General features: G+C 35.2%; 6 protein-coding genes across 9 annotated transcripts; 2 read left to right on the plus strand and 4 right to left on the minus strand.

The window, feature by feature from the left end:
* Window positions 1-5982: 5982 nt before the first annotated feature.
* LOC100372471 (membrane-associated guanylate kinase, WW and PDZ domain-containing protein 3-like) lies at window positions 5983-63117 on the minus strand. Of its 2 annotated transcripts, none has more exons than XM_085496731.1 (24): window positions 62545-63117; window positions 57788-57904; window positions 57484-57603; window positions 47037-47373; window positions 46510-46592; window positions 45561-45618; window positions 42750-42838; window positions 42000-42152; window positions 41464-41658; window positions 34487-34854; window positions 31418-31583; window positions 28183-28229; window positions 27513-27627; window positions 26868-27005; window positions 26315-26466; window positions 25010-25208; window positions 24659-24772; window positions 18542-18706; window positions 17677-17708; window positions 16752-16864; window positions 14903-15350; window positions 13301-13462; window positions 11014-11152; window positions 5983-8962 (listed from the first exon to the last, which is right to left on the minus strand). In XM_085496731.1, exons 1-24 carry the CDS (start codon window positions 62855-62857, stop codon window positions 8886-8888), a joined length of 3900 nt encoding a protein of 1299 aa, XP_085352857.1. In that variant the 5' UTR covers window positions 62858-63117; the 3' UTR covers window positions 5983-8885. The 2 variants fall into 2 exon arrangements, with proteins under 2 accessions (XP_085352857.1, XP_085352856.1); XM_085496730.1 differs by having other exon boundaries at window positions 42000-42155.
* A 262-nt stretch (window positions 63118-63379) lies between these two features.
* On the plus strand, window positions 63380-124422 carry LOC100372619 (WASH complex subunit 4-like). Its single transcript, XM_085496734.1, has 37 exons — window positions 63380-63446; window positions 66628-66767; window positions 67453-67506; window positions 67872-67937; window positions 68195-68240; window positions 72223-72302; window positions 73054-73130; window positions 73622-73664; window positions 73821-73924; window positions 74516-74636; window positions 78428-78545; window positions 78879-79006; window positions 81775-81938; window positions 82082-82199; window positions 82334-82459; window positions 83875-83982; window positions 84401-84442; window positions 96626-96674; window positions 97083-97138; window positions 97327-97406; window positions 104213-104318; window positions 104781-104897; window positions 105467-105635; window positions 106691-106845; window positions 107635-107709; window positions 109606-109800; window positions 110671-110824; window positions 111297-111363; window positions 111709-111795; window positions 112483-112546; window positions 112698-112781; window positions 117538-117634; window positions 118229-118323; window positions 118449-118550; window positions 123086-123176; window positions 123551-123592; window positions 123847-124422. The coding sequence occupies exons 1-37, from the start codon at window positions 63395-63397 to the stop codon at window positions 123864-123866; spliced, it is 3492 nt and encodes a 1163-aa protein (XP_085352860.1). The 5' UTR covers window positions 63380-63394; the 3' UTR covers window positions 123867-124422.
* On the minus strand, window positions 124316-147642 carry LOC102805424 (1-acyl-sn-glycerol-3-phosphate acyltransferase alpha-like). 2 transcript variants are annotated; one of them, XM_085496737.1, is made up of 6 exons: window positions 147314-147642; window positions 133662-133801; window positions 131960-132141; window positions 131677-131778; window positions 126413-126485; window positions 124316-126258 (listed from the first exon to the last, which is right to left on the minus strand). In XM_085496737.1, the coding sequence occupies exons 1-6, from the start codon at window positions 147493-147495 to the stop codon at window positions 126167-126169; spliced, it is 771 nt and encodes a 256-aa protein (XP_085352863.1). In that variant the 5' UTR covers window positions 147496-147642; the 3' UTR covers window positions 124316-126166. The 2 variants fall into 2 exon arrangements, with proteins under 2 accessions (XP_085352863.1, XP_006817006.2); XM_006816943.3 differs by having other exon boundaries at window positions 124316-126297.
* A 7440-nt stretch (window positions 147643-155082) lies between these two features.
* Window positions 155083-182309, plus strand: LOC100372771 (glucose-6-phosphate 1-dehydrogenase-like). Its single transcript, XM_085496732.1, has 13 exons — window positions 155083-155300; window positions 159207-159244; window positions 163234-163342; window positions 164646-164863; window positions 167567-167725; window positions 167814-167939; window positions 168182-168275; window positions 168544-168733; window positions 169430-169459; window positions 170123-170328; window positions 170447-170523; window positions 175396-175488; window positions 181252-182309. The coding sequence occupies exons 1-13, from the start codon at window positions 155205-155207 to the stop codon at window positions 181337-181339; spliced, it is 1524 nt and encodes a 507-aa protein (XP_085352858.1). The 5' UTR covers window positions 155083-155204; the 3' UTR covers window positions 181340-182309.
* LOC146747459 (uncharacterized) lies at window positions 182201-210632 on the minus strand. 2 transcript variants are annotated; one of them, XR_014928934.1, is made up of 3 exons: window positions 210470-210632; window positions 183594-183676; window positions 182201-182546 (listed from the first exon to the last, which is right to left on the minus strand). XR_014928934.1 is itself a non-coding variant. In XM_085496733.1 (3 exons), exons 1-3 carry the CDS (start codon window positions 210499-210501, stop codon window positions 182444-182446), a joined length of 264 nt encoding a protein of 87 aa, XP_085352859.1. In that variant the 5' UTR covers window positions 210502-210632; the 3' UTR covers window positions 182201-182443. The 2 variants fall into 2 exon arrangements, 1 of the variants encoding a protein (XP_085352859.1); XM_085496733.1 differs by having other exon boundaries at window positions 183548-183676.
* Window positions 210633-232879: 22247 nt separating this feature from the next.
* Window positions 232880-265172, minus strand: LOC100370106 (translation initiation factor eIF2B subunit epsilon-like). The gene is made up of 16 exons (XM_085496735.1): window positions 265020-265172; window positions 261221-261345; window positions 260577-260747; window positions 252719-252893; window positions 249930-250082; window positions 247629-247714; window positions 247216-247338; window positions 246478-246578; window positions 245903-246048; window positions 245503-245641; window positions 245252-245356; window positions 244724-244822; window positions 243871-244079; window positions 243119-243199; window positions 239970-240140; window positions 232880-233005 (listed from the first exon to the last, which is right to left on the minus strand). Exons 1-16 carry the CDS (start codon window positions 265140-265142, stop codon window positions 232928-232930), a joined length of 2085 nt encoding a protein of 694 aa, XP_085352861.1. The 5' UTR covers window positions 265143-265172; the 3' UTR covers window positions 232880-232927.
* Between the last annotated feature and the right edge of the window lie 23186 nt (window positions 265173-288358).

The following is a 288358-nucleotide window of genomic DNA, read 5'->3' on the forward strand; positions in this document are numbered from 1 at the left end:
AAGTAGTGGCAAAGTACAGCAAAGTAATGGCAAAGTACTGCAAGGTACAGCAAAGTAGTGGCAAAGTGCGACAAAGTAATGCAAAGTAGTAGCAAAGTACGGCAAAGTAGTGGCAAAGCTAGGTAAAGTAGTGGCAAAGTACTGCAAAGTAGTGGCAAAGTACGGCAAAGTAGTGGCAAAGTACTGGAAAGTAGTGGCAAAGTACGGCAAAGTAGTGTCAAAGTACGGCAAAGTAGTGGCAAAGTACTGCAAAGTACAGCAAAGAAATGGCAAAGTACTGCAAAGTAGTGGCAAAGTGCGGCAAAGTAGTGGCAAAGTACGGCAAAGTAGTGGCAAAGTACTGCAAAGTACGGCAAAGTAGTGGCAAAGTACGGCAAAGTAGTAGCAAAGTACGGCAAAGTAGTGGCAAAGTAATGCAAAGTAGTTGCAAAATACGGCAAAGTAGTGTCAAAGTACGACAAAGTAGTGGCAAAGTACTGCAAAGTACGGCAAGGAAGTGGCAAAGTACTGCAAAGTAGTGGCAAAGTACTGCAAAGTAGTTGCAAAGTGCGGCAAAGTAGTGGAAAAGTAATGTAAACAGTGGCAAAGTACGGCAAAGTAGTGGCAAAGTACGGCAAAGTAGTGGCAAAGTAGTGGCAAAGTACGGCAAAGTAGTGGCAAAGTACTGCAAAGTACAGCAAAGTAGAGGCAAAGTACGGCAAAGTACTGCAAATTAGTGGCAAAATAGTGGCAAAGTACGGCAAAGTAGTGGAAAAGTAATGTAAACAGTGGCAAAGTACGGCAAAGTAGTGGCAAAGTACGGTAAAGTAGTGGCAAAGTAGTGGCAAAGTACGGCAAAGTAGTGGCAAAGTACGGTAAAGTAGTGGCCAAGTACTGCAAAGTAGTGGCAAAGTACGGCAAAGTAGTGGCAAAGTAATGCAAAGTAGTTGCAAAGTACGGCAAAGTAGTGATAAAGTACTGCAAAGTACGGCAAGGAAGTGGCAAAGTACTGCAAAGTAGTGGCAAAGTACGGCAAAGTACTGCAAAGTAGTTGCAAAGTGCGGCAAAGTAGTGGCAAAATAAGGTAAAGTAGTGGCAAAGTACTGCAAAGTAGTGGCAAAGTACGGCAAAGTAGTGGAAAAGCACTGCAAATTAGTGGCAAAGTAGTGGCAAAGTACGGCAAAGTAGTGGAAAAGTAATGTAAACAGTGGCAAAGTACGGCAAAGTAGTGGCAAAGTACGGCAAAGTAGTGGCAAAGTAGTGGCAAAGTACGGCAAAGTAGTGGCAAAGTACGGTAAAGTAGTGGCCAAGTACTGCAAAGTAGTGGCAAAGCAATGCAAATTAGTGGCAAAGTAGTGGCAAAGTACGGCAAAGTAGTGGAAAAGTAATGTAAACAGTGGCAAAGTACGGCAGAGTACTGGCAAAATACGGCAAAGTAGTGGCAAAGTAGTGGCAAAGTACGGCAAAGTAGTGGCAAAGTACGGTAAAGTAGTGGCAAAGTACGGCAAAATAGTGGCAAGTACTGCAAAGTAGTGGCAAAATACGGCAAAGTAGTAGCAAAGTACTGCAAAGTACAGCAAAGTAGTGGCAAAGTACGGCAAAGTTGTGGCAAAGTACTGCAAATTACAGCAAAGTAGAGGAAAAGAAATGTAAACAGTGGCAAAGTACGGCAATGTAGTGGCAAAGTACTGCAAAGTACAGCAAAGTAGTGGCAAAGTACGGCAAAGTAGTGGCAAGTACTGCAAAATAGTGGCAAAGTACGGCAAAGTACTGCAAAGTACGGCAACGTACGGCAAAGTAGTGGTAAAGTACTGCAAACTACGTCAAAGTAGTGGCAAAGTACTGCAAAGTACGGCAAAGTAGTAGCAAAGTACTGCAAAATCGTGGCAAAGTACGGCAAAATAGTGGCAAGTACTGCAAAATAGTGGCAAAGTACGGCAAAATAGTGGCAAGTACTGCAAAATAGTGGCAAAGTACGGCAAAGTACTGCAAAGTACGGCAAAGTAGTGCAAACTACGTCAAAGTAGTGGCAAAGTACTGCAAAGTCGTGGCAAAGTAATGCAAAGTAGTTGCAAAGTACGGCAACGTAGTGGCAAAGTACAGCAAAGCAGTGGCAAAGTATTGCAAAGTACGGCAAAGTAGTGGCAAAGTACTGCAAAGTAGTGGCAAAGTACGGCAAAGTAGTGGCAAAGTATAGAAAAGGACAGCAAAGTATTGGCAAAGTACGGCAAAGTAGTGGCAAAGTACTGCAAATTTGTGGCAATGTACGGCAGAGTAGTGGCAAAGTAATGCAAAGTATTGGCCAAGTACGGCAAAGTAGTGTCAAAGTACGGCAAATTAATGCAAAGTAGTAGCAAAGTGCGGCAAAGTAGTGGCAACGTACGCCAAAGTAGTGGCAAAGTAATGCAAAGTAGTGGCCAAGTACGGCAAAGTAGTGTCAAAATACGGCAAAGTAGTGGCAAAGTACTACAAAGTACGGCAAAAAAGTGGCAAAGTAATGCAAAGTAGTAGCAAAGTACGGCAAAGTAGTGGCAAAGTTAGATAAAGTAGTGGCAAAGTACTGCAAAGTAGTGGCAAAGAACGGCAAAGTAGTTGCAAAGTACTGCAAAGTAGTGGCAAAGTACGGTAAAGTAGTGGCAAAGTACGGCAAAGTAGTGGCAAAGTACGGCAAAGTAGTGGCAAAGTACGGCAAAGAAGTGGCAAAGTACTGCAAAGTAGTGGCAAAGTGCGGAAAAGTAGTGGCAAAGTACTGCAAAGTAGTGGCAAAGTACGGCAAAGTAGTGGCAAAGTACGGTGAAGTAGTGTGCAAAGTACTGCAAAGTACTGGCAAAGTACGGCAAAGTAGTGGCAAAGTACGGTAAAGTTGTGGCAAAGTACGGCAAAATAGTGGCAAGTACTGCAACGTAGTGGCAAAGTACGGCAAAGTAGTAGCAAAGTACTGCAAAGTACAGCAAAGTAGTGGCAAAGTACGGCAATGTAGTGGCAAAGTACGGCAATGTAGTGGCAAGTACTGCAAAATAGTGGCAAAGTACGGCAAAGTGCTGCAAAGTACGGCAAAGTACGGCAAAGTAGTGGTAAAGTACTGCAAACTACGTCAAAGTAGTGGCAAAGTACTGCAAAGTACGGCAAAGTAGTAGCAAAGTACTGCAAAGTCGTGGCAAAGTACGGCAAAATAGTGGCAAGTACTGCAAAATAGTGGCAAAGTACGGTAAAGTAGTGGCAAAGTACGGCAAAGTAGTGGCAAAGTACGGCAAAGTAGTGGCAAAGTACTGCAAAGTAGTGGCAAAGTACGGCAAAGTAGTGGCAAAGTAATGCACAGTACGGCAAAGTAGTGGCAAAGTACGGCAAAGTAGTGGCAAAGTAGTGCAAAGTCGTGGCAAAGTATGGCAAAGTAGTGGCAAAGTTCGGCAAAGAAGTGGCAAAGTACTGCAAAGTAGTGGCAAAGTGCGGCAAAGTAGTGGCAAAGTACGGCAAAGTAGTGGCAAAGTACGGCAAAGTAGTGGCAAAGTACGGTGAAGTAGTGTGCAAAGTACTGCAAAGTACTGGCAAAGTACGGCAAAGTAGTGGCAAAGTGCGGCAAAGTAGTGGCAAAGTATGGCAAAGTAGTGGCAAAGCACAGCAAAGTAATGGCAAAGTACTGCAAGGTACAGCAAAGTAGTGGCAAAGTGCGACAAAGTAATGCAAAGTAGTAGCAAAGTACGGCAAAGTAGTGGCAAAGCTAGGTAAAGTAGTGGCAAAGTACTGCAAAGTAGTGGCAAAGTACGGCAAAGTAGTGGCAAAGTACTGGAAAGTAGTGGCAAAGTACGGTAAAGTAGTGGCAAAGTACTGCAAAGTAGTGGCAAAGTAGTGGCAAAGTAATGCAAAGTAGTTGCAAAGTACGGAAAAGTAGTGTCAAAGTACGACAAAGTAGTAGCAAAGTAGTGGCAAAGTATGGCAAGGAAGTGGCAAAGTATTGCAAAGTAGTGGCAAAGTACTGCAAAGTAGTGGCAAAGTGCGGCAAAGTAGTGGCAAAGTACGGTAAAGTAGTGGCAAAGTACTGCAAAGTAGTGGCAAAGTACGGCAAAGTAGTGGCAAAGTACTGCAAAGTAGTGGCAAAGTAGAGCAAAGTATTGGCAAAGTACTGCAAAGTAGTGGCAACGTACAGCAAAGTAGTGGCAAAGTACTGCAAATTAGTGGCAATGTACGGCAGAGTATTGGCAAAGTACGGCAAAGTAGTGGCAAAGTACTGCAAACAGTGGCAAAGTACGGCAAAGTAGTGGAAAAGTACGGTAAAGTAGGGCAAAGTACTGCAAAGTAGTGGCAATGTACGGCAAAGTAGTGGCAATGTACGGCAAAGTAGTGGCAAAGTAATGCAAAGTAGTGGCAACGTACGGGAAAGTAGTGGCAAAGTACGGCAATGTACGGCAAAGTGGTGGCAAAGTAGTGGCAAAGTGGTGGCAAAGTAGTGGCAAAGTAGTGGCAAATTAGTGGCAAAGTACGGCAATGTACGGCAAAGTAGTGGCAAAGTACGGCAAAGTAGTGGCAAAGTAATGCAAAGTAGTGGCAACGTACTGGAAAGTAGTGGCAAAGTACGGCAATCTACGGCAAAGTAGTGGCAAAGTAATGCAAAGTAGTGGCAAAGTTCGACATAGTAGTCATTGGCGGATTTAAATGGGGGCCGAGGCCCCCCTATTTTTATCAACCAACAGGGCTTCGCGCCATCGGCGCTCGCGAACTTGGCCTTAGGCTATCGTATCGGCCCCCCTATTCCAGAATCCTAGATCTGCCCCTGAAGTTGATCATATATACACATGATAGCCCATTTTTTTAAACTATTTCAGTGCATATCAATCAGCTAGTTTGCATATAAATGTTATCACTTCAGCCTAATTTAAAAATTGGTTCATGGATTTCAACTACATTTATCACATAGTTTGGGGGTTTTGCAGACTTCTTTAGAAAAGGAATAGCATTAATTGAGATCTGGATGTGACACAAATTGGATAATGCATGAACATGTTTGATTATTAATGAAGTTTGTGCTGGGTGTCTACCCCCAATAATCTACCCATTGATCTCTGATGCTGATTGTCCTCTTTTAGTGACACCAAGGATGCACGTATTCACAATACAATTCAGGTTCAAATACAGAGGAATGTACGTCTCCACTTTGACCTGATTACCTTTCTCTTATTTCGTGAATCCTTCGGCCCCTATATACTAGTCTGGAAATGTTGCCTCCATTTTGCTAGTACGGTCAGTGGGTGACCGCGACGTTGATTGGTTGATAAATTTACCATAACGCTACTCTGAATATCCTAATAACCAAACAATGGATGCGAAAGTTTTATGAAGTCCGTGCCGAGACTACCACTTTGTTCATGACATTTAAATCAATTTTCATTGACAATGAGCAATTGGGGCAACGTTTCAAGACGAGTATGGGTCCATGAAATGGTAGGGATGTAAAAAGGATAAAATGACTTATATTATTCTTTCTATTGTCTGATGAAAACTTTCTGTCAATAAAATGGGTATAAGATCCAAGGCAGTAGTACAAGACGAACTATAATAATAATGATGAATTCCCTCACAAACTACTTTTCAGACAACCTTGACGAAACAAAATATCAAGGACTTCCAACTTGCTTAGTTAAAGCGAGAGGGTCGTCACGCACACGCTAAAAACGCAAAGGCTCATAGGTAGACGCTTGTTTGTAAACAATGATACGCTATGGCCATCTGACGCATGCGTAGGGGATGACTCCTCTGCTTTAAAAACATTTCGTTTCCACAAACCGCACGTTTCCAGACTTTTAAAACACCCATTTTTGTTTTTTAACTTGGGTGACATTTCTATCTTCTGAATAATCTTTTGTTGAAAATTCTACACAAGTCTTCTTGACATTGCAAATGTCTAATACAACTCTATAAACCCCTTGTTAGTTTGAATTAAATATTTATAAATATGAAAAGAATACCTTTGTTGCACTGAAAGTACAAGAACTACTAAGACACTTAATGTTGCCAGTGAGTACAGTATTTATTTTAATTCATATAAAAAATGTTACACAATACCATTAATAGAAAAAGATGCCTCCAGAATATACAAGGTTGTATTCACAAATGGGAGTTAATAACATGCAAATCTCTACAAAACACACCAAACTATAGTTTTGACAATCAGTATTCAAAACATAATGACAATATCAGCAAATGAAAAACATTTAAATAAGCTATACTTAGAGTTGACTGCTTTAATTGGACTTGTAATGGCAATATAACCCTAAATGGCAGAAAATATCGTGGGGTGTGGGGGAGGGGTGTAGCAAGTAATTCTGGCAGTTATGATATCGAGTATGAGAGGCAGAATGAGCTACACATACAACTTTAGCACTGACAATCAAGTAAAATGATGCAATAGAAAATGAATATTACTGGTATAATCAAATGAAATATAACTCAATACCACAGCTTACCAAATTGCTAGCATCATAAATTATAATTTCAGTATTCAAAATGTTAAATTTCTATATAATAATTATAGGTGATAGATATGTTGTAGATACAAACCATCTGTGACAAAGATATTGCATTAACCCATAGTGAGGATACAAAATGTGGGTAATATGTTGGATGCCCTCAGCATCACCACTGAATGGTAGTACAACTGTGATAATGACTTAATTAGTGTGAAAATCATATTCAGAGGTATGGGAGGTTTGTATTAGGCTAAACAGAGAATATTGACATGATTTACACAATAAAACAGGCTGACAGGTGTGGTATATATTATGAAAGTACACAGGGAAGGCTAAGGGTTGAATGAATCACTAAAAAACAGCAATAGTTTAATTGCAAGTGATATTGCATTTCTTAGAGCAGATTGCATCTTCTTTGTTTATGTACGACAACAAAATAATTCACACAAACAATGAATATGAAACTTATAAATAGTTTGCATAGAGGCACTGCTGAGAAATAACTGAATATACAGAAAGAAAATAAATGAAGTAAACAGAAGACACAGCACACTTCTTTGGTTAAACCTAGTTTGCTGACAGTTCAAAGTCAAAGTACAATGACCACGTTTAATAAACAACAAATTGTCCTTCAATAAATACAAGAAAAACATCACTGTTCAACTTTCCAACCAAGAAGACAACAATTCAGACTTGGGTAGCTTTATATATAACCAGTCATGCGTAACGTTGTGAAGGCAGCGTTGGCCGATTTATATTGTGACTACATAAGTGTTAGCATGTACACAAATTACGATAGTATTATTTTTGCATCAACCAATTATTGTTTAATATTTGCCACTTTTTACAACTGATTTAAGCTATCTGCTACTTGATACCTGCTTTTATCATCTGGTTTTAGCGATCCTCAGTTATTTATCGAATCAAATTAACACATTGTCTTCTGAATGCATGCAAACATACCCAAAATAAATGGGAAAAAATAGGCATTCTTTGCTAACTAAAGTCTGTCAGAGATCAAATAGGTAGACAAGTTTATAATAAGCTGTCTAATCATAATTTAGTGGAATATACATCCTGACATTGTATGTTTAGACAATATTATGCCATACTGGTAATGATGATTTACCTAATACAAAATGTACACATACATTTTTGTTTTCAATGAATATAAAAATAATCTGAGGTTCAGCTCAGTAAAAGCAGAGTTTTTACAATTCTACCTATTATATTATATTATTTAGATTAACTTTATATAAAATACCAGTATTGCTTTTGAAGTCTTATTACATATTTATTTCATTGAAGTACTGTACACAAAATTAGCAGTATATACACAGTGCAGTACACAGTGTACAGGAGATAGATATGGTGCAATTACACTGCAAGTCAAAAATAGAGATGCAATGATCAAAATATATTTTGATCATATATTAATTTGTTAATCTTAATATTAATTATCATGATTTATTACATGCAGGTATTCACTGAAAGAATTTATGTCTATTACAGCATACAGGTTTTCTCCTGCTATAATTAATATATCATAGACATTGTTATCACTAATCATACAACCATAAATGGATCTTATATCTACACTGTGATGTCATCACGCTACCCAAGCTGTTATTGAATCTTAGTTTCAGCAGTGTATCATAACCATAAATGGATCTTATATCTACACTGTGATGACATCACGCTACCCAAGCTGTTATTGAATCTTAGTTTCAGCAGTGTATCATAACCATAAATGGATCTTATATCTACACTGTGATGTCATCACGCTACCCAAGCTGTTATTGAATCTTAGTTTCAGCAGTGTATCATAACCATAAATGGATCTTATATCTACACTGTGATGTCATCACGCTACCCAAGCTGTTATTGAATCTTAGTTTCAGCAGTGTATCATAACCATAAATGGATCTTATATCTACACTGTGATGTCATCACGCTACCCAAGCTGTTATTGAATCTTAGTTTCAGCAGTGTATCATAACCATAAATGGATCTTATATCTACACTGTGATGTCATCACGCTACCCAAGCTGTTATTGAATCTTAGTTTCAGCAGTGTATCATAACCATAAATGGATCTTATATCTACACTGTGATGTCATCACGCTACCCAAGCTGTTATTGAATCTTAGTTTCAGCAGTGTATCATAACCATAAATGGATCTTATATCTACACTGTGATGACATCACGCTACCCAAGCTGTTATTGAATCTTAGTTTCAGCAGTGTATCATAACCATAAATGGATCTTATATCTACACTGTAATGTCATCACACTACCCAAGCTGTCTGAGTTGTAAAGTAATCAAATGTTGAACCCTATTCTGACAATTAGTTTATAATTTGGAGCGATATTTTTTAGTAATAAATATTTTTGTCATTCAAGGTGAGCATTATATGGAATGTAAACCAGGAATAGTACTGATCCTAATGATGACCTTGAAATGACTTCATTTCATAATAACTTCCTGATGGCAGCGGTGAAGTCACGTCTTCAACATGACCTATAAGATAAAAAACATTTCCATGAGATATGATACGTATACATTATGACACACCATAGGAGTTTATCACATCTCACTGTTATGCATACTGTGATTGGTTGAGACTTGGTCACATGACACTGAATAATTAAATGGTATGTGTACAAGTGAATATTGTGACACATGTTAGGTGTATATCACATGACAAGAGAATATTATTACACTTAATAGGTGTATATTACAAGACAGGTGAATATAATTGTGACACATGTTAGGTGTATATCACATGACAAGAGAATATTATTACATGACAAGAGAATATTATTACACTTAATAGGTGTATATTTCAGGACAGGTGACTATAATTGTGACACATGTTAGGTGTATATCACATGACAAGAGAATATTATTACACTTTATAATAGGTGTATATTACAAGACAGGTGAATATAATTGTGACACATGTTAGGTGTATATCACATGACAAGAGAATATTATTACATGACAAGAGAATATTATTACACTTAATAGGTGTACATTTCAGGACAGGTGACTATAATTGTGACACATGTTAGGTGTATATCACATGACAAGAGAATATTATTACATGACAAGAGAATATTATTACACTTAATAGGTGTATATTTCAGGACAGGTGACTATAATTGTGACACGTTAGGTGTATATCACATGACAAGAGAATATTATTACACTTAATAGGTGTATATTACAGGACAGGTGACTATAATTGTGACACATGTTAGGTGTATATCACATGACAAGAGAATATTATTACACTTTATAATAGGTGTATATTACAGGACAGGTGACTATAATTGTGACACATGTTAGGTGTATATCACATGACAAGAGAATATTATTACATGACAAGAGAATATTATTACACTTAATAGGTGTATATTTCAGGACAGGTGACTATAATTGTGACACGTTAGGTGTATATCACATGACAAGAGAATATTATTACACTTAATAGGTGTATATTACAGGACAGGTGACTATAATTGTGACACATGTTAGGTGTATATAACATGACAAGAGAATATTATTACACTTTATAATAGGTGTATATTACAAGACAGGTGACTATAATTGTGACACATGTCAGGTGTATATCACATGACAAGGGAATATTATTACACTTAATAGGTGTATATCACAGGACAGGTGACTAATTGTGACACATGTCAGGTGTATATCACATGACAAGGGAATATTATTACACTTAATAGGTGTATATTACAGGACAGGTGAATATAATTGTGACACATGTTAAGTGTATATCACATGACAAGAGAATATTATCACATGACAAAAGAATATTATTACACTTAATAGGTGTATATTACAGGACAGGTGACTATAATTGTTACACATGTTAGGTGTATATCACATAAGAGAATATTATTACACTTAATAGGTGTATATTACAAAACAGGTCAATATAATTGTGACACATGTTAGGTGTATATCACATGACAAAAGAATATAATTACACTTAATAGGTGTATATTACAGGACAGATGACTATAATTGTGACACATGTTAGGTGTATATCACATGACAAAAGAATATTATTACACTTAATAGATGTATATTACAGGACAGGTGAATATAATTGTGACACATGTTAGGTGTATATCACATGACAAAAGAATATTATTACACTTAATAGGTGTATATTACAGGACAGGTGACTATAATTGTGACACATGTTAGGTGTATATTACATGACAAAAGAATATTATTACACTTAATAGGTGTATATTACAGGACAGGTGAATATAACTGTGACACATGTTAGGTGTATATTACATGACAAAAGAATATTATTACACTTAATAGGTGTATATTACAGGACAGGTGAATATAACTGTGACACATGTTAGGTGTATATCACATGACAAAAGAATATTATTACACTTAATAGGTGTATATTACAGGACAGGTGAATATAATTGTGACACACAATAGGTGTATGTAGTTGTAAATATTCTGTGAAAGACATCTTCTTAAAGAGTGGCTGTAAATCTTGTGTTAGAATTTCATACCTGTAACTGATGATTGAGGACCCCCTCTTCTGAGCAATAATCTAACAACTTCACCTCCTCTTTTAATAATATCAATGGCTTCACTGTGTTTCATACCAGTTGTTCTGTAGCCATTGATTTCCATGATTTGATCCCCAACCTGTATACATCAAAATAGTCACTATTTTATACCATATTAACACAAGTTGACAGAGTCATCTGGAGAATTTTAATTGGTGTAATCTTCAATATAACAACATTTATCTTCTAATATAGTGACATTTGAAACTGAAAATGTCCCTACTACCAGATTCTGCCGTAAATTCGCCCATTCGAAAAAGAGCTCACCAAATATTTTTTGGGAACTTCTATTTTCATTGAAAAATCCAACTACGCTGACTTCAATGCCTGCAGTTGGGCCACCAAAGACGCAAGAAACTATAAGTTGCAGAAGGTAATCTAAAATTTTATACATTTTTTTCTTGCTGACTTAAAAAGTAGACCGCCTACAATTTCATTATAATGTCACCCAGTGTAATTTTTCTCCAAAAAAATCACATTAACAAACCTGGTATGTCAAATGCATTTTATTTTATTGGTAACGAAAGTATATTCTAAACAAAGTTTCGAATAAAAATGAACGCAACTGCATTGCGTAACAGCAAATGATCAGGGTTGCGCAATCCGGTCATGCTGCGTTTCACAATTGTTGATTATTACTCAATAGTGATTATAGTAACGTACAAAAAATAAATTCGTTGAATTGTTATGAAATGCATATAAAATTCAACTTAGTCTCATCATAAGCAAATGATTCCTGTCGCATATAAACACTCAATGCTGTCGGGTATCCGCCATATTCTTTCTCTTGCATGAGTTGACTTAATAAGTCAAATCACTAATGAGCCAATCAAAATGATGGATGGTGCCAACGCATTCAAATTACCATAGCTCATTTAACAAGCCATGCATGGCACAGTCCCCGTTAGTTATCAAATTTAAGACATAAAGTTTTGTTTATAGTAATATAGCTGGAATATAAACATGTCAGGAATATGATGATTGTTTAACATTTAAATGATTGACATTTGTATCTGATCGTCAAACGAGTATTGAGAGATATTGCTCTGGAACAGCATTAATTAAAATAAAATCAGCCATTATGAATATATGTATAATGAATATATGAAATTTGAACATAGTCAGTCAAAGCATGTCAGAGATATGGCTCTAAAAGCCCATTCATTAAAACAAAATGGCCACGAGTCAGCCATTCAGAATCCAATCTAAAATATAAAACAAATTTTTTAGCACAAAAATAGCCACCATTAGGCCACTTTGAAAAGGATCGTCAAACCAATATATCCATATATCTGTGACATGATGTATAATGAATATTAAAAATTTGAACATAATCAGTCAAAACAAGTCAGACATATGGGTCTGGAAACCCATTCATTAAAATAAAATGGCCACCGGACAGCCATTTTGAGTCTGATCTGAAAAATAAAATGACATGCGCCAGTCTGCCATTTTGAATGTTATCTGAAAAGGTTATCAAGGTCGCATAATGTCTAATGTATATATCAAGTTTGAACAAAATCCATCTGTAAACAGCCGAGAAATGCTTGATTTTTATGATTTTTTAGCACATAAATGGCCGCCATTCGGCCATCTTGAATCAGATCGTAAAACAAAATGATGTGCATCAAGGTCCTATTATGTCCAACGTATATACAAGGTTTGAACAAAATCCATCTGTAAACAGCCGGGAAATGCTTGATTTTGATGATTTTTAGTACAAAAATGGCCGCCATTCGAACATCTTGAATCAGATCGTGAAACAAATTGACGTGCATATCATGTATGATGTATGTGTGAAGTTTGATTGTGATTAGTCCAGGCATTTCTAAGATACAGGTCCGGACGCACGCACAGACGCACGCACAGACGCACGCACGCACGCACGCACGCAGGTCAAAACATAAGTCCCCGTTTTTGGACTTCTAAATATGTTAATGTTATTGAACACAACGCGGAAGAGATTTGTCGATATTGTAGTACGATCTTTCGGCTTGGATTTTGACGGGAAAAAATAGTTGTTTTCAAAAGATAAACTGAGCATTTGAAGAATAATTAAACATTGTTTACAGCTCATTGTTAAAACAAAGCTTACCCATTCATGCTAGTCACAATAAACATACTCTTGAATATAAACTTAAATAGACTCTTTTCAAGTGTCAGAAAGATTGAAATGTCTGAAAAATTACGCCAAATATTTAATAAAGAATCTTGTAGTTACATGTACCTTAATTCTTCTGTTAAATGAGGCAGCACCATCTTCTGCAATTTTCAATACAAACAATGGCATATTATTAAATTCTTTTCCTCCACGGATACTAAAGCCAAATCCTTTTGGTCCTTTATGTAATTCAACATTACAATATTCCATAGGACTGGACGGCTTCAGCTGAGAAATAAACACATAACACATCTGGTTAGCATTACAAAATACTCTGACAGGACACATTACACCTCCTACCTCTGTATCACAGTACAGTATGAGCAGTTACTCTGACAGAACTCATTACACTTCCTACCTCTGTATCACAGTACAGTATGAGCAGTTACTCTGACAGAACTCATTACACCTCCTACCTCTGTATCACAGTACAGTATGAGCAGTTACTCTGACAGAACTCATTACACTTCCTACCTCTGTATCACAGTACAGTATGAGCAGTTACTCTGACAGAACTCATTACACCTCCTACCTCTGTATCACAGTACAGTATGAGCAGTTACTCTGACAGAACTCATTACACTTCCTACCTCTGTATCACAGTACAGTATGAGCAGTTACTCTGACAGAACTCATTACACCTCCTACCTCTGTATCACAGTACAGTATGAGCAGTTACTCTGACAGAACTCATTACACTTCCTACCTCTGTATCACAGTACAGTATGAGCAGTTACTCTGACAGAACTCATTACACTTCCTACCTCTGTATCACAGTACAGTATGAGCAGTTACTCTGACAGAACTCATTACACCTCCTACCTCTGTATCACAGTACAGTATGAGCAGTTACTCTGACAGAACTCATTACACTTCCTACCTCTGTATCACAGTACAGTATGAGCAGTTACTCTGACAGAACTCATTACACCTCCTACCTCTGTATCACAGTACAGTATGAGCAGTTACTCTGACAGAACTCATTACACTTCCTACCTCTGTATCACAGTACAGTATGAGCAGTTACTCTGACAGAACTCATTACACTTCCTACCTCTGTATCACAGTACAGTATGAGCAGTTACTCTGACAGAACTCATTACACCTCCTACCTCTGTATCACAGTACAGTATGAGCAGTTACTCTGACAGAACTCATTACACTTCCTACCTCTGTATCACAGTACAGTATGAGCAGTTACTCTGACAGAACTCATTACACTTCCTACCTCTGTATCACAGTACAGTATGAGCAGTTACTCTGACAGAACTCATTACACCTCCTACCTCTGTATCACAGTACAGTATGAGCAGTTACTCTGACAGAACTCATTACACTTCCTACCTCTGTATCACAGTACAGTATGAGCAGTTACTCTGACAGAACTCATTACACTTCCTACCTCTGTATCACAGTACAGTATGAGCAGTTACTCTGACAGAACTCATTACACTTCCTACCTCTGTATCACAGTACAGTATGAGCAGTTACTCTGACAGAACTCATTACACTTCCTACCTCTGTATCACAGTACAGTATGAGCAGTTACTCTGACAAGACTCATTACACCTCCTACCTCTGTATCACAGTACAGTATGAGCAGTTACTCTGACAAGACTCATTACACCTCCTACCTCTGTATCATAGTGAAATACGGTTGACACATACCTTAGAATGCTGCGGTGACAGCCTTGGATGTTGCTGCTGATGCTGCTGATGATCAATTGTTCGCTGATTTTCTTCTTTCCTTTTAATTTCTGCTTTATGTTTTTCTAATATTTCATTTTGCCAGGACATCTGAGAGAAACTGGACTGTTGTTTCATATCTGGCATTGTTCTATTTTGGTAGTTTATTTCATTGTGGGGGGAATGTGAACGCCTTGATCTGTCACTAGGATGGCGGTAGTTGCTTTTTAAATACAGCTCTGCTGGTTTATAGTGGCTTGCTTCTTGCTTAGGTTCATTTCTTTGCCCATTTTCAACAAATTTAGTGTTACTATGTAATTCAGCTCCTTTCCGCCTTTCAAGTGTGTTTTGTTTTCCCGAGTACCATTCATTTAGTGAGTTATTTATCTCTTTAACGTTAGGATTCTGGTCATTACCGTGGTATTTCAAACTGTGAATAGAAAATACAGATGTGGTTTCATTAGTCGCATGCATCCATTTCCAAGGAAAAATCAGAAGCAGTTAACTTTTTTATTCCTTTTAAGCACAAAGCTCATTTCAACTCAAAGTATTTTAGAAATATTCAAATTTAATAAATAAACAATTTTCAACTTAAAGATTTCTTTTTTATAGATCGGTTAATTTTATTTTGAGTATTTGTCAATTTGTCAGCATGTTAAGTTGAAGGCACACAAAGTACTTAATAAATGATAGACAGTAGACAAGTTTTGAATTCAGCTATTAACATAGAAACTTGTCGTTTTGGTGTAAATACATTCCAAATACATCTGCATAGGAGGATTGATTTCACCACATAAACGTTTGATAGCTCATCAAAACATCAGGAAGCAGAATAACCAGTGAACAAACTGCGTGAGCTAGATATCACCCCCCCCTCCATTCTTGCACAGAAACTGACTTATGGTGCTATAAACTCAAAGCATGATTAGTCACTGTCTATGGTGATATATCGGCCACAAAAATGACTGAAACATCCATCCATTTTTGTACCAAAACATCCATTCACATTTTTTTCTTCTGATACATGTAGTACCGTAAAATATTTTATTTTAGCGGAAATTAATTTTAGCTGGGTGTTTTGTAAGGAATTTATTCTCACTGATTTTTGGCGACTTTAATGTAAAATACAGGGGAAACAAGCCATGCATGGCACAGTCCCCGTTAGTTATCAAATTTAAGATATATAGTTATATTTATAGTAATATAGTAAAATAGCTGGAATATAAACATCATTTAAATGATTGACATTTGTATCTGATCGTCAAAGAAGTATTGAGAGATATTTCTCAGGAACAGCATTAATTAAAACAAAATCAGCTATTCTGAATACATGTATAATGAATATATAAAATTTGAACATAATCAGCCAAAACATGTCAGAGATATGGGTATCAGTGGGATTTGTTCTTAATTTCTGTCATCTTACCTTGTATCAGTGGGATATTTTCTTAATTCCTGTCATCTTACCTTGTATCAGTGGGATATTTTCTTAACTACTGTCATCTTACCTTGTATCAGTGGGATTTTTTCTTAATTTCTGTCATCTTACCTTGTATCAGTGGGATTTTTTCTTAATTCCTGTCATCTTACCTTGTATCAGTGGGATATTTTCTTAATTTCTGTCATCTTACCTTGTATCACTGGGATATTTTCTTAATTTCTGTCATCTTACCTTGTATCAGTGGGATATTTTCTTAATTTCCGTCATCTTACCTTGTATCAGTGGGATATTTTCTTAATTTCTGTCATCTTACCTTGTATCAGTGGGATATTAATTTCTGTCATCTTACCTTGTATCAGTGGGATTTGTTCTTAATTTCTGTCATCTTACCTTGTATCAGTGGGATATTTTCTTAATTTCGATTGATGCATAGAATTCTGTTGTTGATCCGCTTCATTTATCTGTGCAGGTAATGCCATAGCATTTAACATATGTTCTGAGCTCTACAAATAAAAAACAATAAAACAATCAATTTATTAAAAATTCATTATCATACATCTGGCAGTGAAAATAATTGCATTCAGCTGTTCATACATTTTTGTACAGACTATTTCGAAAATTTGGGTTGTACTTTTGTTACATTTGAACTTTTTGAGTTGTTATACTTTGTATTAGCAGCAAGAAAAAAATTAGAATACTAAGGTAAGACATGTAAGGTAAGATTACTGCAAAATTGAATCAACATCTGATACAATCACTGTACTACCTTCACAAGTATTCTCATAACAATCTCACATTATGAATTTTTCCACTTAGAATTTTATCAAAAATAGATGAGTAAAAATATGTTGTGTTGGTAATTGCTATAATGGGTACAGTCACTACAACTTATCACCATTTGGAGATTATATTAGAGTTCTCTCAGAGCATCACAGAGTAGAAGCCCCAACTCTATGATTTTATCGTAATAATATAAACAATACGGTAACAGTGATTGTGAGTGACACATCACATTGTTATGCAAATTAGCTAGGGAATGCTACTGTCAAAAACTTTTCGCTATTTTCGTTGAAGGAATGTTTCAGTGAAAGTGAAATCCAGCGAATATACCTTTTTCCTACATTTTACATTTAACATGCAAAATCAGTGAAAATAAATCACATACAAAACACTCAAAAAGTCTTTTCAGAAAAAATTAATTCCAGCTAAAATAAAGAATTTGACAGTATTTTCTAGGGGAGAACACTACATATGATATACACATCATTTACAGGATGTGCAAACTCACAGTCTATTTATGAATATTACTACTTACTCTTGGTGAAGAACTGCCTGATGATGCACCATCTAAAAAGCATAAATATAAATGTGAATGTTGTCATATACTTGTAAAGATATAGTGTTACATATAAGGATCCTTATTATCCAAAGATATCTAATCTCTTGTAGACTTTAGACATGTCGAGAGCAAAAGAACCACAGGACACGTTTTTGTCAATTCTCTCCTGTATCATATCTCATGTTCTCCTTACTTTTGTAACACTGGTATTTTGAACAGTAGACAAATTTAGTCATTCTCTTTATCATAATGACATCTTGGCACAATGTGCATTTAAGTTTTATTGAACTGAACTGTTTATGGTCAGCCTACATTTTGAAAACACATAGCAGAAATATATGATATTAGATACATATTTATATTTCATTATTATATCATATTTAAAATACAGACATTCATTGCTTGTAAATTATTTCATTTGGAAATAAAATATTGAGACAATGATCAGCATGGTTTTATTGAATTATCTTGTTATCAAAATATATGCTTTTACTATGCCACCATGCATTATTTATTATCAGCATTATCTTATTAGGCTAAAACAAAAATTGAATCTGTTTCTTGTTGGCATCTGTGTCAGTCCAAAGGCCACATTAAAATATTTTGTAACAAAGGAAAAAACGTATGGCTATGATTGGTGGTGCAATATCAAGATTGAATTTCTTGATGTTTCATGCAATGCATTACCGCATAATTTTTTTAAAAAAGGTTTGAACCAGAAACAGATTTTATATTTATACTATGGCCTTGGCTGATCCTTAAATTTAATGCAGTCACTATGACAACATGTATTTTTGACTGGTTATCAGCCAAGCACAACAAGGGATATGTATTTACTTACCAGGCACAGCAATTTTTAAAGTAACAGAATATCCTGAATCTTTGATAATATTAACAACTTGACTATGATGCATGTCTATTATATTAATTCCATTCACAGCTATCAAGTTATCCCCAACATGTAGTTTTCCACAGCGTTCAGCTGGACTGCTGGTTATGATGCGACCTGTGTGATAACAAACAAAAAGTGTGTGAGTGACAATACAATTATCAGTAACTACCAGTAATTTTAGACAAAGCACAAGTTACAGAACATGACTATAGGTAGTTGGGCAATGTGGATTCTCTGTTTTCTGGAAAAAGTTACAAACCAAGCTGCTCTCTGATTGGTTTGACTGTTAAGTGTTAGGTTTGGGTAGCCAATCAGACAAAGTCTTGTGATTCGTTTCTCATAGACTTCATAAATACTGCATTCAAGTTAGAGATCTCAGCATTTGCCTAGCGTTGGGGCTGAGTCAAACATTCACTGAACGGTAAGGAAAACAGAAGTACCCAATCTGTCTCAATAGAGAACTGAGATCAGAACTCAGCATGTGTTGAGAAATCTATTGTCATCTTTGAATACTAAACACAAGCTGAGTGCAGCTTGAGTATATTCAGATACAGTACAGTTCTCGTGAAAGCTTTTGTGGCAATATTGTCGCCTACGCATGGCTTTATTGTCGCCTCAGCATTGCATCATTGCGCCATCAGCTTCGCGTCATTAAAAATTGAAGCTGTGTTCGGCTAGCTTATTTTGTGGCATTATCATGGCCTCAGCTTGGCAGCCTTATGGCATCAACATGGCATCAGCTTCAAAGTATTGTGACATGAGTATGACCTCATTATTTTCACATGGAAAGGCAGTAGAGAAAAACACATGTACAGAAGTTCGATATGTAATCGATTTGAAATTCAAGACCGTAAGGGGAATAAAATAATATGACCAAGAGTAAAATGACATTTTAAAAAGACATCTTGTTTAATTATTTAATGTTGCGAGTATTGATTACCAAAAACTTTGTGAAGTACATTGCAACCTGCAAGGTGACGAGTGTCATATTGACTGCAAGAAAAAACGTGATAAATTTAAATCACACAATGCAATCGTCGTTTAAATGCAACACAATTTGCTATACGAAATGAAACTGTTCTTGTTATAAAATTACCTTATTTTCGTTCATTTTATTTCCTGGTAAGAGAACAGATTCAGATTCCTCATTAAGGTGGTATTTTTCTGTGTTTCGTTTAGTTTTAGCCGAGTGCGTACATTTCTAACTATGATTGGATGGTTGTTGTGGCGTCGGTCTGGTAAAATTTTACATCCAATTTTCAACATTAAGTCAGGATGAGTGACCTGAGCTCGATCTATACATACTTTAAAAGTATTCTTACAAAAAATATTTTTGAATAAAAACGAGCCACATGCCCTGTAAAAAATCGAATAGCACTTGACATGCAGAAATAAACACAGGGAAGTCCTTCGATACTGAATATCATCGACCCCAATCTGGTTTACCTTATTTCCCAACTTGCAAAACTGATCTCAGCCCAGTTATTTTTCTTTCTTTTTTTGAACTGAGGTCAAATCCAAGCCTTTTGTCAAAATATACCGATGTTTTTCAGTGAATAATTGTGAAGCCTGTCACAGCACAAAAAAACTATGTGAATCGACGGCGGAGATTGGATGGTATGACGACCCTTAAATTATAACAAATTATTGGGACACAATCGGTAGACATTTCAAACAAATGAAATTATTAACGAAAGAGGAGATTTTTCCAGATATTTACGAACATACTGTCATACCAAATATATGCAAAATTGACAAATACACAAAGAGATATTAGGTTTTATTTTAGCCTTAGAAATATTTTCTTTCACTCAGTCCATGCGTGGGACTTCTATTTAGCTTCATGGTCCTTCGACTTGTCTTCTCCTTGGGGGAAATAACAATAATTATACAAATCAAACTCAACACAGTCAGGAAAAGAAACCCAGACAACCATGTCGTACTTCTGTTGAAATACATTTTGTAGCAGTGCGTCACGTCAGAATATTGTTTAAAATAAAATAGTCAATCCCAGCCAAATCTAGGTCAAAGGGTCAGATTGTGTGCATATAATTATAGATCGTTAAAACAAAAAGTATTTGAACTTTTGACGGTTGTTTAAACTAGTAACCGTGATCTATGAAAACCAGAAAATTGTTAGTAGTCCGAATTTTTGCACAGTCGAAAATAAAGCGGAAATTCAACAAGCCGTCGCAAAAGCGAGTGATTAAAAAGCGGAAGCGAGCGAGAGGTTGGGCGAAATGAGTTCTGTACTTCTTTGTTTGATGAAGCGATGCTGATGCCACATTGTCGCCATAATGAGGCCACAATGAAGCGAAGCGATAACCGCCTAACTTTTTAATGTCGCAACATTGATGCGATGCTGAAGCCATAACAATGCCATAATGATGCGATGCTGAAGCGAAGGTGAAGCTGAAGTAAAGCCAAAGCTTTCGCGAGAACTGTACTGTACCAAGGTAATCTTTTCAGCACTTTTCAGTATATAGAGAGATGATGATATATTGTTTCAGTTGATAGCTCAACAAGGAACAAATAACATGTGTATCAAGCAATGAATTCAATACATGTACTGTCTGCAAACATTGACAAATATTTACCACTCACCGAGATCTTGAAAAGTCATTGTAGCTACACTACAATCTAGTGCATAGTCATAAGTACCCTCAAAACAATAATGTATCTCACATCATGGTCATAAGCACCCTCAAAACAATAATGTATCTCACATCATGGACATAAGCACCCTCAAAACAATAATGTATCTCACATCATGGACATAAGCACCCTCAAAACAATAATGTATCTCACATCATGGTCATAAGCACCCTCAAAACAATAATGTATCTCACATCATGGTCATAAGCACCCTCAAAACAATAATGTATCTCACATCATGGTCATAAGCACCCTCAAAACAATAATGTATCTCACATCATGGACATAAGCACCCTCAAAACAATAATGTATCTCACATCATGGTCATAAGCACCCTCAAAACAATAATGTATCTCACATCATGGTCATAAGCACCCTCAAAACAATAATGTATCTCACATCATGGTCATAACCACCCTCAAAACAATAATGTATCTCACATCATGGTCATAAGCACCCTCAAAACAATAATGTATCTCACATCATGGTCATAAGCACCCTCAAAACAATAATGTATCTCACATCATGGTCATAAGTACCCTCAAAACAATAATGTATCTCACATCATGGTCATAAGCACCCTCAAAACAATAATGTATCTCACATCATGGTCATAAGCACCCTCAAAACAATAATGTATCTCACATCATGGTCATAAGCACCCTCAAAACAATAATGTATCTCACATCATGGTCATAAGCACCCTCAAAACAATAATGTATCTCACATCATGGTCATAAGCACCCTCAAAACAATAATGTATCTCACATCATGGTCATAAGCACCCTCAAAACAATAATGTATCTCACATCATGGTCATAAGCACCCTCAAAACAATAATGTATCTCACATCATGGTCATAAGTACCCTCAAAACAATAATGTATCTCACATCATGGTCATAAGCACCCTCAAAACAATAATGTATCTCACATCATGGTCATAAGCACCCTCAAAACAATAATGTATCTCACATCATGGTCATAAGCACCCTCAAAACAATAATGTATCTCACATCATGGTCATAAGCACCCTCAAAACAATAATGTATCTCACATCATGGTCATAAGCACCCTCAAAACAATAATGTATCTCACATCATGGTCATAAGCACCCTCAAAACAATAATGTATCTCACATCATGGTCATAAGCACCCTCAAAACAATAATGTATCTCACATCATGGTCATAAGTACCCTCAAAACAATAATGTATCTCACATCATGGTCATAAGTACCCTCAAAACAATAATGTATCTCACATCATGGTCATAAGCACCCTCAAAACAATAATGTATCTCACATCATGGTCATAAGTACCCTCAAAACAATAATGTATCTCACATCATGGTCATAAGCACCCTCAAAACAATAATGTATCTCACATCATGGTCATAAGTACCCTCAAAACAATAATGTATCTCACATCATGGTCATAAGTACCCTCAAAACAATAATGTATCTCACATCATGGTCATAAGCACCCTCAAAACAATAATGTATCTCACATCATGGTCATAAGCACCCTCAAAACAATAATGTATCTCACATCATGGTCATAAGCACCCTCAAAACAATAATGTATCTCACATCATGGTCATAAGTACCCTCAAAACAATAATGTATCTCACATCATGGTCATAAGCACCCTCAAAACAATAATGTATCTCACATCATGGTCATAAGCACCCTCAAAACAATAATGTATCTCACATCATGGTCATAAGCATCCTCAAAACAATAATGTATCTCACATCATGGTCATAAGTACCCTCAAAACAATAATGTATCTCACATCATGGTCATAAGTACCCTCAAAACAATAATGTATCTCACATCATGGTCATAAGTACCCTCAAAACAATAATGTATCTCACATCATGGTCATAAGCACCCTCAAAACAATAATGTATCTCACATCATGGTCATAAGCACCCTCAAAACAATAATGTATCTCACATCATGGTCATAAGTACCCTCAAAACAATAATGTATCTCACATCATGGTCATAAGTACCCTCAAAACAATAATGTATCTCACATCATGGTCATAAGCACCCTCAAAACAATAATGTATCTCACATCATGGTCATAAGCACCCTCAAAACAATAATGTATCTCACATCATGGTCATAAGCACCCTCAAAACAATAATGTATCTCACATCATGGTCATAAGCACCCTCAAAACAATAATGTATCTCACATCATGGTCATAAGCACCCTCAAAACAATAATGTATCTCACATCATGGTCATAAGCACCATCAAAACAATAATGTATCTCACATCATGGTCATAAGCACCCTCAAAACAATAATGTATCTCACATCATGGTCATAAGTACCCTCAAAACAATAATGTATCTCACATCATGGTCATAAGTACCCTCAAAACAATAATGTATCTCACATCATGGTCATAAGCACCCTCAAAACAATAATGTATCTCACATCATGGTCATAAGTACCCTCAAAACAATAATGTATCTCACATCATGGTCATAAGCACCCTCAAAACAATAATGTATCTCACATCATGGTCATAAGCACCCTCAAAACAATAATGTATCTCACATCATGGTCATAAGTACCCTCAAAACAATAATGTATCTCACATCATGGTCATAAGTACCCTCAAAACAATAATGTATCTCACATCATGGTCATAAGCACCCTCAAAACAATAATGTATCTCACATCATGGTCATAAGCACCCTCAAAACAATAATGTATCTCACATCATGGTCATAAGCACCCTCAAAACAATAATGTATCTCACATCATGGTCATAAGCACCCTCAAAACAATAATGTATCTCACATCATGGTCATAAGCACCCTCAAAACAATAATGTATCTCACATCATGGTCATAAGTACCCTCAAAACAATAATGTATCTCACATCATGGTCATAAGCACCCTCAAAACAATAATGTATCTCACATCATGGTCATAAGCACCCTCAAAACAATAATGTATCTCACATCATGGTCATAAGCACCCTCAAAACAATAATGTATCTCACATCATGGTCATAAGCACCCTCAAAACAATAATGTATCTCACATCATGGTCATAAGCACCCTCAAAACAATAATGTATCTCACATCATGGTCATAAGCACCCTCAAAACAATAATGTATCTCACATCATGGTCATAAGCACCCTCAAAACAATAATGTATCTCACATCATGGTCATAAGCACCCTCAAAACAATAATGTATCTCACATCATGGTCATAAGCACCCTCAAAACAATAATGTATCTCACATCATGGTCATAAGTACCCTCAAAACAATAATGTATCTCACATCATGGTCATAAGCACCCTCAAAACAATAATGTATCTCACATCATGGTCATCACAGATAGAGTTTTGAAAAACCATAAATTGAAATAGAGATATACTAACCAATAGTTGATCCAGATCTGTTTGTAGCTGATATAATTACAAATCCAAATCCTTCATCTGGTCTTCTGGTGACTGTTACATCATATGGATAGACACTGACACTCCTATCATTATCTACAACATACAAATGAGAGTTATATTCAATGCCCATGTATCCACACACTTTTCTGGTATGGATATTGCTGATGCAAATAAAACTAATTGTTCCATCAATAAAACAAAGACTGAATCACTAAAATACAGTTTTCATTGAGATTTTTAATTTGTATAATAAGACATGACCACATGCTAAAAACATGTCCACCATATACAAAAACTACTGAATACCATGCAACCTTTGATTATAGTTACCTGTGGTATGTGCTGGAACTCGTCTTCTTACTCCTAATGATACTCTACCAGCTAATGCAGCACTTCCCATCATGGAAACTACTTTATGATGTGATGCACCAACAACAGAATGCCCATCCACATATAAAATCTCATCTCCAGATTGCAATCTACCGTCAACGTCAGCAGTACCGCCAGGTATAATTGCGCCAACAGACACCTGAAAATTTAAATCATATCTTTAATATAACAAAAATCAAATCATTGAAGCCTACCAAGACTACACCATGTTGAAAAAAACACTAATATTCAAGTTAGACCCCAAATAAAGGGGTTTTGCTTCTCATCCTAGAGAAAATTGAAAAAAATGATGTGGTCACACAGTTTTAATTTTTTTGTATGTATTGAATTTTTTTAAATATCAAAACAAGATATATGTTTAATTTTTATTAAATAATGCTTTCAAATACATGCATTGAAGGTTGATTTGGATTTACAAAAAATCCTACAAAAGATAAAACAAACATTTCCAAATTCTATTGTATGAGACAAACTTTCCCCCTACAAGAAACACAAAATTGAGAGAAAAAAAAAGAGCAAGGCACAGGTTCAAAATTGATGTGTGTAATGATGAGGTGTGACAAGAAGCAAATCTATTTTTTTTATCCAACATATAACACACAAGTTCTAAGTTTCTAGTAAGAAGAAGTTCTGGTATTCTGAGGGACATTGGCTACTGTGAAATTTGAGCCCTAAATACCACAATGTCGTCTACATGTCTGAATTAAGGCCAGACTTTTATTATCCCTTGTTTCGCGAACCCGCCGAATGAACAGGAGCCAAAAATGAAATAAAAATAAAATTTTATTTCAGCGTAATTTCTCGCACCCGCCGACTTGTAAGTGCAAAAAATTGCTAAAAAAACCTTATTTATATATACATGTATATTTTTTTTTTCGCCCATCGCATAACAAACCCAAGTTGCATTTTTGTGGGAGTATCATGATCAAAGTACAAAAGTCTCCCGCAGATGAGAAACAAGGTTATACATGGAATAAAATTTTATTTCATTTCTTCTCTGCGATCAATGATCTCATTTACAATTCCTTGAGAATCACACAAATCTAATGGAAAAAAAGAATTAATTTTATTTTTTTTCCCGCCCTCCTCAAAAAAATTGCCTTATAAAAACTCAAGAAGCAAGGAATAATAAAAGTCTGGCCTAACAATGAATGATGGGAATTATGCTATCATAAATCAAGTATCGTCATATACATGTAGCAGTACAATGAGTGCCTAATTAAGGAACAACAAAAGATACAATACCTGGGAGCCTTCTTCATAGCCACCAACAATACGGAAACCAAATCCACTTTCCTGACGCTTAAGAAATATTGTAAGTTCAACATAGTGGTCCTGTGCACTAGTTTTAAGAATAGGTTGTTGGGATGTAGAAGGCGGCCTACTGTCAGACATACCTGAAAGAGAAAATGTTGACACATTAGAAAATATCACCACGCAATGAACAAATCTGAGAGGTTCACTGTATTGCCTATATGTATAATATCAAAGCAATCAGACAATCAGTTTTCAACAAGAAGTCACTTACCAAAAAAATATTTATCAAAATGACAGAATTAAAGATATGATCATGAAATGAACAAATCTAAATGAGGTCTACCCAAAGCTCGTAGTTTTCAGGAATAAGTGAAAGTAAAAATTGACGACAGACAATCACTCGTATGATAAGCTCAGCTCGACAAAGTCGACAGTAGAACAAAAATGATGGTTGTGCGTACAGTGCTACACTGCTCTATCATAATAAAACCAATACACAGTACTTGTGCTATAACACTGCACCATCATATTATATACGTACTACTTTTCAAAGGTGATTGGCTTCGGCCTGCGAAGGTCTTATCTCTTGGACTATTATTCACTGTTGATGATAAATGGACATTCTTTGGTCGGCCCAACTCTGGACTAGGTTCCCCATAACTTGAAAGAGTTGGATGTTCTGTGAATGAATACAAATAGTTCAGTGTTCTAATTATTGACATTTAATTAGGCGTTCAGTTGAGTATTTTTAATTATAAATGATTTGCTAACAAGTCATGATGCGAGTTCCTCTTGTTCTATACTAAACAACTAAACACCGAAATGAGTCAGCCATTTTAAATAAGAACTTGAAACAAATATTAGGAAGTGTAACATGATATCATAGTTATCAGTCAAGGCATGCAAGGCATTCATAATGATGGAACTGCTAAATTTGTAATCATTTTTAACATTGACATTGATGCTATTTGGAACTTGATCATCAAAGGAAAACATCTAATCCAAAAAATGTAAGATGTATGTGTTTGAAAGTGATTGGTGCAGGCATGCGCAAGATACAACTGGAGATGCTCTTACAGATAGATACACAGAGGTAATTCCATATATACTGGTTTTTAGATCTTGTCCAAACTGGAACTAAAAAAGACACATTACATTTATGATATGAAATGTTCAATGATATTACCTTCCACTGACTTCGCTGAATAAGATGACACGGAGGCTGGCTTCATCGTTGATGACACTTGGTAAAACATTCTATTATTGTACATTCCTTTATCACCTTCATTCTGATGATTAAACTGTAAGAAAAGTTATTTTTTTCAGTAAAAATGTAACAAGCCAAGTTAGGAGCTGTTTTGCCAAGATGGATGAGTTGTGTATTATAAAACTAAAAATATATTTCTAGACAAAAAATCTTACTACATTCAACCACTGCAATTGGACAAGTGTAACAAGTTACACAATATGTAACAAACTTTTTCTATTGACAAGATGTTTTAAACATTAAAGCAGTCTGTTGGCTGAAATAAGCTCTACTGTTAGCAATGCACATTTCAATTAAAGAACTGAAGACATCATTGGAAAATTAACAATATGTATAGTATTAAAGCAATCGGACTTGTGGTTTTTAACAAGAAGTCGAAAATATCACTTTTTATCAAAACTTACAAAATATTCACCAATTAGAGAATAAAGACATCATCATGAAATGAGCAAAACTAAGAGAGGTATACCCAAGGCTTGTGGTTGAAAAAGTAAAAAGTTGACACGGACGACAGACAGTCACTCATATGATAAGCTCCACTCGACAAAGTCAACAGCAGAGCTAATAAAAATAAATTACACATGTATACCTGTGGTGAGAATCCTTTCCGCTGAGAAGAAGGAGAGCTTCCAGGACCTGTGACAAAAAAAGCAATGATAGAAATTAATCAAACTAACAAGTCCCTGTAAATGACAGTCTTCATCAATAACGCAAGTAAAAGTGTGAGACAGTAACATTGATCAAGAAAATAGAGTCAAAACATAGTGTAAGCATTTCAACCTTGTCCAGTGAGAATTAAAATACAAATGTATGGATAGATACAAACTAATGATGTACATGATAAGAGTATAAAAGACTTGAAACAGTGCAATAATATATAGGAATATTTTGCATGGTGAATACTAGCTAAAATTTAGATGGAAACAATTCTGATCAAATAAGAACAATGACGTCATCATATTTATATAATTCTTCAAATAATATTGATCTCAATGACCCTTATAGAATAATATAACATGAATTGTTTAATCCCAAATAAAAATTTTCAGAATCAGATCTCAAAAATAGTGACATGTATCTGTAACATGTATTCCCATCAACTATCAAGGCTGACTGAAATTGACCAAGTCAATGAATGCATTTCAAGCATTTGGATTTGATCTTTTAAACAAGCAGCCTATCGGCTGAGATAGCTCCGCTGTTAGAAATGCACATTTCAATTAAAGAACTGAAGACATCATCAGAAAATGAACAATATGTATAGTATCAAAGCAATCACTTACAGTTTTTAACAAGAAGTCGAAAATATCACTTTCTACCAAAAATTACAAAAATATTCACGAAAATTAGAGAATTGAAGACATCATCATGAAATGAACAAATCTGAGAGAGGTCCACATGTAGTACCTATATATGTAAAATCAAAGCAATTGGACTTGCGGTTTTTAACAAGAAGTCGAAAATATCACTTTTTACCAAAAATGATAAAAATATTCACCAAAATTAGAGAATTAAAGATATCATTACAAAATGAACAATTCTGAGAGAGGTCCACATGCAGTACCTATATATGTAATATCAAAGCAATTGCACATGCGGTTTTTAACAAGAAGTCGAAAATATCACTTTTTACCAAAAATGACAAAAATATTCACCAAAATTAGAGAATTAAAGATATCATTACAAAATGAACAAATCTGAGAGAGGTCCACATGTAGTACCTATATATGTAATATCAAAGCAATTGCAATTGCGGTTTTTAACAAGAAGTTGAAAATATCACTTTTTACCAAAAATGACAAAAATATTCACCAAAATTGGAGAATTGAAGATATCAACATGAAATGAACAAACCTAAGAGAGGTCTACCCAAGGTACATATACACCAAGTATCAAAACATTCAGGCTTGTAGTTTTCAAGAAGAAGTCGAAAAAGTAAAACATTGACACGGACGACGGCGACGGACAATCACTCATATGATAAGCTCCGCTCGACAAAGTCGACAGCGGAGCTAAAAATGGCCACCAGTTGATCAAAAATGATGTGCATATGTATGACATCATGTATTGTTTTTTACATCCTAAATGGCCACCAGTTGATCAAAACTGATGTGCATATGTATGACATCATGTATTGTTTTTACATCCTAAATGGCCACCAGTTGATCAAAACAGATGTGCATATGTATGACATCATGTATTGTTTTTTACATCCTAAATGGCCACCAGTTGATCAAAACTGATGTGCATACGTATGGCATCATGTATTGTTTTTTACATCCTAAATGGCCACCAGTTGATCAAAACTGATGTGCATATGTATGACATCATGTATTGTTTTTTACATCCTAAATGGCCACCAGTTGATCAAAACTGATGTGCATATGTATGACATCATGTATTGTTTTTTACATCCTAAATGGCCACCAGTTGATCAAAACTGATGTGCATATGTATGACATCATGTATTGTTTTTTACATCCTAAATGGCCACCAGTTGATCAAAACTGATGTGCATATGTATGACATCATGTATTGTTTTTTACATCCTAAATGGCCACCAGTTGATCAAAACTGATGTGCATATGTATGACATCATGTATTGTTTTTTACATCCTAAATGGCCACCAGTTGATCAAAACTGATGTGCATATGTATGACATCATGTATTGTTTTTTACATCCTAAATGGCCACCAGTTGATCAAAACTGATGTGCATATGTATGACATCATGTATTGTTTTTTACATCCTAAATGGCCACCAGTTGATCAAAACTGATGTGCATATGTATGACATCATGTATTGTTTTTTACATCCTAAATGGCCACCAGTTGATCAAAACTGATGTGCATATGTATGGCATCATGTATTGTTTTTTACATCCTAAATGGCCACCAGTTGATCAAAACTGATGTGCATATGTATGACATCATGTATTGTTTTTTACATCCTAAATGGCCACCAGTTGATCAAAACTGATGTGCATATGTATGACATCATGTATTGTTTTTTACATCCTAAATGGCCACCAGTTGATCAAAACTGATGTGCATATGTATGACATCATGTATTGTTTTTTACATCCTAAATGGCCACCAGTTGATCAAAACTGATGTGCATATGTATGGCATCATGTATTGTTTTTTACATCCTAAATGGCCACCAGTTGATCAAAACTGATGTGCATATGTATGACATCATGTATTGTTTTTTACATCCTAAATGGCCACCAGTTGATCAAAACTGATGTGCATATGTATGGCATCATGTATTGTTTTTTACATCCTAAATGGCCACCAGTTGATCAAAACTGATGTGCATATGTATGACATCATGTATTGTTTTTTACATCCTAAATGGCCACCAGTTGATCAAAACTGATGTGCATATGTATGACATCATGTATTGTTTTTTACATCCTAAATGGCCACCAGTTGATCAAAACTGATGTGCATATGTATGGCATCATGTATTGTTTTTTACATCCTAAATGGCCACCAGTTGATCAAAACTGATGTGCATATGTATGACATCATGTATTGTTTTTTACATCCTAAATGGCCACCAGTTGATCAAAACTGATGTGCATATGTATGACATCATGTATTGTTTTTATTACCAAGGTTGAAAGGTATCATTCAATGCATGTCAGAGAAAATGCTCTGGTGATGAACAGAACTTTGTGGACTTTTGGACTTTGTGTGATCAAGAATAAAAATATATAAATTAAGAAACTACTACAGCCAATAAAGTCTTGTTTTCAGACTAATCAAAAGAGCTCAAAAATATGTCCTGTAGGATTACAGAATAGAATGATACTTACCCCCTCTTTGTATGGTTATTGCAGCAGGGACACCTTTGGAACATTTTTTCAAAACGTTTACAACTTCGCTGTGACTCATATTACGAACATTATAATGATTAATCTCAATCAGTACATCTTCTTCTGCCAAATTTTTACATCGTGGTTCATCAAGAATTTGCTTGACCTGGAGTGAAATAAGTCCCATTTAATTGTGAGACATACAGTGTACATGTATTGATAGAGTATCTCAAGACATTGTTTATTATAATGGTACTCTAATTAGTGACATTATTGAATCCAACAAATGTACATGTATGGTTGTTGACCTTTGACACTTCTGCCAAGATACATAAATATAATGCTTTACTTAAAAAAATTATAGGAGTAATATATGCCTAAATATGTGTTGTACATCAAACAAGTTCTTGTCAATGACATGGTACTTGTTTGTATTTAGTTGAATTAACATTAGACCAAAATCTGTCAAGACATGACCGAGAAATGAAAGAACACATAAAAATCAAAGAAAGCTTAGAAAGAACTCCTGTGTGCTGAGAGTATTGAAGACACATTAAAAATTAATTTAAAATTACTTCTACTTGAAATATTGATGGAATAGCTGAAAACTAATTATGTAAATCAGGTAACTGATATGAACAGATTTGAGTGTAAAACTAATAAGGCCTGCATAATGTAATATCTATGTACCAAGTTTCATTGAAATGTGATTAGAACAAAAAAAACTATGAATGATTATTAGAGAATTAATATGAACAAACTTCAACCCAAAATTAATCAGGCAAGAGCATTTATGTACCAAATTTTATTCAAATGTGATGATCAGTAATTGAGATATCAGTGTTAATTAATTAATTATTTTAATTAGGTGATTAATAAGCATAACTATTTACCAAAAACTAATTAGATCTCTGCATAGTCCTAGGTTCATTGAAATGTAGTGATGAACACTCTACCTTTTAACATCTTTTATTTTTAATTTTATCTTGTAGTCTAGCTACTGCATTTTTTTCTTATGATTTGTATTTTATTTACCATACTGCGCCCTCTGATGGCATAGTAGTTATTATTATTATTATTATAAAATCCAATTAGTGGTTCTTTATATATCAGCGGAACATTCATGAAAAAAATTAACTAATTATGCAAATTAGGTAATTAATATCCACAATTATTTACCCTAAAACTAATCAGGTCTCTGCATAGTCCTAGAGGATCTATGTAGCAAGTCTCATTGAAATATGATGATCAGTACTTGTCAATGAGTTATCAGGTGAAAAGCTGAAAATTAACTAATTATGCTAATAAGGTGATTAATATGCACAAATATTTACTCCAACACTAATCAGGTTTCTGCACAGTCCTTAAGTAACTATGTACCAAGTTTTATTGAAATGTGACGATTACTACTTAAAGTATCAAAAGCTGAAAATTAATTAATTATGCAAATTAGGTAATTAATATGTACTGATATTACCCTAAAAACTATCAGGTCTGTGCAGTGTCCTATGATATATATGTACCAAGTTTTATTGAAATGTAATGATTAGTACTTGAGATATCAGTGGAAAAGCCAAAAATTGATAAAGCATTATGTAAATTAGGTAATTAATATTGCACAGATTTTTACCCAAAACTAATCAAATCTGCGCATTAGTTCAGAGCATCTATGTGCCAAGTTTCATCAAAATCAAATGAGTGGTTCTTTAGATATCAGTGGAACAATCATAGAACAGCTAAAAATCAGCTAATTATCATGCAAATTAGGTAATTAATATGCATGGATTTTTACCAAAACCTAGTCAAATCTGCGCATTGGTCCAGAGCATCTATGCACCAAGTTTCATCAAAAATCAATGTATGGTTCTTTAGATATCAGTGGAACAGACACACACACACACACACACACAGACACACACACACACAGACAGACACACACACTAACTGCAAAGACTCCCTTTTTGTGCTTCGCACATGAGAGTCAACAAAACTAACATGGCAAATTAATTATGTTTGTTGTTTATTCATGCTACGCAAGTTTGACTAACATCAACCAGGCATGCCTGAGAAACGGTTGATGGCAAGTTAAATTCATCAAAATTCAAATCAAGACAACATGCAACCAGTGACAAAATACTAAGTAATGCAGGTTACTATTAATGCATTTGTTATTAAGCTCGCCTCCATATTACATAGTGGACTTTTCATAATTTAAGCCAAATAAGAGTCTGCATCATTTAACTTGGATACACTGTAGATTTCAATCACACTCTAATTGGGACTGCATACAGTTTATACATATAGTTTATACATACATATAGATTAGGGAATGTGGAGAGCTACTATATGGGAAGAGATTTCCCTTGCAGATGAAAGGAATAGTTTATAAGAGTTGTGTGAGATCAGCATTGCTGTATGGGAGCGAGACATGGTGTTTGAGTGAAAATGAGCTGGGTATTTTAAGGAGGACAGAGAGAGCGATGGTGAGAGTGATGTGTGGGGTGAAGTTGATGGACAGAAAGAAAACTAAGGACTTGATGCAGATGTTGGGTTTGAATGAAGCGGTAGATCGGTTGGCGAAGGCAAATGGGGTACGTTGATATGGGCATGTGCTGAGGAGGGAGGATGAGCATGTATTAAGAAGGGCCCTTGATTTAGAGGTGAGCGGTCCAAGGAAAAGGGGAAGGCCAAAGAAGACGTGGAAGATGCAAGTGGAGGAGGAGAGTGGGAAGGTTGGGATGAGGATGAGGGATGCTTTAAATCGTGCAAAGTGGAGGGAGGGGGTAAGAGCGATTGCCACTAGTTTAAGGTGAATCCGGCCACCCTCGTCTTCGGGGACCAAACCGGATTTAAAACTCTGGACTACTACTACTACTACTATACATGTATGTGCAAATTCAACGTTCTGTTATTGTTCTGTTTTCTGACTAGCCATTACTGTCATTGAGCACACTGCATTAAAGCTGACATCTAAAAACTGGCCATTATCAATATATAAACATCTGTGATCCCACTGTAAGCACAGGCATTTGACAACAATGGTATTTCAATTGTTACATCTTGACTTACCTTCTGGCCATACGGACTATCAGCAATGGTAAAACCAAATCCTAGAGCACCTTTCACAATATTAATAGTTAAATGCTCCGGTTTGTAAGAAGCTTCTCTTCCTGTAGTTTGCATTGAGTTGTCATCTTTATTGAATTTCATAGTATCAGCATATCTGTTATCTGAAGTGAGTTGAAGATGTTTGGCAGTATTCTCTGGTGACACTGTCTGGTGTGTGTTTACATCATCAGGATCAAATGGAAGTGGATATCCCCTACAAACTTCTAGTAAGACTTTATCACCTGGTGCTACAGCTTGGAATAGTTTGACAACTTGCTGGTGTGTGTATCCTAATACCAATGTATCATTTACATATACCAATACATCACCTGGAAACAACCAAATGTAATATAATGTAAAAAGTGTAATCTGTATTATTACAATTATATTTTAAACAGTTATGCTTGTTAATATGTCATAATAGAGGTAATTGAGAGGATTGCCTGAATGTCCATCTAAATGCTATAACACAGGAAATGCAGACCATTGCATCAGAGTACAGAAATTCACCTCAATGCTGTAACACAGGAAATGCAGACCATTGCATCAGAATACAGAAATTTACCTCAATGCTGTAACACAGGAAATGCAGACCATTGCATCAGAGTACAGAAATTCACCTCAATGCTGTAACACAGGAAATGCAGACCATTGCATCAGAATACAGAAATTCACCTCAATGCTGTAACACAGGAAATGCAGACCATTGCATCAGAATACAGAAATTCACCTAAATACTGTAACACAGGAAATGCAGACCATTGCATCAGAGTACAGAAATTCACCTAAATACTGTAACACAGGAAATGCAGACCATTGCATCAGAATACAGAAATTCACCTCAATGCTGTAACACAGGAAATGCAGACCATTGCATCAGAGTACAGAAATTCACTTCAATGCTGTAACACAGGAAATGCAGACCATTGCATCAGAGTACAGAAATTCACCTCAATGCTGTAACACAGGAAATGCAGACCATTGCAACAGAGTACAGAAATTCACCTCAATGCTGTAACACAGGAAATGCAGACCATTGCATCAGAATACAGAAATTCACCTAAATACTGTAACACAGGAAATGCAGACCATTGCATCAGAGTACAGAAATTCACCTCAATGCTGTAACACAGGAAATGCAGACCATTGCATCAGAATACAGAAATTCACCTAAATACTGTAACACAGGAAATGCAGACCATTGCATCAGAATACAGAAATTCACCTAAATACTGTAACACAGGAAATGCAGACCATTGCATCAGAATACAGAAATTTACCTCAATGCTGTAACACAGGAAATGCAGACGATTGCATCAGAATACAGAAATTCACCTCAATGCTGTAACACAGGAAATGCAGACCATTGCATCAGAGTACAGAAATTCACCTCAATGCTGTAACACAGGAAATGCAGACCATTGCATCAGAATACAGAAATTCACCTAAATACTGTAACACAGGAAATGCAGACCATTGCATCAGAATACAGAAATTCACCTCAATGCTGTAACACAGGAAATGCAGACCATTGCATCAGAGTACAGAAATTCACCTCAATGCTGTAACACAGGAAATGCAGACCATTGCATCAGAATACAGAAATTCACCTCAATGCTGTAACACAGGAAATGCAGACCATTGCATCAGAGTACAGAAATTCACCTCAATGCTGTAACACAGGAAATGCAGACCATTGCATCAGAATACAGAAATTCACCTCAATGCTGTAACACAGGAAATGCAGACCATTGCATCAGAATACAGAAATTCACCTCAATGCTGTAACACAGGAAATGCAGACCATTGCATCAGAATACAGAAATTCACCTAAATACTGTAACACAGGAAATGCAGACCATTGCATCAGAATACAGAAATTCACCTCAATGCTGTAACACAGGAAATGCAGACCATTGCATCAGAATACAGAAATTCACCTCAATGCTGTAACACAGGAAATGCAGACCATTGCAACAGAGTACAGAAATTCACCTCAATGCTGTAACACAGGAAATGCAGACCATTGCATCAGAGTACAGAAATTCACTTCAATGATGTAACACAGGAAATGCAGACCATTGCATCAGAGTACAGAAATTCACTTCAATGATGTAACACAGGAAATGCAGACCATTGCATCAGAGTACAGAAATTCACTTCAATGCTGTAACACAGGAAATGCAGACCATTGCATCAGAGTACAGCAATTCACCTCAATGCTGTAACACAGGAAATGCAGACCATTGCAACAGAGTACAGAAATTCACCTCAATGCTGTAACACAGGAAATGCAGACCATTGCATCAGAGTACAGAAATTCACTTCAATGATGTAACACAGGAAATGCAGACCATTGCATCAGAATACAGAAATTCACCTCAATGCTGTAACACAGGAAATGCAGACCATTGCATCAGAGTACAGAAATTCACTTCAATGATGTAACACAGGAAATGCAGACCATTGCATCAGAATACAGAAATTCACCTCAATGCTGTAACACAGGAAATGCAGACCATTGCATCAGAGTACAGAAATTCACTTCAATGCTGTAACACAGGAAATGCAGACCATTGCATCAGAGTACAGAAATTCACCTCAATGCTGTAACACAGGAAATGCAGACCATTGCATCAGAGTACAGAAATTCACCTCAATGCTGTAACACAGGAAATGCAGACCATTGCAACAGAGTACAGAAATTCACCTCAATGCTGTAACACAGGAAATGCAGACCATTGCATCAGAGTACAGAAATTCACCTCAATGCTGTAACACAGGAAATGCAGACCATTGCATCAGAGTACAGAAATTCACCTAAATACTGTAACACAGGAAATGCAGACCATTGCATCAGAGTACAGAAATTCACTTCAATGCTGTAACACAGGAAATGCAGACCATTGCATCAGAGTGCAGAAATTCACCTCAATGATGTAACACAGGAAATGCAGACCATTGCATCAGAATACAGAAATTCACCTCAATGCTGTAACACAGGAAATGCAGACCATTGCATCAGAGTACAAAAATTCACCTCAATGCTGTAACACAGGAAATGCAGACCATTGCATCAGAGTACAGAAATTCACCTCAATGCTGTAACACAGGAAATGCAGACCATTGCAAGAGAGTACAGAAATTCACCTCAATGCTGTAACACAGGAAATGCAGACCATTGCATCAGAGTACAGAAATTCACCTCAATGCTGTAACACAGGAAATGCAGACCATTGCAACAGAGTACAGAAATTCACCTCAATGCTGTAACACAGGAAATGCAGACCATTGCATCAGAGTACAGAAATTCACCTCAATGCTGTAACACAGGAAATGCAGACCATTGCATCAGAGTACAGAAATTCACCTCAATGCTGTAACACAGGAAATGCAGACCATTGCATCAGAATACAGAAATTCACCTAAATACTGTAACACAGGAAATGCAGACCATTGCATCAGAATACAGAAATTCACCTCAATGCTGTAACACAGGAAATGCAGACCATTGCATCAGAGTACAGAAATTCACCTCAATGCTGTAACACAGGAAATGCAGACCATTGCATCAGAGTACAGAAATTCACCTCAATGCTGTAACACAGGAAATGCAGACCATTGCATCAGAATACAGAAATTCACCTAAATACTGTAACACAGGAAATGCAGACCATTGCATCAGAATACAGAAATTCACCTCAATGCTGTAACACAGGAAATGCAGACCATTGCATCAGAGTACAGAAATTCACTTCAATGATGTAACACAGGAAATGCAGACCATTGCATCAGAGTACAGAAATTCACTTCAATGATGTAACACAGGAAATGCAGACCATTGCATCAGAGTACAGAAATTCACTTCAATGCTGTAACACAGGAAATGCAGACCATTGCATCAGAGTACAGAAATTCACCTCAATGCTGTAACACAGGAAATGCAGACCATTGCAACAGAGTACAGAAATTCACCTCAATGCTGTAACACAGGAAATGCAGACCATTGCATCAGAGTACAGAAATTCACTTCAATGATGTAACACAGGAAATGCAGACCATTGCATCAGAATACAGAAATTCACCTCAATGCTGTAACACAGGAAATGCAGACCATTGCATCAGAGTACAGAAATTCACTTCAATGCTGTAACACAGGAAATGCAGACCATTGCATCAGAGTACAGAAATTCACCTCAATGCTGTAACACAGGAAATGCAGACCATTGCATCAGAGTACAGAAATTCACCTCAATGCTGTAACACAGGAAATGCAGACCATTGCAACAGAGTACAGAAATTCACTTCAATGCTGTAACACAGGAAATGCAGACCATTGCATCAGAGTACAGAAATTCACCTCAATGCTGTAACACAGGAAATGCAGACCATTGCATCAGAGTACAGAAATTCACCTAAATACTGTAACACAGGAAATGCAGACCATTGCATCAGAGTACAGAAATTCACTTCAATGCTGTAACACAGGAAATGCAGACCATTGCATCAGAGTACAGAAATTCACCTCAATGATGTAACACAGGAAATGCAGACCATTGCATCAGAATACAGAAATTCACCTCAATGCTGTAACACAGGAAATGCAGACCATTGCATCAGAGTACAAAAATTCACCTCAATGCTGTAACACAGGAAATGCAGACCATTGCATCAGAGTACAGAAATTCACCTCAATGCTGTAACACAGGAAATGCAGACCATTGCAAGAGAGTACAGAAATTCACCTCAATGCTGTAACACAGGAAATGCAGACCATTGCATCAGAGTACAGAAATTCACCTCAATGCTGTAACACAGGAAATGCAGACCATTGCAACAGAGTACAGAAATTCACCTCAATGCTGTAACACAGGAAATGCAGACCATTGCATCAGAGTACAGAAATTCACCTCAATGCTGTAACACAGGAAATGCAGACCATTGCATCAGAGTACAGAAATTCACCTCAATGCTGTAACACAGGAAATGCAGACCATTGCAACAGAATACAGAAATTCACCTCAATGCTGTAACACAGGAAATGCAGACCATTGCATCAGAGTACAGAAATTCACTTCAATGATGTAACACAGGAAATGCAGACCATTGCATCAGAGTACAGAAATTCACTTCAATGCTGTAACACAGGAAATGCAGACCATTGCATCAGAGTACAGAAATTCACCTCAATGCTGTAACACAGGAAATGCAGACCATTGCAACAGAGTACAGAAATTCACCTCAATGCTGTAACACAGGAAATGCAGACCATTGCATCAGAGTACAGAAATTCACTTCAATGATGTAACACAGGAAATGCAGACCATTGCATCAGAATACAGAAATTCACCTCAATGCTGTAACACAGGAAATGCAGACCATTGCATCAGAGTACAGAAATTCACTTCAATGCTGTAACACAGGAAATGCAGACCATTGCATCAGAGTACAGAAATTCACCTCAATGCTGTAACACAGGAAATGCAGACCATTGCATCAGAGTACAGAAATTCACCTCAATGCTGTAACACAGGAAATGCAGACCATTGCAACAGAGTACAGAAATTCACCTCAATGCTGTAACACAGGAAATGCAGACCATTGCATCAGAGTACAGAAATTCACCTCAATGCTGTAACACAGGAAATGCAGACCATTGCATCAGAGTACAGAAATTCACCTAAATACTGTAACACAGGAAATGCAGACCATTGCATCAGAGTACAGAAATTCACTTCAATGCTGTAACACAGGAAATGCAGACCATTGCATCAGAGTACAGAAATTCACCTCAATGATGTAACACAGGAAATGCAGACCATTGCATCAGAATACAGAAATTCACCTCAATGCTGTAACACAGGAAATGCAGACCATTGCATCAGAGTACAAAAATTCACCTCAATGCTGTAACACAGGAAATGCAGACCATTGCATCAGAGTACAGAAATTCACCTCAATGCTGTAACACAGGAAATGCAGACCATTGCAAGAGAGTACAGAAATTCACCTCAATGCTGTAACACAGGAAATGCAGACCATTGCATCAGAGTACAGAAATTCACCTCAATGCTGTAACACAGGAAATGCAGACCATTGCAACAGAGTACAGAAATTCACCTCAATGCTGTAACACAGGAAATGCAGACCATTGCATCAGAGTACAGAAATTCACCTCAATGCTGTAACACAGGAAATGCAGACCATTGCATCAGAGTACAGAAATTCACCTCAATGCTGTAACACAGGAAATGCAGACCATTGCAACAGAATACAGAAATTCACCTCAATGCTGTAACACAGGAAATGCAGACCATTGCATCAGAGTACAGAAATTCACCTCAATGCTGTAACACAGGAAATGCAGACCATTGCATCAGAATACAGAAATTCACCTCAATGCTGTAACACAGGAAATGCAGACCATTGCAACAGAGTACAGAAATTCACCTCAATGCTGTAACACAGGAAATGCAGACCATTGCATCAGAGTACAGAAATTCAAATCCTGTATTACAACACCAAGAACACATCTAGTTGTACCGTTCTTCTTCATATCAGAAAATGTAAGTTCATGTTTATAAATACTAAAAAATAATAAGTTTACTTAGTTTTAAAATGAAATCATATATTATGAAGTCACAGAGACAAAGTTTGAAGTTGAAAAAACATACCCTCGCACGATAAAATTTATTAAAATCCACAATAATTTTTGTCATCGTACTGAATTTTGAAAAAGAAAAAAAAAAAGATTACTAGATGGCTAGTTTAAATCAAGCTGTTGAACCAATTGATAAGTATCTGTATCAATGATGTGTAATGTCAAAAAAATCGGTACATGTCAGAGAAATGGTTAGGGTTTTGTCTCATGTCATTGAATCCAAAATTGCAGGTCTTGTCTATGTACCAAAATTATTGTGTATATTATTAGTACATACCTGGTTGTAGTTTTCCATCTTCAAAAGCTGGTCCGTTTGGTACAATACTTTTAACTTGTAAAAACTCCTGTGGTTCATCACCACCAACAATTGTAAATCCAAATCCACGGTTACTTTTTACTAATAAGGTCCTCAAAGGAGTTCCTTTCAATTCATTAGGATTTTGGGTAAAAACTGGTCTGCTAGAATTCATGCCTAGAGCAGATGAGACATAAACCATGAGAGCAATTTATAAAATTAATAAGAAATAAGACTTAAAAGCGAGATGAATTAGAAACATGTAATTTATTGAAACATCAGGTTCAATTACCCCATAAGATTCCTGGTTAAAAAAACAAACAAACTACATTTCCCTAAACGCTGCAATCTATACAGATTTTGTTCTATTATAGATGTGCATACAGAAATTAAAGATTTGTTTCTATGGCCAAAATAACTAATATATATATAAGGTGCTTCTATTGGAGAACAAATACAGTATTCCCATATTTCATTTTCTTCTGCACAACCTATGTGTTAATATTATAATATCATACCAGTGTTGTTACCAGCAATATTACTTTCACTGAAAGTTCTTGGAATGCCAGCTATGGGTTTTTTACGAGGTCTGGGCAATGTCTGAGACTGCACAATTGGTTCTTGTATTTCTTTTTCTATAGGTTTCTTATTTTCACTGTAACTTGGTAAGTCTGCTGAAAAAAAAGATCATATAAAAACAAAGATCCAAATTATAAGGCATACATGTATAATGTACATATTGCGACAGGTTACAATATACAGATATGTACATGTAATAAACACAGATTACTCAATCATTCATACATGAAAATTACAGATTACTCATTTTAGTCGTATTGGGAAGATTATGATACATCTTTTCCTCCCAAGTATACATCATGTGAATGACGAAATCCAAAAAAGTTTAGAACAGATTTAGCTGACTTCTTTGTATGTTGACCATGTATGTTTTTATTATTAGAGGATGCTCCCGCATGTAATTGATCCATATTTAGAATTCACATTTTCTAATATGGTAGGATGAAAATACCGCAAAATTACAGCAAGCTGTAACTTATGGCGTTACGGTGACAGATGTATAATAAGAGAAATTATTACCATTGCTATGTCAAAATCATTACATTTCAAATTATTTTTTTCTATTTTCAAACAGGGTGGGTGGTGGTTATGTGATGCATAATACAGTCATCTTGATTCTGCTGCACATATAGTAAGAACAAATTAGTGCTCCATGAAATACATGTGAATAATAATTAAAGTTGTAATACCTAGTGGTTTATTTTCATCCTTAGGAAAGTGGGTCATCATTTTAGCTTGCACAACAGGATTTTCATACTGAGTTCTTCTATTAATGTGGCTGTGGAATAAACACATAGTTTTAAGAACATAGCAAACACTACGAGTGTTAAAAAGTAATTTTTAGAAACAATTAGTAAATAGAATGAATACTGAGTAAATACTCACATTTAGGTGTAATTTTAGTCTAATTTATGTTTTTTATAGGCACTGACATCAACCCACATTCTAATTGGTTAATAAGTGACTTGACCTATCAGGTCAAAGATTATAACCAATTATAACCAATTATAACCAAAAATTATAACCAATGGCTATTACGTTAAAATCACAATGCAGGACAAAACCTAGACCAGGTCCCAATCATACAGCCTAGACCAGATCCCAATCATGTTATGGCCTAGACCAGATCCCAATCATGTTATGGCCTAGACCAGATCCCAAATATGTTATGGGCTAGACAACATCCCAATTTTGTGGCCTTGACATGGTCCCAATCATGTTATGGCCTAGACCAGATCCCAATTATGTAATGGACTAGATAACATCCCAATTTTGTGGCCTTGACATGGTACCAATTATGTTATGGCCTAGACCAGATCCCAAATATGTTATGGACTAGATAACATCCCAATTTTGTGGCCTTGACATGGTCCCAATCATGTTATGGCCTAGACCAGATCCCAATTATGTTATGGACTAGACAACATCCCAATTTTGTGGCTATGACATGGTCCCAATCATGTTATGGCCTAGACCAGATCCCAATTATGTTATGGGCTAGATAACATCCCAATTTTGTGGCCATGACATGGTCCCAATCATGTTATGGCCTAGACCAGATCCCAATTATGTTATGGACTAGACAACATCCCAATTTTGTGGCCTTGACATGGTCCCAATCATGTTATGGCCTAGACCAGATCCCAATCATGTCATGGCCTAGAACAGATCCCAATTATGTTATGGCCTAGACCAGATCCCAATTATGTTATGGCCTAGACCAGATCCCAAATATGTTATGGACTAGACAACATCCCAATTTTGTGGCCTTGACATGGTCCCAATCATGTTATGGCCTAGACCAGATCCCAATTATGTTATGGACTAGATAACATCCCAATTTTGTGGCCTTGACATGGTCCCAATCATGTTATGGCCTAGACCAGATCCCAATTATGTTATGGCCTAGATAACATCCCAATTTTGTGGCCTTGACATGGTCCCAATCATGTTATGACCTAGACCAGATCCCAAATATGTTATGGGCTAGACAACATCCCAATTATGTTATGGACTAGACAACATCCCAATGTTGTGGCTATGACATGGTCCCAATCATGTTATGGCCTAGACCAGATCCCAATTATGTTATGGCCTAGACCAGATCCCAATTATGTTATGGCCTAGACCAGATCCCAATTATGTTATGGCCTAGACCAGATCCCAATTATGTTATGGACTAGACAACATCCCAATTTTGTGGCCATGACATGATCCCAATCATGTTATGGCCTAGACCAGATCCCAATTATGTTATGGACTAGATAACATCCCAATTTTGTGGCCTTGACATGGTCCCAATCATGTTATGGCCTAGACCAGATCCCAAATATGTTATGGGCTAGACAACATCCCAATTATGTTATGGACTAGACAACATCCCAATTTTGTGGCTATGACATGGTCCCCCAATCATGTTATGGCCTAGACCAGATCCCAATTATGTTATGGACTAGACAACATCCCAATTTTGTGGCCTTGACATGGTCCCAATCATGTTATGGCCTAGACCAGATCCCAATTATGTTATGGACTAGATAACATCCCAATTTTGTGGCCTTGACATGGTCCCAATCATGTTATGGCCTAGACCAGATCCCAATCATGTCATGGCCTAGAACAGATCCCAATTATGTTATGGACTAGACAACATCCCAATTTTGTGGCCTTGACATGGTCCCAATCATGTTATGGCCTAGACCAGATCCCAAGTAGAACAAGCCACGCATGGCACAGTCCCAGTTAGTTATCAAATTTACGATACATAGTTTTGTTTATAGTAATATAACTGGAATATAACCATGTCAGGAATATGATTATGATGATTGTTTAATATTAAAACGATTGACATTTGTATCTGATCGTCAAATGAGTACTTGTCCACATTGAGAGATATTGCTTTGGAACAGCCTTAATTAAAACAAAATCAGCCATTTTGAATACATGTATATATCTATAACAAGATGTATAATGAATATATAAAATTTGAACATAATCAGTCAAAGCAAGTCAGAGATATGTCACTAGAACCACATTCATTAAAACGAAATGGCCACCAGTTGGCCATTTTGAATCTTATCTGGAAAACAAAATGATGTGCATTAAGGTCCCATAATGTCCAACGTATATACCAGTTTAGAACAAAATCCATCTGTAAACAGCTGAGAAATGCTTGATTTTGATGATTTTTAGAACAAAATTAAAATGGTCGCCATTCGGCCATCTTGATGTGCATAAGTATAATATCATGTATAATGTATGTGTGAAGTTTGATTGTGATTGGTCCAAGCATTTCTAAGATACAGGTCTGGCCGCACGGACGGACGTAAAGACTGAAGCACGGACGCACAGAGGTCAAAACACAAGTCCCCATTATCGGACTGCTTCCGAACGGGGAGTAATAAAGCCTCTATCAGTCTTTACTCAATCATGATACTCTCTATATATATATCAAACTGTAGACAAATGCACAGAACAATAACAAGATTAGTATTACTTACTCAATATAGTAAGATCCATAGTGAGGGTCATCAATCTTTTCCCAACCATATGGCAATTCTGAATGACAAAAATGATAACATAGTATAGAAATATATTTGATGTGATAAAAATTATAGAATGCTATAAAAAAAGATAACAGAATAGAGACAGAATAGAGAATACTAAAGAAGCACAACTTACCAAGCATTGGTGAATAGACAGCATCTAAGCAGCATTTTTGGGAAGATGTCAAAGATAAAGTTTATGCACCTAGTATGAAATTACTACCTAGTCTAATACTAATGTTAACATCTCTGTTAAAGAGATAGAGTAAAGTTAAAAGCTACATTATTTTCTTTGTTTAAACAAGAATGAGTTATATTAAAATACCAGATGACTATATGTATTAAATAAACCTGGAAACCCTTAAACACAAAGGGTCAACTTTCGTCACCTTTCCCAAAATATTGCCACATAATTGTTCTGTGACATGGTGTATCCATGCTGCATACACCGCGTCACTGGTGAAAATAACTTCCATACTCCACGAATGCCAGTGTGAGATACGAACGCCGATGGACAACGGCAGACACTCACTCATATTATAAGTTCTGTTTGACAAAGCCAACAGAAGAGCTAAACAAATCCTACAAAAGACTTTGACAAAGTTCTTTTATTTACTGTGAATGAATAAGCAGCCCAACCAGCAGTAAAGCAATATAAGTTCATTGTTTTGTTAACAAAGTAGCCATATTGATACAAGCTTACCATTATAAACTGTTAAATTATCAATATCTCTTTTTTTTTGACAAAACAGTGAGCTATATTGCAATATTGCTGGTTGGGTTGCTTTTTCGTTACAGTAACTTATCAGCGAAAACTGCAAAATTGCTACCAATAAATCTGTTTTTGGAATGATGGATCAGTGTCTGCTGCAACATAGAGAAAAGGTAATGAAAACATACTAACCATCATCAGCACAGTCCAATAGCGCTTCTTTCTGTACTCTTTCTAACCTTGGATCTAACCACTGTGTTGTTTCTGTAATATGACTAATAAGAATACACCAGGTAACATCAATATGTGTCATAGAGAAAAGACCACAGTCAAAAATAGATGTCAAGATTACATTAAAAGCGAGAGAGGAATGAGACACGTTTTTGCTCTTTAAACAGTTTTCTATTCTTTGTTGTTATTTCTTCCACTCTTTCCCTACCAATAACTTATGTAACCATGGTAATCAGAACAGTGTATGCAATGATGGAAGAATGAAACACCATTTGAGAAGCAAAGACAATTCTCTTAACTATCAATGAGATTCCAGTGACCATTTACAAAAAGCAAACATCAAATGGTCAACTAACATTGTGTGCATGCCAGCCATTATTTAAAAAAATAAAAAATTTATAGAATTCAACACAAAACTGTCAAAACTTTTGTAGACAAATTAAAATTCTTCATAAAGTTACTGTATAAAGTTATAAAGCCATACATACTTTATGAAATACATATCATTTTGTTCAGTAAATGCTATTTCCCATATATCATCTAATGGACCCAGTTCTTTTTCAAGTCTTTCAACTTCTTTTCTCCTCTTCTCCTCCAGACTATCTTCTTCATTGACGCCATCCTCATCATCATCAATGAAATGGAGATTTTGAGTTGCAAGGATGGAAGACTTGTTTCTTTCACGTTTACCTTTGGATGATGGATGAGCTCCAGGTTTGATAACATCCTGGACAGGATCAGCCACAAGGGATAAATCTACCGGTATTGGGGGATCCAGATGAGGTGGTGGGTCTTTGGGTGGTTTTGGAGTACCATAATGATTTCCTGTCAACATAAATTCAAGTATACACATAGTTATGGTGTAAAACAACATGAACTATTCATATATTGAAGGTTTTGAATAAGTTCATGGTAGTCTGGCTAGGCTATTTATGTTTGGCAGTCTGACTGAGCTCCTGTGTTTAGTAGTCTGACTGAGCTACTATGTTTGGTAGTCTGGCTAGGCTATTTATGTTTGCTAGTCTGGGTGAGCTACTATGTTTGGTAGTCTGACTGAGCTACTATGTTTAGTAGTCTGGCTGAGCTACTATGTTTGGTAGTCTGGCTGAGCTACTATGTTTAGTCGTCTGGCTGAGCTAGTATGTTTGGTAGTCTGGCTAGGCTATTTATGTTTGGTAGTCTGACTGAGCTACTATGTTTAGTAGTCTGACTGAGCTACTATGTTTGGCAGTCTGATTGAGCTACTATGTTTGGTAGTCTGACTGAGCTACTATGTTAGGTAGTCTGACTGAGCTACTATGTTTGGTAGTCTGACTGAGCTACTATGTTTGGTAGTCTGACTGAGCTACTATGTTAGGTAGTCTGACTGAGCTACTATGTTTGGTAGTCTGACTGAGCTACTATGTTTGGTAGTCTGACTGAGCTACTATGTTTAGTAGTCTGACTGAGCTACTATGTTTGGTAGTCTGACTGAGCTACTATGTTTGGTAGTCTGGCTGAGCTACTATGTTTAGTAGTCTGACTGAGCTACTATGTTTGGTAGTCTGACTGAGCTACTATGTTTGGTAGTCTGACTGAGCTACTATCAATGTTCTCCCCAGAAATTTTACATAGAGTCGCGGCTAATTTGCATAATAATTAGCATATAATTAGCATAAATTAACATATTGTTTGTCATATGGGGAAATTAAACAAAACCAGTTTTTTTTTCTTTTTTCTATTTATTTTATGTACAATCTGTATACAATTATTGCACTGCATGTTTAGTATTGCAAATGTCCTGCAGAAATACTGAGTTTTCTGTTTCTTTGCTTGGCCCAGCAATCAGCAACTTTATAAAACCCTCTTCAGTCCCGGTAAATTAAACATTGGGTTGATTATTCTCATTGCTTGTCTTCCGTTTCTGTTGTTTTTCGGTTAAGTACAACTGTTACAAGTTACGATACTTACGCTACTATGCTCGAGCAATAATAGTTTTTCTGGCTGAAATTATCCATTTTTTGTGTATTTTTTTTAATCATCGATGTTGTCTGTTCAACACAATTGTGAACAATTCGAGACAACGGAGGTCTGAATTACGAATTGTCGCCATTGTTATACCACGTAAAATTGAGGCTTTTCTCCCAAGAAATAACACAAGTGTCACTCCAATTTCCACACGTTTCTTGATTAGAATTCCAGATTTCTTGATAAATATATTATTTTTTATTATGCTTCACCTAATTCATCCGAATCTGAGCACAATATGCGATCCGAGTGGGAAGTTCACGCTTGCTGGATTTTACGTGGGTGACGCCATCTTGGATTCACAATCACAAGGTCAAAATTGTTTACATCATAACTATATATTTTTTCACATTTTGATCTCAAAAAACAAATACAATATCAAAAATACTGAAAAAAATCAAAACTTAGAATAATAGTACGACTACATTTCTAAAAATAATAATGAAAATACGTTTCGTACACACCGGAAACATGTGGCTTTTGACCCCAAGTGTGACTATATCATTTGCATATGAATATACGTTTGGCAAAGAGCGTTTGACACCCGGGCTTACGGCTTTGTCTTTATAGAACTGCTTTGTTTTTTTAAAACGATATCCAACCAATGAGAAACAACAGGGGATTATCCTGGGAAATTGGCGTTAATACCATGCATTTGTAGATTTAACTAGTTAGCCAGGAAACTTTACAGTCTGTGAGAGACTGAAGAAATCAGATCACGGGATAAATAATAGCATCGCGGAGGAAACAGCGTCGCGGACAAATCCGATCGCGTCTCAGCCCGCGACGCTGTTTTGGCCTGGGGAGAACACTGACTATGTTTGGTAGTCTGACTGAGCTACTATGTTAGGTAGTCTGACTGAGCTACTATGTTTAGTAGTCTGACTGAGCTACTATGTTAGGTAGTCTGACTGAGCTACTATGTTTAGTAGTCTGGCTAGGCTCTTTATGTTTGGTAGTCTGACTGAGCTACTATGTTTAGTAGTCTGGCTGAGCTACTATGTTAGGTAGTCTGACTGAGCTACTATGTTTAGTAGTCTGGCTGAGCTACTATGTTAGGTAGTCTGACTGAGCTACTATGTTTAGTAGTCTGGCTAGGCTCTTTATGTTTGGTAGTCTGGCTGAGCTACTATGTTTGGTAGTCTGACTGAGCTACTATGTTTAGTAGTCTGACTGAGCTACTATGTTTGGTAGTCTGACTGAGCTACTATGTTTGGTAGTCTGACTGAGCTACTATGTTTGGTAGTCTGACTGAGCTACTATCAATGTTCTCCCCAGAAATTGTTCATAGAGTCGCAGCTAATTTGCATAATAATTAGCATAAATTAACATATTGTTTGTCATATGGGGAAATTAAACAAAACCAGTTTTTTTTTTCTTTTTTCTATTTATTTTATGTACAAACTGTATACAATTATTGCACTGCATGTTTAGTATTGCAAATGTCCTGCAGAAATACTGAGTTTTCTGTTCCTTTGCTTGGCCCAGCAATCAGCAACTTTATAAAACCCTCTTCAGTCCCGGTAAATTAAACATTGGGTTGATTATTCTCATTGCTTGTCTTCTGTTTCTGTTGTTTTCCGGTTAAGTACAACTGTTACAAGTTACGATACTTACGCTACTATGCTCGAGCAATAATAGTTTTTCTGGCTGAAATTATCCATTTTTGTGTATTTTTTTTAATCATCGATGTTGTCTGTTCAACACAATTGTGAACAATTCGAGACAACGGAGGTCTGAATTACGAATTGTCGCCATTGTTATACCACATAAAATTGAGGCTTTTCTTCCAAGAAATAACACAAGTGTCACTCCAATTTCCACACGTTTCTTGATTAGAATTCCCGATTTCTTGATAAATATATTATTTTTCATTATGCTTCACCTAATTCATCCGAATCTGAGCACAATATGCGATCCAAGTGGGAAGTTCACGCTTGCTGGATCTTACGTGGGTGACGCCATCTTGGATTCACAATCACAAGGTCAAAATTGTTTACATCATAACTATATATTTTTTCACATTTTGATCTCAGAAAACAAATACAATATCAAAAATACTGACAAAAATCAAAACTTAGAATAATAGTACGACTACATTTCTAAAAATAATAATGAAAATAACGTTTCGTACACACCGGAAACATGTGGCTTTTGACCCCAAGTGTGACTATATCATTTGCATATGAATATACGTTTGGCAAAGAGCGTTTGACACCGGGGCTTACGGCTTTGTCATTATAGAACTGCTTTGTTTTTTTAAAACGATATCCAACCAATGAGAAACAACAGGGGACAAGTCATTGTCAATGACACGTCCCCGTTCCGTTCATATTTGAGTGACATATACATTCAAAGCAGATCATGACCGAAATGCACCTGCATATGTACAACACATTGTGCTAAATCTGAACAAAATCCATCCATGCATGACTGAGATCCGGTTCTGGAATTGTGAAAATACGTGATTTTGATGCATTTTCGGCCTTAAAATGGCCATCATTCCGCTATTGTTAAGCAGATCATGAAACAAATGCACATATCTATTTGTGACATGATGTACCATGTGTGTGTGAAGTTTGAACTTGATCAATCCAGACATGTCTTGGATACGAATCCAGAACTGAATTCTTTAACAAAATGGCCGCCAGTCGGCCATTTCGAACTTGATCCGAAAAAAAAAAAGACGTGCATCAAGGTCCTATTATGTTTAATGTATGTACCAAATTTGAACAAAATCCATCGATGCATAACTGAGATACGGGTCCGGAATGGTGAAAATGTGCGATTTCAATGCATTTTCGGCCTTAAAGCGGCCCCCATTTGGCTATCGTTAATGAGATCATGAAACAAATGCACATACATATTTGTGACATGATGTACCTTGTGTGTGTGAAGTTTGAACTTGATCAATCCAGACATGTCTCGGATACGGATCCAGAACTGAATTCTTTAAAACAAAATGGCCGCCAGTCGGCTATTTCGAACTTGATCCGAAAAAAAAAATGACGTGCATCAAGGTCCTATTATGTTTAATGTATGTACCAAATTTGAATGAAATCCGTCCATGCATAACTGAGATCCGGGTCCGGAATGGTGAAAATGTGCGATTTCAATGCATTTTCGGCCTTAAAGCGGCCGCCATTTGGCTATCGTTAATGAGATCATGAAACAAATGCACATACATATTTGTGACATGATGTACCTTGTGTGTGTGAAGTTTGAACTCGATCAATCCAAGCATGTCTCAGATACGGATCCAGAACTGAATTCTTTAAAACAAAATGGCCACCAGTCGGCCATTTCGAACCCGATCCAAAAAAAAAAATGATGTGCATCAAGGTCCTATTATGTTTAATGTATGTACCAAATTTGAACAAAATCCGTCCATGCATAACTGAGATCCGGGTCCGGAATGGTGAAAATGTGCGATTTTGATGCATTTTCGGCCTTAAAATGGCCGCTATTCGGCTATCGTTAATGAGATCATGAAACAAATGCACATACATATTTGTGACATGATGTACCTTGTGTGTGTGAAGTTTGAACTTGATCAATCCAGACATGTCTCGGATACGGATCCAGAACTGAATTCTTTAAAACAAAATGGCCGCCAGTCGGCTATTTCGAACTTGATCCGAAAAAAAAAATGACGTGCATCAAGGTCCTATTATGTTTAATGTATGTACCAAATTTGAATGAAATCCGTCCATGCATAACTGAGATCCGGGTCCGGAATGGTGAAAATGTGCGATTTCAATGCATTTTCGGCCTTAAAGCGGCCGCCATTTGGCTATCGTTAATGAGATCATGAAACAAATGCACATACATATTTGTGACATGATGTACCTTGTGTGTGTGAAGTTTGAACTCGATCAATCCAAGCATGTCTCAGATACAGATCCAGAACTGAATTCTTTAAAACAAAATGGCCGCCAGTCGGCCATTTCGAACCCGATCCAAAAAAAAAAAAGACGTGCATCAAATTCCTATTATGTTTAATGTATGTACCAAATTTGAACAAAATCTGTCCATGCATAACTGAGATCCGGGTCCGGAATGGTGAAAATGTGCGATTTTGATGCATTTTCGGCCTTAAAATGGCCGCTATTCGGCTATCGTTAATCGGATCATGAAAAAAATGCATGTGCATATGTCCCATATAATGTGTGATGTATGAGTGAAGTTTGAACTTAATCGGTCCATGCATGTTCGAGATACAGGTGATCACGGACGCACGGACGCACACAGGGCAAAACATAAGTCCCCGTTTTCGGACTGCGTCCGAACGGGGACTAATTATCCTGGGAAATTGGCGTTAATACCATGCATTTGTAGATTTAACTAGTTAGCCAGGAAACTTTACAGTCTGTGAGAGACTGAAGAAATCAGATCACGGGATAAATAATAGCTTCGCGGAGGAAACAGCGTCGCGGACAAATCCGATCGCGTCTCAGCCCGCGACGCTGTCTTGGCCTGGGGAGAACACTGACTATGTTTGGTAGTCTGACTGAGCTACTATGTTAGGTAGTCTGACTGAGCTACTATGTTTAGTAGTCTGACTGAGCTACTATGTTTAGTAGTCTGACTGAGCTACTACGTTAGGTAGTCTGACTGAGCTACTATGTTTAGTAGTCTGACTGAGCTACTATGTTAGGTAGTCTGACTGAGCTACTATGTTTAGTAGTCTGGCTAGGCTCTTTATGTTTGGTAGTCTGACTGAGCTACTATGTTTAGTAGTCTGGCTGAGCTACTATGTTAGGTAGTCTGACTGAGCTACTATGTTTAGTAGTCTGACTGAGCTACTATGTTTAGTAGTCTGACTGAGCTACTATGTTAGGTAGTCTGGCTGAGCTACTATGTTTAGTAGTCTGGCTGAGCTACTATGTTAGGTAGTCTGACTGAGCTACTATGTTTAGTAGTCTGGCTGAGCAACTATGTTAGGTAGTCTGACTGAGCTACTATGTTAGGTAGTCTGACTGAGCTACTATGTTTAGTAGTCTGACTGAGCTACTATGTTAGGTAGTCTGACTGAGCTACTATGTTTAGTAGTCTGGCTAGGCTCTTTATGTTTGGTAGTCTGGCTGAGCTACTATGTTTGGTAGTCTGACTGAGCTACTATGTTTAGTAGTCTGACTGAGCTACTATGTTTGGTAGTCTGACTGAGCTACTATGTTTGGTAGTCTGACTGAGCTACTATGTTTGGTAGTCTGACTGAGCTACTATGTTTAGTAGTCTGACTGAGCTATGTTTGGTAGTCTGACTGAACTACTATGTTTAGTAGTCTGACTGAGCTACTATGTTTAGTAGTCTGGCTAGGCTATTTATGTTAGGTAGTCTGACTGAGCTACTATGTTAGGTAGTCTGACTGAGCTACTATGTTTGGTAGTCTGACTGAGCTACTATGTTTGGTAGTCTGACTGAGCTATGTTTGGTAGTCTGACTACACTACTATGTTTAGTAGTCTGGCTAGGCTATTTATGTTAGGTAGTCTGAGCTACTATGTTTGGTAGTCTGACTGAGCTACTATGTTTGGTAGTCTGACTGAGCTACTATGTTTAGTAGTCTGGCTAGGCTCTTTATGTTTGGTAGTCTGGCTGAGCTACTATGTTTGGTAGTCTGACTGAGCTACTATGTTTGGTAGTCTGACTGAGCTATGTTTGGTAGTCTGACTGCACTACTATGTTTAGTAGTCTGGCTAGGCTATTTATGTTAGGTAGTCTGAGCTACTATGTTAGGTAGTCTGACTGAGCTACTATGTTTGGTAGTCTGACTGAGCTACTATGTTTAGTAGTCTGGCTAGGCTCTTTATGTTTGGTAGTCTGGCTGAGCTACTATGTTTGGTAGTCTGGCTGAGCTACTATGTTTGGTTGTCTGGCTGAGCTACTATGTTAGGTAGTCTGACTGAGCTACTATGTTTGGTAGTCTGACTGAGCTACTATGTTTGGTAGTCTGACTGAGCTACTATGTTTAGTAGTCTTACTGAGCTACTATGTTTAGTAGTCTGACTGAGCTATGTTTGGTAGTCTGATTGAACTATGTTTGGTAGTCTGATTGAACTACTATGTTTGGTAGTCTGACTGAGCTACTATGTTTGGTAGTATGACTGAGCTACTATGTTTAGTAGTCTGACTGAGCTACTATGTTTAGTAGTCTGACTGAGCTACTATGTTTGGTTGTCTGGCTAGGCTCTTTATGTTTGGCAGTCTGACTGAGCTATGTTTGGTGGTCTGATTGAACTACTATGTTTGGTAGTCTGACTGAGCTACTATGTTTAGTAGTCTGACTGAGCTACTATGTTTAGTAGTCTGACTGAGCTACTATGTTTGGTTGTCTGGCTAGGCTATTTATGTTTGGTGGTCTGACTGAGCTACTATGTTTGGTAGTCTGACTGAGCTACTATGTTTAGTCGTCTGGCTGAGCTACTATGTTTAGTAGTCTGACTGAGCTACTATGTTTAGTAGTCTGACTGAGCTACTATGTTTGGTTGTCTGGCTAGGCTCTTTATGTTTGGCAGTCTGACTGAGCTATGTTTGGTGGTCTGATTGAACTACTATGTTTGGTAGTCTGACTGAGCTACTATGTTTAGTAGTCTGACTGAGCTACTATGTTTAGTAGTCTGACTGAGCTACTATGTTTGGTTGTCTGGCTAGGCTATTTATGTTTGGTGGTCTGACTGAGCTACTATGTTTGGTAGTCTGACTGAGCTACTATGTTTAGTCGTCTGGCTGAGCTATTATGTTTGGTAGTCTGGCTGAGCTACTATGTTTGGTAGTCTGACTGAGCTACTATGTTTAGTCGTCTGGCTGAGCTATTATGTTTGGTAGTCTGGCTGAGCTATTATGTTTGGTAGTCTGGCTGAGCTACTATGTTTGGTAGTCTGACTGAGCTACTATGTTTGGTAGTCTGGCTGAGCTACTATGTTTGGTAGTCTGACTGAGCTACTATGTTTGGTAGTCTGACTGAGCTACTATGTTTGGTAGTCTGACTGAGCTACTATGTTTGGTAGTCTGACTGAGCTACTATGTTTAGTAGTCTGACTGAGCTACTATGTTTGGTAGTCTGACTGAGCTACTATGTTTGGTAGTCTGGCTGAGCTACTATGTTTGGTAGTCTGACTGAGCTACTATGTTTGGTAGTCTGACTGAGCTACTATGTTTGGTAGTCTGGCTGAGCTACTATGTTTGGTAGTCTGACTGAGCTACTATGTTTGGTAGTCTGACTGAGCTAGTATGTTTAGTAGTCTGGCTAGTCTATTTATGTTTGGTAGTCTGACTGAGCTACTATGTTTGGTAGTCTGGCTGAGCTACTATGTTTGGTTGTCTGGCTGAGCTACTATGTTTGGTAGTCTGGCTGAGCTACTATGTTTGGTAGTCTGGCTGAGCTACTATGTTTGGTAGTCTGGCTGAGCTACTATGTTTGGTTGTCTGGCTGAGCTACTATGTTTAGTAGTCTGACTGAGCTACTATGTTTAGTAGTCTGACTGAGCTACTATGTTTGGTTGTCTGGCTAGGCTCTTTATGTTTGGCAGTCTGACTGAGCTATGTTTGGTGGTCTGATTGAACTACTATGTTTGGTAGTCTGACTGAGCTACTATGTTTAGTAGTCTGACTGAGCTACTATGTTTAGTAGTCTGACTGAGCTACTATGTTTGGTTGTCTGGCTAGGCTATTTATGTTTGGTAGTCTGACTGAGCTACTATGTTTGGTAGTCTGACTGAGCTACTATGTTTAGTCGTCTGGCTGAGCTATTATGTTTGGTAGTCAGGCTGAGCTACTATGTTTGGTAGTCTGACTGAGCTACTATGTTTAGTCGTCTGGCTGAGCTATTATGTTTGGTAGTCTGGCTGAGCTATTATGTTTGGTAGTCTGGCTGAGCTATTATGTTTGGTAGTCTGGCTGAGCTACTATGTTTGGTAGTCTGACTGAGCTACTATGTTTGGTAGTCAGGCTGAGCTACTATGTTTGGTAGTCTGACTGAGCTACTATGTTTGGTAGTCTGACTGAGCTACTATGTTTAGTAGTCTGAGCTATTATGTTTGGTAGTCTGGCTGAGCTACTATGTTTGGTAGTCTGACTGAGCTACTATGTTTGATAGTCTGGCTGAGCTACTATGTTTGGTAGTCTGACTGAGCTACTATGTTTGGTAGTCTGACTGAGCTACTATGTTTAGTAGTCTGGCTAGGCTATTTATGTTTGGTAGTCTGACTGAGCTACTATGTTTGGTAGTCTGGCTGAGCTACTATGTTTGGTTGTCTGGCTGAGCTACTATGTTTGGTAGTCTGGCTGAGCTACTATGTTTGGTAGTCTGGCTGAGCTACTATGTTTGGTAGTCTGGCTGAGCTACTATGTTTGGTTGTCTGGCTGAGCTACTATGTTTAGTAGTCTAGCTAGGCTATTTATGTTTGGTAGTCTGACTGAGCTACTATGTTTGGTAGTCTGGCTGAGCTACTATGTTTGGTTGTCTGGCTGAGCTACTATGTTTGGTAGTCTGGCTGAGCTACTATGTTTGGTAGTCTGGCTGAGCTACTATGTTTGGTAGTCTGGCTGAGCTACTATGTTTGGTTGTCTGGCTGAGCTACTATGTTTGGTAGTCTGGCTGAGCTACTATGTTTGGTAGTCTGGCTGAGCTACTATGTTTGGTAGTCTGGCTGAGCTACTATGTTTGGTAGTCTGGCTGAGCTAATGTGTTTAGTAGTCTTATTTAGATGTGTTTGACATGGGATGTCAGATTTGTAGCTATCAAACGTGATGCCTGGGGGTGTGATATCATTTGGTCCAATGATCATTTCACTGAGCATTAAATATCATTATTACATTTCCAGATGCCTTCTAATGTGATACAATTTGATAAAACTGTTGTCAAAAACTACATTGCTTTTTTCAACTGGTTACCTCTATTACACTGATGTAAATAACCATTACTCACCATCAAATATACCACTCTCAAGAAGATTCCCACTTTTTTCTAATGCTATAAATTCATCAGTAGTTAAGAATGTATAATCCACTCCATTTAGTTCTCCATTCCTTGGAACACGTGTTGTACCTAATGGTAATATAACATATTAAAATAGATACACAACTCATTACACACAAATGCAGCTACTGCATCTGTGATAATACTAATGGTATATATTTCAAGAATTCACAGTCATAAGTTGGAATTATATATTGATTTAAAAAAACAGATCAAAGACAACATAGAAAACAAAGGTTTGCATTGTACTTACATGGTACTGTACGTAAATACAGATTGTCTCTAATGGTTTGCTGCAAATCATGATCAATGGATCCCTTCTGAAATCTGGTATTCAAATAACGCCTCAAGTCTTTGCTTATGTTCTGACCTGAAATTTGTAAACAGAATGGATATAAGGCATAATAATCAAGAAAAAAATAGTCATGTGGCCCTGTTGCTTAATATTCATTAACAGCAAAAAATCATAGTTTTATATTCATACAATTCTGGTCATTTGAGCTGAACAAAATGAACAAACTTCCAGACACAACACCAGCACCTTTTACATGAAAATGTACATGAGGAGACTAATCTATACAGTAGAAATCTACATGTATGTATGTAATTAATTAATCCATAACCTGGGATACATTGAAAGAAAAGTATGATACAAATGTACTACACTGTACAATCGACTAATTCAGACTGCAATTTTTATTGACCAAATGTACATACATGTATATATAGAACACTCATTGTTGAAAGTCAAAATGGCTATAAAATAACTGATCCAATACTGCCTTGTAAATAAGTCGAAACAACAACAGTTCCCACTTAAGTTATTTCAATAACAATGAATGAACCATAAATGTAGTCTCTATCACAAAGAGAGTGTTTCAACATTCAATGATAGGACAAAACCAACATCCTGCACAAGAAATTTAACAGGTAGTTCTTCATGTCGCACACTGTACTGTATGTTATAGACTTGTGAACTTCAACTGTATAGTGTGTTTTATATATAATATATATATATATATATGTATCGGCCTAAAATTAATTATCATAGTGTATTTTCATTGTGTGATTTCAAGCTAAATTTAAAGTGCCTATGCAATGCCGACCCACACGCTTCCTATTTTAGATCTGTGCCCCACTGAAATGTGCAATTATTGATTTTTTTGCTGAAAATGATTACTCGTATTCAAGTAAATTTGAGATATTTCCTGTGCTGTAGCCACGCCCACTTATCCTGAAACGATCCTGGGCTGTACTTTTATATCACTGTGTCATTCAACATACTTTTAAACGATACACATTTTTTGATCGACGTTTCTTTTTGTCTATTTTATTTTAGAGAGAGCTTTAAGTTTTAGAAGTTGTTTTCACAACAAACATTTATGATGGTTAAACGTTGTGTTGTGGGCGGTTGCAGTAATGCGTATAGTAATAGTGTAAGTATTTACATGTACCAATCGAAAGCCGTGAAAATAAAGAGAAAAGGTTGGGGTGGACTTCTTCCATTTTTCGAAAAACTGTCCTTGTCCATGACAAAACAACTAGGATTTAACGAGAAACGACGACTACTTAAACCTGGCGCAATACAAGACTTTTTTGAAAAAATAGATTCCGGACCAGCCCATGATCACTGACGCGGATTTCAGAAGGGAGAAAAACGTCAAGTAAGTGTTTCAAATGATTTGATTTTTTTGCGATCCTGATTATCGCTTTATAGAGACCACCAGTGTTATGTAAAAGGTAGCAGTAATTTTGATGAGTTATGACACGAAAACGAAGCGTCGGACAAACAGGAAATTACGCAGCCCTCGGGCTGTTTTCATTTTTGCAGGCTAAAAGTGTCTGAATTATTCGGTGATTGGTGTTGAATGTCGAATTTACACCTTTGTTGCCTTTACTTGCAGCTTGATCTGCATAATACGGTAATTTATGGAATGAGAATCCGGGCTTGGGCTGTCAATGTATTTTTTTAATATGTCATAATTGTGAAAATCATGCTAAATCCAGTCTGAATTTGTCTGTATGTGAGTCGCTCTCAATTATTTTTGTTATCCAATTAAACACCGCCATTCACGCACTTGTCCCCGTCATGACCCGACGCGTTCACCCATTACAACAAATTTATTTCCATGCAGCAGTCATTTATTTAGTGACTGTGTTTTTACATGTATCGGCAATGCAAGCTACCCAGAAACTTCCCCTTCTGACGTCACAGGGGGAATTTCTGTATGCAAATGAAAAGCTAATGAGAAGCCTCGTTTTAAAATACACAAAAATAAAGGTGCTGTAGACTGAATTTAAAACGCATTTTTTCACTTAAAAATACTAATTTATGCTTAGAAACATAAAAATTAATAATATTTATGTATCAATGGATAATTTTAGGTGTGAAAATAGCAGCCATTTCACAGGCACTTTAAACCCAAAATCACATGTTCAAAATAGGTCAACACTAGCTCCAAACAGAAAAATTGTCAAACTGGGATCCTGAGAATTAAGTCAGCTTTGAAGAGTACCTGGTGCCATGTTTGAGACATCTTCGCCGATCAAGGACCATTTTTTCGGCCGAAGCCTCAACATTAACCCTTGGCAGATTTCACAACAATTTACTGTATGTCGCACTCCCTCAAACGATTATAAGATTCACTAGGGCTCATTTGATTTACCCAATCAGAACTTAGGATATAAACGACATATTAATTGGTAAAATCGTGGTGATAGCTCGGTTGAATATAGTAATCAACGTGTTGCTAGTTTTTTCTCTGTGAACGAGCATACTGACCATCAAAAGAAAAAAACATAGTGCTGTTTCTAAGGGAAATAATGTGTTGCAATGAAGAACGGATCGACATGTTATCTGTTTTGACAGTTTTGTCAGTTTACTAAAACACGGTCTACATAAATATTTAAACATTCCATAGCCTTCATTCACTTGTCCACAAACAATTTTCAACATTGGAATAACAAAAATTGGAAACGTGTCAACTAACATAGACCTTCTGTTCTTGACTCTGGGTGAATCAGCGCGGAGCCTACACGCCACCATTGTTTTAATTAATCTGTGATGACCCCCAGATCTTCAAATTTATGATACAGCAACACTGATTGGTAGTGCCAGCTTCTTGGCGCGCCCAATCAAATGACTCAATTTAACTGCAGTGAAATACAGCTTCTCCTAACACAGTCACACACGGGTTCGTGGGCCGGTAATCATAAATGGTCGGCATTAGCGGAACCGCGCGATTCGAACGATGTGTTCGAGAATAAAGTCTGAAAAAGGTGTTTTTTGAAGATAAAAGCATTTCACGTAAGTAACTTTTTTTCTGTAAAATTCACAAACTGGGATACCCTTTTCAATGCTGTAAACATGTAACAGTAATTCATGTTAATCCAAGAAGTTTTTTGTAATGGCAAATCTTTGAAACAGTGTTAAGAAACAAAATTATCAAGTAACAAAATTTAGATTGTAATACTTCCCAGAAATAGACTGACCAAAGTGATATGACCTTTAGCTTTTCACCACCAGTTCTCTTTTTTCATCACTAATTCACAAAATAGTCCTGTTTATAGTCTGTACTTTCCAACAGAAGTTTGGAACAAAAATAGCCAATTTTTGTAGTAAAAACTGAAAATTAACTCAAATTTTGTCTCTTGGCTCCAAAATTAGGGTTCACTTTGAGAAATATTGAAGAATATAAGAAAAAAGTGCAGAAACCTTGGGCGGGAAAATCTGGTGGTGAAGAGGTTAAGATACAAGTCAAAATGGGGTCAAAATGCTACTTGTGAGTTATGTAATAGTTATATGTGTATATTTAAGTGCATATAGCAGTGACAATATTTTGTGTCAAAATCAGTCTATAGTCACAGTCCCTCTATCATATATAGAGGGATCTGTCTATAATCAATCATTTTAGTAGCAACAGTATGTGACCTATTTTGATTCACTATTAATCTGTTTTTTGAGTATAACTGGTTTTCATAGACCAAAATGAAAAAACATTATCTTACTAAAAATATTGTCAATCTTGTAATACTTGTAATACTCCTAGACATCAGTACCTTGTAAAATATTAAATAATTTTTTTCTCCATATGCCAATAAGCAAGATTTTGAGATATATCGAACAGAAAATATCTAATATGTAAAAATAATATATTTTTACTTTTGTGCAGCATTTTACCTCAACACATTTCCTTTTTCTAAAATCTAATCTTAATCATACCCCCCCCCCCCTTACAGTTATTACATGTGCATGGAGACATTACATTTAAGAACCTGTGACTTGAATTGAACTTTTTTTTTTTTAGTGTCCTTAAACATGAACTCAAATTAGCAAGTGAATTACTCATACTGATTGTTGTAATATTGTCAAAAACAGAAGATAATTTCCACAAAAAGCCCCAAATAAGTACATAAAATATGCAACAGTAGCTATGGTGGTTCAGTAGATCTGAGAGCTGATTTGAATGGATCAATAAGATAATGAGGACACATTAATTTCCACAGGAGTGGTATTGGTGCTTTCAAATATAATCATGGAGGTAACTCCGTTTTAACCTGCATAATAACCTACTATTTCAAGTGGCTATCACATATCATAAAATAAATCAGGATGATGACCCTAACAGTTTGTGTGTATCCTAGTAACATACATGTATCAGTGTGTACAATGACAGAGAATTGCCATCAACATCACCTGGATGCAAGTGACCCCACTTCTGGCACACAGAAGACATGCAAAAAGCCACTCCTCTAAGACACACTTCTGAAGTGACTAGTTATATTACATATATGTAAATATTGAATTTTAAATTAAAATGTTAAAAATGTAAACACATTATTTTAATGAAAAATTGGAGTTGGAAAGTGTACAGATGTAAGTACCACAAGATGACCTTATTTCGATAATGTATATTTAGCAATTAAGAAACCATGTCAGTAAACAACAACACATTGCCCAAGCACGACATAGTACATGTACTACTACACTATTAAATAATCGAATCTTACCTGCTTTGACAGTTTTCAGTGCAATAGGGTTCTCACCAAAATAATTTAAAAGTCCGTTGACATCCCACAGTGTGAATCCAGCGACTTTGTGTCCATTGACTTCTAATATTATCTCGTCTTGGAACAGTTTCCCACTGCGAAGTACAACTCTGTCTTGTCTGACGTCGCCTATATAGGGGAACTGTCCGTATTCAGAACCGCCCTTCACAAAAAAATTAATATTACCGTCAGGAGCACGTGAAACAACACATTCGTGCACACGTTGTGTCCAATGCTTCGGTGGCCTTGGTTTTTTAGCGTACGGTTTCGACATTTCGGTAGAGGCTTACATTAAAAAGTCCAGGTCGGCTCTAAGTTGGACAAAGTTTGGGCATTTTATAATGCCATATAAAACAGTATACTATATACACTAAAGCCCATTGCATGCAGTGATCACGCTGTCTTCATGGTCCTTGATGTTGAAAGAAGCCAATTGATTACGCAGAGCCCAATTAACGCCACCATGAAGACAAAACTAGGTAAATTTCTCAGCACTAAAAAGCATCAACAGTCCAGTTTTCCAAACCAGGCGTCCTAAACAATACGCATGCGCATACCTACATTGCGTTTGACTGTACAACCCACCCACTCCCTCTCGGGCCTACTCCCAGAGTTTATTCACAAAAATAACAGTCGTTGACAGCAATTTAAGCAAAATAGCTAATTTATAAATTTCAACAAGTGTCTAAAGTTGACTGGAATTTTCTAATTTCGGGTGAAATATATTTTATACGACACATCCGGACCTTTTTCCCCTTTTATATTTTTTTTATGACCTCATTTGTATCGCGCATGCGTACAATATTTCAATATGGCGGAAGAGAAGGGGTGGGAGTTCGACAGTTTTGATGACGGTTCTCTGAGTAAGTCAGCTGTTTACATCATCGAATTAGTCATGTATTTGCCAAAATGACACGGCATTGCGATATTTAACTCATCTGTAATTGTTTTTGCTTAGTGCCACCGATTTCGAACGAATCTTTTTACTACTGCACGAGTGTTACATGTACAATCACAAATGAATCACATGACGAACTGACTGGCTGATCAGTAATTTTCTTCATTTTAAAGAGATGGCGTCAAAGACGCAACGGAAATATGGAAATCGTAGACGAAATTATGTGAAATTTACGTATAAAATTAAATCTAAACAGAATGAACCACATGAATGGTTTAATATATTAACACGGCCCACATAAACATTGTCAGGAACGGGCCATTTAGAGTTATGAGGTATGAAGAGTTTAGGGTAATAACAAAAACCAACCTGTCTCTTGGAGACAAATAGTTCTAGAAGATCTATAATTTATTAATAAAGGATTCTCAATATGCAAAACCAACATATCAAATAAATTATAAATGTCTTAATTAAGTGGTTATCGACCCCCCCTTTTAAATAAGTCATGATTTTTGCTGACCCTGCTACTGTTTACAAGAGTAAAACCTGTTAAGAACTACTACTGTAGAACAGGAAATTATTTGCGCAGTTTAATTTTCACATAATTCAAGGAGGTAGCTCTCTGTGCTAAAATGCACGGAAAATTCGTTCCGAAAAACAAAGATTGACTTTGACATCGGGAATATCAGCTCCCATCTGTAGTTCCTTCAAAATACGGTCAATGTATAACGATTTAAAGTTAGATTTCAGCAATTCCTTGAAAGGTTTGTTGAAGTGGAGATCAAGGGATTGCAGCCGATCGGTACAACAGGCTGGAACAAACACAGTAGCAATGTTGTTGTGTAGTTTTTTCAAAAAATCTTCACATCGATGTGCTCTGAATACATCAAATATTGCCAGGGCTTTTTGTTCCCCAGCTTCTGGCGTGTTGATGTCACATACAGAATGATAACTGCGTCTGAATACCGATGCATTGTTTTCCGTATTTTTACTGGCTGTCGCGCTGTGAGTATGAACTGCAGTATTAATAGCAATAATCTCAGACGTGTGTTGGCTAGTGGAAGTGTAACACTCGTTTTTAATGTGTGAATTAGTAACAGAAATTGAATAATAAATACTCTATGTTCTTATTTGTTAAGATCCTGTTTATTGACAAACACGTATAAATAATGTATCGTCCTACAGTATTATACTTGCACATGAATGTGTACATTACTTGTATGATCACTTTGCATATCAATAACAATTTAATCAACCATTCAACAATCTACATGACCAACATTATGAGAAACACAAATGTTCATTCTTATTAATACATATATGTTCATTCCTCTGAAATATCTCCAGATCATATTAAAGACAGTAGGCCAAGAATGTGCACTCGACCAGTAAACTTATGCACTTTCTCACTCAGAAAACTGAATCTGCTGTCCATGAACTAAGCTATCGATTTAATTGTTAAATTACCTTCTCTGCTAATGTAGTTGATCTACTTTGTCAGAAGACAAAGACAAAGATAAGTCATGTAAAAACATACAAACCATGCAAGTTTCAGGTTATTTGACAGTTATGGAATAGCTAATAAATTTGCATTATTAAAATTGAAGTGCCCCAAAACAAACACAGTATGTGTCAAAATATAAATAAAAACAACAATATTTCAAAAATAATGTTAAATAAATTTTATTATTACATATGTACTGCAGTTTATTTTGATTCGTCCCTGAAATCAAAATCGGTATTTCCACAACCCATATGCAAATGAGGTCCGAGAGCAAACAAAGTAGTCCCTTCAGGAGTACAGTTTTTCGGAATAAACAATATTTAGAAGTACGATATTTTCCCCTTGGGGTACATGAATATACTTGCCGAGTGACATGAAATTTGAACAACAGTAATGGTACTTTTAGGCAGTCACTTATTTTGGCCCAAACTAATTTGCATATCACCCATGCAATAATGTTTTCGGTATTTTCACGGTCGATATGCAAATGAACATGGTATTTTTATTGGCTACCGAACTATTTTTATTTTGTAAACACATTTTCGTTTGCTATTTTTATCCAGTTCACATCGTTCAACAACATTTTTGGCATGTCGGGTGTACATCACATGGAATACTACGATTGGGAGAACTTAATGTGTGTTGGCCACCTGGAAACTGAGTTTTATAAACCTTGAAGGGCTCTCAGAAGATCCACCAGCAGTAAAATCAGCGATTACTATGCAGCCGCAACCATCAGCATCGAGATACCAGGTTTCTGCTGGCGACGTTGCGGCGTTACTCAGCTCCAAATAAAAATTACCAATGCCAAAAGAGCAACATTTTAACCGGTAATCAAGACTCAGTCAATCCACGACCAGCAAGCAACATCACACACGAAGGTGTAGCGTGCAGCCACAGTCCCTCAACGAAGGACTGTGGTGCAGCTAAGCGACAACCGCTGTCGACGAAAGTCATCCCGTCTGTGGAGTATCGCAGTTGCACGGCATGTTTGCCAATGCACAATTCTGTGGCGGAACTTTTAACTTCAACATAAACTGTGTATCATAGTTGTCCAGTTCAAGTTCTGGTTCTGCCGTGGTCCCAACTAAATATCAACGAGTTATTTATTCGGACAGTGACTCAGATTAGACATCCGATTATTGTAATTTCAAACAAACAGTGACACGCGTTCTCCGGGCACATTCTAGCGCTGCTAGGGCGTAACACTTATATTGGAACATATTAATGGGCAATGGGGTTCCCCGACCTAAATTCCATCCCGGTTTGCACGTTCTTTCTTTAATACGAAATAATCAAGTATGGAACATATGTAATAATAACAGAACCGCACACCCTCCCCGTGGCTTTCGTTGCGTATGGAAGTTATTTTCACTCGAGATGCGGTGTATTCTGCTGTACTTTCACTCGCTTCGCTCGTGAAAGTACGGCCGCAGGATACACCGCATCACTCGTGAAAATAACTTCCATACGCAACGAAAGCCACGGGGAGGGTGTGGGGTTCTGTCATAGTATGTAATTATAGACTTTTGACTCACATCTATGTTGCTACTTATATCAAATACGCAATAACCAATGCATCACATGTCAACTCACATATAGAAATAAATATTAATAATTAGTTTTGTTTGTATTGTTTCAGAAATTGTTGGGGAGGTGCAGTTAAAAAGATATGGTAAATTTCTTGAGGACTTTGCCACTCAGTTAAAAGATATAGAAGATGTTATTGATAACTCTATAGGAGATGCCTGGGATTTCACATTGGATCCTATCAAATTACAAGTAAGTGACTAAGTCTCTGGTTTTCTTTGTTTCCTGGTTTTACATTGCCAGCTAAGTTGCTGTATGGTTTGTTATGCGCGTCTTGAGATCGTTACATGATTAGAACTGGTTAGTTCAACCCACTTTTACATTCAGCTAAAATGAAATGCACTAGACACACTATCGCTTGTGTCCAGACATTTTATACTGTGTAAATGCTAATTCATAACTTTGCCATTTATTACATGTATATAGAAATGTATAAGATTGAAAAAAATATATTAATAAAGCAACTAACCAGTTCTAATCATGTAACTATCTCGAGGCGTGTATAACAAACCAATCAGCAACTTAGCTGACAATGTTGATGTTTTGGTGTTCGGAACAATATGACGATGACAGTAAAAAAGGGCTTGGACTGGCTTGTTAGTGATTTTTAATGAAATGAATGTAAAATATAGGGAGAAAAGGTATTTTTACTAGATTTTATTTTCATCCAAGTAAAAACAAAGTACTTTACAGTTGATGATTCTCTACTTACAATGTCTTGAGTCTTATCTCATATAATATTGTGAAATAATATTTTTTTATTACTTTTACAACAGTAGTAAAATGTCTTAATGAAACATCTCCTACATTAGAAACAAAATATGTCTACTGTTAAATTTATTATAGTCTAATATATGTATTTCTGTTTACTTTTTAGTTTTTACCTTATGAACAAACATCTTTGCTTGATTTGATTAAGACAGACAACAAGGTAAGTCATGTTAACCTGTTCATCTATTATGATTCATATTCACAGGATCTATTGGCATGCAAATGTCACTCTCAACTGTTTCTTTGAGTCAGTGCTTTGGTTGCCGCAACAACAATTCCTTCACCTCTGTGTGGCTGTTCGCGCACCTGTCAGTGTGTACCTGTATCTAGCCTAAGCCCTGTAATTCATGAAACAAAGTTTGTAGTAGTTTTTGTAATTGTTCATATGAAAGCAAACTTCAATGCCATCTACAGTAGAAATAAAATAAAACAATGACATGGTTAGTGTAAAAAATTAATTATGTTTAATCTTCTGCTTCTCATTCATAAAATAAAAGTGATGTGTAAGTATAATTATGTTTTCAGGTTTTCAATAAAGTTATAACAGTGTTGGCATCATTATGTTGTGAAACTGATCAACTCAAATATGAAGTAAGTAACATTTCATGTTCACTTATAACTAGTTCATATAACTGGTTTAGTGTGTTTCAATTCTCAAAAAAAAATTTCCTGAATAAACTAAAAGTTTTATGTCTTATATTAATGTGAGACAATGTTGGATCAGCTGTGTGGGTACTAGAATACTTATACCTGTATTACATTGGTAATCTTTGTTACAGTGTCAACCTAATTAATTTGTATGATATCCTTCACTTACAATAACAATGTTTCTGTTATTTTATATTTAGGCAAAGAATAAGTTTTATCATGGCCTTTTGTTATATGGAGAAGGGGGTAAGTTGATAACTTGATCTGTCTTGTTTTTTGTTTACTATCGTTTCAGTCATTCTTTGAACGATTATGTTCAACTAAATATTGCTTCACTACAGCAAGTTATTATCAACATTGTCGGTAAATGTACAGCAATTGCTTCCAATGTTGTTGAAGTTGTTTTGCTACAATCAAGTTTGTTTTGATACATTCGCGACAGACCCGCTCCACTGTCCAATCACGCACTCATTGACTGTGACTATCACATTCACAGTCGTCATGTTACAGAGTAAACAGGGATTCCCGACTCCACCTGCGATTCGCGAAAAGATAGTTGAGCTGTATTTAGAAGGAATATCCTTTGCTGACATAGCGAAAAGGAGTGGTGTGACGAAATCTACTGCGTATAATATATGCAAAAAATTCACCTCAACTGGTGCTATTGAACATGATATTGGCGGTCCACAGCAATGCTCGAAACTTAATGATAACGTGTTACAGCACATCGAATTACACAAGTATTTAGAAGAAATTTAATTGCCGAAAATGTGTGTACTATCGATACTGTCTCGTGCTTGTCGACTATTCATTGTGCTATTACTAAATATTTGGGAGTGAGCCGAAAGAAATTGACCAGTGTTGCCGCCGAGTGTAGGACGGAACGCAACAAAGAGTGGACTCTGGATTTCATAGATATTGTTACCAACTATGATGTCGAACAACTACATTTTGATGAATCATCCTTTATTAAAACTACTGGAAATCACGTGTACGGTCACGCTGAAAAAGGAAAAGCTGCTGTAGAATCCAGAGACACGCTACCAACGCAAATTACACTGTAAATTTACTAGTTAGCTCATTCGGGATCTACAACGTCAACATTATTGATGGTCCATCAAATGGCTTGGAAATTGTTAATTTCTTTGAAGAAGTCGTGAGGACCGTGGACGCTTTTGGAAATCCGGTTTTATCTCAAGGGGATTGCGTCATTTTAGACAACTGCGGATTCCATCATGGTCGTCAAGTTGAGCCAGTTCTTCAAGAGTTGTTATGTGGACAGGGAGTTGAACTTTTGTTTCAACCACCCTATAGTCCTCAATTCAATGTATGTGAACTTTGTTTTCGTTATTTAAAGATATATCTGAAAGATAACGAGGAGTACATATACAATTTCACTGAACTAGCCATTGCAGATGCTCTCACTCGGATTGGACCGGGCGTATGTCGGTGGTTTGCTTTCGACTGTGGCTATCTAATTTGTGTATATTTAATTTTTAACTTTTGCCTTGTCTCTGAGACATTAACCAAACGACCCTTTTCAGGGCCACCACATCCTTCGAAAGAGAATACCATAGTGTATGTGTCTGAATATGTCTATAAACTGGAAATGTGTGCATATATAAACAAAACATTTATTTTGTAATGTAAATTACTCTAAATTACCTCTGATACATAGCAAAGTATGACATCAAATAAAGATGAATCGGTAAAACGAATAATGATGACATGTGGAAAAGTGTATATTAATATAAACTAATAAAATGTTTTATTCCTGTCACCGAAAATACCCGGATCGCCAGTAGATATTGGTATATGTTCAGAGGCAGGCTGTGTCATTGGAGTAGATACGAGTACCGGAAGTTGTAAGTTGCCGATATCACCATAACCTGGTTGTTGGAATGATGAGGCCCAGATTAATTTCCTGTATATAACTGCCAATGCTGCGGAGGCATCATCATATGTGGATATGCTGGGGACATGTATTGATAGTTGGTCCCTGCTTCTAATAGTCGGTTGTGAGTACCAGGAAATAGCGGCCCTGTGTTGACCGATGTATGCGGTAATTGTGGCTTGACAAGAGCGTCCTGTGCTGAACTTTGTGTTGATGGTGATTCGTGTATTGGCGATGTTTTTTTTAACAAATTTATCAATATCTTCATCGTTGGATTTGTCACTTGACTGGTGATATACGGCTGTTTTTCCTCGTGCTAATTGCAATAGTCTAGGAAACTCTACGGAGTCGTTTTCCACAGGTGGTACTTTGCCGTCCAGGGCAATTTTCAGTAATCGGACGTCCTTCATAAGCTTACTCTGCCCAAGCGGTCCAACATATTTTCCTGGATAAACTTGTTTCAATCTCAGCTTAACTACCCGCAAGAACTGTGTTAAGTTTTTTTCAATAAATGTTATGCAACTCAGTCTCCAATTCTTTTATTCTTTTTTTCAGTCTTTTTATGTCCTTTTCTTTCTATGGATAAGAACAAATGTACTACCGTTAAAATGTCATAAATAATGAGACACATACACAGTCATTTGACGCCTGAAATTTTATGGGTAAAACAGTGGGTGAACATGTAATAAATGACCCCGCTCTCTGACAATAATATCACAAAGATAAATACACACCAAACTGGCTTATAGCGGTATCACAGTTAATAGAAAAACCCAAACTAGAATTAGAAAATTAAATCAGCAACATTACAAAGTGACAAATACTCACCTGCCTTATTACTTCGACGTGATCATGATGCTTTTCCAACTTCCCACAATACATGTACCCTGGTCATTTTTCGAACAAACACTCAGTCTTGTTTTTATTCCCGCTCTCTTTGTGACACCGCTTGTATGTGGTCGAGATTGGGTGTAGGCCAGGAAGAGCCAATACAGCCAATGGCGATGGGGGAGTTTTTAGATCGATCAATTGCCATTCCATGCTTATTTTGGAAGCAGTAAGTTCATCTATTTGTTCATGTAGCATACCACGGCGATAATCCATTGACGATGTCTGGTCTACTCGTGTTTGGTGTTTTTTGTCTGAGTCCATAGCGGATCTAGCAACCGCGTATGTGTGCAAGTGAAAGTCTAGTTTCATTCGCTTTGATTTTTTAACGGCTTCAGTAGATAAGCCGGCAGTCGGTTCACACGGTTGGTTTCATCATTTATTATGCCTCCTGGTGTAGTTGAACAAAGATTGTTGATGACCAACTGTTTGAATCGATGGTTTGTTTTCTTCATCCATAATTTGAACACATAGTGCGTTCATTCGCCGTGAAAATGGTCTCTCGCTAGTGAGGCGGTCGATAAAACTATTGTAATCAAAGTCATCACTATGAAACTCAGCTTGTGATATATATATTGGTATAATTCTTGTATCCTGATAATAAACAAACTCTACTTTGATTAAGTATTCCGCCATGACTGTCGATCCGATCAGGTCCGAGTTGAAATGCGTTGTTGGTCCAATTACGGAGACTAGAAGTATGGGTGCCTCACAAATGTATCAAAACAAACTTTACTGTAGCAAAACAACTTCAACAACATTGGAAGCAATTGCTGTATATTTACCAACAATGTTGATAATAACTTGCTGTAGTGTAGCAATATTTAGTTAAACATAATCGTTCAAAGAATGAGTAATTCTGGCACAGAATAGCAAATTAGACATACCATATTTATTCTAATTAAGGTGCCACTCTAATTATGGCATCAGGAGGGAGTGAAAGCCCTTCATTTGCTTTTTAAGATAGGCGTCTCAAACTGTTGACATTTTATGGTAAAACAATTTTTTTTTTTATTTGTGTTGGTCTGTGAATGGAAATGGTTATCGAATAATAGTATCATAAAAATGTTTTTGAATTGTCTAGTTGCTTCATTTTTCATGGCTTCAGTACTCAACATAGAAGTGTATATATATTTGATCACCATTCGTTGACAATGTTTTGCTGAAACATCAAATAGGATTTAAAATCAGGGGTACCAGAACTTTGAAATAATGACTTTGTGATTTCCTTTCCTTTGTGAAAAAATGCATACACTAGAGGTTCATAAATCCAAACTAGTTTGCATTCCCCTAGTTCCTTCTTTGGAATGAAGAATATTATTTCATCAATTCCTGTCCTGTACATTTAGCTGCAATGCTGTGATATAGAGGTATCGTTCACTTATATTTGTCTGATTGGAGTTTGTTTAATAAATTATTTGTAAAAATCCATTTTTATGTTTTCAGTCAAATTTACAGATGTTGGGGACAGTCAAGAAGAAGGTGAGGCTCAGATACAGATTGGCAGAATGCTTCCTTTGTTACAAGTAAGCACCTGAAATTCTCTTTTAGAATGTCCTATGACCCCGTCTGCATGTTTTCTATTCCACTGATTTTGATTAAACTTGGTGTATACGTTTCCAAAAATATTCTATATTCCTGATTGGTAGTTTACATTATTTAGCCAATTTTAGTTATTTTGTAGTTATCTCGTAGGTGCACTTGGATAACTCCACATTCACGATTAATTTTGGTTTGAAATCTGTGCATAATGAATATCTAATTTACATAATTATTTGCCATTTTTAAGCTTCTACATTGATATCTCATGTATGACTCAAGATTTAAATAAAACTTGGTGCAGTGATTTAGGATGAACAAAATAAATTAAATTTATTTCTTTTTGTTTTAATTAATTTAATTTTATCAATTCTCAATCAGATTGCTAATAGACTTCTTGTTTAATTAGCTATACTTACATTTGTAATTAATTTTAAATATTTCTATAATATTTATACTTCATGCTTTCAATACCCAGAGCTCAAGGAAGCTCTTTGTAAGCTTTATTTATTTGAAAACAGCTAAAAACATTCTGTGCATCTATTATTGTTTTAATAAACACCATGTGATTCATGAAGACCAATCAGAAAACAGAACAGAAAAAAAATAGAATGTTGACATGTGCAGTTCTAATGATAGCATTATATTAGTGACAGTAGTGTTTAAAAATTACGATTAAAACTGAGCATATTTCAAATTTAAAAGTCTTGGCATTTTATATTATGTTTCTCAATATAGGACTTGTCGTCATTTGTGTCACGGTGTTATGAAGTTGTAAGGAACATTATTCATCAAATGGCCTCTCTCTACAGTAGGTAAGTCTGTAACTACATGTATCTATATAGTACAGTGACATATTTTATCATCTGTTGTATGTACCCCCAGTACTCTTGCATCATGTATAGAAGATAGAACATTACCGATTTATGCTATGATAAACACCTCATCTGACACCACTGTCCTGGATGCATCCAATTTATTTCCCTACACACAAAAGGGTTTTTTGTCAATTTCTCGATAATATTTCATATCATTGAAGATTTAATTTGAATTGATGATTCAACCAAATACATAGCTTGAACATTGACATTTCTAATTTGGTTTGACTTGTATTAAATAAAGTTGATTTTTAATTCAAATTAGTTCAGACTAATGGATAACAAATTTTACTACTCCAAGGACCGGTGCAATTGTAAACTATTTGTTAGGCCCTGAACCTGAGTGGTCATATAATTTTGTTTCTCTTTTATCGTAACATGACTAACAAAACAGTATGAATATTATTCTATGCATTTTTTAAAAACAGAGATGGAAGTCCTATCATTGATGTTTCCCAAGTTCATTTCCAGGTCAGTCATTTAGTTGTTATTCACTCAGTTATTCATAGATTGTCCTGTAAAGGTGATTTTGAATATAGCTTACACAGCTTGTCAGTTTCTAGGTACCCCAAAAACACTCTTCATGAGAATATCAAGAAGCACTTCATATTTCTTATTTTTTTTCAGAGTATTTATGAACATTTGGGTGATTTATTGACCGTGTTAGTCACATTAGACGAGATTATTATAAACCATGTTACATTAAAAGATCATTGGACATTGTATAAAAGGTATGTACCCCCTTTTGTGATATGAGCATCTGTCAATTGGTTAACTTGCCACCAGTTTGTTAACTTGCCACCAGTTGGTTAACTTGCCACGGGCTGGTTAACTTGCCACGGGCTGGTTAACTTGCCACGGGCTGGTTAGCTTGCTGTCAGTTGGTTAACTTGCTGTCAGTGGGTTAACGTGCTGTCAGTGGGTTAACTTGCTGTCAGTTGGTTAATTTGCCACCAGTGGTTAAACTTGCTGTCAGTGGGTTAACGTGCTGTCAGTGGGTTAATTTACTGTCAGTTGGTTAACTTGCTGTCAGTTGGTTAATTTGCCACCAGTGGTTAAACTTGCTGTCAGATGGTTAATTTTCTGTCAGTTGGTTAATTTGATGTCAATTGGTTAATTTTCTGTCAGTTGGTTAACTTGCTATAAGTGGGTTAACTTGCTATTAGTGGGTTAACTTGCAGCCAGTTGGTTAACTTGCAGCCAGTTTGTTAACTTGCCATCAGTTGGTTAACTTGCTGCCAGTTGGTTGATAACTGCTGGTCAAATTCCATAATAATTTTGACATTCAGGCACTACAATATTATTTCCATTATTTCTAACAGAATGTTGAAATCAGTCCGGCATAATCCATCAAGATTTGGAATTGAAGAAGATAAACTTAGACCATTTGAGAAACTTTTGATGAGATTGGAGGGTCAGTTATTTGATGGAATGATATTACAAGTAAGTACAAATAAAACTGTTACCCGGTATGTAATTTTTTGTGAACACATAGTAAGGACTCCTACTATCACAATGTGATAATCTGTAATAGATATGCTAGGTACCTCAGTTGGCTAGTCAGTGTGCTTCATTGTAGGCACTTCAATTGAACCTCAGTCAGATTTGTTCTAATTTTAGTAAATACTTCTGTCATTTTTTGAAGAAAAAAGTATTATTTTTGACTACTTCTTAAGGCGAAATTTTCAATGCCAAATTGCGCAGCTTTCTGAGGGTCTGAGTGCTCCAATTTTTTTATGATAGCAGCAGTGGGTCAAGTGCTACAAACTTCATCAAAAAAATCTTTAGCGGTCACGTGATTTTTTTTTTTAGAATTTTTTTAAATTTTGTTTTGCATCTCATTTGCATAATTTTTGACAAATCAACTAACCCTGAATAACTTTGAAAGATCATATGACATAGTATTTAATTCCAAAATATGGAGTCCTGGCGATAAGCCGTTTTTTATAAGAAGATTTTAGGGACATGCAACCTATGCAATATCGAAGCTGTAAGACACGAGATGTGACTAACTAATGTGATGACCATATATGGTCATGTGACTTCATCAAATATACATAAATGTAATAACTCAAGCACAGTTACAGACAGGAACATGCAACCAGTGCAATATTGAAGTGATGGTACATGAAATTCTACTAACAAACAAGATGACCATATATGGTCATGTGATCTCATTAAATATGCATGAATGTAATATATCAAGCACTGTTACAGATAGGGACATGCAACCTATGCAATATCGAAGCTGTAAGACACGAGATGTGACTAACTAATGTGATGACCATATATGGTCATGTGACTTCATCAAATATACATAAATGTAATAACTCAAGCACAGTTACAGACAGGAACATGCAACCAGTGCAATATTGAAGTGATGGTACATGAAATTTTACTAACAAACAAGATGACCATATATGGTCATGTGACCTCATTGAATATGCATAAATGTAATATATCAAGCACTGTAAGAGTTGAGGACATGCAACCTGTGCAATATCGAAGCTATGGGTCAAGAGATGTGACTAACTAATGTGATGACTATATATGATCATGTGACCTCATCAAATATGCATAAATGTAATAACTCAAGCACTGTTACAGACGGGAACATGCAACCTGTGCAATATCGAAGCTATGAGACAAGAGATGTGACTAACTAATGTGATGACCATATATGGTCATGTGACCTCATCAAATATGCATAAATGTAATAACACAAGCACTGTTACAGACAGGAACATGCAACTAGTGCAATATTGAAGGTCTTGCACAAGAGAGATGACTAACACATCTGATGACCATACACGGTCATGTGACATCATTAAATATGCATAAATGTAATAACTCAAGCACTGTTACAGACGGGAACATGCAGCCCATGCAATATCAAATCTATGGAACAAGAGATGTAACTAACTAATGTGATGACCATATATGATCATGTGACCTCATCAAATATGCATAGATGTTATATCTCAAGCACTGTTGCAGATAAGAACATGCAACCAATGCAATATTGAAGTTATTGCACAACAGAGCTGACAAAAACATCCGATGACCATATATGGTCATGTGACATCATTAAATATGCAAGATTGTAATACCTTAAGCACTGTTACAGACAGGAACATGTAACATGTTTAGTAAGAAGGCCATGCAATTTCCTTTAATATATTATTGTCAATGATGCTGATTTTGGAATGCTGCTAATAAGTCAGTGGGCTCGAAACCCGACATTGCTGCAACGCAGCTATATTAAAGATTTGTTTCTTTTGTGACAAGCCAATTTCAACTATACAGTGGAGCTATAACAATGACAGGCTGTTTGTTGAATAATTTGTACATGCTTTTACTCATTTGGAAAGGAAGTCTGTCAATAACTTATTGCCTTGAAGGGGGAGGCATTACCCTCATGATTCAAGTATAGAAAATGTGATCAATGTTAGATAACTCATGGTCACATTTTGTGGCCCTGTGCAACTGTTGTAAAAAGAGCTAGTTAACCATCATTACAACCAATTAGTTATTGTCAATGGGTATATGTAAATTTAATTTCTATACTTTGATTTTGTATAACCATGCTATATTTTGGTTTACATTGTATAACCATGGCAATTAAAGACTGCTGTATTGCAGTCAAATATATGGTTGTGGTCAAACCAAGATTTTGCCCTTATAATGTAGAAAGTCGTGTCTTATCTCATGGGAGCCAAAAATCAGTTTAATAATTGGTCAATAACACAGTTAATAAATATTTAACTGTTTATTATTTGAAATTGTTCTTTTATGTTAAATGTGTTCGCCATTACATTTGACACAGAATAACTAAGAATTATTATTATTCTGAAGTGATTATGTTATCACAGTTCTTAATGAGTTTTGAATAAAAAATGCCAACAAATTAGGTTTGGTATGTTGAGTCAAGTACATAAGGTCACTGATAGCATAGTCTAACCAGTACCATACCGTTGATAATTTGAATTTAATTTGATTTTAATTTGAAAGAATGCAATATATGTAATAATGTAACCATGCCAATGATAGCTTTATACAGTCTTCTGTTTGTCTTTTTACTCCTCGTTCAAACTCAGTCCGAAAATGGCGAGTTATGGAGTGACCTCTGTGTGTGAATCTGTACATCCGTTCTTCTTTGTGTGTATCTTAGACATACCTGGACCAATTACATTCAAACTTCACACATACATCATACATAATATTATAAATATGCACATCACATTGTTTCACAATCTGATTCAAGATGGCCGAGTGGTGGCCCTTTTGGAATGAAAAAATTTCACAATCAAGCATTGCTCGACTGTTTACGGATTGATTTTTTTCAAATTTGGTACATACATTGGACATTATGGAACCATTTTATTTTTCAGATAAGATTCAAAATAGCCGATTGGCGGTCATTTTGTTTTAATGAATGTGGTTTTAGTGCCATATCTATAACATGCTTTGACTGATTCAAATTTTAAATATTCATTATACATTATCTCATGGATATACAGATGTATCAGTTTGCTGATCGTATTTAAAATGGCCTACCGGTAGCCATTTTGTCTTAATTAATACTGTTCCAAAGCAATATCTCTCAATACTCAATATGGACGAGTACTTTTACTGTATATTACTATAAACAAAACTATATTAAACTTTGATGACTAACAAGAAATGTGCTATTAAAATACTATGTGAGTGTATAAATTGTGAAAGCTGGGTTATCACAAAATAAACAAGAGACTTGTGATCCTTGTAGATGCCCTCTTGTGACACCGGTGCCGATTGTTACTGGTCTGGGGTTCAGTGTGTGATGCAACGATTGTTACATGTACCAATCAGCGTTAAAATCAAAATTGGAGTGTAATTTTAATTCAGTTACATTACAATATTCTTAGGAATTTGTTTAAACTAAAGATACTAGACTATATATTGATTCGAGAATACCAACATAAGGTCGTTGAGGTCATTGAAATGCTCATTAATATTAATAGCATGGGAACTCTTACAAGGATCACAAGTCTCTTGTTTATTTTGTGATAACTTGGCTTTCACCATTTATATATTCACATAATATTTTATTTTACTGAAAAACACCAAAAAACAAACAAACTGGATACTTCATTGTTACAAATTAAAAGCATGTTGTTCTTTGTCATATTACCTGACGTTTTAAGTTTGTAATTTATTTTACACACTTTCTATTTATCATTTGTTTATTTCAGAATTGTATTGAACAGAATTTTGATAACAGCAACTTGTTTGTGTCCAAAAATACTGCCTTTGCCGAAGAGTTTGCATTTAATATTCGGAGCATATTTGTGCACATTGAACCAAAACTTGGTAAGTCAAAGCAAATCAGTCAAATCAAAAAGTAAGCAGTGTTTCGTAGCGGTAATCTGCCTAGATTTTTCATTAGTCACTTGGGCAAATACTACAAAGAATATATTAATTGATAAAAATAATAAATATATACTTTATAAAAGGTTTTCATTAAAAAGCAAATGCAGCTGATAGCCAGCTTTTAAGTTAAGTTGACTGTACTGTATCACTCTACTATGGAGATCTGCATACAATTCAGGTTGTTTGCAATATAAATCAGTCCTTTGCTTCTTGTTTTCACCTACTCCCTAACACTATAGTATTGTTGTACAGAGTCTGATATTCTTCCTGTAGGAGATGTACATGAAGTTGATCAACGTATGCAGTATGTCGGCGTCTGTTCTCTCTATGTCTTACATTTTCAAATATTTAGAATCATTGACAAGAAAGTATTTAAAATACTCTGGGATGTATATAAGAAGGTGAGGCGACAGCAAGCACACCCTACAATGACCTATTAGTCTAGTCTCAATATGTGTTTGGTCATTGCTAATTAACTAACTTTGCAAAAATTAGGAAGAAGTTGATTTCAGTGATTTGGTTCCTTGATTATTCTGACTACCCCGGTAATATTTTCACCTTACTAATATTGATAAACAAGTTTATTCCCTCTGACAGGGAAGGAAGTTCTTTTTTGATTAAAAGATGTGAATAAGTGAATAAGTCAGATACCATAACAAAACTACCCACAATCATCTACACATTTGCAGTATGTTGTCTCTCCATCCACTGCTGTCACATTTATGTGGAAGAAATTTTACAGTGCAGTCGTATTTTAAACATAAATCTAACAAATGTGCTCTCACAGCAGTAAATGATAGATCAGAAAAATATAACACATTGCCAATTGAAAGCCTTCCTGGACAGCATGTATGTAAATGTGTCGAAATGGGCGTAGTGCGAGTGGTTAGTGCTAGTAGCACTAATCCGAAAAAGTACTAGATCTAGTGCTAAAATGGCACTAGATCTAGTGCTAAAATGTGCACAGTGCGAGTGGCATTGTTATCGCATTGTCAACGACGTCGAATAATAGGAGGGGCATCAACAACCACTTTCATATTCAAACTACAAACAGTATAAAACATCGGCAATATACGCGAGATATCCATAATAATACTTTCTTTATATGCCGTCGTAAATTAGCCATCCGAAAATCTCCCTGGGGATTTCACGGCTGGTGGGCACTTATTTTGGGCTCAGAATTTCAAAAAATAATCATCAAATATTTTTTGGGGACTTCCATTTTCATCATTGAAGTATCTAACTAAGCAGACTTTCAACACCGTCAGTTGGGCCACCCAAGACGAAAGAAACTATTGCAGAATTAACAATAATTAATAATTCTTGCTGAATTAAAAAGTAGACCACCTGAAATGTCATTAAAGTGTCGTCCAGTGTCATTTTTCAAATACATTTGTTTTTATTTTATTGGTAACAAAAGTATATTTTAAACGACGTTTCTAATAAAAACGAACACAACTGCATTAAGCGATCCCGGCAAGCGATCACAGATGCTCAATCCAGACATGCTACGTTTCACAAACGTTGATTATTAGTCAGTAGTGATTATAATAACGCACAAAAAATAAATTCGTTGATTGTTATGAAATTCAAATAAAATTCAACTTAGTTTCATCGTAAGCAAATGATTCCGATCGCATATAAACGCTCGATGCGGTAGGGTATCCGCCATGCTTCTCTTGCATGAGTTGAGCTAATAGGTCAAATCGCTAATTAACCAATCAAAATGCTGGATGATGTCAACGCATTCAAATCACCATAGCTCATTTAAATATGTTAATGTTATTGAACGCAACGCGGAAGAGATTTGCCAATGTTGTATGTAGTACGCTTTTTTGGCTTGGATTTTGATGGGAAAATGGCATGATTTTTTTTAAATAAAAAAATAGTTGTTTTCAAAGATGAACTTAGCATAAGAAGAATAATTTAACATTGTTTACAGTGATAACAGCTCTTTGTCCAAACGGAGCTTACGCTAGTCAAAATAAACATGCTCTTGAATAAAAACTTAAATAGACTGATTTAGGCGTCAGGAATGATTGAAATGTCCGATAAATTACGACAAAATATTTTAAAAAATAAATTTAAAAACTGCCGAAAAATCGCCCTGGACGATTTCTTGGTCCCATTTTTTTTAACGCGACCATACACTGGGTTTGTTTAGCTGTGAAGGGTTAAAATACGTATTTCACAACCGGAAATTCAACAGACGAACTTGTTACTTCACATGTTTTAATTATTAGCAACTGTAACAAGAACAAGATTTTGAGAGTCTACAACAAAAAATCCTAAGGACTTCTAAAAAATATTATTGCAGAGAAAGTGTCTAGACATATATAATATGATCACGTTAAAAATCAAAAAATCAGCGGGGTTACATCATATTCCGTTAGTTCCTCCATGATACAATGTAACAACAGGATTGCGTGAAAATCGCAGTACACACAAAATCCACCGAGCTTTACAGGGACCCGGGACTTCCCCACAATACCATTTCATACAGTATATCTATTCACAATTTGTAAAAATTGCGCAGTTTGACCTGCAGTTTCACTGTTTCAGCTAGTTTCCCGGCCGATCGCGTTGTTCCAAAGGTCTATTAGTATTACGACAAACGTGGACAATGACATTCTCAATTTTCCCACTGTAGCACATTTCCAATGAATGAAAGATACAACAATTTTACGTAAATATTAATTTATTTTCAGAGAATTACGGGATGTCTTGACGTCGTTGACAACGCGATATTAATGCCACTCGCACTATGTACATTTTAGCACTAGATCTAGTGTCGTTTTAGCACTAGATCTAGTGCCATTTTAGCACTAGATCTAGTGCCATTTTAGCACTAGATCTAGTAGTTTGTCGGATTAGTGCTACTAGCACTAACCACTCGCACTATGTCCATTTCGACACATTTACATACTTCCATCAGGTCATGCAATATGCGCAAGTGTGCAAACAATAAACGCTATCAATTCGTAAATTGAGTGGTGTCTTTTTGTCGGTTTTTGTGGCTCAGTGAAATATGTGGCAAGGCATTTTTTGCTATGGTCATGAGTTTGAATACTATGCTGCATGTCTTTAATATGCCTGTAATCAAAATTTCACCCTACTGTTGCGTTTCCATGGGAACATACTAATCAAATATTGTAATGTTTTTCCATAGGTTCCTGCCATCAATTTGATAGGCACTATCATGTGGTTTGCTGATGACTTCCTCATGGTCAGACTCTCTCCACATATATCTAAAGTTCTTGACAAGAAATCACAACAGGCTGCTCAACATCAGAGAATTAATTATCTTCAACAGAAAGGCCAGACACTTGTAAGGTACTATCATACATTGTAAAATTGTACCATACATTAAAATGCTCTGTCTACACATCAGTCCATCAGTTTTATGTACAATCATAATATTGGTTGGTTGACTAGGATAGAATATAATTGAAGATTATTGTGTGATTTCTCTTCAGAGATGTACAACAATTAAACATGCAAGTTTGTTCATGGATGGTGCAGATAGAGTCTAACTTATCTAAAGGCAACACGCTTGTACAAGAACTTCATAATAGATGTCTGCTCTTCATACAGGTAAGAAGTGCACAAATTATATAAAAAGTTTGCATTTCATGACCATTTCAGAATGTTGAAAGATGTTCTTTGGAACTTATTATATATTAGGTTCATAAGTTAAACCCAAATTAACAATTATTGTTTGTTTTCAGGGTTTGATGTATGCCCATAATATTGGTCACATAGTGAGAACAGTGATGAATCTACATGTGGTATTGAATCAGCCAATGACTCGTACTGCAGTACTATCGCTTTGTAAACTGATAGAGTTATTAAAGGTAATGTATTGAATCAGCCAATGACTCGTACTGCAGTACTATCTCTTTGTAAACTGATAGAGATAAAAGGTAATGAATCAGCCAATGACTCGTACTGCAGTACTATCGCTTTGTAAACTGATAGAGTTATTAAAGGTAGTGTATTGAATCAGCCAATGACTCATACTGCAGTACTATCGCTTTGTAAACTGATAGAGTTATTAAAGGTAATGTATTGAATCAGCCAATGACTCGTACTGCAGTACTATCGCTTTGTAAACTGATAGAGTTATTAAAGGTAGTGTATTGAATCAGCCAATGACTCGTACTGCAGTACTATCGCTTTGTAAACTGATAGAGATAAAAGGTAATATGTTGAATCAGCCAATGACTCGTACTGCAGTACTATCGCTTTGTAAACTGATAGAGATAAAAGGTAATATATTGAATCAGCCAATGACTCATACTGCAGTACTATCTCTTTGTAAACTGATAGAGATAAAAGGTAATATGTTGAATCAGCCAATGACTCGTACTGCAGTACTATCGCTTTGTAAACTGATAGAGATAAAAGGTAATATATTGAATCAGCCAATGACTCGTACTGCAGTACTATCGCTTTGTAAACTGATAGAGTTATTAAAGGTAATGTATTGAATCAGCCAATGACTCGTACTGCAGTACTATCGCTTTGTAAACTGATAGAGATAAAAGGTAATGTATTGAATCAGTCAATGACTCGTACTGCAGTACTATCTCTTTGTAAACTGATAGTTATTAAAGGTAGTGTATTGAATCAGCCAATGACTCATACTGCAGTACTATCGCTTTGTAAACTGATAGAGTTATTAAAGGTAATGTATTGAATCAGCCAATGACTCGTACTGCAGTACTATCGCTTTGTAAACTGATAGAGATAAAAGGTAATATATTGAATCAGCCAATGACTCGTACTGCAGTACTATCGCTTTGTAAACTGATAGAGTTATTAAAGGTGATGTATTGAATCAGTCAATGACTCGTACTGCAGTACTATCGCTTTGTAAACTGATAGAGATAAAAGGTAATGTATTGAATCAGCCAATGACTCGTACTGCAGTACTATCTCTTTGTAAACTGATAGAGATAAAAGGTAATGTATTGAATCAGCCAATGACTCGTACTGCAGTACTATCGCTTTGTAAACTGATAGAGTTATTAAAGGTAATGTATTGAATCAGCCAATGACTCGTACTGCAGTACTATCGCTTTGTAAACTGATAGAGTTATTAAAGGTATTATGTATTGAATCAGCCAATGGCTCGTACTGCAGTACTATCCCTTTGTAAACTGATATTAAAATAAAGGCGATATTTTTAATAGCCAAGAATTATTCAGCCTGTTTTTGTAGAGAGAAAATATATATTTACCATTTTTTTCTCAATTTTGTATTTCAGTCAATTGAGTATACATTCCATCATCGCACCATGTTAATAGCAGAGACTATTAATCACATCTTACAACATCTACAGTTTATGGCATTGGCGGCTATTAACACTGCTAAGGTTGGTTGACTTGCTTCACTGTTCATGTGCAAAATCTGATATTTCTCTGAAACCACCAAATGAATATTTCACTGTTCATGTGTAAAACCTGATATTTCTCTGAAACCACCAATTGGATATTACACTGTTTATGTGTAAAATCTGATATTTCTGTTTTGGTACTAATTTTACTCTGTTCATGTACAAAACTACACATTTATGACCAATTTCATACTATTTTTGTGAGAAACCAGACAGTGATTTTTCTTATTGAAATAGTATACAATCACCAAATATTTAACAGTGATGTCATGAATATTGCTTGTGATATGTTGTGTGTCAGACTTAACATGATGCATAATAAGTCTGTGTGACAATCAGTGGTTAGTGCTGGATTGGTTCTGTTTAATGGCCAATATTTATTGTATTTATTTTGTAGAAAAGAATCATTTCTGATAAGAAGTATAGTGAAAAAAGATTGGTGAGTTCATTTTTATTGACTCCCATGTGCGAAGCACAGTTAGTTAGTCTGTCTGTCTGTCTGTCTGTCTAATTGGCATAGTAATTAGCCAACTTTCAGCATTTTCACTTGTTTCTTGCTACATAGCTGCTGTGGGATAATGCGCAACCCTGATTATTTTTAAGTTGAAATTCACTACGTTCAATTACCCACCATAGACTCCGGTCAGTCAAAATGACTATTTTGAACTGTAGGCATTAATCAGCGATTCTGCCGGTGACGGAGAGATAGAATCCAGGTCAGGGGAAGCCCCATGACCTCAAGATTCTTTTACCCCTTACGTCACGAACCCACGTGACCGAGGCCACCTGGCAACGCCACAGGTAGCCGTCCATCACTCTTAATTTCTCTCCGCCTCGAGTGGAGATGAAATTTAGCGAGCTCTGCTGGATCGCCTGCTTTTTTTCCTGTCCGGATTTATAGCTTGGGTTGTTGCCGCTGCTCGGCATCCGACATGGTAGCTGGTAGGATAAGTTTTCCTTGTCTTTTTTTACCCTCGTGTCGTTTTCCCCTTTGTGTGTAGTATTTTTCACAGCAAAGAAATCAAAATCCGGCGCCACTACGTAGTCACATGTTGATTTCATGGCGGCACCCTTTACAACTGTAATTCGTTTCCCTCATGCATGTCGTCTTTTATTTTTAATGTATTTAGCAATATATAGGTGTAATGACAGCACCAGGGCTCGCTGCCGTTTTTCTTTCCGGTCTCCTCGTGTTTCGAGTCGACCGTGCAGTGGTTATATTCAGAATTTACCAGCATAGAAACCGCATCCGAGATACTTTGTCGTAGCTACGTGCGGGTTTCGGGGTTTTTGCGTGAAAGCGTGTTTTTTTCACTGGAGTTCTGAGGCCTGAGATTTTCTTTCAGAGCCATCAAGATCGCTGAGACTGCATGACCGCGTCACAGCAAGGTCGCGCGTCCAGTAAACAAATCGGTTAAAGTGAGTTGCGTGTTTTGCATGAGTGGAAAGTCCTCACGCTCGGCTACCGGTACTTCATGTACCGGGACGTCGAGTAAGAGGCCCGACGGTGGAGGTACCGATATTTTTCTCGGTCTCCTCCGCTGATCGGAGGGCATCCTCACAGTCTGTTTTTTTCAGGCGGTGGTTTACCCGATTTTACCGGCTGCAGCGAGGCTGTGCCCCTGGAGGCTTTCCTCCTATGGGGCCCGTTGCGGGTCTCTTTGTGGACCCTTCCTCGCACGGCACCGGGTTTGCCTCCGAGTTGAGGGCTTTGGTCGAAGGACTGTCGGGGCAATTGCGTCCCTGGCAGGCCGGGTAGATCAGACGCAGTCGGAGCGAGCTGTCTCCACTGTGTCCCCTCGGTGGGCAAGCAGGAAGAGACACGAAAGCATGTTTGCATTCAAACACGTCTCTTCCGGGGAACCCCCGTTCCCAGTCACGGCTCTCCCACTATTTTGGGGGGTGGCCAAGGCTCAGGCTAATTGCACCGGTCCTTCTCTGGATCCGCGGGCACTGAATGCCAATGGGGTGCTGGCAGCCAAGTCTCCGATCTCGGGGCAGGGCTTTCAGGGCAGGGCACGTGTTGACCCCCCCCCCCCCACTTTCAGCCAGCTAGGGTTCGTCACGCGGTAACGGTACAACGGTAACGAATTTATCCTTGTGTCCGGTCCCCGCTGTGGGTTTTGACTCCTTTCTTACCGGCCCACGGGCGTCCCCAGAGGGAACCGACCCTGTCATGAGACGCACAGTCGAACACGCTCCCTCTCACATATTTTAAGTTAGAGGAGACGCAGTTCACTCGCGTTGGATACAGCCGGTACTCCGGGCGGTCCCTCAGAGTCTTCCATCTATATGACTCGGTGAGCCACGCTTTTGGGGTGAGGCGGAGTATCACCGATCCCAGTGATACGATGTATATACCCCCACCCTTGATCCTAAAGCGACCACCTAAGGTTGCTTCAACGCTTATGGGATCACGGGCGTCGGGATCCAAAGCAACCCCGTCGGCACATCTCTCCCCTGTCCGTCTGAGTGCGGAGTGGGGCGCAGAGCATGCAAACGGTGTTGATGGGCAGCGTTGGTCAGCCGCGGAGGATGTAATGCTTAAGGCCCCCGGGTGGGGATAACGTTAGGCAACATTTCCCACTGGACCAAACGCTACCCGGTCGGTGTATTTCGGGATCAGACCCCATAGCGTGGGATGAGACCAAAACACCCCCAACCGGATTCCAAGGCTCCTTCCCCAGACCCCGGTACCATGAATTTGGCAAACCGGGCAAAGGGGGATAGCCGCGTTCCATGGGTGTCTTTGCCAATTGAGGACGACCCATCTAGCCCTGAGGGCAGAGTTGCTTGAGCGCATTATTATGCGTGCCCAGCACTCTGGTGACCTTGGAGGCAGAACGCACCAGCCTCCTAGACCAGGCGACATTTTTACTGGTGGGCCACCGCACATCTACGTGCGACACCCCCTAGTGTTGCCTGGCTCGCTTGGCCAGGGCCACTACTGTGCTACGAGACGTGGCCTTAGACGCATGTGTTTTCGCCGACAAGCTGAGCCGGGGTACGTCCCCACCTCAGTGACGCAGACTGGACACCCTCCACTCTCTTTGTTCAGGGAATGGTGGGTACAGTCTCGGAGCTTCGGAGTGCAATGAATCAGAGGGTTCAGATTGAATCCGCTAGCCAGTTGGTCCTGCCATGGGCAAGCGGAGGGCACCCCAAGCACAGAAAACACAACGCCCTAGGGCGTTGCCCGCTAGCCAGAGTCAGCCAGGAGGCAAGCGCTTATACCCTTCCATGGGAGGGAAGGGTAGTGGCATGCCCCCAGGGAGATAAGAGCCAGGTGGTGGCTCCTCACCCTCTCTGGGCGGATGTCTACCCGGCAGCAAGGGAAGCATGTTTGACGCTCACCTCTGCAACCGGGGGAGACAGGCATGTGTTCGGTGAGTGGCCAGGTCACAACTTAGTGACTACTTCAGGCCTTGGGGAACTCGCCTCATGGGGGAAGGGAGCACCCTCCCCCCTTGCAACTGCCGAACACATGGTCACACATCCCTGTCGTACACAGATTGCGCCAGTGTAGTCCGGTTAGGAGACGGCGGGTGACCGACCCCTGGACCTTCCCAGGTGGTGACATCCATTTACGGCATACCGCTGAAATCTCCACCTCCCCCCGTCAGTGTCTCCTCTGTTGGGCACTGCCAGGGGACTCCCGCAAGGCGGAAGCAATCAGACAGGAAGTAGCAGTTTGCTGGGGAAAGACGCCATACACAGGGTACATCAGCCAGAACTAAGTCCAGGCTTCTACCCAAATGTGTTCGTAGTACCAAATCTACAAGTGGCAGGCGTCCAGTTTTGGACCTAGACAGACTAAATCAGTACGTGCCCCTCGATCGGTTCCACATGGAGACACCATTCAGGGTTCTTCTCTCCATCCACCGTTTTGACTGGCTAGCCCCGCTAGATTTAAGCGGGGCCTACCTGCACGTACCGATGCACCTAGCGAGTTGCCATCTCCTTCGAATCGCCCAGCTGGGCCAAGTATTCGAACTTCGGTGCCCCCCCCCCTCCGTTCGGGTTAGGCACAGCGCCCTATGTGTTCACCAGAGGGATGAAACAGGTAGTGCTGCTGCTTCACCAGATGTCGGTACACCTCAATCCGTACCCAGACTACTGGTTACCAACAACCCGGGCAAGGGGTAATAGCCAAACGCATCAGGCTAACACAGGATTTACTTCACCAGCTGGGCTCGTTAGTAAATCGACAAGTCCCACCTCGAGCCAACGCACAGTTGGTGTCCCTGGGCATGGAGTTTTGACACAGAGGTAAGCTTGGCTTAGCTATTTCAAGCATATTGCTTAGCGCTAAGCAGCCTAGCCGAATGCCTAGTCAGCGTTCCCTCGGTGTCCCTCCATGAACTAATGCGGATCATCGGAATGATGACCTCGGTTCGAAGGGTCGTTCCCCAGGCCGCACTACGCAGCCGCCCGGTATAACACTTGTTATAACGCCGAGCTCTTCTATGGGAACTAGATAGGCGGGTTTCGATCTCGGACCAAGTGAAGGAAGCCCTGCCCTGGTGGTCGTCACTGACCAACCTCGGGCAGAGGGGCCCCCTTGGACCCGCTCGCCGCAGGTATGACTCTGGTAACAAATGCCTCCCCCCAGGGTTGGGGAGCGCATCTATTGGACGAACAAGCCCAAGGATATGGCTCCCGCATAGTTTTGGGACCACCATATCAACCGGCTCGAACTGTGAGCAGTGTACAATTAGCACTACCACGCTTTCTACCCGTAGTTCGAGACCACAGAGTCCTGCTCCGCACAGACAACGCAGCGGTGGTCTCCTTCAAGAAGGAGGGGGGACGCATTCCCCATCGTTGTCAGTCCTAGCGGAGCAAAATCCTCCTTTGGTGCCTGGAATACAATGGGGAGCTAACCGCACACCACCTTCCAGGGGTGAGGAACAGTCTGGCGACGCCCTTTCAGGGCGACTCCGTCTCCAGAACACGGAGTGGCTGATACCCCAGTGGGTAGCCTCCAGGCTGTTTCGGCTGTGGACGGTCCAAGGTTAGACCGTTTGCCGCACCCCAGAACAACAAGCTCCCGACGTACGTAACACTCCTGCTGACTCCAGGAGCCTGGGCCAGGGTCGCTTTGCTACCCCCCGGATCCACTTAGTTGTGTACGCTTTTCCTCCCTTCCCGCTAGTCCACCGGGCACCGGAGAAGACTTCAACAGGTGCACACCTGCATATTATCATTGGTTGCACCCAATTGGCCGAACAGGGCCTAGTTTCCACTTCTGTCGGAAATGATAGTCGAAACACCAGCAGTGCTTCCGGACTTACCGGACATGCCGTCCCAACCAGACGGCGCACTACCACGAGCCCAGCGGGTATCACTTACCCGCATAGAGGCTCTCATTAGACCCGCCCATACGAAAGCTTTATCTGAGCGGGCTGCCAACGTCCTGGCCAGGGCGAACTGGGATTCCACCAATGCAGCCTACATTTCTAGGCTGCGAGCATACACTGGTTAGTGTAGCGGAAGGGAGATTGATCGATACCATCCCTCTATTGGCCAGGTAGCAGGCTCCTTCGTCCACCTGTTTGACGAAGTGGGTTTGTCCTACGCAGCGATCGTTGGCTACAGGTCGGCCTTGTGCCCCACCATTCAAACGTACAGGAACAAGACTAACCGATTGTCCTACTATTAGGAGACTATTTACTGCTTTCCAGACGCTGAGACCCCATGCAAGGGAACTGCCCAACTGGGACTTGTCGGCTGTGTTGTCCGCTCTAAGCAGACCGCCTTTTGAGCCTCTCCAATCAGCACCACTCAATTTTTTGAGGTGGAAAATAGTCTTCCTACTGGCCCTCGCCTCAGGTAGGCGCCGGTCAAAGCTAGGCGCGCACTATCCTTTGCGGATGGTTGTGCCGCTTTTATGGGCGATCAAGTTGTACTAAGACACGAATCGGGTTCTCGCCAAGAACCAAATCCCAGGACACGATCCTCAACCGATCGTCATCCCCCGGCTGGCAAATATTGTCAGTCCGGAAGATCAGGAGGAGTTGCTTCTCTGCCCGGTCCGAGCGCTGAGTTGCTACGAGAACCGTACCAGGTTTTCTAGACGGGGAACCAAACACATGTTTTTGTGTTACGGCCCTGACAAGCGGGATAAGCCGGTTTCCCCGACTTCCATCCCCAGGTGGATTACTGCGACTGTACTGGAGGTCTATAATACACTATCCTCCTCAACACAGACCTTGCAGAGACACCAAGTACAAGAACATGAGGTCTGTGCGATTGCTAACTCACTAGCGCTAGCGTCAGGTGCCCCCCCCCCTCAAACACATTCTGAGGGCAGGCTTCTGGAGAACGCAGAACGTCTTCATCAACTACTACCTAGGAGACACCCAATCTATTGAGCAGGGTCTCTTCAGGTTAGGCCCCGTCGTAGCGGGTCAGGCCTTGTTTGCTGACCCAGCCCGAACGACTGCAGGGGCCTCTGCGCATAGGCGATAAGTCAGTCTCTGCATTTTTGCGGGCAGATTGTCTGTTCCACTAGCACTTCCTGGAAGCTCCCAGGTTTCGCTTCTGTCGACCTACGCCCTCATGCGAACTGTTTCGGTCCTACTTCAAGCTTATCACCCCCGAGTTCGGCTTGGGTCTAGCTTTCTCGGGCACACCGAACCCTGTCACCACAGCAGCATTGGCTTCTTGCTTCTGGGACAGCACAGGCAAGGTAAGACACCACCCTTCTTGGGTCTTAACTTAGGTCTTTGGGTTTGTTTTTCATCCCGGACTGGGGGAAAGTCTTTCATCATTCTCCTTTTTTTTCTGCTTGCTCGGAAAAACCCGCCACCTATCGGTGTCTGACTCTGCCTACAGTTCAAAATAGTCATTTTGACTGACCGGAGTCTATGGTGGGTAATTGAACGTAGTGAATTTAGGCGAGGGTTCTTCGAACCCGCCTATTCACATAGTTCATACCCACCATAGACTCCGGTTCCCCCCCAACCTCCCCACTCTTTCCGTCGCGTTGGTCTAAGTCCTCGAGGCGGAGAGAAAGGAACCAGAGTGATGGACGGCTACCTGTGGCGTTGCCAGGTGGCCTCGGTCACGTGGGTTCGTGACGTAAGGGGTAAAAGAATCTTGAGGTCATGGGGCTTCCCCTGACCTGGATTCTATCTCTCCGTCACCGGCAGAATCGCTGATTAATGCCTACAGTTCAAAATAGTCATTTTGACTGACCGGAGTCTATGGTGGGTATGAACTATGTGAATAGGCGGGTTCGAAGAACCCTCGCCTAAATCAATGTGATATGGCTGATGGCTTCAGACGACTATAACCTCAATAATTTGCAGAACTGTAATATCTCATGCAACTGGTGCTATAATTTTGTTGTCTGATACAATTTATGACCAAAATATCAAGTTACCATATATGGTCATTATTTCATTAAATATTTATAATTGTTAAACCATAGCTACGTGGAACCACCCTGATCATTGCTTGCAGTTATATTTTTGACTCCCATGTGCGAAGCACATAAAGGGGAGTCTTTGCAGTTAGTGTGTCTGTATGTGTGTGTGTGTATGTGTGTCCGACTGTTCCACTGTTATCTCAAGAACCACTCATTGGATTGTGATGAAACTTAGTACAGAGATGCTCTGAACATATGCGCAGATTTGATTAGTTTTTGATAAAAATCCGTGCATATTAATTACCTAATTTGCATGATAATTAGCTATTTTTTAGTGGTTCCATGACTGTTCCACTGATATCTAAACAACCACTCATTGGATTTTGATGAAACTTGGTACATAGATGCTCTGAACTAATGCTAGGTTTTGATTAGTTTTTGGTAATAATCCGTGGATACTAATTACCTAATTTGCATAACGATTAGTCAATTTTCGGTTTTTCCACTGATATCTCAAGTACTAATCATCACATTTCAATGAAACTTGGTACATAGATGTCATATGACACTGCACAGACCTGATAGTTTTTATGGTAATATCAATACATATAATTACCTAATTTGCATAATTAAGTAATTTTCAGCTTTTGATATAAGTAGTGAGCATTACATTTCAATGAAACTTGGTACTTACATACTCAAGGACTATGCAGAGATTGATTGTTTCGGATAAATATTTGTGCATATTAATCACCTAATTTGCATAATTAGTTAGTTTTCAGCTTTTTCATGGGTATCTCAAATACTAATCATCGCATTTCAATGAAACTTGGTACATAGATCCTTTAGGACTATGCAGAGACCTGATTAGCTTTAGGGTAAATAATTGTGCATATTAATTACCTAGTTTGCATAATTAATTTTCAGCTTTTCTACTGATATCTAAAGTACTAATCATCACATTTCAATGAATCTAGATTTATGCAGAGACACAATTAGTTTTCGGTAAATATTTGTGCATATTAATCACCTAATTTGCACAATTAACCAATTTCCAACTTTCACACTGATATCTCAGGTACTAATCATCACATATCAATGAATGTTTGTACATGGATGCTGTAGAACAATAGACAGACCTGGATAATTGTGGGTTAAAATATGTACATATTAATTACCTAATTTGCATAATTAACCAATTTTAAGCTTTCACACTGATATCTAAAGTACTAATTATTCCATTTCAATGAAACTTAGTACAAAGATGCTCTAGGACAATGTACAAACCTAATTAGTTTGGGGTAAAAATCTGTTCATATTAAATTCCTAATTAGCATAATAATTCATAATTTTTTGGTTCTAATCACATTTCAATTAAACTTGGTACATAGATTTTGTGTTACATTGCGCAGACCTCATTAATTTTACACTCAAATCTGTTCATATTAATTTTCTGATTTGCATAATTAGTTTTCAGCTAAGTAATTTCAAATTATATTTAATGTGTCTCCAATACTCTCAGCACATGGGAGTTCTTTCTAAGCTTTCTTTGATTAAATGCTGTATTTGCTCTTATATAAGCACTTGTGCTAACTTCATGTGTCCAATATCTTCAGCACACAGGAGTTCTTTCTAAGCTTTCCTTGATTATAACTGCAGTATGTGTTCCAGTAATTGAGTAACTAAAAAGTTCTGTCATGATACATAACGTGCATATCAAGATCAGGGGGAGCATGTCAGACCCAGATATCCAAATTGTGTGTGTGGTGGTGGGGGGGGGGGGGGGGTCACAACATTGTATTGGATATGGTTAAAGATAGGAAAGGTGGTAACCCCCAGAGATGGGTTCGTGTTTCGGAAATGTTTCATGGCTTTTTGGAGGCGGTTGATCTGGTAGATGTATGGAGAATTATACATCCGGATAAAAGTAGCTTATATGGAAATTCTTTAATCCTGAATTGATCCAAAGTAGACTAGACTATTTTCTGGTAAGCCAGTCACTTATAGTGATGTAGTTAAAACAGAAATTGTTCCCTGTGTGCTGCCTGATCATTCGGCGGTTGTCGAAATATGACGAAACTGTACGTGGTCCTCATATTGGAAATTGAATACGAGCTTATTGAGAGACACTGATTATATTATTGAGCTTATTGAAAACCATTTCCCTAGTTGGCTAAAAGAAGGCAAGGATATTGAGGACCCGCGTATGGTATGGGACTGGCTTAAATATTGTATTAAGAAAGCCTCAATAACCTTTAGTAAAGAAAAAAAGAAAAAGAGACAGTAAAAATAGAAAATCTGGAGCGAAAATTAAAAATTTTGGATGATCAAATTTGCCTAAACCCTACTGCTGAAGTATTACATGAATTTAGTCAAATAAAACAATCATTACAACAGAAATACGATGAAATAGCATAGGGTCGGATTGTTAGAGCTAGGGCCAACTGGCATGAGTTAGGCGAGAAAAATACAATATACAGTATTTTTTGCAACTAGAAAAAATGAACGCTAGGAGATCTCAAATAAACAAACTTACTGGAACGGATGGGTCAGAGGTGAGGTGAGGAAATTAATAATGAAATTAAAATGTATTACGAAAATTTGTATGCCTCAAAACTTGACCAAAATGGGGAGGGAAAATGCTTACTGTTTTGATGATCCAGACATTCCAAAACATTCCAAGATCGGACAAACATTTGTGAAGGTCTCATCTCTGTGGAGGAAGCCTGGGAGGTGATTAACAGAGTTTTATAAACAATTTTGGCCATTGGTTAACAAATTTATGGTGAGGGATCTAAATACATCCTTTGAGAAAGGCAGGCTATCTACATCTCAACGACAAGCTGTAATAATATTGCTGGAGAAAAAAGGAAGAGATAATAGCAAGATCCAAAATTGGCGGCCTATATCACTCCTCAATTCAGATTATAAGATTGGTACAAAATGTATAGCTAAAAGATTAGAAAAAGTCCTTCCACAGTTAATACATATAACCCAATCGGCTTTTGTCAAAAATAGATTTATAGGAGATGTTGTGAGATTGGTTGACTGTGTAATGGAGTACATGGACGAGGAGGACATCCCTGGTTTGTTATTAACAGTAGACTTTGAAAAAGCTTTTGATACTGTGGAGTGGCCCTTCCTCTTTAGAGCATTGGAGACTTATAATTTTGGCCCAAGTTTTATAAAATGGTTAAAAGTACTTTACTCTGACATCTCCAGCTGTGTTATGAACAAAGGCACTAGTACAGGATATTTCCCTCTAGGGCGAGGAGTTAGGCAGGGGGATTCAATTTCTCCCCTGTTGTTCATTTTGGGGTTGGAAATATTTCTGTGCTCACTGCGGTCCAATCACGATATTGAAGGGGTTGCGGTTCCGGGTTTTGGTTCTATTAAAAGTACAGCGTTTGCAGACGATCTGACATGCTTCCTCAGTAATCTCCCTTCATGTAGAAAACTGTTTGAAAAATTGGGTAATTTCGAAAAAATATCTGGGTTAGCAATTAACCAGGATAAGTGTGAAGCAAAGTGGATTGGAAACAAAAGCAAATGTAAAGAGAAACCCCTTGCGGTAAAATGGCCAAATATGATTCAAATTGTTGGTGTTTACTTTTCAAATGACAGAAAAATTTGCAATGTTTAGAAATGTCACAATCCACATAGAGAAACTAAAAGTATTTTTACACTTCTGGAAAATGAGAGACCTAACACTACTCCAGAGAATCCAAATTATTAAAGCTATGGGTATTTCACGAGTTCAGTATGTTCTTAGTCTCACGGATTGCCCTAACAGATACCTGAAAGAAATAAACAAAATGTTATTTGCATTTCTTTGGAAAGGAAAAGATAAGGTGACCAGGAAAACAATGATAGGGGACATTTGTGTAGGTGGCCTAAAAGTACCCGATATTTTTGCAATCGTGAAGGCTCAAGGAATAGATTGGTTACGTCGTCTGTTTGACAACGATATAGTCCACCCTTGGAAATGGATATTGCAGAAGAAACTGTCTCGAGTTGGAGTAATGCTCTTCCCATTACTGTGAGGGGTTTCTTTCGTAGTATGTTAGAGTCGTGGCTAGCAGTCACAGCTCCGCCAGATGGTGAAAAGCATCCCCTAAATCAAAGTATTTGGAACAACGAACATATTTTACAAGGAAGCAGAAGTATATTTTTGGGAGTTTGGGAGACTGGTTTTCACTATGTTAGAAATCTTTTTGATAATAAGGGCCAACTTCTTCAATGCGGTGAAGTGGAAAAAAGGGGAATACCTCGCAAGAGGTTTTTGGATTGGTTTGGAATTGTGGCCGCACTACCACAGGAATAGAAAAGAGAAGTAGATATAAACAAATTTGCTAGCCTTGAGGATGATATGTTGGGTATCAGATTTGTGGGCGTTCAAATTCATTTGAAACAATGTAAAACTAAGTTGGTGACTCCAGAAGTGATAAAGCAATATTTTATTTTGTCAAGATCTGAAATTTATCATGTTAAAACATTGAACTCCAATATTACTGAATGGGAAAGTATTTACTTAGCACCATTTAGACTCACAATAGAGTCAAAGCTCAGGGAATTTCAATGGAAAATCATCCACAATATAATGATAACCAACTCTGTTCTTTGTAAGATGACCCCACTAAAAATTGAATCAGGAGCCTGTACGTTCTGTAAGGGGCCTGACGAAAATCTGCTTCATCTTTTCTATGAATGTCCAGTAGTAAAATTATTTACGATACCTTCTTTGAGATATGGGGAACAATACTGAGTTTTCCTCGGGTAAACGACCCAGAATGCTTTTTGTTTGGTGATAGTCTTCTGCCCCTCCTGTTAAACTTTTTGCTTTTGGTTGCCTGGAAGTTTATTTATATTTGCAGATGTCGGGGTAAAAAACAAAATTTGAGGAATTTAAAGACTTTGTGCAGAAGGTACAGAAAACTGAGTACTTGATTGCAAACAGAAAAGGTAAATTGGGAAAACATTTAAAAAAAATGGTGACAATTTATGAAAATTGTAGCAATGACCTAGCATATTAACATGACTACCTGAAAAAATTGTAATATTTTTGTGGAGACTTTGTACTTGTTTGTTGTGCAATGTAATTTTTTGGTACACATACATGTAACTATGTAGAGTGTTTATGTCAATTGACTCAATAAAAAATGTTTTAAATACAAAAAAAACAGTGTGGCGTATTAAAAGACAGATTACTGCGTTATATCAGTAGTTTGACGTTGAACATCTTCATTTCAGGATGTTTTATCTGCTTTGGTACTGGCTGAAAATGCCTTACATGGACCAGGTAAGAAGCACTATAAACTTTATTGAGGTGTTGCATAAACCAGTACATATAGATCGATTTCTTGCGGTCCATTCATTGTCATATGTACATGTATCTGTTAAAAGATTCAACAGGTTTGATATGAAATCATGCAAATTGCAAGATGATCAAACAATCACAATCACAGACCATTTTTCCCAAAGTGTTTATTACATGTGTTTCTGAATATGTCAAATATCTTGCTCATTTCTGTTCAAACAATCAAACCTTTGCAAGCGTTAACTACATTCTATGAAATATGTGCATCTGTAATTTTATTGCATACACTTATTTGGATATACCCATATTATGGGATGTATATGTATATATGATGTCCATATCTGTCTAAAATAAGTAATATTAACTATTTTGTACTTGAATATTTTTTAGCAACTAAAGAAAGAAGATTAATTTTACATCTTGCAATGGGTGTTGGAACTCAGATGGTAAGTATACTGTGTCTATCTGTCTAACAGCTTTAATGACATCTGAATCCACTTGCTTTTAAGTTACAATGACCTCTATTGGAGGCACACCACCAAGATGATACTTTGTCTTTATTAATGTATTTCTTTGTTTTATATGCATTTAAAAATTGTTTCTCACATTTTGTTCTTAAATTAATTTCTTCCAGAAATCATTTCGGGATGAAGAATTAAATAGCTTTTATTCTGTCTTGAGAAAGATTGATTTAATAAGTGAATTGAGAGAAAAGTGAGTTTATTTTTATTGTTTGCTTAGTGCTACTGATGATGTTCCTCACACACATGGATAAAAAAAAAAAAATATGAGAAACAAATAACCACTTATACTGTGAATATCAGCCTGCAGTTCCTTCATAGGGCAGAAACAACTTCTTATGAGATGAGACAAGTTACTGTTCAGTTTTGTTTAAGTCTCAGTAGAGATAATGATTATTTTTAGTCCCCGTTCGGACGAAGTCCGAAAACGGGGACTTATAATTCGGTTTCTGACCATCTGTGCGTCCGTGCGTCCATCCAGAGTCATATCTCAGAATCCCTTGGACCGATTTCGTTCATTCTTTGCATGTGCCTAGTACTTTATGTGGGACATGTGCACATGCAGTGGTTTACCGATTTGATTCAAAATGGCCAACTGGCAGCCATCTTTTGTTTTTTGAAAATGTTGTATTTTGGACATGCTTTGTCAGTTTTCTTTCAAACTTGGTACATAGATTGGACATGTTAGGATACATGTCCATGACGATTTATTTCACAATTGGATCAAAGATGGCCGACTGGCAGCCATCTTGTTTATTGAAAATGTTGTATTTTGGACATGCTTTGTCAATTTTCATTCAAATTTAGTACATAGATCATACATGTTAGGATACATGTCCCGACCGTCTGTGAGTTCCAGAGTCTGTCCGTCCGTCCGTGTGTCCATCTGTCTGTGCGTCAGTCTGTCCAGAGTCGTATTTCAGAATCCTGTGAACCGATTCCGCTCATTCTTTGCATGTGCCTAGTACCTTATGTGGGACATATGCACATGCAGTGGTTTAGCGATTCCATTCAAAATGGCTGACCGGCAACCGTCTTGTTTTTTGAAAATGTTTTTGACTCCCATGTGCGAAGCACAAAATGGGAGTCTTTGCAGTTAGTGTGTCTGTATGTGTGTATGTGTGTATGTGTGTATGTGTGTATGTGTGTGTGTATGTGTGTATGTGTGTCCGACTGTTCCACTGCTATCTCAAGAACCATACATCGGTTTTTGATGAAACTTGGTGCATAGATGCTCTGGGCCAATGCGCAGATTTGATTAGGTTTTGGTAAAAATCCATGCTCGTTAATTACCTAATTTGCATGATAATTAGCTAATTTTTAGCTGTTCTATGACTGTTCCACTGATATCTAAAGAACCACTCATTGGATTTTGATGAAACTTGGTACATAGATGCTCTGAACATATGCGCAGATTTGATTAATTTTTGGTAAAAATCCGTGCATATTAATTACCTAATTTGCATGATAATTAGCTATTTTTTAGTGGTTCCATGACTGTTCCACTGATATCTAAACAACCACTCATTATATTTTGATGAAACTTGGTACATAGATGCTCTGAACTAATGCTAGGTTTTGATTAGTTTTTGTTAATAATCCGTGGATACTAATTACCTAATTTGCATAATGATTAGTCAATTTTCGTTTTTTCCACTGATATCTCAAGTACTAATCATCACATTTCAATGAAACTTGGTACATAGATGTCATACGACACTGCACAGACCTGATAGTTTTTATGGTAATATCAGTACATATTAATTACCTAATTTGCATAATTAATTAATTTTCAGCATTTGATATAAGTATTTAGCATTACATTTCAATGAAACTTGGTACTTACATACTCAAGGACTATGCAGAGATTGATTGTTTTCGATAAATATTTGTGCATATTAATCACCTAATTTGCATAATTAGTTAATTTTCAGCTTTTCCACCGGTATCTCAAGTACTAATCATCGCATTTCAATGAAACTTGGTACATAGATCCTTTAGGACTATGCAGAGACCTGATTAGTTTTAGGGTAAATAATTGTGCATATTAATTACCTAATTTGCATAATTAATTTTCAGCTTTTCTACTGATATCTAAAGTACTAATCATCACATTTCAATGAATCTAGAATTATGCAGACCCAATTAGTTTCCGGTAAATATTTGTGCATATTAATCACCTAATTTGCATAATTAACCAACTTTCACACTGATATCTCAGGTACTATACATCACAAATCAATGAATGTACATGGATGCTGTAGGACAATAGACAGACCTGAATAATTGTGGGTTAAAATCTGTACATATTAATTACCTAATTTGCATAATTAACCAATTTTAAGCTTTCACACTGATATCTAAAGTACTGTAAAAACTCCAAAATTTCGACCGGTTTTAAATAGTTGGTATTAGAAATGTGACGTGTTTTAGAGTCAAAATTAAGGTGCATTTTCGGACGGTCGAATTTTTCAGAATAGAAATCAGCAAAAAAAAATGGGGATGATAGACAGTGTGCTTCATTAGTTTTTAAAAAATGCAATGTCCGTCAATTGACGTAAACTTCCTCATGTTTCACGGTAAAAGCAAAGGTCGTGGCCGAGTTGTAACTCAAAATCTAAACAAAGTCATCAATCAGTGAGTATTATGACAAGCAAAACAAAACATCAAGACGCGGAGAAGAGGTCAGCACAAAACTAATAGGTCAAAAGACAAAGCTGTCTCGCACTACCTAGGAAAACTTGCGAATGTTCGAAGTACAGGTACCCATTGGACAAAAGATACATGGAAGTTTAGCAAACGATCTCCCCGACCCAGTGCAATGTATCCGGTTAGAATCAAAGCTCACGTGTCCCTTATTTGAGGGACCAAATTCTGCCGTAAATTCGCCCTTGGATTAAAAAATAAAATGGGATTTAAGAAAATAAAATGGGACTTTTAAGGTGTATTTTGGCGTCATTTTTCGGACATTTCAATCAATCCTGCCGGCTAAAATAGAGTCTAAGTTTTACCGTAGTCATTGACGTCTGTCTATTCAAGAGTACACGTGTATGATTTTCATCATGACTAGCGTGAGCGGGTAAGCTTCCTTTCGAGAATGAGCTGTTATCACTGTGAACAATGTTAAATTATTCTTCAGATGACCAGTTTATTTTTTAAAAACAACTAATTTTTGACTCCCATGTGCGAAGCACAAAATGGGAGTCTTTGCAGTTAGTGTGTCTGTATGTGTGTGTGTATGTGTGTATGTGTGTATGTGTGTATGTGTGTGTGTGTGTATGTGTGTCCGACTGTTCCACTGCTATCTCAAGAACCATACATCGGTTTTTGATGAAACTTGGTGCATAGATGCTCTGGGCCAATGCGCAGATTTGATTAGGTTTTGGTAAAAATCCATGCTCGTTAATTACCTAATTTGCATGATAATTAGCTAATTTTTAGCTGTTCTATGACTGTTCCACTGATATCTAAAGAACCACTCATTGGATTTTGATGAAACTTGGTACATAGATGCTCTGAACATATGCGCAGATTTGATTAATTTTTGGTAAAAATCCGTGCATATTAATTACCTAATTTGCATGATAATTAGCTATTTTTTAGTGGTTCCATGACTGTTCCACTGATATCTAAACAACCACTCATTGGATTTTGATGAAACTTGGTACATAGATGCTCTGAACTAATGCTAGGTTTTGATTAGTTTTTGGTAATAATCCGTGGATACTAATTACCTAATTTGCATAATGATTAGTCAATCTTCGGTTTTTCCACTGATATCTCAAGTACTAATCATCACATTTCAATGAAACTTGGTACATAGATGTCATACGACACTGCACAGACCTGATAGTTTTTAAGGTAATATCAGTACATATTAATTACCTAATTTGCATAATTAATTAATTTTCAGCATTTGATATAAGTAGTTAGCATTACATTTCAATGAAACTTGGTACTTACATACTCAAGGACTATGCAGAGATTGATTGTTTTCGATAAATATTTGTGCATATTAATCACCTAATTTGCATAATTAGTTAATTTTCAGCTTTTCCACAGGTATCTCAAGTACTAATCATCGCATTTCAATGAAACTTGGTACATAGATCCTTTAGGACTATGCAAAGACCTGATTTGTTTTAGGGTAAATAATTGTGCATATTAATTACCTAATTTGCATAATTAATTTCCAGCTTTTCTACTGATATCTAAAGTACTAATCATCACATTTCAATGAATCTAGAATTATGCAGACCCAATTAGTTTCCGGTAAATATTTGTGCATATTAATCACCTAATTTGCATAATTAACCAACTTTCACACTGATATCTCGGGTACTATACATCACATATCAATGAATGTACATGGATGCTGTAGGACAATAGACAGACCTGAATAATTGTGGGTTAAAATCTGTACATATTAATTACCTAATTTGCATAATTAACCAATTTTAAGCTTTCACACTGATATCTAAAGTACCGTAAAAACTCCAAAATTTCGACCGGTTTTAAATAATTGGTGTTCGATATGTGACGTGTTTTTATAGTCAAAATTAAGGTGCATTTTCGGACGGTCGAATTTTTCAGAATAGAAATCAGCAAATGAAAAAATGGGGATGATAGACAGTGTGCTTCATTAGTTTTTAAAAAATGCAATGTCCGTCAATTGACGTAAACTTCCTCATGTTTCACGGTAAAAGCAAAGGTCGTGGCCGAGTTGTAACTCAAAATCTAAACAAAGTCATCAATCAGTGAGTATTATGACAAGCAAAACAAAACATCAAGACGCGGAGAAGAGGTCAGCACAAAACTAATAGGTCAAAAGACAAAGCTGTCTCGCACTACCTAGAAAAACTTGCGAATGTTCGAAGTACAGGTACCCATTGGACAAAAGATGCATGGAAGTTTAGCAAACTATCTCCCCGACCCAGTGCAATGTATCCGGTTAGAATCAAAGCTCACGTGTCCCTTATTTGAGGGACCAAATTCTGCCGTAAATTCGCCCTTGGATTAAAAAATAAAATGGGATTTAAGAAAATAAAATGGGACTTTTAAGGTGTATTTTGGCGTCATTTTTCGGACATTTCAATCAATCCTGCCGGCTAAAATAGAGTCTAAGTTTTACCGTAGTCATTGACGTTTGTCTATTCAAGAGTACACGTGTATGATTTTTATCGTGACTAGCGTGAGCGGGTAAGCTTCCTTTCGAGAATGAGCTGTTATCACTGTGAACAATGTTAAATTATTCTTCAGATGACCAGTTTATTTTTTAAAAACAACTAATTTTTTTATTTAAAAAAAATCATGCCGTTTTCGCATCAAAATCCAAGCCAAAATATCGTACTACAACACCAATTTCTTCCGCATTGCGTTCAATAACATTAACATATTTAAATAAGCTATGGTAATTTGAACACGTTGGCATCATCCAGCTTTTTGATTGGTTAATTAGCGATTTGACCTATTTGACCTAAGAGAACATGGCGGATATCCTACAGCATCAAACGTTTATACGAGACCGGAATCATTCGCTTACGATGAAACTAAGTTGACTTTTATTTGTATTTCATAACCATTCAACAAATTTATTTTGTGTACATTATTATAATCACTACTGAGTACAGTAATAATCAACAATTCAGAAACGCAGCATGCCGAGATTTTTGTGTTCGTTTTTATTTGAAACTTCGTTTATTTAGAATATATTTTCGTTACCAATAAAATAAAAATCTCTCAGTCAATCAGAAACCCGGATTCATGCCTTCGAGGAAGGTCTCGTTTGAACGCTCACATCGGTTTTTTTTTCGTTTGGGGGAAAACTAAAACTGGTCGCAATTTTTGAATAAGAATGAGTCAGCAATTTTTAGTGGAGTCGAAAATTTGGAGGTAAATAAAACACCGAAACCCGGCAAATAAATAGGCGGTCGAATTTTTAGAGGGGTCGAAATTTTGGAGTTTTCGCGGTAGTAATTATTCCATTTCAATGAAACTTAGTACAAAGATGCTCTAGGACAATGTACAAACCTAATTAGTTTGGGGTAAAAATCTGTTCATATTAATTCCCTAATAAGCATAATAATTCATAATTTTTTGGTTCTAATCACATTTCAATTAAACTTGGAAACATAGATTTTCTGTTACATTGCGCAGACCTCATTAGTTTTACACTCAAATCTGGTCATATTAATTTTCTGATTTGCATAATTAGTTTTCAGCTAAGTAATTTCGAATTATATTTAATGTGTCTCCAATACTCTCAGCACATGGGAGTTCTTTCTAAGCTTTCTTTGATTTGACGATTTATTTTGAAATTGGATCAAAGATGGTCGACTAGCAGGCATCTTGTTTGATTTTTTGTATGCGGTATCTAGGACATGCTCTGTCAGTTTTCATTCAAATTTGGCACATACATGTACATGTACTTTATACATGTTAGGATGCATGTCCATGACAATTTGTTTCAAAATCTGGTCAAGAATGGCCGATTGACAGCCATCTGACTTTTTGGCCTTACTACTATATTTCCACAATTTATGTACCATTTTCATTTGTATTTGGCACATACATCATACATATCAGTGTGTTTCATAATCAGATCAAAGATGGCCGAATAACGGCTGTTTTTATTTTTGGCTATATTACTGCTACACGGAACACGTGTTTTGATGTAAATAAACAATCTGTTGTATACGCCACTTGGAACTCAAGTTTCAAGGACACGCTCGCGTCAACCCCTTCGCTTTAATATGATGAGCACAAAGAGAACTTTCAAAAATTTAACGGGGACTGTGTCATTTTCAATGACTTGTTGTTATTAAATTATTTTTTTTGGTCATGATATCATATTTTCATACTATCTAGTATCATGAAATTTGTTAATTTTTTTTCGAAATTCAACAAAACACCTTAGATCACAGTTTGTACATAACAACTAGGTTTGTCCTAATGAGTTTCTTACAAATTCTTATCAGTGAGTATTATTGTTCTTCATAGCTTGCATCTGGCGTGTGACTGTAGTTTTCTTTACTGGCATCGAGTCATTTTTCCTATTTATTTGATGGACAAATATGAGAATTCTTTGGATGCTTATAGAATTCATGTGAGTAAATACTTCACTTATTTCTGTGCAAGTTTATTATGTTTAACTGTTAATTTGCTTACCAAGGTACAAATCTAGACCTATTACACCTATGTGTGTTGATATTCATGTTTCCTGTTGTTTTTTTACTTTTCACCACCACTTCCCTTTTTTCATCATAAATTCACAAAATATTCCCATTTATAGTCTGCACTTTCCTTACAAAAATAGTCATATTGTTGGAGTAAAAACTGAAAATTTACTCAAATTTTGTCTGTTGACTCAAAATTAGGGTTCATTATAAATTTATTTTTACTCCATTCAGTAAACTGTAGTTGTGTTATGCTTTACCTGTTTGACAAAATGTATCATAAATTTTGCATGGCACTCAAATTGCTATTGTCAAATATGTTGTAAGTTGACAGATATATTGGCAGTCACTGTAAGAAAATTATGTCGTTCATGTTTGAATTTTATTTTCAGTACATGTTTGCTTCTTTGGCGGATTGTGTTCCTCCAATGTGGCAAGTCAAGCATTTACCATCACCACAGACTCTATTGGAGGTTTACAACAAAGAAATATTATCCCATCTTAAAGAGGTAAGTGTAATTAATTCATGAAAATCAAACATACCTGCCATTCAAGGATTAAGTGTCAGTCACGTTAAGAACAATTCATTCAAACTTGATACACATCTTTTAATAGGTGATTGTGAATGGGCAAATGCTATCTAAGCCTTACTTATATGCCTGTACCTGTGCAAACCAATTATATACAATCTTAAAATGTACATAATACATTATGTGACACATATGCATCTGTATTCCTTGTACAACTTTTTCAAGAAAACAGGCATTTTTAGGTTGGTGCTGGTGTTGTTGCCACCATAGAAATAACTTTGAGAATCACAGCTAAAATCTAAATTTTGATTTCTTACCAGTACATCAAAAAATACAATGTTAGAATCCAGAAAATATTAGAAATTTATTTGGCTGCCATTAGCCATAGACTGAAAATGTATGTCTGCTTAAAACTTTTGTTTAGGTTACATTAACAGTTTTCTTTCAATCTTTTTCAATTTGAATATTTTATTAATCAATTTGGAATCTTGGCCAAATTTACTTTTAGTGTGCGTTGTATGTATTATTCTATTGCCAATTCATTTCAGCATCTGTTGGATCGTCTATGTCGTGATGTGGAAACAGATCTCAGATTATCCATCCATACTCACCTTCAATTGGATGACAGAAATCCTTTTAAAGTCGGACTCAAGAATATGAATCAATTTCTACTTCTCAAACCAATAAAATTCTTTGATAATTTTATTGATGTTAAAGGTACTCAGTTCTGTCACATTCATTGGTTGATTTATTTTTTATTTATTAATTTTATTCATGTTAAATTTAAAGCCGGGAGTCGTCACCTGCACATGCGCCAGATGGCTATAGCGTGTCATTGTTTACAAACAAGCATCTACCCATGAAGCTTTGCATTTTTACAGCAAGTCTCAGAAGTATTGGGGCAGCCAATTTGCAAACTCGCTAGCGAATTGGCTAACTGCTTGGGTTTTGACTAAACAGTTGGCTTTTGAATCTTGCTGGCACCGACTCGTGGTCGCGTCCACTCTGGGCGAGTCTATATTGCATTTGGGGACATAGAATGCTTTTACGTATGTAGCCAGGTACATGTTTGGATTCCCCTGAATGATTTGCTTTGCAAGGCGTAATAATGTACAAGTAGTTTTCCTGGTAAGTATAAGAATAGCCACAGTCAGCTGACGTACAAGTAATAATATGATAAGCAATTAATACACCGATATTTACTATCTATATGGAGGTAGCCATCTTGAACACTGATTGAAACTAAATAAAGAGACAAGTTGAGAAACAGGTTCCTACAAATCAGGGAGAAAACAAACTTTCACATCCAAACGATTCTTGGGGTAACATTAAGCCAATCGCTAATAAAATTCGACGTCACTTCATTACACGAAGAACACAGAATACTTTCCCTGGTTTATTTGAAAGCGAAATCGTCATCCAACTGTAAGGCCGTCGCTGACTAGCTTCTAAAGTATGACGACCATCCCTACCAGGGTCCCTACTGTTATATAGATTCACCCAAAGTGAGCGTGATCACAAGACGGCGCCAGTGAGATTCGAAAGCCAACCGTGTAGTCAAAACCAAAGCAGTTAGCCAATTCGCTAGCGAGTTTGCAAATTGGCTGCCCCAATATTTCTGAGACTTGCTGTAGTATGTGTTGTTATCGTCGCTTGGGACTCAATTTTGGCGCATGCACAGGTGACGATCTTCTCACTTTAAGTATTATCCTGTTTATTCTATGTACCGGTATTTACTGTTTATTGTAATCTAATGTGATGTTAATTTTCAGCTTATGTAAGTCATTATCTGGAGAAAACCTTCTATAACTTGACAACTGTGGCTCTGCATGATTGGAGAACTTACGCAGAGATGAGAAATCTAGCGTCTGAGAAATACAACCTTGTAATGAGTGAATCTCATTTACCAAGTCAGACATTAGAACAGGTATGTTGCAAATACACAATATTATTATACATCTGTCACTGTAACGCCATAAGTTACAGCGTGTCGTAATTTTGTGGTATTGCACTGGGTATTTTCATCCTACCATATTAGGAAATGCGTTTTCCAAATATGGAGCGATTTCGCGTGTGAACGTCCTCTAATAAAAAAAAAAAACATGGCAGCCCCCAGGGTTTGACCGGACTTCACAGTTCGCTACCGGTAAATCTGAGGCGTATCCTTGGGAGGAAAAGATGTATAATAATAATACTCAGACAGTAAGCCATTGCATCGACCTCCACCTCGATACTCCTGTTGTACTGTCTTCGTGCATACTTTTTGGTATCCTCGTAATAACCTTATATTATTACACATTAGTTACTGTAGAGCACAATTATTAGGAAATGTAAATTCAAAATACAAAGTCATAATGTGGAATTTCTAAGATAATTTGCATCATTTTGTTCAGCTCTGGGATATTGTACAGTAAGCGGTTAGTTTGGGAAGATGTATGATTATAAGAGGATACCGCAAAGTATGTATCAGATATTACACAGACACATCGACTTCTGTGTGTCAGTCAATACTCATTGCCGTCTTTGTACATACTTTGCAGTATTCTCACAATAATTTCATTATAATGAATGAATCTCAATCACTAAGTCCGACTTTAGTAGATATGTAAAATAAGAAATACAACTTAGCAATGAGTGATTCTCATTATGTCTATATTAGTAAATGTGTACATGGTCTCCTCTGTTATTTGATATGATTGTCATGTTCTAATTACAGGGCCTGGATGTTCTTGAAATTATGCGCAATATACATGTGTTTGTATCAAAGTACTTGTATAATCTCAATAACCAGGTATGTCAGACTAATTGTTGAATACATTTATACTGAGTACACCATTAGTTTAACAGTGTTGATGTTGTACATGGTAAGTAGGACACAGATAACTAGTAATAGCCATATTGTTTCAACTGGGCCGAGATTCCGGCCCAAAGGCACGTGACTAAGTGACGCAATTTGAAAACATTCTAATATTTGTTTTCTGCAAACAAGTCTTCATTACTGTACTACTGCCATGCCCATACAGTCTGCCAGCAAAGACTAAATATTTGAGATGGTTCTAGCATTTCTCGCTGTTTCTGTACAAATTAATAACAAAATAAACAGTTTCTTGTTCGCCCAACTTTCGAGAGTAAAAGGAAACCCCTGAACGGCCACAAGCGTAAGTGCTGATATTAAGTAATCAAATGAAATAGAACACAGAATGACAACTTGATGGTCCAATCAGAATGCTTGAGTCATTACTAGTTAGCGGCCTCATGTGGCTTGGTGGAATTGGGGGCATTTCGCCCATTTACCACTTCGCCCGAACGGTTTCGCCCGATTACCTGTTCGCCCGATTGCCATTTCGCCCGATTACCAGTTCGCCCGATTACCAGTTCGCCTGATTCCTCGTATGTTTGGTATTTACGTGTAGTCAAAACAAGATAACGTAGAAGTCGAAATTTGTTTTTATAAGGTGACGAACGTGAAGTTTACAACGGGGTTGTAACGTAATTTTATGCCGTTGCAGCCATCTTGTGTGGGTCATACCATTTGTGTATCGGGAGGAAACAATGAGTTGAGGGACAGTCACACCTTTTTGTTTGATGGTGGTAGTTCCTTTAGTTAAATGCACCGTGACCCTTTAAAAACACATTTTTTTTGTATAAGAATGTAAACCTCTGTTTTTAATGTAATTCCAATCTGATAAAACTTTATTTTTCCTTTAATATTAGCATTTTTTTGTAACTTGACACAGTAAAACACAGAGCTACAACAATTCAACAAATTGAGTTGAGGAAAAACTTTTGAAATATTTTTCTAGTATTGTGTTTGTTTTCCCCAGTTTCACTTCCAATATTGCATGAACTTTTTGTTTCCTGGATGGGGGGAGCAATGAAAGTAAAGATATAATGCATAATTTACATTTACATTACATTTATTTATTTACACTGGAATAAAACTAAAGTGGCACACCAGGTGCTAATACAATCGAGCAATATAAAAACACACACTGTACAAGACAATTACAAGAAATCACAAATACCAAAAATATATATATTAGTACATGTATTACATATGGAATGTCTACGTAGAAATTGAAATACAAATTAAAAATTTACATCTTTGATTCTTTTTTAAAAAATAATGTAATAATAATTTTATTATTCAGTGATAAAATGTCTTGAAAAAAAATAAAACTCAACCTAGAAACAAACTTCCAGACAAAATATTTGAAAATAGTTATGGCGAATAAATTAAAACTGCTTTAGCAAAATGTTAAACCCCCAGTAGGCCTAGTGTGTAACATCGGTAAATCGGGCGAAAAGGAAAACGGGCGAACCGGTAATTGGGCGAACCGGTAATTGGGCAAACTGGTAATCGGGCGAAGGAGTTCGGGCGAAGTGGATTTCGGGCGAAGTGACTGTACCCCGGCTTGGTGTGCCATGACACTTGTGGCGAGAACCAGCCAATAACAGGATGTCTTGAACCAGTGGATATGATAATCAAATGCTGTCTTCAAAGCTAAGCATCTAATACTTCTGCCTTGCAGTAATTATATATTCCGTACAATTAAGTTTACTAATAATTATTAATCATTGTTGCTCATTCAGGCATAGGTTTTGAAAGCCAGGCCCATATACATGACATTGGATGACAATTGCTTTACATATTTCGCTCCTAATAAAGTTTTTTTCTATCTTTCAGATTTTTGTTGAGAGATCAAGTAACAACAAACATTTAAATACAATAAACATCCGCCATATTGCAAACTCTATACGTACACATGGCACTGGTATTATGAATACTACAGTAAATTTCACTTATCAGTTCCTACGTAAGAAGTTCTTTATATTTTCTCAGTTCATGTATGATGAACATATCAAGTCAAGATTGATTAAGGTTAGTTATTGTGTAAGCAATAATAGAGAGATGTCAAAGCAGTGGGCAGCCTTATTTTTCTAATAATAGGATTTTTAAAAGCGAGGCTGAGAAGTATGTGTGATATTTATAGTTGAACAATCATAATAAAAAGTCTGGGGGGGGGGGGGTCTCGGAACAAATTGTAGCTCTAGAATTATTATAAAGTACACCCAATTGTTCGAAATACACCTCTGGTGAATGCCTTGGGTAAGAGTACTTATTATGAAATTCTTTTAATAAATTTAACCGGTTTCCAAGATAACATGTCCTTTATACTAATCCCAAGTTTATGGCATAAAAAATAAGTTGTTTAATACTGAAGTGGTCTTGGAGTGTGCTCTCTGTTGACCTGATTTGGCATGAATGACTGACTGTGGCTGATAGGAATGTCTCACTTGCAGTGTATTCGACAAAACGATGCAGTGTTTATATTGTCTGTCATGTTAACTAAAGATAAACTTGACATGTACGATTTTCAAACCTGAACAACTGTTTCAACGTTGAACAATAGAGTCACTTTAAATGTTATTAACTAATAGCAACATCTGGAAAAATTCATTGATGTTTAAGAAAAGTTGTTAATTTTATTATTTTTGTGGGCTGATAGCCGCCATTCCATTTTATGGTATATTAAAGTATAGACGAAATGGTTTGGCAGGGAAAACAAGTTTTGTAAAAATTATCAACAATGACTGTTTTTGTTTTGCCACCAAACTAATCCATACATGTTCATATACCAATGATTATTAAATGGATCAGCCTATATAAATTATATGTACCATTTTTTGAAGTGCAAATAAAATTCTGAAATCTAGACGCTGTTTAATATATATTGTATACAATTGTTAGGATCTGCGATACTTCCGAGAGAACCACGAACAAACTAATGAGATGTACCCATTTGAGAGAGCTGATAAGTTTAACCGAGGAATACGAAAACTGGGACTGACACCGGACGGTCAGAGTTATCTGGACCAATTCAGGACACTTATTAGTCAAATTGGTGAGTCATTCTATTTGTCTTGTGTGCTGGCTGGCGTTGCATTCCTGTCACATTGTAGATGCATATCATGCTCTGTTATCAGAGAATATTGCAAAATATGCACAAAGACTGTACAGCGCTCTTGCATATATTAGTCTACCCTGTATTGCCTGAGTGCATACTTTTTGGTATTATTGTGCTAACTTTATTATTATTTCCTGGCAGGGGATTATGTGCTTACCAGCGTCTGCATGGAGTCATAACAGCACTCTTGCACTTTTCACACAGTGTTTTATCGAAGACATTGTACACTAGATCTGATGAACATATTTAATCAGTGTTTTAACCGATTACTGAATATTACTAGCCCATGACATCACATTTATCACTCAGCTCTGTTAACAAGTGCCATCATGTCATACTGTCATAATATATGAGGTCATACGTCCCAACATTCTCAAATGACTGAATAATTGGCTTGAAATGTTTTCAGGTAATGCCATGGGATATATCCGTATGATAAGATCTGGTGGACTTCACTGCTGCAGTAATGCCATCAGGTAATAATACTACAAGCATGACATCAAAACAAGCTCTATACTTTTCTCAGCTCAGTGATTACTTGTAGTTATATTGTCACTGACATAATGCTTCATGGTATATGTAATTCAATGGATAGTTAACAGAGAGTAACAGCTACTTTATCCTGACATACAAACTGCCCGCTTACCATTAACTACCAGTAGTAATTTTGACCTAATAATGTTGGAACAATCGGTATTACCGGGGTATGCTGAAATAACGTATACGCTTACACTGTTTAGTTTATGATACTTTATCAATGTACACACCTGCTAGAATAATGTGTATATTATAATAACAATATAACTGATTTTTTTCTTCAGATTTGTTCCTGATTTGGAAGATATTGTGAACTTTGAAGAACTGGTTACAGAAGAAAATATGTCTGTAGAAGTTAAAGCTGCAGCTCAGTGAGTAGTGATTCAGTTCAGTATTTTGTAACAGCTCTTTTGTTATCTTGATATGGTTCAGTATTTTGTAACAGCTCTTTTGTTATCTTGATATGGTTCATTGTAATACCAGGTGGTGCTTCTAAAAATGCTCACTAAGTACAAGTTTGGTACTTTACACCAGTGTTAACCACTGAAAAATATTTTGTTTTTATCCCTATAACTTGAATCAGGTGCATTTGAATACATAATGCTTGGAATTGAAAGGGATGTTTCTCAAAATGTACAAATTTAGTGAGAAACCTGGGTACCTTGCTTTTAATACTCTTTAAAGGTTTCGCTTTATTGTGATTGAACAGGAATAATATCTTATTTCTCAACAATCCTTATTGATAACTAGTAGGAAATAAAATAAAATTATGGGGTTTTTTTCATCAGGTACCAATGAGTTTTCTGCTGATACAGCCATTTTAGTACACATTCTGATTACCTGGGCAAAACCAGTTTTTCCTATCTTTCTTGAGCATTTGCTTGGAAACTTTTTAGGGCAGATTTTGATCAAACTTGGCACATTGTATTTTCAACAAACTTTTGTTCAATTGAATCATAGTTGTTGGATATACATAACACTGTCACATAGCACTTTTCATTTCTCTCACATCTAGACATTTGTTGTGGGACTAATATTACTTTAATTTGATTTCTCAGTAATGTAGATGCTGTTATTAATAACCTTGCCAAGAACTTTGCAGAGGGTACTGAATATTTCAAGGTATGCATAATAAATATGTAAATATATTTATAAAAATTGTGAAATATTTGCATACAATAGACAAGGTGAATTAGATATACATGTGATGACTACAATACTTAATTTCTGATCTGACTCATAATAATGCTGACTTGTTGTTTTATTTTCTCAGATGTTGGTTGATGTATTTTCTTCCGAGTTTCGTAATCCAAAGAATATGCATCTCAGGAATTTCTACATGATACTCCCTCCTTTGGTAAGTATTTATCAAAATATGATTTGTTGTTGTTTGTGTCAGGTGACGTAGTCCACATTGAAATAGAACATAACAAATAGTTCATGGGAACATGGGAGTAGCAGGGATTTCAATAAATGCTAGTGTTGTCTGGTTTTAAATGATGTGATCTATCGGTACACAGTCTAATAAATACTAGTGTTGTCTGGTTTTATATGATGTGATCTACCGGTACACAGTCTAATAAATGCTAGTGTTGTCTGGTTTTAAATGATGTGATCTACCGGTACACAGTCTAATAAATGCTAGTGTTGTCTGGTTTTAAATGATGTGATCTACCGGTACACAGTCTAATAAATACTAGTGTTGTCTGGTTTTATATGATGTGATCTACCGGTACACAGTCTAATAAATACTAGTGTTGTCTGGTTTTAAATGATGTGATCTACCGGTACACAGTCTAATAAATACTAGTGTTGTCTGGTTTTAAATGATGTGATCTACCGGTACACAGTCTAATAAATACTAGTGTTGTCTGGTTTTATATGATGTGATCTACCGGTACACAGTCTAATAAATGCTAGTGTTGTCTGGTTTTAAATGATGTGATCTACCAGTACACAGTCTAATAAATGCTAGTGTTGTCTGGTTTTAAATGATGTGATCTACCAGTACACAGTCTAATAAATACTAGTGTTGTCTGGTTTTAAATGATGTGATCTACCGGTACACAGTCTAATAAATACTAGTGTTGTCTGGTTTTATATGATGTGATCTACCAGTACACAGTCTAATAAATACTAGTGTTGTCTGGTTTTAAATGATGTGATCTACCGGTACACAGTCTAATAAATACTAGTGTTGTCTGGTTTTATATGATGTGATCTACCGGTACACAGTCTAATAAATACTAGTGTTGTCTGGTTTTAAATGATGTGATCTACCGGTACACAGTCTAATATATACTAGTGTTGTCTGGTTTTAAATGATGTGATCTACCGGTACACAGTCTAATAAATGCTAGTGTTGTCTGGTTTTAAATGATGTGATCTACCGGTACACAGTCTAATAAATACTAGTGTTGTCTGGTTTTAAATGATGTGATCTACCGGTACACAGTCTAATAAATACTAGTGTTGTCTGGTTTTAAATGATGTGATCTACCGGTACACAGTCTAATAAATACTAGTGTTGTCTGGTTTTAAATGATGTGATCTACCGGTACACAGTCTAATAAATGCTAGTGTTGTCTGGTTTTAAATGATGTGATCTATCGGTACACAGTCTAATAAATACTAGTGTTGTCTGGTTTTATATGATGTGATCTACCGGTACACAGTCTAATAAATACTAGTGTTGTCTGGTTTTAAATGATGTGATCTACCGGTACACAGTCTAATAAATACTAGTGTTGTCTGGTTTTAAATGATGTGATCTACCAGTACACAGTCTAATAAATACTAGTGTTGTCTGGTTTTAAATGATGTGATCTACCGGTACACAGTCTAATAAATACTAGTGTTGTCTGGTTTTAAATGATGTGATCTACCGGTACACAGTCTAATAAATGCTAGTGTTGTCTGGTTTTAAATGATGTGATCTACCGGTACACAGTCTAATAAATACTAGTGTTGTCTGGTTTTATATGATGTGATCTACCGGTACACAGTCTAATAAATACTAGTGTTGTCTGGTTTTAAATGATGTGATCTACCGGTACACAGTCTAATAAATGCTAGTGTTGTCTGGTTTTAAATGATGTGATCTATCGGTACACAGTCTAATAAATACTAGTGTTGTCTGGTTTTAAATGATGTGATCTACCGGTACACAGTCTAATAAATACTAGTGTTGTCTGGTTTTAAATGTGATCTACCGGTACACAGTCTAATAAATACTAGTGTTGTCTGGTTTTAAATGATGTGATCTACCGGTACACAGTCTAATAAATACTAGTGTTGTCTGGTTTTAAATGATGTGATCTACCGGTACACAGTCTAATAAATACTAGTGTTGTCTGGTTTTAAATGATGTGATCTACCGGTACACAGTCTAATAAATGCTAGTGTTGTCTGGTTTTAAATGATGTGATCTACCGGTACACAGTCTAATAAATGCTAGTGTTGTCTGGTTTTAAATGATGTGATCTACCGGTACACAGTCTAATAAATACTAGTGTTGTCTGGTTTTAAATGATGTGATCTACCGGTACACAGTCTAATAAATACTAGTGTTGTCTGGTTTTAAATGATGTGATCTACCGGTACACAGTCTAATAAATGCTAGTGTTGTCTGGTTTTAAATGATGTGATCTACCGGTACACAGTCTAATAAATACTAGTGTTGTCTGGTTTTAAATGATGTGATCTACCGGTACACAGTCTAATAAATACTAGTGTTGTCTGGTTTTAAATCATGTGATCTACCGGTACACAGTCTAATAAATGCTAGTGTTGTCTGGTTTTATATGATGTGATCTACCGGTACACAGTCTAATAAATACTAGTGTTGTCTGGTTTTAAATGATGTGATCTACCGGTACACAGTCTAATAAATACTAGTGTTGTCTGGTTTTATATGATGTGATCTACCAGTACACAGTCTAATAAATACTAGTGTTGTCTGGTTTTAAATGATGTGATCTACCGGTACACAGTCTAATAAATACTAGTGTTGTCTGGTTTTAAATGATGTGATCTACCGGTACACAGTCTAATAAATGCTAGTGTTGTCTGGTTTTAAATGATGTGATCTACCGGTACACAGTCTAATAAATACTAGTGTTGTCTGGTTTTAAATGATGTGATCTACCGGTACACAGTCTAATAAATACTAGTGTTGTCTGGTTTTAAATGATGTGATCTACCGGTACACAGTCTAATAAATACTAGTGTTGTCTGGTTTTAAATGATGTGATCTACCGGTACACAGTCTAATAAATACTAGTGTTGTCTGGTTTTAAATGATGTGATCTACCGGTACACAGTCTAATAAATACTAGTGTTGTCTGGTTTTATATGATGTGATCTACCGGTACACAGTCTAATAAATACTAGTGTTGTCTGGTTTTATATGATGTGATCTACCGGTACACAGTCTAATAAATACTAGTGTTGTCTGGTTTTATATGATGTGATCTACCGGTACACAGTCTAATAAATACTAGTGTTGTCTGGTTTTATATGATGTGATCTACCGGTACACAGTCTAATAAATACTAGTGTTGTCTGGTTTTATATGATGTGATCTACCGGTACACAGTCTAATAAATGCTAGTGTTGTCTGGTTTTAAATGATGTGATCTACCGGTACACAGTCTAATAAATGCTAGTGTTGTGTGGTTTTAAATGATGTGATCTACCGGTACACAGTCTAATAAATACTAGTGTTGTCTGGTTTTAAATGATGTGATCTACCGGTACACAGTCTAATAAATACTAGTGTTGTCTGGTTTTATATGATGTGATCTACCGGTACACAGTCTAATAAATACTAGTGTTGTCTGGTTTTAAATGATGTGATCTACCGGTACACAGTCTAATAAATACTAGTGTTGTCTGGTTTTAAATGATGTGATCTACCGGTACACAGTCTAATAAATGCTAGTGTTGTCTGGTTTTATATGATGTGATCTACCGGTACACAGTCTAATAAATACTAGTGTTGTGTGGTTTTAAATGATGTGATCTACCGTACACAGTCTAATAAATACTAGTGTTGTCTGGTTTTATATGATGTGATCTACCGGTACACAGTCTAATAAATACTAGTGTTGTCTGGTTTTAAATGATGTGATCTACCGGTACACAGTCTAATAAATGCTAGTGTTGTCTGGTTTTAAATGATGTGATCTACCGGTACACAGTCTAATAAATACTAGTGTTGTCTGGTTTTAAATGATGTGATCTACCGGTACACAGTCTAATAAATACTAGTGTTGTCTGGTTTTAAATGATGTGATCTACCGGTACACAGTCTAATAAATACTAGTGTTGTCTGGTTTTAAATGATGTGATCTACCGGTACACAGTCTAATAAATACTAGTGTTGTCTGGTTTTAAATGATGTGATCTACCGGTACACAGTCTAATAAATGCTAGTGTTGTCTGGTTTTATATGATGTGATCTACCGGTACACAGTCTAATAAATGCTAGTGTTGTCTGGTTTTATATGATGTGATCTACCGGTACACAGTCTAATAAATACTAGTGTTGTCTGGTTTTAAATGATGTGATCTACCGGTACACAGTCTAATAAATACTAGTGTTGTCTGGTTTTAAATGATGTGATCTACCGGTACACAGTCTAATAAATACTAGTGTTGTCTGGTTTTAAATGATGTGATCTACCGGTACACAGTCTAATAAATACTAGTGTTGTCTGGTTTTAAATGATGTGATCTACCAGTACACAGTCTAATAAATGCTAGTGTTGTCTGGTTTTAAATGATGTGATCTACCGGTACACAGTCTAATAAATGCTAGTGTTGTCTGGTTTTATATGATGTGATCTACCGGTACACAGTCTAATAAATACCAGTGTTGTCTGGTTTTAAATGATGTGATCTACCGGTACACAGTCTAATAAATACTAGTGTTGTCTGGTTTTAAATGATGTGATCTACCGGTACACAGTCTAATATTTGCCAACTCTTTGTATACTGGCAACACAAAACACATAGCTTGCTTTTATCAGTCATTAAACCTGTTATAGACAAGGACAATGATTTGTAAATAATAAAACAGTTAAGGTACTCTTTAATATTATTTTTTACAGACTCTGAATTTTGTTGAATATTCTATTGGTTGTAAAGAGAAGTTAAATAAAAAGAACAAAATTGGTGCGTCTTTCACTGATGATGGTTTTGCCATGGGTGAGTAACTTGATAGTGTAGTATTTTGTTTTTGTTTTGTTTTTGCAACATTTTAATCAAAATTAACTTTTTATACTTTATAGAATCTATAAATATATCTTATTATTCTATGAAAATTTCAGAGCTCTATCATAAATAGAGCATGTTTAAAACAGTGGTCAAAATTAACAACCTGAATTGTTGTAACAACTAAATTTGCACATTTCCATGTATTTTAAATAGTTTATTAAATCACACAGTCAAGTATGAAATAGTTTTAAATCATTTTTCGATGCTTACTTACTTCTACATCAAGATTTCATGACCATAAAAAATAAATAATGCAGCAACTCCACTATTCATCTATCTATAAATTCTGACATCAAAATAATCAAATGAGTACTAATCACCAAGCACTCATCAGATCTTTTCCCTTGTGGATGTAATATATATGAACAGTGATTTTTGTTAAATTTCTCCCATTCTAAAGATTTCACTATCTGAATTTAAAAACAAATGAAATTTTCTTGAGGAAATTCAAAATTATAAATTTAAAAGAAAAAAAGTTATCTAAATTCCCTGTAACTGCTATATTTATCATTATTTTGTTTTTAGGTGTCGCATATATCCTAAAGTTGTTGGATCAGTATCATCAGTTTGATTCATTGCATTGGTTCCAATCAGTACGGAGTAAATACATGAAAGAAAAGGTAAATTATATCTGGTCTTTGTATACCTGCCTGCATACTCACATCGGTCATTTTTTATTATGATCAGTGCACAGTCAACAAAATATGCGTATTTATCATTACATGTTTTTTTCTTTATATTCCAGCAAGCTGTCTTGAAGCAGCAGAAGCCAGGATTTGGTCAAAGTGATGAGAAATTAGAGCAAACAATGGTCTTAACACAGAAAAGATTAGATATGTACCAACAGGTTAGTGTACACCGAGTCTATTACAGTGCAAATGACATGGTTAGTGTACACCTAGTCTGTTACAGTGCAAATGACATGGTTAGTGTACGCCTCGTCTGTTACAGTGCAAATGACATGGTTAGTGTACACCTACATGTAGTCTGTTACAGTGCAAATGACATGGTTAGTGTACACCTACATGTAGTCTGTTACAGTGCAAATGACATGGTTAGTGTACACCTACATGTAGTCTGTTACAGTGCAAATGACATGGTTAGTGTACGCCTCGTCTGTTACAGTGCAAATGACATGGTTAGTGTACACCTACATGTAGTCTGTTACAGTGCAAATGACATGGTTATTGTACACCTCGTCTGTTACAGTGCAAATGACATGGTTATTGTACACCTCGTCTGTTACAGTGCAAATGACATGGTTATTGTACACCTAGTCTATTACAGTGCAAATGACATGGTTATTGTACACCTCGTCTGTTACAGTGCAAATGACATGGTTATTGTACACCTAGTCTATTACAGTGCAAATGACATGGTTATTGTACACCTCGTCTGTTACAGTGCAAATGACATGGTTAGTGTACACCTAGTCTGTTACAGTGCAAATGACATGGTTATTGTACACCTAGTCTATTACAGTGCAAATGACATGGTTATTGTACACCTCGTCTGTTACAGTGCAAATGACATGGTTTGTGTACACCTAGTCTGTTACAGTGCAAATGACATGGTTATTGTACACCTAGTCTATTACAGTGCAAATGACATGGTTATTGTACACCTAGTCTATTACAGTGCAAATGACATGGTTAGTGTACACCTAGTCTGTTACAGTGCAAATGACATGGTTATTGTACACCTAGTCTATTACAGTGCAAATGACATGGTTATTGTACACCTAGTCTGTTACAGTGCAAATGACATGGTTATTGTACACCTAGTCTGTTACAGTGCAAATGACATGGTTATTGTACACCTAGTCTATTACAGTGCAAATGACATGGTTATTGTACACCTCGTCTGTTACAGTGCAAATGACATGGTTAGTGTACACCTAGTCTGTTACAGTGCAAATGACATGGTTATTGTACACCTAGTCTATTACAGTGCAAATGACATGGTTATTGTACACCTCGTCTGTTACAGTGCAAATGACATGGTTAGTGTACACCTAGTCTGTTACAGTGCAAATGACATGGTTATTGTACACCTAGTCTATTACAGTGCAAATGACATGGTTATTGTACACCTAGTCTGTTACAGTGCAAATGACATGGTTAGTGTACACCTAGTCTGTTACAGTGCAAATGACATGGTTATTGTACACCTAGTCTGTTACAGTGCAAATGACATGGTTAGTGTACACCTAGTCTGTTACAGTGCAAATGACATGGTTATTGTACACCTAGTCTGTTACAGTGCAAATGACATGGTTATTGTACACCTAGTCTGTTACAGTGCAAATGACATGGTTATTGTACACCTAGTCTGTTACAGTGCAAATGACATGGTTATTGTACACCTAGTCTGTTACAGTGCAAATGACATGGTTAGTGTACACCTCGTCTGTTACAGTGCAAATGACATGGTTAGTGTACACCTAGTCTGTTACAGTGCAAATGACATGGTTATTGTACACCTAGTCTATTACAGTGCAAATGACATGGTTATTGTACACCTAGTCTGTTACAGTGCAAATGACATGGTTAGTGTACACCTAGTCTGTTACAGTGCAAATGACATGGTTATTGTACACCTAGTCTGTTACAGTGCAAATGACATGGTTATTGTACACCTAGTCTGTTACAGTGCAAATGACATGGTTAGTGTACACCTAGTCTGTTACAGTGCAAATGACATGGTTATTGTACACCTAGTCTGTTACAGTGCAAATGACATGGTTATTGTACACCTAGTCTGTTACAGTGCAAATGACATGGTTAGTGTACACCTAGTCTGTTACAGTGCAAATGACATGCTAGATATATTACATGGTAGATCTATGGCATGGATTTGAAGGACTGCCATTATCACTAGATACAGTCAAACCTCGTTAGTGCGAATATCAAGGTCCTAGGTGAATATATTCGTTATAACCGGTGTGCGTAATAACCGATCGTCACTAGAGGGCGCTTTGCGTCAACAAACTAATTACCATAAGTCAGGGTAAACAAAACTATGGCGCCATTTTAAACACTAGACCCAACATTAAAAACGCACAAATAGTATTGAAATAAACGTTGTCATGTTTATTAAAATAATATTAAAATGGAAAATACAAATGTATTGTTCATTATGAATAAAGAAATTCTTAGTACGTCCATGCTGGATCGACTGAATTTGTCACGTATGCATACACAAACACACATGTACATGTATTCATTGTATTCGTTTCATGATTTCTCAGTCATAAAAAATTAAATTCACATTGCACCCATTACATTTGTAATACGGTAAACAAATCTGTAATGTAAAGTGTTCGCTATTAACACGGATGGCTATTTTAAAAAGTCGGTAATTTTGGTTTGACGGCGACCAGAACAAATCGATGTGAACAGCATGTCCTCGATAGTTGAAAGTTGTGAAAAAAACAAAGTTTCGATGTTGTAGGCCTCAGCGTTTTGTTCCAAAATGGACGCTATGATTGCATCGTCTGATGGGGATTCACAAACACCAGTTTCGTCGTCTGCACAGACAAAACCAGAAAATGAAATTTCTGGCAATTCGATATGATGGGCTAAATTGTCCCATAAACATTCAACATCACTGGTGTTTTCAGCCGTAATGTCTCCACGATCGGCAATGCTGGCTTCCTGTTTCATATCAGGATTTGGCGAATGTACAAACGACGCCTTTCTGAAGCAGTTGGCAATGGTGGTATCGGTAACTTTTTGCCAGGACGAATGAAGCATGTCGATCGCATCTTTGACATTGATCATGGGTAGGGTTTCACCTGAATCAAGATTCACCAACATTCTCTGAACTACTCGTTGGCGGTAAAAACACTTGAAATTCCTAATCTCGCCCTGGTCTATCGGTTGCAGCTTCGAAGTTGTATTAGGCAGGAGAAAGACGAGTTTGATGGCTTTGAGGTTTTTGACAGCTGGATGGGCGTGACAGTTGTCGACGAACATTAGAATTTGTCTTTTCTGGCGTTTGTACTTCTTTTCCAGTTTGTGTAGCCATTCGATGAACAAATCGCTGACCATCCTAACTTTTTTGTTTGCCTTGTAATCGACGGGTAGGGATTTTACGTTTTTTAAAACACCTAGGGTTTTTTGATTTTCCCATGACCAGTGGCTTGAGTTTTTCAGATCCATCCATATTTGCGCAAAGCATCACAGTCAATCTTTCTTTACTTGTCTTTCTTCCAGAGCATTCGTCATGAATGATAATGTTTTATCGGGCATCAGGCGGAAAAATAACCCAGTTTCGTCGGCATTAAAAATATCTCTGGGAGCGTAGCCATCGATGAGCCCGGGTAATGTTAACTTTACCCAGTCATCAAACATGCCATCGCTGACAGAAGCAGCTTCGCCGCACACGAATTTGAACGTGATACCGTGTTGGGATTTGAATCTCTCCAGCCAGCCATTACTGACTTTGAATTCGGCATGATTCATTTTCTGTCCTAAATCTTCGGCCTTTGCCCGGAGGATAGGACCGCTGATTGGTATATTCATAGAACGGGCACTCGTAAACCATTTCAGCAATGCCTGCTCAACATCGTCGATTTGATTATTTGGACTTTACAGTCCAACGACAAGGCACGTCGTTTGACATGAGTTGTTGACATTTTGAAGTCAGGACGGAAACTGGCATCTCACTCGTAGTCGCCGTAATTTATCTAAAATTTACAACGTCCATGCTTCACACTTTTTTATTGTGAATCTTAAAATTAAAAACTCAAGCAGCAAGGCGTCGAAAGTGACTAGACACTAGAAGTCACGTACACAAAAGATTTTCTCGTCAAGTCAATGGCTACATTGTTTTTATTTTACGCAGCACAGTTCAAGCCCACTTCCAACAGCGGAAGCGTAACACCGTGTATTTGGCGGTTCGTTTTAGGATTTCACAGCTGCTTGAGTGAATGAAATGTTCGCTATAGGTGTTACAGACCATTGTTTTTCAGATAAAATCCATTCGTACTAAGCGGGTTTTCGTAATAAACAAGTTCATTCTAAGCATTGTCAATTACCATAGGGATAATGGATTTTCAAACTGGACTTCCCAGTTTGTTCGTTGTAACCGGTATTTCATTGTAACCAAGTTCGTACTAACGAGTTTTGACTGTACCTGGAACAGACTACTAAGGATGGACCAGGTCCCTGGCTAGTTAAATAATTTCCCCATTCTGCTATTTTTTACTCTCGCAATCCTTTCACTGTGATATTTATGACTTTTAAAATAAAAACAGATAATGAAGTTATATCCACTTCTATGCAGTGAAGTGTGGAATTGCACAGAATCCATAACTCCTGATCCAATGTAAATAGTGCCCTCTATGGTAACTATTTATAAACTCTTGTTTTTTTACAGGAATTTGATTTGTTATACTACAGTTTAAGTAGTGCCCGTATATTCTTCCGAGCTGACAGAACTGCTGCAGAAGAACAGGAGGAAAAAAAAGGTACTATTATCCATATTAAACAAATTTGTTCTTTGCAACGGTTTATGTCGAAATGGAAGTTGTATTTTAATAAAATTAACATATTGAGTCCATGATTATGAGCAATTAATATGCGAATTGGAAACTTAACAAACTTAAATGATTTTTGAGAATAGTTATTTTGCAGTTCTGACCTCGGCCTCTTCAGCTGATTGTCTTAGACAACCGTTTTTGATTTGGGATGAAAATAATTAATTATTGAGTCCTACATTTATTTCAAATTTTAACACAGTGAATTATTATTTGATCATAAGCATAAAATTTCATTTAAAATTCAAATATTTGATAATCAAAGTGTTGTTTATTTGCAATGATGATGATATTGTTGTTTACAGATGAAGCCAAAGCAACAAATGACATTGACTCAAAGACAACAGGTAAAATAGTCAATTACCAGTATATAAAAACCTGAACACAACTACTGTGCTTTCTTTTATGGACCATAATATTTGGTTAAACTAACCAACATAAACATTTCTATATCATTTTGAAAATGTCGAGGTGTATTAAATACTCTGAAATTAATTAAAAAAAAATACTAAAATATTGTCAATATTTAGACAGGAAAAATTAAGGAGTTCAAAGGTGGTTATTGTTTCACTCAAATGTTTATTTTTTGTTTCTCCCACAGAGGCTGCAGCCATTGTTTGATGGATAACAGATTTTGTGACGTACCAGGATGCTAACTATATTTATAAAACTGTCCACATGCTGATTTCATGTCATACTCTTATCACAAGACTATCTAGTTGTTAGTCTATAAATAAGACAATAGATTATTAAAGCCCACAGAATGATGTGAATTGAAAAAGAAAAACACTGTATGCTCGTCTTATATTTGTTTTAACTACATTTTTATCAAATTAGTTTTATTTGTCAGAACTGCATTTTGCATGTCTATTATAAATGTCCAGTTAACTAGGTTATTAGATACATGTAGCACTTTTTGGACCACTCAATTATTAGACTGCGTTATTGCTTCTCTCGTACGTCACCCTCAGAGAGTGACAAATTGGTCATTTGGTTGACAGCATTATTTCACCCTTCTATAAAGAATACCGGGGTTTGCCTGGACAACAACGGTATTTCATACACACATCATATACAAAAGAAAACTTTATTAAAGCAAGTCAAAGTGATTGTATTTTGAAAAATCATGTTCTAATGTAATTACAGTTTCAAAATAAATATATCTGACAAGACAGAATATCACAGGTTTTTTCTTTCATTACGCAATGGAAGCTACATAGTAACATTGATTTACTGAATTCTTACATTATATGCCATGTATTTGTTGATTATCAATGCTGGAATGAGACCTCACGCAATGGAAGCTAAACATTGATTGACTGAATTCTTACATTATATGCCATGTATTTGTTGATTATCAATGCTGGAATGAGATCTCAAATAATTTTGTTCTTTCATTCCTAGGTGGTGCTACAAGAGGTCCAATTATACGGGCTGGCATTCTTTGTTTTGTTTTTTTGTAAAATTCTTTGAGAAAACCAATGAATGTTTTATTCACAAAATGTTGTCAATATAAAATAAAATAAAGCGATATGAGGCTAAAATTAATAAATCTAGTATAGCTCTATCCAAGGAACCTATACATAAAATTTCTAGACAATTGAGCCAAAATGCCTATTTATTTCAACCTTAAACATTTGCACATAGCCTCAATAAGTATGTTAATGATTATCCACATTGCTATCCCACAAGTTCAGTGTCTAGCGGTAACTTGTCAATTCCTGTTGCTCAACTTACAGTTTCACAACATAATTTTAAAGTTGCTGCAGTAAAACACTGGAATTCACTTCCAGACTCCCTCAAAAACATCAACAACAGAAACAAATTTAAATATGAAATGAAACATTATTTGCTTTGTTAAATTCCTCGATTACCTCCCATTTCTCTGCAAAAAAAAAAAAAATACACATAATTTTTTAGTCATATTTATATCTAAATCATATAGATTACCTTTTAATTTTCGTTATGTAATAATTTTCCATTCCTTTACCAGAAAATTGTAAATTTCTACTTGACAGTCTGGGCCATGGACTGAACTAGTCCATAAGGACTATTTCCATGGTCCACGCCGGAATTACTACTACTATATTTTGTTTATAAGTTCTGTTATAATGGTCTTTCAGGTGAAATACATAAATAAAAAAAAATGCATCAAATATTCACTAAAATTAGGGAATAATGAACAAATATTTGTTTTACGCACTGGTAATAACAAATCTGACTGAGGGTACACCCAATATACTTGCATATAAAGTATCAAAGCAGTTTGTTTCATGAAGTGACAAATATTTTTTTTTTCGACTAGTACATGTAGCTGGCTGAAAGTAGTACATATAAAATATCAGGCTTGTCATTTTTGAAAGTTGAAAATATCTTTTTAGCAAAAATATTCATTTAATTTTATTTGCTACATACACTTCCCATACAAATAGTCTTGGAATTGTAGAAAATATAAGAATAAATTTGAGTGCATCAGAATGCTGACAATCGTTTTGCTAATGCTTTTGATTAGAGTTCCAAAGTGTGTGGATTCTCAGCAATTTGCTTCTGTTCCAAACCAAATATGTCATGAATGCTCACAAAGCAACTTTGAGAGATTATAAAATAATGTTAACTCATGACACAATTATTAAAACTTTTCTTTCCTTAATTGGAATTGCACAAAATTATTATAAATATAAAAAAAAAACAGTTCAAAATTGTTTGCATCAAATAGAATACCATATCTTAATGATACTGTAAGTATAAGACAAACTATCCATGTAAGTTATCTACAATTAAAACTTTTACAATGTCATAGACTTGTTTTCAGCTATTAAATCAATTGAATGCATAACAATAAAGACTTAGTCATTTTACAATATAATAAAATCTATTAAAATGTAAATACAGTAATCCATAGCCGATGTACTCCTCCTGTCTCAATTGTTATTTGATATTTTGTTATAAGTTTGCAGCATCACTTCCCATACATCTTCAGTTAGTTGGTTTACATCATCAACTGTTTTTCCTTCTGTTGGTATTGGTGGCAAAACACACACTTTTACATTAACTGCCAAATGACAATAAATATCAAAACATATTACACACTGTACAGCCATATTTAAGATAACCAGCAAATAATAATGTCTTTATTCTGACATGTATGATACTTTATAACAACTTACTTTGTTCAAAGGTATGTCCTCTTGGATCATAGCAATCTTTGTAGTTTGATATCACCACCGGAATAATTGGAACCTAGTATGATATACAAATTAAAGTTGGTTCTCACACTTCCTTGAACAACTGAAATGGACACTACAATTTCTGGAGAGACACGCCCAATAAAACGACAGAATTTTACAATTTGTCACTTATGATGAATAGTAAAATAACATTAAGCGACCTAAGTATTTCTGCAAATATTTACGAGTCATAATAGTCAGAATTTACAAAGTTAACAGTGTGATATTACTGGGTTTTAATGTACATGTAATAATTTCCTTAGAAGCACTACTCGATCCATGCACTGCAAGGTCAACATTTGCATAACTCAAGCGAAGAATTGATTGACGTTCTTCCAAGTGTCTTTTATCGAGGATCAATTTGTAAGAGGTTGTCCAAAATATGTTGAAATATTTGAGTAAGTGCAAATGTCAATCTTATAACTTTGATAGAGTTTAGTCACTGCAAAACCTGAAATAAAAATAATCTCACCATAGTATTAAAACAAAATAAAAGTCTTGTATTAAGTAAACAATTTTTAAGTGGACAGAAAAATAAATGGTCCCATAACTGAACCAACATGAGAAAAAAAGAATGCTGAATAAAAAAGATATATTTTACCATTCCCATCAGTTTATATGAGCAAATAGGTCAAATGGAAAGTAGTAAGAACTGTATTTCTTACATAAGTGGTATGTTTTGAGGTTTAATATATTAGCCAACCAGTTATTCATACATGCTGATGTGTTCCAGTGACGTGTAAAAATATACAACATAAGTTTGAATAAAGATAACACATTTAAAAAGACATTGAATACTGCATTTTTGACTCCCGTGTGCGATGCACAAAAAGGGAGTCTTTGCAGTTAGTGTGTGTGTCTCTGTTCCACTGATATCTCAAGAACCATACATTGATTTTTGATGAAACTTGGTGCATGGATGCTCTGGGCCAATGTGCAGATTTGATTAGGTTTTGGTAAAAATCCATACACAATAATTACCTAATTTGCATGATAGTTAGCTGATTTTTAGCTATTCCATGATTGTTCCACTGAAGAACCACTCATTGGATTTTGATGAAATTTGGCACATACATGTAGATGCTCTGAACTAATGTGCAGATTTGATAAATTTTTGGCTTTTCCACTGATATCTCAATTACTAATCATCACATTTCAATAAAACTTGGTACATAGATATCATAGGACACTGCACAGACCTGATAGTTTTTAGTGTATTATCAGTAAATATAAATTACCTAATTTGCATAATTAATTTTCAGCTTTTGATATTTCAAGTAGTAATCATCACATTTCAATGAAACTTGGTACATAGATGTCATAGGACAATGCACAGACCTGATAGTTTTTAGTGTAATATCAGTACATATTAATTACCTAATTTGCATAATTAATTAATTTTCAGCTTTTGATATTTCAACTTGGTACAAGTTACTTAAGGACTGTGCAGAGACCTGATCAGTTTGGGGATAAATATTTGTGCATATTAATCACCTTATTGGCATAATTTGTTAATTTTCAGCTTTTCGCCTGATAACTCAAGTACTGATCATCATATTTCAATGAGACTTGCTACATAGATTCTCTAGGACTATGCAGAGACCTGATTAGTTTTAGGGTAAATAATTGTGGATATTAATTACCTAATTCGCATAATTAGTCCCCGTTCGGACGAAGTCCGAAAACGGGGACTTATAATTCGGTCTCCGTTCGTCCGTGTATCTGTGTGTCCGTGCGTCCGTCCGGAGTCATATCTCAGAATCCCTTGGACCGATTCCGTTCATTCTTTGCATGTGCCGAGTACTTTATGTGGGACATATGCACATGCAGTGGTTTAGCGATTTGATTCAAAATGGCCAACTGGCAGCCATCTTGTTTTTTGAAAATGTTGTATTTTGGACATGCTTTGTCAGTTTTCATTCAAATTTAGTACTCAGATCATACATGTTGGGATACATGTCCTTGACCATCCGTGAGTTCCTGAGTCTGTCCGTCCGACTGTCTGTGTGTCCGTCTGTCCGTGCATCAGTCTGTCCAACATCATATTTCAGAATCCTGTGGACCGATTTCGTTCATTCTTTGCATGTGCCTAGTACCTTTATATGTGGGACTTATGCACATGCAGTGGTTTAGCGATTCAATTCAAAATGGCCGACTGGCAGCCATCTTGTTTTTTGAAAATGTTGTATTTTGGACATGCTTTGTCAGTTGTCATTCAAACTTGGTACATAGATTATACATGTTAGGATACATGTCCATGACGATTTATTTCACAATTGGATCAAAGATGGTCGACTGGCAGGCATCTTGTTTTTGTTTTTTGCGGTATCTTGGACGTGCTCTGTCAGTTTTCATTCAAATTTGGCACATACATGTACTTTATACATGTTAGAATGCATGTCCATGACAATTTGTTTCAAAATCTGGTCAAGGATGGCCGATTGACAGCCATCTGACTTTTTGGCCTTACTACTATATTTCCACAATTTATGTACCATTTTCATTCGTATTTGGCACATACATCATACATATCAGTGTGTTTCATAATCAGATCAAAGATGGCCGAATAACGGCTGTTTTTATTTTGGCCATATTACTATGACACAAAACACGTGTTTTGATGTAAATAAACAATCTGTTGTATATGCCACTTGGAACTCAAGTTTCAAGGACACACTCGCGACAATCCCTCCACTTTAATATGACGAGCACAAAGAGAACTTAACGGGGACTGTGTCATTTTCAATGACTTGTTAGTTAATTTTTTCCATGAATGTTCCACTGATATATAAAGAACCACTAATTGGATTTTAATGAAACTTTTGAGTATTCATCATCATACTTCAATGAACCTAAGACTATGCAGAGACCCAATTAGTTTTTGGTATATTGTAAATATTTATGCTTATTAATCACCTAATTAAAATAATTAATTAACACTGATATTTCAATTACTGATCATCACATTTGAATAAAATTTGGTACATAAATGCTCTAGAACAATAGACAAGCCCGATTAAATTTGGGTTGAAATTTGTTCATATTAATTCTCTAATAATAATTCATAGTTTTTTTGTCCTAATCACATTTCAATGAAACTTGGTACATAGCTATTACGCAGGCCTTATTAGTTTTACACTCAAAACTTTTCATATCAGTTACCTGATTTACATAATTAGTTTTCAGCTATTCCATCAATATCTCAAGTACAACTCTCAGCACACGGGAATTCTTTCTAAGAAAATACACAACACACAGAATGGCAGACATGACTCTCCTTTTATGATGGCTAATATGACAGTTCATTGCATTATATTTTGATGCGCTGTATTTGAGGTATTGAGAATTATGATGAGGGCAGTTATACAGCATGCATCCTACGTTACTGCATAGGTCCCATAGCGTTTTATATTGCTGTATGGGTCCCATAGCATTCTATATTGCTGTATGGGTCCCATAGCATTCTATATTTCTGTATGGGTCCCATAGCATTCTATATTGCTGCATGGGTGCCATAGCATTCTATATTGCTGCATGGGTCCCATAGCATTCTATATTGCTGTATGGGACCCATAGCATTCTATATTGCTGCATGGGTGCCATAGCATTCTATATTGCTGCATGGGTCCCATAGCATTCTATATTGCTGTATGGGTCCCATAGCATTCTATATTGCTGCATGGGACCCATAGCATTCTATATTGCTGTATGGGTCCCATAGCATTCTATATTGCTGTATGGGTCCCATAGCATTCTATATTGCTATATGGGTCCCATAGCATTCTATATTGCTGCATGGGTCCCATAGCATTCTATATTGCTGTATGGGACCCATAGCATTCTATATTGCTGTATAGGTCCCATAGCATTCTATATTGCTGCATGGGTGCCATAGCATTCTATATTGCTGTATGGGTGCCATAGCATTCTATATTGCTGCATGGGTGCCATAGCATTCTATATTGCTGTATGGTCCCAGAGCATTCTATATTGCTGTATGGGACCCATAGCATTCTATATTGCTGCATGGGTCCCATATCATTCTATATTGCTGCATGGGTGCCATAGCATTCTATATTGCTGCATGGGACCCATAGCATTCTATATTGCTGCATGGGACCCACAGCATTCTATATTGCTGCATGGGACCCATAGCATTCTATATTGCTGCATGGGTGCCATAGCATTCTATATTGCTGCATAGGTGCCATAGCATTCTATATTGCTGCATGGGTGCCATAGCATTCTATATTGCTGCATGGGTGTCATAGCATTCTATATTGCTGCATGGGTCCCATAGCATTCTATATTGCTGCATGGGTGTCATAGCATTCTATATTGCTGCATGGGTCCCATAGCATTCTATATTGCTGCATGGGACCCATAGCATTCTATATTGCTGCATGGGTGTCATAGCATTCTATATTGCTGTATGGGTCCCATAGCATTCTATATTGCTGTATGGGACCCATAGCATTCTATATTGCTGCATGGGTGTCATAGCATTCTATATTGCTGTATGGGTCCCATAGCATTCTATATTGCTGTATGGGACCCATAGCATTCTATATTGCTGTATGGGTCTCATAGCATTTTATATTGCTGTATGGGTCCCATAGCATTCTATATTGCTGTATGGGACCCATAGCATTCTATATTGCTGTATGGGACCCACAGCATTCTATATTGCTGTATGGGACCCATAGCATTCTATATTGCTGCATGGGACCCATAGCATTCTATATTGCTGTATGGGACCCATAGCATTCTATATTGCTGTATGGGACCCATAGCATGCTATATTGCTGTATGGGACCCACAGCATTCTATATTGCTGTATGGGTCCCATAGCATTCTATATTGCTGTATGGGTCCCATAGCATTCTATATTGCTGCATGGGACCCATAGCATTCTATATTGCTGTATGGGACCCATAGCATTCTATATTGCTGCATGGGACCCATAGTATTCTATATTGCTGTATGGGTCCCATAGCATTCTATATTGCTGCATGGGTCCCATAGCATTCTATATTGCTGTATGGGACCCATAGCATTCTATATTGCTGTATGGGTCCCATAGCATTCTATATTGCTGCATGGGACCCATAGCATTCTATATTGCTGCATGGGACCCATAGCGTTTTATATTGCTGCATGAGACATGATTTGATTTAAAATGATTCATGATAAGTAATTCCTACCTGTGCTTTTATTGCAATATGGAAAGCACCTTTCTTAAAAGGCAACATACTTTTATCAGTGCCAGCACTACGAGTTCCTTCAGGATACATCCATACCTTTGTCTTAAATATGTAAACAACATGTTATCATTGGTTTCAAATATATCAATTAAATATTTATAACATTTTGAAATATTTTTTGAATAATTAAAAGTACCGGTAATCAATGAAAACTGCTCATATGAACAATTGAATGTTCCAAAATTCATAAATTCTGAATAGTTATTTGATATTGTTTACTTACTTTTCGTGTTTTAATAGTGTTTACAACTTTGTCAATTGTTGCTCTGGCCTTTTTTGGATTGAATCGATCAACAAATATGACCCCACACAGCAGTGAAGCAATACCAAATGTACCAGCATATAAGAGTGATCTCTTTGCCATCATTGTACATCTACCACTGCGTGGCCATAAGTCCATTACAACTGCATGTATGTAGAAAATAAATTCTCTCAGTGAATTAGAAATAGGTAGGCAAAGGGCAGACAAGTTAGACATACAGACATACACACACACACACACACAGGTAAGCAGGCATACAGACATACACACACACAGGTAAGCATACAGACATACACACACACACATACTTGTATTGCAATATGTTCCGAGGACTTCATTGGATTAACTTTTAATATAGTTGAATTAACTTTTAATATAGTTGCGATATGAACTCGATTAAAACGCGTTCCTATATAGGGTTGCGTTTTAATTGGAGTTTAATTAAACTCAATTACAATGCAATACAATGGAGAATTGCATTTTAATTAAGTTTAATTAAACAAGAGTTGAATATCCCGTGACTGAACATAGAAATGTTTGCGAAGCTTAGGTTTAGTATTGGGGTAAGGTATGGTACAATTATATTAATATTAATATAACGTGAACCATACCTTCCCCCGATACTAAACCTAAGCTACGCAAAACGTAATAATAATCGAATTAACTATTAATATAAATTATGTTTTCCGAGGACTATGAAAAAGGTCCTCGGAAGGTGTGTATGTCCTCGGAAGTAGCTATATATCTGTATTTTTGTCCTCGCAACATATAGCAATCCAAGTACACACAGGTAAGCAGGCAGACAGACATACACACAGGTAAGCAAACAGACATACATACACACAAGTAAGCAGGCAGACATACACACACACAGGTAAGCAGTCTGACAGACATACACACAGGTAAGCAGGCAGACAGACATACACACAGGTAAGCAGGCAGACATACATACACACAGGTAAGCAGGCAGACATACACACACAGGTAAGCAGGCAGACATACACACACAGGTAAGCAGACAGACATACACACACAGGTAAGCAGACAGACATACACACACACAGGTAAGCAGACAGACATACACACACACAGGTAAGCAGGCAGACAGACATACACACAGGTAAGCAGGCAGACAGACATACACACAGGTAAGCAGGCAGACAGACATACACACAGGTAAGCAGGCAGACAGACACACACAGGTAGGTAGGCAGACAGACATACACACAGGTAAGTAGGCAGACAGACATACACACAGGTAAGTAGGCAGACAAACATACACACAGGTAGGTAAGTAGGCAGACAAACATACACACAGGTAGGTAAGCAGGCAGACAGACATACACACAGGTAAGCAGTCTAACAGACATACACACAGGTAAGCAGGCAGACAGACATACACATAGGTAAGCAGGCAGACAGACACACACAGGTAGGTAAGCAGACAGACATACACACAGGTAAGTAGGCAGACAGACATACACACAAGTAAGTAGGCAGACAAACATACACACAGGTAGGTAAGCAGGCAGACAGACATACACACAGGTAAGCAGGCAGACAGACATGCACACAGGTAAGTAGGCAGACACACTGGGAAACAAGTTTGGATTGTCTATATATGCATCTGGGAAATCAGCACTTTATTAATTATAATACTTACTGAATTGATCTAACGAACTTTGGTGATTGGAGACAATTACCACCGGTTCCTCTATTTCAAGATAATGTCTGTCTTTTGTTGTCATATGACATCCAAATAAGGCTTTGCTACCAAGATTTCTGGTCCAAAATGAAAACCACCTGTTTACAGAAAGATGATCTATTAATTATGCAACCACCTGGCAGTACTCAAAAACAGAATTAATTAAATTAATTACCGCATACCTAATTAATCTTAGATACACCTATGCTTTTAAGCTGTGACACCCACACACTAGCAGTAGGCCAAGCATTTAGATGACCTCTGTGTATAGGGTACTACTGGTAACACCTAAGCAAAGCGAAGGGAGTAATACATGTATTATGATAGTGCAACAATGTTTGCATTTTCATTGAAAAACCATCGCCATACACAAGGCTGAGCATGTACAGTCGGAGGTTCAGTGTGAAGTTACAGCTTTAGTTTAAAAAAAAACAGTACGAGTTTAGACATTTACCTTTGGTATGGGACTCATAGCAACGTATACAACGCATGTAAAATACATTGTTTATTCACATAACGACCACCTTGCTTTAACTTGGTCATACATTTCTACTACCCTCCCAGCCACACCAGGGTAGTCACATTGTGAACGTGTAGAAACTATGATTATGTTTTATATTGGGCTCTTTTTTTAGGAAGAATTTTTAACTAGTGTATATTTTTGGAGCTACGTTCAATGCCAAAAATTATGTATTAACTATATGATTTCATGTCAAATTAAATATACTATTACTATGCTAAGTAATAGAGTGTGTTTCTGTGAATTTGTTTCAGATGGTGAATTCGGTCTACTGGACTGTGATTTTCACTAAAATATTATGCCTCGCATACCCATATATAAATTAATAATGATTAATGTTTTTCACTAGAAGAGAACCAAGTTTTGCACTGAAGTTATGTACCAAATTACTATGTTAGCTACAGGTAATGTGGGCGTCAATAACTGTTGAACTATTATAAACATCATGCAGTACTTATCCACGAAGCAATCATAATATTATTACTTTAAACAAAACAGAAATAAAGAAACTGATCTCTCAGCTATATAGGGGATAAACCTGAATAGGAAAGCCCTATTTATGAAAAAAATCTTACATATATGTATATATATATATATATCTGATTATTTGTTTCCATTTTGAAAATTACTTGCAGCATGAGTCATACCTGCTGCAAGTGGGTCCAAAGGGGCCCCCTGTCCGAGGTTGGCCAGTGACGACCACCAGGGCAGGGCTTCCTTCACTTGGTCGAGATCAAAACTCGCCAATCTAGGGATTGGTCAGTTACTTCGGCCTAGTGGATCAGTAGGGGGGTTACCCTGTTTTTGATTGTGTGAATAGGGGGGTCACCCTGTTTTTGATATCATGTTTTCCAGAATTCACACACGCGCTCATGCATATATTTTTTTAAATGTTATTTCAGAACAAACGATAAAAAAGTTAATCATACAAATGTGTTCTTAATAACTATTACCTATATTGCCTATAAATTTGTTGATGCAAAAAATGTTATAGGCTAAATATTTTGAGGTTAAAGTTGCCAAATAACTAACAGAATATGCAATGCGGCTAGAACCCCAATTATACAGTTAAGTTTTAAACACATCCCAAGTCCATGTGCTGCTGATATCAGATTATTTTATTTGAAGTCTGAAGTCACCATTGTATAAGATATTTACTGGATTTATCCAATTATAACAGGAGACGGAAAGACAACACAGCAATTAGTACAAAGAGCAATGACAGTTTTTGTTCAGCAAATCAAAAAAGTTAAATTTGTGAAAATGCTGATATATAAATTAAAATAAATGATGAAAAAATAAATAAATAGTTTTTTTGTTTTTTTATCTTTTAAATATGCATATTTTGCTCTGTAAAATAGCAAAATCCAACACAAATTTAAGCAAAAATCAAAGTTTCCTTTGTTTTCATAAGCACAGACTGTGCTTCGGGTGTAAAGATTTCCTGGTCTATAAGATATGAAAGATATTTTAAATCCAACTTAGTTTTCAAAGAGTTCAAACCACCTAGATTCAAATCCTCTTTTCCTATCTTATAAGGGTGTTTATCGAGTGAGTACTCCACAGCTTTGTTTTTATTTACTATATTTAGCAGCATAGATTTCCCTCCTTCCTGCAGCTTTTTCTGTAGTCATTTTTTGTCTTTATGCTTCCCCTTCCCTCCTAAGGTCTATTAAATGCAAACGCTAAAAATTATGTCAAAATTATGGCAAACCATGCACATATAATACATTTTGTAATCATGTCAGAGCCAAAACTGTTAATGTTTCTTTGTTTTTTTTAGGGGGGGTCAGCATGTTTTAAGTTTTAAAATATTTAAAAGATTTACAGCTGGCAAAATGGAATCTGCCGACCCCCCCCCCCCCCTAGGCCGAAGTAACTGAACAATCCCGTAGTCCCATAGGAGAGCTCAGCGTTGTAACAACAAGCGTTGTACCGGGCGACTGTGTAGTGTGTAGTGCGGCCTGGGAAACCACCCTTCAAACCGAGGTCATCATTCCGATGATCCACATTAGTTCTCGGAGGAACACTGAGGGAACGCTGACTAGGCGTTCGGCTCGGCTGCTTAGCGCTAAGCAACACGCTTGAAATAGCTATACCAAGCTTACCTCCATACCCAGGAACAGCAACTGTGCGTTGGGTCGAGATGGGACTTGTCGATTTACTAAAGAGCCCAACTGGTGAAGTACCGCGTTAGCGCCCAGGGGCCTCAACTCAGAAAATCGTGATTTTTTTAGGGGTGGGCGCTTCCCCGAGCACCCCCCTCGAAAACGAGTGCAAATGAAAAATTTTATTCATCAAGTGATGTGTTTGGCTATTAACCCCTTGTCCCGGTTGTGTAGTAACCAGTCGTCTAGGTACGGATTGAGGTGTACCGACATTTGGTAAAGCAGCAGCACTACCTGTTTCATCACTCTGGTGAACATGTAGGGCGCTGTGCATAACCCGAACGGGGGGGCACCCGATGGCAATTCGCTGGGTGCATCGGTATGTGCAGGTAGGCTCCGCTTATGTCTAGTAGGGCTAGCCAGTCAAAACGATGGATGAAGAGAAGAGCGCTGAATGGCATCTCCATCGATTGACCGATCGAGGAGCACATACTGATTCAGTCTGCCCGCCACCTGTAGATTTGGTACTACAAACACATTTGAGTAGAAGCCTGGACTTAATGCCAGCTGATCTACCCTGTATGGCGCCCTGTTCCAGAAAACTGCTACTTCCTGCATCTTTGCTTCCGCCTTGCGGGAATCCCCTGGCAGTGCCCAATAGGGGAGACACTGATGGGGGAGATGGAGATTTCAGCGGTATCCCATGTCACCACCTGGAAAGGTCCAGGGATCGGTCACCCGCTGACTCCAAACCGGACTACACCGGCGCAATCTGTGTACGACAGGGATATGTGGCCATGGGTTCGGCAGTTGCGAGGTGTTGGTGCTCTCTTCTCAATGAGATGAGTTTCCCCAAGACCCCAAGACAAGTTGTGACTTGGCCACTTGCCGAACACATGCCTATCGCCTCGGTCTCTGAGGTGAGCGTCAAACACGCTTCCCTTGCTGCCGGGGTGGACGACCGCCCGAGAAGGGTGAGGAGCCACCACCTGGCCCTTCCTCCCTGGGGGCGCACCACTACTATTCCCTCCCATGGAAGGGCATGAGCGCTTGCCTCCTGGCTGACACTGACTAGCGGATGCCGCCCTAGGACGTTGTGTCTTCTGTGCTTGGGGTGCCCTCCACTTACCCTTGGCAGGACCAACTGGCTAGCGGATTCAATCTGAACCCTCTGATTCATTGCACTCCGAAGCTCCGAGACTGTACTCGCCATTCCCCGAACAAAAGAGGGTGGAAGATGTCCAGTCTGCATCACTGAGGTTGGGACGTACCCCCTGACTCAGTTTGCCGGCGAAAAACACGCGTCTAAGGCCGCGTCTCGTTGCACATTAACGGTCCCGGCCAAGAGACACTAGGGGGTATTTTGGTGTCATACCATACTTCTGGGTCTGATCCCGAAACCACACCAACCGGGTAGCATTTAGTCCAGTGGAAAGTGTTGCATAAAATTTTACCCCTCCGCGGCTGACCAACATCCGCCCATCAACATCGTTTGCGCACCCTGCGCCCACTTCGCACTCGGACAGACAGGGAGAGACGTGCCGACAGGGTTGCTTTGGATTCTGACGCCCGTGATCCCATAAGCGTTGAAGCAACCGTAAGTGGTGGCTTTAGGATCAAGGGGGTATTTACATCGTATCACTAAGATCGATGATACTCTGAATCACCCCAAAGGCGTGGCTCACTGAGTCGTTACAGATGGAAGAATCTGAGGGACCGCCAGAGGTACCGGCTGTATCCAACGTGAGCGAACTGTCTCCTTTCCACTTTAAATATGTGAGAGAGAGCTGTTCGACTGTACGTCTCATGACAGGTTCGGTTCCCTCTGGGGAAGCCCGTGGGATGGTAAGAAAGTCAAAACCCACAGCAGAGACCGGACACAAGGGTAAATTCGTTACCGTTGTACCATTTTTAATATTCATGACAACGTGTTTTTTTCCATGTACAGACTCAGTTGTTGACTGTAAACTGTTGTAATATTTATAAATGTAGATTCAAATTCAAACAGCATGGTTGTGATTTTTGTTCAGATGCTACTTTCTGATTGGACCTTGCTCATTGATCATTTCAAAATGACTTGGTCAGACGGTTTTCAACTGCCATTTGATGGTTTCTAAATTTGTCTAAATTTTTAAAAATCTTTGGAAACCACATTTGCAGAAAACTTAAAAAATAATAGTAATTTTTTTTTTCAAGAATAAATTACCTATTTACATGAGTTTTAACTCACTACTGCATGTGTATGCTGAATAACTGTATCGCTAGTATTAGTGAAGTCATTCAGGTTGTGTACTGTTTACATGCCTAGAAAATTTGCTAGCAGGAGTATAACCAGCATTGGATTGAGAATAATATAATCTAGGTTAAATGCTATAAATATATTTTTTGGTTAATCTTTACTTATTAACTATATTTAGCTACCTGTGCCATGATAAAATGTGATTCAAATATTTCAAAAATAAGATCAAAATGAATGGTTTAGATATTTAATGTCCATACAAATCAAAATATCTTAGTTTCATATAATTCGTTGCATTTGGATATTAATTATGTTTTACTGATTTTCTGGTGATTTTCTGTAGCTTTCATTGGAATGTATAAAATGTGTTGAAATTCAGCAATTGGTGGGACAGTTCAAATTTATTATCAATGTATTTTTTTGTAGTTGTTTCATTGTAGCATATTTTTGGATGACTATTATAATTTTCAATTTTCTAAAACATTACGAGATATTTGAGCTTTAGGGTCATTTCATTCTTGAAATAATTACTCAGCTATTTTCTCTTACCAGCTCAGATATGTATTCGCTCACTAACTGAAACATCATAAAAAACTCGTTGATTTGTTTCAGTTTTTCTTTAATCACAGATATTTGTCAAAATATAAAAACATGTGAAAATATCATAAAACAAAACATTCTGTTTTTACTGACACTTTTTGAATATAATTTAGAATAGTGAAATTCCATGAAAATGCTGTTGCTGTAACATTATTTATGAATAGGTAGCTATATATAAGTAATCTAATTTGTGAAAAAAAATGTCAAAGTATGCATATGCTGTATATATATATAGCTTGCCAACAAATTTGTTTATTTCTTTCTGTAGCATTTATTATTTTATACATGTAGTTTAATAGTCAAACAATGGGATTTGCAAAGAATGTTCTGGTAGTATACATTTATATTAACATTTATAATTGAGTTTATTTTTAAATATAAGTTTTTGTTTAGACCTTAAAGAAATTGATATTGCAAATGTCCCCGCTACTGTGTTCATTCTAGGTACAAGTAAATCATCTTTACGTCTTTGTCGTGTTCTATATTTATGATGTATATACTGCAAATTGTATGTTAATTGACATTGATTGTGGGAGATTCTCATGAATTATATCATACATAAAACTTATACATAAAAGTATTGATTTTTGAAATGTGGTTATCCCAGGTCACATATTTATCAATTTCCACCCCATGAAAGTTGCTGATTCAGTCTCATATACTACGTTTGTTTTTAATGGACAGGGCACCTCTTACTGTCACACACATACGCCTACCACTGATGATCACATAAATTGTTTTTGAACAATTGATGGTCAACTTATTTACATCACACCTGTGTACAACACTGTTGTAAATGCACATCACAACCAAGATAAGGGATAAAAAACAAGCAATTTATTGAGATAAAATAAAGGAAACAAATAATAAATACAAATACATGTAAATAAAACCACTCTGTAAAATTAATCTATTAAACAACTACAAAATTGAAAACAAGTCAAAATAAGGCTTGTAAATATAAACAATAAGAACCTAAAATAAAATTGGGCAAGGGGCCCCTTCAATCAGGTCACTGTCAAGGACACACTGCCACGGCCGAAATGTAGGGAGGTGGCCATGCAGATGGCCGTCGAACCCTGTAATGGGGGGCAGGATGGAGTCCTAATTTTCCCCACAGTTAGTCTGACAGAAGAGACCAAGGAGGGAATGTGGGGGATGGAGGTGGGATAGCGAAATCAATGTACACTACGCATGGCGTGACAAAGAATGAATGAATAATAAAGACAAAGGGGATAAACAATAAAGGGACGCTAAGTGGCGTGTGCAAGATAAACAAAGATACGGTAGGGGCAAGGCATGATTGGTGGAAGTAAAAGGGGAATTCTGATTGAATGGTAAAAAATGTGGGAAGCAAAGTGAGTGCATTTACAAAACATATTTGTGACAACACAACTTTCACTTTTAAAAAATGTTTGTTAATAATACGCAAATCAATATCTGCCCCTGGTGAAAAAGAAAAAAAAAATGGCTAATTATCATGCAAATTAGGTAATTAATATGCACAGATTTTTACCAATCAAATCTGCGCATTGGCCCAGAGCATCTATGCACCAAGTTTCATCAAAAACCGATGTATGGTTCTTGAGATAGCAGTGGAACAGTCGGACACACATACACACATACAGACACACTAACTGCAATTTTTTTTTTTTAAGATTCCCATTGTGTGCTTCGCACATGGGAGTCAAAGATGATAGTAAATGATCACTTAAATAAGGTTATTGGTGAAAAAGAAGTTAGTGAAGCACTGAAAATTTCTGTTTAGAACTATTAAAATACACCTCAAACTATCTTATTAATTCACTCAAAAAATTGTGTTACTTAGTTTTGAGTAGCTCGGTTTTCCCAGATATCTTTATAAAAAAGGAGACAAATTAGAACCACAAAATTACAGGGGAATATCAGTATCAAGTTGTATTGGTAAAGTCTTCTGTTCCATCATAAATAAACACATAAACTGTTTCATTGAAGAAAATAAAATACTCAAAAACAACCAGGCGTCTTCAGAAAAAAACACAGAACTGATCAAATTTTTGTTTTAAAAAACTTATACACATAAAAACATAAAAAATAAACAGAAACTTTATGTTTGTTTTGTAGATTTTGCCAAAGCATTCACCAAGGTATGAAGAGTAGGGCTATTCTATAAGCTATTAAAATATACCAATAATATGATTTACAATAAATGTAAGTATGTATAAATAATGATATAACTAAAGAATTCACTATTAGTAGAATAAAACAGGGATGTATAATTAGTCCAACTCTTAATAATGATTTAAAAGATAGTTTGAATAATGCCAATACTGAATCACCACTCCTGAATAATAACACTATTATTATAACTCTATTTTATATGCAGATGGTTTATCCCTTATTTCCACTACCCAGGTTAGTCTACAGACATCATTAAATACACTAAATGAATATTGCAATAAGTGGAAATTGAGTGTGAACCTTTCAAAAACTCAAGTTGTTATCTTTGGTTTGTCATTAGCTGATTGTGTGGTGTGCTGAGAACAACCTCCAGCTGAATGTGGCCAAAACGAAGGAAAAAGACGCCTATTTCTGTTAATTTATGGTTACTACCATAATTCTAAATTTTGTCAACATTTTCCTCTTATAAGTGTCAAGTTCAATTAAATATGGCTCAAAGATGTATTCTGTTTTAAATTTAGCATATGTTCTCAGTTTGCTATTTTCATTGGAAATCATTTCTTTCCAGAAACTGGCATATTTATTTTCAAGGGAAGTTTTTAAAATCTGTTTTTGTTTCATAGTGAGTGTTTTTTTCTTTTATAAAGTTTAGTGAATTGTCTTTCAATATTGTATGTATTGCATTTAGCCATTTGTATTGTATATATCGTAGTATTGTGTTTGTTACTCAAGCAAAGATCTTGGTATAGTTAAAGAACTTGCCAATTATATTTACACAACACAAAGACTTATCTAACATTTAATTATTATTATTACTATTTACTATTATTATTATTATAAGGATGTGACATAGCATTGCTGAGTTTTCATTAGCTAAGTAGGTTTTCCCCTATCCTGGCATAGTTAAAATGACAAATTTAAAGAAGTGATGACAAATAGTATAAACATAATTAAAGTGTTATCCAGTTTTACAACCTTTATACATGTAATCAATGTCTCATATGCAGACTTACTATAAAATACTTCATTAGCTGGAATTTATTTTCACTGAATCATTCCTTTAAGAAGAATGAATTGCAAGTGAAAATAAAGTATTTTATAGTAGTAGGTTTTTGCATATAATACATTGTTTATCTTATCTTAATGACTTGTGAAATACATTTAGCTATTTAGCTATTTAGGCCTTGCAGCCATATAGGTGATACAAGTCACAGATAATAATAAACAAGTTTGGTAGATTAAATTGAGCTTGCTATTTGTGAGCTTGCATTTCTAGTATAATGATCAACTTCACTGTAGCAGTAGTTTTTTTTTTTTGGTGTGTTTGTACAGTGACCCCTCGCTAAGGCTCGGATGTCGGGATCTTGAGGGCCTTGGTAAGTTCATGCTTTGAAAATGAATAACAAGCACATATACATATGTGGGTTTATTTTTAGTAAGTTTTCTTTATTGAAAATCATCACAGCATCCATATCCTCAGATTTAGCTTTGCCTTGGATCAAGGCTGCATGTATAGCTTTTCTTTTTGGCCAATTCAAAGTCATCACCTCTGAGTTGTTTGCCGTTGTTCTTAAAGAACAGACGTAAACAGCTCTGTCGATATCATTCATAATTTTGCACAATTTCTGTTCAGTTCACCTCTTAGTCAACTACAAAAATACATTTTCTCGGCTTCTCTTCATTCTTTACCCACCCATGAATAGTGAACTTATCGACTGCTAGATCAGATTCAATGTTCACCTTTCTTGACACAGTTTTATCGCATATGGACAGACTGGATAGTTTTCGCTTAGACATGCTGCTCAGTTGAGAACTAGAGTTCAGAGTGATTTATTCAACTTATTGTAGTGAGTTTTATAGAGCTATATCACAGTCCCTCCACAACCGATTATGAAACGCTATTGTCAAAAGGTGTGAATGAGCTTAGATCGAGAAACATTGCGTGTTTCAGCCTTCCAGCTGAAGTGATGACGTCATAGTTCACGCTGAAGCGCTCACACTGAGGTCAGTCGTTGGTCGAGTGGGAAAAATCAACGTAGTGTAATAGTTTCTTTAAATATATTTCGTAATTGACGCTATTATTTGAGTTTATTTAGTTGTCAGGAACATCTTGAGTGAATATTAGGTCGTGTATGTCGTTTTTATCCGAGGTATCAAATGATTTAAATTTGTGACTGGGAACTTCAGGGGCAGTTTTAGAATCGGTCATTGCATTTGTATTATGACGATGTCGGTAGTTTTGACCCAAATTGTTGACACTTTATCGAATATATAATATTAATTTTTCAAATTATCTTAAAATTGATTAGTGTATATTGTTTCTTGAAATGACAGCGATTTTGTATTGTCGCCTGTCATTGCTTCTTTCACTGTTGGCTCGTAATCTGAATCAGACTCCGCATCATGGCTTTCCTCCTCTAAATCTGATGGCCAATCGACATTTTCATCGTCAAAATCAACAAAATCATCATAGGATTTCCACATTACAGTAATATTTTAGAGCGATCACGGAAGTAAAGACTAAATTGACACAAATGAAAACATTGAAAGTACGCATGCGCACTAAAGAAACGCAATGCTTTGTGGGAGAAATTACATCATCGGATATGCTAATTTTATGTTAATGTTGGGTAAAGATGGCAGAACATCCGTATTTTACCGCTAGCGAAATAAACAACGATTAAGCTGTTAAATAAACAACGGATTAACCGAAACACGCATTGTAACAATAGATATCTGACCGTTTCATAACCAGTTGTGGAGGGACTGAGGCTATATCAAAAAGGGACTGGCAGTATGTAAAGTCGCAACTTGATGCCCCTGACATCATCCTTTGTATCTCAGTAATTGATGAACAGTAGGTGTTAAGTTGTCAGCCCTTTAACAGCCAATTAAATGCACAATGCAATGAAACATTCAGTAGTTCTTTTTAACTTCAAAACTGCCAGCAAAAAATAGAAGAGTTAAAGAGCCTGTGAAATGCCCACCATCACGTTTCCCATTTTAGATCTATATCCCACTGAAATGGACAGTTATTGATTTTGTTGATGAAAATGATTACTCATATCCAAGTAAATTTGAAATATGTCTCGTGCTGTAACCACACCCACCTATCTGAAACGGTCGACTGTTTCCGGATTTCCAACTCTTGCCGAAGTTAAAGTGCACCATCAAATGCCAAAATGAGCCGTACTTTTAACATACATTTTTTCGGATTTTTAGAGGTTGTTTTCACAACAAACATTTATCATGGTTAAATGTTGTGTTGTGGGCAGGTGGAGTGATACGTATAGCCATAGTGTAAGTATTCACACATTTCCAATCGATCCGACATCAGTGGGAGAAAGCTGTGAAAGTAACGTGAAAAGGTTGGAATGGACCTTCTCCTTATACTTATTCTTTTTTCATTGTGTTCATTTTTACATTATTTCATCATTATGTTCACATTTTTTATGTTCACATTTTTATATTATTTTATCATTATGTTCACATTATTTTTCATTTTGTTAGCATTTTTACATTATTTCATCATTATAGTCACATTTTTATCGTTATTTTATAATTATGTTTTCATTTTTCTTTATTTCATCATTGTGTTCAGATTTTTATATTATTTTATCAATATGTTCACATAATTTTTTAAATTTTGTTAGCATTTTTACATTATTCCATCATTATGGTCACATTTTTATCTTTATTTTATCATTATGTTTTCTTTTACATTATTTCATCATTTTATTCACATTTATATATTATTTTGTCATTATGTTTTCATTATGTTCGCATTATTTGACATGTATATCTGTCTAATTATGATAATTTATGCATGGTGAGCAAACTCCCTAGATTAGCGTAGGCGCGAGTGACGTAGGTTTAAAAACTACGCGTTTGTGGCATAAATATATCTTGTATTTATATCGCAGTGTACTAATACAGCATAAACATAAGCTTTATTTTATCTGCTGACAATTATTTATAGCGAATGTACTAAAACTAGTCGAAGCTAATTATAATAGATACGTTAAGGGGTATTATACACATACGTGGCGGGAAAAACGTCGTCTGCGTCAGGTATTGTGTCTCCGTCGGCGAAAGTGGCCAAAATTGGGGAAGCATGTCAAGCTTTGTGCGATGCAAGTTTATTGTTACAGCAAGCTGTTTCAGCGCCGATGCTGAAACAGTGTCACGATCGCTGCTGTCGGTTGAAACCAATCCCGGCCAGAATGTTCAAGTCAGTTCAAATGGGAGCTCCTCGTCGTGTCCAGTGACTTTGGCGCATACACTCTCCGCACGGCATTCTCAAGACATCAGAGATGAATTGAGTCGGTGTTTTCGTTCAGGAAGAAGAAGGGGTCGCCGTGGGAATTGAGGGGGGAATATGCCAGCAAGTTCTCGACCGACATGGCCTCATGCTTTGATAGCATTGGCCACCACAGGCCAGGATTGGGTGCCGTCGGCTTATTGTAATTGAAGAAACAAAATGAAACGAAACAGGATAACACACAAAATGAAAATTAAACTGTAATCAGTAAAAATGGGTTTTATATGCACATTTATTTGCCGAAAATAATAATATTTAATACATATATTGCCTGTTTTGATAATTACAGATAATCAAAAATTCAATCAAAAGAGAATTCCCACTTTTAGTAGATGTTAAGATTCATTGTTAATAAAATACGGAGAGTCGCATAAGTAAACTAACAGACAATAATATCACAAAACAGGCATATCTTCAACAGAAGAAATCCAATGGTTTTCTTTCAATACAAATTAAAGACACCTTCAAATTTAAGATTAGCCTTCCAAACAAGAAGCTTGGCAAACAGTATTTGTCTGTTCTGCTGCCTGCTATAGATACACATCTGTTTTTTGCAGTCTAATTTATTCCAGGGCACCTCTACCACAAGTTCAATTAAAATTTGTTAGATATCAGAAATTGGCTAACATTAATTAGATAGTTAATATGCATTTTTTTCAACATTAAACTAATCACGTCTGTGGATTACCCAAGAGCATCTATGTATTTCAATGAAGTGTGATGATTATGCAATTAGTATGCTTGAATTTCAATCCTAAATTAGTCAGGTCTATAGTATTGTTCCCAGGCACTTATATATCAAGCATTATTAAAATGCAATAATTGGTTTCTGAGATTAAGGTAAAAAATTGGGTAATTATTATGTATTATTATGAGGTTATTACGAGGATACCTCAGAGTATGCATGAAGAAAGTACAGCGGAAGTATCGATGCGACGACGTACTGTCTGAGTACGTACTTTGAGGTATCCTTATTATTATACAACGTTCCTGGTGAACAGTCAAATTTCTTGGTAATGATAAAAGATATCAAAAAATAAAATAGTAACTTTGTACTCATACTCTGTCTCATACTCAAGCGAGTAGAATGAGCCGAGGTGTTTAATCCTTAAGTTGTAGGAGGAGATACATTTGGCGTGAAGCTATTCAAAAATCAGTTTTTTGCTTGTTACTATGTCAACAATTTTCTTCAGATTTTACCTACCGGGTACTAACTAGAGTGAAGGTGTGATCTGCCTGTAAAGTTGGAGTGTAGTCGGCCCAGCCAAAAATTACAGAAGAATTAATATGTGAAGACACAGGGAATCACAAACACACACACACAAAATGAATTTAAGCACATCCTATCGGAGCGAGTCATCAGTTGAACATGGTTTAGCAAAAGTGGGCGTGGTTTTCTAAAATATGGGCGTGGTCATTTTTGTAACTCAATGTTCGTAACTCGAACAATTCAGCATCTACATTGATACACGATAAAAAAGTTGATTTGCATAATTTTTATACCCAAAATTAGCTTACATTGTCCTCACTTCACATACGGGAATTAGCGTACAATATTTAAAGCACATGAATAAAGCACGCCTTAAACAAATATTAGCAATTCAATTTAGAATTACGTTATTTTTTTCAGCTGTAGCCATAATACACCTAGTCAGCACTTACCACATGTTTATCTGGTCTCCGGGTTTTAATATCGCGAATGGGATGACAAAAAGGCCAATTATCAAGTACCACAGACCGATAGAGAAATCCTTTACTTTAAACTTGACAGTCATACTGACTTGAAAGAGTGTGTACAAGATGATTATAGATACAATCAGTGTTAGACACAGGGACATCATCATGGTGTTCAGCCTGATTTACGTGACGAGCGATGATCAAGGCATACAGCACAGTGCGGAAATACGACTGCCAAACATCAAACAATATGCATCTCGTACCTTTGGGTCAACGACCGTCAAAGAACTGACGCTTGGAGTTCGATGGTTGCATCCAAATAATTAGGCTATGTAACTAAACAATTCACGCATATCACGGAAGTCATCGACGTCGTCTGCAGGTTCAAACATGACTGGTCCGCCCGTCTCCACCAATCAGGTCACAGGATTACAGAATATCCCATTCTGCTCGCAGGGGTGTATGAGAATGGAACAAAACGTCATCAAATGGCGCTGCAGTCGCAAATGATGACATATTTCAGAATGTTAGACGTCTACAGGTGTCACTTAATGACTGTGTTGTATTGATATTCACATGTGTCCTGTATAACGTAACAACAGATGTACAAAAGTGGCATACAATGTTTTTAAATTGCACTATTTTCTAATCTTCTGAGGTGAATATCATTAATTTTGGCAACTTCCATAAGCATACATCAGATGAACCCTATTATATTTTAGACGATAATGCAAAATATGTGTTTGATAATGTAGCATTATAACCAGAAAATTGCTTCCAAATGACGGACACATCTTATATAGCATTATTCTTTGATTTAAAGCGGCAGAGTCGTCACCTGCGCATGCGTCAGATGGCCATAGCGTGTCAGTGTTTACAAACAAGCGTCTACCCACGAGTCTTTAGCGTGTGTTGTTATCGTCGCTTGGGACTCAATTCCCGCGCGTGCGCAGGTGACGACCCTCCCGCTTTAATTATTGGTTTTCAAAGTAAATTGAATAAAAAAGAATTAGTATCGTAGTGGATTCTCTCAGTAAACCTAAGCAAAACAAAAATTATCGCCGTTTATCAAAGAGCGAAATGGTCGTGTGAAGGAAAACGCGTCGAAACTGTATGATATATATTGTAGGAATTGTGATATCTTGTAGATTGCACTGATTTATGATTACAAAAAATTATTTAAAAATTATATAATTATCTTAACTCAATTTAAACTTTGGTTTCATGCATATGACGTGTTTTTAAAGTATAACTGTCATTTTATCTAAATTAAGGCGATTTTTTGAACTTCAAAATAATTACATAAACCTAATGTCCTAATCTAAAAGACAATCTCCTTGATATAACATCATAATTGTTATGAGTTAGAAAATGAATGACAAAATTAGCTTATGTGTATAATCAGTATGAAAAGTGGCTGTGTGTTTATCTGTGGTTCTGGGTTGCGTATTTTGTATATAATTTGTAGAATGAGACAATGTTTCTCACGGTATATCAAGATACATATACAATGCAGTTGTTTAGGTGATTTCTTCCCCGTTCCCATAATATAGTCAAATTTATCAAATACACGATGAACGAGTCGCATTCCAAAACGCAAACGATTTGGGACTCCTACGCTTCAATTCGACGGCTAATACAAATTAACTTGTGTCAAATACAAACGTTTTATATAACTTATTATTATACTCTCTTGAAAGTTGTCTTGTCGTTTTTGATATTATTCTTGTGTTTCGTCCATGAATAGTTCAATCCGTAAAATTAAAATGATAATATCCTTAGTATTTTACAGCAGACGCCGAATTAAACTAATCTTATCAATTTCTTCGGAACTATATATCCTTTAGAAGGCTCTTAGATGCGTTTGTTTTGACTTGTCGCTTTCAGTCAACAGCACCCCTCGACACAACCATTTTCACCAGGGGCGCTGGACAGTAAAAAATAATTACTTAGTACTTTGTTTTAATTTGGGTTTATGTTACCCACGTAACCCCCACATGTTATTTTGAGAATGAAAATTCAATTTATGGCTGTGAATATGACTCAACATTGAATAACCTTTGTGCTCCCTTATTTCTGAATCTCCCGGGCCGATGGTGCTCTGTGAGTGAACGGTTGTTTTTGTAGGTGATGTTTTTTTCCTGAAAACATTTTTTCGTTCAGATTTCTAGCGAAAGAATTGACTGAAATATTAAAATGATAGATTTATCAAATCGATACGCGTTCTATACTGTTCATCATAATTAATTAATTGATCAGCGTGATAAGAATGTAATTTAATTTCAAATTCAAAACATCAAATATAGTTGTATTTTCTTTATGCAAATTTGCAAGTCATAATAACAAACACCGCTAAGAGTGTTCTAAGGAATATGTTGTCCTGATCAGTTTATTTTGGCGCTCATTGTAATTAAAAACCGTACTGCATTACATTGCACTGCTACAGGCAAGTGGGGAGTTACCAGTACTTAATTTCAGTAAAATATACAATATGTTAACCCGTAAATTATTCTGAAAAAATATCTCCGGGGTCAACTGGAAGTATTAAATAGGCATCTCTTGTTATATTCATTATTAGAACGATCAATTATACATGTTTTACGATTTTTGTTGAGATGAGTGAATAACAAGTTTGACATGTCACCATGGTATTTATGAGTTCAATTTATCCATGTAGATGAGAGTCCAATCTGATTAAAATCCAATGTAGGTATAAGAAGCCTCATACCTACACGAGAAACCTCATACATACACGAGAAACCTCATACCTACATCGGATTTTAATCAGATTGATGAGAGTCACGTATTATACCAGAAAGCATTTGATTCGCAATCCAATTGAGGAAGCGAGATCAATAGCTATATCAACGTTGATGGCGCTGTCTGTCAAATGTCCAATTATTTATTGTTCATAACTCTTTACATTTAAAGACTTAAACTTCAAGGATCAGCGTGGACTAATATTGTTGTTTTGCAAGTTATACGCAATCGATACAAATATATTCGTGTGAGGCATCCAAGTGGTAGATGTAAGTAATCAGCAATACTCAGCTGAATAACTCTTCTTACAGGGAACAAACTTTTGATGTTAACCAAAGCATGAACAGTTACAACACGGTTCACTTTGTGGCAACATGTATGCAAGCTTTACTCAATTGAGTTCGACAACTAGATAACACTAACTCGTCGGAGATACGAACTTGCTCTAGATTCTTCAATATTCATGATAGTTTAGGCTTTTTACACATACAAAGCTATTATAGCCAACGCTTTTCAATCTCTTCATAAATGAACAACTCAATCCAGCCATACTGAATCATCAGTATTATATGCAGATTATTTAGTTGTTATGTCTCAAACAGCACCTAGTTTGCAAAATTTGATAAACATTTTGAAGACGTATTGTTCCAAATGGAACCTGACAATATTTATTTCTAAAACAAAATTTTTTAGGAAAAAAACATTAAAAACATCTGAATACTTTCATTACAGAAATACAATTATTAGCTGTGTGACAAGTTATACTTATCTTGGGATAATAATCTCAACATCTGGACAGTTTGTAGAAGCAAAGAAAACATTAGCAGAGAAGAATGCAAAGCTATGTTTATACTGAATAAAACATTGGAAGGGAACACTGACATCACACTCTTCTTGAAAGTATTTCATTCAAACATTAATCCCATCTTACTCTATGGTGCAGATGTCTGGGGATCATGGATTTTGGAAAATGAGAGAAATGTTTGTTTAGACATACAAGCAATGCAGCATGTGGGAGCGAAATAGGTGTATTACCACTATTAATATAAATTAAATTAACCTGAAATCACAAAGGAAATCACAGCAACATACATGGTTATCATCACTAATTAAAATATTAAAAGATAATTATTACATATCATTAATACATTTTACAACAAGTATTCCAAAAAGAAACATTCATAAGATTATAAATAACATTGAAGCAAATATAAAACAAAAATATGTAAACCAGCGGAAGTCACAAATCTCAAAAATAGTAGTAAACTTAGAACATTTGCAAACATGAAATTTAAATACACGTTTGATCCATATTACAAAACCTTAATCCCAGACGAAGTACATTGCTAAAATTGAGAATAAGCACACACAAGCTTGAAATTGAAAAGAGCAGGTACACAAGCCCAAAACACGACTAAAGGAAAGAATGTGCAAACAGTGCAACATGAATGTTATTGAGGATGAATTCCACTTTCTCATGATTTGTCCAAAATATGGAAACTTGTCTGAATTTAATTTTCTACCACATGATGCACACAATACATTCATTCGATTGCTCAATGCAGATGAATGTGAAATTATCAAAAAGGTTTCTCAGTTTATTTACAAAGCCTTGCAAGAAAGAATAGATAGTTGATAGTTTTGAATTTTATTATTATTATTAGTCTTTAAAAAAAACTTAACATTATAATATTTTCTTTCTTTATTATTTCATTATTATTATTATACTTTGTTATACTTTTATTGCTACTGTACTGATAGAAATACTGTATTCCTAAAGATACATTAATTATTATTATTATTATTATTATTATTATTATTATTATTATTATTATTATTATTATTATTATTATTATTATTATTATTATTATTATTATTATTATTATTATTATTATTATTATTATTATGACACCTTGTAGCCCAATACTGAACATACCTAAACACAGACCGAGATCATGATGTTTAACCCTTTGTCCCGAAACTACGCCCAGGTGTTGTGAGTCGAGTGTGGATCACGTCTGCCTTGTCTTGAAGCCCGGGCTATTTTCTTATATAACAAACATACATAAACTCGCACTGTGACCTTGACCTTTTGTCCTGAAATTTGCCGTGTCCTGTGACTTACATGAGGAACAGGTACTCTAAGTTTGAAGTTTCTAGCTATTTCCCTTGTAGCTCAATGCTTACCATACCTAAATCAATAATGTGATATTTGAAATTCTGACCCGGAAACGTGCCCATGTGTTGTGAGTCGAATGGGGAACACATTTGTCAAGTATGAAGGCCCTGGCCACTTTCCCCCTGTAATTTTTATCTCCATGCATAAACTCATACCGTGACTCTGACCCGTGACCTCAAAATGTGGCATGGTTTTCCAAACCCCCACAGGAACATGTGTGCCAATTTTGATAGCACGGTACTTGTATGGTAAACCTCTGGTTTTCGTCTCAGTGAAAAAGTACCTGGGTTATATGGTGTCATCAGATGGCAAGGATGAAGCTGATATGAAGCGACATTTGCGGTGTATTTATGCTAGGGCAAATTTTATTTTACGAAAATTTATAAAAAGTTCAGAGTACGTTAAGTGTTTGTTATTTAGAACGTATTTATACAGTATATATTGTCTGAATGTTTGGTGTGATTATCGTACACAAATTGTGAATACTGTGCGAGTGGCTTATAATAACGCTATAAGATTGATCTTTAGCCTTAAACGGGCTAGCAGCGCCAGTGGTAATTGCGTGAGTAGAAATATTTTCAACTTTGAATCTCTTCAGCGCAAGGCATTATATAACTTCAGTCAGCGTCTACTTACGAGCAATAATGCTTTAATTCGTACTTGTGTCAACTCTGACAGTTTTTTCTTATCCAAATTTTGGACTAATCTTAGACGTTGTATTTATTAGTGTTCGTGTTTGTTATGTATTTAATATGGGACTTTTTTGGCCTGAAATAAAGGATTAATAATAATAATAATAATAATAATTTCTTTCGCACAAAAAGTCGCACAAATGACCTGCACAGTAATTGCACGGGACGTTCGTGATGCTGTAAGCTGGTAAGAAAAAGAATATGTGAGGTATAAGTTCAATGGATAAAAGGTGATATAACGTCATGTTCACTAATATAGTTTACAGCGAAAGATCTTTTTAACTAGAAGAGGCTAACAACATGAACAATTTTATGAACATAGACAATCGTAGAAAGTTTATAATTTGAATGAAAGGAAAAAACACTATGATCTACATATAACTGGCACAATTTATTAAAAACACTTTCCTTCAATGACAGCTACACCTCCTTCAAGTTATTTTTTTAAATTGTCCTTTGCTTATCACAGTGTTATATCTTAAGTTCAGTATTTTTTTTCAGTATTATTGTTTGTGTATTGTTGTGATTATTTTGTTAGTGTATATTCTTTGTAATGTAACCATTTAAATTCTTTCCGAGGAGTTTTAAGCGTTATTTTTAATAAAAATGTTCAGCGTTCTTCATATCAGGTGCAAAATGAGCAGACATAGTGACATGATCTAGAGAAGAAAACAGATATTAACAATTACAGTCACGGTCAATACTAGACTTTATACTCAATGGCCATACACATATATATTTACCAAGAAATGAAGATACACAAGGTAACAGAAAACTGCATGTAAATTGACGCATACTCTTTGGACTTAAGACCTATAAGTAAAAATATTAACACATCTATGAAACATTTTTCTGAAATTCTAGTACCATATCACATCCAATTAATTATAAAAGCCCCTCAATACTATTAGACTGATCTCAACCATTATCCTTGTGTAATATTTGAATTGTTAAAAGATGGAATTGTTGGAGAGGGTAATTTAAACAAAATTATTAAATCAAAACAGCAGCACTAAATATAGCATTAAACTTGGATTGGAAATTACATATTTTTGTTTAATAATAATAATAATAACTTTATTACACTACTAAAAAGATAAAAAATAAAATGTTAGTAAAATAAAAGAAAAAATAAATTAATTACTTTCTGTGGTTTTTAAAAATTGTGCTCTTTAAGTATTTTGCTAAGGCTATATTATTCTTCATAATCTTTTTAAATATGGAATTCACATCCATTGTGTAAATATTTATTGCACACTCATCAAACAGTTTTTTTCTTTGTTCTATATAGCCAGTACAAAATAGCAGGAAATGTTTTTCATCTCCTAATGCTTTAGTGTTACATTTATTACAGTGTCTATTTTCTAATTCTATTTTGGGCTTTGTTCTTCTACTTTCTAAGTTGTGGTCACTCAGACGGAATTTTGAAAGCATTTTCCTGAGGCTGAAATTTGAAATGTTTTGCAAATAATTTTCCATATTATAACTTAATTTGAATAGTTTGTATGTTCTCAGTTTTGTTCCCCTATTTTCATTGGTTTCACTGAAATTTAGTTCTTCTCTCCATCTTTGAATAATCTAAGAGAAGGTGAGATTATTAAACAAATGGTACATTATTACATATTCCTAAACTTAATAATAATGATAATTTTTATTATGTTGTGCTAATCTACCGTAATCTATTTAGCAAGAGCGTAATTACTACAAATGACGTGTGTATACAATGCGATAGCGCTATTGTTTCGTTTCTGAAATTGTATGAAATAAACAAATTAAATCAAATTTATTGTATAAGATATAGTTTGGACACAACTTTAAGCTGTCGAGCAAGTACTAGTAGCTGAAACGCGCGAAAATTTGTCAAGTCATGCTGAATATAATCCGGGGGGTACACTCCTAGCCCAACTTGATCATTCACAGCCTCGTCCGTTTGACATAGATGTGAAATGAAAACTTTAAATATTACAAATGTCAAAATCAAACATCGCGTCTGGCAATATTATTTTATGGTATAGTATATATTGATAAAAACATTAGGAAACCAATTAAAATAGTATAATTATATATTTGATTTAGAACAACTTATGAGAACAGTAAAATTTCGAACGAGGCTAGAACGAGCTTACCCCCTGGTAAGTTTAGAGTTCAGTGTGTTTGTATACAGAGTTCTGGGAAGCGGTAATCTTTCCTGTTGGAACTATCCTGCTTTGTCGAAATCATAGGGTGTATCATTAGTAGTGCAACCATGGCAAGTAGCGATGAAGGCGTACAACTTATTCGGGATACGATGGAAGGAGAGGAAGAGAGTGTACCGCATGTGTTTGTCGTAATGGGAGCCTCGGTGAGTGAAATAATGGGGAGACCGCCGGGTCCCTTGTCAAATTGAGACAGGTATTCTATGAGATTTTGTAGAAGACACATTCGCATACAACAATTTATTGGTATTGCGTGCAAATGTACCATAATAGTAGATATACTGCCGTGCTGTTCACTTGAACAGTCCAATTCGTCGAATTACGCTTGTATCCGGGATCAATAATAGTAACGAAAGTTCCTGGTTGGTTGAGTGGGCGTGTCAGTGAGAGTGTCTGTACCCACTGCACTGGAGGGCTGGTGCAAACTGTTGAAAGACCATATACACAGTCAATAAATCTAAATCTTGTGCAAGAGTGGATACAATATTCATTAAAGTTGACCCTTTCTGGCCTTGGGTTTTCTGTTATAAACATGTCTTTTTACAAGCATGATAATAATGTTTGACTAATTTAGCTAATCAAGATGTCACTAATTTTGAATAATGTATATTTTCACAGTGTGATTGTTGACACTTTAGCTAAATTAAGATTTTGTTAATTCATGCATTGAGCCAAATTTGCTAAAATACATTATTTCAACATCTTCTACATTAATGAACTTGGCAGTGTGATCCAGTGGCCATTCTACTGTATAAGATAATTACCTTGATACAATTATTGACAAAAACATTATAAATTATTTAATATTCAGCTTTCATAAAATTAAATATGTCATGAAATCCTATAATAGTTTTTTATAACATGGTTAGTCTGAAATCCAGCAATCTGATTGGCTGAAGCAAGGTCTTGTATGAAGACCTGTGATTCTGTCAAAAAATTCAATAAACTGGATTGAATATCTAACTGAATCAAGATCACATGACTAGAAGCACTGTTTATTGTGATTGTGGATATATGATCATCTGATCAAAACAGGGAAATGTGGTACAAATACTAACAAGAATTATTGCCGACAATTTCAATATATTGTACCTCATTCATTGCAACGTAACATTCAAATAGACCACAAGTCATGTCCAATGTCACCACTCACTGGGTCTGTCATCTGTTTTGTAAATTGATGTAAAGGTGTAGAAATTGTTAAAAAGAGTAGGTTCAGGAATGGTGGAATGATACCGCGTATGAACTGCAACAGATGACATGTCAATCAATGTCCTCAATTCGTAGTCGAGCAATATCGGCTACTGTTCTAGTAGAGACTCAGCGTTTACTAATTTTAGGCTCCGGTACTGATACGCATTTAGCAGTAGGCGATTCTTTGGTATCTTTGGTGAACATGTTATCATGTCTTGCACACACTTCCGGTGGGTACATGTCACTATGTACAAGGACTATATCACTGACTTTAATAGACTTGGCCGTTTTTGTAAATCCTGTAGCGTGGTAAGGTATTTGAATACCCATCTTTTCTGAATTGTGTGTTCAATGTAGACATGTGAGCATTGCGGTTCACAAGATCAAGTCGACATCCGAAAGTCTGGTCATTGAGTCTGTCATCTTCTACCACAACATATGGCAATGCAGTCAATGAATAACCACTTAATAGATGTGATAGGGTAAGAAGGACATCATCTTTATAGTCAGATGAGAGATATGGAAGATACTGTTTGCATACAAGACTTTATTCAGTACTTTGTCCACCGGCTTTATGTAGAAATGTGAAAATATAAAGTAATTCTATTGAACACTAAAAAGTATATTTAACAAATGAAAATAAAATATTTATCATCAATATAGATAATAATTATTTCTCAACTCCCCCTACTTAAAAATGCGTGTTGAAAAAGCGTGCAAGGTTCCTTTGTATTTGTTGTTGGTTTTCAATAACTGTATAAACTTTGTACAGTCTGGGTGATTAAAATAGTATGGTGGAATATATCGGTAATGCCGCCCTTTACAAAGTATATTGTGTGGTGTTTCTTCTTACAAATGCGACAGCTGAATTTAGATTTGCAATCACTAGCCCTACCGAGGCAATTGAAGCAGAGTTTTTCGCATTTTGTGAATTTGTATCCAGTCAGTATTTGGCACAGTATGACAATCATTCGGCGTGTGTGAATCTTCACAGTAAATACATAGTTTTAATTTGCAGTATTCAGTTGTGCAACTTCCTGTATAAAACTTGGCTGTTTGTGTTCCTTGAAATTGACACGAAAAATTGACCTGGCTTGAAGTGCCTCGAACTCATGGAGAATTTCCATAAATCCTGCAAACTTATAATTCCCTGTTTCCATTGTCCCACCCTATCTGCTTGGTAGTTTTGCCATTATAATAGGAACCAATAAATCACCATATGCATCTTCTGTTTTTCCAAGGGATTTCAGTGTATCATGAAAGTTGTGGAGACTTTCTATTTAAAGTTTGTAGATGGCTTAGGTAGATCCCACAGCGATCGCATATATGCAGAAACTATTTTATGCTTTTGACCATATCCTTGTTCAAGTAAATTGATAGCATGTTAATTGTAATTGGCGCTTGTCAAAAAAATGGATATTGAAATTTATGGATAGTTCTGAGGTTTGGATTGTCATGGATTGCTGAGTTATAAACTCTAAAACTCACCTGAACATCGGTAGAGAGAGCTTAGGTAGAATGATAGATCTTGATGGTGTAGTTGGTGCAGCGGTGACGTTTCCGGTATTGGGACTTCTGGGGTTGTTCATTTGAGTCTGTTTTCGTAGTTTTCTCTTGATGAATTGGCTTATTTCGAATTTCTTGTCATAGATGTCGTTAAGATAATCATCTGATTCGATTTATCATTGTAGCCAGGTCATCTTTTGTTGCGTTGACTATATATCCGCTTGTCTAAAAAAAATAGGAGTTTGTATTTGGTGTGTAGTTATTTTGGATGTGGTGATTTCATCCAAACGATCGTCATTACACACTTGGAGAAGCGTTTTGATGATTTCTTCGGCTTTTTCGAGGAGTTTTGTCATTTTACCACGGTGTGCTGCTCGAATTTTGAATTTTGGTAAACGTCGCTTGAGAAGATTCTGCCATCCTGTATGCTGGTCTGGTCAATGTGGAAATTGTTAAAATAAGTAGATTTGAGTTCAGGAATGGAGGAATGAGACCGCGTATGAACTGCAACAGATGACTTTATTGATTGATGGATGTGGACTTGTACATGATTGGTGAAAAGAGAAACAACTTGATTGGTCATTATGATTTAACAAGATTGTCAATTGGTTAAAAATTAAATCAATCTGATTGGCTGGCTAATTCTCAGTCAGAATCATAAGTTGTAATCAAGCTCAGTTATTTTCCGACAAAAGGCAAAGATTCACGACTAAAAACATTGTATTTTTAGCTTTGTTTATGTACCAAGATATTGTATGGCTGGTATTTATACCGCCAATTCTTTGACATGTAATAAAATTGTTGTCAATTTTGTCATGTGTCATATGCAACAAAAATGCATAATGCATGTTAATTTCTCATTATTTTATTAATTAAATAGCTACAATGTAATTAGCTAATTTTTTTGATATTCTAACATAAAGATTGGCCAAACACATTGAAAACTTATGTGTGCTTGCTGTTTATGTAGATGAATATCTATCAATTGTGCATAATAATTAGTTTATTTGCATTCTTTTCAACTTAATTCTATGTTTCATAATGGTAGTTTGTTCCAATGGATTGAATATTTGCCCATGAATACTGTGTGTGTACAAATATTGAATTTCTATCACTAATTTGGCATTAATTAATTTGCATACTAATTACTATTTTCAGCTTGTATTATATTATATCCTAGCAACCATTTGGTCAAATGAATTGAAACATGTATCATTAGCATCAAATCAAAATGAGTCTAAATGATTGTATTTTAGGTATTCAATAAACATAAAAAACATTGAATTTGCTTCCCACACTTCATATCATACATGGATAAAAAAAAAATATCATGGAACCGTTTTTTTTTGCAGGGTGACCTTGCTAAGAAGAAGATTTATCCAACTTTATGGTGAGTGAAATAGTGACGTAAAAATCCATACAATCAAATGATTTGCTGTAAATTTATGTAGTGGGTCAATTAGAATTGCTCAAAGCTTTTTTGTTAATCTCTCGTTTAAAGAAAAAATACAATATGGACATCCATGCATTGTTTCCATGGCAACTTGAAAACGCTTAATAGGATTTGTGGTTCATATAGCTTTGTAAATAACCATGGAAACAAGACCATAACTGTGACAAGAATGCAATGGATGTATAAATTTCATTATAATTTGTGAATCTTAATATGTCAGTTGGTAGACTAGAATTTTACATGATTTGTATATTTTAAGAAGATCTGAGTTTGAGATTCTTCCTACCCTGAAATACCATCAATAAATCCCTCTAATATGCCACTTATTATTTGGCATGAAATATTATTATACCAATTATGAGAAAAATGCGTGTCTGCCCAACATTTCTCCATCAAGGGGATAATTCGATAACCTAAAACAGCGTTGAATGTCATAACTATAACACCAGAGAGACAACATTGACATTCAGGTATAAAAATATTATATATAAAAAAAACAAAAAAACAAAAGCATTGGTTGAGATCACCATGTTAAACAATATTATTGTATCTCAATTTCAAAAGCTGGAATTCTGCAATCCAACTATTATAAGCTTTCCTAATATAGTACATGTACTGATAATATGCAGAATTTTTAGTTATTTAATAATACAATCCAAAATTGATTTTAGGATTTTAAAAATTAACATGAAGGTAGAGAACATTACTAGTATATATACACTGTACACTTAGGTACGATGCAAAAAATCGATGTCGGATAAAAAACTTGTTTGCTTTAGTTTGGGGGTGGGGGCTGGGGTTTAGACCTCAAAACGTTTCCATCCTACAAAAACGATTTTATTTTTTAATGAAGTCAAACAATCTTGGAGTATTTGTAGTTTTTTTTTTTTTTCTATTCAATCATGGACAGAAATAACAGAAAATGAAAAAAACACACATTCAAGACGAGAAAATGGTTTGGTCCGAGTGTAAATATGTGTGTCAAATGAGGTGCATTTGTAAAGTCTGTTTACCCCTACCGACAACCAACTGCTATGCCATACTACTGTCCGATTATCAATTTGTATTTAATGGTAAATGTAGTCTTGCGCCATGACCAATATTTATCAATTAAGTTTCAGTGGGGGGTGAGGGGGTTTGGAAAAAAACTAAAGGAATTAAGTTTTTTATCCGACATCGATCTTTTGACGTCGTCCCTTACAATAGTGTATTTATGTCCATATTCTTTGTACCAGTACATTTAACTAAGGTATGCTATTTATATATATATAAAAATACAATAATTCAGAATTGAAATCTGTATATTTTTTTCAAATAAAAATCCCATATAAACAGAGATGGGAAAACTGGCAAACCCAAATATCATTATGTAAATGCAGGTAAAATGGCACTATCCTTGGCATTATGATGTGAAGGTAGTATGTAATGGCACCATCCTTGGCATTATGATGTGAATGTAGTATGTATTGGCACCATCCTTGGCATTATGATGTGAATGTAGTATGTAATGGCACCATCCTTGGCATTATGATGTGAATGTAGTATGTAATGGCACCATCCTTGGCATTATGATGTGAATGTAGTATGTAATGGCACCATCCTTGGCATTATGATGTGAATGTAGTATGTAATGGCACCATCCTTGGCATTATGATGTGAATGTAGTATGTAATGGCACCATCCTTGGCATTATGATGTGAATGTAGTATGTAATGGCACCATCCTTGGCATTATGATGTGAATGTAGTATGTAATGGCACCATCCTGGCATTATGATGTGAATGTAGTATGTAATGGCACCATCCTTGGCATTATGATGTGAATGTAGTATGTAATGGCACCATCCTTGGCATTATGATGTGAATGTAGTATGTAATGGCACCATCCTTGGCATTATGATGTGAATGTAGTATGTAATGGCACCATCCTTGGCATTATGATGTGAATGTAGTATGTAATGGCACTATCCTTGGTATTATGATGTGAATGTAGTATGTAATGGCACTATCCTTGGCATTATGATGTGAATGTAGTATGTAATGGCACTATCCTTGGCATTATGATGTGAATGTAGTATGCAATGGCACTATCCTTGGCATTATGATGTGAATGTAGTATGTAATGGCACCATCCTTGGCATTATGATGTGAATGTAGTATGTAATGGCACTATCCTTGGCATTATGATGTGAATGTAGTATGTAATGGCACCATCCTTGGCATTATGATGTGAATGTAGTATGTAATGGCACCATCCTTGGCATTATGATGTGAATGTAGTATGTAATGGCACCATCCTTGGCATTATGATGTGAATGTAGTATGTATTGGCACCATCCTTGGCATTATGATGTGAATGTAGTATGTAATGGCACCATCCTTGGCATTATGATGTGAATGTAGTATGTAATGGCACCATCCTTGGCATTATGATGTGAATGTAGTATGTAATGGCACCATCCTTGGCATTATGATGTGAATGTAGTATGTAATGGCACCATCCTTGGCATTATGATGTGAATGTAGTATGTAATGGCACCATCCTTGGCATTATGATGTGAATGTAGTATGTAATGGCACCATCCTTGGCATTATGATGTGAATGTAGTATGTAATGGCACCATCCTGGCATTATGATGTGAATGTAGTATGTAATGGCACCATCCTTGGCATTATGATGTGAATGTAGTATGTAATGGCACCATCCTTGGCATTATGATGTGAATGTAGTATGTAATGGCACCATCCTTGGCATTATGATGTGAATGTAGTATGTAATGGCACCATCCTTGGCATTATGATGTGAATGTAGTATGTAATGGCACTATCCTTGGTATTATGATGTGAATGTAGTATGTAATGGCACTATCCTTGGCATTATGATGTGAATGTAGTATGTAATGGCACTATCCTTGGCATTATGATGTGAATGTAGTATGCAATGGCACTATCCTTGGCATTATGATGTGAATGTAGTATGTAATGGCACCATCCTTGGCATTATGATGTGAATGTAGTATGTAATGGCACTATCCTTGGCATTATGATGTGAATGTAGTATGTAATGGCACCATCCTTGGCATTATGATGTGAATGTAGTATGTAATGGCACCATCCTTGGCATTATGATGTGAATGTAGTATGTAATGGCACCATCCTTGGCATTATGATGTGAATGTAGTATGTAATGGCACTATCCTTGGCATTATGATGTGAATGTAGTATGTAATGGCACCATCCTTGGCATTATGATGTGAATGTAGTATGTAATGGCACTATCCTTGGCATTATGATGTGAATGTAGTATGTAATGGCACCATCCTTGGCATTATGATGTGAATGTAGTATGTAATGGCACCATCCTTGGCATTATGATGTGAATGTAGTATGTAATGGCACCATCCTTGGCATTATGATGTGAATGTAGTATGTAATGGCACCATCCTTGGCATTATGATGTGAATGTAGTATGTAATGGCACCATCCTTGGCATTATGATGTGAATGTAGTATGTAATGGCACCATCCTTGGCATTATGATGTGAATGTAGTATGTATTGGCACCATCCTTGGCATTATGATGTGAATGTAGTATGTAATGGCACCATCCTTGGCATTATGATGTGAATGTAGTATGTAATGGCACCATCCTTGGCATTATGATGTGAATGTAGTATGTAATGGCACCATCCTTGGCATTATGATGTGAATGTAGTATGTAATGGCACCATCCTTGGCATTATGATGTGAATGCAACTAATATAATAACATGGTAGTACATGCCATGTTATTTTGTGAATGTGATTGATGGCCAACAAATAACCATTTTATTTTCAAAAATTGTATTTGTGCCAAAATTAACTTTGTTTCGATGGCCGAGCCAAATGGACAGGAGCGCATTTTAGCCTATTTTGTTTTTGACTTGCAGGTGGTTGTTCAGAGATGGTTTATTGCCAAAAAACACCACATTTGTTGGATATGCCAGATCTAAGCTCACAGTAGAAGCTATAAAGGAAAAGACAATGCCTTATTTAAAGGTAAGTTTTGTGCTGCACATTAACAACTAAATACATTAATGTTTTTGTGTTATGAATAGACTTGTACCCAATTTGTAACTAGGTCTTGAAGAATAAAATTGGTTGATTATATAAATGCACTGTTCTATATTCACTCATTACAATATTCTGATTTGTGTACAAGTTACATAATGTACCATAATTGTAATGTTATATATATTACACTTGTTATATGTACAAATCTCTAATGAAGAACCCTTTGTAATGAACCAGAGTACAACAGAATTACATGCAGACATTTACATACCTTCCACTATCACTCCTATAGATCAAGTAATACAACTTTTTACCCACATAAACCATGTTTTTATAATAACTTACTTTTCTATCACCTCTCGCTTTATACGTACCCTCAGTATAAATATAGATTTCATTGTCTATTAATTTTAATATATGTATGCATGTTCTAACATTGAAACTATCTTCTCTATATATGTATATATACACTTATGGTTGTTTCCACGGTTACATTATGGTACACGCATAGTCATATGTAAGTAAATTATCTAGAATTTGATGTATTACTCTGTATTTATTTGCAATATTAACAAAATCATAGATAGCTATTTTACTAACCTTGTCGTATGTATGTCATACAATCACTGAAAGGTTTTATAATCAAGAATCTTCTGTTTTCATTTATTACAGTAACATGCTAATATAATTACTCATACATAACTTGTATTTTGTCTTATGTGTTGCCCATTAAAAGAAAAAATCTTCTAATGTCAGACGTAGGACATTTTTTGACTGAAATTACTTTGATTTCCTTGAATCACAACAAATTTCCATCAAAGCATGCTTTGTATGGGAGAGTACCAACTTTTGACTCCTCTTTAAATACGTACATTTATAGATTATATGATGGTTTCCACCACTAAAAAACAATTATGTCTCAAAATTCAGTGTGTGTTTATCTTATAATGGAATACAGATATTGGAGTGTCATTAAATGGGAAGTCGATTTGGACAGATTATTATCCATATGATAGTGGATGAGCATAAAGACAAATGGGACTTTGTGAAAGTGATTTTCCAGCTATAGCATGCTTTGAAAGCTTAAGAGAAACAACTAAAGTACATAATTATACTTCCTTGCCTCAAACTGCATGATTAAATCTGCTTAAAGAATTAACATGTAATGGCTGTGCTTTGTATGTCATATCAATAATTGCTTATTTAATTCAATAGCATTTGACAACTGCTTATGTAGCTATGGTATAATTGACATGTAAGATTGCTTTATTTGTGGATTTCATTTCAGGTGAAAGACAATGAGAAAAGTAAACTGGACACGTTTTTCTCCCTCAATTACTATGTCCAAGGATCTTATAATGGAAAATCAGATTTTGAAAATTTGAATACTTTGTTGAATAAGATTGAGAAGAATCAGAAATCCAATAGACTGTTTTATTTAGCATTGCCACCGAGTGTCTTCATGGATGTTACAAGTAATATCAAAGCTTCATGTATGAGTAAAACGTAAGTGTGTACTCATGTACTCAGACAAGTGATTAATCGTCACAGTCATTATACTAGTAGTTTAAGTCCAATTGATTTGTAGAAATTTAGCTATGCGATGATTATATAATTAATTCATCAATATGAATCGGTAAGAGTCAATTTCCTCCAATCCTTCAAGATAGCCTTGAGTGGAGATTAAATTTGCCTCCGAAAATCTGTCTAACGATGACCTGGAAGATTGCCATGATTGAGTGCCACAATTTCTGTTTTAAGATTTATTCGGTATAATAATACAAATGTTCACCCCAACAGAGGTGGACATACAGTTTTAGTGACCCGAAGAGCTCATTGTCAAAGCACTGCAATAAAGAATTTCTGTTCCCAATAAATAATAATAAAAAAAAGACATTATGAAATTCTTTTGTCTTTTGGGGGGAAAAACCCTGAAAACAAAATGTTTTTAACAAGATAATTTAGAAATTTATATTAAGAATAATTCATAACGAAATGTATTCCCTATGTATCCATAAATAATTTTCATAATTACTGATTACACACGAATATTACAGAAAAAAATAATTTGCTATATTATCTATATTTGTGCCTTTTATTAGTCCCCGTTCGGACGAAGTCCGAAAATGGGGACTTATAATTCGTTTCTCTGTGCGTCCATGCAACCTTCCGGAGTCATATCTCAGAATCTCTTGGACCGATTCCGTTTATTCTTTGCATGTGCCTAGTACCTTATGTGGGACATATGCACATGCAGTGGTTTAGCAATTCGATTCAAAATGGCAGCCATCTTGTTTTTTTTTAAATGTTGTATTTTGGACATGCTTTGTCAGTTGTCATTGAAACTTGGTACATAGATTATACATGTTAGGATACATGTCCATGACGATTTATTTCGCAATTGGATCAAAGATAGTCGACTGGCAGGCATCTTGTTTTTGTTTTTATTATGCGGTATCTTGGACGTGCTCTGTCAGTTTTCATTCAAATTTGGCACATACATGTACTTTATACATGTTAGGATGCATGTCCATGACAATTTGTTTCAAAATCTGGTCAAGGATGACCGATTGACAGCCATCTGACTTTTTGGACTACTACTATATTTCCACAATTTATGTACCATTTTCATTCATATTTGGCACATACATCATACATATCAGTGTGTTTCATAATCAGATCAAAGATGGCTGAATAACGGCTGTTTTTATTTTGGCCATATTACTATGACACGGAACGTGCGTTTTGATGTAAATAAACAATCTGTTGTATACGCCACTTGGAACTCAAGTTTCAAGGACACGCTCGCGACAACCCCTCCGCTTTAATATGACGAGCACAAAGAAAACTTAACGGGGACTTGTCATTTTCAATGACTTGTTTATCTTGAATTGTGACTGAAAGGAGCTGGATGAAATTACAAACTATTACAGTGCATAAATGAAAGGAAGAGAAGCTAAATATTCATCTCATATGATACTAACTTTTAAATCTTCGTGAGCTTTTACAAACTCTCGAAAACAGACATTGTCAACACTAGCCACCACGTCTTTACACTGTCATAAAATCCAACTACATGTATAAGAATAGGACGTCCTGCTAGCCTGTTCGCTTCGAAAATTGGAATTGAGATTTCTCTGCAAGTTTCGTAAAATGGTGGCTGAAACTTTCTAGAAATGAAATTGAACCTGAACTTCACAGATTGCGGCATAATACACAGCATAACTTGGTAATTTTGTTTAGAAAACGAGTAAAATACTTACCGTCGCTAACACTGCTTTTGGAGGCAGCCATGTTGTGTATGCCCTCAACATCAAAATATGTTCAAAGCTTGAGTTCTCGATGTCAAAACTAGCGGATTTCATTCCTGCAGCTAAGCTTTTCCTGACCAAGCTATGCTGCACGGTGTCAAAGCTGTGATTTTCATTAAAGCTACACTTTCATTGGTACCCCTGATAACTGTGGTATATTTTGTAAACTGACCTTGTCTTAGCTACATAACTGTGGTGTATTTTGTAAACCGCTATTTTAATTAACCTTGGCCAGGAGTGAGCAGCTTTAGTTGCAGTACAACATCTGCAGTTGACGAAGAGTGACAAGTGCAGTGTTTTTTTTAGCTTCCCTAATAATATTTTTGTAATTTTGTGTGATATTTCCAACATCTTGTTGAAAACCACAAGTCCAATTGCTTTGATATAATAGATATTGGTACCTCAGTTGCAACTCTCTCAGATTTGTTTTTTTCATGATGATATCTTCAATTCTCTAATTTTGATGAATATTTTTATTATTTTTGATAAATAGTGATATTTTTTATTCTTGTTAAAAGTCTGATTGCTTTTATACTATACATATAGGTACCTCAGGTTGACTTCTCTAAGATTTGTTCATTTTGTGATATCTTCAATTCTCTAATTGAAATGTGCATTGCTAACATCAAAGCTATCTCAGGCCAGAGGATGCTTGTTTATTTGGATCTTACTGCACTATTATTTGGGAACTTTTATAAAATTCATGCTATATTATTTTATAAGGGGCATTGAGATTAATACAGTGCATAAAGTATTAATTGAGAAACGCATTGGCTAGTATTTTTTCACCAAATTTTGCTGTGCTATTATTTTTTAGTTACTGTGGTTGTAGATTCAAGTCTTCTTATGTTTTTACCACCAATTGTTTCTTCATGACATTGTGATTAATCTTTTTCAGTGGATGGACACGTGTGATTGTAGAAAAGCCATTCGGGAAAGACGCTAAGAGTTCTGCTGAGTTATCAAATCATTTGAGTTCACTCTTTAAAGAAGATGAATTGTACCGCATAGACCACTATCTTGGAAAAGAAATGGTTCAGAACTTGATGATTCTCAGGTAAGTCTGCCACATTTATTTACACTGTATGTTGTTATATAATTTTTCAGATGATAAATTATATTTCAAAAAATGTTGTTTCTTGTAGGTTTGGTAATTTGATATTTGGACCATCATGGAATCGGCACCATATTGCCAGTGTTATTATTTCTTTCAAGGAACCATTTGGAACCCAGGGTAGAGGAGGATACTTTGATGAATTTGGAATCATTAGGTAGTTTTCAGCTCTATTGTCCCTGATTGAACTTTTACTTGTATTGCTCTATTTCTATTCTATCATACAATTAGTTTACATTCCTTGACTTGTACATTTAATTTATGCATGTGTTGAGTGATAGCTACGATAAATGGCAGATGTATGCCAATAAGATAATTCTCATTTCAAGAACATTTCCTGCAAATAAAATGTCAACACAGTGATTTACATATAGTAGGGAGTGTCTCTCTCTTTTATAGAGACGTTATGCAAAACCACCTTTTACAAATTTTATCACTGGTTGCTATGGAGAAACCTGTTTCAACAAGTGCTGAAGACATTAGAAATGAAAAGGTCAGTTCTCCCTCTGCTTCTTAGAAACAAATTCATGAATTGGGACAAAAGTAAGATTTAACATCTGATTATTAAATAATAATAATAATAATAATAATAATAATAATTTTTATTCAACCTTTATATCGGCAGCATGAAAACAGTAATTAATAGTATTTTTATTGGTACAACTTGAGTGATTGGTTGTCAAATGATGCTGGTCATGTTATTGAAAGTAGTTTTGATACAGGTTATTTGATTGGTGACAAAACTCTTGATATTGTTACAGGTGAAAGTGTTGAAATGTATGGCAGAAGTGAAGAAAGAGAACGTGGTATTAGGTCAATATGTGGGTAATCCTAATGGTAAAACTGCTGATTCTAAACTAGGATATCTGGATGATCCAACTGTACCTAAAGGATCTACTACTCCTACTGCAGCTACTGCAGTTGCCTATATACAGAATGAAAGATGGGATGGCAAGTTTGAATGTTTAAACTAAACCTTTGCATTATTTGATCCATACACCAATCTTTCCATCACCAAATAAATATTCATATACAGAATAACATAATTTTGTGGTATTCATCATACCATATTAGGAAATGCGAATTCCAAATATGTAATGATTACGCGTGTAAACGTCCTCTAAAACATGGCTGCCACCAGGGTTTGGCCGGACTCCATACAAAGAATTTCGCTTATTCTGTTTTAAACCTTTTGAATTTCGGCATTCCCATGATGTATCGTTGAAAGGAAAAGATGTATAATAATAACTTAAAAGTTATTACAAGGATAACGCCAAGTATGCACTCAGACAGTATGTCGTCGCATCGATAATCCTGCTGTACTGTCTTCATGCATATTCTATAGTATCCTCATAATAACCTCATGTTAATTTTACAAGTACCATCTAAGGGTATTGTATGATAGAGCACATAATATACTTTACAAAGATAACATGTTAAAAGAAGAACATAGTGAAAGAAATAAATATATTCCTTCATATCTGTTGATGTAACACAATAACATTTTACCATTGTGTAGTTTATTACCAACATCATTTTAATTAGAAAATAACATGTGTCATTTGAGTGCTATGACCGATGATATGTTGAGTTGGCATTATTTCATTATGGTAATCATTTTTTTTAAATATTTGTTTTTATTTATAGGTGTTCCATTCATCTTGAAGTGTGGTAAAGGTAAGAAAGATTCTATCCATACTGACAGAAAGTATTGGTGTACTGTCTAGATACTGATACTGACAGAAAGTATTGGTGTACTGTCTAGGTACTGATACTGACAGAAAGTATTGGTGTACTATCTAGGTACTGATACTGACAGAAATTATTGGTGTACTGTCTAGATACTGGTACTGACAGAAAGTATTGGTGTACTGTCTAGGTACTGATACTGACAGAAAGTATTGGTGTACTGTCTAGGTACTGATACTGACAGAAAGTATTGGTGTACTGTCTAGGTACTGATACTGACAGAAAGTATTGGTGTACTGTCTAGGTACTGATACTGACAGAAAGTATTGGTGTACTGTCTAGGTACTGATACTGACAGAAAGTATTGGTGTACTGTCTAGGTACTGATACTGACAGAAAGTATTGGTGTACTGTCTAGGTACTGATACTGACAGAAAGTATTGGTGTACTGTCTAGGTACTGATACTGACAGAAAGTATTGGTGTACTGTCTAGGTACTGATACTGACAGAAAGTATTGGTGTACTGTCTAGGTACTGATACTGACTGAAAGTATTGGTGTACTGTCTAGGTACTGATACTGACAGAAAGTATATTGGTGTACTGTTTTGCTAAGCAAGGGCTGATACTGATACTGAATAATTCTTTTCAGCTTTAAATGAACGTAAAGCTGAAGTACGCATTCAGTTTGAAGATGCACCTGGGGATATATTTGATGGCATGAATAAGAGAAATGAATTGGTGATTCGTGTTCAGCCAGACGAGGCAGTTTACTGTAAATTTATGACCAAGAAACCTGGCATGGCATTCAATCCAGTAGAAACAGAACTAGATTTAACTTATGGTTCAAGATACAAGGTATGTTCAGAGTGACCCATATATATATATACACCACTATATAACATTGTAAAAGGACTGAACAAAACTGTTTTCATAATGTGGTATTTAGGTTTGCTTTGTCTCATTGTGTTTACAGGATGTTGTGTTACCTGATGCGTATGTTCGTTTAATACTGGATGTTTTCTGTGGAAGTCAGATGCATTTTGTCAGAACGTAAGTCTATGAATTAATTGATAATGTACTTTTCTGTTTGAGTGCTAAAACCTTAGAAATGAATATGCCTATTTTGCCAGCAATCAACTTACAGAATTTGCCAGATTGCTTAATTTTAGTATGGTGTTTAATCAAGTTCATTAATGATAGAAGTTTGGCCATCTTTATCTAATTGCCAGCTGATGCCGTTATATACCATTCACATCAGCTATCCATGTATGCTTTCAGCGGGCAATTAATGTGTTAAAGATGTATAAAGCACACATTAAGTAAACATTTTAATGATTTTGATATATCATACATACTGTAAAGGGGTTAATTATTCACTGGGTTTTAATTTTGCTGATTTCACTGACTGGAAAAAGTGCTAAATTAAAACCCAGTGAATATGTAAAATTTAGCATAGAACACATTATCTAAATGATAAAACCATGAATTTAAAACCCACTGAATATGCCTGAAATGGTAAATCAGTGAAATTTAAACCCAATGGAAATTATTCATTTTTCAGTATTCAGTCTTACATGTGGAAAATACAGTATGAAAGTTTTGCTGTCTCAAATAATGTGGAATATTGTGCATCATTTACATATGCCCAGTGTTGTACCCAAGATACAAACATCATGGCAGTGCTGCCATGCTTGTCTGACATCACAGCACTGTGCTCCAAATCATTACCACCATGCTTGTCTGACATCACAGCACTGTGCTCCAAATCATTACCACCATGCTTGTCTGACATCACAGCACTGTGCTCCAAATCATTACCACCATGCTTGTCTGACATCACAGCACTGTGCTCCAAATCATTACCACCATGCTTGTCTGACATCACAGCACTGTGCTCCAAATCATTACCACCATGCTTGTCTGACATCACAGCACTGTGCTCCAAATCATTACCACCATGCTTGTCTGACATCACAGCACTGTGCTCCAAATCATTACCACCATGCTTGTCTGACATCACAGCACTGTGCTCCAAATCATTACCACCATGCTTGTCTGACATCACAGCACTGTGCTCCAAATCATTACCACCATGCTTGTCTGACATCACAGCACTGTGCTCCAAATCATTACCACCATGCTTGCCTGACATCACAGCACTGTGCTCCAAATCATTACCACCATGCTTGTCTGACATCACAGCACTGTGCTCCAAATCATTACCACCATGCTTGTCTGACATCACAGCACTGTGCTCCAAATCATTACCACCATGCTTGTCTGACATCACAGCACTGTGCTCCAAATCATTACCACCATGCTTGTCTGACATCACAGCACTGTGCTCCAAATCATTACCACCATGCTTGTCTGACATCACAGCACTGTGCTCCAAATCATTACCACCATGCTTGTCTGACATCACAGCACTGTGCTCCAAATCATTACCACCATGCTTGTCTGACATCACAGCACTGTGCTCCAAATCATTACCACCATGCTTGTCTGACATCACAGCACTGTGCTCCAAATCATTACCACCATGCTTGTCTGACATCACAGCACTGTGCTCCAAATCATTACCACCATGCTTGTCTGACATCACAGCACTGTGCTCCAAATCATTACCACCATGCTTGTCTCCATGTATGTATGGGGGTCTAAAAACTAACTCTGCGACGTGATTGTGCGACTCGCCGAATGTCGATTATTAGTCCCCGTTCGAACAAAGTTCGAAAACGGGGACTTATAATTCGGTCTCCGTGCGTCCGTCCGGAGTCATATCTCAGAATCCCTTGGACCGATTCCGTTCATTCTTTGCATGTGCCTAGTACTTTATGTGGGACATATGCACATGCAGTGGTTTAGCGATTCGATTCAAAATGGCCGACTGGCAGCCATCTTGTTTTTTGGAAATGTTGTATTTTGGACATGCTTTGTCAGTTTTCATTCAAACTTGGTACATAGATTATACATGTTAGGATACATGTCCATGATGATTTATTTCACAATTGGATCAAAGATGGCCGACTGGCAGCCATCTTGTTTTTTGAAAATGTTGTATTTTGGACATGCTTTGTCAGTTGTCATTCAAACTTGGTACATAGATTATACATGTTAGGATACATGTCCATGACGATTTATTTCGCAATTGGATCAAAGATGGTCGACTGGCAGGCATCTTGTTTTTGTTTTTTTATGCGGTATCTTGGACGTGCTCTGTCTGTTTTCGTTCAAATTTGGCACATACATGTACTTTATACATGTTAGGATGCATGTCCATGACAATTTGTTTCAAAATCTGGTCAAGGATGGCCGATTGACAGCCATCTGACTTTTTGGCCTTACTACTATATTTTCACAATTTATGTACCATTTTCATTCGTATTTGGCACATATATCATACATATCAGTGTGTTTCATAATCAGATCAAAGATGGCCGAATAACGGCTGTTTTTATTTTGACCATATTACTATGACACGAAACACGTGTTTTGATGTAAATAAACAATCTGTTGTATACGCCACTTGGAACTCAAGTTTCAAGGACACACTCACGACAACCCCTCCGCTTTAATATGACGAGCACAAAGAGAACTTAACGGGGACTGTGTCATTTTCAATGACTTGTTATGGTGTAACGTTATTGCCATCTTGGAGTTGTAAGGCTTCGTCCTGACGACTATGCTCATTAGCATAGGCGACAGATTCAAAGCGAGTGGAACACGAAGTACTTTTCACGCGTTCTGCAATGAATGTTGTACGTCAGCTTTGATTTGTTGAGTGCATCAGGGAAAATAATTTGCATGCAGTGAAAAAAAAAATCATTCACGATGTGCAACGTTTTGCCATGACAGCAGTTGTTTGCAATCGTCTGCCTTTGTTTAGATCATAAAGGGACTCCAAACTTGTGGTCTACGATCGTTTAGCTGGTATTTTAACCAGAAATGAAATACTTTGTAATAGTTGTGAAAAGTAAACAAAAACGGCGTTGGTTTGTGGTATGAATGAAATTATTTTTGTATCATAATTTTCAAAGTCAGTATTACTGAAAATTATGGTTTATTTTTTTTAAATGAACGCCAAATTTCAGTGGTCCATATTGATCTTAAGGTAGCCGGAAGGGGAATTTTTTTTTTTTATCTTGATTTTTCAATAATTGATAAAACGGTTACTTTGTACCTTGATTCATCATCCCAGCTTTTCGAAATTTCAGAAAGACCAGTGCTCAAACGCTAACACTACTACCGTTTCGTTAATATTTGTATAATGTTTCTAACATGTACATGTATATGTATACTACCGGTAATACTCTGTTGTTGACGATTAATAGAACGGATGACAAGCTTCTTGTCGCAAACAATGCATATTAATCTAACGTCCATTGTCAGCATTATTATCAGTCAAGACATCGTCTGAGAAATTGTCTATATTCTATTTTAATAACACCATCTTACTAACGCAATGACAATGAAAAGAAAGAAAGCAAAGACGCCAAAGACAGACGAGACAAAGACAAATCTGCAACTCTGGGTCATATTTACTAATTTAGACTTGCCTACAGCCTGTTGCGATTCCGATATAAAATTACAGGACTTTCGCGTTCACCCCTCGTTTACGCAATTTATATTTATTCTTCAAGAATTTTTCATCTAGGTCATATTATGACCAACCTCGCGAGTGGTTCGAAAGGGACGATTAGGCTGAAATATTCGCATCAAATATTCGTTTCAACTAGTAACCGATGACATCACCGATACGCGAGACCGTTGAGGGTCGGTGATCAGACGAGGAGGTGAGTAAAGGAAATATGTTGCTCGTCGACATCGGTCAAATAAACAAAGCCGTCGTTCCGTTTATGCAGAGAGCATGCACCCATCTAATTTTCCGTTGACACTGCCGTTTTAGTTTTCTATCTTCAGCAGTAGTTTCAATCCATTCACATAGCTTTACGTTTTTGTTCTCTTAATATTCTTAATAAAACGATATTGATTGCCTAGAAACAGTTTGACCCGCTACACGCTTTATTTGGGAATTCAAAGTGATGAATATAGTCATAACAAATTATACTTGCTAATAAAAAATAACGTAACATCGTGTGAAACGTACTTCGCGCTCTACTCGCTTTAAAGCTGCCGCCTATGCTAATGAGCATTGTTGCGGACGAATCCTTACAACTTCAAGACGGCGTTAATGTTACCAGCTCCCTGATGTTACACCATAATAAGGCAGCCAACACCAATGTGTATGTGTTTTGTAACCACTTTCATCCCCTCCGGGGGATGTTATATATGTTAATTAATCAATGTTAAATACTTGCTGATCACCGAACCGTGTGGCATGTAGTCGGTAAATACTTGTTTACCGTAGTTCGCGAGCAGTTAGCGAAATAACCATTTAAAACTAAACATTTCTATAAGGCATGCTGTGTACCCTTACATAGATCGACCATTGAGATTCGCGCTTTTGGACCAACCAACCAATGGGAATCGTGCTCTTCGCAGAGTGACACTGCTGTGACATGTGTTTCAATTGTGACTGTGTGTTGTTTAGTAAAACATTACAAATACATATTTGTATAAAAACGGTTTGTCCTGTACCTTACTGTTTATGCCAAGATATCAGATTTGAAAAAAAAATGTTTCAAGCCATGACATTTTTATTCTGAATTTTTTTGTTCACTGTAATAATAAAACAAAAAATTATAGTGTATAAGCAGTTTGTGGAAAGTGGAACAATTATACATGTACAAACACTATGAATGAATTATGCAAATGTATGCTAATTATTATGCAAGGCAATCACCATCCCTGATCAAAATCTAGGGGATAACAAGTTGCATGCCTAATGATAGTATACCAAATAGTATTGGGAAGTTATCATATATTTGCCTACTATGTGTAATGTTATTTTTTTTACAGAGATGAGTTGGCTGAAGCATGGAGAATATTTACACCATTATTGCATCAAATAGAGAAGGAAAAGATTAAACCCATTCCATACCAATATGGAAGGTAATCCTGACAATCTAAGCTCTCTTCTCAACTACTATTTGTTGTCATGGCTAACTAGTAACAGATGTGGAAATTTTGTTGAGTAAAAGGGATTTATGATTATAATTTATAATTTATAAGGGGACTTATATTTCGGTCTCCGTCCGTGCGTCCGTCCGGAGTCATATCTCAGAATCCCTTGGACCGATTCCGTTCATTCTTTGCATGTGCCTAGTACTTTATGTGGGACATATGTACATGCAGTGGTTTAGCGATTCGATTCAAAATGGCCGACTGGCAGCCATCTTGTTTTTTGGAAATGTTGTATTTTGGACATGCTTTGTCAGTTTTCATTCAAACTTGGTACATAGATTATACATGTTAGAATACATGTCCCCGACATACGCGAGTTCCTGAGTCTGTCCGTCCGTCCGTCCGTCCGTGCGTCAGTCTGTCCAGAGTCGTATTTCAGAATCCTGTGGACCGATTCCGTTCATTCTTTGCATGTGCCTAGTACCTTATATAGGACACATGCAGTGGTTTAGCGATTCGATTTAAAATGGCCGACTGGCAGCCATCTTTTGTTTTTTGAAAATGTTGACATGCTTTGTCAGTTGTCATTCAAACTTGGTACATAGATTATTCATGTTAGGATACATGTCCATGGTGATTTATTTCGCAATTGGATCAAAGATGGTCGACTGGCAGGTATCTTGGACGTGCTCTGTCAGTTTTCATTCAAATTTGGCACATACATGAACTTTATACATGTTAGGATGCATGTTCATGACGATTTGTTTCAAAATCTGGTCAAGGATGGCTGATTGACAGCCATCTGACTTTTTGCCTTACTACTATATTTCCACAATTTATGTACCATTTTCATTCGTATTTGGCAGATACATCATACATATCAGTGTGTTTCATAATCAGATCAAAGATGGCCCAATAACGGCTGTTTTTATTTTTGGCCATATTACTACTACACGAAACACGTGTTTTGATGTAAATAAACAAACTGTTGTATACGTCACTTGGAACTCAAGTTTCAAGGACACGCTCGCGACAACCCCTTCGCTTTAATAGGACGAGCACAAAGAGAACTTAATTTAACGGGGACTGTGTCATTTTCAATGACTTGTTAAATAGTACCTAAACTTGTTTCTATGGAAACAGAGACTTTATGTCATTCCTGTAACATTTAATCCTACTTAGACAACTATTTTTGATTGAACAAAAGATAATTAGACTCATAATTCAAAAAGTAGCCAATAACAAAGAATAATTTTGCAAAGTTACAGGAAATTCCGTCACAAAAGTGTTAGCGATGACTGCAAACATTCTTCTTAAGTGTTCCTGAGGGAGTTAGGTCAAATACTATGCATGTCATGAATACGGCTTACCGGTACATAGTACTGGAGTGTAAACAAAACAAAGGAACATACCAAAATACTATGCGTGTCATGAATACGGCTTACATAGTACTGGAGTGTAAACAAAACAAAGGAACATACCATAATACTATGCATGTCATGAATACGGCTTACATAGTACTGGAGTGTAAACAAAACAAAGGAACATACCATAATACTATGCATGTCATGAATACGGCTTACATAGTACTGGAGTGTAAACAAAACAAAGGAACATACCAAAATACTATGCGTGTCATGAATACGGCTTACATAGTACTGGAGTGTAAACAAAACAAAGGAACATACCATAATACTATGCATGTCATGAATACGGCTTACATAGTACTGGAGTGTAAACAAAACAAAGGAACATACCATAATACTATGCATGTCATGAATACGGCTTACATAGTACTGGAGTGTAAACAAAACAAAGGAACATACCAAAATACTATGCGTGTCATGAATACGGCTTACATAGTACTGGAGTGTAAACAAAACAAAGGAACATACCAAAATACTATGCATGTCATGAATACGGCTTACATAGTACTGGAGTGTAAACAAAACAAAGGAACATACCAAAATACTATGCATGTCATGAATACGGCTTACATAGTACTGGAGTGTAAACAAAACAAAGGAACATACCAAAATACTATGCATGTCATGAATACGGCTTACATAGTATGGAGTGTAAACAAAACAAAGGAACATACCATAATACTATGCATGTCATGAATGCGGCTTACATAGTACTGGAGTGTAAACAAAACAAAGGAACATACCATAATACTATGCATGTCATGAATACGGCTTACATAGTACTGGAGTGTAAACAAAACAAAGGAACATACCATAATACTATGCATGTCATGAATGCGGCTTACATAGTACTGGAGTGTAAACAAAACAAAGGAACATACCATAATACTATGCATGTCATGAATGCGGCTTACATAGTACTGGAGTGTAAACAAAACAAAGGAACATACCATAATACTATGCATGTCATGAATGCGGCTTACATAGTACTGGAGTGTAAACAAAACAAAGGAACATACCATAATACTATGCATGTCATGAATGCGGCTTACATAGTACTGGAGTGTAAACAAAACAAAGGAACATACCATAATACTATGCATGTCATGAATGCGGCTTACATAGTACTGGAGTGTAAACAAAACAAAGGAACATACCATAATACTATGCATGTCATGAATGCGGCTTACATAGTACTGGAGTGTAAACAAAACAAAGGAACATACCATAATACTATGCATGTCATGAATGCGGCTTACATAGTACTGGAGTGTAAACAAAACAAAGGAACATACCATAATACTATGCATGTCATGAATGCGGCTTACATAGTACTGGAGTGTAAACAAAACAAAGGAACATACCATAATACTATGCATGTCATGAATGCGGCTTACATAGTACTGGAGTGTAAACAAAACAAAGGAACATACCATAATACTATGCATGTCATGAATGCGGCTTACATAGTACTGGAGTGTAAACAAAACAAAGGAACATACCATAATACTATGCATGTCATGAATACGGCTTACATAGTACTGGAGTGTAAACAAAACAAAGGAACATACCATAATACTATGCATGTCATGAATACGGCTTACATAGTACTGGAGTGTAAACAAAACAAAGGAACATACCATAATACTATGCATGTCATGAATGCGGCTTACATAGTACTGGAGTGTAAACAAAACAAAGGAACATACCATAATACTATGCATGTCATGAATGCGGCTTACATAGTACTGGAGTGTAAACAAAACAAAGGAACATACCATAATACTATGCATGTCATGAATGCGGCTTACATAGTACTGGAGTGTAAACAAAACAAAGGAACATACCATAATACTATGCATGTCATGAATACGGCTTACATAGTACTGGAGTGTAAACAAAACAAAGGAACATACCATAATACTATGCATGTCATGAATGCGGCTTACATAGTACTGGAGTGTAAACAAAACAAAGGAACATACCATAATACTATGCATGTCATGAATACGGCTTACATAGTACTGGAGTGTAAACAAAACAAAGGAACATACCATAATACTATGCATGTCATGAATACGGCTTACATAGTACTGGAGTGTAAACAAAACAAAGGAACATACCATAATACTATGCATGTCATGAATGCGGCTTACATAGTACTGGAGTGTAAACAAAACAAAGGAACATACCATAATACTATGCATGTCATGAATGCGGCTTACATAGTACTGGAGTGTAAACAAAACAAAGGAACATACCATAATACTATGCATGTCATGAATACGGCTTACATAGTACTGGAGTGTAAACAAAACAAAGGAACATACCATAATACTATGCATGTCATGAATGCGGCTTACATAGTACTGGAGTGTAAACAAAACAAAGGAACATACCATAATACTATGCATGTCATGAATGCGGCTTACATAGTACTGGAGTGTAAACAAAACAAAGGAACATACCATAATACTATGCATGTCATGAATGCGGCTTACATAGTACTGGAGTGTAAACAAAACAAAGGAACATACCATAATACTATGCATGTCATGAATGCGGCTTACATAGTACTGGAGTGTAAACAAAACAAAGGAACATACCATAATACTATGCATGTCATGAATACGGCTTACATAGTACTGGAGTGTAAACAAAACAAAGGAACATACCATAATACTATGCATGTCATGAATGCGGCTTACATAGTACTGGAGTGTAAACAAAACAAAGGAACATACCATAATACTATGCATGTCATGAATGCGGCTTACATAGTACTGGAGTGTAAACAAAACAAAGGAACATACCATAATACTATGCATGTCATGAATGCGGCTTACATAGTACTGGAGTGTAAACAAAACAAAGGAACATACCATAATACTATGCATGTCATGAATACGGCTTACATAGTACTGGAGTGTAAACAAAACAAAGGAACATACCATAATACTATGCATGTCATGAATGCGGCTTACATAGTACTGGAGTGTAAACAAAACAAAGGAACATACCATAATACTATGCATGTCATGAATGCGGCTTACATAGTACTGGAGTGTAAACAAAACAAAGGAACATACCATAATACTATGCATGTCATGAATGCGGCTTACATAGTACTGGAGTGTAAACAAAACAAAGGAACATACCATAATACTATGCATGTCATGAATGCGGCTTACATAGTACTGGAGTGTAAACAAAACAAAGGAACATACCATAATACTATGCATGTCATGAATGCGGCTTACATAGTACTGGAGTGTAAACAAAACAAAGGAACATACCATAATACTATGCATGTCATGAATACGGCTTACATAGTACTGGAGTGTAAACAAAACAAAGGAACATACCATAATACTATGCATGTCATGAATGCGGCTTACATAGTACTGGAGTGTAAACAAAACAAAGGAACATACCATAATACTATGCATGTCATGAATACGGCTTACATAGTACTGGAGTGTAAACAAAACAAAGGAACATACCATAATACTATGCATGTCATGAATGCGGCTTACATAGTACTGGAGTGTAAACAAAACAAAGGAACATACCATAATACTATGCATGTCATGAATGCGGCTTACATAGTACTGGAGTGTAAACAAAACAAAGGAACATACCATAATACTATGCATGTCATGAATACAGCTTACATAGTACTGGAGTGTAAACAAAACAAAGGAACATACCATAATACTATGCATGTCATGAATGCGGCTTACATAGTACTGGAGTGTAAACAAAACAAAGGAACATACCATAATACTATGCATGTCATGAATACGGCTTACATAGTACTGGAGTGTAAACAAAACAAAGGAACATACCATAATACTATGCATGTCATGAATGCGGCTTACATAGTACTGGAGTGTAAACAAAACAAAGGAACATACCATAATACTATGCATGTCATGAATACGGCTTACATAGTACTGGAGTGTAAACAAAACAAAGGAACATACCGTAGCAATTTTGAATACAAATGTCACTGTCAATTATGTTTGATTTTCATTGATGTTGTGAGGTACAAAATCTGGTCTCAGGTTAAAACAGAAGTGTATTCTCTGCTTTGTTTTATACATGCTCATGTTGAAATAATTTTGCAGCAATATACTCTTCCATTTTCCCCCCTATGCCTTATTTTTGATCTGAATGAAAGCTTGTCACTGGATTAGAATGGTGTAATGTGCATTGTATACAAAGGTTTGTCCCAACACCCACATGAATAATCTGAACTATGGTATTGATTTTCTGACCATTCATACAAATATGACATTGATCTTTTGTTCTTTATTTCTAGCCGTGGTCCCGCTGAAGCAGACGAACTTTCAGCAAAACACAACTTCCGTTTTACTGGCACCTACAAATGGTCTAAACCCCAGTTATAAGTTGTCACAAAATTTTTTTATAAATGTAATTTGTTTGTACGATTTTAAATGTCATTATTGTCAGTGCAAGATTTATGTGTTAATTTTGTTAAATGACATCAACAAGCTATTTTCACTATAACAGCTTTCTTTGAAACATCATGTTTGTTATTACTTTGCCTTCAATGGTTGGAAAATAACCATACTCATTTGCATACTAAATTTATCCTGGTTTAAATAAAAATAATTGCAAGTGATCAAATTTAAAATTCACCACTTTCATATTTTATGTAATTATCTTCCTCAAAATCCAAAAGTGAAAAAAAAACAGATGTTAAAATAGTTCAATCAATACTCAAATTGTCTTAAAGACAGCATTCAAAATTCCTACTTTTGGAAGGAACAATCAAAACAAAAAAAATGTATCAAATGAAAGTATTTTTGATTTGAAGTATGTTACTGGGAATACCACATACAATGTACGATACTTGGCCAGCCTTGCTGCTTCTTTCATACTTTCAGTTATATAGAATTATAAATTTAAAATATAATAATCAGAAATGTATGAAACTATTGGTATGCATTATAATCAAGACACTCTGTACTTCATAAGAAACAAGAATGCTTTGTGACTTTTATTTACTGTAAACAACTGAAGAGGAATGCGATAGAGCTGCTCACAATAGTCTAATCAAAGACTTTTTCTAGTGTCTTTGGTCTAATATACAATTGTGAAGCTACAATCTATAGCCTTGTTTTAAAAGCCTCTTTATCTATATCACATGACCACTGTACTCGTAGTAAAAGGTTTTTTCTCATTCGTTGAGACATACTATAGGCAGTATGTAAACCAATATAAATTGTAAAAGACTGGCGACAAACTGCTATATATATATTGCCAATTTATTAGAAAAATAAACAACTGTATCATTTACACAGTTATATATCAATGACTTTTACTCAAATTTTCAATAAAACAGTTCTTGTTGTAGTTTCTGTCTTGTCTCTTTTTTTCAATCGGCAGACATAACTGTCAAGCTTGGTATGTAGCTTTTCACAATTGGAAGGTTCATTTTGTGAACTGCATTGTTCTTAACCTCTGTGATGAGGCTATTTCTTGCAATGCTATGGTGTGAATTGTTCCATGGTTTGCAGTACAAGAGATAAATGGTCCATCAAAGAATTTACAGCAACTCTCAATAACCTCGCTTCCTTTGCAGTTATATTTCTGTAAGATTAAAACAAACCTTTTGTTTAGTTAAATTGTAGCAATACAAGTTGCCCCCCAAGTTCTTGTAAGCAGTTTCTGCTAATACAATTTGTCACTTACAACCATGGCCTTGTTCATAGATTCTTCAATCAGTTTTGACGAAAATACATGAAAATGTGAAAGTAATCAGTATATTCTTCAATTAATAATTACATAAAGTTTTCAAACAGTACAATATATTAACAATTTGGAGAGAGTTATTCTAACTATAACACAAGTATCCTATTTGTTGATATCATTAGGGATGGTAGTTTCAACAAAAATATTTACTAAATTATGAAATCAACAATAAGATCCATCTGAAGTGAAAATTAATAAGATATTGTAGCAATTTGGCAAGCAGTTTTCAAGAATGAAAAATAAAATTTTATAAAAGAAATTACAAAAATATGAAGTCAAAAATAACATTTTTTACCAAAAATTAAAAAATGATCGTCACAAATTTGACTGACTTACTATGATTGGGTAATAAAAGCCACCTGTATCATGATGGCCTAAACAAACAGACACAATTCAGCTTGTCATTTATTAAGAAGTATAAAATTGCATTTTTCACCAAAATTAAAGAAATCACCCAAGGTCTACATATAATATAACGAAAAAATTGGAATTGCATTTTCAAAAAGTCAAAAACTGCATTTTTAAACTAAAAATGACAAGAATATTCATTAAAATTATATCGCCACAAAATTAACTTTGAGAGAGAGCCACCCATAACAAATAGTTTTCAACAGGAAGTCTAAATCAGATGAGGTCGTCGGACAAGAGTAAATGAATAGATAAATATGAATGGTCAGGGCATATCATAAATATAGCTCTGAAACAGCATTCATTAAAACAAAATGGCCACAGTTGGCCATTTTAAATGTGATCTAAACCATACAACATGCGAAAAGGTTCCATAGTATTAGAACACAGTGTGAAAACTATGTATTAACAGATATTGTGCACATACTCACACAAATAAATAATTGTCTTTGACTGTAAAATGTTTTGACACAGCACCTTTTCTTGGTTCTGGATCCACTCGTAGAGTTGTATACGCAATGTTGGCTGTGTAATTATTTGTGAAAGGCACCTTTAACTCACTACAAAAAGAGAAATGTTGGCTGGGTTACTTGTGAGAAGCATCTTTAACTCAACACAAAAGGAGAAATGTTGCAATGTTGGCTTGTGAAAAGCACCTTAACTCATTACAAAAAGAGAAATGTCGCTTGTCATATAAATGTAATGAATAGTACTATGCTTGTCATATGGATGTAATGAATAGTACTATGCTTGTGATATGGATGTAATAAATAGTACTATGCTTGTCATATGGATGTAATGAATAGTACTATGCTTGTCATATGGATGTAATGAATAGTACTATGCTTGTCATATGGATGCAATGAATAGTACTATGCTTGTCATATGGATGTAATGAATAGTACTATGCTTGTCATATGGATGTAATGAATAGTACTATGCTTGTCATATGGATGTAATGAATAGTACTATGCTTGTCATATGGATGTAATGAATAGTACTATGCTTGTCATATAGATGTAATGAATAGTACTATGCTTGTCATATGGATGTAATAAATAGTACTATGCTTGTCATATGGATGTAATAAATAGTACTATGCTTGTCATATGGATATAATAAATAGTACTATGCTTGTCATATGGATGTAATAAATAGTACTATGCTTGTCATATGGATGTAATGAATAGTACTATGCTTGTCATATGGATGTAATGAATAGTACTATGCTTGTCATATGGATGTAATGAATAGTACTATGCTTGTCATATGGATGTAATGAATAGTACTATGCTTGTCATATGGATGTAATAAATAGTACTATGCTTGTGATATGGATGTAATGAATAGTACTATGCTTGTGATATGGATGTAATGAATAGTACTATGCTTGTCATATGGATGTAATGGTACTATGCTTGTGATATGGATGTAATGAATAGTACTATGCTTGTCATATGGATGTAATGAATAGTACTATGCTTGTCATATGGATGTAATGAATAGTACTATGCTTGTGATATGGATGTAATGAATAGTACTATGCTTGTCATATGGATGTAATGAATAGTACTATGCTTGTGATATGGATGTAATGAATAGTACTATGCTTGTCGTATGGATGTAATGAATAGTACTATGCTTGTCGTATGGATGTAATGAATAGTACTATGCTTGTCATATGGATGTAATGAATAGTACTATGCTTGTGATATGGATGTAATGAATAGTACTATGCTTGTCATATGGATGTAATGAATAGTACTATGCTTGTCGTATGGATGTAATGAATAGTACTATGCTTGTGATATGGATGTAATGAATAGTACTATGCTTGTCATATGGATGTAATGAATAGTACTATGCTTGTCGTATGGATGTAATGAATAGTACTATGCTTGTCGTATGGATGTAATGAATAGTACTATGCTTGTCATATGGATGTAATGAATAGTACTATGCTTGTCATATGGATGTAATAAATAGTACTATGCTTGTCATATGGATGTAATAAATAGTACTATGCTTGTCATATGGATGTAGTGAATAGTACTATGCTTGTCATATGGATGTAATGAATAGTACTATGCTTGTCATATGGATGTAATGAATAGTACTATGCTTGTGATATGGATGTAATGAATAGTACTATGCTTGTGATATGGATGTAATGAATAGTACTATGCTTGTGATATGGATGTAATGAATAGTACTATGCTTGTGATATGGATGTAATGAATAGTACTATGCCTGTCATATGGATGTAATGAATAGTACTATGCTTGTCATATGGATGTAATGAATAGTACTATGCTTGTCATATGGATGTAATAAATAGTACTATGCTTGTCATATGGATGTAATGAATAGTACTATGCTTGTCATATGGATGTAATGAATAGTACTATGCTCGTCATATGGATGTAATGAATAGTACTATGCTTGTCATATGGATGTAATGAATAGTACTATGCTTGTCATATGGATGTAATGAATAGTACTATGCTTGTCATATGGATGTAATGAATAGTACTATGCTTGTCATATGGATGTAATGAATAGTACTATGCTTGTCATATGGATGTAATGAATAGTACTATGCTTGTGATATGGATGTAATGAATAGTACTATGCTTGTGATATGGATGTAATGAATAGTACTATGCTTGTGATATGGATGTAATGAATAGTACTATGCTTGTGATATGGATGTAATGAATAGTACTATGCCTGTCATATGGATGTAATGAATAGTACTATGCTTGTCATATGGATGTAATGAATAGTACTATGCTTGTCATATGGATGTAATAAATAGTACTATGCTTGTCATATGGATGTAATGAATAGTACTATGCTTGTCATATGGATGTAATGAATAGTACTATGCTCGTCATATGGATGTAATGAATAGTACTATGCTTGTCATATGGATGTAATGAATAGTACTATGCTTGTCATATGGATGTAATGAATAGTACTATGCTTGTCATATGGATGTAATGAATAGTACTATGCTTGTCATATGGATGTAATGAATAGTACTATGCTTGTGATATGGATGTAATGAATAGTACTATGCCTGTCATATGGATGTAATGAATAGTACTATGCTTGTCATATGGATGTAATGAATAGTACTATGCTTGTCATATGGATGTAATAAATAGTACTATGCTTGTCATATGGATGTAATGAATAGTACTATGCTTGTCATATGGATGTAATGAATAGTACTATGCTTGTGATATGGATGTAATGAATAGTACTATGCTTGTCATATGGATGTAATGAATAGTACTATGCTTGTCATATGGATGTAATGAATAGTACTATGCTTGTCATATGGATGTAATGAATAGTACTATGCTTGTCATATGGATGTAATGAATAGTACTATGCTTGTCATATGGATGTAATGAATAGTACTATGCTTGTCATATGGATGTAATGAATAGTACTATGCTTGTCATATGGATGTAATGAATAGTACTATGCTTGTCATATGGATGTAATGAATAGTACTATGCTTGTCATATGGATGTAATGAATAGTACTATGCTTGTCATATGGATGTAATGAATATTACTATGCTTGTCATATGGATGTAATGAATAGTACTATGCTTGTCGTATGGATGTAATGAATAGTACTATGCTTGTCATATGGATGTAATGAATAGTACTATGCTTGTCATATGGATGTAATGAATAGTACTATGCTTGTCATATGGATGTAATGAATAGTACTATGCTTGTCGTATGGATGTAATGAATAGTACTATGCTTGTCGTATGGATGTAATGAATAGTACTATGCTTGTCATATGGATGTAATGAATAGTACTATGCTTGTCGTATGGATGTAATGAATAGTACTATGCTTGTCATATGGATGTAATGAATAGTACTATGCTTGTCGTATGGATGTAATGAATAGTACTATGCTTGTCGTATGGATGTAATGAATAGTACTATGCTTGTCATATGGATGTAATGAATAGTACTATGCTTGTCGTATGGATGTAATGAATAGTACTATGCTTGTCGTATTGATGTAATGAATAGTACTATGCTTGTCATATGGATGTAATGAATAGTACTATGCTTGTCATATGGATGTAATGAATAGTACTATGCTTGTCGTATGGATGTAATGAATAGTACTATGCTTGTGATATGGATGTAATGTATAGTACTATGCTTTTCATATGGATGTAATGAATAGTACTATGCTTGTGATATGGATGTAATGAATAGTACTATGCTTTTCATATGGATGTAATGAATAGAACTATGCTTGTCATATGGATGTAATGAATAGTACTATGCTTGTCGTATGGATGTAATGAATAGTACTATGCTTGTGATATGGATGTAATGAATAGTACTATGCTTTTCATATGGATGTAATGAATAGTACTATGCTTGTCATATGGATGTAATGAATAGTACTATGCTTGTCATATGGATGTAATGAATAGTACTATGCTTGTCATATGGATGTAATGAATAGTACTATGCTTGTGATATGGATGTAATGAATAGTACTATGCTTGTCATATGGATGTAATGAATAGTACTATGCTTGTCATATGGATGTAATGAATAGTACTATGCTTGTCATATGGATGTAATGAATAGTACTATGCTTGTCGTATGGATGTAATGAATAGTACTATGCTTGTCATATGGATGTAATGAATAGTACTATGTTTGTGATATGGATGTAATGAATAGTACTATGCTTGTCATATGGATGTAATGAATAGTACTATGCTTGTGATATGGATGTAATGAATAGTACTATGCTTGTCATATGGATGTAATGAATAGTACTATGCCTGTCATATGGATGTAATGAATAGTACTATGCTTGTCATATGGATGTAATGAATAGTACTATGCTTGTCATATGGATGTAATAAATAGTACTATGCTTGTCATATGGATGTAATGAATAGTACTATGCTTGTCATATGGATGTAATGAATAGTACTATGCTTGTCATATGGATGTAATGAATAGTACTATGCTTGTCATATGGATGTAATGAATAGTACTATGCTTGTCATATGGATGTAATGAATAGTACTATGCTTGTCATATGGATGTAATAAATAGTACTATGCTTGTCATATGGATGTAATGAATAGTACTATGCTTGTCATATGGATGTAATGAATAGTACTATGCTTGTCATATGGATGTAATGAATAGTACTATGCTTGTCATATGGATGTAATGAATAGTACTATGCTTGTCGTATGGATGTAATGAATAGTACTATGCTTGTGATATGGATGTAATAAATAGTACTATGCTTGTCATATGGATGTAATGAATAGTACTATGCTTGTCATATGGATGTAATGAATAGTACTATGCTTGTCGTATGGATGTAATGAATAGTACTATGCTTGTGATATGGATGTAATGAATAGTACTATGCTTGTCATATAGATGTAATGAATAGTACTATGCTTGTCATATGGATGTAATGAATTGTACTATGCTTGTGATATGGATGTAATGAATAGTACTATGCTTGTCGTATGGATGTAATGAATAGTACTATGCTTGTGATATGGATGTAATGAATAGTACTATGCTTGTCATATAGATGTAATGAATAGTACTATGCTTTGTCATATGGATGTAATGAATAGTACTATGCTTGTGATATGGATGTAATGAATAGTACTATGCTTGTCATATGGATGTAATGAATTGTACTATGCTTGTGATATGGATGTAATGAATAGTACTATGCTTGTCATATGGATGTAATGAATTGTACTATGCTTGTGATATGGATGTAATGAATAGTACTATGCTTGTCATATAGATGTAATGAATAGTACTATGCTTGTCATATGGATGTAATGAATTGTACTATGCTTGTCATATGGATGTAATGAATAGTACTATGCTTGTCATATGGATGTAATAAATAGTACTATGCTTGTGATATGGATGTAATGAATAGTACTATGCTTGTCATATGGATGTAATGAATAGTACTATGCTTGTCATATGGATGTAATGAATAGTACTATGCTTGTCATATGGATGTAATGAATAGTACTATGCTTGTCATATGGATGTAATGAATAGTACTATGCTTGTCATATGGATGTAATGAATAGTACTATGCTTGTCGTATGGATGTAATGAATAGTACTATGCTTGTGATATGGATGTAATAAATAGTACTATGCTTGTCATATGGATGTAATGAATAGTACTATGCTTGTCATATAGATGTAATAAATAGTACTATGCTTGTCATATGGATGTAATGAATAGTACTATGCTTGTCGTATGGATGTAATGAATAGTACTATGCTTGTCGTATGGATGTAATGAATAGTACTATGCTTGTGATATGGATGTAATGAATAGTACTATGCTTGTCATATGGATGTAATGAATAGTACTATGCTTGTCGTATGGATGTAATGAATAGTACTATGCTTGTCGTATGGATGTAATGAATAGTACTATGCTTGTCATATGGATGTAATAAATAGTACTATGCTTGTCATATGGATGTAATAAATAGTACTATGCTTGTCATATGGATGTAGTGAATAGTACTATGCTTGTCATATGGATGTAATGAATAGTACTATGCTTGTCATATGGATGTAATGAATAGTACTATGCTTGTCATATGGATGTAATGAATAGTACTATGCTTGTGATATGGATGTAATGAATAGTACTATGCTTGTGATATGGATGTAATGAATAGTACTATGCTTGTCATATGGATGTAATGAATAGTACTATGCTTGTCATATGGATGTAATGAATAGTACTATGCTTGTGATATGGATGTAATGAATAGTACTATGCTTGTCATATGGATGTAATGAATAGTACTATGCTTGTCATATGGATGTAATGAATAGTACTATGCTTGTCATATGGATGTAATGAATAGTACTATGCTTGTGATATGGATGTAATGAATAGTACTATGCTTGTCATATGGATGTAATGAATAGTACTATGCTTGTGATATGGATGTAATGAATAGTACTATGCTTGTCATATGGATGTAATGAATAGTACTATGCTTGTGATATGGATGTAATGAATAGTACTATGCTTGTCATATGGATGTAATGAATAGTACTATGCTTGTCATATGGATGTAATGAATAGTACTATGCTTGTCGTATGGATGTAATGAATAGTACTATGCTTGTCATATGGATGTAATGAATAGTACTATGCTTGTCATATGGATGTAATGAATAGTACTATGCTTGTCATATGGATGCAATGAATAGTACTATGCTTGTCATAGGGATGCAATGAATAGTACTATGCTTGTCATATGGATGTAATGAATAGTACTATGCTTGTCATATGGATGTAATAAATAGTACTATGCTTGTCATATGGATGTAATGAATAGTACTATGCTTGTCATATGGATGAAATGAATAGTACTATGCTTGTCAATGGATGTAATGAATAGTACTATGCTTGTGATATGGATGTAATGAATAGTACTATGCTTGTCATATGGATGTAATGAATAGTACTGTGCTTGTCATATGGATGTAATGAATAGTACTATGCTTGTCGTATGGATGTAATGAATAGTACTATGCTTGTGATATGGATGTAATGAATAGTACTATGCTTGTGATATGGATGTAATGAATAGTACTATGCTTGTGATATGGATGTAATGAATAGTACTATGCTTGTGATATGGATGTAATGAATAGTACTATGCTTGTCATATGGATGTAATGAATAGTACTATGCTTGTCATATGGATGTAATGAATAGTACTATGCTTGTTATATGGATGTAATGAATAGTACTATGCTTGTCATATGGATGTAATGAATAGTACTATGCTTGTCATATGGATGTAATGAATAGTACTATGCTTGTCATATGGATGTAATGAATAGTACTATGCTTGTCATATGGATGTAATGAATAGTACTATGCTTGTCATATGGATGTAATGAATAGTACTATGCTTGTCATATGGATGCAATGAATAGTACTATGCTTGTCATATGGATGTAATGAATAGTACTATGCTTTTCATATGGATGTAATGAATAGTACTATGCTTGTCATATGGATGTAATGAATAGTACTATGCTTGTCATATGGATGTAATGAATAGTACTATGCTTTTCATATGGATGTAATGAATAGTACTATGCTTGTCATATGGATGTAATGAATAGTACTATGCTTGTGATATGGATGTAATGAATAGTACTATGCTTGTCATATGGATGTAATGAATAGTACTATGCTTGTCGTATGGATGTAATGAATAGTACTATGCTTGTCGTATGGATGTAATGAATAGTACTATGCTTGTCATATGGATGTAATGAATAGTACTATGCTTGTCATATGGATGTAATGAATAGTATTATGCTTGTCATATGGATGCAATGAATAGTACTATGCTTGTCATATGGATGTAATGAATAGTACTATGCATGTCATATGGATGTAATGAATAGTACTATGCTTGTCATATGGATGTAATGAATAGTACTATGCTTGTCATATGGATGTAATGAATAGTACTATGCTTGTCATATGGATGTAATGAATAGTACTATGCTTGTCGTATGGATGTAATGAATAGTACTATGCTTGTCATATGGATGTAATGAATAGTACTATGCTTGTCATATGGATGTAATGAATAGTACTATGCTTGTCATATGGATGCAATGAATAGTACTATGCTTGTCATATGGATGCAATGAATAGTACTATGCTTGTCATATGGATGTAATGAATAGTACTATGCTTGTCATATGGATGTAATAAATAGTACTATGCTTGTCATATGGATGTAATGAATAGTACTATGCTTGTCATATGGATGAAATGAATAGTACTATGCTTGTCAATGGATGTAATGAATAGTACTATGCTTGTGATATGGATGTAATGAATAGTACTATGCTTGTCATATGGATGTAATGAATAGTACTGTGCTTGTCATATGGATGTAATGAATAGTACTATGCTTGTCGTATGGATGTAATGAATAGTACTATGCTTGTGATATGGATGTAATGAATAGTACTATGCTTGTGATATGGATGTAATGAATAGTACTATGCTTGTGATATGGATGTAATGAATAGTACTATGCTTGTGATATGGATGTAATGAATAGTACTATGCTTGTCATATGGATGTAATGAATAGTACTATGCTTGTCATATGGATGTAATGAATAGTACTATGCTTGTTATATGGATGTAATGAATAGTACTATGCTTGTCATATGGATGTAATGAATAGTACTATGCTTGTCATATGGATGTAATGAATAGTACTATGCTTGTCAAATGGATGTAATGAATAGTACTATGCTTGTCATATGGATGTAATGAATAGTACTATGCTTGTCATATGGATGTAATGAATAGTACTATGCTTGTCATATGGATGCAATGAATAGTACTATGCTTGTCATATGGATGTAATGAATAGTACTATGCTTTTCATATGGATGTAATGAATAGTACTATGCTTGTCATATGGATGTAATGAATAGTACTATGCTTGTTATATGGATGTAATGAATAGTACTATGCTTGTCATATGGATGTAATGAATAGTACTATGCTTGTCATATGGATGTAATGAATAGTACTATGCTTGTCATATGGATGTAATGAATAGTACTATGCTTGTCATATGTATGTAATGAATAGTACTATGCTTGTCATATGGATGTAATGAATAGTACTATGCTTGTCATATGGATGCAATGAATAGTACTATGCTTGTGATATGGATGTAATGAATAGTACTATGCTTTTCATATGGATGTAATGAATAGTACTATGCTTGTCATATGGATGTAATGAATAGTACTATGCTTGTGATATGGATGTAATGAATAGTACTATGCTTGTCATATGGATGTAATGAATAGTACTATGCTTGTCGTATGGATGTAATGAATAGTACTATGCTTGTCGTATGGATGTAATGAATAGTACTATGCTTGTCGTATGGATGTAATGAATAGTACTATGCTTGTCATATGGATGTAATGAATAGTACTATGCTTGTCATATGGATGTAATGAATAGTATTATGCTTGTCATATGGATGCAATGAATAGTACTATGCTTGTCATATGGATGTAATGAATAGTACTATGCATGTCATATGGATGTAATGAATAGTACTATGCTTGTCATATGGATGTAATGAATAGTACTATGCTTGTCATATGGATGTAATGAATAGTACTATGCTTGTCATATGGATGTAATGAATAGTACTATGCTTGTCATATGGATGTAATGAATAGTACTGTGCTTGTCATATGGATGTAATGAATAGTACTATGCTTGTCGTATGGATGTAATGAATAGTACTATGCTTGTGATATGGATGTAATGAATAGTACTATGCTTGTCATATGGATGTAATGAATAGTACTATGCTTGTCATATGGATGTAATGAATAGTACTATGCTTGTGATATGGATGTAATGAATAGTACTATGCTTGTCATATGGATGTAATGAATAGTACTATGCTTGTCATATGGATGTAATGAATAGTACTATGCTTGTTATATGGATGTAATGAATAGTACTATGCTTGTCATATGGATGTAATGAATAGTACTATGCTTGTCATATGGATGTAATGAATAGTACTATGCTTGTCATATGGATGTAATGAATAGTACTATGCTTGTCATATGGATGTAATGAATAGTACTATGCTTGTCATATGGATGTAATGAATAGTACTATGCTTGTGATATGGATGTAATGAATAGTACTATGCTTTTCATATGGATGTAATGAATAGTACTATGCTTGTCATATGGATGTAATGAATAGTACTATGCTTGTCATATGGATGTAATGAATAGTACTATGCTTGTCATATGGATGTAATGAATAGTACTATGCTTGTCATATGGATGCAATGAATAGTACTATGCTTGTCATATGGATGCAATGAATAGTACTATGCTTGCCATATGGATGCAATGAATAGTACTATGCTTGCCATATGGATGTAATGAATAGTACTATGCTTGTCATATGGATGTAATGAATAGTACTATGCTTGTCATATGGATGTAATGAATAGTACTATGCTTGTCATATGGATGTAATGAATAGTACTATGCTTGCCATATGGATGTAATGAATAGTACTATGCTTGCCATATGGATGTAATGAATAGTACTATGCTTGTCATATGGATGTAATGAATAGTACTATGCTTGTCATATGGATGTAATGAATAGTACTATGCTTGTCATATGGATGTAATGAATAGTACTATGCTTGTCATATGGATGTAATGAATAGTACTATGCTTGTCATATGGATGTAATGAATAGTACTATGCTTGTCATATGGATGTAATGAATAGTACTATGCTTGTCATATGGATGTAATGAATAGTACTATGCTTGTCATATGGATGTAATGAATAGTACTATGCTTGTCATATGGATGTAATGAATATTACTATGCTTGTCATATGGATGTAATGAATAGTACTATGCTTGTCGTATGAATGTAATGAATAGTACTATGCTTGTCATATGGATGTAATGAATAGTACTATGCTTGTCATATGGATGTAATGAATAGTACTATGCTTGTCGTATGGATGTAATGAATAGTACTATGCTTGTCGTATGGATGTAATGAATAGTACTATGCTTGTCATATGGATGTAATGAATAGTACTATGCTTGTCGTATGGATGTAATGAATAGTACTATGCTTGTCATATGGATGTAATGTATAGTACTATGCTTGTCATATGGATGTAATGAATAGTACTATGCTTGTCATATGGATGTAATGAATAGTACTATGCTTGTCATATGGATGTAATGAATAGTACTATGCTTGTCATATGGATGTAATGAATAGTACTATGCTTGTCATATGGATGTAATGAATAGTACTATGCTTGTCGTATGGATGTAATGAATAGTACTATGCTTGTGATATGGATGTAATAAATAGTACTATGCTTGTCATATGGATGTAATGAATAGTACTATGCTTGTCATATAGATGTAATAAATAGTACTATGCTTGTCATATGGATGTAATGAATAGTACTATGCTTGTCGTATGGATGTAATGAATAGTACTATGCTTGTGATATGGATGTAATGAATAGTACTATGCTTGTCGTATGGATGTAATGAATAGTACTATGCTTGTCGTATGGATGTAATGAATAGTACTATGCTTGTCGTATGGATGTAATGAATAGTACTATGCTTGTCATATGGATGTAATAAATAGTACTATGCTTGTCATATGGATGTAATAAATAGTACTATGCTTGTCATATGGATGTAGTGAATAGTACTATGCTTGTCATATGGATGTAATGAATAGTACTATGCTTGTCATATGGATGTAATGAATAGTACTATGCTTGTGATATGGATGTAATGAATAGTACTATGCTTGTGATATGGATGTAATGAATAGTACTATGCTTGTCATATGGATGTAATGAATAGTACTATGCTTGTCGTATGGATGTAATGAATAGTACTATGCTTGTCGTATGGATGTAATGAATAGTACTATGCTTGTCATATGGATGTAATAAATAGTACTATGCTTGTCATATGGATGTAATGAATAGTACTATGCTTGTCGTATGGATGTAATGAATAGTACTATGCTTGTCATATGGATGTAATAAATAGTACTATGCTTGTCATATGGATGTAATAAATAGTACTATGCTTGTCATATGGATGTAGTGAATAGTACTATGCTTGTCATATGGATGTAATGAATAGTACTATGCTTGTCATATGGATGTAATGAATAGTACTATGCTTGTGATATGGATGTAATGAATAGTACTATGCTTGTGATATGGATGTAATGAATAGTACTATGCTTGTCATATGGATGTAATGAATAGTACTATGCTTGTCATATGGATGTAATGAATAGTACTATGCTTGAGATATGGATGTAATGAATAGTACTATGCTTGTGATATGGATGTAATGAATAGTACTATGCTTGTCATATGGATGTAATGAATAGTACTATGCTTGTCATATGGATGTAATGAATAGTACTATGCTTGTCATATGGATGTAATGAATAGTACTATGCTTGTGATATGGATGTAATGAATAGTACTATGCTTGTCATATGGATGTAATGAATAGTACTATGCTTGTGATATGGATGTATTGAATAGTACTATGCTTGTCATATGGATGTAATGAATAGTACTATGCTTGTGATATGGATGTAATGAATAGTACTATGCTTGTCATATGGATGTAATGAATAGTACTATGCTTGTCATATGGATGTAATGAATAGTACTATGCTTGTCGTATGGATGTAATGAATAGTACTATGCTTGTCATATGGATGTAATGAATAGTACTATGCTTGTCATATGGATGTAATGAATAGTACTATGCTTGTCATATGGATGCAATGAATAGTACTATGCTTGTCATATGGATGCAATGAATAGTACTATGCTTGTCATATGGATGTAATGAATAGTACTATGCTTGTCATATGGATGTAATAAATAGTACTATGCTTGTCATATGGATGTAATGAATAGTACTATGCTTGTCATATGGATGAAATGAATAGTACTATGCTTGTCAATGGATGTAATGAATAGTACTATGCTTGTGATATGGATGTAATGAATAGTACTATGCTTGTCATATGGATGTAATGAATAGTACTGTGCTTGTCATATGGATGTAATGAATAGTACTATGCTTGTCGTATGGATGTAATGAATAGTACTATGCTTGTGATATGGATGTAATGAATAGTACTATGCTTGTGATATGGATGTAATGAATAGTACTATGCTTGTGATATGGATGTAATGAATAGTACTATGCTTGTGATATGGATGTAATGAATAGTACTATGCTTGTCATATGGATGTAATGAATAGTACTATGCTTGTCATATGGATGTAATGAATAGTACTATGCTTGTCATATGGATGTAATGAATAGTACTATGCTTGTCATATGGATGTAATGAATAGTACTATGCTTGTCATATGGATGTAATGAATAGTACTATGCTTGTCATATGGATGTAATGAATAGTACTATGCTTGTCATATGGATGTAATGAATAGTACTATGCTTGTCATATGGATGCAATGAATAGTACTATGCTTGTCATATGGATGTAATGAATAGTACTATGCTTTTCATATGGATGTAATGAATAGTACTATGCTTGTCATATGGATGTAATGAATAGTACTATGCTTGTCATATGGATGTAATGAATAGTACTATGCTTGTCATATGGATGTAATGAATAGTACTATGCTTGTCATATGGATGTAATGAATAGTACTATGCTTGTCATATGGATGTAATGAATAGTACTATGCTTGTCATATGGATGTAATGAATAGTACTATGCTTGTCATATGGATGTAATGAATAGTACTATGCTTGTCATATGGATGTAATGAATAGTACTATGCTTGTCATATGGATGCAATGAATAGTACTATGCTTGTCATATGGATGTAATGAATAGTACTATGCTTTTCATATGGATGTAATGAATAGTACTATGCTTGTCATATGGATGTAATGAATAGTACTATGCTTGTGATATGGATGTAATGAATAGTACTATGCTTGTGATATGGATGTAATAAATAGTACTATGCTTGTCATATGGATGTAATGAATAGTACTATGCTTGTCGTATGGATGTAATGAATAGTACTATGCTTGTCGTATGGATGTAATGAATAGTACTATGCTTGTCATATGGATGTAATGAATAGTACTATGCTTGTCATATGGATGTAATGAATAGTATTATGCTTGTCATATGGATGCAATGAATAGTACTATGCTTGTCATATGGATGTAATGAATAGTACTATGCATGTCATATGGATGTAATAAATAGTACTATGCTTGTCATATGGATGTAATGAATAGTACTATGCTTGTCATATGGATGTAATGAATAGTACTATGCTTGTCATATGGATGTAATGAATAGTACTATGCTTGTCATATGGATGTAATGAATAGTACTATGCTTGTCATATGGATGTAATGAATAGTACTGTGCTTGTCATATGGATGTAATGAATAGTACTATGCTTGTCGTATGGATGTAATGAATAGTACTATGCTTGTGATATGGATGTAATGAATAGTACTATGCTTGTCATATGGATGTAATGAATAGTACTATGCTTGTGATATGGATGTAATGAATAGTACTATGCTTGTCATATGGATGTAATGACTAGTACTATGCTTGTCATATGGATGTAATGAATAGTACTATGCTTGTTATATGGATGTAATGAATAGTACTATGCTTGTCATATGGATGTAATGAATAGTACTATGCTTGTCATATGGATGTAATGAATAGTACTATGCTTGTCATATGGATGTAATGAATAGTACTATGCTTGTCATATGGATGTAATGAATAGTACTATGCTTTTCATATGGATGTAATGAATAGTACTATGCTTGTCATATGGATGTAATGAATAGTACTATGCTTGTGATATGGATGTAATGAATAGTACTATGCTTTTCATATGGATGTAATGAATAGTACTATGCTTGTCATATGGATGTAATGAATAGTACTATGCTTGTCATATGGATGTAATGAATAGTACTATGCTTGTCATATGGATGTAATGAATAGTACTATGCTTGTCATATGGATGCAATGAATAGTACTATGCTTGTCATATGGATGCAATGAATAGTACTATGCTTGCCATATGGATGCAATGAATAGTACTATGCTTGCCATATGGATGCAATGAATAGTACTATGCTTGCCATATGGATGTAATGAATAGTACTATGCTTGTCATATGGATGTAATGAATAGTACTATGCTTGTCATATGGATGTAATGAATAGTACTATGCTTGTCATATGGATGTAATGAATAGTACTATGCTTGCCATATGGATGTAATGAATAGTACTATGCTTGTCATATGGATGTAATGAATAGTACTATGCTTGTCATATGGATGTAATGAATAGTACTATGCTTGTCATATGGATGTAATGAATAGTACTATGCTTGTCATATGGATGTAATGAATAGTACTATGCTTGTCATATGGATGTAATGAATAGTACTATGCTTGTCATATGGATGTAATGAATAGTACTATGCTTGTCATATGGATGTAATGAATAGTACTATGCTTGTCATATGGATGTAATGAATATTACTATGCTTGTCATATGGATGTAATGAATAGTACTATGCTTGTCGTATGGATGTAATGAATAGTACTATGCTTGTCATATGGATGTAATGAATAGTACTATGCTTGTCATATGGATGTAATGAATAGTACTATGCTTGTCGTATGGATGTAATGAATAGTACTATGCTTGTCGTATGGATGTAATGAATAGTACTATGCTTGTCGTATGGATGTAATGAATAGTACTATGCTTGTCATATGGATGTAATGAATAGTACTATGCTTGTCATATGGATGTAATGAATAGTACTATGCTTGTCATATGGATGCAATGAATAGTACTATGCTTGTCATATGGATGCAATGAATAGTACTATGCTTGTCATATGGATGTAATGAATAGTACTATGCTTGTCATATGGATGTAATAAATAGTACTATGCTTGTCATATGGATGTAATGAATAGTACTATGCTTGTCATATGGATGAAATGAATAGTACTATGCTTGTCAATGGATGTAATGAATAGTACTATGCTTGTGATATGGATGTAATGAATAGTACTATGCTTGTCATATGGATGTAATGAATAGTACTGTGCTTGTCATATGGATGTAATGAATAGTACTATGCTTGTCGTATGGATGTAATGAATAGTACTATGCTTGTGATATGGATGTAATGAATAGTACTATGCTTGTGATATGGATGTAATGAATAGTACTATGCTTGTGATATGGATGTAATGAATAGTACTATGCTTGTGATATGGATGTAATGAATAGTACTATGCTTGTCATATGGATGTAATGAATAGTACTATGCTTGTTATATGGATGTAATGAATAGTACTATGCTTGTCATATGGATGTAATGAATAGTACTATGCTTGTCATATGGATGTAATGAATAGTACTATGCTTGTCATATGGATGTAATGAATAGTACTATGCTTGTCATATGGATGTAATGAATAGTACTATGCTTGTCATATGGATGTAATGAATAGTACTATGCTTGTCATATGGATGCAATGAATAGTACTATGCTTGTCATATGGATGTAATGAATAGTACTATGCTTTTCATATGGATGTAATGAATAGTACTATGCTTGTCATATGGATGTAATGAATAGTACTATGCTTGTTATATGGATGTAATGAATAGTACTATGCTTGTCATATGGATGTAATGAATAGTACTATGCTTGTCATATGGATGTAATGAATAGTACTATGCTTGTCATATGGATGTAATGAATAGTACTATGCTTGTCATATGGATGTAATGAATAGTACTATGCTTGTCATATGGATGTAATGAATAGTACTATGCTTGTCATATGGATGTAATGAATAGTACTATGCTTGTCATATGGATGCAATGAATAGTACTATGCTTGTCATATGGATGTAATGAATAGTACTATGCTTTTCATATGGATGTAATGAATAGTACTATGCTTGTCATATGGATGTAATGAATAGTACTATGCTTGTGATATGGATGTAATGAATAGTACTATGCTTGTGATATGGATGTAATAAATAGTACTATGCTTGTCATATGGATGTAATGAATAGTACTATGCTTGTCGTATGGATGTAATGAATAGTACTATGCTTGTCGTATGGATGTAATGAATAGTACTATGCTTGTCGTATGGATGTAATGAATAGTACTATGCTTGTCATATGGATGTAATGAATAGTATTATGCTTGTCATATGGATGCAATGAATAGTACTATGCTTGTCATATGGATGTAATGAATAGTACTATGCATGTCATATGGATGTAATAAATAGTACTATGCTTGTCATATGGATGTAATGAATAGTACTATGCTTGTCATATGGATGTAATGAATAGTACTATGCTTGTCATATGGATGTAATGAATAGTACTATGCTTGTGATATGGATGTAATGAATAGTACTATGCTTGTCATATGGATGTAATGAATAGTACTGTGCTTGTCATATGGATGTAATGAATAGTACTATGCTTGTCGTATGGATGTAATGAATAGTACTATGCTTGTGATATGGATGTAATGAATAGTACTATGCTTGTCATATGGATGTAATGAATAGTACTATGCTTGTGATATGGATGTAATGAATAGTACTATGCTTGTCATATGGATGTAATGACTAGTACTATGCTTGTCATATGGATGTAATGAATAGTACTATGCTTGTTATATGGATGTAATGAATAGTACTATGCTTGTCATATGGATGTAATGAATAGTACTATGCTTGTCATATGGATGTAATGAATAGTACTATGCTTGTCATATGGATGTAATGAATAGTACTATGCTTGTCATATGGATGTAATGAATAGTACTATGCTTTTCATATGGATGTAATGAATAGTACTATGCTTGTCATATGGATGTAATTAATAGTACTATGCTTGTCATATGGATGACATGTAATGAATAGTACTATGCTTGTCGTATGGATGTAATGAATAGTACTATGCTTGTCATATGGATGTAATGAATAGTACTATGCTTGTCATATGGATGTAATGAATAGTACTATGCTTGTCATATGGATGTAATGAATAGTACTATGCTTTTCATATGGATGTAATGAATAGTACTATGCTTGTCATATGGATGTAATGAATAGTACTATGCTTGTGATATGGATGTAATGAATAGTACTATGCTTGTGATATGGATGTAATGAATAGTACTATGCTTTTCATATGGATGTAATGAATAGTACTATGCTTGTCATATGGATGTAATGAATAGTACTATGTTTGTCATATGGATGTAATGAATAGTACTATGCTTGTCATATGGATGTAATGAATAGTACTATGCTTGTCATATGGATGCAATGAATAGTACTATGCTTGTCATATGGATGCAATGAATAGTACTATGCTTGCCATATGGATGCAATGAATAGTACTATGCTTGCCATATGGATGCAATGAATAGTACTATGCTTGCCATATGGATGTAATGAATAGTACTATGCTTGTCATATGGATGTAATGAATAGTACTATGCTTGTCATATGGATGTAATGAATAGTACTATGCTTGTCATATGGATGTAATGAATAGTACTATGCTTGCCATATGGATGTAATGAATAGTACTATGCTTGTCATATGGATGTAATGAATAGTACTATGCTTGTCATATGGATGTAATGAATAGTACTATGCTTGTCATATGGATGTAATGAATAGTACTATGCTTGTCATATGGATGTAATGAATAGTACTATGCTTGTCATATGGATGTAATGAATAGTACTATGCTTGTCATATGGATGTAATGAATAGTACTATGCTTGTCATATGGATGTAATGAATAGTACTATGCTTGTCATATGGATGTAATGAATATTACTATGCTTGTCATATGGATGTAATGAATAGTACTATGCTTGTCGTATGGATGTAATGAATAGTACTATGCTTGTCATATGGATGTAATGAATAGTACTATGCTTGTCATATGGATGTAATGAATAGTACTATGCTTGTCGTATGGATGTAATGAATAGTACTATGCTTGTCGTATGGATGTAATGAATAGTACTATGCTTGTCATATGGATGTAATGAATAGTACTATGCTTGTCGTATGGATGTAATGAATAGTACTATGCTTGTGATATGGATGTAATGTATAGTACTATGCTTTTCATATGGATGTAATGAATAGTACTATGCTTGTGATATGGATGTAATGAATAGTACTATGCTTTTCATATGGATGTAATGAATAGTACTATGCTTGTCATATGGATGTAATGAATAGTACTATGCTTGTCGTATGGATGTAATGAATAGTACTATGCTTGTGATATGGATGTAATGAATAGTACTATGCTTTTCATATGGATGTAATGAATAGTACTATGCTTTTCATATGGATGTAATGAATAGTACTATGCTTGTCATATGGATGTAATGAATAGTACTATGCTTGTCATATGGATGTAATGAATAGTACTATGCTTGTCATATGGATGTAATGAATAGTACTATGCTTGTCATATGGATGTAATGAATAGTACTATGCTTGTGATATGGATGTAATGAATAGTACTATGCTTGTCATATGGATGTAATGAATAGTACTATGCTTGTCATATGGATGTAATGAATAGTACTATGCTTGTCATATGGATGTAATGAATAGTACTATGCTTGTCGTATGGATGTAATGAATAGTACTATGCTTGTCATATGGATGTAATGAATAGTACTATGCTTGTGATATGGATGTAATGAATAGTACTATGCTTGTCATATGGATGTAATGAATAGTACTATGCTTGTGATATGGATGTAATGAATAGTACTATGCTTGTCATATGGATGTAATGAATAGCACTATGCTTGTCATATGGATGTAATAAATAGTACTATGCTTGTCATATGGATGTAATGAATAGTACTATGCTTGTCATATGGATGTAATGAATAGTACTATGCTTGTCATATGGATGTAATGAATAGTACTATGCTTGTCATATGGATGTAATGAATAGTACTATGCTTGTCATATGGATGTAATGAATAGTACTATGCTTGTCATATGGATGTAATAAATAGTACTATGCTTGTCATATGGATGTAATAAATAGTACTATGCTTGTCATATGGATGTAATGAATAGTACTATGCTTGTCATATGGATGTAATGAATAGTACTATGCTTGTCATATGGATGTAATGAATAGTACTATGCTTGTCATATGGATGTAATGAATAGTACTATGCTTGTCGTATGGATGTAATGAATAGTACTATGCTTGTGATATGGATGTAATAAATAGTACTATGCTTGTCATATGGATGTAATGAATAGTACTATGCTTGTCATATGGATGTAATGAATAGTACTATGCTTGTCGTATGGATGTAATGAATAGTACTATGCTTGTGATATGGATGTAATGAATAGTACTATGCTTGTCATATAGATGTAATGAATAGTACTATGCTTGTCGTATGGATGTAATGAATAGTACTATGCTTGTGATATGGATGTAATGAATAGTACTATGCTTGTCATATAGATGTAATGAATAGTACTATGCTTGTCATATGGATGTAATGAATTGTACTATGCTTGTGATATGGATGTAATGAATAGTACTATGCTTGTCGTATGGATGTAATGAATAGTACTATGCTTGTGATATGGATGTAATGAATAGTACTATGCTTGTCATATAGATGTAATGAATAGTACTATGCTTGTCATATGGATGTAATGAATTGTACTATGCTTGTGATATGGATGTAATGAATAGTACTATGCTTGTCGTATGGATGTAATGAATAGTACTATTGCTTGTGATATGGATGTAATGAATAGTACTATGCTTGTCATATAGATGTAATGAATAGTACTATGCTTGTCATATGGATGTAATGAATTGTACTATGCTTGTCATATGGATGTAATGAATTGTACTATGCTTGTCATATGGATGTAATAAATAGTACTATGCTTGTCATATGGATGTAATGAATAGTACTATGCTTGTCATATAGATGTAATAAATAGTACTATGCTTGTCATATGGATGTAATGAATAGTACTATGCTTGTCGTATGGATGTAATGAATAGTACTATGCTTGTGATATGGATGTAATGAATAGTACTATGCTTGTGATATGGATGTAATGAATAGTACTATGCTTGTCGTATGGATGTAATGAATAGTACTATGCTTGTCGTATGGATGTAATGAATAGTACTATGCTTGTCATATGGATGTAATGAATAGTACTATGCTTGTCATATGGATGTAATAAATAGTACTATGCTTGTCATATGGATGTAATAAATAGTACTATGCTTGTCATATGGATGTAGTGAATAGTACTATGCTTGTCATATGGATGTAATGAATAGTACTATGCTTGTCATATGGATGTAATGAATAGTACTATGCTTGTCATATGGATGTAATGAATAGTACTATGCTTGTCATATGGATGTAATGAATAGTACTATGCTTGTCATATGGATGTAATGAATAGTACTATGCTTGTCATATGGATGTAATGAATAGTACTATGCTTGTCATATGGATGTAATGAATAGTACTATGCTTGTCATATGGATGTAATGAATAGTACTATGCTTGTCATATGGATGTAATGAATAGTACTATGCTTGTCATATGGATGTAATGAATAGTACTATGCTTGTCATATGGATGTAATGAATAGTACTATGCTTGTCATATGGATGTAATGAATAGTACTATGCTTGTCATATGGATGTAATGAATAGTACTATGCTTGTCATATGGATGTAATGAATAGTACTATGCTTGTCATATGGATGTAATGAATAGTACTATGCTTGTCATATGGATGTAATGAATAGTACTATGCTTGTCATATGGATGTAATGAATAGTACTATGCTTGTCATATGGATGTAATGAATAGTACTATGCTTGTCATATGGATGTAATGAATAGTACTATGCTTGTGATATGGATGTAATGAATAGTACTATGCTTGTGATATGGATGTAATGAATAGTACTATACTTGTCATATGGATGTAATGAATAGTACTATGCTTGTCATATGGATGTAATGAATAGTACTATGCTTGTCATATGGATGTAATGAATAGTACTATGCTTGTGATATGGATGTAATGAATAGTACTATGCTTGTGATATGGATGTAATGAATAGTACTATGCTTGTGATATGGATGTAATGAATAGTACTATGCTTGTCATATGGATGTAATGAATAGTACTATGCTTGTCATATGGATGTAATGAACAGTACTATGCTTGTCATATGGATGTAATGAACAGTACTATGCTTGTCATATGGATGTAATGAATAGTACTATGCTTGTCATATGGATGTAATGAATAGTACTATGCTTGTCATATGGATGTAATGAATAGTACTATGCTTGTCATATGGATGTAATGAATAGTACTATGCTTGTGATATGGATGTAATGAATAGTACTATGCTTGTCATATGGATGTAATGAATAGTACTATGCTTGTCATATGGATGTAATGAATAGTACTATGCTTGTGATATGGATGTAATGAATAGTACTATGCTTGTGATATGGATGTAATGAATAGTACTATGCTTGTCATATGGATGTAATGAATAGTACTATGCTTGTCATATGGATGTAATGAATAGTACTATGCTTGTCATATGGATGTAATGAATAGTACTATGCTTGTGATATGGATGTAATGAATAGTACTATGCTTGTCATATGGATGTAATGAATAGTACTATGCTTGTCATATGGATGTAATGAATAGTACTATGCTTGTCATATGGATGTAATGAATAGTACTATGCTTGTCATATGGATGTAATGAATAGTACTATGCTTGTCATATGGATGTAATGAATAGTACTATGCTTGTCATATGGATGTAATGAATAGTACTATGCTTGTCGTATGGATGTAATGAATAGTACTATGCTTGTCATATGGATGTAATGAATAGTACTATGCTTGTCATATGGATGTAATGAATAGTACTATGCTTGTCATATGGATGCAATGAATAGTACTATGCTTGTCATATGGATGCAATGAATAGTACTATGCTTGTCATATGGATGTAATGAATAGTACTATGCTTGTCATATGGATGTAATAAATAGTACTATGCTTGTCATATGGATGTAATGAATAGTACTATGCTTGTCATATGGATGAAATGAATAGTACTATGCTTGTCAATGGATGTAATGAATAGTACTATGCTTGTGATATGGATGTAATGAATAGTACTATGCTTGTCATATGGATGTAATGAATAGTACTGTGCTTGTCATATGGATGTAATGAATAGTACTATGCTTGTCGTATGGATGTAATGAATAGTACTATGCTTGTGATATGGATGTAATGAATAGTACTATGCTTGTGATATGGATGTAATGAATAGTACTATGCTTGTGATATGGATGTAATGAATAGTACTATGCTTGTCATATGGATGTAATGAATAGACTATGCTTGTTATATGGATGTAATGAATAGTACTATGCTTGTCATATGGATGTAATGAATAGTACTATGCTTGTCATATGGATGTAATGAATAGTACTATGCTTGTCATATGGATGTAATGAATAGTACTATGCTTGTCATATGGATGTAATGAATAGTACTATGCTTGTCATATGGATGTAATGAATAGTACTATGCTTGTCATATGGATGCAATGAATAGTACTATGCTTGTCATATGGATGTAATGAATAGTACTATGCTTTTCATATGGATGTAATGAATAGTACTATGCTTGTCATATGGATGTAATGAATAGTACTATGCTTGTTATATGGATGTAATGAATAGTACTATGCTTGTCATATGGATGTAATGAATAGTACTATGCTTGTCATATGGATGTAATGAATAGTACTATGCTTGTCATATGGATGTAATGAATAGTACTATGCTTGTCATATGGATGTAATGAATAGTACTATGCTTGTCATATGGATGTAATGAATAGTACTATGCTTGTCATATGGATGCAATGAATAGTACTATGCTTGTCATATGGATGTAATGAATAGTACTATGCTTTTCATATGGATGTAATGAATAGTACTATGCTTGTCATATGGATGTAATGAATAGTACTATGCTTGTGATATGGATGTAATGAATAGTACTATGCTTGTCATATGGATGTAATGAATAGTACTATGCTTGTCATATGGATGTAATGAATAGTACTATGCTTGTCGTATGGATGTAATGAATAGTACTATGCTTGTCATATGGATGTAATGAATAGTACTATGCTTGTCATATGGATGTAATGAATAGTATTATGCTTGTCATATGGATGCAATGAATAGTACTATGCTTGTCATATGGATGTAATGAATAGTACTATGCTTGTCATATGGATGTAATAAATAGTACTATGCTTGTCATATGGATGTAATGAATAGTACTATGCTTGTCATATGGATGTAATGAATAGTACTATGCTTGTCATATGGATGTAATGAATAGTACTATGCTTGTGATATGGATGTAATGAATAGTACTATGCTTGTCATATGGATGTAATGAATAGTACTGTGCTTGTCATATGGATGTAATGAATAGTACTATGCTTGTCGTATGGATGTAATGAATAGTACTATGCTTGTGATATGGATGTAATGAATAGTACTATGCTTGTCATATGGATGTAATGAATAGTACTATGCTTGTGATATGGATGTAATGAATAGTACTATGCTTGTCATATGGATGTAATGAATAGTACTATGCTTGTCATATGGATGTAATGAATAGTACTATGCTTGTTATATGGATGTAATGAATAGTACTATGCTTGTCATATGGATGTAATGAATAGTACTATGCTTTTCATATGGATGTAATGAATAGTACTATGCTTGTGATATGGATGTAATGAATAGTACTATGCTTGTGATATGGATGTAATGAATAGTACTATGCTTGTCATATGGATGTAATGAATAGTACTATGCTTGTCATATGGATGTAATGAATAGTACTATGCTTGTCGTATGGATGTAATGAATAGTACTATGCTTGTCATATGGATGTAATGAATAGTACTATGCTTGTCATATGGATGTAATGAATAGTATTATGCTTGTCATATGGATGCAATGAATAGTACTATGCTTGTCATATGGATGTAATGAATAGTACTATGCTTGTCATATGGATGTAATAAATAGTACTATGCTTGTCATATGGATGTAATGAATAGTACTATGCTTGTCATATGGATGTAATGAATAGTACTATGCTTGTCATATGGATGTAATGAATAGTACTATGCTTGTCATATGGATGTAATGAATAGTACTATGCTTGTCATATGGATGTAATGAATAGTACTGTGCTTGTCATATGGATGTAATGAATAGTACTATGCTTGTCGTATGGATGTAATGAATAGTACTATGCTTGTGATATGGATGTAATGAATAGTACTATGCTTGTGATATGGATGTAATGAATAGTACTATGCTTGTGATATGGATGTAATGAATAGTACTATGCTTGTCATATGGATGTAATGAATAGTACTATGCTTGTCATATGGATGTAATGAATAGTACTATGCTTGTTATATGGATGTAATGAATAGTACTATGCTTGTCATATGGATGTAATGAATAGTACTATGCTTGTCATATGGATGTAATGAATAGTACTATGCTTGTCATATGGATGTAATGAATAGTACTATGCTTGTCATATGGATGTAATGAATAGTACTATGCTTGTCATATGGATGTAATGAATAGTACTATGCTTGTCATATGGATGTAATGAATAGTACTATGCTTGTCATTTACTAGATATTTGTTTTTATTAATCTTTACATTTTCCCACTCATGTTCCATATTAAGATCTTTGAGAATTGTTTTAATACAATTGACCCAATTTTGGCTGTCTGAGTTATCCATATTGATTGGCAATCTGTATGCTTCATTTATGAGGCTGTTTTCAGGCATATTACGCAATCTCAACCAATATTTAAACATCTGTCTGATACATGTAGTTATAAGTGGGTATCGTCCCAGTTCTATAAAGCAGGCAAGGTTTGTGGTCACGCAGTTTACCTTTAGTATTTACTTGTCATATTTCAAGTGCATTTTTTTCCATTGGTGACAATAAGCACATCAAATATTTTTTTATTATGTCACATGTCCATATTTCAGTATTCCAACCTTACATTAAGTTCTCTCTCTAGTACGACCTCTAATTCTAACCCTAACCCGACCTCTTCTTTCCCCTAAATTAAACGTATATGCCCCTTCTATGGGCACCTCTGCATCTAGAGGGACATGTGCAACTGAATTGGTAAGCTAGAGAGTTGGGGTTGGGGTTGGAGTTAGGGTAAGGAGTGGTATACAATAGAAAGTCTTTCTTCATTCGACACCTGATTGAGTATTCCTGTGTGTGCTAGGCGGAGGTGCTAGCACATACAGCTGTGTACAACTTCCAGGGACCGAAGCAATGAACTCCGATGGAAAAAACAAAGCAATGCCGCATTACATACCAGCACAAACAGGAGCTATCTACAGTTGACATCGTCGAATCTTCTACACGTTGCTTGCCTGACTTCGTTTGCTTGACCACAGTCGTAAGTGTTTCGTTGGACCATGCATGGAGTTAAAAATGACCGACGCAAATCAGTTTCCGGGTTAGCTATGCGTTGAATGCCGCAAGAGGGCGTGATTGAACTGGCATGCGAAAATACGTTTGCATATATATGTATATTGATAGCTGATTGCCCAATTTTGGGTAAGGAACCAATTCCATGCCTTATGTATGCTGATGATATAGTCATCCTATCAAAGACTAAATCTGGACTACAAAACTCCCTTTTTAAATTACAAAACTATTGTAAAAGCAGGAAATTAAATGTTAGTGTAAAGAAAACAAAAATTCTGATTATGAACAAAAAAATTGATAATTCAGAAATTTTCAATATTGATAATAAAAAGGTACAGATTGACAATCAATTACCATATTTAGGAATCAATTTTAACTCTAATAGTACCTTCAAAACCTGCATTAAATCATTGACTCTGAAAGCACAAAAAAGCTACTTCTCAATTAGACAACAATTCAATATTTACGCCAATACCCAAATTAACGCAATATGTTATTTATTTGACAGCATGGTAAAACCAGTTTGTATATATGGGAGTGAAATATGGGGTGCCTATACCATCAACAATTTCGAACACAAAGGGACACTCAAATCAATCACAAATGACAATTTGGAATATGAAAAACTACATTTGAAATTCTGCAAGAATACATTAGGAGTCCACAGGAGAAGCTCAAACATTGCATCACGGGGTGGATTAGGTCGATACCCCATACATTTGGAGGTAATTAACAATGTGTTCTCCTACTGGGCGAGGATAGCACATAGAAAGTCCCAGATTCTGACAAAGATAGCTTTACAAAATGAACTGGATCTACACGAACAAGGACAGAAATCATTTGTAACTTTTATAAAACACATGTTAGAAACACTTAAATGTAACAAACTCTGGGGAGCTAATAATCTAAATTATAAAAATATAAAAAGAATTATACAAAATAAACTTAAAGATACATATAATAATGAATGGATGAAGCAACACAATAAAGACAACAATCAAAATGTTGGCAACAAATTAAAGACATACCTACTGGTAAAGAAAAATTACAAATTTGAAAATTATCTAAAAGTAATTTTGAATTATAAAATAAGATCAGCAATTACAAAATTAAGAATTTCAAGCCACAACTTGCCAATTGAGAAAGGGCAATACAATAATATCCATCAAAAACAAAGAATATGTAAATTGTGCGACTCATCTGAAGTGGGTGATGAAAAACACTGTGTTATGAACTGTTCAAACTCAGATATTAAATCAAATAGAGAAAAAAAAATCACAATTTTAGCTTTCCAGAATTTGAAAAAATCATTTATTTGTTAAGTGCTTTGGATACTCATCTTATGATACCTTTCGCCAAATATGTTAATTCTAAGGGCTGTGTAATTTCCTGTTTGTCCGACGCTTCGTTTTCGTGTCACTGTCAAAATTATTGCTACTTTTTACTTAACAGGGACTAAATGGTCTCTATAAAGCGGTAATCAGGATCGCCAAAAAGTCAACTGATTTGAAACACTTGCCGGACGTCTCTCTCTCTTCTGAAATCCGCCTTGGTGATCATGGGCTGGTCTCTGGAATCTATTTCTTTCAAAAGTGTTGCGCCAGGTTTACGTTGTCGGCGTTTCTCTTTAAACCTAGTCGTTTTTTTTTCATGGACGAGGACAGTTTCCCCCCCCCCCCCAAAAAAGGATCTAAGGTTAAGTGATGTCGCACCTTCGGGTCGTGTCTATTGAAATCAGTTTTGTCAAGTGAAACTTTGGGATTATGACACAAGATGAAAACTTATCTAAATGGCTAAATATGAAATACGTGAACATCTAGTGGGCCTAAACCTCTTTGTGGTCTGACAAAACATTTTATCAATTCCTATAATAATGTGTCGTGCATCATTATTTTCTACCGTTCCCATCGCATGGCCCATTTCAACGGAATGGCAACTATTCGACCCGTAATTTTCACTTCGCATTTCACGTGACATTAAGATCGATTTGCCCGTGGAATGTGTTTAATTACAATATTTCTGTAATATCTGGTCCTCTTTATGTGCTTGCTAACAAATCAAAGTTATTGCCGCTTTAAGCAAATTATTGCATCGAAGATAGAATGGTTGAATCTCCATTTGAGGGTTCCAATTTTCAGTACATTTATATATGTATATTATAAACATAATTTCGAACTAACGTCCATTGTTAATTGCCTTCCCCGAACCTGGTATGGATATCATAGATATTTCCGTTTATGAATATTCCAATGTACACATCTTTTCAGGCCAGTCGTACCAACAGAAACAATTGCCATCCAATGCAAGCTTAAGCTTGGTGTAGTTTCATGTCCACAGTGTGGTGATGAAATGTGGAAATGGGATGAGGACAAACATTTGAACATTTCATGGTAAAGTGAGACTTATTTTTCGTGCACGCAGAAAAAATACTATTCGAAGTTGTTTGTTTGTTCGTGCGTTTCCTTCGTGTGTATGTATATTCAAATTAAATATTTTCGCTACGTTAAATCTCTTGTTTCGTCTTTTTTTTTTAGTTCTGGAGCTCTCACTCACAATGATCCACAGACGCCAACGTTACTTTATACGACTCCAAATGGAATTGACGTACACGTGAGTGTGACCCTAACCCGCCGGGGCAACAATGATAACACTGATTCCCCTACAATACGCATTGGCGTCAACAACATTGAGATGCGCCTCAGTGACCATAACTTGAAAATTGAGACTGGCAGACACAAAGGAATACCCCTTGCTAATAGATTATGCAAACTTTGTGATCAAAATAAAGTAGAAGATGAGTATCACCTCATGATGTGATGCAAAAGATATACCCCCGAAAGAAATGTCCTATTCGAAATGGCAAAAACCAAAATCCAAACTTTAAAAATGTGACACAATTCATAGCCTTGCTAAACAACAGTGGCCTAACACTCCCCGTAGCAAGGTATCTAAAGAAGTGTTTTGAAATGAGACAGCCACCCCAGTGACAATCTTCTTTCACTATTTAAGTTTTGCATTTTGTTTTCTATCTATTATAGTATCATAATTGTATACTTGTTATTATCTGTAATGTATTAGCTTAGTTTGTTTTATTTTATTTTATCTATTTACTTTTTTGTAACCTTTTATTCCTTCTTAAATTTTTGTAACCATTGCCAATCCCTCCGGGGAATGTGTAAGTGTTAATAAATTATTATTAATATTGCCGATACGCCTATCAGCATTCGCGTAGGGATCAACCGTGCAGTTCTGGACGTGCAGCCAGGCCACCTCGTAACTGAACATCTAACCTGGTCATTCGCCCCACACGCGCATCTATTTTAAGGGCGAAGATGCACCGTACCTGAATCTTTGTAATAATAATAAATGTAAATGATAGTAAATGTTAGGATTACTTTTTTTTTTAATTTTGTATAGCGTGTGATTTAATTTTCAGTTTTGATGGTTTAATGCCGGATTATTTGTGAAATGCGTTTTGATGTATATTTTATTTTATTTTGTGATGTTGTGATGTTGTGTTGTGTGTGTTAATTGTTAATAAAATAATAAGATTTATTTTTTGTCATCCATTATAAGTAAATTCAGGTTTATGGTTGATCAAGTAATCTCAGACCGGAGCTGCCTTGTTATGAGAGTGTTCCAACCTATTTGAAACGCCCACCAATGACTCTATCCAGGTTTCTTCGGAGCATCAAGACTGTAAAGTCGCTCAGAGATAAACAGGCGAGCGATAGATATTAAAACTAGTGGTTTGTGATTACACGTACATTGAAAGTGTTTGTTTGTTTGCATGCAACTCCACACTTTTGGCCAGAGTTTGTGAATCGCAACAAAAATTCAAAGTATCACATTTCATATCATATGAAGTGATCCTTCAAATTCCCCCATAACCTCCATCGTAAATTGCAATAATTCTGTTGTTAAAGGCTCTACTTTTGCTCGATGTGGTTTTGAACCCTTTCCTTGGCCATTGTTTTTATTCAATAGTTGAACTGTCTACTCGTCAACTCCAGACGTTGCATCATGGCTAAAGCTGCACAGCCATAATCAAATTGCAAGTTATTCCTAATATCGGTTTTACAAAATGTGGGGTACATGTGGCAAAGACAATGTCGGTTTTACAAAATGTGGGGTACATGTGGCAAAGACAATGTCGGTTTTACAAAATGTGGGGTACATGTGGCAAAGACAATGTCGGTTTTACAAAATGTGGGGTACATGTGGCAAAGACAATGTCGGTTTTACAAAATGTGGGGTACATGTGGCAAAGACAATGTCGGTTTTACAAAATGTGGGGTACATGTGGCAAAGACAATGTCGGTTTTACAAAATGTGGGGTACATGTGGCAAAGACAATGTCGGTTTTACAAAATGTGGGGTACATGTGGCAAAGACAATGTCGGTTTTACAAAATGTGGGGTACATGTGGCAAAGACAATGTCGGTTTTACAAAATGTGGGGTACATGTGGCAAAGACAATGTCGGTTTTACAAAATGTGGGGTACATGTGGCAAAGACAATGTCGGTTTTACAAAATGTGGGGTACATGTGGCAAAGACAATGTCGGTTTACAAAATGTGGGGTACATGTGGCAAAGACAATGTCGGTTTTACAAAATGTGGGGTACATGTGGCAAAGACAATGTCGGTTTTACAAAATGTGGGGTACATGTGGCAAAGACAATGTCGGTTTTACAAAATGTGGGGTACATGTGGCAAAGACAATGTCGGTTTACAAAATGTGGGGTACATGTGGCAAAGACAATGTCGGTTTACAAAATGTGGGGTACATGTGGCAAAGACAATGTCGGTTTACAACCTATGAATAGTTGTTTCTAACAATCACACTCGGGATATGAATAAAATGTTGAAATTACACTCTGCAGATTGATTCAAGTGTTGCCGGGTTACTAACAGTAGCACAAAAATGTTTAATAATTAATGCAGTTTAGAGAAATAAACCAACAGTCGAAACAATGTGTCACACTATCAAGACTGGTATAATTCCTTGCAATACTAAACTATTGCGGAAGAGTTTATCGTGTGAATGAAGCATTTGTCGAAGGTTGATGAGCAGAATAAGGCACGTTTCTATCACCACTTGATTATGGTCATGTGTCTAATTCATGCGATGTTCTTGAAAGTTATTACGAATTGGTAACACCCTGCTATACATACATTTATCGGTTAATACTAAAAAAAATAAGGTGAACTGTTGACTAACAATTGGCGGTTTTGGAAGACTGTCCTTGTGATAACGTCGATTACGTGTAAAGTATGCCACATTAAATTTAATTTTCTTAACTACTAGCAAATATTACAACGCAAATACAGCTGGAATTACGCTTTTCTTAAGAGCCGAATTTAGTAATTTCAATTGTGTTGGTTATTTTCCATATTCTCGTTATAACACTTATTTTACACATTTCAAGAGGTTTGTAACACAATTTATTAAGATAAAACCACAGATTTGAATATTAAGGTCTATATTCATGAATGTTCAATACATCATGAGATTCGATTCGTTTTAAAAGTCGACGAAACTGACGTATCCCGTATATATACAAATCATAGACCTATAATAACGCAAGTCTAAACCACCGGTCGAAATGATCCCCGTTGCATATCGAGTGTAGATTGATGGACATGCGGTCTCTGTCGGGCACAAACTATGCCATATTGTATCAACAAAGCCAAACATTTAATATTCATCTTATAAATACGTTGACACTTTTTTGGACATGCGAGGGCGCTGCTTTTCTCTCGCGAGATGTAGTCTCAGTTTTCGTGCGTGTAATTTCGATATTCCCAGATCGGACACCATGATACATTTACCCAGGACCTACTATAAATTCCCGTCGATCATTTCGTTTTTGAAAACTTCTACGTATTTTGAAAGATTGATATCACATAACATGGCGCATACATCTTCCATTTTCATGTCATAACCATCATCTAGGTGACTTGATTTTCTGTTAATATAAATAAACAAAAAAATCTATCTATTATCTTCTTGTGATTATCAGTGACACTCCACAAACCTCTGAGGTTCGTCGTTTACCTACAAATGATGAATTGAATAAAATGGCACTTGTGAAGGCAAGGTTTTCTGTAACGCCATTGACTAACGTTAACATGTCATTAAAACTATGTCATTTGTTTTAACTCAATTGTCCGAATTAATGCTTTAATGTTTTGATTTTTTTATATGTTCCTGTGACTAATTTTTAAAAATACAATTTAATTTTTCGATAAGAGTCGTAATAATCTATGTTTTTTGAATTAAATATAAAACACCTTATAATATACATTGATCAATATTTGTAACCCAGAATAAATATGCAATATGTTAGACAAGATACAACGTTTTCATAGAAATGTTGACACGACGTAGTGTGATTGTTTTGAATAATAATCATATGATTTGCATATGACAAAACTATCCATTGGGCAGGTAGAATGTAGTGTAATGTAATAATTTCCTGTAGATATGACATGCGTATGTGTCACAAGAGACATATACTGTATTGGTTTATTTTTGAACAGTAGTAAATAAATAATTTTAGGTCTTTTTTTTTACGTAAAATGACGTTAAATTGTTTACGTTAAAGGTTGAAATGTCTTTTTGGCCAAACTTGGAGAAATTAGTTTAGTTATATTTGTAACTTTAGGGTGAAGGCCGATCATGCAAATCAACAGGATTGAGTTGTTAAATGTAGTTTCTGATTAGCTATATTATTCAATGACTTATAAAACAACCAACACTCCGGTAGACTGATGAGACTCTAAATTTGTATTTTGATATTTTAACTGATATTGATTAAAACATGATTTGCTCATGAAAAGCATTTATATTATATATATATTTAGATTAAAAATTATAGTTTATTCAAAACCTACAGAAACGTGTCAAAGTAGAATGTCCTGCAATTAACGACAGCTTTAAATGAACGAATGATAATGTATTTAAAAACTTTGTTCACATCTTATATAAAACAAGTCATTTTAATGACACAGTCCTCGTCCAAAATTTTGTGATCTGACATTTCAATTTGATGCTGATGGCCGCAAGTCAGCCATATTTGTTCGAATCACGATAAAAATATGACGTGCACCTATATGTATGATCACCATACCAACTTTTATCCAAATCGGCACAGTCTTCTCCGAGAAACAGCTGCGGACACGTTTAGGTATCAGAAATAGCAAATTTTACATCCAAAATGGCCGCCAGTCGGCCATTTTTCTCCGATCACGAGGTAACTTGACGCTCTTATGTAAGACATTATGTATTGTTTTCATGTAAAGTTTGAATGAAATCCGAGATATAGCTCCGGACGTACGGACATACGTACGGTCGGAACGAACCCAAATTAATAGTCCCCGTTTTCGCACTTCGTCCGAACGGGGACTAATAAGTATACCTTTGCTACTATTGAACCAGCAACGCAGTACATCTTCCAGGGGTTGCGGGGTTTGACTAAACTGACTAGGTAGATTCCATATGCCAACATCTTCTACTTTCCAGGTTAAGTTGACGCATGCGTACAGGGGTTTCAGTGCTGGTAACACCGTTTTAACGTCGACACTGTCGTCGCTTAATTTCGACACATTCAGGGATAAATGAAGAGGAATCGATAAGACGCCATCTTGTGTTGGCCTCGTCGCTATGACATGTTGGACCGATTCTACAGATTTCAACAGCAACACTGTTCTCATACTTTTGTGAGTGCTCATATCGTTGGCTTCTGGTTGTAATTTTGAGATTCATTAATTCATTTTCAACCAGACTTACTCATCGACTTACTCAAAGATCTATATATAATTTTTCATATTCAATATTTTTATTATTATTTCGAATTGTTGATCATGAACATTTAATACAACCCATGGAAGGCATTCTACACATAAAAATAGGCGTGTATTATAAAGTATGTTAAAAAACAAGATGGCTGCAAATTGGCCATTTTGACCCAATCGCAAAATGACACATCCTGGACATGTATGTGTAATGTATGTACCAAGTTTGAGCTAAACTGACAAAGCATGTCCAATTGCAAGATACCACATTTTAAAAAACAATATGGCTGCCATTCTACCATCTTTGATCTGGTTATGAAACAAGCTGACATGAACATGTATTCCAACCTGGATTATGTATGTGCCAATTATGAAAATGGCCCATATGTTTGGAGAGATAGTTGCAGTAGTAGGATGTGAAGGTCGAAAAAGTTTACAGTTGGAATATCGAAATACTGTGTTGCAAAAAATCAAAAAATTCGATTATAGTGAAAAAAGTTGGATAAATTAAAAAATATAATGTGTGAATAATTGGAGAGTTAGTTAGAAAGTTGAAACACTAGTTTCAAAAGTTAGAAGGAATGTTAAACAACTATTTTCAAAATAGCTAAAATATGTTGGAAAGTCCAAACAACGTATCAATATTTGCGCGCAACTATAAAGATATTCAACGATTTAGTATGAAATTTTCAGTCATTTACATTCCTCTAGAAACGTTGACGCATTTATAAGAGATGTCTGCGTATCAATATAGACTTCCCATTTAAATTTATTAAATTTAAAGATTTTTTATGTAACTTTACCAACTTTGCACGCAGACTTGCATACTTTAATTTACTTTTACAAGCTTGCTTAAATACAAAACAAGCTAAGTAGTGTGCATAGTTGGAAAAGTTATGAAGAAGTCTGCAAAATAGAGGGCAAAACTAGTGAAGTTACGTTGAATGTCTATATTTCCATGGGACAAAAAACTGGTAACGATACGTGAAAACATGTAATGTTGCGTGAAAAGTTTGAAACGAAACGAAAGTCAACAAACTTTGCGTGGTATTTGTGAAAAGCCTGGACAGGACAGGAGACTGCAAAGTTGAAAGTTAGTAAAATTAAGTAGAATGTCTGTATTTTAATGTGACAAGTATGCATGGTACCAAGTTGGATAAGTTACATAGTTGCAAAAGTTTGTACAAAGTTGAAAACTACATGGAAGGTCTGATATATGGCAAATGTACAATTCTGCATGCAATTTTTGAAATGCTTTATGAAAAGTCTGCAAGATTAGTAAAATTACGTGGAAACACTGTATTGCTACATGGCTTACAAAGCTGATTGCAAAGCTGCTAAATTAGCGGGAAAGACAGCAAGTTGTGGGCAAAGCTTGTAAACTTATGTGGAATGTCGGTATTTCTACGTGGTAAGTCTGCAATGTTGAGTGCAAAAGTGGAAAAGGTACAAAGAAAACCTGCAAAGTTGTCTGGAGAGTTAGTAAAATTACGTGAAAATATTGGAAAATTGAGATTATCATGGCACATGAAAAGTCTTTATTGCTACATGGCAAGTCTGCAAAGTTTTGTGCAAAGTTGTTTAGATAACGTGAAAGTCAACAAAGCTGTGTGTAAACGTTCAAAAAAGCTAAAGTTACGCTGAATGATTGTATTTCTATTTTTGGATAGAGTGCGTGCAATGTTGGTGAAGGCACGTGACAAACTTGTATACTTTATTGAAAGTCTCCAACGTAACGTGCAAAAGTTGTAAACTTAGGTTAGTGCAAAGTTAGTAAAGTTTCGAGAAAAGTCAACAAAACTGCGTGCATATTTTATAATGCAGAATGTCGGAATTTCAGTGTGGCAAAAGACGAAGTTGATAAAGGTGCGAGCAAAAATACAAATTTTGACGATAACATAATATATAACCTTGAATGCCTGTATTTATACGTGGCAAGTGTGCAACGGGGCCTGTTTTCGTTTTGTGATTAATTTTTCTAGCATTTAATTGCGGCGTTCTCTAGGACAACAACTTAGGTCAGTTTTGCAAACACATCTACCGACTTTCCAATCACTTAGCACAGCTTTGCACGATCATTTCATCCGATTAAAACCACCACTGTAATGAACAACATTTTATAGTAATTACATGCATTTTGTCAAATTTCTTTGAACATTATAGGCACGTTTCACGACATTTTACACATATTCTATTGAAATATGTAATTTGAATGCGTGTAAACAATTTTGAGCTATCCGATTTGCTCAGTTAGTCAACGGGCCCGTGTAAGTAATTACCAATCCTGGTGAAGCTCAACAATTCATACTGACGGATCACATGATTACTTAGCTATAGTGGTTTGATGAATTTTCGGTCATTTAATGCAAATGTTTCAAAATTTATATTGATGTATGTTCTTGTTTGACCTATGACCTTTACATGCTTCTAACGGAAATTCGACAATTTGAGGTTCATTTACGAGGCTATTCATAGCTTTTTCTTCGCGGGCTTGCAAAGTACAACTACTTAGTTGAAATTTCCAAACAAATCTGTCAACTTTGCAATCGCTTTACACAACTTTGTACGCTATTCGTTAATATTATACGTTCAATTACTATGGCTGTCTGTTTATAACATTGTGTTTGCTTTCATTCGACTTCTGAGTATTTTTAACATCTTCAGGGTACGATATGACAACCACTTAGGGAACATTTGCAATCAAATCTACCAACTTTGCAATCAATTTTCACATCTTTCTACGCTATTTCTTAAGATTATACGTTTCGCTCGTATAACAATCTCTTAACACATATGCCGTTTATTACATGTCTAGGGTTAGGTGCAAGTGACAATGCAGACTCAATCCCGGAAACCAGTGTATGGTACGAACCCCCACTTCTGATATGGAAGAATGATACACAATAAGTATTGCAAAAATAGTCTTTATTGCATAAAATAAATATTAATAAATAAATATTAATTATACACACAAAATCAAATAAATATTGCAGGTGGATATTTCATCAAATACAACCCCAACACGAATGTCACGATAATATACCAATAAAAAAAGGTAAATCGGCGATGGTCCGTAGCAGCTTGTCGAGGTATGCATATGTTTTACTCACAGTTCAAAAAGCTGCGTCTTCAATAAGGAGCGATAAACATGGCACATCTTCAAAATACGCGAATTTAATGGCCTTTAATGGTCGGCGGAGTTTACTTGCGGTACTTCACAAGTGAGGGCAGTATAACTTCGTCGTACGTGGCGAACACAAAACCAGCACTCAAAACTCGTTCCCAAGCTTGCACAACGATACCCGGTCCAGCAACCACGTGTATGACAATTCGTTTCATTCTCTGTAACAACTCTTCAGGTCGACCATAATTCATTCACTTATATAACATGGCGTTTCTCAACTCCCCGGCTATATGGAGATAATTTAATACACGTCCACAACTAGACAATAACATCGCAGTAATTCATAATCTGTGCAATGAATAATCAACCAAATTACATTCAACCATAGTATATTTTAACTCAAGTATTTCACTTCTAAATACACAAAACACACAGGATCAGCCTGTCACGACAACCTCACCTGGAAAACAATTAACTTTCCCGTCCACAAGCCACATTAATTCTATTATATACAACATGCAATCTTCTCCTATACCATATTACAAAAGATACGTAAGTACGTAACATCGTTTTACTAGACCTTTGATTAATTTCTCTAACATTTGATTGCGGGGTTTGGTAGGACAACCTCGTCAATTTAATTTTGCATACAAATCTACCGACTTTCGAATCGCTTTTTCCAACTTTCCAAGATCGTTTCAACAGATGAGAGCCACCATTGTCGACTACAATCAACAATATTTTATTGAATTTACGTGCAAATTTTCAGATTTCATTACAAAATTGGTAAAGTTACTTGAAAAACCTGAATAATTGAGTACGTGCAACGTTAGAAATTGTACATGGAATGCACGAAAATATGCGTGCAAACAATGTACATTTACTTAAATGGTCCCCAAAATTGTGTGCAAAATTGGGAGTAAGGTTAAGTGGAAAGTTTGTAATGTTATGAAGAACATCTGCAGAGTTTGTAACGTTACATGACAAGTCTGCAAAATGGCGTGTACAGTTGGTAATGCTACTTGAAAAACGTTTATAAAGTTACACTGTAACGTTAACCGACATGTCCACAAAGTTACGTACAAAGTTAGTAAATTTACATGTTGCGTGCATTTAGTAAGATTACATAATTTGAGTGCAAAGTTGGTAAAGATATGTAAAAATACCGCAAAGAAATGTAGAAAGTTGCGTGCAAGGTTTGTAAACTTACAAAGAAAGTCTGCGATGTTGCGTGGAAAATTGGTAAACTTACATAAACCATTTAGATTTATTTAAAATGACTCCAAAGTTGTGTGTACGTTACGTGGAAAGTTCGTACAAATTAGTAAAGTATTGTAACAATTCTGCAATATTGCGTAAAAATCATGTAAAACTAAATTCAAAATACTGAACATTTTGGTACAAAATTGATAAAATTACGTGGGGACTTTGTACAAACGTAGAACTTCTGTTAAAATAACGTGACAGGGATGAAATTTTGCATCCTTGAAGTTTGTAATGTTATGTAGAGAGTCTGAAAGTTGCCTGCTCATCGGGAACAGACTTGCATTCACCGACAACAACTTAGATGTTCATCACTCATCACCAATAAATGAGAATGCAACCATGATACAACCAGGCGTTTATCGTCCTTACAGTGCTATGATAATAAAATGTTTTTTTTCACAACTTTTAAAATAACCCCTAAAACGGAGAAGTGTGGTATATTTACTTAACCACAGGTTTTCTGGCACAGGGAACGAAGGCACTGAATCAAAATCCATATTAACAGGGCAAAATGAAATCCCAATATTAAAAAATAAAAATCTCGTCCGCTTTTCCAAACTTTTAGTTTTTTCCTTCAAAATATTCACTACAAGCCATGCATGGCACAGTTCCCGTTAGTTATCAAATCTAAGTTATATAGTTTTGTTTATAGTAATATACGACAAGTACTTGTCCATATTGAGAGAAATTGTATAATTGGATGTATAATGAATAATTAAAATTCTAACATAGTCAGTCAAAGCATGTCAGAGATATGGCTCTAGAACCACATTCATTAAAACTAAATGGCAGCCAGTCGGCCATTTTTAATCTGATCAGAACTACAAATTGATGTGCAACAAGGTCTCATAATGTCCAATGTATAGGGGTAGACGATTGGGCGCTGCCATGAACAGATAAGCGCAATGCACGTGGCTCCGTAGAAAGTTGAGTAAAATTTGCTATATTGGTTGTACAACCCGTCTTAGAATAGCTGATGGCATGTCAGGAAGGTGGAATTGATACTTATTACAAAGATGCCAAATGGTCGAACGAGAGCAGAAAGGAAAAAACTGGTAGAAAGCCAAGCTGTATCTTCGAAGACGACGCCATTGGAAACTCGAGGTAAAATTACACACTTCATGAATAAAGACAATACAGTAATGGCAGGTGACGACAGCGAAGCTGACTTCAAGGAGTTCATGATAAATACAATAACACGCATTGATCAAAATATGGAGAAGTTAGTATCAGAAAATATAACTATTAACAGCAGAGTAGATGCAGTTGAGAGTGATTTAACGAAGAACAAGGAGAAGTTTGAGGAGCATCAACAAGAATTTACGTTGTCGTTTGAGAATGTGAATAAGAGGGTCAATGAACTTATGACACGTGTTACTGAACTGGAGAATGAAAATCAAGTTTTGAAAAAACAGCTACGTGAATCAAATGAAAAACAAAAGAATCAAGAAAGGTATTCACGTGAATATAACTTGCGATTCCACGGTATACAGGAAGGTGACAACGAGAAGTGCGTTGAAGTTATCGAGAAAATACTAGTGGATAAATTTGGTATGCAAGCAGGTTTAGTGGAAAATGCCCACCGGGTAAATATTGGTGAAGTAGCCAAAACAGAGAACCGGCCCTACCCAAGACAAGTATTGGTGAAGTTCTTCAGTCGTCTAAAGAAAGAAGAAATCATACGAAAACAACGAATTGCGTTAAAGGATACAGGAATATATGTAAAACGGGATATGATTATTGAAGACTTTCAATTGAAGAAAACATTGAACGCTGTTATTAAATGTGCTTACGATGAGGGGAAACGACCTATTTTTCGAAGAGGCGTGCTGTACATTGATGGAAAGAAGTATTCGCCTAATAAAGATGATGTGGTGTAAAGTTATAAAGTTATAAAAAAAAAAGCTTTTGAATTTTATTGAGGTATGTCTTTATATATGATTTAATTATCAATTATGACGAAATAAGTGGTAATTACTTACAGTTTCTTTCCCATGTGGGATGTAATATTAAGTGTAAGTGACTCCAGACAAACTAGTTATAGCTATATATCCGACATGAGGTAAGAAAAAAAACACTGTTGAGTTTTATTTAATTATGCATTTATATATGGTTTATTTAGCAAACTGTTTATGGTCTTTTTTTTTTTAGGGTTGTGCCAGACTGGCAACATAACTTTTTGCTTAATGACTAAGTCAGTGGTAATTAATTTATAGTTTCTTTCTCGTGTTGAATGTATCATCTGATTAAGTGTAAAAATGTTTAAACTGGTATCATAGATTTAGTTGGGGTTGTTGATACAATAATATGGCACTGAGTGTGTTATTGGGATGTGAATTATGATTCACGGAGCTGCAGCACTATTGCATTATTACATATTTTGTCAGCAATATTTAAGTGCCAATAATATTTCTTTTTCCTTTTTTTTTTTTTTTTTTTTTTTTTTTTTTTTTTTTTTTTTTTTTTTGGGTATAATTTTTAATGACTTCATTTAAAATTTTAAGTTTGAATGTTAGGGGAATGAGACATTCGTATAGTAAACGAAAAGCTGTTTTTAGATTTTTTAGACAGCAAAGGGGTGACATTATTTTGGTTCAAGAAACTCATAGTTGTTCTAATTCGGAGAGTGTGTGGAAGAGGGAGTGGGGTGGCAGTGTCATTTATTCGCATGGCACACAAAATAGTTGTGGGGTAGCAATATTTTTTAATAAGAATTTAAATGTTAATATTAGAAACAAGATGATTGATAATGATGGGAGGTATATTTTTGTTGAAGTGGAAATTAATGATCTGGTTTTAGTCATAGCAAATCTATATGTACCCAATAAGAAAAACGAACAAATTGAATTCTTAGCCACTGTAAGAGGTTTAATTGATTATAACTTTCCAAATTGTAATTTAATAATTGGAGGTGATCTAAACATCCCTCTTGATCCAGTAATGGATAAAAGAGGTGATAGTCCAGAGCTGAGGAATACTTTCAGGCGCGACATGTATACATTTATTAATTCCTTATCACTTATTGATGTTTACCGTAAACTAAACCCAGCACAGTATAGGTTTACTTGGCGAAGAGCTAATGCTGCGTCTCGTCTTGATTATTTTTTGACATCGCCATCTGTATTTAGAAATATTAGGAAGTTTGACATCATGCCTTGTACTAAATCAGACCATGATGCAATTTCAATAACTTATGAAATTGGTAAAAAGCAGGTTAGAGGACCAGGTTTTTGGAAATTTAATTGTGATTTATTAAATGATGATTCATATTCTAAAATGATTAAAATACAGATCTCTAGTGTCGTGGGTGAAAACAAACATATGGATGATCAAGCTTTGTTTGAGTTTTTAAAATATAAAATTCGAGAGGCGACAGTTGAATTTTCAAAAAAGAAAGCACAAGAGAGACGAAGTAAAGAAAAGGAACTAATGCTTGAACTACAGAAATTGGAAGAACAAATAGATGAAAATTTAGATGAGATGGTATTAGCCCAATACGAAATTAAAAAACAAGAATTAGATGATATTATTGATAATAATATTAGAGGTTCAATTGTAAGGTCAAGGGTTCAATGGTTTGAAAATGGTGAGAAAAGTACAAAATTCTTTTTGAATTTAGAGAAACGTAATTATTCAAAAAAGACCATTGTTGAGTTGAAAAAAGGGAATGAATATTTGACGAGTGAAAGGGACATTTTAAAGGAAATTAATAGGTATTATAGGGAGCTCTATACATCAGAAAAAAACAATTTGGAATTTAGTGAGAATGATAATTTATTTTTCGTAAAAGAAAATATTCCTATTTTACCAAATGAGATTGCACTACAGTGTGAGGGCCCACTTACTAAGGAGGAAGTTTTTGATGTGCTTAAAAAAGCCCCTCAGAATAAGACTCCAGGTAGCGATGGTCTACCCCCCGAGTTTTATTTATTTTTTTGGGAATATATTGGAGATGCACTAGTTGCTTCACTCAATCATGGTTATAGAGAAGGCATGATGTCAAACACACAAAAACAGGCAGTCATTACCTTATTACCAAAGCCAGATAAAGACCAACTTCATCTAGGAAATTGGAGACCAGTTTCTTTATTAAATAGTGATTATAAGCTAGCAAGTAGGTGTATTGTAAAACGTCTTGAGAATATTTTGCCTAAGATTATCAACGAAGATCAATCAGCTTTTATTTCGGGGAGGAAAATTATGGATAATATAAGGCTTATCTCTGATGTTATCGATTATTGTGAGGAGTATGAGCACCCAGGGGCAGTGATGTTTGTGGACTTCTCTAAAGCTTACGATACTTTGGAATGGAACTTTATAAATAAGGCATTGAAATTGTTTAATTTTGGTGATTCATTTATACGTTGGGTAAATGTATTTTATAATGATATTAAGAGTTGTGTTGTAAACAATGGGTTTTCCACAGGTTGGTTTGGACTATCACGGGGTATAAGACAGGGCTGTCCTTTATCGACTGCACTGTTTGTAATTGCTATCGAACTCCTTGCCATTTCTATACGTGCCAGTAAAGATATTGAAGGAGTACATTTGCCTTATGACAATGAAATTCGATTTTTAGGGTATGCAGATGATACCACGCTCTTTTTGGGGGATCAGGTGTCAGTTAAGCACATTCTTATTTTGTTAAAGTACTTTCATAAGTGTTCTGGACTTAGAATTAACTTGCAAAAAACACAGCTTTTACTAGTAGGTACTATGAAAAGGCAATGGAGGGAAATAGATGAGATTTCACCCACTGATAAGCCAATTAGATATTTAGGCATTTACCTGGGCCACAATAAAAGGTGTAATAAGAAATTAAATTTTGATGATAAGATAACTAAAATTTCAAATATTCTGTCAGTCTGGAAATCACGTAATTTAACTCTCAAAGGAAAGGTTATTTTAGTTAAGGTATTTGGTGCATCAAATCTGGTGTATTCAATGACTGCGATTTCAACCCCAAGTAATGTTATTAATGAGGCTAGGTCCTTGCTATTCAATTTCTTGTGGAGGGGTAAAAAACATCATATAAAGCGTAATACCCTAATTGGTAACTATGATCAAGGAGGCCTTCGTATGGTGGATATTGAAATTTTGAACAAAGCAATAAAACTTTCCTGGGCTGTTAAAATTATAGATACAGAATCAACTATAGCTGTATTCAGTCATTATTATTTTAGAAATTATGGGGGTTTGCGATTTTTACTCCAGTGCAATTATGATTGGGGCCAAATAAATGGTAGAATACCTCCCTTTTACATGGATATTATAAGATATTGGAGTGAGATAAATAAACAGAAGGAACCAAGTTGTGTACAGGAAGTTATAACGCAAACAATTTGGAATAATAAATATATTTTGATAAATGGGAGCTCTGTATATTACAGTAAATGGCACATCAGTGGAGTAAGGTACATCGGTAATTTGTTAGATAATAACGGTAAATTTCTAAAGTGCCAGCAGTTTACTGAAAAATATAATATTGCTGTGAATTTTATAACATATACAGGTATTATTTCGGCAATTCCATCAAAATGGAAAAAGCTTTTGAAATCTAATGACCATGTGCATGTAACTGGACAAAATGTTCAAAATACAATTGATTATGGAAAGGGTAAAACAAAAGATTTCTATAAAATACTGATAAAAAGTAAATTTGAACCCCCAAGCTCAGAAACTAAATATGGGTCAATGATTTATGGGCGGAACATAGCAGGAAAATGGAAGGCAATTTGGGAGTTACCTTATAAGGTAACAGGTGAAGAAAAAATGAGAATTTTTCAGTTCAAAATTTTGCATAGAATTGTAACAACAAATTTATTCTTATACAAAAATAACTTAAGAACAGATAGTATGTGTAAATATTGTCAAAATGAGGAAAATTTAGAACATTTGTTCTGGTATTGTTCAACTGCACAAAGATTTTGGAATTCGTTTGACGAGTTCTGGAAAAAGATTTCTGATGATAACACAAAATTAATCACATGTTCAAGTATTATCTTCGGAGTACTGGAAAACAGATCCCTTTTAAATTTGTTGTTACTAATTGGTAAATATGTCTTGTATTGTAGCAGGTTTACTGGTTATAGCCCAACAATAGCCTATTTTATAAGTAAAATTAGAAACCAAATTAACATTGAAAAATGTGTTTTAACTGAAAAAAAGTTTGAAACGAAATGGAGCAAAGTGCTGCAAGTGATTGAAGGATATTTGTAAGTTAATTTTATAAGTTTATTTAACATGTAGTCATTGTAAATTAATGAAATTCAACAGTTAATAAAAGAAAACAAATGAACCCCTCCCTCATACACACACTAACAACAACAGCCCCTCCCCCAACCATTTTTCCCCCACTTTTCCCCCTTCTCTTTTTCTTTTTCTAATATTGCTTCATTTTATGTTGTTAATTACCTTTATGTATATCTTTTTGACATGTAGGATTATTTTGAAGTAATGTACTTTTTTGGGAAAATATGTGAATAAAAAAAAAAAATTTAAAAGAAAAAAAAAAAAAGAAAGAAAAAAAAAAAAAAAAAAAAAAAAAAAAAAAAAAATGTCCAATGTATATACGAAGTTTGAACAAAATCCATCTGTAAACAGCTGAGAAATTCTTAATTTTGATGATTTGTCAGTACAAAAATCAATCAGTACATCTTGAATCAAAACATGAAACAAATTGATGTGCATATGTATAATATCATGTATTATGAATGTAAGAAGTATGAATGTAATCGGTGTAGGCATGTCCAGGCAGATATAGGTCCGAACACACAGACAAACAGAGGTCAATCTATAAGTCCCTGTTTTCGGACTGCTTCCGAACGGGGACTAAAAATAGAAAACTGAAGATATTAAACTAAGGTCCACTCGAGGTGACTACATAGAAATTAGAGATTTGATGAACAAATCTCAGAGGTTCATCCAAGATACATGTACATATATACCAAGTACCAAAGCAAGCAAAGTTGCAAAAGAAGTCGAAAATGTAAAGTTGAAACCAACGAAAATTCAGTAATATGAGTCAAGAGCCAAACCAAAAAACAAGGGCATATTTTTTTCAAAATTATGAGATAAATGTAAACAAGTGTTATTCTTACCTTTTTTTCGTTCAATCATTCTATTTATTGTACTTGGTAGTATGCAGCTCTAAATATGTTAAACATTCCGCATTCTAATTTGTTGTGTGCTATGTTTGCTGATTGACATAATGTTATGCATTCTGATTGGCTGAATGTTCTGCATTCTGATTGGCTGAATAATATGCATTCTGATTGACGGAATGTTATGCATTCTGATTGGCTGAATAATATGCATTCTGATTGACGGAGCGTTGTACATTCTGATTGGCTGAATGCTATGCATTCTGATTGACGGAATGATCTGCGTTCTGACTGGTTGAATGTTACACACACTGATTAGTTGTATGTTATTCATTCTGATTAGCTAAATGCTATGTATTCTGATTGGCTAAATGCTATGCATTCTGATTGGCTGAATACTATGTATTCTGATTGGCTGAATGCTCTGAATTCTGATTGGTTGAATGTTACGCAAACTGATTGGCTGAATGATATGCATTCTGATTGGCTGAATGATACACAAACTGATTTCCTGAATGTTATGCATTCTGATTAGCTGAATGTTACAAAATCTGATTGGCTGAATGCTCTGAATTCTGATTAGTTGAATGTTACGCAAACTGATTGGCTGAATGCTATGCATTCTGATTGGCTGAATGTTACACAATCTGATTGGTTGAATGTTATAAAACTGTTTGGTTGAATGTTATGTATTCTGATTTGCTGAATGTTACACAAACTGATTGGCTGAATACTATGCATTCTGATTGACTGAATGCTATGCATTCTAATTGGTTGACTGATATGCATTGTGATTGGCTGAATGTTACACAAACTGATTTCCTTAATGTTATGCATTCTGATTGGCTGAATGCTCTGAATTCTGATTAGTTGAATGTTACGCAAACTGATTGGCTGAATGATATGCATTCTGATTGGCTGAATGATACACAAACTGATTTCCTGAATGTTATGCATTCTGATTGGCTGAATGTTACAAAATCTGATTGGCTGAATGCTCTGAATTCTGATTGGCTGAATGTTACGCAAACTGATTGGCTGAATGCCCTGAATTCTGATTGGTTGAATGTCAGGCAAACTGATTGGCTGAATGTTATGCATTCTGGTTGGCTGAATGTTATGTATTATGATTGGTTGAATTCTATGCATTCTGATCGTCTGAATGTTACGCAATCTCATTGGCTGAGTGTTATGCATTCTGATTGGTTGAATGTTACAAAATCTGCTTGGCTGAATGCTCTGAATTCTGATTGGTTGAATATCACGCAAACTGAATGGCTGAATGTTATGCATTCTGATTGGCTGAATGTATTCTGATTAGTTGAATGCTATGTATTCTGATTGGCTGAATGGTATGTATTCTGATTGGCTGAATGTTACAAAACTGTTTGGTTGAATGTTATGTATTCTGATTTGCTGAATGTTACACAAACTGATTGGCTGAATACTATGCATTCTGATTGACTGAATGCTATGCATTCTGATTGGTTGACTGATATGCATTCTGATTGGCTGAATGTTACACAAACTGATTTCCTTAATGTTATGCATTCTGATTGGCTGAATGCTCTGAATTCTGATTAGTTGAATGTTACGCAAACTGATTGGCTGAATGATATGCATTCTGATTGGCTGAATGATACACAAACTGATTTCCTGAATGTTATGCATTCTGATTGGCTGAATGTTACAAAATCTGATTGGCTGGATGCTCTGAATTCTGATTGGCTGAATGTTACGCAAACTGATTGGCTGAATGCCCTGAATTCTGATTGGTTGAATGTCAGGCAAACTGATTGGCTGAATGTTATGCATTCTGGTTGGCTGAATGTTATGTATTATGATTGGTTGAATTCTATGCATTCTGATCGTCTGAATGTTACGCAATCTCATTGGATGAGTGTTATGCATTCTGATTGGTTGAATGTTACAAAATCTGCTTGGCTGAATGCTCTGAATTCTGATTGGTTGAATGTCACGCAAACTGAATGGCTGAATGTTATGCATTCTGATTGGCTGAATGTATTCTGATTAGTTGAATGCTATGTATTCTGATTGGCTGAATGGTATGTATTCTGATTGGCTGAATGTTACACAATCTGATTGGTTGAATGTTACAAAACTGTTTGGTTGAATGTTATGTATTCTGATTTGCTGAATGTTACACAAACTGATTGGCTGAATACTATGCATTCTGATTGACTGAATGCTATGCATTCTGATTGGTTGACTGATATGCATTCTGATTGGCTGAATGCTCTGAATTCTGATTAGTTGAATGTTACGCAAACTGATTGGCTGAATGCTCTGAATTCTGATTGGTTGAATGTCACACAAACTGAATGGCTGAATGATATGCATTCTGATTAGTTGAATGCTATGTATTCTGATTGGCTGAATGTTACACAAACTGATTGTGAATGTTATGCATTCTGATTGGCTGAATGTTACACAAACTGATTGGCTGAATGTTATGGATTCTGATTGGTTGAATGTTACAAAATCTGGTTGGCTGAATGCTCTGAATTCTGATTAGTTGAATGTTATGCAAACTGATTGGCTGAATGCTCTGAATTCTGATTGGTTGAATGTCACACAAACTGAATGGCTGAATGATATGCATTCTGATTAGTTGAATGTTATGCAAACTGATTGGCTGAATGCTCTGAATTCTGATTGGTTGAATGTCACACAAACTGAATGGCTGAATGCTATGTATTCTGATTGGCTGAATGTTACACAAACTGATTTGCTGAATGTTATGCATTCTGGCTGAATGTTACAAAATCTGATTGGCTGAATGCTCTGAATTCTGATTAGTTGAATATTACGCAAACTGATTGGCTGAATGCTATGCATTCTGATTGGCTGAATGCTCTGAATTCTGATTGGCTGAATGCTATGTATTCTGATTGATTGAATTCTATACATTCTGATTGGCTGCATTTAACGTAATCTCATTGCTCTGCATTCTGATTGACTAATAAATAAATAATAAAATATACAGGATAACCAAGGTTGTTTTATTTGTCTATATATTACAGAACATCCTAATTACTGTCATCATCGTCATCATCACTATCACTCTCCTCATCTGCTTCTTCTAGCCATTTAACAAATGTGGTTACCTGTAATATGAGAAATAATAACATTAGTGATCAGGTCACACTAAATAAAATATTGTAACATAAAACAGAGAAAGTAAATAATATGATTTGTTTATCAGTATAATAACTTGTAGAGAGATGCCAACCTTTATTTTTGACAAATGGTAATGATTACAATTTATGACTGTGCATGCTCTCGGACTAACTGAATATCAACACCCATACAAGCTAAAAGGTATATTTGATATATAGATATTCTTTTGTCAATGAAATTTTCATTATGCAGTTAACTGTTATGTTCATTTTAGTTCATAATTGAAATTCAGGACTATATAATAGCAAATTTAAATTGTCAATGTGTGTTTGAGGTTTGACTGCAAGGAATACAATTAACTTGATCATATTCTTTGAAAAATATGATTGAAAACAACTGAGAACGAAGTTGAATAACTTGAGTTATTATATATGATTAATATTCAAATCTCATCTGATATGCAGAACTTTTGGGTTTTTTAGACAAATTGGGCAGAGTGGCATGTGACAGTTAACAGAGAAGCCAACACATGGTTGCTCAAATTAGGCCTATATACTTTGTCCTATTCTTTGTATCTAGTACTAAGCTCACAAAATCATTATTTTTAAGGGGGTGGGTGTCGATCCCCCACTTCAAAAATTAGCCAAAAGACAATTTTTGTTTACCATGGGTGAGATTAGAGGGAATAGTTACGTACGTCCTTTTTGGTGGAATTAAAATTGCAAAATGAGTTGCATTGTCATTGATTTTCACAACACTTTACAATGTCAGAACAGAAATGATCACAAAAAATATGCATGTTTTATTACAATATTATTTACACACCATCAGAATTTATGATGTCTGTGAGAAAAAAAGCCAAAAGTTTAATCATTATCTTAGTTGAATGTTTTCAATAGTAGGCAAACTTTTGATGCAAAGCAGTTTCTGCCATGATGTTTTCTTGCACAACTTGACATGCAACATCGTCCTTTAACCTGATAGGTCAAGTCTGTTATTAACAAATTAGAATTGTACTGATGCAATTCTCCAGGAATTCCGAAGGCATTCTGGTAACGCAATGCAGTAGTGAATTATAGATGTCGAAGTATGATCCGTTGAAAATAAGGTAATTAGCAATTTTTGAAAGCTAAACTAAATATGGAATGAAGTATTACCCTCTTTCACTTTTGTTGAAAGGTCAGATGAGTACAGTAAAATTGTAGTAATTATTCTCTGTATTATAATAGCATAATCTAGCTCTCAAATTCATAATAAGTAGACTGAAATCATGAAATACCTGATCTCATAAAATTCCTGACCTCATAAAATACCTCACCTCATGAAATTCCTGACCTCATAAAATACCTGACCTCATAAAATACCTCACTTCATAAAATACCTCACCTCATAAAATACCTCATTTCATAAAATACTTGACCTCATAAAATACCTGACCTCATAAAATACCTCACTTCATAAAATACCTGACCTCATAAAATACCTGACCTCATAAAATACCTGACCTCATAAAATACCTCACCTCATAAAATACCTCACCTCATAAAATACCTCACCTCATAAAATACCTCATTTCATAAAATACCTCACCTCATAAAATACCTCACTTCATAAAATACCTGACCACATAAAATTCCTCACCTCATAAAATTCCTCACCTCATAAAATACCTCACCTCATAAAATACCTCACCTCATAAAATACCTCATTTCATAAAATACCTCACCTCATAAAATACCTCACTTCATAAAATACCTGACCTCATAAAATACCTCACCTCATAAAATACCTCACCTCATAAAATACCACACCTCATAAAATCCTTCACTTCATAAAATCCCTCACTTCATGAAATACCTCACTTCATAAAATACCTCACCTCATAAAATACCTCACCACATAAAATCCCTCACTTCATAAAATACCTCACCTCATAAAATACCTCACCTCATAAAATACCTCACTTCATAAAATACCTCACTTCATAAAATACCTCACTTCATAAAATACCTCACTTCATAAAATACTTCACTTCATAAAATACCTCACCTCATAAAATACCTCACTTCATAAAATACCTCACCTCATAAAATTCCTGACCTCATAAAATACCTCACCTCATAAAATACCTCACTTCATAAAATACCTCACTTCATAAAATACCTCACCTCATAAAATACCTGACCTCATAAAATACCTCACTTCATAAAATACCTCACCTCATAAAATACCTCACTTCATAAAATACCTCATCTCATAAAATACCTCACCTCATAAAATACCTCACCTCATAAAATACCTCACCTCATAAAATATCTCACTTCATAAAATATCTCATTTCATAAAATACCCCACTTCATAAAATACCTCACTTCATAAAATACCTCACTTCATAAAATACCTCACTTCATAAAATACCTCACTTCATAAAATACCTCACTTCATAAAATACCTCACTTCATGAAATACCTCACTTCATAAAATACCTCACCTCATAAAATACCTCACCACATAAAATACCTCACTTCATAAAATACCTCACCTCATAAAATACCTCACTTCATAAAATACCTCACTTCATAAAATACCTCACTTCATAAAATACCTCACTTCATAAAATACCTCACTTCATAAAGTACCTCACTTCATAAAATACCTCACTTCATAAAATACCTCATTTCATAAAATACCTCACCTCATAAAATACCTCACTTCATAAAATACCTCACCTCATAAACACCTCACTTCATAAAATACCTCATTTCATAAAATACCTAATTTCATAAAATACCTCACATCATAAAATACCTCACTTCATAAAATACCAGACCTCATGAAATACCTGACCCCATAAAATACCTCACTTCATAAAATACCTCACCTCATAAAATACCCCATTTGATGAAATACCTGACCCCATAAAATACCTCACTTCATAAAATACCTGACCTCATGAAATACCTCACTTCATAAAATACCTCACTTCATAAAGTACCTCACTTCATAAAATATCTCACTTCATATAATACCTCACCTCATAAAATACCTCGCTTCATAAAATACCTCACCTCATAAACACCTCACTTCATAAAACACCTCACCTCATAAAATACCTCACTTCATAAAATCCCTCACTTCATAAAATTCCTCACCTCATAAAATTTCTCACCTCATAAAATACCTCACTTCATAAAATCCCTCACTTCATAAAATACCTCACCTCATAAAATTCCTCACCTCATAAAATTCCTCACCTCATAAAATACCTCACCTCATAAAATACCTCACTTCATAAAATCCCTCACTTCATAAAATTCCTCACCTCATAAAATTCCTCACCTCATAAAATACCTCACCTCATAAAATACCTCACTTCATAAAATCCCTCACTTCATAAAATACCTCACCTCATAAAATACCTCACTTCATAAAATACCTCACCTCATAAAATACCTCACTTCATAAAATCCCTCACCTCATAAAATTCCTCACCTCATAAAATACCTCACCTCATAAAATACCTCACTTCATAAAATTCCTCACCTCATAAAATACCTCACCTCATAAAATACCTCACCTCATAAAATACCTCACTTCATAAAATCCCTCACCTCATAAAATTCCTCACCTCATAAAATTCCTCACCTCATAAAATACCTCACCTCATAAAATACCTCACCTCATAAAACACCTCACTTCATAAAATACCTCATTTCATAAAATACCTCACCTCATAAAATACCTCACCTCATAAAATACCTCACCTCATAAAATACCTCACCTCATAAAATACCTCACCTCATAAAACACCTCACTTCATAAAATACCTCACCCCATAAAATACCTCACCTCATAAAATACCTCACCTCATAAAATACCTCACCTCATAAAATACCTCACCTCATAAAATACCTCACCTCATAAAATACCTCACCTTACAAAATACCTCACCTCATAAAATACCTGACCTCATAAAATACCTCACCTCATAAAATACCTCACCTCATAAAATACCTCACTTCATAAAATACCTCACTTCATAAAATACCTTACCTCATAAAATACCTCACTTCATAAAATCCCTCACTTCATAAAATTCCTCACCTCATAAAATTCCTCACCTCATAAAATACCTCACCTCATAAAATACCTCACCTCATAAAACACCTCACTTCATAAAATACATGTACCTCATTTCATAAAATACCTCACCTCATAAAATACCTCACCTCATAAAATACCTCACCTCATAAAATACCTCACCTCATAAAATACCTCACCTCATAAAATACCTCACCCCATAAAATACCTCACCTCATAAAATACCTCACCTCATAAAATACCTCACCTCATAAAATACCTCACCTCATAAAATACCTCACCTCATAAAATACCTCACCTTATAAAATACCTCACCTCATAAAATACCTGACCTCATAAAATACCTCACCTCATAAAATACCTCACCTCATAAAATACCTCACTTCATAAAATACCTCACTTCATAAAATACCTTACCTCATAAAATACCTCACTTCATAAAATACTTCACCTCATAAAATACCTCACCTCATAAAATACCTCACTTCATAAAATACCTCACTTCATAAAATACCTCACTTCATAAAATACTTCACCTCATAAAATACCTCACCTCATAAAATACCTCACCTCATAAAATACCTCACTTCATAAAATACCTCACCTCATAAAATACCTCACCTCATAAAATACCTCACTTCATAAAATACCTCACCTCATAAAATACCTCACCTCATAAAATCCCTCACCTCATAAAATCCCTCACTTCATGAAATACCTCGCTTCATGAAATACCTCACCTCATGAAATACCTGACCTCATGAAATACCTCACTTCATAAAATCCCTCACTTCATAAAATTCCTCACCTCATAAAATTCCTCACCTCATAAAATCCCTCACTTCATAAAATACCTCACTTCATAAAATACCTCACCTCATAAAATTCCTCACCTCATAAAATACCTCACCTCATAAAATACCTCACCTCATAAAATACCTCACTTCATAAAATCCCTCACTTCATAAAATTCCTCACCTCATAAAATTCCTCACCTCATAAAATACCTCACCTCATAAAATACCTCACTTCATAAAATCCCTCACTTCATAAAATACCTCACCTCATAAAATACCTCACTTCATAAAATACCTCACCTCATAAAATACCTCACTTCATAAAATCCCTCACCTCATAAAATTCCTCACCTCATAAAATTCCTCACCTCATAAAATACCTCACCTCATAAAATACCTCACTTCATAAAATCCCTCACTTCATAAAATACCTCACCTCATAAAATTCCTCACCTCATAAAATACCTCACCTCATAAAATACCTCACTTCATAAAATCCCTCACTTCATAAAATTCCTCACCTCATAAAATTCCTCACCTCATAAAATACCTCACCTCATAAAACACCTCACTTCATAAAATACCTCATTTCATAAAATACCTCACCTCATAAAATACCTCACCTCATAAAATACCTCACCTCATAAAATACCTCACCTCATAAAATACCTCACCTCATAAAACACCTCACTTCATAAAATACCTCACCCCATAAAATACCTCACCTCATAAAATACCTCACCTCATAAAATACCTCACCTCATAAAATACCTCACCTCATAAAATACCTCACCTCATAAAATACCTCACCTTATAAAATACCTCACCTCATAAAATACCTCACCTCATAAAATACCTCACCTCATAAAATACCTCACCTCATAAAATACCTCACTTCATAAAATACCTCACTTCATAAAATACCTTACCTCATAAAATACCTCACCTCATAAAATACCTCACCTCATAAAATACCTCACCTCATAAAATACCTCACTTCATAAAATACCTCACTTCATAAAATACCTCACTTCATAAAATACTTCACCTCATAAAATACCTCACCTCATAAAATACCTCACTTCATAAAATACTTCACCTCATAAAATACCTCACCTCATAAAATACCTCACCTCATAAAATACCTCACTTCATAAAATACCTCACCTCATAAAATACCTCACCTCATAAAATACCTCACTTCATAAAATACCTCACCTCATAAAATACCTCACCTCATAAAATCCCTCACTTCATAAAATCCCTCACTTCATGAAATACCTCGCTTCATGAAATACCTCACTTCATGAAATACCTGACCTCATAAAATACCTCACCTCATAAAATACCTGACCTCATAAAATACCTCACCTCATAAAATACCTCACTTCATAAAATACCTCACTTCATAAAATACCTCACTTCATAAAATACTTCACTTCATAAAATACCTCACCTCATAAAATACCTCACTTCATAAAATACCTCACTTCATAAAATACCTCACTTCATAAAATACCACACTTCATAAAATACCTCATTTCATAAAATACCTCATTTCATAAAATACCTCATTTCATAAAATACCTCACCTCATAAAATACTTCACCTCATAAAATACCTCACCTCATAAAATACCTCACCTCATAAAATACCTCACTTCATAAAATACCTCACTTCATAAAATACTTCACTTCATAAAATACCTCACCTCATAAAATACCTCACTTCATAAAATACCTCACTTCATAAAATACCTCACTTCATAAAATACCACACTTCATAAAATACCTCATTTCATAAAATACCTCATTTCATAAAATACTTCACTTCATAAAATACCTCATTTCATAAAATACCTCATTTCATAAATACCTCATTTCATAAAATACCCCACTTCATAAAATACCTAATTTCATAAAATACCTCACTTCATATAATACCTCACCTCATAAAATTCCTCACTAAATTAATTCTCTGGGTTTCAAAGGATGAAAGGGACCATATTCAGTGGTCTATGCATGTAATAAATCCACATTGTGAGATCTCATACCTGTTTTCTAATTTCTTGATGTTTCATTCTAGTATGTGGTTCATCTGATGATGACGTCTGGTTATACCATGATAGTATAACAGACTCCTGCAATATTTCCATTTGGTCATACATATAATGTATTACTTGCATTATGATTGGTGCAAAATTCTCACAACTTCCACAGTATTCCTAAAATATATAGAAAACAAACTTAGTTATTTTATGAAGTATATACAAAAATACTATAAAGTTATAGAAAGAATACTGCAAAGTATGAACGAGGGCAATATGGTGATCATATTGACTGATACATAGCAATCCTGTGCTGCCTGAGTGCATACTTTGCGGTATTCTCAGGATAAACTTAGCATTATAGTTTCCTGCTGGTACTCATAATTTAGAGTGGATTATTGCTTAAGTAGTTGGCAAACAACAAATTTCAATTCATTTGAACAAATAGTTGTTATAGAAAATAAAACATAGCAACAAATTTCTGATAAAATGCAAAAATAGTAATTTGAAAGAAAAAAAAAGTTATCAAAAACAGTAGCTTTTATGTTTCTCACATTTAATTCTACATTTTTTATTAACAAATTGTTGTATTCTTTCTGTATTCTTCACAGTCCTCTTCAATAAAGGGTTTATTTATTTAGCAGTCATGTGACCACATGAAGGCTGCATTTAATTAATGTGAATTATGAGCTTTCATAATATATATAAGGTTTGATATGATTTAACACAATTCTATGATAATAACAAGTCATTGTCAATGACACGTCCCCGCTTCGTTCATATTTGAGTGACATATACATTCAAAGCAGATCATGACCGAAATGCACCTGCATATGTACAACACATTGTGCTAAATCTGAACAAAATCCATCCATGCATGACTGAGATCCGGTTCTGGAATTGTGAAAATACGCGATTTTGATGCATTGTTAAGCAGATTATGAAACAAATGCACATATCTATTTGTGACATGATGTACCATGTGTGTGTGAAGTTTGAACTTGATCAATCCAGACATGTCTTGGATACGGATCCAGAACTGAATTCTTTAACAAAATGGCCGCCAGTCGGCCATTTCAAACCCGATCCGAAAAAAAAAATGACGTGCATCAAGGTCCTATTATGTTTAATGTATGTACCAAATTTGAATGAAATCCATCCATGCATAACTGAGATCCGGGTCCGGAATGGTGAAAATGTGCGATTTCAATGTATTTTCGGCCTTAAAGCGGCCGCCATTTGGCTATCGTTAATGAGATCATGAAACAAATGCACATACATATTTGTGACATGATGTACCTTGTGTGTGTGAAGTTTGAACTCGATCAATCCAAGCATGTCTCAGATACGGATCCAGAACTGAATTCTTTAAAACAAAATGGCCGCCAGTCGGCCATTTCGAACCCGATCCAAAAAAAAAATGACGTGCATCAAGGTCCTATTATGTTTAATGTATGTACCAAATTTGAACAAAATCCGTCCATGCATAACTGAGATCCGGGTCCGGAATGGTGAAAATGTGCGATTTTGATGCATTTTCGGCCTTAAAATGGCCGCTTTTCGGCTATCGTTAATCGGATCATGAAAAAAATGCATGTGCATATGTCCCATATAATGTGTGATTTATGAGTGAAGTTTGAACTTAATTGGTCCATGCATGTTCGAGATACAGGTGATCACGGACGGACGGACGGACGCACGCACGGACGCACGCACGGACGCACGCACGGACGCACACAGGGCAAAACATAAGTCCCCGTTTTCGGACTGCGTCCGAACGGGGACTAATAAGTGTGAGTTTTACTTCATGAAAACTTCTACTATACATCTTTAATACGGTATTATGTTTATTATTAATTTATTTGTATTACTGTAAAATACTTTATTTTAGCTGGAATTAATTTTCACTGAAATTACATTTTGTGTGTTTTGTATGAAATTTATTCTCACTGATTTTTGACGAGTTGAAAGAAAGATATAGGGAAAAGGGTATATTTGCTGGGTTTTACTTTCACTGAATCATCCCCTCAGCGAAAATAGCAAAAATAAATTCTGAGCGTAAATAAAGTATTTTACAGTATCTACTAGTAGTCTTATGGTGAGTGGCTTTCGCGGTAAGAGGGTTTGGTATCTGGTGGGTTTCACAGGGAGTAGGGCTTTGTCTCAGTAACTGGCCCTTTCATCTTTGTTAAGAATTGGTATTCTGGGAATACCATCCTAGCAGGTGTTCCAAAATAACAACCATGCTCTGATAATACCTCTAGCTTCAAGGACAATAAACACTATCATTATGATCTTATTGGTGTTGCAAAAGATAGTTGAATATTGTATAACTCAGTCTCAACAATAAAATAAAGGAATGTATATATATATATTTACATTATTACTAATGCATTGCAATACAACTAATTCTAATTGAAAGAAATTGCAATATAAAATATTCCATCAGTAATACTTCTCAAAGGCGTATTTCGCGGTCAGTGTTATTTACAAAAATGATTGTTTATAATTTTATAAACTTGCTTGGCAATACCCCCCCCCCAATTAGATATAATTTGTACATATTTTAATAAATAAAGATATACTAACAAAAATGAAATATTAATTATTTGATATTTTTATTATATAACCTGCACAACAATAATCAATATTTTTCTTTGCTAGAATGATGTGTAACTTCATACGGGAATCCTGATAAAGTTCACAACTGGCGATTAAGCAATATTAGGGATTGTCAACTTCCTGTGAATGTGATTTCCTTGATGTTTTTAAGTTCATGTGCTGTAAGTTACAGGGCACATACCTAAGCGGCCGTCCCTCAGCAAATATTGAAGCAAATGCTTCCTTTTTACGCAAACTGGGAATTTCAAATTACTAAACGAAGTACAGGACATCGAAGCTTAGATATCCAAGAACCAAAACATACCAAAAATTATATCTCAAAAGTGAATATTTGTGGTGTATTTTAAGTCTAACCGGGCCGGAAGTGGGAATTTGTTAGTACTCTAAATATCCAAACATATTTTAGAATAAGGTAGTAATCATCAACATGTCGAGATTGAATGATAACAGCCACAGTGTCTGATACAATGCTGTTAATAGAAAGGCAGACGAAACAAGGATTAGAAAGCTATGAATGATGATAAAGTATTTACCTCTAATGCTACCAGACAGTCCATCTGAGATTCACAACTCTTTATATAGTTTTGTAACACAGGTGATAGTTGTTTCAGCAGCTAGGATTAGATCACAAGTATAATAACACATGGTCCCAAGTTTGTTAAAAAATTATATATAATGTGCTTGGCATTGTCTGAAACATCTCAAATTCAATCTTTCAGTTTGATTAGAAATAAGCCATGCCTGGCACTGTCCCCGTTAGTTATCAAACTTAAGATATATAATTTTGTTTATAGTAATATAGTTGAAACATAAACATGACAAAGATGTGGATCCAAAAGCTTAATTATGATGATTTTTTAACATTAAAATGATTGAGATTCAATCATCTTGTATCTGATCGTCAAACGGGTACTCGTCAGCAATACTGAGAGACATTGCTCTGGAACAGTATTCATTAAAACAAAATGGCCACCAGTCAGCCATTTTTAATCCAATCTGAAAAAAACATGTCTAATGTATGTACCAAGTTTGAGCAAAATTCATCCATAACCAAGAGGCAGTACCTCAGTTAAAATTAGTTGTCTTTTACTAAATCACCTAGAAACAGGTATTTCAAATATCAAATATATTGGTATTGCATACCATTACCACACTCATGTACCCACTGTCTATTCCTGGTAGAACAGTTCAGAGGTCATGGCCACCAGAGAGATTTGAAACAACACTTGACTGCACCAAAGAATGATGAAGCTGTAAATAATTACAAATAACTAAATATACTTACAGTTTTTAATGCTGACAAATATTGAGGGGGACGTAATGTTGACTGTAGCTGAGGTAATTCCAGTATAGCCTTTACAACTAAACCATTTAGTTCCTTCATGGATACATTATATGCATATTTAGATGAATTAATCTCCAATACAAGATTATCACAGTTTATATTCTCCTCTATTCCTCGATGAAGACTGTCTAAAACTTCATTGTAGAACACTGTAATAATGGGATACAGGTGTAACTAACATCCTGCTTGTAATAATTCATGGCAGGAAGAGGGCTGTATTATTTTACATTGCCTCATGAAAATAGATCTAATTTCAAACAATTTGATAAAAATTAGTTAATAGCATACAGGTATTAATCATACATGAGATAAAAGTGCACAGATGTTGTTACAAAAGAGTTTTGAATGAAATGTTTTTTTAAATGATCATACACATCTGTAATTGGTTTGTAACTTCACTTTATAAACATTGTCCTAATTGTTATCGGGTATATTTATTTTATTTCAAATTTATGTACTATTGAGAAGCAATAATTGTCCTTGCATACATATCCAAAAAGATTTGTAGTCGTATGATCAGTGTCAAGATTTGTGAGATAGAAAAACAAGTTGGTACCATGTCCAAAGAAACAGATATCCCTTGTTGATTTTCATATGTGTTGGGTATGTTCTCAATTTTGGAAACACAAAGTCTAAGGTTTGTCTACAATATTGCAAAACTACTAACTACTAAGGCAATGTTTGTAAATTCACTTTTATGGAAGTATATCAATATTGGAGACAATACTATAGTTGAATGTTCAGCCGTAATGACAATACCCTCGTAATAAAAACTGATTAATGGTGTACATACTCCTAGTGTCATCTAAAGGTGGTGTTGTTGGAGGAGTGAGATCCTCGATGGATTCATCCTCACTGCTTTCTTCATCTTGTTCAGTATCCACGCAGAGATCTAAAAAAATAAATTATGCAATCATAATGTATTCAAAGTAATTATCTAACTTTCAAAATCCATAAAATTACCATGATGCCTCTGATAAACTGACAAGTAATTGCATGACATTATGGGATATGAATCCAGAATGACATTGATTTAAACGAAATAGCCACCAGTAAGCCATTTTGAATCAGATCTGAAAAACAACATCAAGGTTTCATAATAATCAATGTATGTACCAAGTGTTAATGAAATGCATCCATACAAGACCAAGATCTTGTTGCATTATGAAAGAAATGCTTGATTTGGATGAATTTTAAGCATAAAAGTGGTCAGCGATCGGCCATCTTGAATTGGTCCATGAGTATGTGTCAAATTGAATGTGATTTTGATGCCATTTTGGAATTCATCCCAATGACAACTAATTATATGTCAATAACTTACTCCACATATGCGAGCATAATTCCTCTTCTATATCTTCATCATCATCACTTTTCAGTTTCCATGGATACCCTTTACCCTGTTTTCCAACAATATCTACATCGTAAGCTGAAAGACAAATGTTAAATCCTTTATTCAGTTACGGACAACTTCTACTATAAAATGCCATGTATGTTTTAACTTTAGACAGGTAATCCTGATAGGCTAACAAACAAGTATCCCTCATAAGCCTACAAACCAAACAACTAACTTACATGGCGGCTGTTGTGACACATCATCAAGTTCTTGTATTTCTTTCTCAGTTGCAAAATCATCAAATCCTGTGTTCAGTGTTGGTAACTGTGTTGTCAATAATGTACCTGGTTTGATGTTTACATCTGGTCCAACAGTCACCTTTATAGATTCAGTAAAGTAAACTTGTTAATGGTTTTTAATGCTATATGGATTTTAAGACGTTGGTGGTAAAACAAACACAAACTAGTTTATCCCTTTTAATACTATTAGTTCTGACCAATGCTTTGTCAGTAAATATTTGTATGCACTTTTTCATAATTAAGTTTGGACCAATAAACAAATAAATTTCAACAGCACCTAATTGTATTGATGAACAGTCACATGATATAGACTTTGTGGGTTGTCATGGTTACTACTTACATTGTAGGATATAGTACAATTAGGTTGAATTGTGACATTAGATAAGACTGTTGATCCGTTACAGATTAAAGATGAGTCAATTTCACAATGTCCACAAATTACAACATTGTCCCATATATATGCATTTTTTAATATCACATTCTCTCCTGAAATAAAATAAAATATGAATAAATCTTGTGTCTTATACATGTATCTTCTAAGTTGTAGAAAGTAGTGTTGTATACGAGTAGCATTTGATCAAATAAACTTGTAAAGAGGCAAGAATCAGTCTGTCATTATGTTAATAATATATGTATATTACCCATAGTACAATAATATTATAATTAAGTATATAGAAGAATACTATAATGCGTTAAAGATGAGTAGAAATATAAGACATGGGGAAATTTTGTCATCCATTGATCCTGAATGTTGACAATGTACATCGAATTCTACACCATCCACTGCTTGCACTCATGAATATAAGAAATGTAAAAATGTTTGATAGTGTAAAATTATAAAATTTGTTGGTTTGTCATGTGACATCAAAACATGCTTCATTTATTTCTGTATAAATTAAAAGCAAATGATCTCACCTATCTGACAATTCCTACCAATAACACTATTTGAAATGACAGTATTTGTACCAATACATGTTCCCTGGCCAACAACAACATCCTCCTTCAGTACGCATCCTCTGAAAACAAAATTCATTGACTCAAGTCACTACTATTGTATCCATAGCAACACTCACTACCACAATATCTATAGCAACAGTCACTGACATCATATCTATGGTAACAGTCATGGTTTTATGAATATTTTAACTGTTATACTGTTTATTTGTTAAAGGATGATGATCATCACAACACATGTTTGATATGGGAGTCATAGCAATGTACACAACATAAGTAAAATATATTATTGGTTCACATGCAATATGAACATGCACTGTGCGATGACCACCACCACCTTTTAAGCTATTCCTTGGTGAAGGACTCAAAGGTTCAACTGAGTATAGGTCAAACAGAATACAATAAAAAAAGTTATTGGACAACAAATATTACAACATTAGGTAAAATATATTGGAATATTACTATGCTTGCTAGACTTGCATACAGTCTCTTGTTTGTTTTTAAGTGTTTTTTTCAATAAAATAAAATATTATGTGAGTGTATAAATTGCAAAAACTGGGTTATTGCAAAACAAACAAGAGATTGTTTCCAAGTCTCCATACTTCCATGTTTGTAACATGTTGTTAATTTAAATTCCTATTATTTCAACAGAAGACACACTCTTACCATTTTTAGAGTTAAAACTTAAAATAATTGTACCTGGCTAATGTTATATCCTTGGAGATGTATATATTATGTCTTAACAACATATAACCACTTTCATTGACACATAAGTTATTGTCAACTACAAATGGATAAGTCCATCTGTGAATCACATCTTTGCTGAAAATAAGAAATATATAAATTTTCATTGTATGTGTGAGAGTGAACACCATAGACTAAATCAATGACAACACAGACTACATTGTGTAAGTGCAACTGTCATTTTTGATAATTCACTTATGATATACATTTTGATTTTTGATGTTTTTCTTAAATATACTGAATACATTTATTATGATATAAATATTTATTTATGAATTGTTTTATAATAACACTAAATAAAGTAACACTAATAAACATTTTGATAATACAATAAATACAGTACACTAAATAATACAATAAAAACTTACCTAATTGCATCATACATGTACAGGTTAGAAACTCTTGCTGCATATTCAGTATGCAATAAATGCAAATGAATTTGATTTCCCATTATCTAAACAAACAATGATTTCTATAGATTACAACACAATGTGTAACAATCATGGTGATGTCTGCTGCATATGTAACAGCAGATGGTGATGTCTGCTGCATGTAACAGCATATTGTGATGTCCACTGCATGTAACAGCAGATTGTGATGTCCACTGCATGTAACAGCAGATGGTGATGTCCACTGCATGTAACAGCAGATTGTGATGTCCACTGCATGTAACAGCAGGATGGCAATGTCCACTGCATGTAACAGCAGATGGTGATGTCCACTGCATGTAACAGCAGATGGTGATGTCCACTGCATGTAACAGCAGATGGTGATGTCCACTGCATGTAACAGCAGATGGTGATGTCCACTGCATGTAACAGCAGATTGTGATGTCCACTGCATGTAACAGCAGGATGGCAATGTCCACTGCATGTAACAGCAGATGGTGATGTCCACTGCATGTAACAGCAGATGGTGATGTCCACTGCATGTAATAGCAGATGGCGATGTCCACTGCATGTAACAGCAGATGGTGATGTCCACTGCATGTAACAGCAGATGGTGATGTCCACTGCATGTAACAGCAGATGGTGATGTCCACTGCATGTAACAGCAGATTGTGATGTCCACTGCATGTAACAGCAGATGGTGATGTCCACTGCATGTAATAGCAGATGGTGATGTCCACTGCATGTAACAGCAGATTGTGATGTCCACTGCATGTAACAGCAGATGGTGATGTCCACTGCATGTAATAGCAGATGGTGATGTCCACTGCATGTAACAGCAGATTGTGATGTCCACTGCATGTAACAGCAGATTGTGATGTCCACTGCATGTAACAGCAGATTGTGATGTCCACTGCATGCAACAGCAGATGGTGATGTCCACTGCATGTAACAGCAGATGGCGATGTCCACTGCATGTAACAGCAGGATGGCGATGTCCACTGCATGTAACAACAGATGGCGATGTCCACTGCATGTAACAGCAGATGGCGATGTCCACTGCATGTAACAGCAGAATGGTGATGTCCACTGCATGCAACAGCAGATGGCGATGTCCACTGCATGTAACAGCAGATGGTGATGTCCACTGCATGTGACAGCAGATGGCGATGTCCACTGCATGTAACAGCAGATGGTGATGTCCACTGCATGTAACAGCAGATGGTGATGTCCACTGCATGTAACAGCAGATGGTGATGTCCACTGCATGTAACAGCAGATGGTGATGTCCACTGCATGTAACAGCAGATTGTGATGTCCACTGCATGTGACAGCAGATGGCGATGTCCACTGCATGTAACAGCAGAATGGTGATGTCCACTGCATGTAACAGCAGATGGTGATGTCCACTGCATGTAACAGCAGATTGTGATGTCCACTGCATGTAATAGCAGATGGCGATGTCCACTGCATGTAACAGCAGATGGTGATGTCCACTGCATGTAACAACAGATGGCGATGTCCACTGCATGTAATAGCAGATGGTGATGTCCACTGCATGTAACAGCAGATGGCGATGTCCACTGCATGTAATAGCAGATGGTGATGTCCACTGCATGTAACAGCAGATGGTGATGTCCACTGCATGTAACAGCAGATGGTGATGTCCACTGCATGTAACAACAGATGGCGATGTCCACTGCATGTAATAGCAGATGGTGATGTCCACTGCATGTAACAGCAGATGGCGATGTCCACTGCATGTAATAGCAGATGGTGATGTCCACTGCATGTAACAGCAGATGGTGATGTCCACTGCATGTAACAGCAGATGGCGATGTCCACTGCATGTAATAGCAGATGGCGATGTCCACTGCATGTAACAGCAGAATGGTGATGTCCACTGCATGTAACAGCAGATGGCGATGTCCACTGCATGTAACAGCAGGATGGCGATGTCCACTGCATGTAACAGCAGATTGTGATGTCCACTGCATGTAACAGCAGAATGGTGATGTCCACTGCATGTAACAGATGGTGATGTCCACTGCATGTAACAGCAGAATGGTGATGTCCACTGCATGTAACAGCAGATGGCGATGTCCACTGCATGTAACAGCAGATGGTGATGTCCACTGCATGTGACAGCAGATTGTGATGTCCACTGCATGTGACAGCAGATGGTGATGTCCACTGCATGTAACAGCATATACAATGTGTTGAATGGTGAGAGATGATTTAGAAAATAAATACATATTACAGAAACAAGTGCATGCTTACCTCTTCATTTACTAAAATTCCATGAACAAAATCATCTTTTGTTTGATAGTCAAAATTATCAGTGAACAATTGCAGTACTTGAGGGGAACAGATTCCAATATGACAGTCTAATAAATCATAACGTAACTCTATATCATTGTTCTCAAACATACTCTATAATGAAATACATGGTAAATCAACCATATTATCACAGAATAACTACATTTGTGTACAATGGCTTTTCTATAGTAAGAATTTTGATGTGAAACGTGATTGTTTTAATACATTGTCTGGATTGCAATCATTAATGGTGCGATTACAGAATCTGTTACAATTAAAAACACATGTTGACTCAATGCTTCTCTAATTTACATGCTGATAACACTATAATATATGTAGATAGTAAATCTGTAAGGTGCAAGGTGGTATTTCTGATGTGGGAGATTTGTTTTATGCACATAAACTACAACTTCAGATTTGTGAGACCAACTGTGCACTTGAGTGTAGCAAACGAAAACAGTCACATTAAAATAATAAATGTGAATTTAGACAACCAACCAATATAGTAAGTGAATAGATTGGTGTCCATGTTGACAAAAACCTATAATTTGATATCTATATTAGCAATAAAATTAATAGAGATCTCAATAAATTGGGTCAGTTGATATCTCTTCAAACCTGAATTATCTTATATAACACAGTAGCTCTCCTTCTCTTAAGGTAGCGAGACTATTATTTGCATACTTGTTTTCATCTTCTAATTGTGACTCAATGACTACAAATAGACCCGGGAAAGTATATATTTTTAGAATCGCCAGACCTCAAGCTTTTCACAAGTGTATTGTGCATGCCCGTATCTGCATTCTACGACGCGTTACTCAACCAAAGGTGAAAAATTACTTTTTCTGTAAAAAATAATAATTACGCATTTATGCTGGCGATAAGAAGTATTTTTTTCACTTTTCCTAGTTGTTCAATAGTCTGGTAAATTGAATGTGTCTGGTCAGTTTTATTCAAGCAACGCGTTTTAAAAAATAGCGTGCTGAATTTCAATTACTGTTTTAGTCGCATTGCCTCCAACTCAAACCACAACTCGTTGGTAAATAATCGATGAAATAGTTTGTCTGGACACATTCAAGTTCCTCTCACTGTCACCTTAAAGCTGTGAAAATTTGGTGTTAATCCGACGATAATAAGTATACGTTATTTTTTGTTAAAGACCTTGTATTTTGAAAAACATAAACTCCTAGAAAACGTCCATGAAGTAACAGCAAAGATTTTCAAGCTTGTTTATCAGCACAATCAATTTGTTTTCCCATCAAGGTCTGTTTTAACATGTGTAGGGGCATCCAAATGTGTAAGGCTATTGGAAACCAAAAAAATAAAGGAATGGGATAGCTATAATTGGATAAATTCGGCATATTAAAACACCAAAATCAATGATTTTTTTCAGTGGCTGTGTGACCTTGTGTCTGACACATTCATATGCAAATGACTAATCTGTGAAACAAATAGGGGCAGAGACAAACCACTCAAATGTTTGGAAACACTAATTGTGTGTCAGATAGCTACTGATAACACATCCTAACATTGCTTTGTCTTGAGTTTATCTTTGAAACTTATAGGCACACAGATTAAACCTGTCTTGTTGATTTTGGAAAACACGACTGAGGCTGCCTTGCTTTCCTTCAGAAAATCTACATTTTAATTAACCAACTTACATGACATTCTATGTTATGTTGACTTTATCACATGAAAGTTTATAGTGCATTTCATCAATTAATAAATAAATGTGAAAATTGTAATTTTCAACACAAATAATAGTCTCGCTACCTTAATACTGTATGGTTACAGTGTAGTGGAAATACCATTTCACATTCACAATGATTACTGACTTGTGGACTGAAGATTATTTTAAATGTCACTGTAGGGATATGTTAAACAGATTAAAGTAGATGTCAATTACACAGTGCATTTATTTTACTGTAGATGTATTTTATTATATAAAATGAAAAAATAAACTGATCCCAGATTATTTAAACATGTTCCACAAAATAAATGAAGTTCACTCTTACAATAGTAGAGTCAGTACGAATGGAATGCAGACTGTCACAGAAAATCTTTTAAATAAATGGCATCAAATATTCGGAATTCTATTCCTACCCTGTGAAGCAACTAGTCTGCATATTTTTAGCATCTAGTGTGTCCAACCAGAGGTACATTACTTGGGGTTTGCAACTACGGTGACATGATACCAAGATCCCGTTTCAATCTCGCTCTCGCATAAGCATTCCAACTCAGAAAAATGTGAATGCGCATGCCCGAGGTAACTAGGATACTGGAATGTCCAGGTGGATTAATATAGCTGCTCACGATATGACGGATTACGATAACTTTATTTTCTGTACAATTTTTTCACTATGAATGTGGTAATACATGTTTTATTGATTATTACAAACCACCTATTTCATGTTTGAAGGTCGTAGCATCAGTCTCGCTATCTACGAGATGAGACTTGAATGGGATTAAGACATGATGTCACCATACAGTACTATGCGCTTTGCAAACCCCAAGTCATGTACCTCTGGTCCAACTCATTATTCAAATGACTTTATGATATATTATAATAGGTATTTCATTCTCAATTCAGGTAACATGTGCATTTCTTGTTTTTATTTGTGTCCTATATGTTTCTTATTGTATTTAAATTTGTATTTATTGTGTATTTATTGGCTCTATCAAGAACAGTTACATGTACTACTATGTAAAATAGCTGACTGAATTCTAAATAAACTAACAAATAGTCTTACCATGGATAAAGTAACCTTGTTAGATTTGTGTATTTTCTGGTAATGTAGAACTCTGTTTGTTTTGTTATCAACAGCTATCATGAACTCATCTTCCTGACATCTTGTCTTGTGTGCAGGACACGCTTCTTTCAACACAAGAGTCATCACAGCCGACTTATCTTTCAATCTCCGAGCCCTGATAGAAATATCTTGTTATTAAATGGGTAAATATTAGAAATAAAAAGCTATATATGACCTAATACGTCAATAGATAATTATACACTGCAACAAGAACATTGTACATCAAATACACACTGCAACAAGAACATTGTACATCAAATCTACACTGCAACAAGAACAGTGTACATCAAATATACACTGCAACAAGAACATTGTACATCAAATCTACACTGCAACAAGAACAGTGTGCATCAAATCTACACTGCAACAAGAACATTGTACATCAAATATACACTGCAACAAGAACAGTGTACATCAAATCTACACTGCAACAAGAACATTGTACATCAAATCTACACTGCAACAAGAACAGTGTACATCAAATATACACTGCAACAAGAACATTGTACATCAAATCTACACTGCAACAAGAACAGTGTGCATCAAATCTACACTGCAACAAGAACATTGTACATCAAATATACACTGCAACAAGAACAGTGCACATCAAATCTACACTGCAACAAGAACATTGTACATCAAATCTACACTGCAACAAGAACAGTGCACATCAAATCTACACTGCAACAAGAACATTGTACATCAAATCTACACTGCAACAAGAACAGTGTACATCAAATCTACACTGCAACAAGAACATTGTACATCAAATCTACACTGCAACAAGAACAGTGTGCATCAAATCTACACTGCAACAAGAACATTGTACATCAAATCTACACTGCAACAAGAACAGTGTACATCAAATCTACACTGCAACAAGAACAGTGTACATCAAATCTACACTGCAACAAGAACAGTGTACATCAAATCTACACTGCAACAAGAACAGTGTACATCAAATCTACACTGCAATAAGAACATTGTACATCAAATATACACTGCAACAAGAACAGTGTACATCAAATCTACACTGCAACAAGAACATTGTACATCAAATATACACTGCAACAAGAACAGTGTACATCAAATATACGCTGCAACAAGAACATTGTACATCAAATATACACTGCAACAAGGACAGTGTACATCAAATATACACTGCAACAAGAACATTGTACATCAAATCTACACTGCAACAAGAACATTGTACATCAAATATACACTGCAACAAGAACAGTGTACATCAAATCTACACTGCAACAAAAACATTGTACATCAAATATACACTGCAACAAGAACAGTGTACATCAAATCTACACTGCAACAAGAACATTGTACATCAAATATACACTGCAACAAGAACAGTGTACATCAAATATACACTGCAACAAGAACATTGTACATCAAATATACACTGCAACAAGAACAGTGTACATCAAATCTACACTGCAACAAGAACATTGTACATCAAATATACACTGCAACAAGAACAGTGTACATCAAATATACACTGCAACAAGAACAGTGTACATCATATCTACACTGCAACAAGAACAGTGTACATCAAATCTACACTGCAACAAGAACAGTGTACATCAAATATACACTGCAACAAGAACATTGTACATCAAATCTACACTGCAACAAGAACAGTGTATATCAAATATACACTGCAACAAGAACAGTGTACATCAAATACACACTGCAACAAGAACAGTGTACATCAAATCTACACTGCAACAAGAACAGTGTACATCAAATCTACACTGCAACAAGAACAGTGTACATCAAATCTACACTGCAACAAGAACATTGTACATCAAATATACACTGCAACAAGAACAGTGTACATCAAATCTACACTGCAACAAGAACAGTGTACATCAAATATACACTGCAACAAGAACATTGTACATCAAATCTACACTGCAACAAGAACAGTGTACATCAAATATACACTGCAACAAGAACAGTGTACATCAAATACACACTGCAACAAGAACAGTGTACATCAAATCTACACTGCAACAAGAACAGTGTACATCAAATCTACACTGCAACAAGAACAGTGTACATCAAATCTACACTGCAACAAGAACATTGTACATCAAATATACACTGCAACAAGAACAGTGTACATCAAATCTACACTGCAACAAGAACAGTGTACATCAAATCTACACTGCAACAAGAACAGTGTACATCAAATATACACTGCAACAAGAACAGTGTACATCAAATCTACACTGCAACAAGAACAGTGTACATCAAATCTACACTGCAACAAGAACAGTGTACATCAAATCTACACTGCAACAAGAACAGTGTACATCAAATCTACACTGCAACAAGAACAGTGTACATCAAGTATACACTGCAACAAGAACAGTGTACATCAAATCTACACTGCAACAAGAACATTGTACATCAAATCTACACTGCAACAAGAACAGTGTACATCAAATCTACACTGCAACAAGAACAGTGTACATCAAATATACACTGCAACAAGAACATTGTACATCAAATATACACTGCAACAAGAACATTGTACATCAAATCTACACTGCAACAAGAACAGTGTACATCAAATCTACACTGCAACAAGAACAGTGTACATCAAATCTACACTGCAACAAGAACAGTGTACATCAAATATACACTGCAACAAGAACAGTGTACATCAAATCTACACTGCAACAAGAACAGTGTATATCAAATATACACTGCAACAAGAACAGTGTACATCAAATACACACTGCAACAAGAACAGTGTACATCAAATCTACACTGCAACAAGAACAGTGTACATCAAATCTACACTGCAACAAGAACAGTGTACATCAAATCTACACTGCAACAAGAACATTGTACATCAAATATACACTGCAACAAGAACAGTGTACATCAAATCTACACTGCAACAAGAACAGTGTACATCAAATCTACACTGCAACAAGAACAGTGTACATCAAATATACACTGCAACAAGAACATTGTACATCAAATCTACACTGCAACAAGAACAGTGTATATCAAATATACACTGCAACAAGAACAGTGTACATCAAATACACACTGCAACAAGAACAGTGTACATCAAATCTACACTGCAACAAGAACAGTGTACATCAAATCTACACTGCAACAAGAACAGTGTACATCAAATCTACACTGCAACAAGAACATTGTACATCAAATATACACTGCAACAAGAACAGTGTACATCAAATCTACACTGCAACAAGAACAGTGTACATCAAATATACACTGCAACAAGAACATTGTACATCAAATCTACACTGCAACAAGAACAGTGTACATCAAATATACACTGCAACAAGAACAGTGTACATCAAATACACACTGCAACAAGAACAGTGTACATCAAATCTACACTGCAACAAGAACAGTGTACATCAAATCTACACTGCAACAAGAACAGTGTACATCAAATCTACACTGCAACAAGAACATTGTACATCAAATATACACTGCAACAAGAACAGTGTACATCAAATCTACACTGCAACAAGAACAGTGTACATCAAATCTACACTGCAACAAGAACAGTGTACATCAAATATACACTGCAACAAGAACAGTGTACATCAAATCTACACTGCAACAAGAACAGTGTACATCAAATCTACACTGCAACAAGAACAGTGTACATCAAATCTACACTGCAACAAGAACAGTGTACATCAAATCTACACTGCAACAAGAACAGTGTACATCAAGTATACACTGCAACAAGAACAGTGTACATCAAATCTACACTGCAACAAGAACATTGTACATCAAATCTACACTGCAACAAGAACAGTGTACATCAAATCTACACTGCAACAAGAACAGTGTACATCAAATATACACTGCAACAAGAACATTGTACATCAAATATACACTGCAACAAGAACATTGTACATCAAATCTACACTGCAACAAGAACAGTGTACATCAAATCTACACTGCAACAAGAACAGTGTACATCAAATCTACACTGCAACAAGAACAGTGTACATCAAATATACACTGCAACAAGAACAGTGTACATCAAATCTACACTGCAACAAGAACAGTGTATATCAAATATACACTGCAACAAGAACAGTGTACATCAAATACACACTGCAACAAGAACAGTGTACATCAAATCTACACTGCAACAAGAACAGTGTACATCAAATCTACACTGCAACAAGAACAGTGTACATCAAATCTACACTGCAACAAGAACATTGTACATCAAATATACACTGCAACAAGAACAGTGTACATCAAATCTACACTGCAACAAGAACAGTGTACATCAAATCTACACTGCAACAAGAACAGTGTACATCAAATCTACACTGCAACAAGAACAGTGTACATCAAATCTACACTGCAACAAGAACAGTGTACATCAAGTATACACTGCAACAAGAACAGTGTACATCAAATCTACACTGCAACAAGAACATTGTACATCAAATCTACACTGCAACAAGAACAGTGTACATCAAATCTACACTGCAACAAGAACAGTGTACATCAAATATACACTGCAACAAGAACATTGTACATCAAATATACACTGCAACAAGAACATTGTACATCAAATCTACACTGCAACAAGAACCGTGTACATCAAATCTACACTGCAACAAGAACAGTGTACATCAAATCTACACTGCAACAAGAACAGTGTACATCAAATATACACTGCAACAAGAACAGTGTACATCAAATCTACACTGCAACAAGAACATTGTACATCAAATATACGCTGCAACAAGAACATTGTACATCAAATCTACACTGCAACAAGAACATTGTACATCAAATATACACTGCAACAAGAACATTGTACATCAAATCTACACTGCAACAAGAACAGTGTGCATCAAATCTACACTGCAACAAGAACATTGTACATCAAATATACACTGCAACAAGAACAGTGTACATCAAATCTACACTGCAACAAGAACAGTGTACATCAAATCTACACTGCAACAAGAACAGTGTACATCAAATATACACTGCAACAAGAACAGTGTACATCAAATATACACTGTATTATCAATAGTGTTTATGAGATGAGAAAAGTAATTTAAAAATATGTGTTGTAATGAACTATAACAATAATAATCATAATTCTATTAAAATGGGAAGACATCCAATTATGGGTAAAACAGTGTTTGAAATGTGTAAAAATAGTTTACCAGACAACAGGGCTGGTAACTTTCAAAACTTGCCTGTCATGCTAAAATTTCACCAGCCCTGTTTATTTTTTCAATATTTTATTTACTTTCAATCGTTTCACTATATTTAATTTAATCAGTGTCACTGCAGTGACTTTCATTCAAGTAAGAAAAATCTGACTCATAAACCAGCTCTGAAAAGTTTGTGGCAACTGGAACTCTCGCATATTTGTGAGAGTTCACTGAAATCACGCATAGTGTGAGAGTTCATTGAAATCACACACAGTGTGAGAGTTCATTAAATCATGCATCGTTCATAGATTGTTGTTGTTTATACTTGTTTCACATGTTGCATGTGTCAAAACGGTTGCATCAGACCTCTAGGCACATAATTTTGACAACAATCATACATCTATAAAAAATCTGCCCGACCACATGGCTAGTAACAAGGTATGTATGGGTGCCTCAAAACAGTGTTTACGACCGCAGTTACGACTCGCCAAAGTGGTAACAACGATGCTTTGCGATCTGAGAAATGGCATTTTGCGAAGCTCTTGTAAGACCATGCTGCTACCTAGTAGCAAAGCACCGATGATTCGGTGGCCGTTTATCATCTGTCACGTGGTGACGCGCTACACGGAATAAAAATATTCTACATTCATTGAAATCAAACCTTTTCGTAAATAATTTTCCAAATTATCCAATCGTTATAATGTCTAAACCTAATGCATTTACAGAGCATACTAGTATCATATGTGGAGATCACTTTTCCGGCCAAGTGGTTCTAAATAAAAGTCCAAAGCTGCCAGAGTCGACGTCCCCTGGGATAAAACAAAGTGCTGCAGATGGAATGGCTTCCCAAACTAGTTTCACTTCAGGCTTTGGATTACTGTTTTGTTTTACTATTTGAACTAATTTCGTAATAGTTATATTTAGACATTAAATTAAAATTATTTTTTCGTATATAACGAGTACAAATATATCTAAAATCATGATGTTCACAATTACTAGTCAGTAAAACCTGTCAAAATTGACCATGATAGGGACTGGTGATGACGCTGATCATTTGTTTATGTCCAGAGTCATACTGCCAGACACAACACGATGCGTGGGCGTGTGGTGTGAAAAACTTAAAGGCCGACATTTACTACCTATAGGCTGGGCAGAGCTTAGTATTCTAATTATTCAATGGCAGCAACTGTCAATCGTTCATTAAATGTAGATACTAGTAGTCCTAATCTTTTGTTTATGTGTAAAGTTACTAATTTGAGCTGTGTAAAGTGAAACAAACAATTCATTTTTGATGACAAGGCAGCTTGTTGGAATCCAAATTCAAGTCAGGTATACTAGTATGCACAGTCTATTCTATGCTGCAATGTTCAATATATATATTCACAGACATAAATTATGTTGCATAGAGTCTCTGAGCGATCACTTTTTACCTCAGACAACTAAGAGAACTGTATATTCAAATAATATTTATGTTGCTTGTCCTTGCATCATCTCAGACCCAGGTGAAACGAAACACATTCGTTCACGGATTTGACCTACATGTATTATCTTTCATAACCTTACAGGCAAGAGCGGCTTGGATCGATCATTGGGTTGTAATATTATTTTATCGCTTATCATACTGGAAATGGTTAGTTTCGCGTCACATATTCACGTGTTCGTGCCATTGCCAGTGATTATGTTTTCTTGTTTTTTTCTTCTTCTTATATTTTGGCTAGGGTGCACAATGAAGAAAGAACATCAGCGGCGACATTGTTTACATTTATAGTGGAACTTGTTACAAAGTATCAACTAGGTTCCCACGCAATTTTGAATTTGGATTGAGGTCGTTCACGGACATGGGGCAGAGAAAATAAGAAATGTGATACTGCTCAAGTTTTCTGTCGAAGCCACATGGTATCATCTATTTTTTTGACAAAGAATTCCAAACTATGCCGGTCTAGTCAAACACAAGAACGCGTAAATGTGCTTATTTATCGAATATATATCAATTTGGTGGTAAGCTGTATTCTCCGGAATCAACACCATTGTGTTATCCCAGAGACTCGGCTGTGATACTTTGCATAGATGCCCGTAATCACCGCCAAATGAAACGAGCTGGATCTATGTAAATGGCGAATACGGGTGGTATGAAGCTAATTGGACAACTGACACAAACAACATTACGTCAAAGCATCCCCATGTGATCCTGGTTTCAATTTCGAAAGAGACAGAAAAGGAAGTAGGGAGGAGTCTGAACGTAAATATGCGTGAAAATACATAAATGTAGTAACTTGAAATTTTCACTAGCCTTACAGAATAGTGCCGGGCGTACAAACGGGCAGTAATTTCAAACACTGGGGTAAAATTAAGTTTACAAATAGGATCCCCAAAATTCTATTAATTGAATAAGTATTTATGAGCAAAAAGTTGTTTTTGCTAATGCAGTTGTAAAGAATGTTTTCAGGAAGAGTTGATGTGAGCACATGTGCTGCCAGTACAAAATCATGTCTTGTATCAGCATTGTAAGCATAGCAAATCACTATCACTATTGAATATTAGGCTGCTATCTACTGATTGTTCTTTTTTAATTGTCAGATGATTTTACTCACTTGTGTTCATCAAGTACTTTTTTTAAACTCATATTTGAAATAACATCACCATTAACAAGAATGAAATCTGATTTGATAAGTTCCTTGTTATCAATGTCCCTCAATGCATCACCAACAGTCCTACAATCTTCAGACACCACTGTAGTAACATGACATTGCCAAGGACATGTCCTATGATAAAAATGACACAATTTATGTATGAATACAATTTTAAGGTATAGTACTACAGAATGTAGACTGGCGCAGTCGGGGCGATTAATTTGTTTTTGTAGTTTAAATAAAATTAAAAAAAATTCGCGAAATGGAGGTGTTAGCTCGAAATCGTCTGTAACTGCAAAATCACCCCTCTTTCAACATGCCGCCATGTTGGGTCCGCAGTGTGACCTTTACCATGTTGACCTCATTATGCACGTATTTCCACGCCCACCTCATTATAATAAGTGCAATTCATGAATATTTAATTGCAATGAATTTCCTGCAGAATAAACCAGTTGGGGTGATTTCGCGCTAACACCTCCATTTTGCGAATTTTTTAATTTTATTTAAACTACAAAAACAAACTGTGCCAGTCTATACTGAATGCTATGAACTAAATACTGAGCTCTCTCTGGTTCTATGAATCACAAGTATTTACGTGTACTCACTTAATATGGTTTTGTATTTGCTCAGGATGAGATGTACAATACACATAAATATCTTGTACACCAGCTGACACCAAGAACTCTAAAGTGTAGTCCAATAATGGTCTGTTTACAAGGGGTAAAAGTGTCTGTAAAAACAATATCATGCATGAATAATAATCCAACAAATCATTAATGTCTAAGGCAATAACAAAATTGTAGTAAGAAATCTTATTTCCAGAAATTAAATTCAAATTTGCGAACAAAAGAATTGATGATTAAATACTGCAATGACATCATAATTACTAATATTATTTCAATATGTTTGATGACAAAAATAGCCAGTCATGCGTGATTCAAGATGTCTTCCATGTTTGTTAACAGTTGCAGATTTTACAATAAACAAGCAGGCTGTCGGCTGAGATAGCTCCACTGTTAGCAATGCACATATATTGTATCAAAGTAATTGGACTTGCTCTTTTCAACAAAGATTCAAAAATATAACTTTTGATCAAAAATATTCATCAAAATTAGATAATTGAAGAACGAAATCATCACAAAATCTGAGAGTACCTGAGGTACATATATGTATAGTATCAAAGCAATCAGACCTGTGGTTTTTAACATGAAGTCAAAAAAATCACTTTTCACAAAATAACCCACAAAAATATTCATTAAAATTAGAGAATTGAAAATATCATCATGAAATGAACAAATCTGAGAGAGGTCCACATGTAGTACCTATATATGCAATATCAAAGCAATCGGACTTATGGTTTTTAACAAGAAGTCGAAAATATCACTTTTTATCAAAAATTACAAAATATTCACTAAAATTAGGAAATTGAAGATATCATCAAAATTTGAGATTTTGATCATCCAAGGTACCTGCATATCAAATTTGAAAACATTCTGACTTGCGATTTTGAAGAAGAAGTTGAAAGCTTTTAAATTAATGTTTACTTTGGAATCGAAAATTAGTCTCCTAAAAGATAGTGAATCATGCTATAACTCAATGTATTTAATACCGAAATTCTACCAATTTCGAACTATGGCATTGAGGTATGGGGACGCATATATAGAGATTAGTTAAATACTGGTTGCATGATTTAAAATCAAACACTAACAGGTATATTTGACAAACCAAATTAAAATGAGAGCAGAATGCACAAGAGTGCTGTGAAATAAATCAAAACAATATCATTTACATTTAGTTTAGAAGAAGTCTGGTACAATCAAGACGTTTGCAATGAAAGTAAATTCATTTCAGAATTCTCCCAGTGATGCAAAGATATCGATTATAAAAACTGACGCAATGCGGTAAATAATTCTAACACACTTTAGAAGACTACACTTCAGATGAAATCAAGTTTTAGATTAGCACTTATCTCCTTTCGCATTTCTAACCATGAATTTAATATCAAGCGTGATACATTGTAAAGTACCTAGACATTAACAATTTGCCGAGTAATATTTGTAAAATAGAAGACAATTTTCATTTCCTCCTTGCAACATTACAATTCCTCGTCAATGTGATCAATACACACCCAAACAAAACTTGGCAAAATTTGTATATTTCTCATTTGACAGACGCAATGCAATTATAACATAGCACATTATTGTACATATTATTATCAATATTTACTGTTGTTACTGTTTTTATTAGGGGCCCAAGCCCGAAGGGCGAGGCCCCTATTCTTATTGTTCGGTTTTTTCTTCTTTCTTCTTCTTTCTTCCACAACTTCTTTCGTCAAGCCGTTTGAGAAAACCGCTGAACGGAATGGTCTGATAATGGTTCATACTGATAGTCCATAATGTGAACTGGTGCAACATGCTTTCAGAATTTCGATTGGTCAATTAGTTTGGCAGCCATATTGGATTGAAATAAAACCGGAAGTGGCTGTTTGACCACTTTCTGAGGGTCTAGGCATCTAGATTTTTTTATGGTATATTGTACAACTCATGTGTAATAGATATCAACAATAAAAACTTTAGCGGTCATGTGACTTTTCCCGCCATTTTGTTTTTCCTAAAAACGTCAAAAAACACTTGAAAATCTTCTTCTTCAGAACCACTATGCAGAATGCTCTCATATGTAGTATTTGGCTTCTATATATGAATCCAATTTAAGTTTGAAAAAATTGTTATGATTGGTCACATGGTTTGGCCGCCATTTTGGGTTTCTTCTAAACAGGAAGTAGTTTTTTACTCTGGCAAAACTTGAGGGATTATTTTCAATTTTGCTTCATGGCATCTGTATATCATTCCCTTTCAGTAACCTAAAAAAGATTTCAGATTAGTCACATGGTTTGGCCGCCATCTTGGATTTTAAGCAAAATTGATCAAAAGTTTGGGCATTTGTTTCTCAGAGGTGATTCAACCAATCTACAAGATGTTTTTATATTTACCATGCCTGGCCTGATCTCCATATGAGAAAAATAATATTATTTTGATCAGTCACATGGTTTGGCCGCCATCTTGGATTTTATGAAAACAAACCTTGTGCATTTACATGTGTTGTGTTGGTCCGATTTGGCTAAAATTGTACATGTGCATTCTACTCATGAGATGCATTCTTTCAACCGAATGGCACGTGGCTGGGTTTTGTCGCCAAGCGCCTAAGGGGTGGGGGCTTCTAACCTCATTAATATGCATAACTGATATATCTCAAGCACTGTTGGAGTTAGGAAGATGAAACCTGTGTTATTATGACAACATTAAACAATTGATTTCATTAAAATAACAGATTACCATATATGGTCATGTGAACTCATTAATATGCATAACCATTATATCTCAAACACTGTTGTAGTTAGAAAGATGATTCCTGTGTTATCATGACAACAGTGAACAAGAGATTTGATTAAAATAACAGATGACCATATATGGTCATGTAAACTCATTAATATGTATAACCATTATATCTTAAACACTGTTGCAGTAAGGAAGATGAATCCTGTGTTATTATGACAACAGTGAACAAGAGATTTATTAAAATAACAGATGACCATATATGGTCATGTGACTCATTAATATGCATAACCATTATATCTTAAACACTGTTGCAGTTAGGAAGATGAATCCTGTGTTATTATGACAACAGTGAACAAGAGATTTGATTAAAATAACAGATGACCATATATGGTCATGTGACTCACTGATATGCATAACCATTATATCTTAAACACTGTTGCAGTTAGGAAGATGAATCCTTTGTTATTATGACAACAGTGAACAAGAGATTTGATTAAAATAACAGATGACCATATATGGTCATGTGAACTCATTAATATGCAAAGCAGTCATATCTAAACACTGTCGCAGAGCAGGACATGTAACTAGTGTCATTATGAAGACATTGAATGAAAGATGTAACTGACATTAGAAATGGCTATATATGATTATGTAATCTCATTATTGTGCATAAGAACATGGCTCATTATATATCCTGAAAACCATATTTCGATAACCAAACCAGGTAAATACATGGTACCAACTTCATTTCGACCTCATGTTACTAATAATTCAAGCTACCTGATTGTCTAACATGTGACCACATTAATTATGAAACAGAATCTTGTCAGCTTGGGCCCCGGTGACGCCGCTTGCGGCTTTAATTACTATTATTATTATTATTATGACCATCCTTACCACCCACCGAGACACCATCCCCTACCACTCACTCAGAATCCATCCTGTAGCACCCACCCAGACACACCATCCCGTAGCACCCCCCCCCCCCCCGACATCATCATTTTACATGGTCAAGATACACATTGCTGGCGATTGCATCATGGCTCTGTATTACGTAAATTGTACTTACCCTTGGTTTTTCAAGTGTTATCGGAGCAAAACGTACATTAAAACTATCAGCAAGAACCACTGCTTGCAGTATATCGTCCTGTTTTAGCAGAGTTTCAGTCGCAGCTTTCTTCTTCTTCGACATTTTCACAGCACACAGTTTTTAAAGACGACGCCCTCTGGAGAGACTAAGTATTTCACGATATAACGCTAAAGTTAGTTTCACATTCGGTATCCATCGGAATTCGGCATCACAGTATTGTATTCGATCTAGTAGACGAATCCGTTCTATTGTTGATAACGTATCAGAAATATTTAGCTCAGTCTTTATAGATAAGAAACAGTAAGTTAATCATATTAAAAGCTACTGCGCCCATTTTAGTCTGAAAGCTAAAACTTAGACATGGTCAAAATTAGGGACGGACCTTAGAGTGTCTAATCCGTTCCTTTTCAATGTTTTTTGAATTTGCCGGCACTTGTTTCCGTGCAACACTTGCACTTCGCATGAATTTTCTTAGGTGCCGAACTGACAAACGTTAAATTCGGTTGTATGATGGAAAGTTACTATGACGACAGGTGCACTGGGTCACTTAGAATTACATACTTACCATGTAAATCTAAATAAACTTGGTATCAAAGAAAAAAAACACAGTCTCTCAACTGTGAATGAGCTTAATAATAATTCAGCTAGTTGTAACCCAAATTAAGCTAAACAAATAGTAACGCCACAATGACCTCATCAATAAAATGAAAATGTATTATTCGTCTATTAAAACGATGTGGTTAGGGTGCGAGCAGAATTTACGGCAGGGGGTGAGAAAATGGGGGTAATAAATATGGGTGGCTTATGGGGGCTTTCAAATTTATGACACCTGTCAGGAGAGGACATGACATTTTAAAACAAGACATCATATAACAATATTTGTCACATAATTTCTTAGCTTTTTACTTAAAAAAAAAGAACATACCTGTAAATGTACTAGTTTAATAAATAAAACATAGACATAGTTTGACCAAAACACGATGTGATTTGATTGTAAATTTTTATGGTGGAAAAAACTAAAAAAAAAAAAAAAAGATTTAAAAAAAAAGTAAAATTGCAATCAGGTTTAAAATGCAGTTATGTTTCGCAAGTAAATTAGACCATTGGGATGTTTCCTGGGCAACAGCTTCTGTTTGGCAATTTTATTTGTACTAATAACAGTATCTGGTTTATGTTCATATTTGGATTTAACACATTTTTCTCCCATATCAGAGCTGTATGCATCAACCACTAACATCTTTGCCAAGAGCTCCAGATGACTTGCATCATACCGTGTTTAATTAAGGCTGGTGAATTGTCTCTTGAGACACCAAACAAAATTGAAGAATTTTCAGAAAAGTTCTATGTTGAAAATATAATGAGAAATATTTGTTACATTTGCTTCAGCATATAAGAACACACAATAGGACAATTCAGAAAACATAGAAACCTATAAAGCAATACCAAGATTATGACTGGTTAGACACCGTGGTCAATGGGAAATTAAATTAAATTGTTTCGGCGCGCCACTAGTGGCAGACGAAGATCGCTCTTTCTTTCGTTTAGATTATTATTATTATTATTATTAGGTTTTCAAGACACATGTCTTGGAAACCTATTGTAATCGTTATGTTTTTTATTATTCCGCCAGATTTTTTCGCTAAGCGCCATTTCGACACCGTTGCACATATCTGGAAAAATTTTTCATATGTTTGTAAAGGTTGATGAGATCTAGTGCATATCCTAAGATGACGCATGTTGGTCACGTGGTACGGCGGCCATTTTGAATTTAAGACGAAATATGGCATGCTCATTTAAACACCTTTCTGAGGGTCTAGGAGTCTCAAACTTTCGCTTAAAAGAAGCATTGGCCCTAGAGCTACGTATTTCATGAAAAAAAAGTTGAACGGTCATGTGACTTTTTTTTCTAGAATTTTCTGAAATATTGTTTTGCATCTCATTTGCATAATTTTGATCGTATCAAAATTCCACGCCATAATTTTGAAGAACATCATACATACTACCGATTAATCAAAGAATCATGAAAGTGCGACCAACAGTTTTGGAGGAGTTGATTTATGAATATTTTTCACATTTTATATAAAATAGTGAGCAATGATGCATTATGGGAAAGGGGGGAGGGCCCTTAATACGATACACATTGTATTGCCATATATTGAGAACTATTGCATATACAAACATGGAACCAACGCTTTATTGAAGACATTGGACAAGAGAATTGACCAAAATATTGGATGACCATATATGGACATAAAACTCATTAAATATGCATGTCTCTAATATCTCATGCACTATTGCAAGTACAAACATGGAACCATGGCTATATTGAAGACATTGGACGAGAGAATTGACCAACATATTCGATGACCATATATGGTCATAGAACTCATTGAATATGCATGTCTCTAATATCTCATGCACTTTTAAAGATAGAAACATGTACCCAAACCTATTGTGAAGGCATTGGACAAGAGAATTGACCAACACATTCGATGACCATATATGGTCATAGAACTCATTAAATATACATGTCTCTAATATCTCAGGCACTATTGCAAGTACAAACATGCAACCAGTGCTATATTGAAGACATTGGACGAGACAATTGAGCAACATATTCGATGACCATATATGGTCATATAACTCATTAAATATGCATGTCTCTAATATCTCGTGCACTATTGCAAGTACAAACATGGAACCAATGCTATATTGAAGACATTGGACAAAAGAATTGACCAACATAGTTGATGACCATATATGGTCATCGAACTCATTAAATATGCATGTCTCTAATATCTTAAAAAGATAGACATGTACCCAAACCTATATTGAAAGCATTGGACAAGAGAATTGACCAGCATATTCAATGACCATATATGGTCATCGAACTCATTAAATATGCATGTCTCTAATATCTCTAGCACTTAAAAAGATAGACATGTACCCAAACCTATATTGAAAGCATTGGACAAGAGAATTGACCAACATATTCAATGACCATATATGGTCATATAACTCATTAAATATGCATGTCTCTAATATCTCATGCACTATTGCAACTACAAACATGGAATCAATGCTATATTGAAGACATTGGTCAAAAGAATTGACCAACACAGTTGATGACCATATATGGTCATATAACTCATTAAATATGCATATTCATAATATCTCTAGCACTTTAAAAGATAGAGACATGTACCCAAACCTACATTGAAAAACATTGGACAAGAGAATTGACGAACACATTCGATGACCATATATGGTCATAGAACTCATTAAATATGCATGTCTATAATATCTCAGGCACTATTGCAAACACAAACATGGAACCAATGTTATATTGAAGACATTGGACAAGAGGATTGACCAACACATTCGATGACCATATATGGTCATAGAACTCATTAAATATGCATGTCTCTAATATCTTATGCACTATTGCAAGTACAAACGTGGTACCAACGCTATATTGAATACATTGGACAACAGAATTGACCAACATAGTTGATGACCATATATGGTCATAGAACTCATTAAATATGCATGTCTCTAATATCTTATGCATTATTGCAAGTACAAACATGGAACCAATGCTATATTGAAGACATTGGACAAAAGAATTGACCAACACATTCGATGACCATATATGGTCATAGAACTCATTAAATATGCATGTCTCTAATATTTCAGGCACCATTGGAAACACACACATGGAACCAATGTTATATTGAAGACATTGGACAAGAGGATTGACCAACACATTCCATGACCATATATGGTCATATAACTCATTAAATATGCATATCCATAATATCTCGAGCACTTTTAAAGATAGAGACATGTACCCAAACCTATAGTGAAGGCATTGGACAAAAGAATTGACCAACATTTTAAATGACCATATATGGTCATAGAACTCATTAAATATGCAAGTCTCTAATATCTTAGGCACTGTTACAAGTAGGAACATTGAACCAATGCTATATTGAAGACATTAGACAAGAGAATTGACAAACATACCCGATGACTATATATGGTCATAGAACTCATTAAATATGCATGGCTATAATATCTCGAACACTATCACATATACAAACATGGAACCAACGTTAATTTTCAGGGCTATTGCAAACAGTCATACACGGCCATGCTATGCATGTGACTTGGCCATGTGCCATGGTCTTGAAAACCGGTGATTGCTGCTATGCAGCTATATTTATTATTATATTTTTTCACTTTTTTATGAGTAATTAAATAAGCAACATATTTTTTAAAATGGACATTGTTTTACATAGCAAATAGTGAATATTTTTCGCAGTGAATAGGGCTTGGTCGCAGTGAATAGGGCTTGGTCGCAGTGAATAGGGCTTGGTCGCAGTGAATAGGGCTTGGTCGCAGTGAATAGGGCTTGGTCGCAGTAACTGGTTCATTCGTTGAAAATTGAAGTTTTATGTGTATTGATTAACTGGCGCTATTCTAAGAATACCATCCATAGGAACTGTAATTTGCCCTTTAATATATATTAGAAATTATAGTACGAAACAAATGTATAACTCGGCAATAAAATAAAGAAATATATAATTATATATTAATTATTACCAATGTATTGCAACAAAACTAATAATTAAAATTGAAAAAAAATAACAAATATAAAATATTCCATCACTTCACGGGGGCGTATTTCGCGGCCAGTGTTAAAATATTTGTTGACATTCTCATAAACTGGCTTGGCATTTCCCACCACCAATTAGATATAATGTGCACATATTATAATACATACAGGTACACTGACAAATATTAAATATCAATTAGAGAATTTATTTTATAACCTGGACAAAAGAAATAAATAATGCATTTTTCCCTATCTGCATGTAACTTCACGCGGAAATCCTAATAAAATAAATTTAAAGTTCACAACTGGCGATTTTGCAATATTTTGTAGTTACATTAAAAGTCAGTTGTCCATGTCAGGAGAACAGCAGAGCTACAACAATCTGTCAGCCGTCGCTGTCCACGCCAGCGATATGATTTCACATTGCATATAAGTGAACACTAAATACAGCTGTCCTGGCCAGCAATCGGATCATCAATCTTCACGAGTGATGTATCAATCTTCATGAGTGATGTATTATCAGTCTTTATGAGTGATGTATCAATCTTTATGGGTGATGTATCAATCTTCATGAGTGATATACCAGTCTTCGTGAGTGATGTATCAATCTTCATGAGTGATGTACCAGTCTTCGTGAGTGATGTATCAGTCTTCATGAGTGATGTATCAGTCTTCTTGAGTGATGTATCAGTCTTCATGAGTGATGCGTCAGTCTTCATGAGCGATGCATCAGTCTTCATGAGTGATGTATCAGTCTTCATGAGTGATGTATCAATCTTCGTGAGTGATGTATCAGTCTTCGTGAGTGATGTATCAGTCTTCATGAGTGATGTATCAATCTTCATGAGTGATGTATCAATCTTCATGAGTGATGTACCAGTCTTCGTGAGTGATGTATCAGTCTTCATGAGTGATGTATCAGTCTTTATGGGTGATGTATCAATCTTCATGAGTGATGTATCAATCTTTACGAATGATGTATCAATCTTCATGAGTGATGTATCAGTCTTCATGAGTGATGTATCAGTCTTCATGATTGATGTATCAATCTTCATGAGTGATGTACCAATCTTCATGAGTGATGTACCAGTCTTCATGAGTGATGTATCAATCTTCATGAGTGATGTATCAATTTTCATGAGTGATGTATCAATCTTCATGAGTGATGTACCAGTCTTCATGAGTGATGTATCAATCTTTACGAATGATGTATCAATCTTCATGAGTGATGTATCAGTCTTCATGAGTGATGTATCAGTCTTCGAGAGTGATGTATCAGTCTTCATTAGTGATGTATCAGTCTTCATGATTGATGTATCAATCTTCATGAGTGATGTACCAATCTTCATGAGTGATGTACCAGTCTTCATGAGTGATGTATCCGTCTTCATGAGTGATGTATCAATTTTCATGAGTGATGTATCAATCTTCATGAGTGATGTATCAGTCTTCGTGAGCGATGTATCAGTCTTCGTGAGTGATGTATCGGTCTTCATGAGTGATGTATCAATCTTCATGAGTGATGTATCAATTTTCATGAGTGATGTATCAATCTTCATGAGTGATGTATCAGTCTTCGTGAGCGATGTATCAGTCTTCGTGAGTGATGTATCAATCTTCATGAGTGATGTATCAATTTTCATGAGTGATGTATCAATCTTCATGAGTGATGTACCAGTCTTCGTGAGTGATGTATCAATCTTCATGAGTGATGTACCAATCTTCATGAGTGATGTACCAGTCTTCGTGAGCGATGTATCAGTCTTCGTGAGTGATGTATCGGTCTTCATGAGTGATGTATCAATCTTCATGAGTGATGTACCAATCTTCATGAGTGATGTACCAGTCTTCGTGAGTGATGTATCAATCTTCATGAGTGATGTACCAATCTTCATGAGTGATGTATCAATCTTCATGATTGCTGTATCAATCTTCATGAGTGATGTATCAATCTTCATGAGTGATGTACCAGTCTTCATGAGTGATGTACCAATCTTCATTAGTGATGTATCAGTCTTCATGAGTGATGTATCAGTCTTCATGAGTGATGTATCAATCTTCGTGAGTGATGTATCAGTCTTCGTGAGTGTTGTATCAGTCATCATGAGTGATGTATCAATCTTCATGAGTGATGTATCAATCTTCATGAGTGATGTATCAATCTTCATGTTTGCTGTATCAATCTTCATGAGTGATGTACCAATCTTCATGATTGCTGTATCAATCTTCATGAGTGATGTACCAATCTTCATGAGTGATGTATCAATCTTCATGAGTGATGTATCAGTCTTCATGAGTGATGAATCAGTCTTCGTGAGTGATGTATCAGTCTTCATGATTGATGTATCAATCTTCATTAGTGATGTACCAATCGTCATGAGTGATGTACCAGTCTTCATGAGTGATGTATCAATCTTCATGAGTGATGTATCAATCTTCATGAGTGATGTATCAATCTTCATGAGTGATGTACCAATCTTCATGAGTGATGTATCAATCTTCATGAGTGATGTACCAATCTTCATGAGTGAAGTATCAATCTTCATGAGTGATGTATCAGTCTTCATGAGTGATGTATCAGTCTTCGTGAGTGATGTATCAGTCTTCGTGAGTGATGTATCAGTCTTCATGATTGATGTAGCAATCTTCATGAGTGATGTATCAATCTTCATGAGTGATGTATCAATCTTCATGAGTGATGTACCAATCTTCATGAGTGAAGTATCAATCTTCATGAGTGATGTATCAGTCTTCATGAGTGATGTATCAATCTTCATGAGTGATGTATCAGTCTTCGTGAGTGATGTATCAGTCTTCATGATTGATGTAGCAATCTTCATGAGTGATGTATCAATCTTCATGAGTGATGTATCAATCTTCATGAGTGATGTATCAATCTTCATGAGTGATGTATCAATCTTCATGAGTGATGTACCAATCTTCATGAGTGATGTATCAATCTTCATGAGTGATGTATCAATCTTCATGAGTGATGTACCAATCTTCATGAGTGATGTATCAATCTTCATGAGTGATGTATCAATCTTCATGAGTGATGTATCAATCTTCATGAGTGATGTACCAATCTTCATGAGTGATGTATCAATCTTCATGAGTGATGTACCAATCTTCATGAGTGATGTACCAATCTTCATGAGTGATGTATCAGTCTTCGTGAGTGATGTATCAGTCTTCATGATTGATGTATCAATCTTCATGAGTGATGTATCAGTCTTCATGAGTGATGTACCAGTCTTCATGAGTGATGTATCAATCTTCATGAGTGATGTATCAGTCTTCATGAGTGATGTACCAGTCTTCATGAGTGATGTATCAATCTTCATGAGTGATGTACCAATCTTCATGAGTGATGTATCAGTCTTCATGAGTGATGTATCAATCTTCATGAGTGATGTACCAGTCTTCATGAGTGATGTACCAGTCTTCATGAGTGATGTATCAGTCTTCATGAGTGATGTATCAGTCTTCGTGAGTGATGAATCAGTCTTTGTGGGTGATGTATTTATGATGAATTTGTTTAAGCGTATCTGTTAATCGACTTAATTAGCTGATTATTAGCTAAATGGCTTTGTTATGTCTGTCATCGTTTAGGCCTATTTGAAGTTTTGGACGGAATTTGGCTCAGTGATTTGGAACTAATTACGAGATAACCGTTGCTACTACGTCGGACTACTATTTCTGACAGTTGGTAGCCGTAGTTATTAATGTAGTGAACGATTAATCAAAAGATATGACTATTCAGTATTTAGTGTGATTGGCTTTATGATTGAAGGTTACGCCCTAGAGTCTTTTTTTACTGCTTTGTAATTGGTTAAGGTTGTGAAAATGAATAAAGAGAGTTTTGAGTTGGTCTTGGCGAGTACAGCACGATAGACGCAGTCGTGGTCCAGTCCTGGAGAGTCTTGGGCGAGTCTTGAGTCAGCCTTGCGATAGTCTTGGGGACTTTTCCCCAGGGCGCTGTGTCTTATAGAGTGCTCGACAGTCCGACTAAGACGAAAGTTGAAACGTATTTCGTTGTGTGTGTCTTATTTGACTGTAAGACTTAAGTGACTTCCCCGATCCCGTACCTCAAGGGGACGCGATATAGAGATGAGACGAGACGCCCCCCCGACACGTGTGGAGAAACCCAGAGGGAAAGATTTTCCCCCGTGATATATATTAGTCATTATGAATGATGTATCAGTCTTCGTGAGTGATGTATCAGTTTTCATGAGTGATGTATCAGTCTTCGTGAGTGAAGTATCAGTTTTCATGAGTGATGTATCAGTTTTCATGAGTGATGTTTCAATCTTCATGAGTGATGTATCAGTCTTTATGAGTGATGTATCAATCTTGCCTATCTTGGCGAACGCAATTTAATGCGAGTGAATTTTCCTAGTTGTATGCGGTGACCAATATGGCGACCAAGGGCAAAAACATTGTTATGCAAATTAGCTTTAGTTAAAAACTTGAGTTAACGCATCAGGGCTGAAGGGTGGGACAAGGTATGGGAAATGAACACACAGTGAACACACGATATTGCCAGTAAATAAGTGGGGGGGGGGTATTCGCCCTCACGTGCAGGCGTCGTAGCGGCCGACCCCATGATGCAACTCGCAGATTTGAGTTGCACCATGACATGGACAACGTGGTACCTGAGTGTGAATGGTCTCTACAGCAACCCTGCCAGTGGGCGTTGAGGGGGCTGTTGTCACAGTACGAGTCACAATGTAGACTCGCACTGTGGCAAGAGCACCGCAGTAAAATACCCAAGCAAGGCTGAGGCCGCTGCAGTGACAACCCCCTGTACTTTATTGATAAAGAAATAAATGCATATTTTACAGAGTACACGCTGGGTACCAAGAATATATATGTAACTTTTTTTTTTTTTTTTCTTTGTCGGGTGGGTGGGAGGTGAGAAAACTAGCAGCATGCACGATGGCAGTTACAATGCAAGTGGTCTGTACTACTAGTGAAGAGAGTGATAGTGATGTACAGGACGAATATGATTGGGTGTAGATATGAGGATTACAAATTAGGAAAGAGTTGATTGGGTGAAGATATGAGGATTATGGAATAAACAAGTGGAATGAATGTGCATGCATGATGTAAACATGAAACAAAAGTGTCATTAAGGAATATAAGCAAAGGTGGATTAAATATTAACGAGGTGTAGACATGAACAAAAGAGTCAGCTGACATGTAAACACAGATGGGTGTAGTTAATTAACTGCAGGTGTGGGGCCCAGTGTTACCGGGGTTACGACTTAAGATTAAGAAGTGCAAGATGAGATGGTGTGCATCCAGTCCTTTACGTTAAACTCAGATTACTGCGTAATCAGCCAACTTTCTCAGAGATATCTACGTGAATTTGAACCAAAATGTTATCGGCAAGACTCAGAATACGACTGTGACAGCCACTGAAACGCAATTGAAGTCAAATGAACACGTCAAGCAAAAAAGACTTTTTTGAGTCGTGGCGCGGCGTAAAATGGAGGCACATACTATTTTGTCTCTTGAGGAGAATGGAAATAATTTGAGGGTGTCACAATAAGGAAGGGAGTAAATCGTTTTTATGCTACGAAAAAATGCAGACACCTAAGAGCACATACCTAAGTGGCCGTCCCTCAGCAAATAATGAAGCAAATGCATTTTCGATGTCGAAATCGCGAAACTCACCCTTTTAACGCAAATTGGAAAGTTTGAATTACTAAACGAAGTACAGGACCACGAAGATAAAATATCCATGAATCAACACATACCAAAAATTATATCTCAAAAGTAAATATTCGTGGTGTATTTTAAGTCCAACCGGACCATAAGTGAAAATTTGTTAGTACTCTAAATATCCAAACATATTTGTTAGTACTCTAAATATCCAAACATATTTGTTAGTACTCTAAATATCCAAACATATTTTAGTATGAGGTAGTAATTAGCCATAGAGGACCAAACGTAGTTGGTAGGAGACGCAAACAATTATCCTGTTAGTCGTTACCATGGCAACTGCAGGGAAGGAATTTTCGTTAAATGTATCCACTTGACTAGAGTTTTAAAGTTGAAACAAAGTCGGTCTAGACAAAAAGAAAATCACAGAGTAAAATGAGCTATGTCCGAGATGTTTTAAGATTTGTAGGAAGAGACACATTTGGCGCGAAGGTGGAACAAATTTAAGCTTTTAGAATGTTACCATGGCAACGGCGGGCGGGAATTGTTATTTTCAGCGAACTATAGCGCAGGTGTGATTTACATGTCAAGTTTAAACGTAATTGGCCAAGCAAAAAACAAATCACAGAAGAATTAATCCGCATGTGTAGGTGGACGAAAATAGTGGTTATAAGGGCAATCCTAGCCGGGAGCGGATCGCCAATAAAATACTGCTGCGTTGTAGCAATGACGCATTTTTCCACGTACTAAAATTAACATCAATAACAAGATTATATGGATGACAGCGTATGGTCAAATAGGGTCATCTGATGTGTTAGCCATGTGTTTTGTCCAATAGCGTCAATATTACACTGAATGCATTGGACAATCTTCAACATTGCTTGAGATATTACAGAAATTTATATTAGAGAAAATACATCTTATATATATTGTCCGATGCATTTATTAAAAGTTGAATTACAAGTTCCAAGTGACAATATTGCAAAAAAACTTATTGTGAACATAATGTAAATGAGTTTGATTAGTGATAATATTGCAACAAACTTATTGAGAACATAATGTAAATGAGTTTGATGAGTGATAATATTGCAACAAACTTATTGTTAACATAACGTAAATGAGTTTGATGAGTGATAATATTGCAACAAACTTATTGTGAACATAATGTAAATGAGTTTGATTAGTGACAATATTGCAACAAACTTATTGTGAACATAATGTAAATGAGTTTGATTAGTGACAATATTGCAACAAACTTATTGTGAACATAATGTAAATGAGTTTGATTAGTGACAATATTGCAACAAACTTACTGTGAACATAATGTAAATGAGTTTGATTAGTGACAATATTGCAACAAACTTACTGTGAACATAATGTAAATGAGTTTGATTAGTGACAATATTGCAACAAACTTATTGTGAACATAATGTAAATGAGTTTGATTAGTGACAATATTGCAACAAATTCATTGTGAACATAATGTAAATGAGTTTGATAAGTAGCAATATTGCAACAAACTTACTGTGAACATAATGTAAATGAGTTTAATGAGTGACAATATTGCAACTAATTTATTGTGAACATAATGTAAATGAGTTTGATTAGTGACAATATTGCAACAAACTTACTGTGAACATAATGTAAATAAGTTTGATTAGTGACAATATTGCAACAAACTTATTGTGAACATAATGTAAATGAGTTTGATTAGTGACAATATTGCAACAAACTTATTGTGAACACAATGTAAATGAGTTTGATGAGTGACAATATTGCAACAAACCTATTGTGAACATAATGTAAATGAGTTTGATTAATGACAATATTGCAACAAAGTTATTGTGAACATAATGTAAATGAGTTTGATTAATGACAATATTGCAACAAACTTATTGTGAACATAATGTAAATGAGTTTGATTAGTGACAATATTGCAACAAACTTATTGTGAACATAATGTAAATGAGTTTGATGAGTGATAATATTGCAACAAACTTATTGTGAACATAATGTAAATGAGTTTGAAGAGTGACAATATTGCATCAAACTTATTGTGAACATAATGTAAATGAGTTTGATGAGTGATAATATTGCAACAAACTTATTGTGAACATAATGTAAATGAGTTTGATTAGTGACAATATTGCAACAAACTTACTGTGAACATAATGTAAATGAGTTTGATTAGTGACAATATTGCAACAAACTTATTGTGAACATGATGTAAATGAGTTTGATTAGTGACAATATTGCAACAAACGTATTGTGAACATAATGTAAATGAGTTTGATTAGTGACAATATTGCAACAAACTTATTGTGAACATAATTTAAATTAGCTTGACGAGTGACAATATTGCAACAAACTTATTGTGAACATAATGTAAATGAGTTTGATAAGTGACAATATTGCAACAAACTTATTGTGAACATAATGTAAATGAGTTTGAAGAGTGACAATATTGCATCAAACTTATTGTGAACATAATGTAAATGAGTTTGATGAGTGATAATATTGCAACAAACTTATTGTGAACATAATGTAAATGAGTTTGATGAGTGATAATATTGCAACAAACTTATTGTGAACATAATGTAAATGAGTTTGATTAGTGACATTATTGCAACAAACTTATTGTGAACAAAATGTAAATGAGTTTGGTGAGTGACAATATTGCAACAAACTTATTGTGAACATAATGTAAATGAGTTTGATTAGTGAAAATATTGCAACAAACGTATTGTGAACATAATGTGAATGAGTTTGATTAGTGACAATATTGCAACAAAGTTATTGTGAACATAATGTAAATAAGTTTGATGAGTGATAATATTGCATCAAACTTATTGTGAACATAATGTAAATGAGTTTGATGAGTGATAATATTGCAACAAACTTATTGTGAACATAATGTAAATGAGTTTGATTAGTGACAATATTGCAACAAACTTACTGTGAACATAATGTAAATGAGTTTGATTAGTGACAATATTGCAACAAACTTATTGTGAACATGATGTAAATGAGTTTGATTAGTGACAATATTGCAACAAACGTATTGTGAACATAATGTAAATGAGTTTGATTAGTGACAATATTGCAACAAACTTATTGTGAACATAATTTAAATTAGCTTGACGAGTGACAATATTGCAACAAACTTATTGTGAACATAATGTAAATGAGTTTGATAAGTGACAATATTGCAACAAACGTATTGTGAACATAATGTGAATGAGTTTGATTAGTGACAATATTGCAACAAAGTTATTGTGAACATAATGTAAATGAGTTTGATGAGTGATAATATTGCAACAAACTTATTGTGAACATAATGTAAATGAGTTTGAAGAGTGACAATATTGCATCAAACTTATTGTGAACATAATGTAAATGAGTTTGATGAGTGATAATATTGCAACAAACTTATTGTGAACATAATGTAAATGAGTTTGATTAGTGACAATATTGCAACAAACTTATTGTGAACATAATGTAAATGAGTTTGATTAGTGACAATATTGCAACAAACTTATTGTGAACATAATGTAAATGAGTTTGATTAGTGACAATATTGCAACAAACTTATTGTGAACATAATGTAAATGAGTTTGATTAGTGACAATATTGCAACAAACTTATTGTGAACATAATGTAAATGAGTTTGATTAGTGACAATATTGCAACAAACTTATTGTGAACATAATGTAAATGAGTTTGATTAGTGACAATATTGCAACAAACTTACTGTGAACATAATGTAAATGAGTTTGATTAGTGACAATATTGCAACAAACTTACTGTGAACATAATGTAAATGAGTTTGATGAGTGATAATATTGCAACAAACTTATTGTGAACATAATGTAAATGAGTTTGATTAGTGACAATATTGCAACAAACTTACTGTGAACATAATGTAAATGAGTTTGATTAGTGACAATATTGCAACAAACTTATTGTGAACATGATGTAAATGAGTTTGATTAGTGACAATATTGCAACAAACGTATTGTGAACATAATGTAAATGAGTTTGATTAGTGACAATATTGCAACAAACTTATTGTGAACATAATTTAAATTAGCTTGACGAGTGACAATATTGCAACAAACTTATTGTGAACATTATGTAAATGAGTTTGATAAGTGACAATATTGCAACAAACTTATTGTGAACATAATGTAAATGAGTTTGATGAGTGACATTATTGCAACAAACTTATTGTGAACAAAATGTAAATGAGTTTGGTGAGTGACAATATTGCAACAAACTTATTGTGAACATAATGTAAATGAGTTTGATTAGTGAAAATATTGCAACAAACGTATTGTGAACATAATGTAAATGAGTTTGATTAGTGACAATATTGCAACAAACTTATTGTGAACATAATGTAAATGAGTTTGATTAGTGACAATATTGCAACAAACTTATTGTGAACATAATGTAAATGAGTTTGAAGAGTGACAATATTGCATCAAACTTATTGTGAACATAATGTAAATGAGTTTGATGAGTGATAATATTGCAACAAACTTATTGTGAACATAATGTAAATGAGTTTGATTAGTGACAATATTGCAACAAACTTATTGTGAACATAATTTAAATTAGCTTGACGAGTGACAATATTGCAACAAACTTATTGTGAACATTATGTAAATGAGTTTGATAAGTGACAATATTGCAACAAACTTATTGTGAACATAATGTAAATGAGTTTGATGAGTGACATTATTGCAACAAACTTATTGTGAACAAAATGTAAATGAGTTTGGTGAGTGACAATATTGCAACAAACTTATTGTGAACATAATGTAAATGAGTTTGATTAGTGAAAATATTGCAACAAACGTATTGTGAACATAATGTAAATGAGTTTGATTAGTGACAATATTGCAACAAACTTATTGTGAACATAATGTAAATGAGTTTGATTAGTGACAATATTGCAACAAACTTATTGTGAACATAATGTAAATGAGTTTGAAGAGTGACAATATTGCATCAAACTTATTGTGAACATAATGTAAATGAGTTTGATGAGTGATAATATTGCAACAAACTTATTGTGAACATAATGTAAATGAGTTTGATTAGTGACAATATTGCAACAAACTTATTGTGAACATAATTTAAATTAGCTTGACGAGTGACAATATTGCAACAAACTTATTGTGAACATTATGTAAATGAGTTTGATAAGTGACAATATTGCAACAAACTTATTGTGAACATAATGTAAATGAGTTTGATGAGTGACATTATTGCAACAAACTTATTGTGAACAAAATGTAAATGAGTTTGGTGAGTGACAATATTGCAACAAACTTATTGTGAACATAATGTAAATGAGTTTGATTAGTGAAAATATTGCAACAAACGTATTGTGAACATAATGTAAATGAGTTTGATTAGTGACAATATTGCAACAAACTTATTGTGAACATAATGTAAATGAGTTTGATTAGTGACAATATTGCAACAAACTTATTGTGAACATAATGTAAATGAGTTTGAAGAGTGACAATATTGCATCAAACTTATTGTGAACATAATGTAAATGAGTTTGATGAGTGATAATATTGCAACAAACTTATTGTGAACATAATGTAAATGAGTTTGATTAGTGACAATATTGCAACAAACTTACTGTGAACATAATGTAAATGAGTTTGATTAGTGACAATATTGCAACAAACTTATTGTGAACATGATGTAAATGAGTTTGATTAGTGACAATATTGCAACAAACGTATTGTGAACATAATGTAAATGAGTTTGATTAGTGACAATATTGCAACAAACTTATTGTGAACATAATTTAAATTAGCTTGACGAGTGACAATATTGCATCAAACTTATTGTGAACATAATGTAAATGAGTTTGATAAGTGACAATATTGCAACAAACGTATTGTGAACATAATGTGAATGAGTTTGATTAGTGACAATATTGCAACAAAGTTATTGTGAACATAATGTAAATGAGTTTGATGAGTGATAATATTGCAACAAACTTATTGTGAACATAATGTAAATGAGTTTGAAGAGTGACAATATTGCATCAAACTTATTGTGAACATAATGTAAATGAGTTTGATGAGTGATAATATTGCAACAAACTTATTGTGAACATAATGTAAATGAGTTTGATTAGTGACAATATTGCAACAAACTTATTGTGAACATAATGTAAATGAGTTTGATTAGTGACAATATTGCAACAAACTTATTGTGAACATAATTTAAATTAGCTTGACGAGTGACAATATTGCAACAAACTTATTGTGAACATAATGTAAATGAGTTTGATTAGTGACAATATTGCAACAAACTTATTGTGAACATAATGTAAATGAGTTTGATTAGTGACAATATTGCAACAAACTTACTGTGAACATAATGTAAATGAGTTTGATTAGTGACAATATTGCAACAAACTTACTGTGAACATAATGTAAATGAGTTTGATTAGTGACAATATTGCATCAAACTTATTGTGAACATAATGTAAATGAGTTTGATTAGTGACAATATTGCAACAAACTTATTGTGAACATAATGTAAATGAGTTTGATTAGTGACAGTATTGCAAAAAACTTATTGTGAACATAATTTAAATTAGCTTGATGAGTGACAATATTGCAACAAACTTATTGTGAACATAATGTAAATGAGTTTGATGAGTGACAATATTGCAACAAACTTATTGTGAACATAATGTAAATGAGTTTGGTGAGTGACAATATTGCAACAAACGTATTGTGAACATAATGTAAATGAGTTTGATTAGTGAAAATATTGCAACAAACTTATTGTGAACATAATGTGAATGAGTTTGATTAGTGACAATATTGCAACAAAGTTATTGTGAACATAATGTAAATGAGTTTGATTAGTGACAATATTGCAACAAACTTATTGTGAACATAATGTAAATGAGTTTGATTAGTGACAATATTGCGACAAACTTATTGTGAACATAATGTAAATGAGTTTGATTAGTGACAATATTGAAACAAATTCATTGTGAACATAATGTAAATGAGTTTAATTAGTGACAATATTGCAACAAACTTATTGTGAACATAATGTAAATGAGTTTGATTAGTGACAATATTGCAACAAACTTATTGTGAACATAATGTAAATGATTTGATTAGTGACAATATTGCAACAAACTTATTGTGAACATAATGTAAATGAGTTTGATTAGTGACAATATTGCAACAAACTTATTGTGAACATAATGTAAATGAGTTTGGTGAGTGACAATATTGCAACAAACTTACTGTGAACATAATGTAAATGAGTTTGATTAGTGACAATATTGCAACAAACCTATTGTGAACATAATGTAAATTAGCTTGATGAGTGACAATATTGCAACAAACTTATTGTGAACATAATGTAAATGAGTTTGATTAGTGACAATATTGCAACAAAGTTATTGTGAACATAATGTAAATGAGTTTGATGAGTGATAATATTGCAACAAACTTATTGTGAACATAATGTAAATGAGTTTGAAGAGTGACAATATTGCAACAAACTTATTGTGAACATAATGTAAATGAGTTTGATGAGTGATAATATTGCAACAAACTTATTGTGAACATAATGTAAATGAGTTTGATTAGTGACAATATTGCAACAAACTTATTGTGAACATAATGTAAATGAGTTTGATTAGTGACAATATTGCAACAAACTTATTGTGAACATAATGTAAATGAGTTTGATTAGTGACAATATTGCAACAAACTTATTGTGAACATAATGTAAATGAGTTTGATTAGTGACAATATTGCAACAAACTTATTGTGACCATAATGTAAATGAGTTTGATTAGTGACAATATTGCAACAAACTTACTGTGAACATAATGTAAATGAGTTTGATTAGTGACAATATTGCAACAAACTTACTGTGAACATAATGTAAATGAGTTTGATTAGTGACAATATTGCAACAAACTTATTGTGAACATAATGTAAATGAGTTTGATTAGTGACAATATTGCAACAAACTTATTGTGAACATAATGTAAATGAGTTTGATTAGTGACAATATTGCAACAAACTTATTGTGAACATAATGTAAATGAGTTTGATTAGTGACAATATTGCAACAAACTTATTGTGAACATAATGTAAATGAGTTTGATTAGTGACAATATTGCAACAAACTTATTGTGAACATAATGTAAATGAGTTTGATTAGTGACAATATTGCAACAAACTTATTGTGAATATAATGGAAATGAGTTTGATGAGTGACAATATTGCAACAAACTTATTGTGAACAAAATGTAAATGAGTTTGGTGAGTGACAATATTGCAACAAACGTATTGTGAACATAATGTAAATGAGTTTGATTAGTGAAAATATTGCAACAAACTTATTGTGAACATAATGTGAATGAGTTTGATTAGTGACAATATTGCAACAAAGTTATTGTGAACATAATGTAAATGAGTTTGATAAGTGACAATATTGCAACAAACGTATTGTGAACATAATGTAAATGAGTTTGATTAGTGACAATATTGCGACGAACTTATTGTGAACATAATGTAAATGAGTTTGATTAGTGACAATATTGAAACAAATTCATTGTGAACATAATGTAAATGAGTTTAATTAGTGACAATATTGCAACAAACTTATTGTGAACATAATGTAAATGAGTTTGATTAGTGACAATATTGCAACAAACTTATTGTGAACATAATGTAAATGATTTGATTAGTGACAATATTGCAACAAACTTATTGTGAACATAATGTAAATGAGTTTGATTAGTGACAATATTGCAACAAACTTATTGTGAACATAATTTAAATTAGCTTGACGAGTGACAATATTGCAACAAACTTATTGTGAACATAATGTAAATGAGTTTGATTAGTGACAATATTGCAACAAACTTATTGTGAACATAATGTAAATGAGTTTGATTAGTGACAATATTGCAACAAACTTACTGTGAACATAATGTAAATGAGTTTGATTAGTGACAATATTGCAACAAACTTACTGTGAACATAATGTAAATGAGTTTGATTAGTGACAATATTGCATCAAACTTATTGTGAACATAATGTAAATGAGTTTGATTAGTGACAATATTGCAACAAACTTATTGTGAACATAATGTAAATGAGTTTGATTAGTGACAGTATTGCAAAAAACTTATTGTGAACATAATTTAAATTAGCTTGATGAGTGACAATATTGCAACAAACTTATTGTGAACATAATGTAAATGAGTTTGATGAGTGACAATATTGCAACAAACTTATTGTGAACATAATGTGAATGAGTTTGATGAGTGACAATATTGCAACAAACTTATTGTGAACATAATGTAAATGAGTTTGATGAGTGACAATATTGCAACAAACTTATTGTGAACATAATGTAAATGAGTTTGATGAGTGACAATATTGCAACAAACTTATTGTGAACATAATGTAAATGAGTTTGATGAGTGACAATATTGCAACAAACTTATTGTGAACATAATGTAAATGAGTTTGATGAGTGACAATATTGCAACAAACTTATTGTGAACATAATGTAAATGAGTTTGATGAGTGACAATATTGCAACAAACTTATTGTGAATATAATGGAAATGAGTTTGATGAGTGACAATATTGCAACAAACTTATTGTGAACATAATGTGAATGAGTTTGATGAGTGACAATATTGCAACAAACTTATTGTGAACATAATGTAAATGAGTTTGATGAGTGACAATATTGCAACAAACTTATTGTGAACATAATGTAAATGAGTTTGATGAGTGACAATATTGCAACAAACTTATTGTGAACATAATGTAAATGAGTTTGATTAATGACAATATTGCAACAAACTTATTGTGAATATAATGGAAATGAGTTTGATGAGTGACAATATTGCATCAAACTTATTGTGAACATAATGTGAATGAGTTTGATGAGTGACAATATTGCAACAAACTTATTGTGAACATAATGTAAATGAGTTTGATGAGTGACAATATTGCAACAAACTTATTGTGAACATAATGTAAATGATTTGATTAGTGACAATATTGCAACAAACTTATTGTGAACATAATGTAAATGAGTTTGATGAGTGACAATATTGCAACAAACTTATTGTGAATATAATGGAAATGAGTTTGATGAGTGACAATATTGCAACAAACTTATTGTGAACATAATGTGAATGAGTTTGATTAGTGACAATATTGCAACAAAGTTATTGTGAACATAATGTAAATGAGTTTGGTGAGTGACAATATTGCAACAAACTTATTGTGAACATAATGTAAATGAGTTTGATGAGTGACAATATTGCAACAAACTTATTGTGAACATAATGTAAATGAGTTTGATGAGTGACAATATTGCAACAAACTTATTGTGAACATAATGTAAATGAGTTTGATGAGTGACAATATTGCAACAAACTTATTGTGAACATAATGTAAATGAGTTTGATGAGTGACAATATTGCAACAAACTTATTGTGAACATAATGTAAATGAGTTTGATGAGTGACAATATTGCAACAAACTTATTGTGAACATAATGTAAATGAGTTTGATTAATGACAATATTGCAACAAACTTATTGTGAACATAATGTAAATGAGTTTGATTAGTGACAATATTGCAACAAACTTATTGTGAACATAATGTAAATGAGTTTGATTAATGACAATATTGCAACAAACTTATTGTGAATATAATGGAAATGAGTTTGATGAGTGACAATATTGCAACAAACTTATTGTGAACATAATGTAAATGAGTTTGATGAGTGACAATATTGCAACAAACTTATTGTGAACATAATGTAAATGAGTTTGATTAGTGACAATATTGCAACAAACTTATTGTGAACAAAATGTAAATGAGTTTGATGAGTGACAATATTGCAACAAACTTATTGTGAACATAATGGAAATGAGTTTGATGAGTGACAATATTGCAACAAACTTATTGTGAACATAATGGAAATGAGTTTGATGAGTGACAATATTGCAACAAACTTACTGTGAACATAATGTAAATGAGTTTGATGAGTGACAATATTGCAACAAACTTATTGTGAACATAATGTAAATGAGTTTGATTAATGACAATATTGCAACAAACTTATTGTGAACATAATGTAAATGAGTTTGATGAGTGACAATATTGCAACAAACTTATTGTGAACATAATGTAAATGAGTTTGATGAGTGACAATATTGCAACAAACTTATTGTGAACATAATGTAAATGAGTTTGATTAATGACAATATTGCAACAAACTTATTGTGAACATAATGTAAATGAGTTTGATGAGTGACAATATTGCAACAAACTTATTGTGAACATAATGTAAATGAGTTTGATTAATGACAATATTGCAACAAACTTATTGTGAACATAATGTAAATGAGTTTGATGAGTGACAATATTGCAACAAACTTATTGTGAATATAATGGAAATGAGTTTGATGAGTGACAATATTGCAACAAACTTATTGTGAACATAATGTAAATGAGTTTGATTAGTGACAATATTGCAACAAACTTATTGTGAACATAATGGAAATGAGTTTGATGAGTGACAATATTGCAACAAACTTATTGTGAACATAATGTAAATGAGTTTGATTAGTGACAATATTGCAACAAACTTATTGTGAACATAATGTAAATGAGTTTGATGAGTGACAATATTGCAACAAACTTATTGTGAACATAATGTAAATGAGTTTGATGAGTGACAATATTGCAACAAACTTATTGTGAACATAATGGAAATGAGTTTGATGAGTGACAATATTGCAACAAACTTATTGTGAACATAATGTAAATGAGTTTGATTAGTGACAATATTGCAACAAACTTACTGTGAACATAATGTAAATGAGTTTGATGAGTGACAATATTGCAACAAACTTATTGTGAACATAATGTAAATGAGTTTGGTGAGTGACAATATTGCAACAAACTTATTGTGAACATAATGTAAATGAGTTTGGTGAGTGACAATATTGCAACAAACTTATTGTGAACATAATGTAAATGAGTTTGATTAGTGACAATATTGCAACAAACTTATTGTGAACATAATGTAAATGAGTTTGGTGAGTGACAATATTGCAACAAACTTATTGTGAACATAATGTAAATGAGTTTGATGAGTGACAATATTGCAACAAACTTATTGTGAACAAAATGTAAATGAGTTTGATTAGTGACAATATTGCAACAAACTTATTGTGAACAAAATGTAAATGAGTTTGATTAGTGACAATATTGCAACAAACTTATTGTGAACATAATGTAAATGAGTTTGATGAGTGACAATATTGCAACAAACTTATTGTGAACAAAATGTAAATGAGTTTGATTAGTGACAATATTGCAACAAACTTATTGTGAACATAATGTAAATGAGTTTGATTAGTGAAAATATTGCAACAAACTTATTGTGAACATAATGTAAATGAGTTTGATTAGTGACAATATTGCAACAAAGTTATTGTGAACATAATGTAAATGAGTTTGATGAGTGATAATATTGCAACAAACTTATTGTGAACATAATGTAAATGAGTTTGATGAGTGACAATATTGCAACAAACTTACTGTGAACATAATGTAAATGAGTTTGATTAGTGACAATATTGCAACAAACTTATTGTGAACATAATGTAAATGAGTTTGATGAGTGACAATATTGCAACAAACTTACTGTGAACATAATGTAAATGAGTTTGATTAGTGACAATATTGCAACAAACTTATTGTGAACATAATGTAAATGAGTTTGATGAGTGACAATATTGCAACAAACTTATTGTGAACATAATGTAAATGAGTTTGATTAGTGACAATATTGCAACAAACTTATTGTGAACAAAATGTAAATGAGTTTGGTGAGTGACAATATTGCAACAAACGTATTGTGAACATAATGTAAATGAGTTTGATTAGTGAAAATATTGCAACAAACTTATTGTGAACATA

The sequence above is a fragment of the Saccoglossus kowalevskii genome, chromosome 3 (assembly GCF_978046115.1).
Source record: "Saccoglossus kowalevskii chromosome 3, keSacKowa6.1, whole genome shotgun sequence".
NCBI classification, from domain to species: domain Eukaryota; kingdom Metazoa; phylum Hemichordata; class Enteropneusta; family Harrimaniidae; genus Saccoglossus; species Saccoglossus kowalevskii.

Bases quoted from the DNA above. Each gene is read 5' to 3' on its own strand.
- LOC100372471 (XM_085496730.1), bottom strand. From the start codon at position 62,857: ATGTCGAAACCGTACGCTAAAAAACCAAGGCCACCGAAGCATTGGACA. The intron at 57,905-62,544 runs GTAAGATTCGAT...TACAAATTTCAG, and splicing joins ACTGAAAACTGTCAAAGCAG to GTCAGAACATAAGCAAAGAC. The intron at 27,628-28,182 runs GTATACATGTGT...CTTTTCTTACAG, and splicing joins GGAAAGGATTCTCACCACAG to TTTAATCATCAGAATGAAGG.
- LOC100372619 (XM_085496734.1), top strand. From the start codon at position 63,395: ATGGCGGAAGAGAAGGGGTGGGAGTTCGACAGTTTTGATGACGGTTCT. The intron at 97,139-97,326 runs GTAAGTATACTG...AATTTCTTCCAG, and splicing joins TGGGTGTTGGAACTCAGATG to AAATCATTTCGGGATGAAGA. The intron at 111,796-112,482 runs GTGAGTAGTGAT...TTGATTTCTCAG, and splicing joins GAAGTTAAAGCTGCAGCTCA to TAATGTAGATGCTGTTATTA.
- LOC102805424 (XM_006816943.3), bottom strand. From the start codon at position 147,495: ATGATGATGTCCCTGTGTCTAACACTGATTGTATCTATAATCATCTTG. The intron at 126,486-131,676 runs GTAGGAATTACT...ATATCATACTAG, and splicing joins ATATTGCAATAAAAGCACAG to GTTCCAATTATTCCGGTGGT. The intron at 126,298-126,412 runs GTAAGTTGTTAT...GTCATTTGGCAG, and splicing joins AGGACATACCTTTGAACAAA to TTAATGTAAAAGTGTGTGTT.
- LOC100372771 (XM_085496732.1), top strand. From the start codon at position 155,205: ATGGCAAGTAGCGATGAAGGCGTACAACTTATTCGGGATACGATGGAA. The intron at 167,726-167,813 runs GTAAGTCTGCCA...TGTTTCTTGTAG, and splicing joins CAGAACTTGATGATTCTCAG to GTTTGGTAATTTGATATTTG. The intron at 170,524-175,395 runs GTAAGTCTATGA...TTTTTTTTACAG, and splicing joins CAGATGCATTTTGTCAGAAC to AGATGAGTTGGCTGAAGCAT.
- LOC146747459 (XM_085496733.1), bottom strand. From the start codon at position 210,501: ATGTCAACTGTAGATAGCTCCTGTTTGTGCTG. The intron at 183,677-210,469 runs GTATGTAATGCG...CTCTTTTTGTAG, and splicing joins GATAGCTCCTGTTTGTGCTG to TGAGTTAAAGGTGCCTTTCA. The intron at 182,547-183,547 runs GTGAGTATGTGC...TTAATCTTACAG, and splicing joins AAAGACAATTATTTATTTGT to AAATATAACTGCAAAGGAAG.
- LOC100370106 (XM_085496735.1), bottom strand. From the start codon at position 265,142: ATGTCGAAGAAGAAGAAAGCTGCGACTGAAACTCTGCTAAAACAGGAC. The intron at 247,339-247,628 runs GTAAGTTTTTAT...TCTTATTTTCAG, and splicing joins TACATGTATGATGCAATTAG to CAAAGATGTGATTCACAGAT. The intron at 233,006-239,969 runs GTATGAGATCTC...CTCATATTACAG, and splicing joins ATCAAGAAATTAGAAAACAG to GTAACCACATTTGTTAAATG.